We start from the raw sequence: 243793 nt of genomic DNA on the forward strand, positions 1-243793 counted from the left end.
GGATATTAAATAACATACCCCCAAAAAATCTCTGCATTATGCGTTCTGTAAAAAATTGCCCTACGTGCCAAATTGCTGTGTCAAGTAAACGTTTTCAAAGGCACTGTCGTACTTGTGTGCCGGGAAAACAAATATGTGCGACAGTAGTGGTAAAGGCCATATAACCAGGGCGAGAAAGTATGAGCCCCCCTCAAGCAGATTTGTCTATACTTAAAACTAGCTCAACATGCCCATATGAGCTTTTTGCTCAAGTGTGGAACCCCGCCTAATCCAAGATTTTTGTAAAAAAGCCCTCATGGATTCCATGAGAAAGTATGACCCCCCCTTAGATTGATTTGTCTACACTTACAGAAGGCACTTCTGTGAGATTGTTGTCCATAATCCTGTCAAAAATATGCCCCTCCTCATATTTTTTTTGACCACACTTAAAACTAAGCCATACGTATTAACACACACCTACACCCACCCACACCCACCCACACATATTCACTTCCGGTCCACTTCCGGTCCACTTCCGGTCCACTTCCGGTCCACTTCCGGTCTACTTCCGGTCCACTTCCGGTCCACTTCCGGTTTACTTCCGGTTTACTTCCGGTCCACTTCCGGTTTACCTACTTCCGGTCCACTTGTGGCCAAGTTGTGGCCTATTTCTGCTTTTTTTATCCAGCATAAAGTTTTGAATTGAATCCCAAGAAATTGTATATAAATACCAAAGCCAAAAATATTAAGTGTATACACACATACACACGTACACACACACACACAGCACAGTGTTGAACCCAACTGATATTTTTATCCAGCATAAAGTTTTGATCTGAATCCCAAGAAATTGTATATAAATACCAAAGCCAAAAATATTAAGTGTATACACACATACACACGTACACACACACACACAGCACAGTGTTGAACCCAACTGATATTTTTATCCAGCATAAAGTTTTGATCTGAATCCCAAGAAATTGTATATAATAAATTACAACAAAAATGCCAAGTCAAAAACATTGTAATCAATGCAATAAGAATATATCCAGCCCCAATTGGGCCAAGCACCAAAAGATTTGTGACCCAGACAAATACAGAACTCCCACAATAATTTGCCCCAAATGCAATAGAAAATATAGCATGGAATATTTCACATATAAACATAGAGATACTTGCTCTGCACAGTCATCAACACAACCATCTACATCTGGTCTGAAAAGAAAGCATGAAGCACCTCTTAATGCCAGAGCAGCAAAGCAGCCACGCTATGCACCCATCCGTAGCAGTTTTAACGGCCAATTAAGGGATCACCGTTTTGTATCAGAGCCAAGATGTGACATTAAGAATTTCTTGAACAGTAAAAAACCTGATATACAGGCAATTCTAAATGCACAAAATGGCTCTTATAAGCTGTCCCTCAAATTGTATACTCAATATAAGAAGCCAAACGGCACAAAATTTATACATCCCCACTTAACAGAAACTGTACCGGTATATTCAAATACAAATTCGGACAGAATAATAAGCAGGTTGATAGATCAATTGAATATGAAACACTCTGAATTTGCAGCAAAAGAGTCCGGATGGAGCCTATGCGGATCCCCACACAAGTTATATGTTAATATTTCTGAATTCAGCCCATTAAAAGGTTCTACATATCTGCTATTACCTGCCAATATTAAAAACAAACAAGCCGTGGTTAATATAGAAAATGCCGACCAGAAATGTTTTCTGTGGTGTTTATTAGCTGCTTTGTTTCCAGTTTCAAGGAATCCTGAGAGAATAAGTTATTACAAACAGCATGAAAATGATTTTGACGATGCAATGGAGGGTTTAGAATATCCAATGTCTGTTCAGAATATTGATAAATTTGAAAAAAAGGCCAGGAACATCAATGGCAAACAATTATCTATTAATGTATTTATTTGCTCCACGGGCAATTGCCCAATAGCACCTCTCAGAATCAGTACACTTGATGATGAATCTGCTATTCCAATTGATTTGCTCTTAATTGAAGGGGATGGCACAAATCATTACACTCTGATACATAATCTTGAAGCTTTAGTGAGAACACAACTAGACAAATCCAATACAATATTCAAGTTGTGCAGAAGATGTTTGACTGTATTTGATGGTAAAAAAATAATAAATGGGGTTCGTGAAAGGAATGCAGAAATTGCCAAAAACAAATTAATTGAGCATCTGAAATACTGTGGGAACCATAAACCTGTTCATATGGTAATGCCTAATCCAAGTGAAAATTGCAAATTCAAAAAGTTTGAAGCCTTGTTGGAACACCCAGCATATATTGTCTGTGATTTTGAATCGAACCTCAAACCTCTTGCATTCTGTAGCCCAGATCCAGAAGAATCTTCAAGTACATCATACCAGCTACATGAACCTTCCAGCTTTTGTTATACAGTTATACGGGATGGTGTAGCTAGTGAGCCATACTTATACGTGGGACCAAATGCCATCAAAATATTTGCACATAGAATAGAAAATGAGTGCCGTGACATAGCATCTAACATCTTATTAAAATCAAAACCTATGTTGCCTTTAACAGAGAAACAGATTGAAGATTTCAACAATGCAGAAAAATGCCCGGTATGTGATTCTGAATTTTCAGATTCAAATATCAAGGTACATCACCATTCACATACAGATGGTAAATTCTTAATGGCCCTGTGTAATAGCTGCAATATTAAGATCAAGAGACCAAAATTTGTCCCCATATTTTGCCATGGAGCATCCAATTATGATTTTCATCATTTGATCAGATACGAGGGGTTTGACAAGCAGAATTTAAATATTTTAGCTGAAAATGATGAGAAATATATATCTATTAGCAAGATAATTAAAGTTAATGGTGTTCCTATTCACATAAGATTTCTTGATTCATACAGAATTTTATCGGCTAGCCTGGCTACACTGGCCACTCAATTATCTGATGATCAATTCAAAATCACACGTGCTTTATTTCCAAATCAGGACCTGAAATTAATTAGGCGGAAGGGTGTATATCCATATGACTATGTTACAGATTTTTCTAAATTTGATGAGTGTTCTCTGCCACCACAAGAAGCGTTTTACAGCAGAATCAGAGGATCTGGAATCACTGATGAAGATTATCACCATGCCCAATTGATGTGGAACAATTTAAAATGCAAGACATTTGGTGATTATCACATGGCATATTTAAAACTTGATGTGACCCTCTTAGCTGATATATTGCAGGCATTCAGAAAATCTTCTATGCAAAATTATAAACTGGACCCAGTGTATTTTTACAGTGCCCCAGGTCTAGCATGGGCCGCAATGTTTTTCAACACCAAAAAGCCATTGGATCTGATCCACGATCAAGATAAGTATCTGTTTATGGAGAAAGGTATAAGAGGAGGGATGGTGCAATGTTCCCAGAGATATGCCAGAGCAAATAACAAATATATGATTGATTATGATCCAGCACGGCCATCAAATTATATAACGTATTTAGATGCAAACAGCCTCTATGGTCATGCTATGATGAAAAAACTGCCATATGCAGGGCTTGAGTGGGTCGAAGATGTCAATATTGAAGATCTTAAGGATTTTGATGACAGTGACTATGGCCTCTTCTTAGAGGTTGATCTGACAATTCCAGATAATTTACACAAAAAATTTTCTGATCTGCCCCCAATTCCCGAGGTTCAGTGCTCACCTGGCTCTAAACAGAAGAAGCTTATGATGACACTGGAGCCGAAACAGGGTTATGCCATATATTACAAAAACCTCCAGTTCCTGATGAAACATGGTGTTCAAGTGACCAAAGTTGGAAAAGTTTTGAGGTTCAGGCACTCAGAATGGTTGAAGTCATACATTGATACAAATACAGAGCTTCGAACATCTGCAAAGAGCCAATTTGATAAGGCCTTGTTTAAATTGATGGTTAATTCAGTGTATGGCAAAACTATTGAAAATGTCAGGAAACATACCGATGTTAAAATAATTACTGACCCCAGCCTGAGCAAAAAATTGGTTGCAAAGCCTAATTTCAATTACAGAAGAATTTATGATGAGCACATGGCACTTTTCAACATGAAGAAAACAAAGATTAAGTTTGATAAGCCTATTTATGTAGGGGCTGTAATATTGGAATTGGCCAAATTACATATGTTAATATTGTATTATGATGTGCTGAAACCTTTTTATGGTGATCGTGTAAAACTATTGTACATGGACACGGATAGTTTTATTCTTGATATTCAAACAGAAGATGTTTATCAAGATATGTCACAGCCTGAATTGTTTCAATACTTTGATACCAGTGAACATACAATAATTAAACACCACAACAAAAAGGTGCCTGGCAAGTTAAAAGATGAAACACTTGGTGATGTTATTGTGAAATTTGCTGGGTTAAGTGCCAAGATGTACACCTTTGAAACATGTAGTGGCGCTGTTGCCAAAAAGGCCAAGGGCATTGGCAAAGTAACTGTTGAAAAAGATCTCCAATTTGAAGATTATGAAAATTGCATCAAATCCCAGAATTCAATCAAAACATCAGAATCCAGAATCCAGAGTGTGGATCACTTGCTGACTTCAAATGTTGTAAGAAAAGTGGCTCTGGACCCACATGATGATAAGAGATGCATTTTATCATGTGGCATACATACTTTACCTTGGGGGCATTGTGATTTGAAAAATGGGGATCAATGCCCAATTACAGAGCATGATTTGAAATAAATAAACATGCCTATGAACTTATTTGGGTTCAAAAAACAGGCTATTATGGACCTGCCAACACCACAACCCTCTCCTGATATGCTGTCTAAACTGAGTGGCTTGTTAATTATTCATCTGAACAGCATACTTACAGATGTTGATGAAGAAACAGGTAAAACATTGTACATATTTAACAATAATTTAAATCATTACCAATTACCTGTAGGTGGTCAATTGCAATTTATTACAACCCCTGAGGGTGATGTCAAGATTTCAGTAGGGAGAAATATTTATAGAATTAAGCACTCAAACATGATTTCTGGCACTGTTTATACTGTTTCTGCTGGTGACTGCTTATATATTGAGGTCCCTGGATCCTATGACAAGCTTATACCCTTTTTTATAGAATTAAGAATCAGATACTCTATAATAAATAACCACTAAAACAAAAATGCCTAATGATATATTTGGCCATACAAGACATGAAGATCACAGTGATGAGATTCTGATGCTTGATGTCAGAGTCAAGAAATTAAGAAGTGATTTACAAGCTTTACAGACCACACTCAATGCCAGTCTTCAATTAGAAATTACAAATTTACAATCACAATGCATGGACCCTCTTCTTAAAATTGATTCTGAACTCAAAGTGCTGCTTCAGAAATATACTGATTTGGCAACATTAGATAATTTTCAAAGTTTGGAAGAAGCTGTAGCAGCTCTTCAAGCCAAATTTAAGACCCAGGCCACCAACTCCGAGCAATTGAAACAGCAATTGGAAGAGCAAATAAATAATGTCCAGACACAGCTCCAAACAATTGTCAAAAGCATAAAATCACAAGAAGATTTTGATCTAGTGATTTCCACTCTAAAAGAACAGATTCAATCACTCCAAATACCTAACCTGGATCCTCTGAACAATGCCATAGCCGAGGTTAAAGAAAAAATTGAGACACTTGAAAATTTTATGAACAATTTGCCATCTTCTGATGCTTTGAATGCAATAACTCGGAGTGTAGCAAATATTAAGCTGCAACTTGAAACATATGAAGATTTTGGAAAAATTCAAAGTTCCATAACCCATCTTGAAGGTACAATAGCAGCAGTGCAAAGTGATTTGGCAAATGTACTAGAATCCCGCTTGCCTGGCATTGTAGACACACTTGTCAGTGTCCAGCAACAGATCACAAAGCTTGAAAACCTCAACACTGAATCTGAACTGTCTCATTTTCATCATTTGATTGATGATATCCAAGCAAAACTTGAAATTTTACAACAATCAACACCCTCTCAGGCAGATATAGCCCTGCTCCAAGATGCTATGCAAAATGTGGCTGATGCTTCTGAATTAAACAATGTGAAATTGGCACTTGAATTTTTGCAAAATACAGTATCAAATCTGCCCACATCACAGGAACTTAAAAATATTAAGAGGGCAGTGAATCGCATATTGAAATCAGAAGATATCAAGAATATCCAGACAGAGATCAAACAACTCACTCAGACAGTGGCCACTCTACCAACCAATCAACATATTAATGAACTGCATGCCCTGTTTGAGGATATCAGAAGACAGGTCCATGATCTTACTGCTCAAAATTCAAAATTGGCAGTTGTTGAAAATTTGCAACAAATTGTAGCTAATATCAAGCAACAGCTAGGGACCATGGAATCCAATCAAGCAAATGCCCTGTCTGTTTTTGCCACCCAGCTACAAGAGATTGTGCAACAATACAAGAAACTTGTTGTGGACATAAAGATCAAGCCAGGCCATGATGATGTTGTTAGGACCATCAATGAGCACCTTGAATCTGTAACAAGCAGATTGCTTACAGCAGAAAAAGAAATAACAGGCATAATCGAGAATCCAAAACATACAGTAATTCTTGAATTGTACAGCATCCCCAACAAAGAATATGATTCACCATTTACACCAGGAGGCAAAATATATATGCTGTCCCCTGCACAATTTTATTACCAGTTTTTTGTTGGAGGCACACTTAGACCAATCAAGATCAAATATTGGCTTCAACCACAGGCACACCACTACCCTACCTTATCAATAACAAATGCTGAGAACAAACCAAAAATCACCAGTGTAGAGTTAGAGGATTTTACAGACCCCGATACATTAGAAACAGCCTATACTGAAGATGATGGCACTCTGGAATTTAAAATACAAATAGGAGACAAATTATATTTAGAAAATCCTGCAGTTTCAGCTGCTGAACACCCCATAGTTGCAATATTCTTGTTTACATATTATGTCTAGACAAATTATTGTTGATGAATTACACAGACAAGCCCGACATAATTTTAAGAGACTCCCAGTAGTCACAAAGGGCATAGATGATTTATGGCAGAGCGACTTGATTGAAATGGCAAGTGGGCAGTTGAAAAACTTAGACAAAATCAACAAGGGCTACAAGTATCTACTCACTGTGATAGACACATTTTCAAAATTTGTCTGGGCTGTGCCACTCAAATCCAAGACTGGAAAATGTGTTACAGAAGCATTTAGAACAATCATCAATCATTCAGGAAGATCCCCGCGCTATTTGCAAACAGATAATGGCAAAGAATTTTATAATTCTGTGTTCCAACAATTTATTAAAAGCCAGTCAATAAAACATTACTCGAGTTACAGTGATCTCAAAGCCTCAATTGTAGAGAGATTCAACAGAACCCTAAAAAATCTTATGTATAAACAATTTACCCTCCAAGGTAATTATAAATGGATTAATATTCTTCCAGAACTTCTACATAAATATAACAACTCGGTCCATTCCACAATCAACATGAAACCCTCTGAAGTAACTTCATCTGATGAGCAAAAATTGATCAGGACTGTTTATTATCCTAGATACCAGCCAACAACAAGAAGGGCCAAATACAGGGTAGGCGATCAAGTAAGAATCAGCAAATATAAGCACTTATTCAAAAGAGGCTTTACAAGAAACTGGAGCACTGAATTATTTACAGTGGTTCAAGTTAAACCCGGGACCCTTAACACATATATAATAAAAGATCATCGAGGAGAAATTCTCAAAGGCAGGTTCTATGAACAAGAGCTCAGCAAAACTAAACAGCCTGACACATATCTCATAGAAAAAATCATCCGCAGAAAAGGCAACAAGTTATTTGTCAAATGGCTAGGTCATCCGGAAAACAGCTGGATCGATGCAAACAAAATAATAATATGAGCACCTGGGATGTTATAAAAAGGCTGCCAGAACCTGAACAACAGAATAAGAGAAATGGCAAGTTGCTGCCTGATAATATTAGGTGTCTTATTGTTGGGCCATCTGCTTGTGGTAAAACTACACTAATGGTTGATAATTTTTTATTGGCACCCAACTGGTTAGACTGGAAAAACAGGCACTTGTATGTCTTCTCTAAGAGCTTGGAACAATTAAAATATCAGCAGCTGATGAAGCTATATGATGGATTGGATATTGCCACTTTTGAACCAGATGTTAAGCCACTCCATGAATGTCTCGATAATTCTGTTGTTGTGTTTGATGACATTATACTGGATAATCAAAACAAGGTTAGAAATTTCTTTACACAGGGCCGGCACAAAAACATTGATTGCTTCTACCTGGCACAGACTTTTTCAAAAATACCCAAGCAGCTGATCCGAGACAACAGCAATTTTATATGTGCGTTTCATCAAGATCATACCAACCTCGAACACATACATGATGAATATGTAGGTGGGGACTTGAGCTACAATGATTTTTCCAAGGTTTGCAGCAGGTGCTGGAACCAGGACAGTTATGGGTTTGTCACAATTGATATGACAAGAACACCCAATAGCGGCAAATACAGAAATAAAATCAACGATTTTCTAGACGTTGAGACGTATATAAACAACCATGAAACGACCAATCATTGATGATCTTATGTTAAGAGATTATCTTGTAAAAAGATTTAAGGGATGGAAATCAGAGAACCGTGGAATTTATGAAAAACACAAACAAACAGAACAGCCTGTAATTGATGCTATTAATAATTTAGGTAAGAATATAAAAACTGTTACAGAGCAAAATCAAAATTTGATCACAGAGCTTGTACCTGTAGCTGCCAGAAACATATTAGATTATCCATTCACCCCACTTTCCAGTATTCATACACCTAGTCCTGTTGCTCCTAGAAGAATTGAAGCTAGTCAGGATCCTATTGAATTGGGTCTTCTTGCTCAAAAATATTTAACCACACCTAAAGACAACAAAGATGAGGTTTTTGGCTTGTATGCTGACACAGAGCTTGATGGCAGCATCATACATAGAATTGGCAATTTCAGAGTAACATTTATGGGAGATGATATAATTGTTTATTCAGAATCTCGTCTCGGAGAAAAAGGTGCTTTTGTTAAGTACCCCGGAACACCTGGATTGTGGGAACTGATGACTAGGAAGAGGCCTGGCAGCTATACAGATCAAGATTATGAGCATTACAAAGAAATATTAATAAAATCAGATGCTCTATACCAGAGCAATGATCCCACACAAAAAAGAGTCAAGTCTAGCAGTGGGGCAAAATACAACAATTTAATCAAGCCCATATGGTCACAGATCAAGACTGGCAGTGGAATCAAACAATACAACACACTGCCTAAAGAATTTGTCTGGGTTGATGATGTCAGGAAACTTGTAGATAGGTTATTGGTGATAGCTGGGGAGGAAAATGCTGGGAACCACAATTTTTACAATGAAAAGGTTGGAATTATGGACATGATAAGCACAAAATTGTCTAATTTTATAGTGAATGACCCTAAGGGGATTGGATATCTCATAAAAATTATTAATACTCTACCACCTAAATTTTGGAATATTTCTGAGGGTCGGGGGTTGGTTAATGACATTATAAACAAGCTGCCATTTGAACTACACATTCCAGGCTATCAGTATTGTGGTCCAGGCACAAAATTGGACCATAGATTAAACAGAGGGGACCCTGGTGTTAATCCCCTAGATGCTGCTTGTAGAGACCATGATATTGCATACAACACAGATTCTGATCTTGACAAGAGACATGTTGCAGACAAGAAATTAGAAGAGGCTGCATTTAGTAGATTTGTAAGCAAAGATGCTTCTTTAAGTGAAAAAATAGCAGCATTGGGGACCACCATAGCTATGAACACCAAATAAAAACTGGGGTGGGGGTTGTGAACATGTATATAATAAACCTACAATGAAGGCCAAGGGTGTTATGTATCAAATACCTTATGCAGGTCTCAAATCTCTTAAAACTATTGACAGTCTCTTAACCAAAAAGCAGCGCAAGAAAAAAAGCTCTTGTATTGCCAAGGGACATGGTATGAAATTGTTGCTTAGTACCCCCCAATTAAAAAAATTACAACAATCCAGGAAAAAATCACATGTAGGAGGATTCATATTTACTATCCCTGCCATCTTAGCTGCTCTCGGGGCTGTTGGGAGCTTGGCCGGGGGATCAGCTGCCATAGCAAAAACAGTAATAGATGCCAAGAAGAATAGGGCAGAATTAGATGAGCAGAAGCGCCATAACCTGGCCATGGAGAAAAAAGGCAAAGGTGTTAAGAGAGCCATGAATAAGTTTAAAAAAAACAGGAGCCGCTTACAAACCAAGATATTGAAGCTTTAATCAAGCCACTGGGCATCAAACATTTTAGAGGTGTGTACATGTCTGATTCTTTACCGGAACAACCACTCAACAAAGAGTGTGGCATTGTTAATTTGGATGAGTACAAAAATCAGGGCACTCACTGGATCTGTTATCTTAAATATTTAAACAATGAGGCATTTGTGTTTGATTCATTTGGAGGTGTTCCACCTGAAAATTTAATAAAATATTTAAAATCACCTAATCTTTATTACAATAATGCTCGTGTTCAAAACTTCAAAGATGTTAATTGCGGACATTTGTGTTTATCTGTTCTCAGATATATGTCTCAAATAAATAAACCATCAATTGAAAATTTTCAAAAAGCCTTGTGGTATCTGAAACATCATGGGGGTATTCCATCTCACCAGCCAAAATTCAATATTGAAACTCAAATTACATGATGACATAGTGTATCCCAAAACAATAGCTCTCAGAGCATTTTACGGCATGTACTTGATACCTAATATTACTCACCACAACAACACAATTGCAGTAGGGGATCAAAAAATTGTCATCACTCCAGGGCAGTATAATCTATCCACTCTAAATGCACAATTACCCAGAGGTGTAGTGTTAAGTCAAAATTCTGTCACTCACAGAGTAGAGATTGTATCTGCCACAGAAACAGTGGATCTGGGTACTATAGGAGAGCTGTTAGGCTTTGAGAACAACACAAAACTGGAACCGGCCATCAAACACACTGCTATCAATATACCTCAATTCTTAGCCATAGAGACTCTGAATATTCACTGTAATGTGGCCGAGGGTATGATCACCAAATCAAATGGCATAGGTACTCACAAACAAACCGGCATCATTGCAACATTCAAACCTAATTCCGAATTCATGGAGCCAATCATCTACAATCCATCCCCAACATTATATTTTCCTGTGTGTCATAACAGAATAGATTACATTGAATTGATGGTCACTAATGAAAAAGAAGAATTAGTTGATTTTGCTGGAGCCACAACAACTGCAATCATAGAGATTAACATTTAAATAAAAATACATACAATGGAAAATATTGAGAGTTATGAGCTACAGTCATTCCCCCCAAACAGGAGGACCTTTGCAAATTTAAATCAACCCAACACAGAAATAGAGGTTGATCTTGATGTAGGGGATGGCTTTATACACCCCCACAGAGCAGATCTATACATCAAATTTGATGTTGTAAAGCTCGATGGAACAGATTATCCGGCAAATTCAAATATAAGATTGGTAGACAATTTTGTGCCTCATCTGTTCTCTGAAATTGAGATCAGAAAGCATGGTGTTGTTATAAACAGAATAGATTATCCCGGCATTACCTCTACAGCTTTGGCCACATTAAAATTATCCAAAACCGAGGCTTCTTACTACAAAATAGGTGGATTTGAGGCTGGTGATAAGATATTATCTAAGAACCACACTGTGCTGTTCCCCATGCGCCTGTTGCCAGGATTCTTCTCAGATTACAAAGAAATTATGTGGAAGGGTGGTTTAAGAATTACATTTAGAAGAGCTGCAAATGATAATAATGCTTTGATGAGGTACAGTGCAATAAACCCTACAGGGGAAGCTCTGCCTAATACCCTACCTGATGAGGGCAAGTGCATTATTCAGACTATGGAGTTAAGAATCCCGGTTGTTGAATATGAAGCCAGCTATGCTCTTAAATACAAAGCTGATATCCTAAAAAATCCACAGGTTCCTCTGCAATTTTATACATATCAATGCTTACAGAAGCCCGCATCTGGTTCTTATTATGAGTTTGATGCTACAAATTCATTCTCCAGCATACAATACGACATGCCGGATTTTGTAGTGGTATTGTTTCAGACTGGAAGACACAACAATCAGGAAAAAAATTCAAGTAAATTTGATAACTGCAACATCAAAAACATATATCTTAAAAATGGCAGAAATGAGGTATTCCCTAGAGAAAATTACAATTTAGACATTTCCAAGGATGATTTTCTCAAATTATATGAGGCATTTACGGCTTTCAAAAGGGTCACTACAGGCAATACTGACATGTATTACACACCAGATGAATTCAAAACACGGAGACCCATGTTTGTCATCAACACCTCAAAAAGGAAACAAGTTGTGGTGAATGACAGGACAAACATTAAAATTATCTGTGAATTCCACGAGGCTTTACCCGATGACACCATATGTAGTGTCATTCTCATAGGTGAAAAATCATATGTTTATGATGTAAGAAATGAGAGAGTCACGGAGCAATTCTAGAAGATTTACATTATCTTAATACTAGATATGCAAGATGAGCCTGGTGTCCAATTGAACTCAAACCGGAAGTAGACCGGAAGTAGACCGGAAGTAGACCGGAAGTAGACCGGAAGTGGACCGGAAGTGGACCGGAAGTAGACCGGAAGTAGACCGGAAGTGGACCGGAAGTGGACCGGAAGTGGACCGGAAGTAAACCGGAAGTAGACCGGAAGTGGACCGGAAGTGGACCGGAAGTAGACCGGAAGTAAATATGTGTGGGTGGGTGTGGGTGGGTGTAGGTGTGTGTTAATACGTATGGCTTAGTTTTAAGTGTGGTCAAAAAAAATATGAGGAGGGGCATATTTTTGACAGGATTATGGACAACAATCTCACAGAAGTGCCTTCTGTAAGTGTAGACAAATCAATCTAAGGGGGGGTCATACTTTCTCATGGAATCCATGAGGGCTTTTTTACAAAAATCTTGGATTAGGCGGGGTTCCACACTTGAGCAAAAAGCTCATATGGGCATGTTGAGCTAGTTTTAAGTATAGACAAATCTGCTTGAGGGGGCTCATACTTTCTCGCCCTGGTTATATGGCCTTTACCACTACTTGCGACCAAACTGTGCTCTAAGTGTGGAATAAATATTTCTATTGCCAACTTCAAGCGACACCAGCTTACTTGCAAGAGCACTGGAACATCTCTACCGCAACCTTCCAAGCGAAAGGTAGAAGTAACCTCCCTCGATGCATCGCCACCTGCCAAACGCGTCAAGCTGGCGAAGAAAGCAGACCGATTTGCGTTTGAGCATTTATTAGAAGATTTTAACATAACATCAGACAGCTTCTGCGATGTGCGTAGTTTTCTGGAGAGCGAGCGAGCTAAGATAATATCCATCCTCAACGATGCATTGGCTACATACTCCACTAAATTCTATGCTGTGCTATGCTGCAAGTATAAGAAACCGTCTGATGAAATATATAAATTCTTCCATGCCACAAAAGCAAAAACACTGCATCAGGCAGATATCACTGACCTCGACAGCATCTACGACAAGTTTGTCGAGGAGTTTGTGGCAAAGCACGAGGAGCATAAGGCTAAAGGCTCGGGCGGTTCGCTGTGTGGCGACCCCCACGAACTTCGTCTGAAACTTAGCAAGTCCCTGCCACTGGCAGGGTCTAGCTATATTGCCCTGCCACCCGAGGTTGAAGCAAGGAAAGCTGTTCTCAATATTCAGAACAAAGACACCAAATGCTTCCTCTGGTCGGTGCTGGCAGCATTGCACCCTGTTCACTGGAAAAACCACTCGTACCGTGTTAACCACTACAAGCAGTATGAGTCGGAACTGGAGGATGCAATGGCCGGGATTGCCTACCCTGTAGAAGTCTCGCATATTCACAAGTTTGAGGTTCGTGCTCGTGACTTGTTGGGCCTGCAATTAGCCATCAATGTTTACGGTCTCACCGAGAACAAACATGAGGTCCACCCCATCCGGGTGAGCAACGTGAGCAACAACAACGAGGTACGAGAAATCAACCTCCTGCTCATCAAGGACGAGACCCATCACCATTACACCCTTATCCGTTCCCTCTCTCGGCTTGTTTCGAGCCAACGGAGCAAAGACAAAACCCACGTCGAGGTGTGTCGCAGGTGCTTGGCTACATTTCATAATCGAGAACAGCAGGATTACCGGCGCATCAGAGGACCCAACATTGCTGCTGAGAAGCTAGCTCGCCACATGCTCTACTGTGGTACCAACAAGCCTGCACGAATTATCCTGCCCGAACCTGGTGCAGTAGAGTACTTTCGCATGCACAGTGCTATGGTGAAGCATCCTGCCTATATTGTAGCAGACTTCGAGGCCTTTCTTCAACCTCTGTCTAACTGCGAGCCCAACCCCGAAACATCCTCTACCATTCCTTTCCAAATCCACGAGGCCTCGAGTTACTCCTATGTTGTGGTGTGGCGAGATCAACATATTGCCTCCGAGCCCTATGTGTATCGCGGTCCCGACCCGGTCAAACACTTCCTGGAGAGAATGCAACAGGAAGCCATCAAGATAGGGAAGGTGCTGTTGGCCCCCAAGCCCATGCTGCCTCTGTCTCCGGAAGACAAGCATCAGCACGAAATAGCTCTAAATTGTCCTGTTTGCAACTCAGTCTTCACTGACGATAACAAAAAGGTCCACCACCATGACCATTATGGGACCGGAAGCTACATTGGCCCGTGGTGCAACAGATGTAACTTGAGAGCCAGGGACCCGCGCTTCATACCGGTCTTTTTTCACAATGGCTCGGGATATGATTTCCATCACTTGGTCACACATCTAGGGTACGACAATGCGAGAATCAATGTCCTGGCACAAAACGAGGAGCGTTATATTAGCATCAGCAAGTGGGTGCCGATCCCCGACTCAAGCAGCAGCATCGAGCTTCGGTTCCTCGACTCTCTGAGGTTCCTCCAGGCAAGCCTCGATGCTCTTGCTGGGAAGCTCAGAGACGACCAACTAGCCATTACCACATCAAGTTTCCCGAACTTAGATGTCGCACTCATCAGACGTAAAGGGGTCTACCCCTACGAATACGTCACCGACCCTTCCAAGTTCGAAGAAGAGTTGCTGCCTCCCCAGGATAAGTTCTACAGCCAGCTGAGAGGTTCAGGTATTACCGACGAGGAGTACAAGCATGCTCAGTCTATGTGGGTCAAGTTGGGTTGCCGAACTTTCGGTGATTACCACGATGCATACCTGAAGCTTGATGTGACGCTTCTTGCCGATGTGTTCCAGGCGTTTCGGGCGACTGCGATAAACATTTACAACCTGGACCCTGTATATTTTTACAGCCTTCCTGGACTGGCATGGTCGGCCATGCTCCTGCTGACTAAAGTTAAACTTTCACTTATCTCCGATAATGATATCATGCTTTTCATCGAGAGAGCTATCCGGGGCGGCATGGTCCAAGTGTCGCAACGCTTCGCACACGCCAACAATCACCACATGGCCACTGGTTACGACCCCTCCCAACCATCAAGCTACATCATGTACACTGATGTGAATAATCTTTACGGGCACTCCATGATGCAGCCACTCCCAACAGGACAGTTTAAGTGGGTTGATCCTTTATACCACGACATCGAAAAAGAGTGCGACGAGTTTGGGTTTTTTGCCGAGGTGGACCTTGACTTCCCCGAGAAGCTGCAGGATACATTCTGTGACCTTTCGCCTGCTCCGGAAGTCAAGTGTCCACCTGGCTCGGATCAACCGAAGCTCGTCATGGACTTGGAGCCCAAAAAGCGTTATGTGCTACACTACCGGAACCTCCAGTGGTTAATGCAGCAAGGGGTCTCGGTCAAAGCAGTTTACGACGTGCTCTTGTTCAGGCAGTCTCCATGGTTGAAGCCGTACATCGAACTGAACACCAACCATCGCACTGCTGCCACTTCGGAACTTGATCGCGATTTTTTCAAATTAATGAACAATGCGGTATTTGGGAAGACCATGGAGAATGTGCGAAATCGCGTTGATGTGAGGTTGGTGACGAAGAAAACACAGTGTCGTCGACTTGTTGCAAGCCCGCTGTTCAGGTCTCGAACAATTTACAACGAACAGATGTCTCTGATTCACATGAACCGGGGCAAGGTGCTACTCAACAAGCCCATCTATGTGGGAGCTGCAGTTTTGGATCTGAGCAAGTTGTGCATGTTCGAGACATATTACGGCATACTACGTGCACACTACAACCACAATATCTCGCTCCTCTACACAGACACAGACAGCTTGGTGTACCATGTTCGCACGGCCGATGCGTATGGTGATATAGCCAAAGTTCCAGCTCTTGTCAAGCTCTTCGACACATCGGGCTATCCCCAGCTAAACCGGTATGGAATTCTGCCCCGGAACAAAAAAATACCCGGCAAACTCAAGGACGAGAAAGACGGGGATGTGATTGTGGAGTTTGCTGGACTTCGTGCCAAAGCCTATGCGATCCGGGCTGAGGGTTCTGTAACAAAAAAGGCAAAGGGTGTAAGCAGGCAAGTGGTTCGGGAGCACCTCAAGTTTGAGGATTACCTCGAGTGCCTCAGAACAAAATCGCCCATTCTACAAAAAGAGCATCGTATCCAAAGCGTCGATCATGTGCTTACAACTAATATTGTCAGGAAAGTTGCTCTGGATGCACACGACGACAAGAGGTGTATTCTTGAATGTGGGGTCCATACACTTCCGTGGGGCCACTATCGCCTCCAAACTAGTAAGACCTGCCCAGAGTGTAACAAAAAGTAATAGGCAATGCGAAAAAAAAACAATTTTAATTTACTTCCACTTCCTCGATTACATGCATGCATGGCACAGCAAAATTAAACTTCTGGAAACTGCTAATTGCAATTTGTACTTATATATATAAAATTCCACATTTCTTATTGTGTGCTATTTTTTTTTATTTATTTAAAACTGTTCAGTCACTCTTTCATTCTTGACGTCATACACAAATGTTTTCTCTGCAATAAGAATGACACTGCACAGAGTATCTGCAGGCAAGGCATCGTGGAACTCGCATACAATCTTGATGTTGGTACGATCGTTGACCACCACTTGCTTCCTCTTAGATGTGTTGATGACGGTCATGGGTCTCCGTGCTTTGAATTCGCTGGGCGCGTAGTACACGTCCACGCTTCCCTCGGTCACGCGTTTGTAAGCCGTGTAAGCTTCGTAAAGTTTGAGGTAATCGTTTTTGGTCACGTCGAGGTTGTAATTCTCGCGCGGGAACACTTCGTTCCTACCGTTCTTCAGATCAACGTTCTTGATCTTGCAGTCGTCGAACTTGCTGGAATCTTTTTCCTGATCGTTATCGCGTCCGGTCTGAAAAAGCACTACGACGAAATCTGGCATGTCGAACTGTATGTTGTTGAACTGCGTCGTCACGTCGAATTCCATGTGACTTCCCGACGCCATCTTCTGCACGCACTGGTAACCGTGAAAGTGAATCGGCACCTGCGGACTTTTCAAGATCTCCGCTTTGTACTTGAGGGCGTAGTTCGTTTCGTATTCCACCACCGGCACACTCAATTCCATGCTCCGGATGACGCATTTCGCTGCTTCGGGTAAAGTGTTGGCTATCGGCGTGGTGCCGTCCGGACCCAAAGTAGCGTATCGCATCAGTGCGTCGTTGTCGTTGGCCGCTCTTCGAAACGTGATCCTCAGTCCTCCCTTCCACATGATCTCCTTGTAGTCCGAGAAGTTACCAGGCAGCAGACGCATGGGAAAGAGCACCGTGTGACTTCTCGTCGATATTTTGGTCCCGGCTTCGAATCCCCCGGCCTGGTAGTACGCTGCGTCCGTTTTGGATAATTTCAACGTTCCCACTGCCGTCGACGTGATGCCTGGATAATCTATTCTGTCGATGACGGTGTTGTGTTTCCTCACCTCCACCTGCGAGAACAGGTGAGGCACGAAGATTGCAATTCGTAACTTTCGATTTGCTCCATTTTACATGTATGGTTATTTATTATACGTTGATCTCCACGATGGCTGTCGTAGTGGCACCTGCGAAATCCACCACGTCTCCTTTCTCGTTCGTCACCACCAACTCTATGTCGTCTATGCGGTTGCGACATACTGGAAAATTGATCGGCGAAGAGGGCGTGTAGATGATCGGTTCCATGAACTCGGAACTTGGTTTGAAAGTGGCTATGATTCCCGTCTGCTTGTGACTTCCTAATAATCCGTCCGAAGATTTCGTGATCATGCCTTCCGCCACGTTGCAGTGTACGTTCAGAGTCTCTATGGCCAAGAATTTAGGAATGTTGGTTGCTACGTGCTTGATGCCAGCTTCGAGTTTTGGGTGGTTGTTCTCGAAACCTAAAAGTTCTCCCATGGTGCCCAGGTCCACGGTCTCCGTCGCGGATAGGATTTCCACTCTGTGCGTGACCGAATTTTGAGAAAGGTATGTACCTTTGGGTAATTGAGCTTGCAAAGTGGAAAGATTGTATTGTCCTGGCGTGACGACGATGTGTTCGTTTCCGACGCTAATTTTGTTGTTGTGCTGCGTGACGTTAGGTATGAGGTACATGCTGTAGAATGCACGCAGAGCCACGGATTTAGGATAGACGATGTCGTCGTGCAGCGTGAGTTTCAAGATTGAAGATTCGCTCGTGAGATGGAACACGCCCATCCTAGTGATGCTGTTTGAGGTTCCACAATGCTTTCTGGAAATCCTCAATCGTAGGGTTATTTATTTTAGAGAGAAACGCGAGCACGGAGAGGCAGAGATGACCGCAGTTCACGTCTCCGAAATTTTGAATGCGTTCGTCGTTGTAGTATATAGAGGTTTTGTTCGTTTTCAGATAATGAATTAAATTTGTAGGTGGAACACCTCCGAAAGGATCGAAAACGAATGCTTTATCATCATTTTTGTGGTAACATATCCAATGCGTGCCTGGATTTTCTTGACCGTCCAAGTTGACTACTCCGCATTCTCTTCTTTTAACGCTTGAAGGTAACGAGTCGGACATGAAAACTCCTCTGAAGTGTTTGATTCGTAACGGCTCGATCAGAGATTCAATGTCTCGGTTGGTGAGTGCTGCTGTTTCTTTTTTTTAAACTTCTTCATCACGCCCTTGCCCCTTTTCTTCTCCATGGCCAGGTTGTGACGTTTCTGTTCTTCCAACTCGGCCTTGTTCTTCTTCGAGTCGATGACGGTTTTCGCGATGGCGGCACTTCCACCAGCCAAACTTCCAACGGCCCCCAATGCTGCTAGGATGGCCGGGATGCTGAATATGAAACCTCCGATCTTTTGCTGTTTCCGCGAACGCTGCAAGCGTCTCAATTGAGGTGTGCTGAGCAGCAATTTCATTCCGTGTCCTTTCGACAAGCAAGAACGTTTCTTCTCGCGTTGTTTCTTGGTGAGTAACCCATCGAGGGCACCTAGATTTTTAAGATTGGAGTATGGTATCTGGTACACGACACCCTTGGGCTTCATGTTGATGCTCTATGTGTTATTTTCACGGTATGGTATTTATATATATATTCTGAGATTTGTTCTTGTGTAGTTTTTTTACGGTATGTTATTTATATACCCCACCCCAATTTTTGTTTCGTGTTCATGGCGATGGTGGTACCCAGTGCGGCGACCCGTTCACCCAGCGATGCGTCTCTGCTTACGAACCTTTCGAAAGCTGCGTGCTCTAACTTTCTGTCTGCTTCGTGACGTGCGTCCAGATCCGTCTGCGTGGTGTTGTAGGCGATGTCGTGATCTTTGCATGCCGCGTCCAACGGATTCACACCCTTGTCTCCTCTCTCCAATCTTTTCTCGAGTTTGGTACCCGGTCCGCAGTACTGGTAGCCAGGTAGATGCATCTCGAAAGGTAACTTGTTGATGATGTCGTTCACGAGTCCCTTTCCTTCGGCCACGTTCCAAAATTTCGGAGGCAGCGTGTTGATGATTTTGATCAGGTAACCTATGCCCTTGTCGTCGTTCACGATGAAGTTGGAAAGTTTCGTGCTGATCATGTCCACGATGCCAACCTTCTCGTTGTAGAAATTACGGTTGCCTGCATTCTCTTCGCCGGCTATCACCAACAATCGGTCCACGAGTTTCCTAACGTCGTCCACCCAAACGAATTCTTTGGGTAATGTGTTGTAGCGTTTGACGCCGCTGCCTGTTTTGAAATCGTTCCAAATCGGTTTGATGAGATTCCTGTACTTCTCGCCGCTGCTCGATTTCACCCTATTCTGCGAGGCGTCGTTGTTCTGGTACAAGGCATCCGTCATGATCAGAATTTCCTTGTAACTCTGGTAATCTTCGTTGGTGTAATCTTTCGGCTGCTTTTTGGCGACGAGTTCCCACAGTCCCACCGTACCCGGATACCTGTTCCAACTATCCTTGTCGCCTAAATTGACTTTAATGTCGTTGCCTTCGAAGGTCACCTTCGATTTCCCAATCTTCCACACCACACCACCGCCTTCGTTGGTTTCCATGCTGGGATACAATCCGAACACTTCATCCTTGTCGAATTTCCCCGTGCTCAGGTAGTCTCGTGCCAAAGGTCCCAACTCGATTTTATCCGAAGACGACGTGCTGCCTATGGCTCGACGTCGTGCCGGTGCATCCTTCAGTTCGAACGGCGTCGAAGGAATGCTCGAAATGGGCGTGGGTACGGCGTAACTTTTAGCTGCGAGCGGTACGAGTTCGTTGATCAAATTTTTATTTTGTTCCGTGACACTTTTAATTTCTTTACCTAGACTGCTGATGGCATCGATCACAGGTTGATCCTGACGTTTCTTCTCTTCGTAGAATCCGCGATTCTCGGATTTCCAACCTTTGAAGCGTTTCGCGAGGTAATCGCGAAGCTTGAGATTTTCGTCTTCGATTTTTCGTTTCGTCATGACGTTATTTATACACGTCGTTTCTCACAACGTTGCAACGTTTAGAAAATCGTTGATTTTGTTTCTGTATTTTCCGTCGTTGGGTTTCCTCGTCATGTCGATCGTCGTGAATCCGAAATCGTCACCGTTCCAGCAAGTAGAGCAGCAGCGATCCGAAAATTGATTGTAGTTCATGTCTCCGCCTACGTAGTCATCGTACGCGTGCTTGAGGTTGGTGTGATCTTGACGAAACAAACATATGAAATTAGCGTTGTCGCGTACTAACTGTTTTGGAATTTTGGAAAACGTTTGAGCTAGGTAGAAGCAATCCATTTTTTTGTGAAGACCTTGCGTGAAAAAGTTGCGAATTTCATTTTGATTTTCCAGGATGGCGTCGTCGAACACAACGACTGAATTTTCACGACAATCGTCGAGTGGTTTTATTTCCGAGGCGAACGTTGCAATGTCCAGACCATCGTACAGTTTCATCAGTTGCTGGTATTTGGATTGCTCCAAACTTTTCGAGAACACGTACAGGTGCCTGTTCTTCCAATCTAACCAATTCGGTGCGAGGAGAAAATTGTCCACGAGCAGTGTCGTTTTCCCACACCCCGAAGGACCTACGATCAGACAGCGGATGCTGTCGGGAAGCAACTCACCGTTCTTTTTCTTCGTTTGACTTTCCGGATCCGGTAGACGCTTCACCACGTTCCACGTACTCACAAGATCACTTCGTTCGCGTCGATCCAACTTTTTTCCGGAAGTCTCAGCCATTTGACAAACAGTTTGTCACCTTTCCTACGCAATACTTTCTCGATGAGGTACGTGTCGGGGTGTTTTGTTTTAGAGAGTTCCTCTTCGTAAAATCTTCCTTTCAAAATCTCGCCGCTACTATCTTTTATTATATACGTGTGTCGGTTTCCGGGTAGAACTCGAACCACCGTAAAAAGTTCCGTGCTCCAATTTTTTGTGAATCCCTTCTCGAAGGTGCGTTTGAATTTGCTGATCCTCACCCGGTCTCCAATTTTGTATTTAGCTTTTTTTGTCGTGGGTGTGTACTTTGGACAGTAAACTGTAGAAATTAAACGCTGCTCGTCAGATTTCGTAACGTCAGCTGGCTTCATGCCTATCGTTCTGTGTACCGTATCATTATAGGTGTCGACGAGTTCCGACAGGATGTCGACCCATTTGTAATTTCCCCGAAGCGTGAATCGTTTCCACATGTGTGTTTTCAAGGTTCGATTGAATCTTTCCACGATGCTGGCTTTGATGTGACTGAAGGTCGAATAATGTTGAATCTTGTGTTTTTGAATAAACTTTTGGAATACGGCGTTGTAAAATTCTTTACCGTTGTCCGTTTGCAGAAACCGTGGTTGTCTGCCGCCGCTTTCGCGAAAAATTAATTTGAATGCTTCCGTGACGCATGTTCCCGTTTTCGCCTTCAAAGGTAGAGCCCATGCGAATTTCGAAAATGTGTCTATGACGGTGAGGAGGTACTTGTTGCCCTTGTTCAATTTATGTACGTTTTTCAAATTGCCGCTACTCATCTCCACGAGGTCGCTTTGCCAGAGGTCGTCGATGCCCTTGGTTACCACAGCCAAACGTTCGTAGTTGCGGCGTGCAGGTTTATGCAATTCTTCGACGATGGCTTGCCTAGACATTTTTTTTTAGAGATTACGTTTCAAGAGAAGCACAAGCGTGATGGGATTCAAAGAGGGTGGCACTTTGCTCGTGTTTTGAATGATCAGCTTATCGCCGGCACTCACGTCGAAAACGGTAAGATCTTCGTCTTCGTGTATTTCATATATGTTGCGCGTTTCGTTCCAACGTGCCAGAGGAATGTTTCCTGCTTTCTGGACACCACGATTCGATATCAAAGTCATGGTAGGAACGCTAGCTTTTCTACCGTGAGACCAGTACGAAAATTCGTTTATCTGAATCGTGCCATCGTGGAGAAACTTGTAGTACGGATGATAAGGATGCAACATGTACAGTTTGTTACCTTCGACGAACGTGGAGATTCTCTGTTGATTGGGTACGCTGTTGATTTCGATGGCTTGCAGAGAATGCAGTTTAGCGAATTTAGTGTCGACGCCGAGCAGATTACTGTGAACTTGTTCGAGTTTATTTTCGATGGGCAGCAAATGCTCGATTATGGTATCCGTTACGGCAGAAAACGACGGTTTGATTTTCACTTCCACGTTCAACTGCTTGTAGTTTTCGTTGAGTTCTTGCAACTTGGCACCGAAAGAGGCCAGCGTCGATTCCTGCGTGGATTCCAGCACTCCAACTTGATCTCTGATGTTGACGACAATGTTCTGAAGGTTCTCGACTTGATTCAATTTCGAGCTCTTCTCGGTAAGATCGTTCACGATCCTTCGCATCTCTGTAAACTGCGTGTGAAGGTCGGCGACGCTCTGCGAAGTGGGCAGCGTCGACACCAGCGAACTAATTTCGTCTCGAATCTGTTCCACGTTCGCCGTTTCCGTTTCTAGTCGTTTCAGCATACGTGATATGTTCCTTTTCAAAGCGTGCAATTCTTTGGAGGTGGGGAGATTGGCCACCCTACTCTCGAGATCGCTCAATGAGCTTTTGATGTCGCTCGAATCGGATAGTGCCGTCACCGCCGTTTTCAATTTTTCCAAATCTTCGCTCGAAGGCACGCTCGTCCGTAACGATTCCAAGTCACCCTGTATGTTGTCGAGTACGTGATGAAAATGAGCGAGATTCGTTTCGACGTTCAAATTTTCTAAATATTCGATCTTCTGCTGAACCGTGCCCAACGTGTCTTGAATGCTCGTCAACGCTCTTGCTTCAGCGTGAATATTTTTAATTTCTTCGTTGATCAATTCCAAGGACGCCTGAAGCGTAGCGATGGTGGTTTGAATGTGTTCGAAATCTCGATACGCCTCCAATTGAATTTTTATGTTCGCGACGCTTTTACCGATGACCTGCAGTTCGTCCGACGATGGTAGGTTCGTCATTGTATCTTCCAAAGTCTGCAACTTGGATTTAATTTCTTCCAACGTGCTGGTGAATTCTTCTTGTAATTTGGAAACGACGACATGTAAGCGTTCTGCGTCTATATCGTTCACGACGGTTTGAAGTTCGGAGAAATTCTTTTCGATTGCGGAAGTTCGTTCTTCGATTTCGAGTTTCAATTTTTCCAAATCTTCATTTTTCGATTGAAATTGCTGTAATTTGGCCAAATAATTTTGAAGCGAATCCACGCTCAACTGTATATTTTGAACGCTGTCGTAAGAAGGTACGTCGACATAATTTTTTATCAGCGTCTTCAGTTCGGAATCGATTTTCAGAATGGGGTCGAGACATTGCGTTTGGAGCGTAGCGATTTCCGACTCTAAACGTTTGTTTAAGGTCTCCTGCAAAGCAATCAAATCGGTCCTCAACTTCTTAACTCGAATGTCCAACATGAGAATCTCTTCTGCGTGGTCTACACGCTTGGTGTTGCCGAAAATGTCGTTAGGCATTTTTGGTTAACGGTTATTTATAATAGGATAAACGATTCGTAATTCTACAAAAAGAGGAATAAGTTTGTCGTAATCTCCGAGAAGTTCCATGTAAAGATAATCTCCTGCAGAAAGATCGTACGTAATGTTAGAAAGCATCTTGTCGTGCTTGATTCGAAAAATATTCTTGCCGGTAGAAATTTTGATTTCGCCTGCGTTTTCCGGATTCACGGTGATTTGAAGTTTCCCGTCGATCGGAATTTCGTAGAAATGTAAATTGTTATTAAAAACATTAAACATCTTGCCCACATCGTCATTCAGTTTCGTCCAAATGCTGTTGAGATGAACAATCAGTAAACCATTGAGTTTAGATAACACGGAAGGTAAAAGGTTATTGAAATTTGGCGGTGCAGTCTCCATGTTGATCTGTTTGCGGAAGCCCAAAAGATTCATTGTTCTTGTTAGTTATTTAAGAATACGGTCAAAGTTTTTTTTTGTAATGACAGGCAAAGTGTTTTTTTTTGTTTGTTTGCTTGCGTCACAATACAGGCGCACGCGCGCGCGTGTGTGTGCGACACATTGTTCCCGAAAAAGGTTTACAAAAATCACGATATATAAATATTTGGTCCCACAGTTGGAAAATTACGATAAGATACATTGATCCTTCAAGGATAAGAGAGTGCATTCGTCACAATACACGAGCGCGCGTGTAAAAATTATACACCGTGAAAAGCTACGACGAGTTGGAAACACTGCTGGTAGGGTTAACATATACCATAAAAGGCTACGCCTCGCCCCGAGTTGGCAACACTGCTTGTGAGGTTAACATACACCGTGAAAAACTTCAAAATATCATATAGTGGAATTTTTGTAGAGTGGGTTGGCAACACCGACGAGCATCAAATGATGATTTCGAGCCTCAAATAATGATTTTCGAGCATCAAATGATGATTCGAGCCTCAAATGATAATTCAAGACTCGTCGGTGTTGGGAATTTCTATTTGTAGGTTAGCTTAGCCAGTGAAAGATCATATAGTGGAATTTTCTTCGGATGGGTTGGCAAAACCCAAGCCTCAAAAAAAAACATCCAATAGAGTTGCCAAATATAAACAGAGGGCAATAGACCCCCCTCATAAAAAACTACAGTAAAAACCCACAGTGTCGCCAACACTAGGCCCCCAACAGTATTGCCAAACATAAAAAATACATAGACCCCTCAGGTCCTTTAATAAAAATCTACAGTGAAAAACCCAGTAGGTTAACAACACTGTCAAAAAATCTACGGTAGTGTTGCCAGATGTAAACAGAGGGCAATAGACCCCCCTCATAAAAAGCTACAGTAATAGGCCACAGTGTTGCCAACTCTGCCCTCAAAATATACATCATAAAAAGCTACGACGAGCCTCAAATAATGATTCCAGCCTCAAAAAAAAAATTCAGAACTCTCATGTACGCTGAGGCTAGTGGGGTTAACATACACCGTAAAAGGCTACGCCTCGCCCGAACACATGTACACTCACACACAAAAAAAAGCTAAAAAATTATACACCGTGAAAGGCTACGCCGAGTTGGAAACACTGCTGGTGAGGTTAACATACACCGTGAAAAGCTACGCCTCGCCCGAGTTGGCAACACTGCTTGTGAGGTTAACATACACCGTGAAAGGCTTCAAAATATCAGTTGGTGAAATTTTCGTGGGGTGAGTTGGCAACACTGAGCCCCACATGATGATTCGAGCCCCAAATGAGGGCTTAGAACCCGGGCACTAGGTCTACTGATGAGACACCGTATGCTATCGGGGAGCAATTCGCCGTTCCTTTTAATCGTTTGACTTTCCGAATCAGGTAAACGTTTAACAACATTCCACGTACTCATAGAATCACTTCGTTCGAATCGATCCAACTTGTCGCCGGAAGTTCCAGCCATTTCACCAAAAGTTTGTCACCTCTCTTACGCAAAACTTTTTCGATAAGGTACGTGTCGGGGTATTTAGTTTTAGAGAGTTCCTCCTCGTAGAAGCGCCCCAATAAAATTTCACCGCCACTGTCCTTTATTATATACGTGTGACGGTTTCCGGGTAAAACTCGAACCACGGTAAAAAGTTCCGTGCTCCAGTTTCGTGTGAAACCCCTGTCGAACGTTCGCTTCAATTTACTGATCCTCACCTGGTCTCCAATTTTGTATTTAGCTCTTTTTGTCGTGGGTGTGTACTTTGGACAGTAAACGCTAGAAATTAAACGCTGCTCGTCGGACTTCGTAACGTAAGCTGGCTTCATGCCTATCGTTCTGTGCACCGTGTGATTATAGTCGTTAACGAGTTCCGGAAGAATGGTGACCCACTTGTAGCTTCCCTGAAGCGTAAAGCGTGACCACATGCGCGATTTCAGAGTCCGATTGAATCTTTCCACGATGCTGGCTTTGACGTCACTGAAGGTCGAGTAATGTTGAACGTCGTGTTTCGGAATAAACTTTTGGAATACGGCATTGTAGAATTCCTTCCCCTTGTCCGTGTGCAGAAACCGAGGTCGTCTGCCCCTTTCGCGAAAAATTGTTTTGAATGCTTCCGTGACGCATGTTCCCGTTTTCGCTTTCAAAGGTAGAGCCCATGCGAATTTCGAAAATGTGTCTATGACGGTGAGGAGGTACTTGTTGCCCTTGTTCAATTTATGTACATTTTTTAACTTGCCGCTACTCATCTCCACGAGGTCACTTTGCCAGAGGTCGTCGATGCCCTTGGTTACCACCGCCAAACGTTCGTAGTTGCGGCGTGCAGGTTTATGCAATTCTTGGACGATGGCTTGCCTAGACATTTTTTTTTTTTTTTTTTTTTTTTAGAGATTACGTTTGAAGAGAAGCACGAGCGTGATGGGATTCAAAGAGGGTGGCACCTCGCTCGTGTTTTGAATGATCAGCTTATCGCCGGCACTCACGTCGAAAACGGAAAGATCATCGTCTTCGTGTATTTCATATATGTTGCGCGTTTCGTTCCAACGTGCCAGAGGAATGTTTCCTACTTTCTGGACACCACGATTCGATATCAACGTCATGGTGGGGACGCTAGCTTTTCCGCCGTGAGACCAGTACGAAAATTCGTTTATCTGAATCGTGCCATCGAGGAGAAACTTGTAGTACGGATGATAAGGATGTAACATGTACAGTTTGTTACCTTCGACGAACGTGGAGATTCTCTGTTGATTGGGTACGCTGTTGATTTCGATGGCTTGCAAGGTGAACAATTTGGCGATTTTAGTGTCGACGCTGAGCAGATTACTGTGAACGTGTCCGAGTTTATTCTCAATGGGCAACAAATGTTCGACTATGGTATCCGTTACGGCAGAAAATGACGGTTTGATTTTCACTTCCACGTTCAACTGCTTGTAGTTTTCGTTGATTTCTTGCAACTTGGCACCGAAAGAGGCCAGCGTCGATTCCTGCGTGGATTCCAGCACTCCAACTTGATCTCTGATGTTGACGACAATGTTCTGAAGGTTCTCAACTTGATTCAATTTCGAGCTTTTCTCGGTAAGATCGTTCACGATACTTCGCATCTCTGTAAACTGCGTGTGAAGATCCGTGACGCTCTGCGAAGTGGGCAGCGTCGACACCAGCGAACCAATTTCATCTCGAATCTGTTCCACGTTTGCCGTTTCCGTTTGTAGTCGTTTCAGCATTCGAGATATGTTCCTTTTCAAAGCGTGTAATTCTTTGGAGGTGGGGAGATTGGCCACCGTACTTTCGAGATCGCTCAATGAACTTTTGATGTCGCTCGAATCGGATAATGCCGTCACCGCCGTTTTCAATTTTTCCAAATCTTCCTTCGAGGGTACGCTCGTCCGTAACGATTCCAAGTCACCCTGTATGTTGTCGAGTACGTGATGAAAATGAGCAAGGATCGATTCCACGTTCAAATTTTCTAAATATTCGATCTTCTGCTGAACCGTGCTTAACGTGTCTTGAATGCTCGTCAACGTGCTCGCTTGAACGTGAATATTTTTAATTTCTTCGTTGATCAACTCCAAAGACGCCTGAAGCGTAGTGATGGTGGTTTGAATGTGTTCGAAATCTTGATAAGCCTCCAATTGAATTTTTATGTTCGCGACGCTTTTACTGATGACCTGCAGTTCGTCTGACGATGGTAGGTTCGTCATGGTACCTTCCAAAGTCTGTAACTTGGATTTAATTTCTTCCAACGTGCTGGTGAATTCTTCTTGTAATTTGGAAACGACGACATGCAAGCGTTCTGCATCGATATCGTTCACGACGGTTTGAAGTTCAGAGAAATTCTTTTAAATTTCGGAAGTTCGTTCTTCGATTTCGAGTTTCAATTTTTCCAAATCTTCATTTTTCGATTGAAATTGCTGTAATTTGGCCAAATTATTTTGAAGCGAATCCACGCTCAACTGTATATCTTGAACGTTGTCGTAAGAAGGTACGTCGACATAATTTTTTATGAGAGTTTTCAGTTCGGAATCGATTTTCAGAATGGGGTCGAGACATTGCGTTTGGAGCGTAGCGATCTCCGACTCTAAACTTTTGTTTAAGGTCTCCTGCAAAGCGATCAAATCGCTCCTCAACTTTTTAATTCGAATATACAGCTTGAGAATCTCTTCTGCGTGGTCTACACGCTTGGTGTGGCCGAAAATGTAGTTAGGCATTTTTGTTAACGGTTATTTATAATAGGATAGACGATTCGTAATTCTACGAAGAGAGGAATGAGTTTGTCGAAATCACCTAGGAGTTCCACGTATTAACAATCTCCTGCTGAAACATCGTACGCCATGTTAGAAAGCACCTTGTCGTGCTTCATTCGAAAAATGTTTTTGCCGCTAGAAATTTTAATATTTCGCCCTTCGTTCTCCGGATTCACGGTGATCCGAAGTTTCCCGTCGATCGGAATCTCGTAAAAATGTGTATTGTTATTGAAGACGTAAAAAGTCTTGCCCACATCATCGTCCAATTTTGTCCAAATACTGTTGAGGTGAACGATCAACAGGGCGTTGAGTTTGGATAACATGGAAGGTAAGAGGTTATTGGAATTTGGTGGTGCAGTTTCCATGATGGTCTGTTTTCGGAAACCAAAAAATTCATTGTCCCTTGATAGTTATTTAAATTTTCTATATGGTGTGCCCCTTGTAGATCGAATAAAAAAAGAAGAGAAGATTTTCCTCTGCAGCGATGCAATTCAAAAGGCTCGAACATGTAATTATGTCATTAGATCACGATGAAGGAAAAAAAGTAAGAGTTGAATTTAATGAGCCTCGTTTAGAGCGAGCGTAACGACATAATAACAACTTCCACTTTTCATCTCCCGAGGGCTTCCCCTTTTCCTCTTTTCCTCCGTATGTTTTTGGAGAATGGCAAAAGACAGCGGACTTTATGGCTATGCGGTTACAGTTAACACACGTCACATTTATCGCTTCCATTGCAGTGGCCCCACTCTCTCGTGTGTATTTGACAATTGAGAACACGTAACTTGTTGTCTCTGGCATCCAATGCTACCTTGGTTACGCGCGTCGTGTACAATTCGTGTAACGTATTCGCAATGCGATGATCGGTGCTAAGTTTTCTTTTACCTTGAAACAGGCATTCTTTGTAGTCTTTCATGCTAAATTTACTGGTACTTATTTTTCCCACCCCCTTCGCTTTCCTGATCTCTTTTTCTTCTGCAATCTTGACGCAGTACATTTTGGCACGAAGCCCCGCAAATTCGCTGATGTACTTCCCGCCAACTTCATCTTTGTATTTACCAATCGTCATTTTATTTTCTGTCGAATGCAAGTGATGGCCTGATGGTAAGTTGCTAAAATCAAAAAGATGCTTCATCGAACTCAGATCATGTTCGAGGCTTGGTGTTTGGATTAGAAAAACGAAGCTATCCGTGTCTATGTAACATATTTCAATGTTATCTCCATAAAAGGCTTGAGACTGATCGTAGTACGATTGGTACATGTGCAATTTTGATAGTTCAAGGACGGTGGCACCTATGGCAATCGGCTTGTTGAGCATCACTTGCTTCTTGTTCTTCTCGACGAATATCAGATTCTCGTCGAAAATGGTGAATTTTTTGAAGTAGGGGGACGCGACAATCTTCTCGAATTTCTTTTCGTCCGTGACCAACGTTGCATCGATGTAATTGCGCACGTTCTCCATCGTCTTGCCGTAGATGGCGTTGTTGAATAGTTTGTACAAATCCTTGTCTGCAGGCGATGTTGATTGCGCTCTGCGTTGCGTGTTCTCGGCTATGTAGGGTTCGAGCCACTTGCTCTGTCGGAACTTCAATCCTCTATGTACTTTCTTCAGCTGCAAGCCGTGACTCACGTAAAATTGGAGGAGCCGGTAGTGCAGAACGTAATTCCGCTTGTTCTCCACGCTTAGTATCAGTTTTGGCTCCGATCCTCCAGGTGGCTTCTCTTTGGTGGGGGCCAGGGCCAATCCGTGATGTTTCTCGGGAAGCGTTTCGGGATAATCGAGATCCACTTCCAAGAAACAGCCCCATTCGTTATTTTCGGTCCAGTTGAGAAAATCCTCGGAGGAGAGTTCCTCTTAGGTCATCCATGCGTAGTCACTGATGGGAAGACACTGGGACATGGAATGGCCGTACAAGTTGTTGACATCCCAGTAGACAATGTAGGTGTTGGGCTTCGATGCATCGTAACCAGGCGTATGAGGATTGTTTGCCTGAGCATGGCGTCGGGGGCATTGAACGATGCCACCGCCTATCGCACTCTCCATGAACGCATACTGTTCTTTCTCTGCGATGAGTCCCAGTTCCACGTTGGTGTATTTCATCATAGATTCCCAAGTCAATCCCGGCGTCGTAAAACAATACGCAGGATCTAACTTGTAGATCGAGATGCACCTCTTGCGAAACGACTCGAAAATATCCATGAGAAGTGTTACGTCTAATTTCAGGTAGATGTCGTGATAGTCGCGAAAAGTTTGGCAATTGAAGGCCGTCCACACACTACGAGCGTGTTCGTATTCCTCTTCGGAACAGACGTCCTCCGTGAGATGAGAATAAAATGCCTCCCGGGGTGGAAGTTCCGTCTCGTCAAATTTGTCGAAATCATTGACGTACTCGTAGGGGTAGACGCCCTTGCGACGCAACAGATTCAAATGCTCATCCCCGAAGCATTGCTTGGTGGCCACAAGATCTTCGTCGCCAAGTTGAGTTGCAAGGGTGGCGAGGCTGGAGGACAGGAAATTGTAAGAGTCCAGGATTCTAACTTCCACACTTCCTCCTTCTTCGAGAGGGATCCACACTCTTACTGCAATATACTTCTCGCTCGTTCTACGGATGATGCTGATTCGAGTCGTGATATTGTACAACTCTTTGATGAACAGATGCGTATCGTATTTTTCCGTGTAATGCAGATACACAGCAACAAAATGCGACTCCTTAATTTTAAGATTACAGGAATTACAGATGGTGTTCAGGAATAATCCATTCTGATGGTCATGGTGTACGACCTTGTGATTTTCGGGGGTGAAAGCCTGGTTACACTCCGCGCATCTTGTCGCCGTGTCATGTCTCCGCTGTTGTTCCGTTGTCAGAGCAGGTGGAGAAACGTAAGGACCTTTCAGACTGGGTGCAAGTTCTCTTGCGCATTCCGCTATCTTCTTAACAAAATTTTTTGCCGCATCGGGTCCACAATACAAGATGACATCATTTAATTTTTCTCCGTAAATGGAGAAACTGCAAGGCTCGTGGTGAAAAATTTGTATTGTGCTTGAGGTAGAGGGATCAGGGTTGCAAGACGTCATGGGAACTTGGAAGCTTTCAAAGTCGGTATGAAGGACAACGGGATGGTGGAGAAGAGCCTGGTGTTTCTGAAATTTCATCTTGGTTCCGGGTTCCGCCATGACATCTTCGGGTTCTGCATTCACGGAGCCAAAACACTTGTGCTGTTCTTTCATCTTCTTTCCCACGCGAAAAATTCTCAAACACCGATCGCAAATTTCAATCTTATCGTGATCCTTGCTGATCTGTCTTCCGACTAGGCGAGAAAAATTCCGTATCAAACTGTAATGGCCATCTACAAGCAAGAGTCGAATTACATTATTCTGGCTTCTCGCAGGTCTTAACACACGAATGTTGCCGCAATCGTCAACCCCAAACACAGAAATATCGAGATCATCTCTTTTTTCCTCTCTATACTTTTTTTAAAAATTGATTGATCTTATTCAGGGGCACAGGATAGGAAATTCCTTTCATCACATTCTCGTATCCCCTCTCGTGTCCTCTGTAATTGGACAGACGTTCGGGGTTAACATTATTAGAGGGGTGTAATGCGGCGATGACAGACCATAAAAAACTCTTCTGATCTTTACTTTCTATGTTTAACACTGCATTTTGCTTTTTTTTGTTTGTTTTTTTGAGCGCTGCGTAAGGGTTTGAAATTGCACACTAGAAGCTGTAACATGTGGCTGCGACCACAAAGACTCCATCCACTTCCTCTACCTTCAAACTCTTCTTGTTTTTGTCCCAGGTACTCAAATAGCCGTGTCACAATCTCGTCAAGATCGTCGTGATTGCCCTCATGTAAGCCTTCGCACCCTACGTAAAAGCTGAAAGTGCTTGTCTCGGACGAGACAACTTTCTCATACAGCAGGGTCAAGACGAGATGAATTTTAACTGCAACATTAACAAGGCAATCCCGTAATTTATCAACTACCAGAGATTTCACATTGTCGAGGAACGTGCTCGAATCACACTTTTCGTCACTTCCAGATTTATACGTCATGATGCGTGCACTTTTATTCAAAGCACCGCCTTAATGCACATCAGTGCGAGATTTCTTTGCCGGGGAGACGACATCATGTTCCGGTAGACGACATTTTTTCAAATGCCTAGCAATATTGGGTTTAGAAACCAACTTCGCACAGTTCACACATGCCACTTTCCCGCAAAGACCGGAGGGACCTGCTTGCGATTCCATATTTCTCTGTTATTTATATATACAGAGAAATTTTTTGGGGGGTGTGTGGTGGTAGGAGAAAACGCACTGAAACAGAAGAAAAAAAAAGTTGAAAAATGCTAGACATTTTTTTCCTTCCACAAGTGCATATATATTAGACGCGTGTGTGCACTGTTGTAGGAGGCAAAAAATATATGGTATGTGTGTCAATTTTTATGACTCCTCTGAATATGTGTGTGTCAGACGCAAAACAAAATAAATATATATCGTGAAAAAATAAAACACACTTGAAAAACAACTTACCTTTTAAGAGAGAGTCATAAAAATTGACACACATACCATATATTTTTTGCCTCCTACAACAGTGCACACACGCGTCTAATATATATGCACTTGTGGAAGGAAAAAAAATATCTAGCATTTTTCAACTTTTTTTTCTTCTGTTTCAGTGCGCTTTCTCCTACCACCACACACCCCCCAAAAAATTTCTCTGTATATATAAATAACAGAGAAATATGGAATCGCAAGCAGGTCCCTCCGGTCTTTGCGGGAAAGTGGCATGTGTGAACTGTGCGAAGTTGGTTTCTAAACCCAATATTGCTAGGCATTTGAAAAAATGTCGTCTACCGGAACATGATGTCGTCTCCCCGGCAAAGAAATCTCGCACTGATGTGCATTAAGGCGGTGCTTTGAATAAAAGTGCACGCATCATGACGTATAAATCTGGAAGTGACGAAAAGTGTGATTCGAGCACGTTCCTCGACAATGTGAAATCTCTGGTAGTTGATAAATTACGGGATTGCCTTGTTAATGTTGCAGTTAAAATTCATCTCGTCTTGACCCTGCTGTATGAGAAAGTTGTCTCGTCCGAGACAAGCACTTTCAGCTTTTACGTAGGGTGCGAAGGCTTACATGAGGGCAATCACGACGATCTTGACGAGATTGTGACACTTCTGTTGTCATCTTTCCAGTGTTGGTCCCGCGTCACAAGGAATATAGACTGAAGATTCCCTTATGATTGTCCCAAAATTCCCTTTCCAGCTTTTAAATTCCCTGACCGATAAAGTAAAAAAACCCTTGATAGGAGTTCAAACCTAGGATCTCCAGTTTTGTAGCGCATTACGTTCGCGATTGAGGTTACAATCCATGCACCAGGCTAAGTTTTTAAAAAGAATAACTGGTTCCACACTTTTCAAAATTCCAAAAATTTAATTTTAAAGTCAAACAACAAAAGCTTTATGACTAAAATTTCCATCTAACTTTTAAAGCTTTTGCATTTCAGTACACACTGTATGAAACGTAAAAAAAAAAAAAAAACTTGTGCTGGATATTCACTCATCTGCTGGATTGAGTAAGCCCCCTCAAGGATATAACAATAATTATTATTAGTATTATTATTATGGAATAAAATTGTTTTATTATTATGAAATTTTAATTATTATTGTACAATTATTGTTATATTTCTATTATTCAAATTTCTGGCGACGCCCATGGGAACAATTACGGATGAACCCCCCCCGAAAGTTTTTCCTGTCTACGGCCATGAATTCCTGCCCAGAAATTAGAAGTTAATAATATTCCCGATAGATGGCAGTGCACCTCTTATTACATTATATGATTAACATAATTGCTGAAGACGCCTAGTAACAATGAATGATTCAATAAATTTGTTTCTAAGTTTTGTTATTCGATACCAACTAATGCAAATAGTACAGTTTTTAATTTATTTACCGTGTATAAGGTTACGTGATCCGAAAACCTAATTAGTTAAGTGTATTGTAGATATTATATATGTAAATAGCAGTAGGGAATGCAAAATATTTGATAAAGTTTTCATCATTGTCGATAGTTCGTGCTGTGTTGTGTCGAAAGACAATGTCGTCGTCGTCCAGGAAGTGTTTGAACTCGCCCCATGTATTCTGTTACATTTGTGGAAGCTATGTAGTGAAGAGGCAAATACAACGTATCACCACATTTGTGAAGTCTGCTTACCACGAATATTTTGGTGTTAAAGTAGGTGATCAGGACAAAAACTGGGCCCCGCATGAAGTTTGCAAAACATGTGTGGAAGCTTTGCGATTGTGGAAGTGTGGCAAGAGGAAAGCATTGCCATTTGGAATGCCAATGGTATGGCGGGAACCAAAAAATCACATTGATGACTGCTATTTCTGTGCTATAGATGTTAGCGGTTTCAGTGCTAAGAACAAGAGCAATGTGAGCTATCCCAACAACATACAATCGGCCATTAGGCCCGTGTCTCATGGGCCAGATGTACCTGTACCTGTTCCACGTACGAGTAGTGATAATTGCAGCACTTCAAGTGACACTGAAGTTGAACGTGCACACTATGATGACAGTGACGATTTCTGTCCTGGTACAAGTACAGGCACTCCGCAACCTTTCACACAACATGAACTGAATGATCTCGTAAGAGACCTAAATTTACCAAAGGAGAGTGCCCAACTTCTTGGTTCCCGACTGAGTAAGAAAAACCTGTTGTCTGCAGGAGCACATTTCTCATGGTACAGGCATCGAGAGACAGAGCTACTCCCATACTTTACTGAAGACGAAAACCTTGTTTATTGTAACAACGTAAGGAAAGTCATAGAATTTTATGGTATTTCTTACAATGTAAGTGAATGGAGACTTTTCATTAATGCATCACAGACTAGTCTGAAGGGTGTTCTGTTAAATAACTGTAATGTGTTCCCATCGATTCCAGTTGCATATTCTGTGTCGCTTAAGGAAACTTACGAAACTTTGAGGTTCATGCTACTGAAAGTGAAATATGAAGAACATGGTTGGTCTGTCTGTGGAGATTTCAAAGTGATAGCTTTGTTGTTGGGTTTCCAGGCTGGGAACACAAAATTCCCCTGCTTCTTGTGCGAATTGTACAGTCGGGACAGGGAGAATCATTGGAAAGTGAAAACGTGGCCAAGTAGAGAATCTCTCTCTCCAGGGAAGAAGAATGTGACACAACGGCAATTAATTCAGTCGTCTAAAATACTGCTTCCTCCGTTGCATATTAAGTTAGGGATAATGAAACAGTTTGTGAAAGCGTTAGACAAAGACGGCGAATGCTTTAAATACATTGCCAGGAAATTTCCATTCGTCACTGAGGGTAAGCTCAAAGAGGGTATTTTTGTTGGCCCTCAGATACGGAAACTGATGTTGGATGCAGATTTTGAAGAAATAATGACTGCTATGGAAAGGGATGCCTGGGTAAGTTTCAAAATGGTGGTTGCCCATTTTCTGGGCAACTAAAAACACGTTAACTATGAACATTTTGTGAAAAATCTGCTAACGAATTTATGTAAACTTGGTTGTAAAATGAGCCTCAAATTGCATTTCCTTAACTCACATCTAGATTTCTTTCCGAGTAATCTCGGACACTTCAGCGAGGAGCACGTGGAAAGATTTCACAAGGACATAGCAGAGATGGAACGGAGATACCAGGGACGATGGAATGTTTCCATGATGGCAGATTTTTGTTGGATGTTAAAAAGAGATGTTCCTACTTCGGGTGTCGGGGAAGGCAGAAAGTCAAAAAGAATGAAGTTTGATCCTGAGTCTCAGTAATTCGAAATGCACTATGTTATATCTCTTTCTAGATATGTGTAAATGAAAATGTACATGAATATAGTATATAATATAGATTTTACAATCTCAATATATGTCCCACTGATTACTATATTTGCAAAAATTATTTATTCTATGTGTCTGTAATATGATTATATAAACCCCAAATGATCCCAATAATACCATAATAGACCCCTATATGCTATTCAGTTTTCACGATTTGTAAAAAATTGTGACGTGATGGAGCAAAACGGTTTTCAAATTTGAATTCAGCATGAAAAATCCTTTCAGAGTCACCTATTCATTTCAAAACATCGTTCAACTTTTGAAAAAATGTCGACCAGTGTAATAGAACTACTTCATCAAAATTGAAACAGCTGCTATAAATTAAGTGTAGTCCAACAACACAGCATTATAATTTAAGAAATGATATTATGAACCTATACTGAGAATATTGTGTGATTCGAAAAGTAGCTATGGTATAATTCTTCACAATCATCTCATTAAAAAGCCATACACGCATTTTTGTACTGCAATATTGCGAGCGAAGCGAGGAAGAAAATTTTTACACCCAATTCTCTGCAGGTTTGCGTGAATATTAATGTAATGGAGTGTCAATACTTTCAGAAGATCCCACGATATGCTTTTTCTTCATCTAAGGTGTAAACGTTTCATGTATATTTTGGAAAAATACATACAAGTAAATGTTGAATTTTATAATATTTTTGAGAAGAAAATATTGATGGCGCAGTATACTGTGGGCACCTTTATTTTCCATAAGCTCAAGGGGGTTTAAATCCGGTAACCTCCTACCGCGGACGTACGCCACTGATGCTTCAACTTAAGAATTCAATTATAATACCATTAAGCCTTGTTTCCATGATTATGAAAAACTAAATATGCTGACCAAGGCAGTAATTTATTTTTGTACTTGATACAGAGTCTGATGAAGACCTTGCTAGAAGGTTGAAACGTTACGTTAGTTTATGTTTTTAATAAAATAAATTACTGCCTTGGTCAGCATATTTAGTTTTTCTTAAGAATTCAGTATGGGAGACAAATTTATGGTAAATAAAAACTGAGGAGAGCGGTAAATAAAATGTTAGATCAGCGATATATACCAGCGGTGGAAAAAAATTAAATTGGCACACACTTTTTCATCATGAGAGGAAACAACATACAAAAGAGCTATAAATTGATTAACTACTTCATTTTTATATACTGTACACATACACAAGTACTTAGATTTCAACTGTAATTGCCAGTAGCGGCGATTGGGTGGGGCAAGGATAGTTTACTTTTCTCGCTAGACAAGGCTTAGTATTTAGAGGCCATAGTGCAGGGGTAAAAAAGCTAGCAAGTTCAATGAACCTGGAAGTTGAGTAGACATTCGGGGGAAGAAACGAATGCAACTTGACAGTAAGCGAAGTTTTTGAACTGAGATTATGTGCATGCGAAATCCCAATTTGCAGCATCTTCTTGATGTGATCGAAGATAAAATGTTCTTCAGCTGCAAGTGGTAGGAAACTTTAGGCAAACGTTTCGTTACAAATCGACAGTTTGAGCGCACAACCTCGATTGCCGGTTTTTGCGTGTTTTCTTCTTAATTTGATGATATTTCACGGTTATTTCGAGAAAAAGCGTTCATTTCGCGGAAAAGCAGACATTTCGCATTACTTCGCCAATAAAACTCATGCATATTTCATCATTGGGGGTGAAGTTACGTGCAGAATGTTCAAAATTGCATTTTTTTTTTTTTTTTTCACATTTCGCGATTTCGCGCATCGCGAAAATTCAATGTGCCTAAGTATGGGGCTTATGGCGACAGTGTTGCCGCATGGTGTGCAGGTAGAAGAAAGCTCCATCGAGCGTCTGCTTTAGCACACGACGCAACAAAAGTTAATGGTCAACGGGTACTGTCCAATACAAGAATGCATGTCTTTGTGGGAAGCTGTTCATTCTTGCAGCTTTGGTCCAGAATAATGAACGTCCGTGGAGGAAGATTTGAAAAGAACTGTTTGAATATACTTTTCATAAGTCTTGCTGTCTATTCTATCACATGCGTCGGCAGTGTTTCTTTCTTTTATGCACAGTAAGGCTAATCGGAACTGGACCTAGAGTTAAAATTGGGATCCGAACCACTATGTGCCTCCAACGGGTATCGAACCCGGGTCCCCTTAATTACGAGGCGACGACACTGCGCCATCGTATCGGGAAGACCTCCTTCACATTTTTCGGTGCACTGTCTCATTTGAAACAGAACCGTGTCCATTATACCGGCACCGGCACAAAAGCAAATCTCTCTCCCCCCTCATCGTCGCATTTTAATAGAGGGATTAGGGTTCGATACCCGCTGGAGGCACATAGTCGTTCGTATCTCACATAAAACCGTAGGTACAGTCCCAATAAAATTACTGTGCATAAAAGTGGATTTAAAACTCAATTAATCAATTAAGGTGTGAAATAGATGAAGTTCTGTTGTATTTGTGTGAACAACGATTACAGAAAGAAAGAGACATAACATCGGATAGCTATATCCAATCTAGAATCCTCTTACTTTGTGTCCATGAGTTAACGTATTGCCTTGCAAGTAACAAGTCCCGGATTAAATTTACTTAGGTATCTCATAAATCTATTCCCTATTTATGCATTTGCGTCAAACTTTGATTTATCATTTTAACTATCTGGAAAGGAACTGCTCGATCATTTTATGTTATTTTAATGTGATGCTATCAATACTTCTTAAAATACTTAGTCACCCTTTGGGAAGAGCAAGTGAACCTGGGGGTCCTCCCAGGGGTGCCCACAGGGGAGATTCATGACGCGCCTGCGTCATGGGAATATTTGGGGGGGGGACAAAATTTTGTAGTTTAGCTACGAATTCTATATATCTTCACACAAAAATGGGGAGGGGCGTTTGTTTGATTGACTTGTTATTGATTTTTAGTTATGGTTATTATGTATAGTTTTTCTACATAACTGTGGGTGATCGCGGCGATGGGGTTGAAAGGAAACACCATCTCTTATGCTTGTAGAATCTGTTCGGAAGACGGGGCGAACCTGATAAGGTGACTCAAGCAGACAAACTGCTAAGAATAAGGTTCAGTATACTATAGGCCTCGCGCGACAACTTGAGCTCTGGGGAAAGTGGAAATCGGAGGAGGCCATTTGGGTTTTGTCAAGAAAAAGGCAGGCCGGTGAAGCAGAACTCCAATGTTGCCACCTACAGATGCAAACAATCTGGCCACTCAGTTTAGATGTAGATTTGCATAATTCGGCGAAAGAGGTTTCTTTATTGTGAAGCCAGGAAAGAAATGTGGGAGAAGCACAAACCTCGTTTCCAATTACACTCGCCGATCTTCGTGGCGGAGTGGTTAGCACAGCGCACCACGACGCCAGAAGCCCCGGGTTTAAATTCCGGCCTGTAGATGCTAGTTTTTTTGCGAGTGTCCATTCATCAATATCATCATCATCTTCTTCGCGATTAGCCAAAAGTAGCAGAAAAGCGACGTAAAATCAACAAATCAATGAATCCAATTTGGAAAGAAGGGTTGTTAATTCATTGATTGATTTTATTTATTTTACTTCTCTTTTCTGATACTTTTAGCTAATCGCAAAGATGATGATGACTGATGATATGACGAAACTGGTGAAGGGACAATCACAAAGAACACCCATAGCCAGGCCGGGATTCGAACCCAGGAGATCTGACGTCGAAGCGCACTGTGCTAACCACTCTGCCGCGGAGGCCGGCAAACGGACTATTAGAACGCTTGTAAGAGATTCTTACGTTGGTGGACCCTATGAAAGAAGTTGCGAGAAAGAAATCAATTTTCGATTTGGGGTCATATTATAGAAATGTTTACGTGATCTTTATTTTCCTTATTAAGAACTGAATCCAAAAGGAAGGTTTTGATGGAAATCCCAGATATTACTATTGGCCGCGCCGATTTCTTGCATGTTGATGACTGCCGAAGAACCGTGTACTATTTAGACGAAACATGCATAAATGAACATCACACGGTGGCAAAACGTGGGAATGTGACAAAGACGTTATAAGGTCTCTACGTTATAGGGCCCTTAGTGAAAAATATATACACTGCTCCACAAAACTTAAGCAACTCGAAGGAAGTTGGACTAAATGAAAAGAAAATGTCAATTCACGAAGTTTAATGAACATAAGGAAGGTACAGATGCACAATGCAACACAAATGAACAAAAACAATGCAGATATGGTGTACAGGGTGGCAAGAAAGTTCAGTGCCACTATAACCCTGCATGAAAAGCTGGAATCAGGAAGGGCACAGGCTGTCAATACGGTGTGTTGCCACCTCGAACAGACACACAGGCACGACATCTGGCCTCCATGCTGCAGATCAGAGTGGTTATCAAGTCTTGAGGAAGACGGGGCCTTTCCTCTAAGAGTGTTGTCCGCAGTTTAGGAATTGCTCGTGGTGGTGGATTGCACTGCGCTATTCTTCGCCCAAGAGCATCCTAAGCATGCTGGATTGGATTAAGGTCCGGCGAGTGTGCAGGACATTCAATACGGGCAATGTCTTATGTCTCCAGATAATCGGACCCAAGATGTACACGGTGTGGGTGTGCATTGTCATCCATAAAAAGGAAGTCCGGACCAAATGATCCACGGAAATTGTGAACACGTGAATGGAGAAGTTCATTGTGATAACGTTGTGCCGTCAAAGTTCCATGTTCCACAATATGGAGGTCCGTTTTCCCATCCAGCACGATACCACCCCACATCATGATGGAACAACCTCCAAAGGACGGCCTCTCAGCAATGAATTTAAGATGATATCGTGTTCCTGGCTCTCTCCACGCGAATATCCGATCAGAATCAGACGACAGGCTGTATCGAGACTCATCAGAGAACATTAGTCGTGCCCACTGGTCTTCTCCCCATTCGACATGTTCCTGACACCATGAGTATCGCGCACATTTGTGCTCCCGTTTCAATGGCACACACAGCACAAGCTTCCTGGCATACAGTCCTGCTTTATTCATCCGCCTACGAACAGTTCCACGACTAAGACGTCATCCCGTAGCTCGAAACAAATCATTTGCCAGTTGAGAGCATGACTCTTGGCGGTTACGTCTGGCACTGATTGTGAGAAACTGGTCATCAACTGCTGATGTCGTCCTCGGACGGCCTCCTCCATGACGTCTACTGACAGTAGAACCATTTTGGAAGCGAAGCCAGAACCTTGACACTACACATTTATTCACATGGAATTCATATGCTACTTCCACTTGGGACCAACCCATTTCCACTCGCCCAATTATTCCACCTCGGTCAACGTCACTCAAATGATGTCTACGATTCATTTCAAGGTATCTACACTTAATATCCCACGCACGAACCACCTCGTCACTGCTTGAGGACTGGGACAATACTAGGCTGTGGTTTGCGCTGGCAGGCACAAGCTGTTAATCTTGGATTATATGGTGCTGATCACGCGTTATAGAGAACACTCGCACTGCCTGTGCTTGTTTATGTTTGTACATGTTTCATAAAAGTGTTGAATGGACACCACATCTCACCTATCCCACGTTGTACAGAGTTGCTTAAGTTTTGTGGAGCAGTGTATATCAAGAATACCATGACGTATATACGCATCAGGGTTGGCATGTTTAAAACAAAGGCGTTTAAAACACTTTGTTTTAAACGTTTAAAACAAAGGTGTTTAAAACACTTTGTTTTAAACGTTTAAAACACACGGCTTTGTTTTTTTACAAATGTTTAAACATTTAAAACAATGTGTTTTAAACATGTTTTTTTACAAGTGTTTAAAACACATTTTGGTGGTAGATATTTTATAGTCTGTGATAATTTTTTTGTTTGGCAACCCTGTTTTTTCATTGAATCTGTGTCAATTAATCCGTGCTTTACAGGTCTCACTTATCGCACAACACTTGAGCAACCTTATGTTCTGACGTCACGGGAGAAAGCTTTTTTTATTTTAGGCTAAATGCCTATGTTGTTTGGTTAGGCAGGCTAGCTATGTATGCACAAGGTAGCAAAATTGTTGTGCTACAAGAAAGACCCGTGCTTTACTGTAGAAATCGAAACTTCTCAGTTCTTTCTTTCGTATCGTCCTGTAAGTTTGAGATTGGTGGAAGCTGGAAATGGAAACTAATATCTGAATACACAATGCGTGATTTTGCGACGTGATTATTTTTTTTTTTGCGATACGATTCATTGGTTTGTATAACTGAATAAAGCGCAGATGCTAACTTTTGGTAACATAATTTTGTACTTGGAAAGATAAATTGATCTGGAGAATCTATTATGTTTTCCGTTATATAAACTGTTCTGGCAGCAGGAAATATTTCACCCTGATTTTTCCAGGACGAGGATAGTAAATCTATAAAATTTAGTTTCTTGAAATTTAGATGAATATAAATCCTAACCTACTTCAGTAGTGGCGGAAAAAGGGGGACTATTACCCACAACTTTTGTCCCTGCAGTAGAGGTGTGCGGAATCCCGAAAAGTCGGGACCGGGATCGGGAAAGAAAATTTCCGTCCCGATCCCGACTTTTCGGGATCCCAAGCAGTCTGAAAATTCCGAATGGTCATTTTAAAACGTCGTCAATTCTAGACGTTCTCTGCATTGTAACTGTCTGGAACTTATCGGAAATTGTTAGGGTTTACCAGAAGTGCAAAAGCAAGCACTTAAGATGGAAATTACATGTAGAATTCGAGATTTCAAGAGCTTTGGGAAATTTCGAACACATCCCGTCCCGAAAATTTTCCGACTTTTTCGGAAAATTGAGAATTTTCCCCGTCCCGAATGTCGGGATTTAAAGAATGTCCAGTCCCGACCCAAAAAATTCTGTCCCGCACACCCCTACCCTGCAGTATGGTAAACCTTATCTCCAAAGGGAAATAAACTGTCCTTGTCGCCACTGTACTCATAAAAATGAGTATTTTTTTTTCTTTAACGACTTTAACTATAATTTACTCGGAAAAGGTTAACATGTTTAAAACAAAAAAATGTTTTAAACAAAAAAAACATGTTTAAAAAAACAGTTTGTTTTGTTCTTTTTAAAAACAACACAAATTTTGCCAACCCTGATACGATGGACAGACGTTTTAACCCAATAGCTTTCATTACGAAAAGGATAGAGAAGTAAATGGGAGGGGAGAGGAGCTCGCAGCATTGCGTAGAAAGCAAACATGTCTGTAATAGGTTAGAAGATCGATATACTTTTTTGTCAATTAAAACAACGTAGTGTATGTACAGCTTTGCTAAAAAAATGCTCTTGGTTATCAGGCATTCTGGTAACATATATTGAGAATAGCAAGAAATTAGTGCGGTTACAAACACTGCTTTTGAAGGGCGGAGAACTCATTATGAGGGTTGTCACTGCCTCCGCGGTCAGCTCGAACACTTTCTCCCCAGAGCTCAACTTGTGGCGCGAGACCTATAGGGGTTATCCACCGGAAGGAAGTGCCTTCGCGCGGACGCCATACTTGTAGCACAACAACTTCCGGTTCGTAGGCTCACAACATGCCGCTAAAGGGAGCTGAGATTGTGTCATGTATGAAAGGAACGAATGAGTGTGTACAAGGAGGATGTAAACTACGATCAGGGCTAAATAATCTTTCATGGATCTCTCTTCATCCATTTCCTCGAGATCTAGGCGCCAAATTATTGCATTCAAGCTGTCAGGCTTGAAAATTGGAAGACCATTAGCAGGAGTACACTCCGCAGTAATGACAACGGATGTGCAAAAACCCAAAAAGTCGGGACCTAAAAAAAAAAAAAAAAAAAAAAAAAACATTCCGATCCAGACTTCGGAAAAAATGATAGTTTAAAAGTAGTTTATTCCCTACATTTTTTTGTACTAAATGTCCGAAATTTATTGAAATTAGCAGTTTTTATTCCAGTGTGTGTGTAAACAGAGGAAATAAATTTTTGTGCAACCAGAGGAAATATTTTTTGTGTAGCCAGAAAATTAAGGGCGGATACTATTATTAATTTTCGTCTTTTGCAATGGAAATCTTTTCAATATTGATAGATAGAGTGCCTCCCCGATGGCGCAGTGGTAGCCTCATCGCCTTGTAATCAAGTGGTTCCGGGTTCGATTCCCGGTGGAGGCATATAGTGGTTCGGATACCAATTTAAACTGTAGGTCCAGTCCCGATTAGCCTTACTGTGCACAAAGTGGACTTTAAACACCAACTCAATCAATCATGTCAACATTGATGGAGAAGAGGTCCTAGGCTTGAACACCATGGTGAGGCAATGGTGTGTCATTGTGTTTGTCCCATCATTAATTTTTCCAGTTTATTATTCATCTTCATCGTCATGTTTAACACAAATAGCAGAAAATTGACTTAAAATAACAATGAGCGTTTTGTATTTCTGCGTTCAAACGAGAACGAAACCAGCAAGTGTGCATTATCGCATCCCTCTGACTCGTCCTGACTGAAGAAAGAAGAAAAGAAGCTCCTTTTTTCGTTTTTTATAAGTTCGTACATCTCGCACTTTTTCACTTAAAACATAAATGTATGCATTTAAGCGCTCGCGCTCTGTAGGAAAAATTACTTTCTATTTAATATGTAGGCTACAAATATCGCCAATGAAACGACGATCAGCAAATGGATCTCATCTTGGAATAATGCCGTATTACTTCCTAGTTGCTCATCCAATTGATATGCAAAGGCCTCTACTTTGCCCTGATATCTCTTATTCTCCTCGTCGTCAAGTGCTTTTATATGATCCATTTCATCCGGTATACAAAACGAGAAGAAAGGCCACAAGTACGCGCTTGAATTACCCGGCCGCCGTGAACCGGAAGTTGTTGTGCTACAGTTCGACAATCGATTGTGCCGTTCGATATGTTTTTGTTTACTCGTGAATAGCCCCTATAACAATAGGTCTGGTGTTTTCCTTGTGGTGTTCCTGTGTTACGACTGACTGTTGTATAAAGCTTAAGTATTTCGAAAATTTAATAATTTAAAAATGAAATCAAATTATCGACATTCAACAATTACTGCGTTTTTATCCAAAATATATTTGTGTGTTTGGGGGGCGGGAATTCTGTTGAACGACTTTGGGGAGGATGCGTCCACGGCCTTGGGGGAATGGGCACCCCTGGGTCTTCCCGTCAGATTCGCCAATGCTTACAATATCCCTGTTTTCGGAGAAGAATTATCCAAAATGAAAAAGGGCGCACACAAATAATAAACCACTTGACCCCACGGAACGATTTTACTTGGCCATTTCCCGACCCCTTCCCTCTTCCCAACACGTGTTTGCAGCGACTGGCAACAGGCGGAGCTGTTATTTTTAACTCCCCAAATCGAGGTTAAGGCAAGAAAGGAAAGAGCTTTTTTTGAATGGTCTGAATTGTAAAAGAAGGTATAGACCATCAAAACCTTACATTTCCTCTGATTTTTTGTATATTTATTATTTTCTCTTCGAATGTTAACGACTTTTGTTTCTGACAGAAACACACTTGTTTGGGGGTAGTGATCTCAAAAGTAAAAGCCCATACTTGCCCGCGGGGAAGAAAGGGGAGGGGGATTTCTTCTAGTGATGTATAATAGGGACGACAAGTTGTTCCTGAGCGAGGGAGGGTTGGGGGTGAAACGAATCCCTTGAGCATACTTTGCCGGGTGTCAGATTTCTTTCTTAAGACTGTATATCATGGAACGGCCTTTTCCGAATTCGCCTTCCTTTTGCCGATAGAGCGCGCACAGCGTTTACACCACCAGATGTTTTGTCCAGGTCTGCTTCGCGAGGCTCCTCAAGAACACGCCTCCTCCTGTACACGGGCAGTTAGTGATTGACAGGTCGTAAAACCCTTGTCATTTCTTTCCTCAGACATGTCCTAGGTTTTGCTGTTCGGGTCTTCACTGCCGAAAGCTGATCTTACCATTTCGTGTCAAAATTCCAGACGATAATATAGAGTTCTGCAGCAACAATATGTGGCTTGTAACATACATAATTGTGAAAGCTTCTTCTCTTCAACGAATAAGACGTCTATTAGAATAGTCTATTATTGACCTCCGGGGCGAGGTAGTTAGCGCAGCGCGCTTCGACAGCAGGGGTCCCGGGTTCGAATCCCGAGTAAGACATGGATGTTTATGTTCTGAATGTGAATGTGAAAAAATGTGGAACTGAGTAAAAACTGATATATGAGAAAAGCAGAGAAAATATTACATCGGACTGCCACGTAGTAAACCCAGGTTCGATTCTCAGTGTGAATGATTTCAAGCGGAAAATTTTCCAACATTATCCTTGCATAAAACCAACACTGTGAATGTATTTGATCTATTTTTATAAAACTTTCACTGATACGCAATATATGCACTAATTTAATCAAACTTGCATATTTTAATTAATATTAGGTCCAAAGCAAAATATGGTTATTTAATACCATGTTTTCCAAACAGATAATAATTAACAAAATGGTCAACTTTTTCTATTTATATATATTTTTGTTGTTGTAACCCCAATGCAACGGTAGTATTTTCCTAAACTTGATTTCGTTTAAAAACTGCAGCCATGTTTGACTTATGATTTGCGGCATTTTTAGCCTTTGTAGACAGTTGCGGTAATTATGATAACTCATCTAGCTTGGGTAAAGAAACATTGTTCTCAGTTCATTTCAAGCTACATTGTATGTTTCGTGTATTTTTTCAACATATTGATTTTGACCAAAATTCAAAGTTTAGGACCTTTTTTTAGGGAAGTTATGTAATATCAGAGTATTTCGACTGAATTACTGTTATAGCTCTTTGATCGTTTCTTGATTCTCTTTTTCAAAATTTTGAGCCCAGATGTCTCCGATGGGGAAGCTAAAAAAAATTATATTTACAGCGTAAGGATTACTCTATGACAGGTACCTGTGAAACAAAATTTCCAGATTGATATTTCATGGATAACAAACCTACAACAGGGGAGGGATTGGTCAAAAACAGGCATTTTACATTATTATTTACAAAGAAATGTTTGCTTTTTAATAATCATGTAATTAGAATTATTGTATTTATTAATTACATCATGCGAATGGCGTAATAAGTCCGTTAGTAGTGTTACGAATTAAATTTTCCTTTTTCTTTATCTCATTAGTTATGAAGAACTTCATCCCGGCTCGACAAATGTCACAAGGTCTTTCAAACTAAAAAAATAGACTGCTTTATGCCAAATTTAAGTCAGATTACGTGCCAGTAAGCAGTTTTTACCTGTTTAGACCACTACTTCAACTGCGACATTTGTCCGAACGGGAAGTTCACCGATTCTGGCCTATGTTAACTGAATTACAACAAAATGGGTTGCTTTGTTATTTTATTGTAATTTTGAAAAATCCAATTATGTATAAAAATATGTTTTGTTACTATAATTAGCTACTTGTATTTGAAATATATCGGTAAAGCCACCCACCTGCATTATGCAATGTGTTTTGAAGGCATGTTGGTGGGTGGGTGGTGGTGGCTCTTTACATATTCATAGTCTCGGTTATTTATAGAGGCGATGCAAATCGTCTCTATGCTCCCACGTAGTTATATAGTAGAGTCCCTTGTACGTAGATGCACCCCATGCAGTGGGAGAGCCCACTTTCCTCACCCTCTCCTCCGGGAATCGAACGGCAGTCAAGCTCTCCTATCGACTGTCTTTATTCTCCCAAAAATAATTTCCGAAATAAAGAATGACCGATTTTGAATCAGGTGCAGCACAAACAACATTGGAGATATTGAATCGGTAGAGAAAACCCGATTTGCAGGTTGTAAACTTATATTGGCTCCCGAGCGTTCGTGTATATAAATACAACCTCCCCCCAATTTTTTATAATTCTCTAGGTATTGAATTAATAATGAAGGTTAGTATATTGAATCTTTCACCCGAAATTCATTATAAAATTTTAAAATTAATTCTTAATGATTTATTGATTGTGTTTTAAGTCCACTTTATGCACAGTAAGGCTAATCGGGACTGGGCCAGGCATGGAACCCGGGATCCCTTGATTACAAGGCGACGACGCTACCACTTCGCCATGGAGGATGCTCAGTTTTTAATGGGGATGTAATTTAAATTACTAATATTACAAAAGCCTCCCCGCTATTTATTCCATCCTGTTTAATGATTACGAAAGATTGTTGTTTCAATTTAGCGTGTAGAAGGATTCGAACAGGTGTACCAGCCAGATTATATCGGCGTTATCTTCCAACGTTTCGAGCACATACATAGCAACAACATCTCATCCCTGAAGATGAGAGCAATGTATACGATGGAAGCTAACGCTGATTTGACCTCCCCTGTTCAATTGACCTCGCCAGGTAAGCTACAACTTCTATGTAGAAGGGTGGAAATGCAAACGAGTTGGATGAGATAATTGAGGAAATTAATGAATAGTAGCCTAAGTCTGATGAGATGGAGGCCAAAAAAAATGTACATATGAAGATAAAGTGCCTACTGGCAAGAGCTAAATAGAATAAGATAGTAGATGGAAAATACAAAAATTGATTTAGTAATAATTAGAGGTTATTGTAAGCGTAAAAGATTGATGAATGAAAAAATATGTTTTGATATGTTTAATAAGTTTTGATTAGGGTGCGGATTTATAGACAATTTTTTTCTATCTCTCTCTCTCTCTCTCTCTCTATATATATATATATATATATATATATATATATATATATATAATTACATATGTTTTGTGACTGCTGTTTGTCTACTAACTATTCATACTGTGCTTCAAAAGCTCCTTACTTTTAGGGATACTTCATATCGAAGCAACACGTGTCTCTTGGTAACTGGCTCTCAGTAATAAACGCAATCAAACATTCAGCTTGTGTTGTCTGTTGCTTGTGTGTCCCTCGGACTGAGTTCTTTTTCATACCGTGCATCGCGTCGCCCTGGCCTGTTGTTCGCTCATGCACAGTGAATATTTTGCTTTAGACGGTGTGAAATATCCGTGTCGCTTGATTGAACGCAGGTTTGTGTGACATGTTATCCTACAACTGTGTGAAACGTGACAGGAACTGTTAATTTAAAGGAATGACATTTCTCTTTGTACATTGCATGAAATGAAACTGTGTATTTTCAGAATATCTGCATGTAATATTTCAGATTCTTGAAATTACTAAAGGACAGGGGTTCGAGGCTGAGAGCTTGAGTATAAATTCCTCGTAAGTTGGGGTAGTTGAAGTGTTTGTTTAATAGGGTTGGCATGGATCTCAGGATACCAATAATATAATTTTGAGAATAGCCCGCACTGCCCTAAGTCCTTACCTTAGTGATATTAGACGAACGTTGATTGGATTGTTCTCTAGACGAACGAGTATATTTTTATCTTCGTATATTAAAAACAACTATATTCAAGGTCTGGTGCTCAAATTTGCTGCAGATCGGAAGTATTCTGGTGGGAAATAAATATTTACAGTCTAACTCATAAACAGTGGGTGGATTTTCTTTACACCTACCATGAGATGGGTTGATGCTCCGACTACTGGAGAGGGATAGAGTAGTTTCTAGGAACGCAAACTCTTTCCGAAAATAAAATGGTCGCTACGCTGCGCCGCTGTTATTGTTGTTACTTTTATGACAGTTTTGCCATTCGCCGGCTTTACTGATCTTCAAATTTAACAAGTATTATTTATATATTTTATTCAATTTCTGTTATTTAGCGTCATTTTTTAGCCAACATCGGCTAATCGCGATGATGATGAAGGGACGCCACCAAGGTCTAGTATATTATTGTTGTTGTTGTTTCATTTACTGAGTTTTAATTGTTTCATCATTTCACAATTTGTAATATGTAAATATTAAAAACCATTGCATAAGAAGAAAGTATAAAATGTCTGTGCTTAGTAGTGCGGGGAAAGGGAGGCATCAAACCCCAATCCTGCCCAGGGACTGATCTATGGGGCTGGCTCTTGTTTCAACTCTTAGAACCTCGGAAAACTGAATTCGCCTGAATATGTGAAATTAATGCGCACAGGTTCACAGTTGACACTTACGATTTATCTTTATGATTGTAATTTCGATTATGATAATCTGTAAATAATGAAGTTGATAAATAACGTTCAGGTATGTTTGAAGTAGTCGAGACCGAGAGTATGAAATACTAATTTTAAAAAATGAAACCTGCAGAAATGAGGTAACGGCGAGGAAGAAGAAAGATCATCCGTGTTAGATGTAGTGAAACAGCAGTATTTGTTGGTGTTTACCATAAATGTGGAAGTACTGCGCAATTAACATAAAATTTCTTGCCCGATCATTTAGTCGTACCATAGAAGTGTACCATTAAAATTCCTTTGAATTATTATTACTTTTCAAACAATGTATCTATATTTATTTATTTATTTATTTCGTCTTCTTTTACATGGCGAAGTTAAGACTGTGGAGCCTTTTCTTCCACTTGACCATGTTTACAAAGAAAATGAATGTGAAATAATTAAAATATTGAAAAATAAAAATATATATTAAAATTACAGAGAAATAAGAAATACAAAGAAAAATATATATAAGAATGGTAATCTAACCTATAGATACGGGCACACACACTCACACTCACACATACAGTGCTGTGCAAATTAATGCGGACAAAGAGAGAAAAATCACCCTTCCACAGTCCTCCACTCTTTATGGGAGATAATCGAATAAATACGTAACATAAACTTATACTAGTAGTATCAGCTAACTGTTTGATGCGTACTTGATACTGTTTACAACAATTGCAACAATTGCAAGGTTTGAAGCATTTTTGTTGTTTCATTATTGTCGTTGTGGTGCAATGCCAATTATTAACCAACAGACTTCTGTGAGTGCTTGGCTGTAGTAAACACGCTTTTGTTGTGCTCCGTGTTCCTACGTGTTTTCAGTATGGATATAACACCCAGAAAACGTTCTAGAATTATTACATTGAGTGAGAACACATCCATGACTGTGCGGCAAATCGCTGAAGTGGCTGGTGTTGGGAAATCAGCGGTGTCAAAAATTATTAGAATTTACAGGGCAACTGGTAGTTTTTCTCCAAAACGAAAAGGAAAGTGTGGTAGAAAACGTATTTCACAACTGTATACATAGCTACAGCTCGTCGGCTCACACATGAGAAGGAATAAATATCCTACCTCCAATTCTGGTTTGGCTCTATTTTAGAGACGGAGTCTCATACTCGATTTCGTGTCCCTAGGCCACGCAGGATCTGATCTCGTTCTTCAATGTAAATTAATATCTTTCTGATAAACTATGGTAGGTGTGGTGAATGCAAACATATAGTGACATTAGAAAGTCATGCGCTAATTCATACCTGTATGCTACACTGGTTGTTCTCTGAATTAATTCATGTTAAAATGGCATTTGAAAATGATTAACTAATAGTTATTGTCAGCTCAAGAGCATATGTGCTAAAAAGGCTACAGAAGTGGCTGCAAGGGTAGGGACCCTCTTAGTATCGATCACGTAAAATTTGAATATCAAAATATATTTATGTGAAGATGTGGTCCACCCAAATCTTTGACAGGTATCCAGTAGTTCTCCCACGTAAGAAAGTCTGGCGCTGTCACTGCTGTTTACCTATTAACTATTCAAAAGCTGCTTACTTTTAGGGATACTTCATATCGAAGCAACACGCGACAAGCGACACGTGTCTCTTGGTAACTAGCTCTCGGTAATAAATGCTACCAACCATTCAGCTTGTGTTGTCTGTTGCTTGTGGGTCCCTCGGACTGAGTTCTTTTTCATACCGTGCATCGTGTCGCCCTGCAGAGTGAATATTTTGCTTTAGATGGCATGAAATATCCGTGTCGCTTGAGGATTTCACCAATTGAACGCAGGCTTGTATGACATGTTATTCTACAGCTGTGTGAAACGTTGCTGTTGATTGGATTGTTCTCTGGAGGTATGTGTCGCTTGTCACTTCGGTCTGCAGCTACATTGAGAAACGTTGCTGTTGACTGGCTCGTTCCCAAGCGACACGGGACATTCACATCAAGCAACAAGAGCCTATTCAGTTTAAAGCAAAACATGCACGAACAACAAACCGAGTCGACATGATACACAATATTGAGAGAAATTCCCAATCCGAGCGACATGCGACACGAGTAGCTTCTTTCAGTCACGAAGAAGCTATGAAGATGTAATTGAATTCATTGTCACTCGCCCTCTTAGGGAGAACTCACACCGAAGCGACACGCGACACATGTCGCTTGGGAACGAGCCAATCAGCAGCAACATTTCACACCGTAGCGGCATGACAGGCCGCACATGCCTACGCTCGATTGGTGAAATTCTCAAGCGACACGTGTCGCCGGTCACTTGTCGTTCCGGTGTGTTTTCTCCCTCCATCACGATTAATGTATTCACATAATATCCAAAGTAAAATATCAATGAAACTAGAATTAAAAAAATTGCAAGATGTGGGTTCCATTATTATAACATAACATTACATATAGTATAATGTGCAGTGAATTATTTTTAAAATTTAAATATCTACCTTCAGCATAGTTGTCTTACCTCGTTATGAAATAGATCGGTGTTCTCTAAATGTGAATGTATTGCCCAAGCGTGTTCTTTGTATAGACACAAATTGTATTTTTAAAATGCGTTGAAGTTAATGTGACTATAATTGAAATTATATTCAGAGATCGAGACGAAAACGAGAGAGCTTTTACATAACTTGGGACAAGAACAAGATTTACAGTTTGAAAGAGCACCCGACTGTCTCACTTCCTTTCGCTGTAATTTCTGTAGGACCTCCCAAGGCACTTATCTAGAAATACACCGAACCAATTGTGTCAGGAATAATAATAATAATAATAATATGATGTTTAAGTTAAAATTATATTATTACCACATAAATAGGTAAAAAGATCGGATAACAGCACGTATTCATTATCTAGCTTACCTGTAGTTAAGATCGGCATAATTTGCATAAAAAACAAGTGCCCTGACAAAGAAATTCATTTCAAATTGATGAAGAATTGAATATTTATTGAATAAAAGACAATGTTAGATCCGGTTAGCGAAAAGTAAAGTTCCTAATTAATATTTTATGTATATTGTAATAAATAGTAGCGTGCAATCATAAATCTTAGGTAATTGGTACTGTCCTTCTAAGCCCCCTAATTCCAATCTTTCTTCCAATAAGTTCAAAGAGTGGGCCTCCTCGATGGCGCAGTGGTATCGTCGTTGCCTTGTAATCAAGGGATCTCGGGTTGGATACCCGGTGGATGCAAGTAGTGGTTCGAATCTCGCTTTAAACTGTAAGTCCAGTCCCGATTAGCCTTTCTGTGCAAAAAGTGGACTTAGAAACTACAAATCAATCAATAAGTTCAAAGGAAATTATAACCATCGATTATGTAATAAATGAATGCTACACAAATATATTTTCATTATTTAATTTTTGCACTTGGAAAGTCTTTCTTGGGGAGGGGTCCGGACCTCTCCCCAAATAAGTCCTTGAGTTTCCTCGATGAAATTAGTAGTAATTATCTCGACTTGTATTCAAGGGGTCTCACGTTCGATCCCCGGTAGAACTACACAGTGGTCTGGATCCCACTTTATCCTGTAGCCCCAGTCCCGATTACCCTATTTAAGCATGTAATTGACAAAACTAACTTTAATTTTGCTATAATGTATGTAAGATTCAATTGGGACAGTCTCTGTATTAATGTATTTATCCTTTTGGAAAATAGAAATAAGACAAATGGAACACAATGAAAAAACAGCCGGGTGAAGGAAATCAACTTTGGATTTTCCGAAATGGTCGGAGCACGGTCAAAAGCCGCCCCCAAGGGAAAATACAATACCAAGGGTAGAAGAAGAAGTAAGCGAAGCCACGCCCACTATTGTAAAACCTGGTCAGAGTCATCTATCGGCAGACGGCTGAACTTGTAGGACTTGAACATAACCCCGCCAGCCGATGGCCAGCCCCGCCATGGCTCGAATAAAGCCATTCTCAAAGGTGTTTGAAAATGCATATCAATGTTTGCAAATGGCGTATTGTCACAATGGGCCTCTCAATTTGAAAAAACAAAAAATCAGTTTACTCAGGAAGGATGCAAGAAAGCCTTGCAAGGTTTAACTTTTACAGTAACTTAGAATCGGGCTCTATACGCCGATCCAAAAAGTGAGATATTTGACAGCTAATATCTATTAAAATATGGAAGTGATAAAAAAATTTCAATATTCACTGTTAAGATTCATCCTTTCTAATCAATTCACCACAAAGCTCATTCAAATGTCTCAAATAGTTTTCGAGTAAAAGTGTTCTGAATGAAGGTCTGTTTTTCCGCTGCCCATGATATGGCCTCTTAAACAAGCCCCGAAACTCCAGGTCGGTTTTCTCGTGGGTGGGACGCATCCAGTATCGTGCACGAATGTCAAGTGGAAATCGCCACATATTAATTAATTATAAAATTATATCTCAGACGTTTGCACATCGTTAGCACATGAAAGCACGCCATTTATTTTAATAAGCACACAAATATTAATAAAGATATTACTGAGTTTATTGTGGCGATTCTGGCTTGATAAAATCGCCACAAATCAAAAGAAATATTTTTGAGCAACTAAATTGTACTATCTTTTAGGCATTCGTTAGCACAGGAAAGCACACTATCTATTTTAATAAGCACACAAATATTAATAAAGATATTAATGAGTTTATTGTGGCGATTCTGGCTTGATATCAAGATAAAATCGCCACAAATCAAAAAAATATTTTTGAGCAACCAAATTGTACTATCTTTTAGGCATTCGTTAGCACACGAAAGCACACTATTCATTTAAATTAGAACACAAATAGTATTCAACATCTTTGACATTAATACCTGAATCTTCAGGATTTTGACTTGATATGAAGGTAAATTTGCTGCAAATCAATTTTTTTAAGCAACAAAACTGTAAATATAGAAATTTTACCTATTTGATAAAATCTGCCAATCACGACAATTCTTTTCTAGCACTGGAAAAATAACGTATGGTGAACACTGATCTAAATTAATGCAACGGTACTCGGATTTGCTAATCGACAATGGACCTGCAGTTAAAAGTGGAAACAACCCACCTACAGTGAGTTTTTAACTGACAACAAACCTGATACCCTTTTATAACTAAGCCACAGTGTTGCCACCATAACATTGGGTACGGTTTTTTATGCTACGTACAGTAGGATGCACAAGTATTTATATGCATAATTCCATAATTCTCCTATGGCATTCAACTTGATTTTAAAAATTTAATTTCTACTTATGTTGCTCTATAGGCACATAGATCTAGATAAGAACAAAACACAGCTTGTTTTGAATTTTTTACAATACATGAGGCTCGCATTCTATTAAACAAGTAGAACAAACATTGTGATGGAAAACATTTGCTGGGTAATACTTATTCATCCCACTTATCAAGCCTGCACAAGAGTTTCTCAATTTTATTAAATAGGAAGAAAAACAAACGCAGTATATTTTAGGTATTTAATATATTCTTTCATTGCGGTTTATGCAACAGATTTAATATGCACAATGAAATTTCAATATATCGAAACCTTACATTTTCATGTTAATTTTAACCATCATAGGCACACATTTTTTTAAAGTTATGGAAGTAACATATTACCTAGGTAAATATGATTGAATAATCGACAACAGAAATTTTTACTTATGTAGTTAAATTTATTATTTACAAAACTAATTTCATTTCTTTAGTTAGGATAAATTAGGCCTATAATGTGTCTATATATCAAATTTGAAAAATATAGTTGACTGTGTTATGAGGAGTACAAAAATTCTGAGTGACATTTGACAACGAATGAAAGCATAATTCAACTTCAAAGAATACATTAAGTTTTGCTACACAAAACATTTATAACAAACAATAAATGGACAAATAAAACTTTTCTACACACATTTTGTTACCGAATTGAAAGTAGCCATTCTTTAATAATTTGAGAAGGTATAATCTTATCCAGGGCCTCGAAATAGGTATGTTTTTACGCCACTGCACGTGGGGGCTTTCCAAGAATAAACATAAAGGATGCAGCAAGTAGGCCAAAGGCGTATCCATGCATGGGCTCACCGACTCAGGGCACTTTTTGCAAAACTACCCTCCTGACCCAAACACAAGAGGCGTTCTTTGTGGATTTGGGAGTGTTGAATTCGAAAGTGAAATTGACTTGTGTTGGTTGGTTCTTGTCATATATCCTTGAAATTTTCCTACATTACGGGCGCACGTAGGATCTTTTTCAGGTAGGACACAATTATCGATGAATAATTTTGAGGAAGGAAGTAGGCAAGTACACAACAGAAAAGAATAAAGAAGTAAAGTTATCCCCTGTAAACTGTGCCGTGTCATTAAAACGGTGTATAGAGGTAGGATTCTTCACATTCTCGGTCTCGGTCATAGTGGATGTGATGTAATCAGTCAAGCTTCAACAGTCTTTAACCAATTGCTTAAAGGCTGATCTAACTTAAAATCACCGTAATCCCGTGACAGTAAGATACCATAACGATCTGTGTGGTCAGAATGCATACATTATTAAAGATAAAGCATGAAGTTAAACTTCAAGGAATACATTACAAAAAATAATTGTTTTAGTTAAAGTTATAAGTGATCCATTAGACAAAATAAAATATATTGGTGATATGTACAAAGTAATAATTAGATGAGAAGAAGCATGTAGGTATTCTTCAAGGAATACATTGCAAGAAAAATGTCACATACACAAGATTTCAAAAGAAGCTTCAAATAATACTTCACAAAGATAAAGCACATAGATAATGTTCAACTCATATAATACAAAAATAAAGCAAATAGGTTACCTTGAAAAGACATTACAATAGATAAAGATCATTGGATAATTTTCAAACAATACATTACAAAGAATAAAACCATTTCTATTCCATTAATTAAAATATTATCTAAAACCTATGCAATAATTAAGGGACAACACATCCTCCATGTTAACACCTTTGTTATCTATATATACAGTATTGTGTGTGCTGCGATACTATACTCTCACTAGACATCTTCACGACAGACACCCAATTTGATGCATAAATAATATATCACATACTACATGATATTAAAATATTGAACAATTACTTATAAATTTTACAAAGTAATAATTTCGTATTAAATTTTTCCATACAAATATTGTTTTCTACGAACTGTTAAAATGATCAATAGTAATAATAATCAACATGTACATTATTTTTGTAAGTTGATATTTCAAATTAATTTTAAAGCTTAGAGTGAGCTTAGAGTGAGCTTGTAATTTTGCAAAAGATTATTAGTTTCGAAACACATAATGTGCTTATTAAAATAAATAGTGTGCTTTCGTGTGCTAATGAATGCCTAAAACGTAGTACAATTTAGTTGCTCAAAAATAATTTTTTGATTTGTGGCGATTTTATCGATATAAAGCCAGAATAACCACAATAAACTCATTAATATCTTTATTTATTTATTTATTTATTTATTTATTTATTGCGTCTTGTTTATCATGGCGAAGTTAAGGCTTTGTAGCCTTTTCTACCACTTAACCATGTTTACAACAACATTTAAACCATTACATAGAAAGGTAAATTTTAAAATATAAAAAGAGAAATATAAAATTACAAAGAAAAAATTACAGAAAAAAATGATAAGAAAAAAAAATACATACGGGAATAAAATCCTAACCTATACACACGAACATACAACAAAACACACACATACACACACACACACACAATCAGATATTCATGACAGTAGTCAGGGATTTGAAATATTAAGGTGAATAAGGATTTTCAGTGTTGTTCTGCGCTTAACTGTATGCAATTTATCACTAAAATATAATGTGCTAACTATTTGTGCCCAATAAAAAATGTTTTAATTGCGTCTTAAAGACATATACTGAAGATGAGTTTCGGATTTCGAGGGGCAGTGAGTTCCAAAGACGAGAAGTAGAAACGGTGAAAGATTTTGAATAAAAATTTGAGTTATGAAGGGGGATGAGTAGTTGAGTTCTCCCTCGCGATCTGGTGTCAAGGCTGTGTGATTCGGAAAGCATTGAGAATCTGCTCGAGAGATAAGCCGGTTCCTTTGAACTGATTGCCCTATAGAGAAGTTTGAGGTTGTGTACCTTTCGCCGATCAATTAATTTGAGCCAATTTAGCTTTGTAAAGAAAACGGATAAATGGTCCCTATATTTCAGATCGAAAATAAAGCGGACGCAGGTGTTTTGTACTCGTTGAAGACGTTGAGCGAGATCATCTGGTAATTCGGAATAGACAGAATCGCAGTAATCGAAGTGTGGAAAAACAAGTGCTTGCACCAGCTTGATTTTAATGCTAACGGGTAGAAAATGTTTAAGCCGAACAAGAGCGTGTAATGCAGCGAAGGCTCTTTTACTAGTTAAATTTACGTGATCTGACCATGAGAGATGCTGATTAAACATTACGCCCAGATTTTTGGCTGTTTTACTTAATTTAATAGCTTTCCCTAAGACCATTATGGGCGGGAGGGAAGAAATTTCAAATGCTGAAAGCATTTTTTGTGAACCTATAATAATAGTTTGGGTTTTCGAAGGATTAATTAGTAGCCCATGATTAGCTGACCAAGTACTGATTTTGTTCAGATCATAATTTATATCGCGAATTGAATTTTCAATATTCTTTGGAGGAAATGACAAATACAGCTGAACATCATCTGCATAGATGTGATATTTACAGTGTTCGAGTGCGTCAGGAATATGGTTAATGTACAGAGAGAAGAGGAGTGGACCGAGGACGGTTCCCTGGGGGACACCGGCGCTGATTGATCGCCACGACGATTTCTCACCAGAGTTGAAAACGCATTGTTGGCGTTCATTAATATACGAACGGAACCAAGCTACGGTTGGGTCAGAGAAGTTGTACAGGAAGGATAGCTTGGATAGCAGGATGTCGTGGTCAATAGTCTGAAAAGCTTTACTAAAGTCCAGAAGTACAAGAATAGTTACTTCTTTAATGTCCATGGCGTGTCTTATGTCGTCCGTCACGTTGATGAGCGCTGTGCAGGTGCTATGGTTGCGCCGGAATCCCGATTGGAGGGGATTCATTAGATTGTTTCGTGATAAGAAATTACGCGTTTGGTTACTGACAACGTGTTCGAGAGCTTTGGACAGAGCCGGAAGAATACTTATCGGCCGGTGGTCGCCGAGGCTGAGAACTTTGTTTGTTTTCGGCAGAGGGCGAACCTTAGCCAGTTTCCAAATCGACGGGAATATGCCGAAGGACAGGGAGAAATTAAAAATGCCTGTTATAGGAACGAGAACGTACGGGAGAATTTTTTTAATCATTAGAACAGAGATTTCGTCTATTCCCACAGCAGTGGATTTTATTTTATTGAGAGCTGACTGAACGTGTTCTGGCCGAATGGGCGAGAAGAAAAATTTTTGGTGCGGTGCTGTGAACGGTGGTCGAAATCGTTCGTATTGTTTCTTCCCTTACATTATTGTCCAGTGTTTGAACTTCGCTGAAATATTCGTTCAACATTTCTATGGAGAAGTTTAATTGATCGTTCCTTTTTTGTTTACCAACCCCTAAAGTTTTCAGTTTTTTCCAAATAACATCCGACTTTTTCTCATAATTCAGAAGATCGTTCGCGAATCGACGCTTTGCTTTCCTGACCTCTTGGTTACAACGATTTCGTAATATTCTGAAACTTTCGAAACTGCCACTTGCCGACTGGCCGCGCTTTGCGTCCCTTCGATGTTTGCCGTAGGCTCGATCCCTGGCTGCCATGAGCTGCCGCAGGTCGTCCGTCAACCACGGACAAGGGGGGCGAGAGACGCGTTTCTTTTTCACCGGGGCGTGCTTGTCGTACAACTGGAGAATGAAAGTGTTAAGGAGATTCACCTGTTGGTCGAGAGTGGGCAACGTGCTGATTACGTGCCATGGGAGAAGGGCGGCGTCGGCAGATAATTGCGCATCGTTTATGTTTTTAATGTCTCTGTAACATACAAGTTTGGCTTTGTACTTGGGAACGCGCAGCTCATAAGATAAAAATATCATGTCATGGTAAGAGATTCCGGGTACTGGGGTTTGTCCGTGACTTACTACGCGTGATGGGCTGGAAACAAGAATTAAGTCGATCCACGATTCACAGGTTGGAGTGTGGTGAGTTGGGTCGAGAGGACAGATGGAAAGGTTCAGAGCAGACACCGTGTCCCGGAACGACGTGACTTCTTTCTTTGTGCAGCACAGATCGATATTAAAGTCCCCCAAAATTATCGAATGTTCATAGTTGGGCAAGAAATTCCCGATTTCATTTTCGAAGTTGACGAGGGAAGTGCAAGGAGGTCGGTACACTACGGACAAAAGAACCTTTTGTTGTCTTACGGTGACTTCGAGAATGAGGAATTCGGAAGAATAGTTATATTCTCCGTGAGATTCTCCTATTACTTTTGCGTTAATGTCTTCCCTTAGATATATTGCTACTCCCCCGCCCCTTTTTCCGATCCTGTCTCTCCTAAAGAGTTTAAATCCCGCCACATACACCAGATCGCTCGAGAGGGACTCTTGCAGCCACGTTTCGGAGACTAAAAGAGCATCGATATGCTCGAGCGTGGAAAATATATTTTGGATCTCGAGGAAATGTTTGAGGGCGCTCTGGGCATTTATGTGCGCTACATTGAGGTTGCCGGCGGCGAAAGTTGACCTGGGTTTGCGAAAAAAGTTTACAATCGTCTGCCGTGAAGGGGGTGGGGAGAGGTCGGTCACACTTCCTGGGGAGAGGGACAAGTCTCCGAGTTCCGCAAATGGGCTGGATGGGGGCGTTGCCAAATTTACAGTGACCAAATTACCGGTTCCAGCCATCGCAGAGAGTTGAATTTCAATTTATTGGATGATCGGGAAAGGCATGCTATGTAAGGAATTATAAGTCTACTTACCAAGGCGGCAGAAGAGATGATGTTTGCAGAACACTGAAAACCCTTTGCAACACACTTAAGCACACACACACGCAGATAAACATATACACTAACACGGAAACACAAAAAAGAATAACAAATATATGTAGAAAAGAAACTTGCACAATGTATGTACAACACAGTTTTAAAATGGTCGCTGAGCTTTTTTATGTCCATGTCTCAGGGTGTCCTTTCCCCTCCACGTTCACTCGATTTTTTGCAAGTCCTCCATCGTCGTGACCGAGATCTTATGCCCGTTGCTACGAAGTATAATGATCCTTCCATCCTGGGTCCAGACGTTCCTGGGGCCGTGTTGGTCCTTAGCCCTCTGCAGCACCTGATGTCGAGCGGCCGTCAGGGATTCCGTCAGAAGGAATCTTGATCCCTTCAGAGCTTTCTTTCTCTTCCATATAGAATCTCTCGTACGGTAACTGCAGAGGCGGAAGATGATGGGCCTCTTCCCAGACTTCACTGCGTCCGCCACTGTTCTCCTCTGGGGACCGATGCGGTGCGAACGTTCAATGTAATCGATGCTGATGTCCTGCATATTCAGGTTCTTCCGGATCACTTGAAGAACGAGCTCGTCCGTGTTCTCGCCGGTCGTTTCCGGAATGCCGTGCAGCAGGAGACAGTTTCTCCTGGAGTACATCTCCAGATCGTCGATCTTCCGGGCGTTCTCGTTCGAAGATCTCTTGAGAGCCTCGATGTCCAACTTTACGGATTTCGGCGTTTCTGCGGCCTCCTTTTTGAAATCCAGGAAGGCCGCGCTCAGATCTTGCAACGCCGGCTGGACTCCGGTGTCGGCGCTACCAAGGGGTGTCTGCTGTCCGGCGACGTCCCGCAGGCGGTTCTCAAACTCCCGAAGTCGCTCCTCCACGCTTTCCACACGGTTAGACACCACATTCAACGAGGGCTTCGGCTTTGTCATGGTAAAAATGCCGTAAAAAGTATATTCATATGATGTTTACGTCACCACTAAGAGGCTTGTCGTGAACACTGACAATGCTGGTACTTGATTATATGGAAAATGGACTTTGATCGTTAAATGTACCAGCCTAGTGGAAGGAAAGATATGGGAGCTCTCGCTATCCTTGCATCGTGCTGTGCTTATTAAAATAAATAGTGTGCTTTCCTGTGCTAACGAATGCCTAAAAGATAGTACAATTTGGTTGTTCAAAAATATTTTTTTTGATTTGTGGCGATTTTATCTTGATATCAAGCCACAACTGTAGGTGCAGTCCCGATTAGACTTACAGCATAAAGTGGACTTAAATACCAACTCAATCAAATCAGCGTGAGTCCCGTAGCCAGAACCCAAGGCCTGGCAGAGACACGTGCTGAGTTTAGTTACGGTAGGGGGCTGGGCCACGTATAATGTGATGGGTGCAAATAACTCAAGTGTTGACGTAGCCAAATCAATAAAAAAATCAAAGGACAATAGGGTCTCTGCAGCGCCGTCCCTGACCCCGGATACTGTACCAGGCATACAGGGCTCATAGTATCGCCAATTCGATTTCGAAGCTAACAATTTTATTTCAGAATATATTATGCATATAAATACTAATCAAAATTGAATCAGTAGTCTTAGATGTGCTTGAAAAATTAATTTTCTTACACAGAATCTAATTTGTCCACTCTGACGGTACTGCAGAAGTTGTTTTCTAACCTTACAAATGATAATTAATTAACATGTAACTGCGAGCAAAGATAATTGCCCAAGCATATTGATTTTCGCACCTGGGCCTTCCTGATGACGCAGTGGTTGTGTCGTCACCTTGTAATCAAGGGGTCCCGGGTTCGATAGCCGGTAGAGCCACAAGTGGTTCGGATCCCACTTTAAACTGTAGGTCCAGTCCCGATTAGCCTTACTGTGCATAAAGTGGACTTAAAACACCAAATCAAATCAAACTCATGATTTTCACACCGTATTGCAATGATTAGTTGATTTGATTTGTATTACGGTCCACTATATGCACAGAAGTCCTCCTCCGTGGCCGTGCAGCCTAAGTCGCTGTGCTTTGAATTCCGACTGCGGGACGGCATAGGTTCCAGTCCGCCTGGGTTCTCGGCCTGTGTATTGGACCGGTGTCAACCCACCATCGCGAGGAAATTGGGGAGCTACGAGTGAGTAGCGTAATCCGGTCTCGGAAATCTCCTATAAGGCTGGGGATTCGAGGTGCTGACCCCACGTCAACCTATTACCGGTTGATAAACTACAGGCCTCTAGGGTAGGATTGTGGGAGGGAGACTTGCAGTCGGGAGATAGGCCTAGGGCTGTCGAGCCACGGGTTATTATTATTAGAGGCTAATCGGGACCAGAGCTAAAACTTCTAGTGGTATCCGAACCACTTCATGAAATGTTACCTCCATAGGGGATCGAAACCGGGACACCTCGATATCAAAATAACCGTTTTATCGCTAGACTATCTGGACTGGGAGCCCAATTTTAATATTTCGAATTCTTAGCATTTCAAAATTAGGTAGTTGTGTACTCTTTGATTCCTTAACATCGTATTTCTTCCTCTCGAATATTTGCAGCGAAAAGAATAGATATAACGATGAAACCAATGAGGGAGCATCGCTAACACTCATGCAATTGTCAAAACTCGAATGAGGAACTAACAAATAGAAAATGAATACTGTATAACGTTCTTTAGATTTTGAACGTCGTCATAAATATTAATTTTTTATGCTTGTTAGACCTACTTCGAAATATACTGATACGATTTATAGAGGCTAATAATGCCCCAATGGAAGTTTTATAATGGAAAATGTAAACTTCTACTTTTTAAGTTTTCGGTCCGCAGGTTGTTGCCCCAAAGATGTTTTTCCCTGATTGTACGTATTATCTGTTTGGCAATAAATAACATCATTATAATGTATAATGCATATGTTTAACACACACGCATGTAGGCTCTATATATACTAATTATATTTTACATTGCAAAGGTTATGTGCAAATGTAACTGTTGATCAGTGTGTGATTGGGTTCCAAAACTAGGGGGGCAAGGTGCAAAAAGTGGGGGAGGGGAGTACAAGAGCAGTTTACTTTCCCATGGTATGTAAGGTTTGGTATAGTGCTAGGGTAAAAGTGGCAAAAGTGAGGGGAGGGCAACTGCTCCCCTAATCGCCGCCACTGCTGTTGATACATAAACAAAATGAAAGTTCACGAAAAACAAATGGAAGAGGAAAAATCTCTTTTTGTAAAAACTGTGACTGACGACTCATTGCGAAGGCAATTATTTAGCCTACTCTAGGCCTATTGCGAAAATTGTTTTTCAAATAATTGTTTCATTAAAAATTGCTCAACATTGTTTGTAATAATCAGTGACGTGCGGTGACGTCGACACTTGGGGTAGCAGTCAGTAGCGTGCTCAAGGGGGGTTGGGGTTGGTGTGGGTCACACCCCTCCCCCTTTAGGGCCCAGTATTCCTAAAAAAAGAAGAATGTCAATAACAGGGAAAGATTGCAAATTGATGAATGAGTACTAAAAAAAAGTACACGTAAACCCCACCCACATTCGAAAATAAAAAAAAAACGATTTGATTTGACTACTAAGCCAGAGATCCTGGCTCAGGATCTCAGCTTGGCCATGGGTATTCTTTGTGTGTGTCCCTTCATCAAGCGAAGTAAAATAAACCAACTCGAGCAATCAATCAATGATTTGATTTCATTTTTGTTACTTAGCGTCGCTTTTTTGTCACATTTCATTAATTGCGAAGATGATACGATAAAATTAATGAAGGGACAAACACAAAGAACACTCATGCCCAGGACGGGGTTCGAACCCGGAACTCCTGGTGTCGTAGCGCGCTGTGATAACCACTCCCCTGCGGTTGGTTGATTTGGTGTTTTATGTCCACTTTGTGCACAGAAACAAAACAGGAAACAAAACACACTGTTTTGTAGTTTCTTCAATAATATTCATTTGGCTTTTTGAGTTCTGAGATACATTTTTCATTCCAAATTATTTCATTATTCACTGCAGAGTGCAACACATAGGACAAGAATGCGCACTCATCATGGGTTCGAATCCTGGCCTGGATTGTTCATATGAGGTCCCTTCATCAATTTCATCATATCATCACTCATCCTCATTTTCGCAATAACCAAATGTGGCAGAAAAGCGAAGTAAAATAAACCAAACCAACAACAATATGAACGCGCGTTCTCTTGCCCAAATAAATACATCCGTATTTATGACTGTTAGAGGCCAAGAGTAGTATATTTAAATAAAACACTACTAAAACGAAAGTGAGAGAGAGCCCGAGCACATATTTGTAATTTAATCATTATATATTCCATACTTGAAAAAAAAAAAGAAAGCATAACATTATTGTCTGCAAATAACACGTTCCCATTTCATAAATAATAAAACTACATTCCATATTATACATACGTACATATTGTACAACGTGTAAAATGTTGTGTAAATACAGAGAACATAAGTACTGCAAAAAATTTTACCCTGTGTTCTTTAGAGGATTTACAAAAAAATTATGAGAAACCAATCCCCTATCTGTCCCAAAATGTGTGCTGGAAACAGCAAAAGAAGACGGCCGCGCCATGTAGTGGCCACCGATGGAAATGCAATTTCTAAGCGCAGCGAGGTTTAAATGTAGGTTAAGCTTCTATATCCTAACTATTCTATGATACAGGTAAACAGTTACATGTATTCAACAATAACCAAACATCATATAAATTTCCCGTCACAGGGAAAGTTCAAATAAGTATCTCTCCACCCAATACAGCAGTTGTACACATAGGTCGAAATTTGTACAGGATTAAACACAATAATATGATTCCCAATACAATATATGATGTGGAATCAGGCGATTTCCTGTATGCTGAAATAATTGGGGAGTATGATAAGTTAATTCCCCTCTATTGAAATAAGAATAATTTATCCTCTCATGAATATATAAAAATACCAAACAAAAAATAAAATAAACAAATAATAAATAAATAAATAAGAACGATGGATATACAATTTGGAAATAGAAGACGACAAGAGATACCAGATAATTCCAGCGACATTGCCAGATTAGACGAGCGTCTTAAGAAACTTAAATCATATTAGTAATTTTACAAAATTCACTACATTTAAATATAACGCTGAGATTACAAATCTCCAAAGTGAATTAATTAATCCCATAGTCAAAATTGATGGGGAACTTAAATCCCTGCTCGAAAAATATACTAACTTAGCTTCAAGAGACAATGTCCAAAACTTGGAAGAGAACATAGCCAAGTTGAAAAATGAACTTAATAAATTCCGACAACTCCAAACAACCACTTCAGAACAATTAAAACAAGAATTAAAGAATCAAGCAAATACTATTCGTACCGAACTGCTTTCTATTATTCAAAATATCAAAACCCAAGAGCAGTACGAACAGCTTAATACCGGTATTCTCGAATTACAAGAGCAATTTCTATGTTTCTAAATTCCTGCACTAGAAAATATTAAAACTGAATTGCAAACATATCAGTTACACAGGACAATAACAGAAGTTCAAGCCAAACTGCGAACGTTCAAAGATTTTATCAATAATTTACCTTCATCTTCCGAATTAAATGCCATCGCACGCCGTGTTGCCAGTATCTAATGACAGTTGGAGACTTATGAAGATTTCGGGAAGATACAGGCTACCATAGCTCATATTGAATACACTTTGACAACCATGAGAAATGAATTGACAAATGTACAGGAAACTCTGGAATTCAAGTTGCCAAGCATAACCGAATCTTTAAACATTATTCAAGAACAAATTACCAAATTAGAAAACCTTAATACCGAATCTGAATTATCCCATTTTCATCATCTGATTGATGACATACAGAACAAATTACAAATATTAGGGCAATCTACACCTACACAAGATTACATACAACAACTTAAAGATGCTTTGAGTAATGTTGCAGATGCTACGGAGTTAGATACTGTCAAACAAGCTTTGGCCACACTTCAAAATACTGTAGCTTAGTTACCCACTTCCCAGGAGTTAAGATCTGTAAAAAGAGCAGTAAATCGAATACTCAAGTCAGAGGACATCAAGAACATTCAAGCGGAAATTGCTGTAATTCAAGACACCATCACTACTTTGCCTACCAACCAGATAGTCAACGAACTTCATGCATTGTTTGAAGAAATCAGAAGTCAGGTACATGATCTTGCGAGCTGAGTACTAAATTGAAACTTGTAGAAAATTTACAGGAGATTATTTCTAACATTAACCTACAAATCAGTACCCTCGAAACAAGTCAAGAATCTGCTTTATAAAGTTTTACCACCCAACTTCACGATCTTAAAAGAACAATTTAAACATTTGTATGTCGATGTGAAAATCAAACTCAGCTATGATGAAGTAGTACGCACCATAAACGAATATCAAGAAACAGTATTAAGCAGATTAGACGACCTTGAATTACGTCAATTTTTCACTGTTGAGATAGTTATACTCCAGAGTGTAGCAAATGTACGAGGGCACTGGACTTATGTTAATGCAGGTAATGTTTACAAACTGTATCCCTACACTCAGTCACATGAGTTTTTCCTTGATGGTAATATTAAATTTTTAAAATTGGGCTATGTAAAGAAGGGTAAACATATAGAAGTACCAAATTTCACCATACAGAGAAAAGATGTTGTGTACAGAGCACTTCAGATACGTATTGCATATTGGGATGAAGCTGCAAAGGAATATAAAATACATGAGGATGAACAATTATCTGGTTTTCATGTGGAAGCTGGTGACCAATTATTATTTGAAGTGAAACAATTATACCCTGAAAATTAAACACTTTATGTCATATTTTCTTATAGAACCCGATGTCAAGACAAGATATAGTTAATGAATTACATTGACGAGCTCGTCGTAACTACAAACGACTGAGTGTGGTAACGAAAGTAGTAGACGATTTGTTTCAAGCTGATTTGATAGAAATGAGCACAGGAGCTTTAAAAAATTTACATAAGATAAATCATGGTTACAAATATATGCTTACAGTTATTGATACATTCAGTAAATATGGGTCGGCTATTCCTTTAAAATCTAAGGCAGGTACTTGTGTTACCGAGGCTTTTAAATTTATTTTTGACCAAGGTAGGATACCGAATTATTTACAGACAGATAGAGGAAAAGAATTTTACAATTCCACATTTACCATGTTAATGCAACAAATAATATTAAACATTATTCTACATACAGTGATTTGAAAGCGAGTATAGTGGAAAGATTCAACAGAACATTAAAAAATCGCATGTGGAGGCAATTTACTCTACAGGGTAACTATAAATGGGTACAAATTTTACACGAGCTATTTCATAATTATAATAATTCAGTACACAGAACTATTCACATGAAACCTGCTGAGGTAACCAAGTCTGATGAGTCTGGGTTGATTTCTACTGTTTATTGTCAAAAATAGAAATACACTACCAAGAAACCAAAATATAAAATAGGAGAACAGATGAGGGTCAGTAAATTTAAACATTTATTTGAGAGGGGATTCACTAAAAATTGGAGTACAAAGTTATTCACTGTAGTTCAAGTTTTACCAGGGAATAGAAATACATATATCATATAAGATAATTATAATAAAATATTGAAGGGGAGATTCTATGAAGAGGAACTCAGTAAAACAAAATATCCAGATACATATTTAATTGAGAAAATATTACGTAAGAAAAATAATAAATTGTATGTTAAATGGGTATAACTGCCAGAAAGAAGTTGGAAAGAAGCAAAGCAGGTGATTCATTGACAGCAACATGGAGTGTGGTACAGCGTTTACCAGAAGTAGTGGAAACTAGTAAAAAAAATGGGGAATTGTAGCCTGATAATATAAGGTGCCTCATTGCAGGTCCCTCTGGTTGTGGAAAAAACAACTCTGCTGGTAGATAATTTCCTGCTCGCCCCTAATTGGTTAGATTGGTAAAATAGACACCCGTATGTATTTTCTAGAAGTGTAGAACAACCGAAATACCAGCAACTCATGAAGTTGTACGAGGGACTTAACATAGGTACATTTGCATCAAAAGTAAAACCTCTCAATGATTGTTTGAAAAATTCTGTTGTAGTTTTTGATGATGTCATTCTAGAAAATCTAAACGAAATCCGAAATTTCTTTACACAGGGTTTTAACAAAAAATAGGCTGCTTTTATTTAGCTCAAACTTATTCCAAAATTCCTAAAGAATTACTACGAGATAATACAAACCTAATTTGTTTGTTTCGTCAAGATCATACTAAGCTTAAGCATGTATACGATGATTATGTGGGGGGTGACTTAAATTATAACTAATTTTCAAAAATCTGTTCATCTTGTTGGAACAATGACGATTTTGGATTTATTACAATCGACATGACTAGAGAACCTAACAATGGAAAATTTAGAAATAAAATCAACGACTTTTTGAACCTTGAAACGATATAAAATAACCTCTAATCAAAAAAATAAATATTTCAAAACATAAAATTGAAGATAATTTGAAATTACGTGATTTTCTGTCCAAACGTTTCAAAGGTTGGAAGATTGAAAACAGGGGCTTTTATGAACAACACAAACGCCAAGACTAACCAATTATCGATGCAATCAGTGGTCTCGGTAAAGAGATCAAGGGTGTCACAGAACAAAATAAAAATCTCATAAATGAATTGGTACCTCTTACTGCTAAAAATTATGCAAATTTTCCACCTACCCCTTTATCTAGTATCCATACTTTTCTGACACTTCAACAGCCACCTAAAGCAGCCATAGAAGAACCAGAGAAAATTGAGTTGGGTCCCTTAGCAAGGGATTACCTGAGTACAAGCAAATTTGAAAAAGATGAAGTGTTTGTGTTGTATCCGATCATGGAAACAAATGAAGGAGTGATTTGGAAAATTGGGAAATCTAGAGTAACATTCGAAGGGGACAACATAAAAATCAATTTAGGTGGGAAAAATAGCTTGTTTAGATATCCTGGTACTCCCGGATTATGGGAGCTCATCAACAAGAAACAACCAAAAAATTTTACAGAAGAAGATTATCAGAGATACTCAGATATTTTGATACTGTCTGATGCTCTATACCAAAATAACAATGCCAGTCAGAATAGAGTTACATCGAGCAGTGGGGACAAATACAAGAATCTCATTAAACCTATCTGGAACCAACTCAAAACTGGTAGTGGTATGAAACAGTACAATACTTTACCTAAAGAATTTGTGTGGGTAGATGATGTGAGAAAACTTATAGATAGATTGCTGGTTATAGCAGGGGAAGAAAATGCTGGAAACAATTTTTACAATGAGAGAATGGGCATTGTAGACATGATTAGCAATAAACTAGCTCATTTTATTGTAAATGATCCCAAAGGTATAGGATACTTAATTAAAATTATTAATATACTTTACCCCCTAAATTCTGGAATGTAGCAGAGGGTCGAGGTTTGGTTAATGATATTATTAATAAGCTCCCATTCGAATTACATGTACCTGGTTACCAATACTGTGGTCCTGGGACAAAACTTGATAAACGATTAAAAAGAGGGGACAGGGGGATTAATCCTCTCGATACAGCTTGTAAACAACATGGCATTGCATACAACACACACAAAGATCTAGATGCTCGTCATGTGGCTGATCAAAAACTGGAAGAGACTGCATTTGGAAGATTAACCAGCAGAGATGCTTCTTTGGGTGAACGAATAACAGCATTAGGTACAACCATTGCTATGAATACAAAACAAAAATTAGGATGGGCTCTGTAATATAAATATATATATAAATATAAATACCCTGAAGAAATAATAATAATAAAAATAATAATAAAAAGCAACATGAAACCAAAAGGAATTGTGTACCAAATTCCATATCATGATCTTAAAAATTTAAAAATTAAACCAATTTTAACTAAAAAAAACAACAGGAAAAGAAGAGGCAATGTATAGCCAAAGGAAATGGAATGAAATTATTACTTAGTACACCACAATTAAAACGTTTCCAAGATACAAGAACTGGGGGCAGTGCTGCTATTTCCAAAACTGTAATTGATTCAAAAAAGAATAAGGCAGAACTAGAAGAGCAGAAGCGTCATAATCTGGCTATGGAGAAAAAATTAGGCAGTGGTGTGAAGTCCAGAGCACTTAGAAAATTACAAAAAAGGAGAAGCGCTCACGAACCAAGACATTGAATCTTTAGTTAAGATATTTAAAATTCCACATTTCAGGGGGGTTTTCATATCTGATTCTCTCCCTAAGAATAGTCCACACCCAAAAGAATGTAGCGTGGTGAATTTGGACAAGTCCAAAAATATTGGTACCCACTAGATATGCTATTATAAACAAAATAACAATGCTTTTATTTTCGATTCTTTTGGAGGGGTACCGCCTGCAGAATTAATTCATTATTTACAACATGTTAAGATTTATTACAACGACGAACGTATTCAAGATTTCGATCAAATTATATGTGGTCATGTTTGCATTACGATGCTCAGAATATTGAATAAAATACATAACATCAAATTACAAGATTTTCAAAAAGCAGTGTAGAATTTTAAATATGGGAATTTTTCATCTCTCCAGTGAGACTTCGGTCTTGAAATTACATCTCCACAATGATATTATCTATCCAAAATCCATAGCTCTGAGAGCCTTCTACAGCATGTATCCAATTCCAAATGTAACTATCTTCAACAATTCTATATTTGTAGGTGATGAAAAAATTATTATTCCTCCTGGACAATATAACTTATCAACTTTACAATCTGAACTTCCTAACGCTGTATTGCTATCTCAAAACTCTGTAACAGACAGAGTGGAGATCGTATCTACCGAAGAAACAGTAGATCTATGTACCATGGGCGAACATAATTATTTTTTACACTATAGAAAAGGTAAAATTTGGGTTTTTTGATATTTCCCCCTTGTAAAATTAGTTAAAATCAAGGTAAAATGAATAAATACAAAATAAATGGCCACCGACGTATCAATATATCTACTAAAAAGATATCCATTAACCTATAAGAAAAGGGCAAACATGGGTAAGATTCAAAACTTTTGAACTCGGACAAACTACTAATACCCAGTTTTTTATAAATTTAGTTAAGTGCTTCTGATCCGGTCCTTTGTGCGTATAGCGCTAATTAGTCGGGAGTTTGTTTTGGCCTTGTCTAGTGCCACTCCCGATGAAATAACTTGTATATGAGCATGGAATAGAAACCAAATTGTTTACAGAAATTAGCCACAGCAAAAAATATATAGGAAACGGGAGAGGGGCTAATCATAATTGGCGTCATGCACCCCTAAACTTGTACAACAAATCAAGATCTTTAATCTTCAGTAGTATATTTTTTTATTGCATAACAAAGTCCTATTTGAAAATACAATTATTGAATACATTCTTGAATTTTTTATGTAACTGTATGTTCTCTACAAAAAGAGACAATCAAGTCAAAAAACTATCTCTCATTATTTTAATAACAATAAAAAATGTGTTTGTAACATTTATAACTTTGGTTTCAAGCTCCTCTTTACTTTAGCAAGGTACACACGAGATTTAAGATATGCCAACATTTACAATCTGTAACAACGATCCACATAGATTCATTTTACACTTTTAAGATCCAACATCCTGTAAATATCATATCATAACTTCACACAATGAAATAATACGCACATATCCTCACTCAGTCATCTGTCTGATACTTCAGGAATTTACCCAGTGCTATAATGATTACTGTTACTTCCTCGCGATCTATCCTGACTTTAATAAAAAAGGGGAGAACTTTGCAAGATTGCTTACAGAAAAATACTAAGGCAATAAATTAAACATTTAGTTTATCAACTTATTTTAACAGGCCATCTTGGATTCCACTTTAGTGAAACCTTTCAATGTATTCCTGACGAGTCCCAGGTGTACGGGAAATTTGGCCGAGTCACGCCCCATTGCAATCACGTCGAAGAAGGCAGGCTGTTGCACACGAGGTCACTCTATCTGGGTCGCAGCAGGAAGTGTAACCGTATGGTGTAACTCCCACTCGCGGAACAAGGAAAATCTGCCCCGAAAAACTCCCCAGGTGACAGCAGCGTCAGTCCCGAGCAAGCTTCTGGGAGGAAACGAATTATTTGAGTGGAAAAAATTGCAACGCAACGGGCTTAATTCCTTTTTACAAACAGGTTGGAGTGAAGAATGTGGCGAGACGGGATAAATATACATTTTAGAAGTCCCGATTCAGCACAACACATACGTACATAGGTGATCGGAGATGAACTCCCTACCAAGACAATGGCTGTGACACCAGGCGCCAGAGTCTTCTTGGAAAAGTAAGCCGTAATTTTTCCGTATAGGGCGGTCAGGTGAACTTTGAACTTCCCTTTGGGCACCCTACAGATATCACTTTGTAATTAAATGGTCCCTGGTTCAACAGCAGATAAAAGAACTTGCCAGTGAGAAGTACTGTAATATTCCAATTTATACTGTAGCATCATTTCCGATTATTGTATTAAAGTAAATAAATACATTTTAGAGAACATCCGGTACAAAGGAAAGTATTACGTAAAATACGTCTTGAGTTTTATGCTGCTGAATATTGTTGATTATCCCAAGATATCATTCTGGGGATGTTGTCAAGTATTCGGTTCTGATGATAAGAATGGAGCTAGCTCTCAAAAGCCTATTTATTTAGCCTGGTCGACATCCAGAAAAAAATCTTTTTATTCAATTTTTGTCGTATTTTTTTTCTTGAGTTAATCGCGATATTGAGAATGAATAATGATTATATTAAGTAGATAATGCTACAACAACAGGGCATCCCCGATGGCGCAGTGGTAGCGTTGTTGCCTTGTATTCAAGGGGTTCCGGGTTCGATACCCGGTGGAGGCACATGGCACAGTGGTTCGGATCCCACTTTAAACTGTAGGTCCAGTCCCGATTAGCCTTACTGTGCATAAAGTGGACTTAAAACAACAATTCAACAACAACAACAACAATAACACACTCATGCGTGGCCCAGGATTCGAACCTAAAACCTCCCCTTCCCTATTTCAAAATGTCAGATGCACGCGCAAGGGAAGTCTAATTCTTGCTTGCAGGCATTAAAAGCATGTTCCTTACAAGCGGTTTGCTATGTATACAGGCATTTAATTGCTCAAATTATTTATAAAAAAGAATGCATTTTCAAAGCTCGAAATTCATGAACTTACGGAACTTTCTTATCGACACTTCATAAAATCAAGAAACGTGAAGTGGAATTACTGTTACGTAATCTTTACGAATCATAAACGCAGGAACTAAAATTTAAAAAATTGTCTGGTTTCAATTTTGCATTGAATTTTGCAATGTAGAAGAGGGGATAATGTAACTGGCAGGCATGTGATTAGCATTTTACATTTTTAGGTATTGTATATGCTTCCATGAGTGGCAGTTTGTAAGATTCCACATGGGTACAATTGTTCTAAATTGCTGCCGATGGCTTTCGGGTGATTAAAGGTGCCAGACTGTTCAGTTATATTTTACGTTGTTGTTGCACCTTCAATAATTAATAGACCTCATACTTTGTAGGATTACTCCTCCCGTTTCCTACATATTTTATGCTCTTGCTAATTTCTGTGAACAATTTGGGTTCTACTCCAGGCTCGTATACGCGTTATTTCATCTGAAGTGGCAAAACAAACTCCCGACCAATTAGTGCTATATGCACGAAGGACCGAATCAGAAGCCCTTTACTAAATTTATAAAGACTGGGTATTATTAGTTATCAATGTGCAATCTTAAATTTGTTAGTCATGTAAAAATTAAAAATGGGAAAACCCTTGATTTATTATTGACAAGTATAAGTGATAGCATGACTCTTATTTGAAATTTACACCTGCTGCTTGAGGAAGACCACCACCACCCGTCACTACTTATTCAGGTCTTTGTAAACAAAAAGGTTACTTGTGTTAAATCAAATCCAGTTACTGTATACAATTATGAAAGGGCAGACTTCTACAATATCGTGCAAACACTTGGAAAATGAAAAATGGGACAATTTAGCTACTTAGAAGAATCCCAATGAAGCCCTAGACTATTTTTACAAGGTAATTAATGGTGTGATAGACATATACGTGCCAAAAAGATCAATATGTAAAATATGTTCTTATCCATGTTGGTTTACATCTGATATAATAAGAAACTTAAGAGAAAAAGAAACATACAGAAGAAAGATGAAATATTCAGATTAGTATCAAACTAAATTTGTTGAATTATGTATAAAACTAAAAAGAATGATAAATATAGCATATAAAACATATGTATCATAAGTAGAGAACAATTTAATAAGCAACATCAAACAATCTTGGAATTTTATAAGAAACAAGAAAAAACAAATAGGAAACTAGCTCTTATGATGTATAAGGGTAATAGATTGGAAACAAACATATTAATTACTAATGGTTTTGCTGAATATTTTCAAACAGTGTATGCTTCATATCCTTCAACATTTAACATCATTGAATCCTCTGACATGATAGTATCTCAGTCGTTGGTGGTAGATTCTATCACCAACGCAGAATACAATGAAGCCATAAAAGAACTGAAATCAACTAAATCAAGTGGTCCCGACTAATTCCCAACATACATATTCAAAGGTTGTGTTGAATTATTATGCACCCCTTTGTGTTATATTTACAATATTATTCTAAAAATGCAAATTTTTCCTGACCTTTGGAAAATCAGTAAAATTTGTCCTGTTTTAAAAAAGGCAGACCCATGCAAAATTACAAATTATCGACCCATTTCACTAATCTCAGCTCCTTCAAAAATATTTGAATATATATTATATGACAGGATATACAACCATATTACACCTTATATATCAATAGATCAACAAGGATTTTGTCCTGGAAAGTCTACTTCAACTAATCTGGTCAATTTCACACAGACTATATCCAATTCCCTCGATGATAGGAATTATGTTGATGCAATATATATGGACTTCGCCAAAGCCTTTGATACTCTTGATCACGATGTATTGTTGAGTAAATTGTCTAAGTTTGGTCTCTCTCATAATTTTGTTACGTTAATATCCTCTTACCTATGCAATTGAATGCAATTTGTGACATACAATCAAGCTAAATCATACACTTACAAAGTTTGTTTCGGTGTATCACAAGGCTCCAATCTTGGACCATTATTCTTTCTAGAATACATCAATGATCTACCCAAAATTTTTAAATACTCATATACTTACTTTTTGCTGATGACTTAAAATTGTATAAAGTAATGAAAGATCCAAACGATGCACATAAGTTGCAAAAAGACTTGGAAAATGCACAAAGATGGAGTATCGAAAATAAATTAAACTTTAATGTCACAAAATATTTTACAATAACTTTTTCCAGGCAAATCAAACCCAATATTTATCAGTATACAATGAATAATTATGCATTACAAAGAGTAAATCAGATAAATGACTTAGGAGTTACATTAAATAATAAATTATCTTTTGGAACACATATTGATCAGATTTGTAATGATGCTTACAGAACGTTAGGGTTCCTAATTAGAAGTTCACAAGACATGCATAATGAAAGAGCTCTGACAAGCCTGTTTAATTGCCTTGTTCGAACCAAATTAGAATATGCAAGTGTAGTCTGGTCACCTTACACACAATGTAATAGCAAAAAGATAGAAATAATTCACAAGAAATTTGTTCGTTACTTATATTACAAAAAACACAAAAGATCATCTTTTCAGGATCAGGTATCATATAAACAACTACTCAGAGAATTCAATGTTACACCTCTGTATGAAAGGAGAGTAGTATCACATCAATTATTTTTATATAAGTTAGTCAACGGGCTATTCGACAGTCCAAGTCTCTTCCAAACAATAAACTTTAATGCTAAGAAGGACATGTTACAGTTCAGACAGCCTTTTTATTACAGTAAGTCCAACTCAACAGAACACCAGAATTCTCCCATTCTAAGACTATGCATTAGACATAATGAAATAGTCAGAAACGGTGGAGACCTGGATTTCGCTATGCCATTCAAGCAATTCCTGTCCGTCCTTCGAAGAATGTCATGAACAAAATCAAATAATTATAGATGTTTTCTGTGTACATGGGTATGTTTGTAAATACAATTATGCCTGTATGTGTGTATATTTGTTTATATATGAGTATTTACATGTGTATAGTTGTAAATGTCTCAGTCTGTATATAGATATGTATCCTGTTCTACCTCAGTGAATATCATTTTTGGATTTATGTTCTCTAGAATACTTGTGCTGGTGTTCTTTTTGAAACGATTATTGTAGTTTTGCTCTCCTTCTTCTTCTGTTTTGTATTGTTGGAATTATAATTTTTTAATTGTTCAAAATATATATATAGTATATGTAAGGCTATTGTAATTGGACTGAAAGCTCTGTTATAGGTTAAATAAATAAATAAATAAATACTGCTTTAGATGATACAGATACTTATATCACACAAAAATGTACAATATTAAATCACAGTGCCTACAGTACATTCCATCCCCGGCCAATGCCCTTTGATGCAGATGCGAAGGAAATTGCATGATGACAGTCACAGATCTCTGTATAAATAGAGGCCGCAACAGGGGCAGTGAAGGTACAAATAAGGAAGCTCTCCTATGAAAGAACTTATAAAGCCTAGATAATCTTCTAAATACTTGAAGCTACTTAGACTTCAGCTCATAACCAAGATGAGCGAATGTAATAGCTGCTCTTCATGTTCTGTGGATAAATCCTTAAAGTTGTGAGCTGTCTACCTTTTCACTCTTCACTGCAAAAAAAATTATACAAAATAGTTTTACGTAATGTCAAGGGGGGCTGATGGCAGTTCCGTGGGAGCTCAGCCCCCATGGCCCCTACCTGGCTACGGGCCTGAATGTACCTTTGCTAATGGTCCCCTCCAGAAAACTTTGGGGAAGGGAGAAAACTTCGAGTTGAAGTTATCAATTATATTTCCTTATGATAAATAATGCCTCGAAACTACATGAACTTACCTTCTACGATCTTTACAAAAATATTAAATCGAATGTAGTAAATATCAGTTTAAAAATGGCAAAGTTAAATATAAACGACATAAATTCATGCTCCTCCCATTTCTGAACCTGTTAATTTATAGCTGTGTATTTGGTTGCATGTTTTAATTAATTATGTAATGAAATAAATGGTCACACTGACACGAGACAATACAAGACGGCTCGTGAAAAGTCTTGTCCCATCTAGAAAGTTTCGAAGAAATACAAACAGAACATTTAAACATTTGAAAATACTTATTTACTTGGAAAACTTTAGGGCCTCCCCGATGGTGCAGTGGTATCGTCGTCGCCTTGTAATCAAGGGGTTCCGGGTTCGATGTGGAGGCACATAGTGGTTTGGATCCCACTTTAAATTGTAGGTCCAGTCCTGATTAGCTTTACTGTGCATAAAGTGGACTTAAAGCACCAAATCAACTTGGAAAACTTATTTATAGTTTCATTGGAAACCCAGACCAGCGTTTATTACATCTAAATAAGGATAACATATATAGAGTAATGAAGAAATATCTAAACGTTATTAATACTCTTTAATAATAACCCATCGTTACTTCCCATTTTCCAATTTATTCAAATATATTAATTGCATATTGTGATACTACTCCAAATACAAATGCAAGTAGTGTGATTTGTGGTACTACTGGCTCGATAAAGTATTAACCCCCCTCAGGCAGATTTGGCTACACTTAAAACTAACTCAACATGCCCATATGAGCTTTTTGCTCAAGTGTGGAACTCTGTCTAATCCAAGATTTTTGTAAAAATGCCCTCGGGATTTTCCCGGGAAAGTATGACCCCCCTCAGATTGATTTGGCTACACTTACAAAAGGCACTTCTGTGAGATTGTTGTCCATAAGTTTGTTAAAAATAAGCCCCTCTTGATATTGTTTTTGGCTACACTTAAAACTAGAGCAAACGTATTAACACACCCACACACACACACACACACACACCCACACCCACCCCCACCCACACCCACACACACACACACACACACACACACACCCACACCCACACCCACACACACCCACACCCACCCACACCCACCCACACAAGTAGTATAATTGATGCTACAACCAGGACCACTTATAGGTGTAGAAAAGAAGAGGTTATTTGATTAAACAGCCCGATTTGCCCACACTTAAAATTATGCCAAGATCCTCTTATTCCCCATTTCTTCAAGTGTGATATGCTCTTAATCCCCCAGAATTTTGAATCCTAGTGTAGAAAAGAAGGGTTCATATGCCCCGATTTGCCCACACTTAAAACTATGTCAAGGGGGGGCATATAGCCCAATCGGCCATGTGTGTACATATTTAAATCTAAAGAATTTTGAATTCTAGTGTAGAACTCCCCTCAGACAGATTTGCCCATGTATGTAAAAGCTACATCTCTCAGTTTGTTGTCTATAAACTTGTCAAAAATATGCCCCCCCCCTTGATATTGCTTTGGCTACACTTAAAAGCTAAGACAAAAAGTCACTCTGACCCACCCACACCCATTTATATTTACTTCCGGTCCGGTAATAAGCAGAGCTCTTCTAGAATTGCTCTGTGACTCTCTCATTTCTTACATCATAAACATATGATTTTTCCCCTATAAGAATAACACTACATATAGTGTCATCAGGGAGTGTATCGTGGAATTCACAGATAATTTTAATGTTTGTCCTGTCATTAACCACAACTTGTTTCCTTTTTGAAGTGTTGATGACAAACATGGGTCTCTGTGTTTGAATTCATCTGGTGTGTAATACATGTCAGTATTGCCAGTAGTGACCCTTTTGTATGCTGTAAATGCTTCATATAATTTAAGAAAATCATTCTTGGACATGTCTAAATTATAATTTTCTCTAGGGAATACCTCATTTCTGCATTTTTAAGATATATGTTCTTGATGTTGCAGTTATCAAATCTACTTGAATTTTTTTCCTGATTATTGTGTCTTCCAGTCTGAAACAGTACCACCAGAAAATCCGGCATGTCATATTGTATACTGGAGAATGAATTTGTAGCATCAAACTCATAATAAGTACCAGCGGCAGGCTTCTGTACACATTGATATGGATAAAATTGTAAAGGAATCTGTGGATTTTTTTATTATATCAGCTTTGTATTTAAGAGCATAACTGGCTTCATATTCAACAATCGGGATTCTTAGCTCCATAGTCTGAATAATGCATTTGCCTTCATCAGGTAGGGTATTAGGCAAAGCTTCCCCTGTAGAATTTAATGTGCTGTACCTCATCAAAGCATTATTATCATTGGCAGCTCTTCTAAATGTGATTCTTAAACCACCCTTCCACATAATGTCTTTGTAATCTGAGAAGAATCCTGGCAACAGGCGCATAGAGAACAGCACTGTGTGGCTCTTGGATAATATTTTATCACCAGCCTCAAATCCACCTATTTTGTAGTAAGAAGCCTCGGTTTTGGATAATTTTAGTGTGGCCAAAGCTGTGGAGTTAATGCCGGGATAATCCACTCTGTTTATAACAACACCATGCTTTCTGATCTCAATTTCAGAGAACAGATGCGGCACAAAATTATCTACCAATCTTATATTTGAATTTGCCGGATAATCTGTTCCATCGAGCTTTACAACATCAAATTTGAAGTATAGATCTGCTCTGTGGGGGTGTATAAAGCCATCCCCTACATCAAGATCAACCTCAATCTCTGTGTTGGGTTGATTTAAATTTGCAAATGTCCTCCTGTTTGGGGGGAATGATTGTAGCTCATAACTCTCAACATTTTCCATTTTTTTCTATGTATTTTTATTTAAATATTAATCTCTATGATTGCAGTTGTTGTGGCTCCAGCAAAATCAACTAATTCTTCTTTTTCATTAGTGACCATCAATTCAATGTTATCTATTCTGTTATGGCACACAGGAAAATATAATGTTGGGGATGGAGTGTAGATGATGGGCTCCATAAATTCAGAATTAGGTTTAAATGTTGCAATGATGCCAGTTTGTTTGTGAGTGCCTATGCCATTTGATTTGGTGATCATACCCTCAGCCACATTACAGTGAATATTCAGAGTCTCTATGGCTAAGAATTTAGGTATATTAATAACAGTGTGTTTGATGGCTGGTTCAAGTTTTGTGTTGTTCTCAAATCCTAACAGCTCTCCTATAGTACCCAGATCCACTGTTTCTGTAGCAGATACAATCTCTACTCTGTGAGTGACAGAATTTTGAGTTAATACTATACCTCTGGGTAATTGAGCATTTAGAGTGGACAGATTATATTGCCCTGGAGTGATGACAATTTTTTGATCCCCTACTGCAATTTTGTTGTTGTTGTGTGTAATATTAGGGATCAAGTACATGCCATAAAATGCTCTGAGAGCTATTGTTTTGGGATACACTATATCATCATGTAATCTAAGTTTCAATATTGAATTTTGGCTGGTGAGATGGAATACCCCCATGATGTTTTAAATATCACAAGGCCTTTTGAAAATTTTCAATTGATGGTTTATTTATTTGAGACAGATATCTGAGAACAGATAAACACAAATGTCCACAATTAACATCTTTGAAGTTTTGAACACGGGCATTATTGTAATAAAGATTAGCTGATTTTAGATATTTTATTAAATTTTCAGGTGGAACACCTCCAAATGAATCAAACACAAATGCCTCATCTTTTAAATATTTAAGATAACAGATCCAGTGAGTGCCCTGATTTTTGTACTTATCCAAATTAACAATGCCACACTCTTTGTTGAGTGGTTGCTCAGCCAAAGAATCAGACATGTACACACCTCTAAAATTTTTGATGCCCAGTGGCTTGATTAAAGCTTCAATATCTTGGTTTGTAAGTGGCTCTTGTTTTTTTAAACTTATTCATGGCTCTCTTAACACCTTTGCCTTGTTTCTCCATGGCCAGGTTATGGCGCTTCAATTCATTTAATTCTGCCCTATTTTTCTTGGCATCTATTACTGTTTTTGCTATGGCAGCTGATCCCCCAGCCAAGCTTCCAACAGCCCCAAGTGCTGCTAAGATGTCCGGGATAGTAAATATGAAACCCCTCACATGTGATTTTTTCCTGGATTGTTGTAATTTTTTTAATTGGGGGGTACTAAGCAACAATTTCATACCATGTCCCTTGGCAATACAAGAGCTTTTTTTCTTGCGCTGCTTTTTGGTTAAAATACTATCAATAGTTTTAAGAGATTTAAGACCTGCATAAGGTATTTGATACATAACACCCTTGGCCTTCATTCTAGGTTTATTATATACATATTCACTGCCCCCACCCCAGTTTTTGTTTGGTGTTCATAGCTATGGTGGTCCCCAATGCTGCCATTCTCTCACTTAAAGAAGCATCTTTGCTTACAAATCTACCAAATGCAGCCTCTTCTAATTTCTTGTCTGCAACATGTCTCTTGTCAAGATCAGAATGTGTGTTGTATGCTATGTCATGGTCTCTACAAGCAGCATCTAGGGGATTAACACCAGGATCACCTCTGTTTAATCTATGGTCCAATTTTGTACCGGGACCACAATACTGATAGCCTGGAATGTGTAGTTCAAATGGCAGCTTGTTTATAATGTCATTAACCAACCCCCGGCCCTCAGAAATATTCCAAAATTTAGGTGGTAGAGTATTAATAATTTTTATAAGATATCCAATCCCCTTAGTGTCATTCACTATAAAATTAGACAATTTTGTGCTTATCATGTCCATAATTCCAACCTTTTCATTGTAAAAATTGTGGTTGCCAGCATTTTCCTCCCCAGCTATCACCAATAACCTATCTACAAGTTTCCTGACATCATCAACCCACACAAATTCTTTAGGCAGGGTGTTGTATTGTTTGATTCCACTGCCAGTCTTGATCTGTGACCATATGGGTTTGATTAAGTTGTTATATTTTGCTCCACTGCTAGACTTGACTCTTTTTTGTGTGGGATCATTGTTCTGGTATATAGCATCTGATTTTATTAATATCTCTTTGTAGTGCTCATAATCTTGATATGTATAGTTGCCAGGCCTTTTCCTAGTCATCAGTTCCCACAATCCAGGTGTGCCGGGATATTTAACAAAACCACCTTTTTCTCCAAGATGAGATTCTGAATATACAATTAGATCATCTCCCATAAATGTTACTCTGAAATTGCCAATTCTATGTATGATGCTACCATCACGCTCTGTGTCAGCATATAAGCCAAAGACCTCATCTTTGTTGTCTTTAGGTGTGATTAAATATTTTTGAGCAAGAAGACCCAATTCAATAGGATCCTGAGTAGCTTCAATTCTTCTAGGAGCAACAGGACTAGGTGTATGAATACTGGAAAGTGGGGTGATTGGATAATCTAATATGTTCCTTGCAGCTACAGGTACAAGCTCTGTGATCAAATTTTGATTTTGCTCTGTAACAGTTTTGATATTTTTACCTAATTCACTAATAGCATCAATAATAGGCTGTTCTGTTTGTTTGTGTTGTTCATAAATTCCTCGGTTCTGTGATTTCCATCCCTTAAATCTTTTTACAAGATAATCTCTTAATTTAAGATCATCAATGATTGGCCTTTTCATGGTTATTTAAATATGTTTCAATGTCTAGAAAATTGTTAATTTTATTTCTATATTTGCCACTATTGGGTTTTCTTGTCATATCAATTGTGACAAACCCATAACTGTCATGGTTCCAGCACCTGCTGCAAAACTTGGAAAAATCATTGTAGCTCAAGTCCCCACCTACATATTCATCATGTATGTGTTTGAGGTTGGTATGATCTTGATGAAACACACATATAAAATTGCTGTTGTCTCGGATCAGCTGCTTCGGAATTTTAGAAAAAGTCTGTGCCAGGTAGAAACAATCAATGTTTTTGTGTCGGCCCTGTTTAAAGAAATTTCTAACCTTGTTTTGATTATCCAGTATAATGTCATCAAACACAACAACAGAATTATCGAGACATTCATGAAGTGGCTTAACATCTGATTCAAAAGTGGCAATATCCAATCCATCATATAGCTTCATCAACTGCTGATATTTTAATTGTTCCAAGCTCTTAGAGAAAACATACAAGTGCCTGTTTTTCCAGTCTAACCAGTTGGGTGCCAATAAAAAATTATCAATCATTAGTGTAGTTTTAACACAAGCTGATGGCCAAACAATAAGACATCTAATATTTTCAGGCAGCAACTTTCCATTTCTCTTAATCTGCTGTTCAGGTTCTGGCAGCCTTTTTATAACATCCCAGGTGCTCCATTCCATTGTGGAATGGACCGAGTTGTTATATTTATGTAGAAGTTCTGGAAGAATATGAAGCCATTTATAATTACCTTGAAGTGTGAATTGTTTATACATAAGATTTTTTTCTCTCTACAATTGAGGCCTTGAGATCACTGTAACTCGAATAATGTTCTATTGACTGGCTTTTAATAAATTGTTGGAACACAGAATTATAAAATTCTTTGCCATTATCTGTTTGCAAATAGCGCGGTGATCTTCCACTCTGATTGATGATTGTCCTGATGGCTTCTGTAACACATGCCCCAGTCTTGGATTTGAGTGGCACAGCCCAGGCAAATTTTGAAAATGTGTCTATTACAGTGAGTAGATACTTGTAGCCCTTGTTGATTTTGTCTAAGTTTTTCAGCTGTCCACTTGCCATCTCAATCAAGTCGCTCTGCCATAAATCATCTATGCCTTTTGTAACTACTGGCAGTCTCTTATAATTATGTCTGGCTTGTCTGTGTAATTCATCAACAATAATTTGTCTAGACATAATATGAAAACAAGAATATTGCAACTATGGGGCGTTCAGCAGCTGATACTACAGGATTTTCTAAATATAATTTGTCTCCTATTTGTATATGAAATTCCAGAGAGCCATCATCTTCAGCATAAGATGTTTCTAATGTATTGGGATCTGTAAAATCCTCTAACTCTGCACTGGTGATTTTTGGTTTGTTGTCAGCATTTGTTATTGATAAGGTGGGGTAGTGGTGTGCCTGTGGTTGAAGCCAATATTTGATCTTGATTGGTCTCAGTGTGCCCCCAACAAAAAACTGGTAATAAAATTGTGCAGGGGACAGCATATATATTTTGCCACCTGGTGTAAATGGTGAATCATATTCTTTGTTGGGGATGCTGTACAATTCAAGAATTACTGTATGTTTAGGATTCTCAATTATGCCGGTTATTTCTTTTTCTGCTGTAAGCAATCTGCTTGTTACAGATTCAAGGTGCTCATTGATGGTCCTAACAACATCATCATGGCCTGGCTTGATTTTTATGTCCACAACAAGTTTCTTGTATTGTTGCACAATCTCTTGAAGCTGGCTGGTAAAAACAGACAGAGCATTTGCTTGATTGGATTCCATGGTCCCTAGCTGTTGCTTGATATTAGCTACAATTTGCTGTAAATTTTCAATAACTGCCAATTTTGAATTTTGAGCAGTAAGATCATGGACCTGTCTTCTGATATCCTCAAACAGGGCATGCAGTTCATTAATATGTTGATTAGTTGGTAGAGTGGCCACTGTCTGAGTAAGTTGTTTGATCTCTGTCTGGATATTCTTGATATCTTCTGATTTCAATATGCGATTCACTGCTCTCTTAATATTTTTAAGTTCCTGTGATGTAGGCAGATTTGATGCAGTATTTTGCAAAGATTCAAGTGCCAATTTCATATTATTTAATTCAGATGCATCAGCCACATTTTGCATAGCATTTTGGAGCAGGGCTATATCTGCCTGAGTGGGTGTTGATTGTTGTAAAATTTCAAGTTTTGTTTGGATATCATAATCAAGTGATGAAAATGACATAGTTCAGATTCAGTGTTGAGGTTTTCAAGCTTTGTGATCTGTTGCTGGACACTGACAAGTGTGTCTACAATACCAGGCAGGCGGGATTCTAGAGATTCTTGTACATTTGTCAAATCACTTTGCACTGCTGCTATTGTACCCTCAAGATGGGTTATGGTACTTTGAATTTTTCCAAAATCTTCATATGTTTCAAGTTGCAGCTTAATGTTGGCAACACTCCGAGTTATTGCACTCAAAGCATCAGAAGATGGCAAGTTGTTCATAAAATTTTCAAGTGTCTCAATTTTTTCTTTAACCTCGGCTATGGCATTGTTCAGAGGGTCCAGATTAGGTATTTGGAATGATTGAATCTGTTCTTTTAGAGTGGAAATCACTAGATCAAAATCTTCTTGTGATTTTATGCTTTTGACAATTGTTTGGAGCTGTGCCTGGACATTATTTATCTGCTCTTCCAATTGCTGTTTCAATTGCTCAGAGTTGGTGGCCTGGGTCTTAAATTTGGCTTGAAGAGCTGCTACAGCTTCTTCTAAACTTTGAAAATTATCCAATGTTGCCAAGTCAGTATATTTCTGAAGCAGCACTTTGAGTTCAGAATCAATTTTAAGAAGAGGGTCCATGCATTGTGATTGTAAATTTGTAATTTCTAGTTGAAGACTGGCATTGAGTGTGGTTTGTAAAGCTTGTAAATCACTTCTTAATTTCTTAACTCTGACATAAAGCATCAGAATCTCATCACTGTGATCTTCATGCCTTGTATGGCCAAATATATCATTAGGCATTTTGTTTTAGTGGTTATTTATTATTGAATATCTGATTCTTAATTCTATAAAAAAAGGTATAAGCTTGTCATATGATCCCGGGACCTCAATATATAAGCAGTCACCAGCAGAAACAGTATATACAGTGCCAGAAACCATGTTTGAGTGCTTAATTCTATAAATATTTCTCCCTACTGAAATCTTGACATTACCCTCAGGGGTTGTAATAAATTGCAATTGACCACCTACAGGTAATTGGTAATGATTTAAATTATTGTTAAATATGTACAATGTTTTACCTGTTTCATCATCAACATCTGTAAGTATGCTGTTCAGATGAATAATTAACAAAGCACTTAGTTTAGATATCATATCAGAAGAGGGTTGTGGTGTTGGCAGGTCCATAATAGCCTGTTTTTTGAACCCAAATAAGTTCATAGGCATGTTTATTTATTTCAAATCATGCTCTGTAATTGGGCATTGTTTGCCACTTTTCAAATCACAATGACCCCATGGTAAAGTATGTATGCCACATGACAAAATGCATCTCTTATCATCATGTGGGTCCAGAGCCACTTTTCCTACAACGTTTGTTCAACAAGTGATCCACACTCTGAATTCTGGATTCTGATGTTCTGATTGTGCTACAAGATTTTAGGCAATTTTTGTAATCTTCAAATTCAAGCTCTTTGTCTACAGTCACTCTGCCAATGCCCTTGGTCTTTTTGGCAACAGCGCCACTACATGTTTCAAAGCTGTACATCTTGGCCCTTAACCCAGCAAATGCCACAATAACATCACCAAGTGTCTCATCTTTTAACTTACCAGGCACCTTTTTGTTGTGGTGTTGAATCTCTGTATGTTCACTGGTATCAAAATATTTAAACAATTCAGGCTGTGTTATATCTTGATAATCATCTTCTGTTTGAATATCAAGAACAAAACTATCTGTGTCCATGTACATCAGTTTTACACAATCACCATAAAAGGGCTTCAACACATTATAATAGAGCTCCAGCATGTGCAATTTGGCCAATTCCAATATTACAGCCCCTACATAAATAGGCTTATCAAACTTAATGTTTGTTTTTTTCATGTTGAAAAGCGCCATATTCTCATCATAAATTCTTCTGTAATTGAAGTTGGGCTTTGCAATCAATTTTTTGCTCCGGCTGGGGTCAGTAATTATTTTAACATCAATATGTTTTCTGACATTTTCAATTGTTTTGCCATACACTGAATTGACCATCAATTTAAACAAGGTCTTATCAAATTGGCTCAATGCAGATGTTCGAAGCTCTGTGTTTGTATCAATATATGGCTTCAACCATCTTGAGTGCCTGAACCTCAAAACTTTTCCAACTTTGGTCACTTGAACACCATGATTCATCAGGAACTGGGGGTTTTTGTAATATATGACATAATCCTGTTTCGGCTCTAGAGTCATCATCAATTTCTTCTGTTTAGAGCCAGGTGAACAATTAACCTCAGGAATTGGGGGCAGATCAGAAAATGTGTTGTGTAAATCATCAGGAATTGTCAGATCAACCTCTAAGAACAGGCCATAGTTACTGTCATCAAAATCCTTAAGATCCTCAATGTTGAAATCTTCAACCCACTCAAGCTCTGCATATGGCAGTTTTTTCATCATAGCATAACCATAGAGGCTGTTGGCATCTACATACAGTATATAATTTGATGGCAGTGCTGGATCATAATCAGGAATATATTTGTTATTTGCTCTGGCATATCTCTGAGAACATTGCACCATGCCTCCTCTTATACATTGTTCCATAAACAGATACATATCTTGATCCTGGATCAGATCCAATTGTATTTTAGTGTTTAAAAACATTGCAGACCATGCTAGGCCCGGAGCACTGTAAAAATACATTGGATCCAGCTTATAATTTTGCATGGAAGATTTTCTAAATGCCTGCAGTATATCAGCTAAGAGGGTCACATCAAGTTTTAAATATGCCTTGTGATAATCACCAAATGTCTGGCATTTTAAATTGTTCCACATCAACTGGGCATGGTGATAATCTTCATCAGTGATTCCAGATCCTCTGATTTTGCTGTAAAACTCTTGTTGTGGTAGCAGAGAACACTCATCAAATTTAGAAAAATCTGTAACATAATCATATGGATATACACCCTTCCGCCTAATTAATTTCAGGTCCTGATTTGGAAACGAAGCACATGTGATTTTGAATTGATAATCAGATAATTGAGTGGCCAGTGTAGCCAGGCTAGCCGATAAAATTCTGTATGAATCAAGAAATCTTAAGTGAATAGGAACACCATTAACTTTAATAATTTTGCTAATGGCAATATATTTCTCATTATTTTCAGCTAAAATATTTAAATTCTGCTTGTCAAACCCCTCGTACCTGATCAAATGATGAAAATCATAATTGGATGCTCCATGGCAAAATATAGGGACAAATTTTTGTCTCTGGATCTTAATATTACAGCTATTACACAGGGCCATTAAGAATTTACCATCTGTATGAGAATGGTGTTTCACCTTGATATTTGTATCTGAAATTTCAGAATCACATACCGGGCATTTTCCTGCATTGTTGAAATCTTCAATCTGTTTCTCTGTTAAAGGCAACATGGGTTTTGATTTTTAATAAGACATTAGATGCTATGTCATGGCACTCATTTTCTATTCTATCTGCAAATTCTTTGATGGCATCTGCTCCCATGTATATATCTTCTTTACTAACAACCCCATCCTGTACAACCACATAATAAAAACTAGAAGGTTCATGTAACTGGTATGATGTAATTGAAGGTTCATCAGGATCTGGGCTACAGAATGCAAGAGGTTTGAGATTTGATTCAAAATCACAGACTATATATGCTGGGTGTTCCAACAAGGCTTCAAATTTTTTGAACTTGGCATTTTCACTTGGATTAGGCATCACCATATGAACAGGTTTATGGTTACCACAGTATTTCAGATGCTTAATTAACTTGTTTTTAGCAATTTCTGCATTCTCTTCACAAACACCATTCACCATTTTTCTACCATCAAATACAATTAAACATCTTCTACAGAACTTGAATATTGTATGAGTTTTGTCTAGTTGTGTTCTCACTAAAGCTTCAAGATTATGTATCAGAGTGTAATGGCGTGTATCATCCTCTTCAATTAAGAGCAGATCAATCGGAACAGCAGAATCATCATCAAGTGTACTGATTCTGAGAGGATCTATCAAGCAATTGCCACGGCCAGTAGAACAAATAAATACATTAATAGATAATTGTTTACCATTAATATTCCTGGCCTTTTTTTTTCAAATTTATCAATATTCTGAACAGACATTGGATATTCTAAACCCTCCATTGCTTCATCAAAATCATTTTCATGTTGTTTATAATAAGTTATTCTATCAGGATTCCTTGAAACTGGATACAAAGCAGCTAAAATACACCACAAAAAGCATTTCTCATCATTATTTTTTATATTAACCACGGCTTGTTTGTTTTTAATATTGGCAGGTAATGGCAAATATGTAGATCCTTGTAATGGGCTGAATTCAGAAATATTAACATATAACTTGTGTGGAGAACCGCATAGGCTCCATCCAGACTCTTTTGCTGCAAATTCAGAGTGTTTAATATTCAATTGATCTATCAAACTGCTTATTATTTTGTCTGAATTTGCATTTGAATATACCGGTACAGTTTCTGTTATGTGGGGCTGTGTAAATTTTATGCCATTTGATTTCTTATATTGTGTAAACAATTTGAGGGACAGCTTATAAGAGCCATTTTGTGCATTTAGAATTGCCTGCACATCAGGATTTAAACTGTTCAAAAAATTCTTAATACCACATCTTGGCTCTGATACAAACCGGTAATCCCTTAATTGGCCGTTGAAACTGCTATGAATGGGTTCTTTGCCGGTCCAGCATTAAGAGGTGTTTCATGCTTCCTTTTCAGACCAGATGTAGATGGTTGTGGGGGCAATGTTGATGACTGTGCAGAACAAGTACCTTTATGTTTATATGTGAAGTATTCCATGCTATATTTTCTATGGCATTTAGGGCATATTTTTGTGGGAGTTCTGCTTTTATCTGGATTACAATTCTTTTGATGCTTAGCCCAATTGGGGCTGGATATGTTCTTTTTGCATTGATTACAATATTTTTGATTTGACATTTTTTGTTGTTGTTTATTATATAAAATTTCTTGGGGTTCAAATCAAAATTCTATGCTTAATAAAAAATATCAGTTGGGTTCAGCAGTGTGTTTTGTATATTTAGTGTGTGTGTGTGTGTATGTGTGTGAATATTTTTGGCTTTGCTATTTACATAAAATTTCTTGGGGTTCAAATCAAAACTCTATACTTAATAAAAAATATCAGTTGGGTTCAACAATGTGCTTTGTGTGTGTGTGTGTGTGTGTGTGTGTGTGTGTGTGTGCGTGTGTGTGTGTGTGGGTGTGTGTGTGTGTGTGTGTGTGTGTGTGTGTGTGTGGGTGTGTGTGGCATTTTGCCTTAGTTTTAAGTGTAGCCAAAAAAAATATCAAGAGGCATATTTTTGACAAGTTTATGGACAACAAACTGAGAGATGTAGCTTTTACACACATGGGCAAATCTGTCTGAGGGGAGTTCTACACTAGAATTCAAAATTCTTTAGATTTAAATATGTACACACATGGCCGATTGGACTCTATGCCCCCCCTTGACATTGTTTTAAGTGTGGGCAAATCGGGGCATATGAACTCTTCTTTTCTACACTAGGATTCAAAATTCTGGGGGATTAAGAGCATATCACACTTGAAGAAATGGGGAATAAGAGGATCTTGGCATAATTCTAAGTGTGGGCAAATCGGGCTGTTTAATCAAATGACCTCTTCTTTTCTACACCTATAAGTGGTCCTGGTTGTAGCATCAATTATACTACTTGTGTGGGTGGGTGTGGGTGGGTGTGGGTGTGTGTGTGTGTGTGTGTGGGTGTGTTAATACGTTTGCTCTAGTTTTAAGTGTAGCCAAAAACAATATCAAGAGGGGCTTATTTTTAACAAACTTATGGACAACAATCTCACAGAAGTGCCTTTTGTAAGTGTAGCCAAATCAATCTGAGGGGGGTCATACTTTCCCGGGAAAATCCCGAGGGCATTTTTACAAAAATCTTGGATTAGACAGAGTTCCACACTTGAGCAAAAAGCTCATATGGGCATGTTGAGTTAGTTTTAAGTGTAGCCAAATCTGCCTGAGGGGGGTTCATACTTTATCGAGCCAGTAGTACCACAAATCACACTACTAATGCAATTCATACAATATCAATTCAGATGTCTATCTTTTGTGGTAGAGAATGGGCACTTGAAGAAAATTACAAATAAATTTGAGGGCTTTGCTTTTTTTAAAAAATATATTATTTTTAATTCCTTTAAAAGTACGTATGTTTTCAATACCCGAGAAACATTTTTATGAAGCTTTTAGGAAAACCTATCCTTTCTGAATTGTACTAAGTGTTGCAGTTCTGGATTGGTTTTTGTGTTCGCACTACACTTTTAGAAACATACTTTTTTTGTTACTTCCCAGCGGCAAGCTTAGAATTTATGTGGATGGAGTGTGTATGGAGTGTGTAAGGGATGGTTTCAGTACCATCGAATTAACACTTCAAGATATATTTTAAAAGATGTAGAAATATGTAGTATTTGTGTGATAATTATAAATTTTATGTAACATAATGACCCCTCCCCCCACACACATAATTTACATTCACTTAATACTGTTAATTTTTTAAAAAATGGAATTGGTTTACAAAGCCCCCTTGATAACCCATGAGCCCCCTGGTAACCCATGAGCCACCCCTACAGATCAATTCTAGCTACGGGCCTGGATACATTTCATTGCTCTCTCTGGTATTCTGTATATAGGAAAATACATTAACCCTAGAAATCTAACGTATTGTAAAACGTACGATCAAAGATGACCATATTTCACCGAACACCCCTTAGCCGGTGGGCAATGGACTCGTCCGCTCATTTTCGCTCACCACGTTGCCTTTTGTGTCGGTTTATGGCTGACTCTGTTGTCAACTGGCCGCCGGTATAGTTGTTTTCAGAACGCGCTCATACATTTTACGAAACATGAGCTTCTACGCCTGGATTTTTTCTGCAAACTTTTAATTTTTTTCATTATTGTGTATAGTTTGTGAAGCTTTTAGTGAGGGTTATGTTTTGATTAAATTTAAGTTCAAATTATTTATAAGCCACGCACAATCTGCGGAATTTGTCCATCGGCAAAGAGAACGATGACGTCATTGTACTACTACTGTTACTGCAACAAGCCTATCTGTGGGAAGCATCGAGGAAAATGCTGTGTGCACTGCACTGATGAACTTTAAAACAGTTTTTTTTGTAACCAAAATGTTTGTCAAGGTGTATTCTAACAAGTCATGTTCATTAAAATTCATTTTTTTAAAAACCTATTGGTTGTCATTTTTCTAACCCCTCGTAAATTTTACGAGACGTTAGCTTTAACGAAACTTTTCATACACGTTAGATTTCTATGGTTAAGTATGGTACGCCTATAATAATGTGAATATCCCTGCATAAGTATGTGTGTGTTATCTTTTTACATTCCAAATTTGAAGACACACATGTAAACAGAAGTGAAAAGCAGGTCACAATTCCTACTTTATGAAACACATGCACAATGGAGAAATGAAGCCTAAGGTACTGTGACAACGCGCGGTGAGCGTGTACTGCAAGGGGAGATTGTCCCTGTGTTTCCTCTGCGACGTTGTCAGGTGGGAAGATTCCGTACTTTTCAAGTCGCAAGTTAGGCAGAGCGAGCGGGAAGAAGAGATTCCAAAAGTGTGGCAACGTCACAAAACACATCCACGGTGTCGCCGTTGCCAAACAAGCTGTAGTGGAAATTTTGCTTGAACCATCAGTGTTGCCAAACACAGTTGTTAAAAGAAGAACTACATTGGAATTAAAATGGGGTTAAGGGTTGACCTTCCACATAGTACACCCAAATGTCAACCTCACTTCCACGTTAGTACACCCTGGACTGAAGACAAACGAGGCTCTGGCGACTGACCACATGGCCAGTATAATTTTGTTTGTATTGTCCTGTTCTTTTGCCCTTATGTGTGCTGAGTGCCCCCTTACAGCCTCAGCTTTTAACAGAAGTCAGAACATTTTAAATATTTTAGTTATGCATCGTTAGAGTTGTTATTTGTAATGGTAAGGGGCTGGCCCCCGTATAATGTGACAGGAGCAAAATAGCCTAAGTGCTGATGCTCCCAAAATTTTAAATTCAAATCAAAATCAAAACGGGGTTAAGGGTTGAGCTCAAGCAGTTAACTTTGAGAAGTATACACTTGTCTCCATGTTCTACGACTAGGGATCATGTGTTCGAATCCCGTATGAGTTTATGGAGCTCCCAGACAGAAGGAGAAGCAACAGGTAATGAGCAGCACTTATAACTTTGAAACAAACGCCTAATAATAAATGAAAACTTGCGAACATTTATAAGCGAGATGACAAGGTGCACGTCTCCCGTTGCGTCGTTCTGGTCTAGTGTCGTCTCCTGGTAGCGCAGCTGCAGTGAAAGCTTGCTTATATTTTTAAGCGGTGCGTGTTGCTTGTCACATAAGTGTGAAACCCCCAGTCGCTTGTCAGTTCGGTCTGAAACCTCCATATTGAACTTTCGTGCTGAAGCGACATGACAAACTGCACGTGTCACGACCTTGTTTCCCTTACTGAGCCCTTACCATATTTCCTTGGTTTGGAGTCATGCCTGTGCGTTGAATGCTTTTTTACAGAGAGATTTCGAACTGAAGCGACAGGTATTAATAGCAAACGACTGCAGAAAATGACACTGAGATTCACACCAAAGTAACAAGCGATACGTGAGATGGGCCACTTTACTCTACAGGAAAGCATTTACTGTGAAAACCCGAACACTAGACCGAGGCGACACAATTAACGATATTGACGAAATGGCCCAGTCCATGTAACATAGAAGCGACAAGCAAGATGCGCAACTTGTCATGTTGTTTCATTCCAAAATGTTGCGTTCATTGCTTAAGGTTTGTTTCCAAGCTACTCGTTTCGCTTGTCATCTTCCGCTTCAGTCTGAAACCTCAATTCTTATTTTTTTTAATATACTAATTCATTTTTTTTATCAATTCATTTTTTTTGATCATGTCTGAAAGGAGACAAGTAACGAGTTGTTACTGATAACGTCTGAAAGCAAGTCTGAAAACTCTGCCCCTTGTTTCTCGTCGATGGAAGAAAATGAGATTTACAAATAGATTTAATTTCCAATTTGATATTGTGTTTGATTGTAGGAACAAAAGATAATAGAAAAGGACAGACCTGGCTACAAAGATTTGAGTTGGCAATATTGACAGCAGAGAAAATGGGGAATCCCATTGCCCGTGGCACAAACCTCCTGGGTTGATCGGTACCAATACATGCAAAATGAATCCAAGATTTTACACACCCATTTCCTGTTCCCAAGAGATGCGAAGACTTGAAGCTTCTTGATTTCACCTGCAGGTGGCAGAGTTTAACACACACATAAAAACACTAGTCCAACAAATAGGTACTCTTTGGTACCTTCGAAGTACTTCGCGTACAGGTTGCAAGGGGTCTCATGAGTCTCGAAAAGGCCTTTTTCTTGTTGAGATCGGCAAAAAGTCCAAACAAAAGTTTTGGTTCCATTTGGAAAGGTGTTTAAATACAGGGCTAGCATAAATGATTCATTCGTTTTGAAAAGGCTATATTTTCAAAAGTATTACACGCACACACATGAAAGATATATGAAAAGAACCACAAACTCACCAAGTTTATACACCCTCAACAAATGTTCGATATGTGCCCGTTTGCTTACACGACACACGTCCAGACGATACTCGAGCTCATTACATACATTTTGTAGCATAGTCCTGTCAATGGTCTGCACTGCAGCACTGATGCGTTCTTTGAGCTCGACTAAGGATTGCGGTAGTGGGGGTACGTAAACAAGGTCCTTAACGTACCCCCACAGGAAGAAGTCGCAGGGCATTAAATCAGGAGATCTGGGAGGCCAGGGGAACAAAGCTAGGTCATCCTCACAAATACGCCCAATCCAGCGATGCGGAAGTTCATCGTATAGGTAGTCACGAAGTGGGATATTCCAATGAGGGGGTGCCCTGTCTTGTTGGAAGACAAAATCCCTGAAGTCAGCACTGAGTTGCGGGAACAACCACAACTGCAACATATCCAGGTAACATTTACCGGTCACAGTTTGCTCAGCGAAGAAAAAAAAAACGGCCCATACATCTTTGTTTGTGACTCTGCACAGAAAACATTCACCTATGGCAAATCTCTTTCAACTGTCACGACTGCACGTGGGTTTTCCGTGCCCCAGAATCGCACATTATGGCGATTCACGTTCCCGGTTAAGTGGAACGTTGCTTCATCGCTGAATATCAACTTGGCAGCGAAATAATAGATAATAGAAAAAGATAATGATCTCGTGCTGCCACCTGGAATACACAATACAAACTTGGTGAATTTGTGGTTCTTTTCATCCATCTTTCATGTGCGTGCGTGTAATACTTTTGAAAATATAGCCTTTTCAAAACGAATGAATCATTTATGCTAGCCCTGTATACGCCGGTCCGAATAAGAATATATCTGCATACCCACACACACACACAAACCCTTACATCACTGTCACTGAAATACTAATGTAGAAAGCACATAAGGTACATAGACTATGCTTGAACTCCAATGGGAGACCAAAACGAAATTGTGCCACTCTCAGCATAAGATTTATTGTTTTACTTTACAATTTACAAAAGTGGTTCTTTAACATCCTGCTTCCTTAACTTTTATCATTTTCCCTTTGTAGGGTTAATTGTCACAGGTAAAAATACATTTCTTCACCCAAAGAGATACTCGTCAAAACATAATGTTAAACATAATAGCTAAAGAAATAAACATTAGACAAGGGGTAATGTTAAAATAATATTGTATGCTAATATAGAATGTTTATAACCAACACTCAGGCAAGTAACACTGATGTTATAGTCAAATTTCATTAACATACGCAAAGCTCTTTTTAATGAAGCTTTAAAAAAATCTTGTAAAATGAATTTCATACATACATCTTATAATTGAAATATACTAATCAAAACATCATGAGCAAACTCTACCATGTTCATAGATCTTCATGCACCTTGCAAATATTCTTATCTTTTTACCAGCGGAACAGTCTTCTTATCCCTCCATGGCGACGACGACATCTGCCATTTTGTTGCTCAATCTGTGCATAATATACAAAATACATATTACTTTAGTTTACTTACTAAGGATAATTCTAAAGAATACTTCTTGGGTAATTTTGTTTGTTTATTAAATACTGTATTCAGAGCATTAACATTGATGTTATTTGCATTCTGCTAATATGAAGATATAAGACAGCAAAATATAAACTAATTTGAATCAGCAAATTAAAGAAACACATATTTGAGCATAAAAAATACTGTGCAGATGTGCATACACCATGCGGAACAGTCCTCTTATCCCTCCATGGCGACGACGACGACGTCTGCCATTTTGTTGCTCAATCTGTGCATAATATACAAAATACATATTACCAAAAGGGACAGAAAAGTAAAATAACATAAAATAAATCAATCAGTCAGTCATTGTGACAGCAAAAAGTCTTGACTTTCTCTTGACTTCTTGATATACTGTTGATTTCTTGGCTTTTTCTTGACTTTCGTTACTTTCTTGACTGGCAGAAAGTCTCTAGAAGCTTGATATGGGCTTGCCTGAAAAGTTTGCTGCACATTCGACATATTGTAACTAGATAGCTGGGTGCAAGGTTGCAGTGAGCTGACAGCTTGTCATGCTGTAAGAGCTTCTTCATTTGACATGGTAAGTTTGCTTCAGGCTTGCAGCAAGTTTTCTGTCCTATCTGTGCAATAGTTGAAAAGTAGCAGTAAGTAATCAGATGGGGAAGCCATCACATAACACCAAGGACATTATACTTGTTGTACGGCTAGGTATCAGAGGCTTCAATGCCTACAAGAATGTAGATTTCAGTATGTTTTATGAAACAGTGTTTTGAGTTAACGATTTCTAGTGAAAAATTCAATTTCATTTTGGTTTTGTGCCTATGTAGATTTTTCAAGTTTACCAGACACCTGTGTTTGATAGGATGCTTCTAAACCACTCTTCCACCCAGTGGGGAACACTTATATGGGTCTGTGGGGCTGAAATCCCCCCAATAATTTGCCTTTTGTTATATTTTATTTTAGAAAATGAAGTCTCTTGTTTTAGCAAATGTAATTTTTCATCATTATACATCCTAAAAATTCTCACAACTTTATAACGGAGTAATTGTTAAAAGAATAATCACAAAAATTTGTTAAAATAGGATATGTTTGAGTACCCGGTATTATTTATACTATCCATGGTCAATTGCTATTATTAAAGTAAAGGATGATCGATGGGAATAAAAACTCTCAAGCAGGAGCACTGAAAATATTAGGGTGGATCAAATGCAAATGGAACAGTGGATGTATTGGGTTATATTTACGTATGTATGTGGCGACAACCCTATGTAGAGGTAGAGCAGGAGGTCAGGAAGGAAACCCCTACTGCATAATGGACTCACTCTAGATAGATATGCATATGCGGTTGGGCAGCAGTATCGTCCGAGAGGGCGAGCAGGCAGTAAAACAAACGACAAAGCCAACAGTGGAGACATCCGAGCTCTCCACCGCTGAAGAAGTCCAAGATGGTGCATGAGTAGTGACAAAGTGATCATGAAGGATCCCCTCTCCTTGAGTTCCTGGACCATGGCCAAACTATCAATGTTGTTTGTTAGTGCAGTACCCTCCATCGTTTGTGAGCAGCAATCAAGGCCAAACAGCCCGGCCTGTTGTCCTCTGGAGTGGTTTTGCTGCATGGCAATGCGCAGTCACATACGTCAGCTGTTACAAAAAAACATGTTGGCGAGTTTGGGGTGGACCGAGTTGGAACACCAACCCTATAACCCTGATCTATCGCCATGCGACTTCCGTATCTTTGGTTTGTTGAAAGGGTGCTTCCACTCGGACAATGACATCATGGACAATGTTCGCAACTGGTAAGGAAAGCAAAAGGAGTTCCACGAGCAGGGTATTCACCACTTGGTGAAACAGTGGGATAAGTGTTTGTGTATCTTTGGGGATTACGTTTGAAATAAACCTTGTTGATTTCATTCTGTGGCCCTGGTTCCATTTCCATTTGATCCACCCTCATACAAAATAGGCCAAAAAAAGTGATAAACATTGACATATATCATTTTCCCCAATTAGACACTGTAAAAGTAGTTAACTGCGAATTAACAACTCAACAACAAAATCAGGCAAAATCAGTAACTATAAAATACATGTGTTTCTTCCTTTTTAAATGTAAGCGGTTTTGAAGTGAGAAAGGCTACATATTCTGGCTAAGGGACAAAAAGGCATTTTAGAACAACTTCTCATCCTACCTATGACATGCACTATTTGCACAAAATTATAAAACAAATCTCAGGAGTTCAGCTCACACAATGTTTTTCAGAAAATTTGTTCCATAGCTTGCATCCTGTTATCAAATGCATTTCTGGTTAAGGATCAAGCCAGATACCTCTCTCAAACATGCTACCAAATAATATTTCTACATTTATTCCAATAATTTGGATCACGTCATTCGGTCATACTGAAGGGATATGGAAATGGATGAATTTCCGTCGAGTCAAACTTAAGAGTGCATGAGATAATCTCGACATGTTCATCTAAGCCCATCATGCACAAAGGGGATCTAACGGGTGAGCAAAAGGTAACTGTGCACATACACTACACTTCATTACGCAGACAAAAACTACCCTTTCTTGGTGGTTATTGGTACATAAGGACATGGACAGTTGGTTAGTAAGACACTCTTGTTGTCTGTCTCTCATTGTTATCTGTCTCTCATTGTTGTCAGTCACTCATTGTTGTTTCTTCAGTTGTTTCTTTGGAGCGTGATCTTGCAAAGAGTGGAACTGCATTAGCAATGGTTTTGTTACTCGAAGATTGTGTGTTTTTGGTTTATCAAGTCTTTCGACATGGAGTTGACTATACGGAAGAAGTGCGAAATAAGTTTATGAAAATGTTTCGTGATACAGATCCATCACATCATAATGCAGTGCGGCAGTTGATCGATAAATTTCGGAGAACGGGATAAGTGAAGAATGCGCCAAAATCAGGCAGGTCACGAGTTCTAATAGAGGACAAATTACAGGACATTTCGATTAGAATAGAGCAAAGCACAAAGAAGTCAATTCGTAAATTGTCACAGCAAGTGAGTGTGTCATAGGGCAGAGTAAGAACCACACTAAAAAATAACTTACATTTACACCCCTACAAAATAACAGTAGTGCAAAATCTTGAAGAAAGGGACCACGACAAGCATGTTGCCAGTGGTTCAGAGACTAACCATTGCTAATGCAGTTCCATGCTTTGCAAGATTACGCTCCGAAGAAACAACAATGAGTGACTGACAACAATGAGTAACTGGTAACAATGGGTGACTGACAACAATGAGTGTCTTACTAACCAACTGTCCATGTCCTTATGCACCAACATCCATCAAGAAAGGGAAGGATAGTGAAGGTGCATACTTACCTTTTGCTCACCCGGTAGTAAATGGGATGGTGGACATTGTAACGTGCATTCAATTCATATTACAATTTTGAGTGTAGTTTAGGTAGGAAGTGGGAGTTAAGATTAGAAATCTTCATCCACGTGTGAAGGTTAAAACTGGGAGATGGCGGTGGCTTAGCATGTCACTCAAAGGAAGGCCGTAGCAATGATATGAACATAGTGTCAATCATGTAAGATAATCATATGATTAAGTGCCAGTCATCTAGTGTCAATCACCAGCTATCAATCAAGTGATATAATAAGATGTCAATCATGAAGTGCCAATCATATTATGTCATCGCACTAGATGTGTCAAACATCCCCTGCAGATGTACCTAGAAGGTTAGGCATCTGTGACTGGCAAGGCCTTCCTCCTAGAATGAGAACTGTATGCAAAGATAACCACAAAACAAGAAAGAGCATACTTCTGATTGACAAGCTGAGTAATTAGGCAAGGTTCACCACAAAATACAAATAATGAAGATTTGAGAGGCAGTTGGGTTGCGCACCCCGAAACGCTGACCGAGCTGTTACAATGTTGGAAGTTCAAAGGTAAGGTTACAATCTAACTTAAGTGTCTGTTGGAGACTTAGATGCTCCCTTTTGTTATACAACTTAACTGATAAGATTGGGTTATCTGCTAGCTTAGGATCAGGGTACTAACAACAACAATATTGACTTGTTAAATATGAATAAATCTATATTGTTCCGAATTGTTAGTATCTCTAATAAAATCTTGAACTATTGCCCTCACGAAATGTTTCTCACTAGAAGAGTGGCGTTTCAACATATCAGATATACTGATTCTGTCATCATCACTAGGGGGACTGTCATTTGGAAGATCAATGTTAATATGCCTGATAATCTATCGTTTTATTAGAGACATGGAAGTCACAGTCAACAGTCCAGTCTAGACTGTACCTGTCGTGTCAACGCTTCACAAAATTATGCAGTTTCCCAAATGCAGCAATTAAAAATCCTTCTTTCTCTGCAAAAGTAGCACTTCAAGCATCATCATGGACAACTTCTTCACAGACAGAGTCATCTATATTTCAAACTTCTGGCATATTGAAAATATCTGATCCAAATCTCTCAATCCATAAATCAACTTTAATAGTTGTAGGAATAATATTCCTATATTACACAAATTAATTAATTCAGCTGTTCATTAGTTCATTATTTTACAAATTAATTAGTTCATTCCTACATTAGGTCATTAGTTTGTTCCCCGTGGATTCAATTTGCGGAATGCAAACTGTACAACACATGTGAGCGGGAATAGTTTAAAGCGCTGCCTGGCTTAAAAACTCATCCGTTTCATATATTCCCATATTTTTTGGTTGGTCTTGTTTTCTGTATTTTTGGGGAATCGCCTGTAAATGTCCACCTTGATGTGAATACGCATGAAATATCTAAGAGCGTCCGTGCATTCACGAAAAAAAAATTGTCTGTTGTTTGCGTCGTGAATGGCTGAAGCATATATGATTTATGTTTGCGACCTTTGCCGGTTCCAGAACTAGTATGGCATGGATTTTAATTAAGATGCTATCTCGTCAACCACAGCTTGAAATTGAGGTATTTTTGCTGAGATCGGCAATTCTATGTTGTCTACTACAATGTTCGCGTAAGACATTAGGCTGTGATGGACAATCCACTTACTATGATGCTACTGATAAATGATAATGATTAATATAGATAAGGCATAACCCGTATTACACACTTGATGGTTTAAACCAGTTATTTAATACTCATTCACTTGAACAAGCAAGTGTAGATTTGCAGGAGAAGGGTTGATTTTTTTTAAAGTAATGTGTGCAGTGGCAAAAAATGCTGTAAGGCAATCAATGTCGAAGGCAAAGGCTCAGTTATAAATGCTTGGAATTCTAATCCATACCTTCCAATATCTAATGTTGTGGTTTGCTCGGTTTCCAATTATGTATCGAGACCAAAGTGAAACTTAATAATGCAATTGAAGGAAGAGGAGAATGTTCTAGAGGCATTTTTATAAACGTTAAAATGTGTGCGAATTAGAGGCAATACTTTGTTTGTGGGCAGGAAGTTGATAAGAGGAGGCGTCGGCTGCAGTCCGAGGACGAGGAAAGAGTGTGAATGCGGTACTGGGACACCGTTGCCTCCCGTTTTCAAGAGCGGATGCAGAGAACGAATGAGTTATATGCTGGTGGGTTCCGTTTGTTCATCCGTTCTCTTATATGGGGCTATTCACAATAAAATAAACGAATTTGTAAGGGAAGAAATAGGTGATACAAGCAATAAGCCAGGAGAGATTGGGTTGAATGGACATTTCCACTCAATTTTTTTAAAAGCAATTTTAAAAACTACACCCTGAGAAAATGACCTCTGCAATTTTTCGCGTTTCTCTGCGTTCATTTTAAGGGGAAAACCAGACTTCCAAAGTTGCAAGACTAGCGTTGCGCTGAAAAACACGCCCCGCCATGTTAATACATCACTACTCAGAGAGAGTTCGTTTGTCGTCTGCTTCAAGCATCCAGTTTACTGGGGTAGCCCACGGAGAGCCAACATGTACAGCAGTTTTGCAAATCTGTGTAGAGTTAAATAATGGAAGAAGGAACAATAATGGAAGGGAAAGCTATGCTTCATAATGGTCATTCTTCTATTAAATATCCCTGCTGCTCACGTGAAATATAAACAATAGAGTTCTGCTGCATGCGTTTTTTCATCAAGTCACGAGAAAACTATTTCTTATAAAATTGGTTATTGACCAAATTTTTAAAAACATATTATAAACTTATATTTATCGAAATTTACCATAAACCATGTAGTGCAAAATAAGAATTTTCACATTCTTCACTTTACTTATAACGCCTATTTTTACTTTCTTTTCCATAAAGCAATTTCAGTCTGTGTTTCATTTCTGTTACGCAAATTATGGTAAAACATTTTTGTGCAGATAAGAGAAAATACACTGAGAAGATTACATCAGTTGCACAGTACATTTCAAAGCTAAGTTTATGTGTAATTATTACAAGGAAATAATGTATATAACATTATATCACCTACTGAAATATATTTTGAATTCTGTACTGCGAAAAAAGCTGCCTCATCTCTTTCCCCGAATGCATTAATTAATTGGTTCACAACCTCATCACAAGGGATCCTATCGAGACGAGACATGGCAGTCTTGGTTTCGTTCTCGTTGAGAGTTGTAAATGTCTGTCTCGTATTTATTTGTAAATGCCTCGTTGACAGTCTCATCTCGGTTTCGAAGGGCAATTCTAGTTCTTGTCTCAAGTCTTGAAAAAGATAGAATTGACAACTTATGCAAAGGCTTATTGTACAAACTTTCACAGTGTATAGTGATCATAAAGACAAAACAACTTTTCTTAATTACTTTTTTTTTTGTTTGACTCCTCGTTTCAACACTACTAGCCTTCTAAAACTGGATATTATCCTGCTTATACGTGTATATGCAAACCAAACTGCCAATTCAGAATTACCACGAATGAACTGGCGTTGTAATTATTATACACAAAATTCATAATTTAACTGAGGAACTCACATGCTTTACTCTCGAGCTGGGCATGACTGTTCCTTTGTGAATGTCCTTTCATTGAAATGGAAGTTGTTTGCTGGAGGAGGAGAGATTTGCTCGAGCCTTTGGGGACAGTAGGCCTAAGGGGATACTTCTATTGTTAACGTTAGTGTTGCTCACGAGACGAGACATTTCCCGTCTCATCTCATAAAAGGAGACGGGAAAAGCGAATGTTTCGAAATGAGACGGGACAGACCAAAGTTTCGGCTCGTCTAGTGGGCATGTTGGGTGACACTTAGATTGTGCTGGTTGGTGTTGGTGGCAGTGGGGGTGGGGCAGTTTCTCCTGCACCCCGACTTCGAATACTGCTCCTAGTCATTGTCGCAATTAGCCAAAAGTGGGAAGAAATGTGATATTAGAGAAAATACATACTAACCATTAAACAATATGACGGGATAGCGACGTGAAAGTAGGATAAATACATAAATTTGCCATAGGAAATTTAAAAACTATGCATACTTTTTTTTCCCCATATCACCTCTTATATTGAAGAAATTGGCATGTAAACCCGAGTGTTCTAAATGCAGGGTGCGAAATCCATGGGGGAATTTCCCCCCACCAATGATCTTGTCCTGAAATTTCCCCCTACCAATCTCTTCCAGGGAGGAGAGTTTTTGTTTTAACAAGAAACATAAACAATTATTTTGGGATTCGAATATATTTGACTGGAATAATATCGAAAACGTACAAAAAGAACTGACAACAAAGAGCCTCATCTCTAAGGACACTGAACACCGCTATCCCCAGAATACAGAAATAAGACCGACTTGTTATTTCTTCTCCATTTCTCATCGGCTTTCGTTAGCAACCGCGAAGTATGTACAACCTTAGTGACAATGAAGTTCGACCAGTCACAAATATAGGAGTGCGTTGTGAAAGAAGGAGAACACATGCATATACTGAACATATTTTATTCAGCAGGCTACATGGAACAAAGGAAAACATAAATTTCCGCTGCAACGCAGCAATGTATGGTGTGCACACAAAATAAAACATTTTCGTCCATCTACACGTGACATTGAAGTTCGACCACTGTTAGAGGGGATCCTGTTTACCATGTTGTGACGCCACCCCGTCGGCGAATAACTGTGGCAATGCATCGGGGCATGCTGCGGACGAGTCGTTCAAGGTATTCCACATCGATGTGGTGCCATTCCTCCTGCAGGCAGGCGATAAGAGCAGCCACTGTCGTGGGTCCCCTCTGTTGCACACGTCGCTTAAGAACACACCACACATTCTCAATGGGCGAGAGGTCGGGACTCGATGGTGGCCATGGCAGAGTTCGCACGTGATGGCGAGTCAACCATTCTCTTGTCAGCCGCGCTGTATGAGGCCTGGCATTGTCGTGTTGAAAGATGAGACGCCGCCTGTGGAACAGGTGCCTTCGCACTGTGGGAAGATGCCGCTCCAGTATGCGTGTATAGGCGTGTGCATTCACAATGCCCTCACAGACGTGTAGTGGGCCAACCCTAGATGCCGTCATGCATCCCCATACCATCACTGACGCAGGTTTCTGTACCCGACGTGCATAACATTTTGCTTCATTCTTGATTGATTGATTGATTTGCTGTTTTAAGTCCACTTTATGCACAGTAAGGCTAATCGGGACTGGAGCTACAGTTTAAAGTGGAATCCGAACCACTATGTGCCTCCACCGGGTATCGAACCCGGGACCCCTTGATTACAAGGCAACGATGCTACCAATGCGCCATCGGGGAGGCACTTTTGCTTCATTCTGTTCCTCCTTCCGACAAATGACTGTTTTCCGTATTTTCCCATACACAACATTGAAAATGGATTCGTCCATCCACAAAACCCTGTTCCACTGCCAAAATGTCCATCACCCGTACATTCGTGCCCACCGTAGTCGATTGCCTTTGTTCAACATGGAAAGGAAGGGTTTACGTTTCGCCTTGTACACTCGGTAACCGCATCGCTGTAGGTAACGGCGAATGGTTCTGGTTGACACTTCAATGTGAAAGCGTTCTCGAGTCCACAGTCGTAATTCGGCCACAGAAACATGATTGTTGGTCTGCATATAGTGCCTAAATATCCGTAGGTCACGAACGCTCAGCAGGCGTTTTCGACCGGGGGCCTTACCTGGCTCTGTAGTACCCGTATTTTGGTGGTGTTTGATGATGCAGTGGACGGTTGACTTGGGTAAGTTCAGTTGGCGCCCTATTTCCCGTTCACTGAGTCCATCCCGTTGCAACTCCACCACTTTTCTCCTCACGGTGTTGTCAATAGGGTTGCCCCTGGCCATGGTGATGATGCACTGCGGTTCCCCGGTGCACAGCACGCGCTTATATACGGCGGACTTACTTATCGTGTCCGTGACGTCATGCTTCCGTCGAATGCACCACTATCTGGAATTTTCCGTATGGGTCTGGTGCCTGGTCGAAGTTCAATGTCACGCGTATAGTTCCCCGTTTACGTTCTTTACGTGACCTTGGGTGCAACATGCTGGGATCACGATTCTTGCCTGCTAACACGCCTCCTCTTACACACATGCGTCACTTCTGTGGGTCACCCATTCCGCCGCCTATGCCTCTGTGCATTTAATCACGTATTCCTTTCTGGTCGAACTTCATTGTCACCAAGGTAGTAAATATATTAATAAAACACGTATTACCATTTATATGTGGATTTTATAAAGGAAACTATGATCTTCTCTTAATGTGTCTTAATTTTTGTCCCTCCCTCCTTAGGCAAATCATTGTTTATAACATCAGTAGTAGCTACATTAAAATCTTCAATTTGCAATTACATTTTGAATGAAGGACTGTCGATATAATATATTGTATAATTTAATTTCATTATTTAATAATTTACACTTATTTATAGACATTATACAGTGTGTCCGAGAAAAAAATATACCAATAAAGAATTTAAATAACTCAACAATCGTTATCGACAGAAATGTCAAATATCGTTTATTTGGAAGAGAAAATCATAGATTTTTTTTAACCAAAGAACAAGAAAAATATTTCACCTTAGTAGATCTCAATGTGTGCTCCTTTGGTGGCGCGACAAACATCAAGGCGGTACTCAACCTCCATCCAAGTGTTCTTCAACATCTGATGAGTGAGGGAGCCACATGCATCGATAATTCTTTCACAGAGATCATTGAGGTCTTGCACAGGTGTTTGGTAAACCATAGTCTTCACATAACCCCAAAGGAAAAAGTCCAAAGTAGACAAGTCTGGTGACCGTGGTGGCCATTTAATGGGTCCACCCCTTCCATTCCAATTACCAGCGAAGGAAGTTAGTAACACAACGGGCATAATGTGGGGGGGGGGGGCATCCTGCTGAAACATGTACCCATGAGGTATACAAGGTACGGCATACTGTTGCAACATTTGCAGGTAACTTGCATCTGTAACTGAAGCTTCCTCAAAGAAAAAGTGCCCAATTACGGAATCTCGTGTCAAACCACACTACACATACAACTTGGGGCTGGTGCGTTCATGTTCAACAACTGATGCGGATTCTGCTTACCCCATATTCTACAGTTATGCCTATGCACTTTTCCGCAAATGTGGAAGGTAGCCTCATCTGAAAATGTTACGCGTGTCAGGAATTCATTGTCATCATAAATGCGTGATAGCACTTCACTAGCATAATCAAACCTAGCAGGTTTATCACTGCACTTTAGTTTCTGAAAAAGCTGTAACTTGTAGGCTCTAAGCCTTAACCTTTTGTGTACGATATCATGCACAGTAGAACGTGGAATTTGAAGTTGAGAACTAGCACGTCTCGCAGATTTATGCGGGCTTCTCTGGAAAGCTTCCTGAACTGCAACAACTTTATCCTCGCTCACACGCTTCCGACCACTACCGTTCTTCCTCAACGAAGATCCTGTTTCCAGCAATTGTTTATGCCATTTAACAATGTAATGACGTTCTGGTGCTTCCTGTCCATATTGCTGCCAGAATCTTCTTTGTACCATTACAGGAGACTTTAATTCTGCAAACCAAAAGCAGCACTCAACTTTCTGATGAACAGTAAACGGCGCCATTGTACAGACTACTCACGAACAAAGCCACGCATGCGCTTAATTATGTTACGATTTTTTTCCTTCTGGTGGTAAAAAAAAATCATTTCTTCCCTCTTCCAAATAAACGTTATTTGACATTTCTATCGTTAACGATTGTTGAGTTATTTAAATTCTTTATTGGTATATTTTTTCTCGGGCACACTGTATATACATGTGTGTGTGTGTGTGTGTGTGTGTGCATATATACGTGTGTGACTGTCTGCTGCTTCCCCCCACCAATCTGCAGTGATTTCGCACCCTGTCTAAATGTATTGTTATTTTAAAAATTGTGAAGAAAATATGACGAAAAGAATTGTAATTCCAGAAAAGACATTTTTGTAACAATAATTTCTTGCCAGTCAGAACCTATGTATTGGCAATGAACAAGGCTGTTCACGTGTTCAGCCATTGAATGTTACCTTACCAGTATTGCTTTGTCAGCCTAATGAAAACCCTCTACCGAGTGGCTGAATTATAGTAAATACTGCTATACTGTTAAGGTATAATTCATATCCAACAAATGGAGCACACATTATTTTTGCACTGGAAGTTATAACAAGATACTTGTTTTACGCAGTAAGAAATGACTGTCGCTTGCACGGCCCCCCATGCTAGTTTGTGGGATGAGCAGAAGCCCTGCCTGCATGCATTTCTAAAGGATGACATCAGGCTTGTCTAGTCTATGTAGAGGACGTTTTCAAATCTGTGACGTAGGAGGTGAATTTCAGCAGCGTTTGAAGGCGTGTATCTCGAGAACCAAAACAAATTTCGCCAAGATATTTTGCACATTTCAGTTTGGTGTCATTATCAGTAAAATGAACATATTTAAAACGTTTTTCATGTCATAGTGGAAATGTCCATTTGTAGTCCCTTCATACAGTAGAGTGTACACTTCTTTCTAATCCGTATTGTGTGGCCCATGAGGCCCAAAAATTATTTCATCTTGATATGTTAACTCGGATGATTTTAATATGGCATTCGAATTTTCCGCGCATATTATCCGAAGAACCTTTCTTTTTGGCTGGCATGTAAACCATAACTAAGTCATTATCCTGGTAAGAGGGGGTTGCTCTAGTTCCATCAAAGCGTGGCTTGCTCTGTTGGTGCATCTTTTCATGCATTTCCCTTCTGATTTCATTAACTAAATTCAGATGTTCATGAAATTTTTCGGAAAAAGGGTCTATGGGGTTTGCATTCAAACCTATTTCTAGTGACAACTAGGGTTTCCGTCCAAACAATATTTCATAGAGGGACATGCCTATACTTTTTTAGGGGACTGCAATTATAAGCGAAAACACAGAGATTTAGATATGATACCCAATCGCCTTGCTTTCTTTTAACGTATTTGCTAATCATGGTGGTTCTAGGGTGATTTAATTTCTCAGCGTTACCGATTGTTCATGGGTGATATCCGCTCGTATTTATAGTACATTGGAGTACATTTTCTGCTAGGGCTGCTTGATGCATGGACCCATGGTCATTGAATATGGTGTTAATCGGGCCGTACACAGTAGAACAACACACAGGAACAACAGGATCTTTATTTTATGTACAAAGGGTTTCTTATAAGATTCTCTGTCTACTTGTCATATTGCCCTACCATGTGGCCTTCCGAGAGTTTCCTTATCACTGTGACTATTTTCACGTTAGTTCATTTATTGGCACGTGCACTCACTAGGTCAGTTTTCAAGTTTTTAGTTTTTAGTTTTCTTGGCAGCTGTCAGGCAACGCCGAACTTTGGAATGCTTCCAATGTCACACGTGTCATTGAGACCTTGGCCTCAGCCAAGTCTTGGCATTATAATGATAAGTCACAGAATCCTTTCTCCTAGCTGTCAACACTTCCTATTTACGACATTTCACACTGCAGAGCAGCTGATACGAGACAGGTGTAGATTACGTCAATTCTTGTTAAGTATTGGAAGAGTTAGTTTCCTGCTGGCATCGAGCTAACCGTTAGTTGTTACTCATGTGATTGGTACAAATATAACAGGTGGAAACAGACGATAAGCTAAAAGTGCACAAAAGCTTCATTTATGCCAAATTGTCGATGCAAACATAGAACTTCTTAGGGTACAGTATATTTCATATTTGTATTGCACACTTCTGTCTAGTCTTTGCATATTCATATTCATATTCTTTATTTCCGTTGACCCATGTCCATAGGTATGGAAATCGTCATATAACAATACATACAGTAATAAAATATTAATACAATTTTAGACAAGGATTACAGTAATGATTTTAAAAACTACTACATGATGGAAATCCAAATACACTAATAAAATATTAATACAATTATAGACAAGATATACTAATAATTAATCATTTGTAAGATGTATCTCTAGTATTTATAATTGTATTGATGAAATAAATCATTCTATAATGTTAGACGTCCACAAGTAAACAATCCGAACAAAACGAAGCATGTTTATTGATGAAAAAGTAGCAAATTTTTGTTGTGCTCAAATTATTTCTCCCTCCCCACAGATATGTACATAATAAATATTACATTTACTAATTACTTATAAGATGTTTCAAGGATCGTGTATCACTCAAAATATTTATCTCCGAACATTGCCTGATTCACAGTATCCCAAATTTCGAGAAAAAAAAATATGACATAAATACCACAACTTGGCATTTTAAGGTTAAAAACATGTGATGAAACAGGCGGCCACTTATTTGTTACGACCATAAAATTGGGTTTGAACATCGAAGAAGAAAATCAATAAATATGAAGTAGGAAATGATTTACAGATCTTTACACACACACACACACACACACTGGTACGCATAATGTACATTGAGACGGTGAGTCAAAAGTCATAGGTCACCCTTTTATTCCAAAAAAGGAATAGAAAATCAAATGTCTGAGAACCGGAGTTAAAAGCGGATTTCTAGTTATGGAGCATTTCCCATTATTGTTAAAAAAAATATATATTTCTGTTTGACATCAAGGATTATATTTTCGGTTATTATCTCTCTATTTCAACAATAGAAGTTAACGTCAGGATAGTTATTAAAAACTCGAAATTTGAACTCCCGTATTTAGTGGTCAAACAGCATGCAAAAAAAAAAAGCATTATATACGTAAGCTTTCCCTCTACTTGAAGATGCATTATTACTGCAAGGCGGCTTAGAAGAGTAAATGGCATTTATTTTTATGTTTCTTTACTAATGAAGAAACGAATGGTAAACCCGTTCTATCTGATGTAAAACATGTTCAATCCACACTTACGTATTCATTCTCAGGAACAACTTGGGAGTTAAATTTAGGAGCAGACTCCCCGATTTAGATAACCATGAAACTTTATCTCTTACTCATGTTATACAAGAGATACAAGATGCAACGAGGCAACAAATTCGAATTGTTGAATTGGATGATGGTTGGGAAAACAAATTTCAGAAACTATAAAAGTGTTCTATGACCATTATGGTAATGTTATTTCAAACAAAGGAACTGATGATTTGAATGCAGATAACTAACTAACTAACTCCCTAGCATTCTTAAACCCGAAGGTTCATGGCTGCAGCAATACAGGCCTTCCATTTTTCCCTATCTTGAGCAAGTTCTATATACTCTTTTCCATCCCTACCGATTTCCCTTAGGTCCATCTCAACGTTGTCCCTCCATCTTCGTCTTGGCCTTCCTACAGGTCTCTTACCATCAGGTTTCCCAACAACAATCCTGTAAACTCCTCTTTCCTCTCCCATTTGTGCCACATGGCCTGCCCACCTAAGTTTTCTTGATTTAATTATTCTAATAATATCTGGACATGAATACAAATTATGTAGTTCTAAATTATGTAACCTCCTCCATTCACCTGTCTCCTCATCCCTTTTAGGTCAATAGATTTTCCTAAGGATCTTATTTTCAAATACTCTCAATTTATGTTCCTCTTTCAATGTAAGGGACCAAGTTTCACATCCATATAATACTACAGGCAAAATTACTGTTTTGTATATTTTAACTTTTAGTTTCTTAGATATTAAACGAGAAGACAAAAGTTTATGAAGAGAGAAGTAACATGTATTTCCTGAATTAAGCCTACTTTTTATTTCCTCTTTAATATAATTTTCATTTGTTAATATTACTCCTAAGTATTTGAATTTGGAAACTGGTTCAAACGAGTTGTTATCAATAATTAGATTTTGATTATTACCTAACACTTGGTTTCGGCCTGTAAGCATATATTTAGTTTTCTCTTTGTTAACTTCCAAACCCATCTCTTTAGCAGTTTTGAAAAATATTTTAGCATTATTCTTAATTGTATTCACATCATCCCCCAGTAAGTCTACATCATCTGCATATGCTAACAACTGAGTAACACCATTTAATTTTAGTCCTTTAGTTTCTTTTACCTTCCTAACAGCATGTTCTAAGGCAAAATTAAAGAGCAATGGAGATAATGCATCTCCTTGTTTTAACCCATCATGAATTGTAAATTTGTCAGACGTATTAAAACCCACACGAATTTTACTTTCTGTTTCACCGGTGCATATTTTTATCATACTAACAACATAGACGTCCGCAGGATTTTTTCCAGGAAGGGGCAAGCAAGGTATTTTTTCCAGGGGGGCAAAGGACACATATTTTCCTCCAAAATAATGATGCCCTCTCAAAAAACACTATTTCAGTCTGAAATTATCATGTTTCTTCAACGAATTTTTAATAATTAACATAAATTACTGTGATTGGAATGAAATTATGTGTGAAATATATAATTTTTAGGTACATATTCATTTTCCAGGGGGGGCCGTGGCCCCCCCTTGCCGCCCTTCCGGACGCCCATGACTAACAAGCTTTTTAAGTATTCCAAACTCTACTAACATATTATATAATTTTACTCTTTTGACCGAATCATATGCTTTTTTGAAATCAATGAATAGCTGATGGACTTTTTGATTATATTCCCACTTTTTTTCAAGTGTCTGTCTGATGTGAAAAATTTGATCTGTAGTTGATCTGTTACGTTTAAATCCACATTGATAATCACCTATAATTTCATTAGCATATGGGGTTAGTCTTGTTAAAAGAATGTTAGATAATATTTTATATGTTGTTGAGAGTAGAGTAATTCCACGGTAATTATTGCAGTTCATTTTATCACCTTTTTTAAACACAGAAACAATTATGGATTCTTTCCAATGTTGAGAGATTTCTTCTTTATTCCATATTAAACAAATTAATTTATGAATTTGACATATTAATGAATTTCCAAAATATTTAATTAACTCAGCTGGTATTAAATCAATGCCAGGTGCTTTGTTATTCTTTAGCCTTTTAATAGCATCTTTAACTTCAGTCAAGTTAGGTTCTGGAACTAAAGGTTCTGCTGTGTGGACTTCATTTACTTCTGATTTATCTCCTACATGGACATTTAAAAGGTTATTAAAGTAGTTCTTCCATCTATTTAGAATATCGCTTGGGTCAGCTAGAAAATCACCGTCTTTATCTTTTATCAAGTTTACTTTAGGTTGCCACCCCTTTCTAAATTCATTTACACCTTTATATAGATATCTGATATTTTTGTTTTTGCTGTTTGTTTCAATTTCGTTAATTTTGCTTTTCAAGTAATCTCTTTTTATACTTCTAAACGTGCGGTTAACTTCTCGCTTTATTCTATTATAATTGCTTAAATTTGTATCAGAGTTATTTAACCACCTAAGTCTAGCCTGATTTCTTATTTCTATTAGATTATGACATTCATTATCGAACCATGGCTTACTTTTTCTCGGTTTATGGTATCCTATACTTTCTTTAGCTGCTGATTCTATTGCATTACGTATGTGCTCCCAATTCTTATTTACGTCTGTTTCATTTATATTTTCATCATCATTTAAATCCTGCAAAACATCAAATCTATTTGACAGTTTAATTTGGTAATCTTTCTTAATTCTTTCATCAGTAAACTTTCCTGTATCAAATTTTAGAACTTTTAGATTTTGTTGCTTATGATTTATCACTGAGAGTCTTTCTCTTAATTTAGCAATTACTAAATAATGGTCACTGGCACAGTCAGCACCTCTATGTGTACGAACGTCAATTATACTAGTATGCCTTCTCTTATCAATGAGAATATGATCTATCTGATTTTGAGTTTTACCATCTGGAGAAGACCAGGTATATTTATGGATATCTTTATGTTTAAAAGTGGTACTTTTCACAATTAAATTCTTTGAGGTTGCAAAAGTAATCAATCTTATACCATTATCATTACTTAATTCATGAAGACTTTCTTTACCAATCGTGGGTTTAAATGTCTCTTCTTTGCCAATCTGTGCATTACAGTCACCTAACAGAATTTTCATATCATACTGAGAAATTTTATCAAAGACCTGTTCTAACTCTGTATAAAAATCATCTTTAGTATTATCATCTTTATCTTCCGTTGGTGCATGTATGTTTATTAAAATAATTTTACACCACCTACCCTGTAAAACTGCATATGATATCCTATCATTAATAAATTCTACTGTTTTAAGAGCCAAGCTAATTATATTATTTATGAAAAAGCCTGTTCCAAAATTATGATTTTCAGCACCACCATAGAAAAAAGTATAATATTTAGTTTTACAATTCCCTTCTCCTGGCCACCTAACTTCCTGGACAGCTACTACATCTAATTTATACTTAACTATCTCATTAACTGTACACTGAAATGCCCCAGGCCGGTAAAGGCTCAGAACATTCCAGGTGCCTAATTTAATATCCTTATTCCTAACGTAGATCTTATCCTTAGTCCAGGGACCTCCCAAAGTAGTCCCCACCCGGAGATCCGAACGGGGGACTATTTTACCTCCGGAATATTTTACCTTGGGAACATCCATGGCCTTATATTGCTGTTTCTTGACATTTTGTTTTTACAGTGCAGAGTTGTCAGCTCTACGCCAAACCCCCAATATGAATGGAGGAACTACTACACAAGACAAACATAAACACATTAGACAGCACAATTACTACACAAGACGAACACAAACACATTAGACAGCACAACTACTACACAATACACACACAAACACATCACAACTATAAGACACTAGAAACTGTGTCACATATATTTTTAAAAAATTGAAAGTTGACTGGCATTTCATCATGTTATGCAGTGATCGACAATCTTGAGACAAGGTAAGGCAATATTATTTTATTCAGAAAATTGTTGAGTAATTCTCTGAATGTAAATGACAATGGTTCTTCATTAGCATACAATGTTAATTGGACATTATCCATTGTCAAGTGCTTTAAACTATACTTATTTTACCACTATGTTTCGAGAGAGCATATTATCTTTTCTGCTCTTCAGGTGAACAAATTTCTTTTTGCCTGTTATACAGGTCTAACTTTTGACAGACCAGTGATTTTACTAAAAATCCGGTACACTAACCAACTACTTCATGATTAACAGAACAACAAATTAACAGACACACAAATACAAAATACAGGGTGCGGCAGAAATATTGAGACAATTTAAATTTGCAAAATCTATATTACACTTCAGAATAATAGCGAAAACACTTACATGACTGGAAAGTACATACAATATATGTCTCGTATATTGGATAGGTAAATTTCCGATACTGATAGAGTAGCGATTAATCTGTCCTATCCCTATTATGTACAATTTGAGAACCCACACCAATTTTTCTAATTAGTTCTTATTGTGTCACACTAATACAATTTTGAACTAATGTCTGCATGCTGATAAAATTCAATTTTAAAATTTCTAGGTAGTACATATCCTGTGTGTGTCAAGGTTCAATGCACGGTGGAGACACATTGCACAGTGGTTCGGATCCCACTTTAAACTATAGGTTCATTCCCAATTAGCCTATCTACATAAAGTGGACTCAAAACAATTCAAAATACCAAAAACTCAGAGAGACCGAAATCGAGCTTGCATTTCTGTGAAATGAAAAACAGAAATTTTGACAATTTTCTAAAGTTTAATTAACGTAAATTTAAATATATACAAGCCGTATCTGAATGTTCGTTTATCTAATTATCGGGTCAAAACTCTAATTTTGTGATGTTGGAAATATCTAATGTTTGTACCTGGATGATTTACATTTCAATGAATTACATCTGGAGTGCGCTTGTCACAAGGTAGACTCGCGTTACCCCCAAGAAACGTCGTAACGCCAGGCGCACCGCAATTACTTCAAAAGAACATCCAGTACAAACTACCGTCTACCTGTAAATCGGACACCTAGGCATTTATCGAATGCAGATAAATTTTATAAAAATATCCTAACTCATTACCATCTTATAACACTTCTGTGTGCTGATTATAAAATATTTTCTCGGTGTATGTTGCAATGCCTGACACCCTATGCTACAGATTTAGTTGGTAAAATGCAATATTTTTGTGGTGCAAACCAAAATATCTATGGTATGTTGCAAGCACTCTGTGAAGTATTTGTTAGTACAAATTCAAATACTACAAACATAATTAATGCAATTTTAATTGTGGACTTCAAATTTGCTTTCGACTTTATTAACCATCAATATATGATCAATGTTTTTGGCAAGCGTGAAGTAGGAGGTATTTTTTAAATGCATTTAGAGGTCTGTATACAAACATTCAGAAAGTAAAATCAAAATCTATGGATTCCTAACGACCCCTTGATAGTGCTATCAGTGCTTCAACAAGGAGATCCTCTTTCTATGCGGCCTTTTTGTTTCTCCCTCATATCACTGTTACAGTCTTTCGAAAACACAATATCGGGTATAGCAATTGAAAATAAAATCATTAAAGAACTATCATATTCAGATGACGTCAGCCTTCTAGTTCAGTCCCCGACTTACACAAATGTAATACACCAGCAAATGGAAAAGTATAAGTTACTTACAGGTTTAATGACAAACGTTGGAATAACTCTTTGAATGCACATATTTAAATTATACAAAATCAAGCCGACCTCCCTGTCACGAATGTTTTCGAACTGCAGTCGTGATGCCATAATGCCCCCTTTTTTGTTAACTTACATTTAGACATGTTCTTTGTTATAAGAATTCTTAATATGCAACATTTTATTTATAATGCATTATTTCATAAATATAAGAAAACTAAAGGAAATTTGAAAACACTGTTCATTTGCGGAACACAGAACTCATTCAATACTTCGGATAATTAAATGTAAATAATAAGTAACAAATTGTACGTCTTGTGACATATTTGTCTGTGAACGCCTGTGTGGCTGATTGCTGGGAAGAGGGGTGAATCCGCAATTTATTCTTTTTTTGTAAATTTGGATCATAATGTTGCAAATCTACATTTATACGTTTAGCTTTATCTGCAATATTAACATAGCATTGGTAGTCAGATCTAATACTTCAACAGCATTTAATTGGCAACCGTGGTGGTGTGATTAGCACAAACCGCTACAGGGGCAAGGGTTCCATTCCACCCTGGTCATACCTGTTTATTGTGAGTATGCTTCTTCATAAATTCCATCATACCATCGTTCATCCTCATCGTCGCAATTAGACAAACTTGGCAGAAAAGAAAGGTAAATTAACTTGATCCAATTAACCCACAGGATTTCTGATCTTCTCTTTGTTTCACATATTCTGATCTTTCCCCTCCCCCCTTAAAATGCTGGGTGCGGGCCTTATAGCAACACATACAAAATATAGGTAAAATACGAATGCAAGACTAATATATATAAATACAAAATCTTGTTTACAATTATTAGCAGAAACCAAGAATTAAAAGTTATTTAATTAAACCTTTAAACATTTTAACTATCTGTAATTTCTTTACATTATATATACATACATACATACATATGTGTACACACACACACACACACACACACCACACACACACATATACATATATATTTGAACTTGAAACTTTTTCTTGAATATTCATTATCATGTCACCTACCCTGGTTAAATTTAAAAATCGGTGCACAGAATAAGTTTTGAACAAAAAATTAACAAACCTGTAGAGCTCTCATCTGTTCTTGTAATGCTTCTTGTTGGAGGCGAAACTTGGTAGCTTCCGCCAACAGATTGGCCTTTGTTTCCTAAAATAAACAGAGACTCTTTCTTAAAATGTTCGTGCATTAAATAAAGTATAATTTAGGGTGCTATCAAGTATCTTGCCCTCGATGTAACAAAAGTAACAAAAAATATTATGGACCTCTGTCTCTCGTTGTGTGTTTGATAACAAAAATTTATATTATATCATTCAATATAATTATGCAAAACATGGGCACAAAATTAAATTTAGGTATTGGCTTTTCCTCATTGTTAAAAATTGTGCATTAGACATGAAAATGTGAAGTCACATGGGGGTTAACGCATATTTTACTCAAGACCAGGTTTGGCATGTTTAAAACAGAAGTGTTTTATTATACAACTTGTTTTAAACGTTTTGGTAGCGTCATCGCCTTGTAATCAAGGGTTCGATACCCGGTGGAGGCACACAATGGTTCGGATTCCAATTTGAACTGTAGGGCCAGTCCCGATTAACCTTACTGTGCATAAAGTGGACTTAAAACACCAAATCAATCAATCAATCAAAAGGTAAATGTTTAGAACACAATTTTTCAAAACGTTTAAAACGAAGTGTTCTAAACCTGTTTTTTCAGACTTGTTTGAAAACTTTTTGACACATCCTTGATTGATTGATTGATTGATTTGTTGTTTTAAGCCCACTTTATGCACAGTAAGGCTTATCAGGACTGGACCTACAGTTTAAAGTTGGATCCGAACAACTTGTGCCTCCACCGGTTATCGAACCCGGTAACGTTTGACGCTTCATGATTAATAGTACCTTATCATGCTGAAGGCATGACACGAACCCGGGACCCCGGATGTCATAACTCGATTGTCTAATATCTTCATAAAGGGATCCCGCTGAAGCTATGGAAAAGAGCTTCTTACAAGCAAATCACACCCGCGACGTTCAGTGGATCTCAAATATCCGCTGATGTGAATTCTTCCGGAAATCGTATAAAATAAATCCTGTAAATGCAGCTTTATTCTAAAAGCATCGTTGGCGACAGACGCGGTCTCGTCAACGGTTTTAACGATCGGGAATTGGAATTCCACATAAATATTTCGAGAGAGCATCTCTTAGCCAACTTTGAAATTTATCTCGTAAAAAGTTGTTACCTCCGAGATATCTGATTTGCAATTGTTATGTAAAGAGCTACTGCAGAGTTGCGCTATTGAAAAAAGGACCGTGTCTAGTCTACTAATTCAACAAGAACATCAAGCTACAAGAAACCAGAGGTAAACGAACATTCCTTCATCCTCCTTATTATTTTCAAAACCCTGTCAGACCAGTAAAACCATCGAAGTGTTAAAATATAATGTTTAAAGTGTTCTCCTTATTTCACAGTGGTGAGCCCCCTTTGCATATTGTACGTGTTAGCGTTGTTTTTTTGGGGTGTTACCCCAAGCTATAAGTATACCTCTCGCTGCCAACCCCAGGTTCTCACATAGACTGAAATTTAATCCCAAAGAAGAACAGTAACGGTTTTTAGACGTGGTGGAGTTTGCTCAGTCTTTTTCTCTCCATTTAGGAGCTACCTTAAACTTCTGATTTTTTGCTACCTCTACCTGTTAACTTTCAATTTTATTTTACATTTTTGCGTGATTTGAGAGAGAAAGAGAGAGAGAGAGAGAGAGAGAGAGAGAGAGAGAGAGAGAGAGAGAGAGAGAGAGAGAGAGAGAGAGAACTCCCCTTGTTTATGATTGGCTTTCACATGTCTTAAGTATGTTTCGTGTCCTTCAACGAAGTGGATGACCCTCTTAATCGCATGTTTCGTACTCTCCCTTATGCGGATGAACTTGATGATATGCTAGATTGTATCGCTATTCTAGTAGAGAATGTGGTAGGCCTTAGTTTTTACGAAACGGTACTTAGTGCTACACCCATTCGGAGCCCGATTTTGACACGTAGTCGCACTCGAGTACTCCCCGCCAGTACCTTGATTCGCACCGCAAAGCCTGCTCCGAAAATGGCCTTTCCTGGTTTAATGAACCCCTTCACGCTCGAGGGCCTCCAGTTCAATGGAACGGCCGGAGAAGATGTCATGCGTTTTCGACCGTGTAGAGAGCATCGCGACGCTTAATGAATGGGACACCGCTAAAAAGTTGCAAATGGTCCAGGCGCTTTTAACGGGTTCAGTCCTGCATTGGTCCGAACCGTGGAATGCGGCACAAGATAATAGAGCAAGGACTTACGCCCAGCTCAAGACACAACTGACCGGGGAGTTCACCGGCTCGGTGGAAAGCTGCTGCTCGCCGACAAGATTAGAGGCCACCTAGACAAGGATGGCGAATCTGTCACGGATTATATCCATGACAAGCAACTTATGTTGTATCGTCTCGACCCTAACATGCCCATCACGAAACTTACCAAAACCTGACCCTGGGCCTCCAACCGGAATATATCCGCGAAACTTATAAGCTTCAGTCCCGGATTTACTTAAGAACCTCAAAGAGTTCGAGAAGCTTAAGCTTCAGTTCCTTATAAGAAAACGTTATTTTCAGGAATATACAAAAGCATGTTGCAAGAACAATTTGATGTGAGTTTAATTTCGAATGCCCAGCTCAATTTACAGCATTAGGTTAATCAGAGCAAATATGAAATAGGTAAGTACGAAAGTAGAAAGAATGGCCATAGATAGAGAACCCAAATTGGTGTAGAGATGTTATGTAGGGGATTACTCTGGCACTCTCTAATTAAGTCAAAATGTGAGATCTATGGGACTATTAAACGGATGTTTACATTTCTGTGCTTGCTTGGCGTGGCTGAGAACTGCACTTCCAAATTTGAAAAAATAACATGGAATTCAAAGGTATAAAGGCAGAGTCTTCGGAAAAGGTGACAATCTTTGTGTGGCTTTAGGTTTCAACATGAGATAGGGAACAAATAATTGTTCTCAGATATCTATGCATCGTTTTCAGACAGACCCGTTACGGAAAAATCAGTGGATTTAGGCACTAAGGGGAAAAGATTGGACACATTGGATACGAACATGAGGGAGTAGGATCTGCTGTCGGCACTTTATCAAATAAAATTAACATTTTTACGTGATTCAAAAAATATAATTGTCTAACTGACATGTGTTGACTAAATTTAAAATTTTGAACTTTTTATAATCATATTATAACACATTTGCCTTTTGGTTGTAGTTATGCACTTTCTCCATGGACATCAGAAGGGGTTGTCGAACGGTTCTTCGACCACCCTCGCTGGAAATTGGCGTATTCAAAGAGGTTAATCAATTGAAGAAATGCATTACTGTACAACAAAGAAATTAGTGAAACATACAGGAACAAGGTTATATTTTTATATTCTACCATTTAATCCAAAGAATAAAATGTTCTACAATTTTCAGAATTGAAAAAAATATAACTTTAGATGAGGTCACACAACATAATTTTTATGAGTATTTTTTTTCTAACTTACAAAGTACTTTTTTGAACTACATTTACAAAAATTAATAACAAAATACAATCACTTTGCATTTCAGCATAGTAACTATAAAATGTATAATACTTAATAGAAAACAGTTGTGCTTGATATTCACTCGATTTGTGCACTGAATAGCATGGCAACAACAACAAGAATAATTTTCGATTTCAATTTATTTAATCAGATTACTTTATAGTGTATAATAGCAATTATAACATTGGCATGTATTATTATTTCTTTTACTGTTGCAATCGAAGTATTTCAATGTTTATAATTAATGTAAGCTTCTTTTCAACTTGGAGAAGTCTTTTCAAAAACGAAACTATTGGTAGATCAACATTGCCTAGGAAAATATTAGTATTGTCCCTTATATCTACATCGAAAAGATCTGGGATCTTTCCAATTTTTTCGAGGTACTTTTGTTTCTCTATATGATTTAAAATATTTATGTGATCCAATTTGTATACGATCTTTTTTAACAAAATAACCTCGAAGGCAATTAGTGTTTTACTTGTTTACAATGGGAACTAGGCAAAACCTGAAGTTCCATCCTCGCCTTCGATAATCGAATTGTCAGACCGATTCTTTTACACAGGAACATCCCCCATACCACTCACTCCCACATGCTGTTATCATGGGGATGAATTTGGATATACCTCAGGTTTCGAAAGGCTACGGATATTGTAAACTTGATACTTCAAACTCGCTCGATTTAAATTTTATTTGATTGATTGATTTAGTTTATTTTACTTCGTTTTGAGCTACTTTTTGCTAATTTGTGTAGATGGGGAAGAGTGATGATATGATGAAATTGATGAATGGACACTCGCAAAGACCAATGCCCAGGCCAAGCTTTGAACCCGAGACTGCTGGCATCGAAGCATGATGTGCTAACCACTATGCCACGGGAGCTGGCGATCTACTTTTTAAACATGCTTTCACGAACAATGAAAAAAATGGGAAACGGAACTAGAGAAAAAGAGATGCATTATGAGTTGGTGGGAAATGTTCTCAAAACCCGCAATTAAACAAAATGTATAAATTTTGTCAAGAACAATCCAGACAATGGAATCTAAAATATAACTTTTACTACAGTGTATTGCATGAGTTTACTAATGAAGACACGAATGGTAAACACGTTCTAACTGATGTAAAACATGTTCAAGCCACACTTATATATGCATTCTCAGGAACGTCCTGGGAGCAGACTCCCCGATTTAGATATCCATGAAACTGTATCTCTTACTCATGTTATACAAGAGAAACAAGATGCAAGGAGGCAAGAAATTCGAATTGTTGAAATGAACGATGGTCGGGAATACAAATTTCAGAAACTATAAAAGCATTTCATGACCATTATCGTAATCTTATTTCAATCAAGGAACTGATGATTCGAATGCAGATAAATTTAATAAAAATATACTAACTCATTACCATCCCATAACACTTCTGTGTGCTGATTATGATATTTTCTCGGTGTATGTTGCAATTCCTGACTCCCTATGATGCAGAATTAGTTGGTTAGATGCAATTTTTTTTATGGTGCAAATAAGAGTACTGCAAACACTCTGTGAAGTAATTGCTAGTACAGATTCAAATACTACAAATGTAAGTATAAGTATTGTAATTCTAGATGTGAACTTCAAATTAGCTTTCGACTCTATCAACCATGAATACATGATCAATGTTTTTGGCAAGTTTGAACTAGGAGGTAATTTTCTAAATGCATTAAGAGGTCTGTACACAAACATGCAGAAAATAAAATGGATTCTCTTAATGATACTCTTTACAGTGCTACCAGGGGTTCGAAAAGGAGATCCTACTTCTACACTGTCTTTTTTTTCTCGCTCATGCCACTGTTACTGCCTTTCGATTGATTGATTTGGTTTCTAAAATCAACTTTGTGCACAGTGAGGCTAATTGAGACTGGACCTACAGTTTAAAGTGGGATCCAAACCACTATGTTCCTTTAACTGTCTTTCAAAAACACAATATCGGGTATAGCAGTTGAAAATAAAATCATTAAAGAATTATCATATTCAGATGACGTCAGCATTCTAGTTCAGTCCCAGACAAAAATATAGCACGTACAACAGCAAATGGAGAAGTATATATTACTTACAGGTTTAATGATAAAGATTGGAATAACTCTTTAGAAGCACATGTTTAAATTATACAAACTTAATCCTACCTCCCTGTCCCGAATGTTTTCGAACTGCAGTCTATAACCCCTCATTCACATCTTCTAACTTTTCTATTTGTGGAGGAAGTGTGCGATTGTAAGGAATAAATGTGGCAACAGTGAGTGTACGTCAATAGTGTCGTCATTGAAGGGCGCTGATTGGTAGACGAGTTAAGGAGCACGTGCAGAAAGATAACTGCTCTCTTCTATCGGCAGCCATGGGAGAGAGAGAGTCGTCTTTTGTCTTCAATCCTCAGTCTAGTTTTCAGTTAAATATCGATACTATTGGTTTGATCTTTATTTTTTTGTGCATGCATAACTGTTGATAAGTTGCTAATTGATTAGTTCATCATCAAAAATGGCTGTTGCACGAAACCCTCTTGATCCTATCGACATAACTGGACTACCAGATCCACTATTGCCAATTGATTCAGAATCAACTGTGTATATTCCTCCTATTTCGTCAACTAGACATGAACATATAACACTAATGAGAGAAATGCAAACTTCTCCGTTAAACTTGGCAACCCAGCAAAGGGAAGGTCAGGTACAGCAGACTTGTTCGAGGCTTCCTAGATAGACGGCCTGCTTGCAATTTAATGTTTTTCAATAGCTCCAGTTCTAGTGATGAGGAATTGGGTCCTACAGTTTTTACAGGGGGTGCCCTAAATAAACTGTCTACAAATTTAGCACAACAAACATTGTTGCAATTAGTACAATTAGTCCCAGTTGTAAAAAATGACACAGCGGAAAGTATCTTTCAATTTTTGTATAATGTACAATTAATAATAGAAAAAAGGCTGTGCATTAAGAGATATCATGTTGGCTGTAATGAGTAAATTGCCTGATAGTATGAGTAAATTATCTATAAAGGTTTTCTTAGGAGCAAGTCTGTGATAATTTCGTGAAGAAATTTGTAAATTCTTTGAGTCGCTAAACATTGATCACCAAATAGATATTAAGAATGCAAGATAAAAATGAGGATCCAGTGGAATTCCTTGACAGTAGGGTACGTGCCGTAATAATTTTACCAGTGACAACATTAGAAGAAACATTCGTGAGCATGTTAGTGGACAGACTTTTACCACACATTTCAAGACAGCTAATGTTTCAAGAACCGATTACCACACTAAAAATGTTGAAAAGGAAGCTAATCCTTTTTCGTCAACATAGCCGCCTCACTCAAGATTTTTATGGTGTAGGAAGAGGAAAATGGAATTAGTGTGAACTAAGAAAGAAAAAATGCTTCTTTTGGTTCCTTTACTTAGAAGAACCAGTCTTCTTCTAAATTTCGAGTGAAGGATCGTCAACAGGTGCCCTCAACTTCTCAGGTGATGTTGTCTTCTTAAAAAACCGCAAGTACGAGCAGTATGAAAGCAGTGTTTTTAAATGGATATTTAGAACATTTATCAGTCGATATATGTTTAGACATGGGATTGACTGAGAACTTAACTAAAAGTACAACTTTGCGATAACAGAGCAATAAAGAATGTTCCTCAAAACTTCTATCAATTGATGACCGGTAACAGCTCTATGTTACAAGTTAATAAGCAAGTTACTGTGATTGTTCGCCTAGTAAAGTTAACTTGGCCAGTGAACTTTTATGTAGTGGACAATTTACCCTTAGATGCTATTCTTGGCGTAAAATTTCAGATAAGAACTAAAGCAATTTTCGATATGAATCAAGGAATAGTTCGTTTCGAGAACGTGTCAGACATTTTGCCTATAGTGTGGAACTGTGACAGTTTAATTAATGCCACTCATGTTTCGCAGGAAAAATTCTTCACAAGGAGATGTGAAAATTTCCGTTCCGGAAACATCAACTTCGATGGAGTCAACTGCAGGAAGACCAACACGTCCCCAAACTTCATTTCAGAGATGGAACCCAAGAAGCTGGAAAAAGAAGACTTCTCAGTCTTCAACCATGAATGCTTTAGCAACTTCAATCGATCGTCCAGAGGATGTGTACACTCAAAGAATCGGTGAGTTAAAACGAACTTACAGTGATGTAATAACTTATAAGATATGGTTAATTAAGGATTTTGTATACACTATAAAAATGAAAGACAAAACACCTGTTCGCACAGCTCCCTATGCTTCGTCCCCTGACAGAAGGAAAGAAGTAAATGCTATAATTAAAGATTTGCTAGAACAAAATCAATAGTAGTTAGGCTTGTCTCTTGGTCGATCAGAAAGGCAAATCTAAATGCTTAGTTGTTAATTATTCTAAGACAAATGAATATATACTGTGTGATGGGTTTCGTCCTAGTACTAGAAGAAAGTCTATCAGTTTTAAGTCAAGGAAATGTTTATTCTGTTTTGGATTGCAAAAAGGCTTTCCATCAAATCTTGTTAGATGAAGAGAGCCGTAAAGTAGCAACATTCGTTACCTAAGATAATCAATTTCAGTTTCGTACCTTTCCCTTCGGATTGACGACTGCTCCAGCGGCTCTAGCTAGAGCAATTAGAGAACTGAACAAGACCCGGAAAAAACCCGTCTGCGAGGAGGCGCGCCTACAATAATATGCAACACTCACGTCAAGCCCAGGTGTTCGACATCATGCAAGCGACCTTCACGTCACAGTTGTGCACAGGCATCGATGGCTGCCAGGTTTTTCTATTACCCGGGTCTTAAGAAGACCCGTGAGACTCGATGTAGTTCTTGCAAGTAGACGCGAACACTGCTGTCAGTGTTGCCAACGGCCATTATATTTCACTACACATGGAAATATTTGAATTTCTGCTAGGCGCAGGTGCTTTGAGGTTGTATAACCATTGGCGTAGCAAGGGGTGGGTGAAGTGGGCAACCACCCTGGGCCTCGAGCATGTAGGGGCCTTGCGTCCCATGAAGTTGATACAAAAAACGTAATAAATGGAAGTGAGAATGATAAAAAAAGGCTAATTTTTGTGGGCAATAAAATTAAAACATTTTTTTATCTGGTTTTATATTCTAGTTGAACGTTATAATTTGAATGAATACGTCAAATCAGAGGCGGGCGGGAGCTCTAAGCCTAAGGGGCCCCAAAAAGTCAAAACAATTCTCATTTCTCATGTGAAACATTAACGCAAGAATTGCTTGGACAATTTTATCCAATTATTAATTTCTTGAATAGAAAGAGCTTTGCCTTGGCTTTCCTTCTGTCTCGTGGCGATTTTAATGTGTTAATGATAAAGCACCTCAAACTGCCACGGAGCAAAGTATGGGGCATTTAAATGCTTCCGGTGTTTTAAACTGAAGAAGGGTATGGATAATATTAGCAGTTCTTCCTTCGTTCCTAAAACTTCAGATGCAGCTATTGCCCTCTGTAACCTGTATCAGAATATCCTGATAAAGTTTTACGTTTCAGGAATGTGCTTAAATCTTAAATCAAGTGCTTTGGCAAAGTTTCTTCTCCTTGATAGCTCTACACTAGTTTCCAGTGTTCTCTGTATCCTGTACCGCCTTCTGTTTGTTTCCTACTCTTCAAGTAACAACCACGAAAAAAGAACTATTTTTCTCAAAATTGAAACTTAGGAAAAACTTCTGGATGGTAGTGTCGAATGGCATGATTCGGCCAAAATTTACCGGACTCAGTAATCTCACTCTTGAACGAGAAAGGGCAAGATCCAATGTAAAAGTGTCATTCGCTGCCCAGAAGCCAGCTTTCTGTTAAGCAAGGTGGTTTGATTTAAATCAAAATTTAAATTGGGGAATTCTATTTTAAAAAGATCACTTATTGAAATCACTTTAAATAAAATTACAGAATAATGTACACAAGAAATTTGTAGATATCAGAATCACTTTTTGTGAAAGTATATTAATCTCGTATTCATTTAATGGTGTTTATTATGCTCTAAGAAAGGAAATAAAGGAAACAAAATATATGTCCTGATGGGGTGAAGCTCATACGAAAATAAATGTAATATGTCATCTGAAAAAGAAAAAAAACAACTTAAATTTCCCTTGATTTAAAATTGAATAATTTTTATAAGCAAATATAGCACATTTTTTAAATAGAATAATATACAAAATACTAATCATGTTAAGCCATAAATAGTGTCATTTTCATTAAACTGTAAATAAATATGGCAGCTGATATTTGGCTAACTATCATTAAAACCTCTAAAATTCGGCTACAAAGACTGTAAATATTATTTTAAGTTAAAATTATAAAGTACATCCAGAATTTATATTTTTACTGTAAGAAAAGTTACTGAAATTATAATAGTTTCATTAACACACTTAACAAACATTTTCATATTAGGTTCATTATGTTCAGTTCCAGAAACAGAGAAATGTATATTTACATGTAATTAGTTATTTGCTTTAATCAAACTGTTCAAATATTCTACAGGGCAGTTTATCAGAAAAAGCCTTTCTATTTAAAAAAAATATGTCCATGTGTACGGTGCCAAAGAAAAGATCGATTTAAATAAAAAATATAAAAAAAATTTAAAAAACATTATTTTTATCCACCCAGCTGTTAAGAAGGGCGGGGAAGGAGATAAGTAAGTATTTGTATTTTCGTCTTTTGAATACATAAATGTCAAAGGAAGATATGTTGTAATATGTGAAAATTCAGAGGTAGAGCATTGATTTGTATGTATGTAAGTGTAGCCACAACTAGTCAATCTAAGTAATTACATAAATTTCCTGGAAGAATCTGACTGTACTTGAGGGACCCAAATTTGTTTCTTGTGGATGTGTACTTTACGATTTTGTTACGCCACTGCATCAAATATTTAATATTACAAGAACATTAAGATGTAACAACAAAATGAGATTCACAATTATTATTATCATCTAAGCCCTAAAATTCAAAGTAAACTGGTACAATTAATGTGCAACAAAGTCAAAATTTCTAATTAAAAAAGTCAAATTAGCTGTATCAATTGATTACACCAAAGATTTCACACTTATGGTGCAAATGACTATCGTTTTAAGATTTGTTGATGTTGAAACAGATTGTGTCGAAGACCTTGAAGGTAGATACTTTGGACCCCTAGAGAGGATTGTGGTTTAGCGCAGACCCTTCCCCCCTCTATCAAGCACATACATTTTATGTGCGTCCTTCGATATTTTCTACTTAAGCCATGGTTTGTGACATTTACATCCTACAAATTTTGAAATGAGGAAACAAATAACGACTCATTAAATAATATATAGGTTATATTTAAAGGTTCTTTTTAAGGATATTTCAGTTGTCTTACTGTCTAAAGAACATCTTAAAAAACGTACTATTACTATTGCTTTGGTTAATGAAAATTCCAGCAGCGTGTTAATGTAACTCTGCTACATGTAAATTTCTCTGTCGCGAACTATTAAATATCATTTTCATCAGAAATTAATTATTATTATAGGCTATTATATAAATATAATCATTTGCTGACGTTTCCTTGATTACTGTATATCGATTCACATTGATATTTCAAACTTAAAGAACGGATGGAGCCTTGCATTCTAATCTCGCCCAGGGCCTCGCGATATGTTGCTACGCCACTGTACCTAACATTTTTGTAACTTCTCAAATTAGTTTCATTATTATGTCAAACCAACTACCACACATTTTCCAAATTTGTTCTGAAGGTCTTCAAATAGGTTTGTGTGTCTTGTTCATTTTATGTCACTTTTCTGGCCTTGAAATCGGTTTCATTTTTAAGTCGTTCGTTTGTTGAAATGTGTAAGTAGCATTGCCTGCTATTTGTACCCGTATGAAGATACAAGCTAACAATAATTATATTTTGTATCGTATTACTATCAATGCGGTCTGTAGAACTAGATAACTAGCAACAACATTTTTTTTGTACTGGGTATAGAGAGTCTGAAGAAAACCTTGCTAGAAGGTTGAAACGTTACGTTTAGTTTATGTTTTAAAATAAAATAAATTTCTGCGTTGGTCAGCATATTGAGTTTTTCATATCATGGAAACAAGGCTTACTGGTGTTACAACAACAGGAGCGAACGACAATTTGTTGAAAGAGATGACAATATTCAAAAGCCTTTTGTAATGCAAATTCTGATTTCATGTTCCATTTTATGGACCATCGTGCCTTAGTGTTCAGGGGGGAGGATCTTGAGCAACTAATTCTGATATTGGATTGGCAAAATTACACCACAGCGAAAATCTGTTTGATTGATTGATTCATTGATTTGGTCAATTTATGCACAATAAGGCTAATTGGGACTGGACCTATAGTTTAAAGTGGGATCAGAATCACCATGTGCCTCCACTGGGTATCGAACCTGGTACCCTTTGATTACAAGGCGACGACACAACCACTGTGCCATAGGGGAGCACCCCCCCAAAAAAGTATAATGTAGAACAACCACCAGTAACATGAAGTTCCAAAATATTTATGATTGCACTTTTTGCGAAACTTGGTTCGTACTCTTTTACAGGTGACAGCAGTGGTGGCAATTAGGGGCGGGGCCGAGAGAGAGTGCAGTTGAAATTAAACTGTCCTTGCCCCCCCCCACTTTTGCACCTTGGCAACCTAGTTTTGGAACCCAATCGCCGCCAGTGTGTTTGAGTGTTACAAATGTTTTTTACCAAGGAATAAATGTCTGCAATTTCAAATTGATAAAAGTGATGAACATTTTGAGTGCTCCTAGAACAGTTTAGAATCTAAAAGTTGGCCACGGTAACTGCGTGACTCATGTATCTGGAGACTGTGCAAAAGCAGAATGAGTGTACGCTGAAGATAAGCGAGCTTTGTCTTGCAAGGCCTTCCAGTTACCTGTGGGCTTTCGATGCTTGATAGGTCAAAACTCAGGTATATAGTTTTACTCGCCCGCCCGACCAGCCAGGCGGGCCTAGTAAGCGATTCTGACCGATATGCAGCCCTCTGAGAGAAATGAAAATTATCTTTGGAAATCTAAAAGGAACCTTTATTTATTGGTATTGTGATGATTTGATTATATTTTCCAAAGATTAAGAGTCTCACTTTGAACATTTGAAAATAGTGCCAGACCGAATGGAAAATTTGGGGTTACCATTTCTCCTAGTAAGTCACAGTTTCTAAAAAAACAACAACATTAAATTCTTATTAAGAATGGAAATTTAATAATGGACCAGAACGAGTCGAAGCAATTAAGCAACTAAATCCCTCTAAAAATCTGCGAGGATTGATGAAATTGGTAGGATTTCTTACATATTTTATATATATATATATATATATATATATATATATATATATATATATACACACACACACACACCCCTATTCCAATAAATTATTGGTCCGTTAAACGAGTTGAAAAGAAAAATGTAAAATTTGTATGGGGGGCTTGTCAACAAAAAGCATTAGATCACCTAAAAGATTTTTTCAGGAAAATGTAATGTTAAAATTACCAGACATGATTAAGCGATTTTTTGTTCAAGCTGATGGCAGCCTGGCTATGGGGCAATCCTGTTACAGGAAGACCAGACAGCTACTTTAAGACCAGTCTCTTTCCACTCCAAAAGACTAAAACAAAATGAAAAATCCAAAATCATTTATGAATGAATTATATACAGATAAATTTTCATATTATTTGAATATGATAAAATGTTCAAAGAAATTTACTAAAAATGCACGCTATATAGAAAAATTGTTAATTTTTAAGTTTGAAATTCAACATATTACTGCCCAACATAATGTTCTTCAGATATCTTATCTAGTTGACAGTAAATTATTTCATACTGAAGAATTGGATGAAGACGAATTACAAAGCTTAAAGCTGTCAATGTGGCCTCGCCCTATATAGTCACATGTATTACCTGAAGAAAAAGCCGAAGACTCACAACTGAGTGAGATAATAACTAACTGTAAGAATAAAGTACCGAGTAATAAGTATAAGTTAATGAAGCACGTAGTGTATAAAAAAACTAGAGCTAAAGGAATTCCTTACAGAATATGCGTGATGCAGCATTTAAGAAATAATTTAATGGATTATTTCCATAGCAATATATATTGTGGTGCACATGGAAACTGGCAGAAAACTCTTAGACATCTTCAACGCCATTTCATGTGGGACAGGATGTCCAAAATGTTAAGGCCTTTTGTAAGACCTGTCAATAATCTTTCCTCCAAAATAGTAAATAAAGTAGGTCAAAGGTACTACATAGACATTGTCGGTCCCCTACCAACATCTACAAGTAATGAATATGTACTTACAATTGTAGATGCTATGTCTAAATTTGGTCGGTTAGAGCCACTAAGACAACTTTCATCTGAAATAATTGTGAAACGTTTATATAATTTATTGATAGATACGGAAATTTGTATGGAAGTCGTTTCTGAAAACGCTTCATATTTTGTTTCACAATATTTCATCTCTTGTTTGTTCAATTTAGACATCAAACACATTACTTGTTCTCCGTACAATCCACAAAGTAACTTGGCTGAGAGGTATATCAAAATTTTGAAAGGTGCTTTGACAGCATTTTTTTCTAAGAGTTAAAAGAAATTCAATATTCAATTAATTGTTCATACAATTCAACAATTGATAACAATCCAGCTTTGCTACTTATGGGGAGAAACTTTTATGATCCCTTAGAAATAAAATGGCAATTGACTTTAAATGAAGATTCCCTTTCTCCAGAACAATTGAAAGAGGAATGGGAAAACGCAATAGCCAGTTTGTACAAACATTGGGATAAGCGAAATAAGCTTTGCAAAAAATGATTCAAGGATATTTCCTTTGTAGTAGGAGATTTTGTTCTTGCCCAAAAGTAGGTTATCTCATCCTTGAAACAGCACACAACGAAAAGCCTCAGTTTTCCTTATGAGGGACCTTTACGTATTGCTCCTTATGTCACTCCATCTAGCGATTTGCTGGAATGAGAGCAAAACCCTTCTGTTCAACTCAGATATAACCTTGCTCAAGGGTTATCTGCCCAGAGTGCAGATACCATAAGGTCATTGTACTGCCTTTCAATGAAAGAGAAAGCGATGCCGACAGAACATTGGTTTTTTAGGAAATCATTCGTCTTTTGTTTGTCAATACTGTTATGTCCTTGTCATGTTTGTAAACATAATAATTTTGTATATGTAAAGCTATTGGCGGTAGCGATTAAGCAAAGTATATATGAATGCATTAATATAAAAAAAGTCATAACAATTGTCATCTGGTGTAATTGTCAGTCAAAAGACAATACTAAATTCACAACGTTGTAAATAAACAGTAAAATTCACAATTTGTTAAGTAATGTTTGGGCAAAACCATATATTTAATGTGATAAAATGACTATCAAGGTTTCACAAAAAAAAAGAGACAGGATAGTCTTAGGTTGTGTTGTGAAAGAAGTCAGATGTTTGTTGGTTTCTTCTTATATATTTTGCAGGATATAACCCAGAGAATGTCTAGACAAACTTCATCTTCTGATCAATAGGAAATTCCTGTGGAACACCAACAACGAGATTTCTAAGGACCAAACAAATAAGTGTGCGATTGTAAGGATTAAACATGGCAACAGTGAGTTTACGTCAATAGTCACGTCATTGAAGGGTGCTAATTGGTAGACTAGTTAACATGCACGTGCAGAAAGGTAACTAACTACTCGTGTCTATCGGTAGTCATGGGAGAGAGAGTGTCCTCAGTCTAGTTTTCAGTTAAGTATCGATATTTTTGGTTTGACCTTTATTTTCTTGTGCACGCATAACTGTTGATAAGTTGCTAATTGATTAGTTGATCATTCCAAATAAAAAAGGTTAATTTAGTTGAATTTACCATTTTCCAGAAAGGAACTTCTCTCTCTCTCTCTCTCTCTCTCTCTCATGCAAGCTCTTCCACGGAAGGTGTATTCATGTCAAATAGTATTTTAAGTAATTTTACCCAAAATATGTAACTAAGCCACTTGTTGATTTGAATAAACTTATAGTTAGCATGATTTGTGTTATTGAATTTTGATTACTGCAAATTGAGTTACTGTGAGACCGAGCTTTGAGGACCTCTTATGGGTCCAGATCTGGTAGGAGTTCAGCCCCGAAATGCTGTTGTAAGTCATGATGCCACAATTTGCCTTTTTTGTTAACTTATATTATGACATGTTCTTTGTTATACGAATTCTTAATATGCAACAGTTAATTTATAATATTATTTCATTAATATAAGAAAACTTGAGGAAATTTGAAAATACTGTTAATTGGCAGAACACAGAACTCTTTGAATACTTCGGATAATTAAATGTAAATACGTAATAAGTACCAAACTGTATGTCTTGTGACATATTTGTTTGCGTGCGCCTGTGTGGCTGATTGCTAGGATGAGGGGTGATTCTGTAACTTTTTTCTTCTTTCCATAATTTGGATCATAATGTTGCAAATCTACATTTGTACATTTAGCTCTATCTGCAGTATTAACATAGCATTGGTGGTCAGATCTAATACTTTAACAGCATTTCATTGACAACCATGCGGAGTGATTAGTACTACAGACCGCTATGATGCCAAGGGTTTCGGGTTTCACCCTGGCCATAGCTGTTCATTGTGAGTATGCTTCTTCATAAATTCCATCATATCATCGTTCATCCTCATCGTCGCGATTAGACAAACTTGCCAGAAAAGAAAATAACTTGATTCAATTAACCCATACGATTTCTGATGTTCTCTTTTATCCACATATTCTGATCTATGGCTGGGTATGGGCCTTACATCAAAATATACAAAATATAGATAAAACACAAATGCAAGACTAATATAAATAAGTACAAAACCTTATTTACGATTTATCATAAAATTATAAACAGAAATTAAATGAAATTTAATAAAACCTTTAAACATTTTAACTATCTGTAATTTCTTTACATTATATACACATACATATGTATACTGGGTGATCTTTTTAACCTGAATCATTTGAATACCTTGAAAAAAAATCATCCTACAAAAAATGTTCCAAATAAAAAGTTGATAGTTTGGAGGGGGAAGTTTAGTGGTGCAACAAAAGAACACCCCCCCTCTTGTAGGTGGGGCGGGGGGCAACTTTGAAATTTCAAATAGAAACCCCTATTTTTTATTAGATTCCGATTTTACGGAAAAAATACGTAAGTTTTGTCTGAAACTTTTTTTTCGATTCGTGATAGATGGCGCTATAATCGACAAATTTTCATTTCTTGGATGTTTACACTTAAAACCAACGTATTTCATTTCGCAATTCATTTAAATTAAAGAAAATAAAACATTTTTGTTCCAGGACTTGAAATTGTTGTAAAACAAATACATTTATTTTGAAAATACAAAATTACTCGACAATTTCTAGCTCTAGATATCTCGATGGCTAGTAAACTACATTCACTTCCCAATTACATTAAGTGTTCAAAATGGTGACCTTCAACGTCAATACATTTATTGATCCGCGCTTCGAATGAATGTACGCAACTCAAAAGTACCTCTGGTTCAATTATGGTACAAGCGTCTTGGATTCGCTCTATCATATTTTCACGAGTAGTTGGCAATTCTCGATACACTTATCTTTTAGGTAGCCCCACAAAAAGAAATCCCGTGAAGTAAGATCTGGTGATCTGGCAGGCCAATTTACAGGACCAGCTCTACCGATCCATCGGCCATTGAAGTCACGGTCGAGTACTTCACGTGCTGCTCTCGAATAGTGCGCTGGACATCCATCCTGCTGAAACCACATGTTCTGTCTCAGTTCCAGGTTAAGATCTTCAAGTAATATTGGCAGTTCATTTTGAAGAATGTCGCGGTACTGTTGACCATTCAAATTTCCATCAATGAAGTAGGGACCGATGAGTTTGTCATCAATAAATCCACACCACACGTTTACAGTCCATGGACGCTGATGCTCAACATGGCGCAGCCAGTGCAGATTTTCGACACTCCAGTAATGCATATTATGCCGATTTACCGTTGCGTGGTTTGTAAAAGATGACTCATCAAAGAACAATACCAGACGAAAGAAATTTGGGTTTATTTGTATTTGTTCACTTGCCCACTGACAAAACGTCACTCGATTTTGAAAATCATCGCCATGAAGTTCTTGATGCAATGACACATGATATGGATGATATTTATGACACTGTAAAATCTTCAAAACACTGCTCTAGGACAATCTGGAATTTCGAGCTACTTCTCGCGAGCTGACATGAGGATCATGGGCCACAGCAGCTAACACATTAATTTCATTTTCTTCTCCAGTAACTGTTCTTCGAGGGGTCCTTTGTTTAGGTTTAACACTTCCTTCAGTAGTAAATTGATTGACTGTACGTTGAAACGAAGCGAAAGAACGCACCCTGTGTGGAAAATGCTGAGCATAAACAACGAAAGCTTGACGGAGATTCCTGGCAGATTCTATACACGACAAGCATTTCAATTTTCTCTTCTACAGTTAATACATCCATTGATATTAAAAAGTATCAACAGCTTAGTCAAATTAATTGCTCGGAGCATTCTTGTGATCTAAAAAACAATGAAAAACAAACAATGATAAACAAACAATGATTTAACAGGAAAAGTCTAAAAAGGAACTGTTTCTTGACATTGTTTTATTTTTTTAAAATTTTTCTTTCTGTTGTACCTTTGTTAAGCATCTTTGACACAACAATAAAAAAAATTAAACAAATATCGAATCTAAATTTAAATGTTGTAAATAGGCGAATTACCAGCTTAATGAAATCTCAAAAGATTTGTCAAGAATTAGTACAAAGTTCATGCACGAGAATGTTTTCCTTTTTGAATTTAAATGAATTGGTTTTAAAGTGTAAACATTCAAGAAATGAAAATTTGTCGATTATAGCGCCATCTATCACGAATCGAAAAAAATGTTTCAGACAAAACTTATGTTTTTTTTTTCGTAAAATCCGAATCTGTTATAAAAAATAGGGGTTTCTATTTGAAATTTTAAAGTTGCCCCCCGCCTCACCTACAAGACGGGGAGTGGGTGTTCTTTTGTTGCACCACTAAACTTCCCCCTCCAAACTATCAACTTTTTATTTGGAACATTTTTTTGTAGGATGATTTTTTTCAAGATATTCAAATGATTCAGGTTAAAAAATCAACCAGTATATGTACACACACACACACACACACACACACACACACACACCCACACACACACACCACACACACACAAACACACACCCCCCACACACACATTTGAAGTTGAAACTTTTCTTGAATATCCATTACCATATCACCTACCCTGGTTAAATTAAAAAATCGGTGCACAGAATAAGTTTTGAACAAAAAATAACAAACCTGTTGAGCTCTCATCTGTTCTTGTAATGCTTCTTGTTGGAGGCGAAACTTGGTAGCTTCCGCCAACAGATTGGCCTCTGTTTCCTAAAATAAACAGAGACTCTTTCTTAAAATGTTCGTGCATTAAATAAAGTATAATTTAGGGTGCTATCAAGTATCTTGCCCTCGATGTAACAAAAGTAACAAAAAATATTATGGACCTCTGTCTCTCGTTGTGTGTTTGATAACAAAAATTTATATTATATCATTCAATATAATTATGCAAAACATGGGCACAAAATTAAATTTAGGTATTGGCTTTTCCTCATTGTTAAAAATTGTGCATTAGACATGAAAATGTGAAGTCACATGGGGGTTAATGCATATTTTACTCAAGACCAGGTTTGGCATGTTTAAAACAAAAGTGTTTTATTATACAACTTGTTTTAAACGTTTTGGTAGCGTCATCGCCTTGTAATCAAGGGTTCGATACCCGGTGGAGCCACACAGAGGTTCGGATCCCTCTTTAAACTGTAGGGCCAGTCCCGATTAACCTTACTGTGCATAAAGTAGACTTAAAACACCAAATCAATCAATCAATCAAGAGGTAAATGTTTAAAACACAATTTTTTAAAACTTTTAAAACGAAGTGTTCTAAACCTGTTTTTCAGACTTGTTTAAAAACTTTTTGACACATCCTTGACTGATTGATTGATTGATTTTTTGTTTTAAGTCCACTTTATGCACAGTAAGGCTAATCGGGACTGGACCTACAGTTTAAAGTTGGATCCCAACAACTTGTGCCTCCACCAGTTATTAAACCCGGTACCGTTTGACACTTCATGATTAATAGTATCTTATCATTATATATACATACATATGTATATATGTACACACACACACACACACTCACATATTTGAACTTGAAACTTTTCTTGAATATCCATTACCATGTCACCTACCCTGGTTATATTTAAAAATCGGTGCACAAAATAAGTTTTGAACAAAAAATTAACAAACCTGTTGAGCTCTTATCTGTTCTTGTAATGCTTTTTGTTGGAGGCGAAAGTTGGTAGCTTGCGCCTCAATTTTCTAAAATAGGCAGAGGTTCTTTCTTAAAATGTTCATGCATTATATAAAGTATAATTTAGGATGCTATCAAGTACCTTGTCCTTGATGTAACAAAGGTATAAACTTATTATGGACCTCTTTCTCTATTTGTGTGTGTTTTGTAACAAAAATTTATTATATATCATTCAATACCTAGAATTATGCAAAACATGAACAAAATGATATTTTGGTATTTGCATTTCCTCATTGTTTAAAATTGTGCATTAGACATGAAAATGTCAAGTCACATGTGGGATTGGCGCATATTTTACTCAAGACCAGTCTTGGCATGTTTAAAACAAAAGTGTTTTAAACAACTTTTCTTAAACGTTTGAGGCCTCGCCGATGTTGCAGTGGTATCGTTGTCACCTTGTAATCAAGGGGTCCCGGGTTTGACACCCGGTGGAGGCACATAGTGGTTCGGTTCCCATTTTAAACTGTAGGTACAGTCCCAATTAGCCTTACTGTGCATAAAGTGGACAAAACACCAAATCAATCAAAATGTAAACGCTTAAAACACATGGCTTTGTTTTTTCACAATTGTTTAAAACATTTAAAACAAAGTTTTCTAAAACTGTTTTTTGAGACTTGTTTAAAACACATTTTTGACACTTCATTTTTTATTTTGATTTTTTTATTTTACTTCGCGTTTTGTGCCTCTTGGCTAATTTGCGAAGATGGGAATGAGTGAGGAAAGGATGAGATTCATGAATGAACATTCACAAAGAACCATGCCCGAGCAGGATTCGAACCAGGGACTCCTTGTCGTCGCAGCATGATGTGCTAACAACTCAGATTACACTTCATGAGTAATAGTATTGTACCATGCAAAGGCTTGACTCGAGCCCGGGACCCCTGGTGACATAACTCGATAGTCTAATCACTTCATAAAGAGTCCCGTTGAAGCGCTGGAAAAGAGCTTCTTACAAGCAAATCACACACCCGAATTTGAGTTGATCTGAAAAATCCGCTGACGAAAATTCTTCCGAAAATTGTATAAAACAAATACAGTAAATGCAGCTTTATGTTAAAAGCACCGTTGGCAACAGACGCGGTCTCATCAATGGTTCTAATGATCGGAAATTCGAATTCCACACAAATAGTTCCAGATACCATTTCTCAGCCAGTTGTACTAAGTTTATCGCATAAACAGTCGTTACCTCCGAGATATCTGATTTGCAATTGTTACGAAAAGAGCTACCGTGGAGTTGCGATATCGAAAGAAGTTTTATGTCAGGACCGTGCCTAGTCTACTCATTCAACGATAACATCAAGCTACAAGAAACCAGAGGTGAACAAACGTTCCTTTATCCTCATTTTTCTTATTCTCAAAACCCTGCCAGACCAGTCAACCATCGAAATGTTAAAATTTTAATGTTTAAAGTGTTCTCCTTATTTAACAGGGGTGTGTCCCCTTTGCATATTGTATGTGTTCACGTTGTTTCTCTGGGATGTTACCCCAAGCTATAAGTGTACAGTGTAAATCTTATGTAAGGCCTCACTGAGACCTCGCCTTTATATATATATATATATATATATATATATATATATATATATATATATATATATATATAACGATATTGCATTGGAAACACTGCAGCCTCAATGCCGAAACTTTATGCAAGATAAGGAACAGCTGTTAGTCGTGAACACCACACAGGAGAGCAATGTTAACCATGAGTCATCTAGGAATTAGCACAGCTTTCTTTCTGTGGTCATTCGGGCTCAGAAGAAACATTTGTTGTCCATTTTGAGCTCTCAAAAAATCAGGTTCTGAGCTGGCGATTTATTTCCTATTGTCGATTACATTAAATAGAAAGAACAAATTATATAAACTAAGAGATATGGTAGATTGGTCTACTCTTGAAGTTCAGGCATTAGCATCAAATGAAGTTAAGCGATTTGGTAGGAATAAAAAAGATCATAGAGTAATGTTAGTCCTATCGATGCTTCAGGAGATTTCATTAATGAAAATTGGTTGTTCATTTTTTCGTTTTTTTCTCTCTCTTTTGTTATTGTGGTTATCGTTAGCTCTAAAACAAATATAAAAAGGAAACGAGCAAAGAAGGTCATTTCTTTCGGCACGTGTCAGGCATGTGGTAACTTTGCTATATTTACGACCATATTATATCCCTCTTGTTTAATTTCAACGATAAAGACGAATGTTTGAGTGACCAGAAAAATGAACGAACACAATAAGCTCTTAAATATTATCCAAGCTCAAACATAGAGGCCGGTCCCAGTGACAGAGTGATTATCACATCGCGCTACGACGCCAGGGGTCCCGCGTTCGAATTGTGGCCTGGGCATGGATTTGTGAGTGTCCATTCATCAATTTCATCATATCATCACTAATCCCTATATTTGCAAATTAGCCAAAAGTGGCTCAAGAAGCGAAGTAAAATAAAGCAAATCAATCAATTGAACATAGGATTGATTGGATTGATTTGGTGTTTTAAGCCCACTTTATTCACAGTAAAGCTAATTGGGACTGGACCTACAGTTTAAAGTGGGATCCGAACCACTGTGTGCCTCCATCTTGTATCAAACCCGGGACCTCTCGATTACAAGGTGACGACGCTACCACTGCGCCATCGGGGAGGCCTCTCGTTTATCATCACGGTTAATTTGATGCTAGCGTCATATCTTTGATTTGATTTTTTTGATTTGATTTAGTTTAGTTTACTTCGCGTTTTGTGCCTCTTGGCTAATTTGCGAAGATGGGGATGAGTGATGAAATGATGAAATTGATGAATGGACATTCACAAACAACCAAGCCCGACCGGGATTCGAACCCGGGACCCTTGGCGTCGCAGCGCGATGTGCTAACCACTCGGCCACAGGGTCGGGCACTAGCGTCATATCGAATTAACCTGGCTTATAATCCGAGAACACCTATTCAAATTTATCTCTTTCTCCATTACACACAGGAAATCTTATGATTATTACGTTATGGTTTGTTTAGAAAATCTAATCTTATATTTTAAAAGAGCGGTTGCTTTACTATTGCCAGTCAATTATCAAACAGCACGATATATAATCATTATGATCCTTAAAAGCTTTCATCCGATACGAACTACGGTTCTGCCAATGAGTGAGAAAGGATTAGAGCCACCCCCCTGGAAAGTGAGTATTATGCGAATATTACGTATTTCATAAATACTTAGATTTAATTTTAGTAGTGTAATTGATGCTACTACTGGCTCGATAAAGTATGAACCCCCCTCAGGCAGATTTGGCTACACTTAAAACTTGCTCAACATGCCCATATGAGCTTTTTGCTCAAGTGTGGTACTCCGTCTAATCCAAGATTTTTGTAAAAGTGCCCTCGGGAATTTCCCGGGAAAGTATGACCCCCCTCAGATTGATTTGGCTACACTTACAAAAGCTGCATCTGTGAGATTGTTGTCCATAAGCTTGTTAAAAATAAGCCCCTTTTGATATTGTTTTTGGCTACACTTAAAACTAGAGCAAACATATTAACACACCCACACACACACACACACACACACACACACACACACACACACACACACACATACGTGTAAACGTGGTCTTATAAGGCCCGAGTGAGTGTACATATGTTGTTGGAACCACTATAATTTGATAAATTAGCATAATCAAGGTCATTTTAAAATGTCGAGACAATGCATGTGATTACAAATACCACCGTGGTTTTTGAAAATTATCATTTATGCAGTTTTCCTGACGAAAAAATGTTTACTATTCTTGTTGGAACCTGGTACCAATTTCACCTGTCTAATTTACGTGTTGTAATTTTAATACAATTGCATCCGTTGTGGGTACCAATCAATATTGCAAAACCCGTCCAACCAATCACAATTCTTGTAGGTCACATGATTTCCTCCTGTGTGTAAGCAGCTACGTGCCATACCGAATTGGGCAATAGTTGTGAAATGCGCTTTACAGCATCAATTGAGAGCGCGTAGCTTGCACGTATCTGCTTGGCGCAGAGCATTCGGAAGGGGAGGGGGAAAAAAAAGAAGAGTTCCTCTCGCGGCGGAGTTAGGAAGGGATTAACTGCGGCGCAGTCAGTGGCGTACTTAAGGAGTTTTTGCCCCACTGTGGAATTGAGAAAATAATCACATTTACCCTAATCGCTGACTCTTAATTTTTACTTTGCATACTTTTATGTGTTGTTTGAAGATTTCAGAAATCAAAGCAGGCTTGTGTGGCCTATCATGCCGCAACTGTGTGAAACGAAGCTCTTTACTGGAACGCTACCAAGCGAAACGCAATAGGTAACAAGCGACAAGAGATACGTATCGCTTGGAATTGAACCCTCAGTAATCAATTCGACCTTTCGCATTGATGCGACAGGGCAAGCTGCACATGTCGCTTTCGGCTCGGTGCATTAGGTTTTTCGCGCATGAGCGGTGCATTTCTTGCTTTAGATCGAAGTCGCCAGTGTTCATGGGAGTCCGTAAGGGGGGGCAAGGGGGACCCGTGCCCCCTTTGGAAAATGAAAGTCAACCAAAAATTATATATTTCACACATATAATTCCATTTCAGCCACAATAATATGAGTTAATTAATGCACGAACATGATAAATTCAAATGTAAGCAATGTTTTTTTGAAGGAACATTGGGTAAAATGCTGCTTATTTGCTCCCCCTGGAAAAAAAATACCTTCCTTGCCCTTCCCTGGAAAAAAAACCCTGCTGACGTCCATGCCAGTGTTGTCTGTCGATTGTCGTCTGCCACTTGTCGCTTCGATCTGAAGTCTCCTTGAAGGGGCCAGGGGAAGAATTCTGACGGAGGCGACAAGCGACAGTGTGCTTCCACATCGACAAGAGACACGGGTCCCTATTGTCTTGTAGACTAAAACATTCACCGCCCGTGCACGACAAGTGGAGGCATCACGATGCACAACATTGATAAAGTAGCCAGTTTGAGTGACACAACCAACCGACATGCAATATTTGCAGCTTACCGTACTGCATCAGTTCGAAACGTTGCATTGATTACCGAGGCTTGTCGCTTGTCGCGTTACGCTTCGGTCTGGAATCTGCTTAAACGGCATAAACGGCAGGCGACTAGCGACATGGAGATTTTATACCAAAGCGACAAGCGACAAGCGACATTAGACCATTCAATATAAGGCAAAGCATTCACCGCGCATGCGCGAACAAAAGTACGCAGCGACATGATGCACGGTATTAACAAAACTGGCCAATCAGAGCGACACGCAAGCTACAAGCGACACCTGCATCTTGTCGTGTCGCTTCTGTTCGAAGGGTTCAATTCATTACTGCTGGTTCGCTTCCAAGGGACATGTGTTGGTTGGCGCTTTCGTGTGTAATCTCCCTTACAAGGCAAGAAAGCTGCAAACGACAGACGACAAGTGACAGGCGACAAGCGACACGGAGAATTCACACAGAAGCTGCAAGCGGCAAGCGGCACTAGCACAGTTAGTTTAAATTCAAACATTCACCGCGCATGAGCTAACAAGACCACGAGGTGACAGGATGCACGGTATTGAGAAAACGGCCTAATCAGAGCGACACGTGCAGCTTGTCCTGTCGCTTTGATACGAAAGGTTGCATTTATTTCTGAATGCTGGTTTGCAAGTTAAGCGTGTCACGTGCAGCTCCCCTCTGAAAGCTACACCAAGCCATTGTTTTATTGAATTCTCCTCAGGAAAGGAAGAGAATGCTTATACAAATACAGTTTCCGTAGATCATTTGCGAAGCCACTCATTATATTTGAAACTCTACTTTATGTGCACACTCAGCGTGCACTATAATCAACTGAAGCGGCCCTAACAAATTATTCGCTGGAACTAGGATCTCACTTTCCTCATCGTTGTGAAGGGTCACTCGCAATAGAATTGTTACCATTTTATCTCTCTGGTTGAGAACAGAATTTGGAGACTATAGTCGACAAAAAAATTATTTCTCTTGGAGTTATTAGATTGGGGGAAGAGGGTGGTGCTTCAGATGGCTGTTCCATGTAGACTGTACATTTGAACAAAAGGAGCAAAGGAAAAGTAACTTATTTAATTTCTTTGTAAAATGAATTAAGTGTTAATTTACCAGAAGTCCAGTACAGCAAAACTATCCAAGTTTATAATGGTGTGAGTCTTAATGGACATTTTAATTAAACCTTTCTTAACAAACTGATTCAATATTGAATAGGGTAGTGGTTCCCTAAGGGTGCGCCGCGGCGCCCTGGGGTGCCGCGAAATGTTCCGGAATTTTAACTGAAATGCCACTTACTTGTTAGTCTACACAGGGTTTTAGATATGATTGTTCCAAACATGTGCTTATTTAGTACTTTTTACATAAACAATGTTTCTGAATTTGAAATATGTGCTTATTTTTTAACATAAGGCAAGCAACCTAACAACACTAACTTAGCGTTGCAAGTTTTAGATAGGCCTATGCCTATATTCTGACTTGGGCGCCGCGGAAAACTTTTGAAACTACAAAGTTTGGGATCCCCTGAAATAGGGCATAATTGTAATAATGAATGATTGACGTATAAACTTGATGTGAATCGTAGAGAAATGTTTGTTTCGCGAATGGAGCGAAAAAAGAAAATGTTTTATAAATCTCATTCCTTGCAACCACCCAATCACAGTAACTGTTGATCACCTGACCTCTACTTCCACGTCACCCATGAAGCCTGCTGGTGCTTCTTTGCGTCCTAGCACCTGGACCACAAGCATTTCGTTTTCGCGCCTTTTTTACCGGACGCCCGGTTCTTTCTTATTTCGGTAGTTCTTCTCGCAGTCAAGTAGGAGGGGTACGAGTTCTACTTAAAGCCTCCCCGATGGCCCTGTCGACCTCCTTGACGGTGTGGTTATCACAGAGCGCTACGACGTCAGGGGTTCCGGGTGCGAGTCCCGGGTAAGGCACGGGTATTTGTTTGTCCAAATGAGAAAAACTGAAAATTGAGAATAACCGAGAAATGAAAATCTTGATAATATAGTGAAAAACGGGGGATACTTCCGGTTAGGGGTATTCCTAAAAAAAAATGGCGCATTGGTTGCTTCGTCGCCTTGTAATCAAAGGGTCCCGGGTTCGATACCGGTGGAGGCACTTTGTGGGTTGGATTCCACTTTAAACTGTAGATCCATTCCCAATAAGCCTTACTGTGCATAAAGCGGACTTAACCAAGCACAATATGTACTATTTTGCGAATGTGGGAGTTGTTGAAAGGTTCCCAATATAGCTATTTTGTTCTTTGATTATTGGGCTGGTTTAAATAGAATTAGTGAAGGCAACGAGAGCAAGTGAAATATTCATTCGAGAATTAGACTGCAAGAATCACTAGCAGAGTTGTCTGTTTCCATCCGAATCGTGGCGCGCCAAAAGCAAGTTCCGAGCGACCCAGCTGGCCGCTGGCGCCAAAGTGTCTGGAATCGTCTCAAGCAGACCGACCTGCAGTGAGCACACAGGCAATGAATTCGGTTTCTGGTGAAGTGACACTTATATATATACAAGACCAGGAACGTGACCGGGGATGGAGGGTTGGGACAAGATATACTTTGTTAAATTTGGACCAAGTTATCTGTTTTTACCATGTATTTAGTAACTCTATAGTCCAACAGCCTTTTGAAGACCAGAGCTTATCAAATGGGTTCTTCGTTGATCGCATTCAGTTCCATCGACGCTGTTATCAGACTTTCTCAATAGGAGCCAGATCGTCCTTATTAAAAAAAGAAAAAAGTGAAGGGAAAGTGCTCCTCTGTGCAATGCACCACGCCATGAAGGCGTATAGGGAGCGTGGGGTTAGGGCCTCACACTTTCTTGATTACGGCCGAAGGTGGGGGTGACGTGATCAGCACCACGTCCCTTGCCGCCTTTACCCCCAGAGTTTCCTCCAGGTACCCACTTTATACGACGATGGGTGGACGCCGGAGCTGCCTGAACAGGTGGAAAAATTTCCGGTTCTCCCCCGCCTGGAGAACCTTATTAAGTCTTTGAATTATATTAATTGTGTTGCGTCATCACCCAAATTTTGGAGCTCTCATCTAAGTTCGAACCCGGGACCGCAGATAATACGCAGGAGACCTTTTCATGGTAAGAGTATGATAATTACAATGGAATGAGAACCCAGGAGCTAGATATTTGGCACCCTAGTAGTAGAGTGCCCATAATATTTTGACCCCAAAACGGGACATCCCAAGGAGATCAGTGTACCTCCTCCCCTCCTGAAAAATCAGTTAGGCCTAATTATAAATTTATTGTTATAATTAAAGTATTATTATTATTTTATTATTTGAAATATGATCTCTCGTTGTCAAAAGCTATTATTTATTATAATCTCGGTGTGACTCACACAGTATTTCTGGTTCCTTCTGATCAACCTTTGATGTTAGCCCTACGCAGAAGTTGGGGAGTGTCAGAAGTATGTATCAGAACAATCAATCTTCTTGAGAGCGGCTTTATTTTTTACCAACCGTTTGTAAATCTCCTCAAAAACCTTACCCCACACATCTGACGCGTGATTTCCCACTTCAGTTTGTGGTTTGTCCCAAGTTCATATTGAAACTGCATATACGTTTCTTGGGCATACTTATGCACTCTCTACAAATAACGGAACACACGCAAAACAATACAACTTTTTTTTTAGCATGAAATGTCTCAACTTTATACTTGGTTTTCAAGCTAACCCCTAGGCTTTTCTAAAACGGTACAAATAGTGTCTTTAAATAATATCGAAGGGACGACCGGGACACGCCTCTCAAACAGGACTGTCTCGTTCAAAACGGGACGTACGGTCACCCTATATAAATGACAACATAACTAAGGACCTAATGAGTGAACTGTTAGAAGGCACTCCAATATCAACGTTTACACTTCCATGTAATACGCCTCAGAAACTACGTTCTTGAAGGACATTGATGCTAAGTCCATAGTTAGTACATATTCTGCAAGGTTGTTAGTTATTCTGCGATTTGTCCATTAAGTACCGACGCTCCTCCACAGCCAGTTCTTACTGTTGCCTTAAAACTATAGTAGATATTATTTTCTTCCTCTGTAACTGAATCATCACGTTATCGTATTTACGGCTGGAACAGAAGGGGGAGGGGGTGTTCCTTGGCTCTCTAAATCACTCGCTCGCTCCTTCTGAATTCCAGAGATTTCAAACCATCAACATGCGCATGTAATTTGATATGATCGAACAGTGGCGTAAAGAAGAAGGGTGGCCAATATTCCGACTGTGCTGCAGCGTTTCTATGTGGAAAGACTCGCGCACTTTTGGCGTGGCCATTGGCCACGACTTGTACGCTCGCATGCTTGACCTTCGGCCACGTTGTGGGCCCAATCATGTTATAGCTGGGGTTCCTCAATGATCTTAATGATTTTGAAGATGCGTGCATGTTGTATTGGATGAAGGGAAACAAGTGTATAAGTTCGCTTGCGTGTGTATATGCTCTAATATTTTACAAATATTTAACACATATTATTGTCTAGTTTCATTATAATAAACTGGGTACATATGGTCCGTTTCAAAATATTTAGATATTTCATATAAACGAATTAAATAGCGACATGTCTCGTGCGCTCGCCGACGTGGCTCCCTTATTTGAAAAGTTTTGAACATAACGTTATGTGTGTTCGGCCTCTTGTTTACTTTCTTAATAATAAGCTGGGTAAGTAAAAACAGTTTCAAGATAGTTAGTTGGATGTTTTCTGTAAACGGATTCAATAGGGACACTAAATTGGAAACGCAATATTTACGTATTTTGTGATTTTCACAATTTAAAACGTAATTGAAAAATAATTGTTTTCCGTCATTCCCCTCGAATTCCTCTGTAATAAATTATGAGGCTCATATTTTGAAATTCGAACAGTCTAGCATAATTCACTTAGTAGTTTCTGGGGTGAAAATGAAGTTCCCTAGCAACGTCTGTTGCCATGGTCAACAACAAGCAAGTTAAGCTCTGATATCATAGGAAAAAGCCTGGAATATGAGCAACTTCAAAAGAATTCCATTTCAACAACAACACAACTAAACACCTGGCTAAACAACAACAAGCTTTCCCTGAATGTTAATAAAACAGTTCTAATAAATTTTAATCCAGCAAAACAAATAAAAAACTTAAGAAGTCGTCAAAGAATACAATGCAATAAAATTCTTAGGAGTATTGACAGACACAAACCTGTCTTGGGACATGCAAATTACTAATTTAACTCAAAAGTTAAGCAGGCTCTGCTACATGATGAGAATTTTGAGAAATGTTTTAACTTTGAATGTTTTAAGAACAGTATATTTTTGGACAGATTCAAACTGTACTTACATATGGTATCTCTTTCTGGGGCAGCTCACCCAAAATTCAGAAAATTTTTTATTTGGCAAAAACGCATATTAAAAATTATGAAGAATGTATCCCTCTCAAACCCAACAAAACAAATTTTCAATGAATTTCAAATATTACCTCTTCCATGTTTGTACATATTAGAAACGTTGTACTTTATTCATACAAATTCTAAAATCTTCTCAAAAAATCTGGACATACACAAGTACAGCACTCGTATGCATAACTCCCTCCACCTTTCTACTGTCCGCACATCTAAAACACATAGTGGTCTAGGATTTCAAGGTGTAAAACTCTATAACAAGCTGCCAGAGGAATTCAAGAATCATAATCCAACCAAATTTAAAATAACAGTAAAAAGCTTGCTTATGAAGTATTTGTTTTATAGCACAGAGGAGTACTTAGATCATATTTTTCATTAATAGACATAACCTTTGATTTTCTTCAATTTTAATGTTCACTAATACCCATAACCTTTGATTTTTCTTCTATTTTTTAAGTTATTCCATACTCTTTTATACTTTTGATATGCATAAGTATGTGTTACTTCCTTTCTACTCAAAATCATACATGTAATTAACCTATCCCATATCAAAGTGCTATTTGTACTTATAAGATCAAGTGGATGGAAATAAATCATATCATATCAGACTGCCTCGTGACTGTTAAACTAATGTAGTAGCAGTGTCATATTGTTTAATTGATTGAAATGAAAATTTTGTACATTTTTGGGGAGGGGACCAACATACATTCGAGTGTGTTAATTCCTTTGTATTCAAAATTATACATGTAATTTTATTTTATTTTTATTTTATACTCTTTATACTTTTAATATGCTTAAGTATGTGTTAATTCCTTTGTACTCAAAATTACACATGTAATTGACCTATCTCATATCACAGTGCTATTTGTACTCACATGATCAAGTGGATGGAAATAAATCTTATCTTATCTTATCTTAAGAATTGTTTGTCATTATACCTCCAAACATTTAGTTAAAACAAGCACGATGTAGATATTATCGCATTGAGTATACCAATATCTAATTGTATCTGGACTGAAACATCTTCTTATGTAGATGTCAACCTTGTTTGAAGCTCCTTCTCAAAACCAAGAGTGTGTGTGATCTGTGAGAAATAATGTAGCTTCACAATAAAGACTTGAATCAAACAAGATAGTGAGTTGGATGCTTTGTATAAACGAATTCAATAGAGACACTAAATCGGAATAGCAATATTTTACGTCTCTTGTCATTTTCGCATTTTTAAACGTAATCGAATTTCTACCTCTCCTCAGTAATAAATTCTGACGCTCATATTTTGAAATTGGAAAAGTCTAGCATTATTCACTTACACTAGATTTCGAGGTTAAAATAAACTTTCATTAAGTTCCCTAGCAACGTCCGTTTCCATGGTCAACAACAAGCACGGCAAGCTCTAAAGAATTGCTTGTCATTATACCTCTAAACATTTAGTTGAAACGAGTACGATGTAGATATTCTCGCATTGAGTATACCAATATACATATACGTAATTGTATCTGGACTGAATCTTATTCTTATGTAGATGTCATCCTTGTTTGAGGCATCTTTTCAAAACCAGGAGTTCATTCATCTGTGTGTGATCTGTGAGAAATATAATGTTAAGAATTAAAGGAAACAATGTGAGCAAAAAGAGAAAGCCATGGAAACGGTTGCTAAGGACGTGAAAAAAGGGCATTTTCACTCTTAAGAAAGGGCCAATTTTTTAATTTTCTCGGCTTTTTGGGTCAATTTCATGGGGGGTCGTAATCGGGCATTTTTTGCCTCCGGGCCTTCCTTCATGGAGAACATTTATGTCAGTGAGTGGTGGGATTGGGTCTATATAGTATATACTCGCGCACTTTCGACGTGGCCTGTGGCCACGTCTCGTGCGCTCGCCGACGTGGTTCGCTTATTTCGAAAGTTTTGAACGTAAATTTATGTGTGTATGCGCTGTAATATGTATAGATCGACCACAAGGAAAAAAACCTTGGGATGAGAAGTCCCCGCGCAGCTTTCCCTTCTTCCCTCCACCTCGAGCCATAAGGAAGCATTGTCCACTCTCCCCCTCCCCTACTAGCGGGGGTACGGTGCACAGGAGCCGCGGGTCTGCGCAGGTTGTTTTGCTCGTGGTTCCACTATACAAATAATCAAAATATTATTGGTTTCTTTCTTAATAATAAGCTGGGTAAGTAATAACAGTTTCAGGATAGTTAGTTAGATGTTTTATGTAAACGAATTCAATAGCGACACTAAATTGGAAAAGTAACATTTTACTTCTGTAGTCAGTTTTACATTCTTAAACTTAATTGAAATAAAGAAATGTTTTCCTTCATTCTTCGCAAATTTCTATCTCTCCTCTGCAATGAATTCTGATGCTCACATTTTAAAATTCGAAAACTCTAATACTGTGCACAAAGTGGACTTAAAACACGAAATCAATCAATCAATCAATCGAAAACTCTAGCATAATTCCCTTACAGTAGCATTCGGGGTGAAAATAAACTTTCTTTAAGTTCCCTAGCAACGTCCGTTTCCATGGTGAACAACAAGCACGGCAAGCTCTAAGGAATTGCATGTCATTATACCCCCAAAACATTTAGTTGAAACAAGCACGATGCAGATATTTACGCATTGAGTATAACAATATATACGTAATTGTATCTGGGCTGAAACTCCTTATTATGTAGATGTCACACTTGTTTCAGGCACCTTTTCAAAACCATGAGTTCATTCATCTGTGTGCTATTGATCTGTGAGAAATATAATGTAGCTGGACAATTAGGAATTGAAGGAAACAATGTGTGCAAAAGAAATGCCCGTGGCAACGGTTGCTAAGGACGTGAGAAAAGGGCATTTTCACCCTTAAGGAAGGGCCGATTGAGAGATTTTTTAATTTTCTCGGCCTTTTGGGACGATTTCATGGGGGGTCGTAATCGGGCGTTTTTCGCCTCCGGGGCTTCCTTCATGGAGAACATTTATGTCAGTGAGTGAGTGAGAGGGTGGTGGGATTGGGGCTTTATATATATTGGACTCGCGTACTTTCGACGTGGCCTATGGCCACGTCTTGTACGCTCGCATGCGTGACCTTCGGCCACGTTGTGATCGCAATCATGTTTTAGATGGGGTTCCTCAATGATCTTAATGACTTTGAAAATGTCTGCATGTTGTATTGGATGATGGGGAACATGTGTACAAGTTCGATAATTTGAAAAGTTTAGAAAGTAACTTTGTGTGTGTATGGGCTCTAATAAAGTACAAATATTCAAGCTATTATTGTCTATTTTCTTAATAATAAACTGTGTAAGTAATAACCGTTTCAAGATAACTAGTTGGATGTTTTGCTTAAACGAATTGAAAAGCGACTAAATTGAAAATGCAATATTTACGTATTTTGTTATTTTCACATTTTTGAACGTAATTGGATAATAACTGTTTTCCGTCATTCCCCTCAAATTCCTACATTGCCTCTGTAATAAATTCTGATGCTCGTATTTTGAAATTCGAAAAGTCTAGCATAATCCCCTTACAGTAGTTTCCGGGGTGAAAATAAACTTTCTTTAAGTTCCCTAGCAACGTCCGTTTCCATGGACAACAACAGGCACGGCAAGCTCTAAGGAATTGCATGTCATTATACCCCCTAAACATTTAGTTAAAACAAGCACGATGTAGATATTTACGCATTGAGTATAACAATATATACGTAATTGTATCTGGGCTGAAACTCCTTATTATGTAGATGTCACCCTTGTTTCAGGCACCTTTTCAAAGTCATGAGTTGATTCATCTGTGTGTTGTAGATCTGTGAGAAATATAATGTATCTCGACAATTAAGAATTGAAGGAAACAATGTGTGCAAAAGAAATGCCCGTGGCAACGGTCGCTAAGGACGTGAGAAAAGGGCATTTTCACCCTTAAGGAAGGGCCGATTGAGCGATTTTTTAATTTTCTCGGCCTTTTGGGACGATTTCATGGGGGGTCGTAATCGGGCATTTTTCGCCTCCGGGGCTTCCTTCATGGAGAACATTTATGTCAGTGAGTGGTGGGATTGGGGCTATATATATATTGGATTGGACTCGCGTACTTTCGACGTGGCCTCTCTCGCATGCGTGACCTTCGGCCACGTTGTGGGCGTAATCATATTATAGATGGGGTAAAATGTCTGCATGTTGTATTGGATGAAGGGGAACAAGTGCATAAGTTCGCTAATTTAAAAAAGTTTCAAAAGTTACTTTATATGTGTATGGGCTCTAATAAGGTACAAATATTCAAAAGAGTATTGTCTAATTTCTTAATAATAAACTGAGTAAGTAATAAGTGTTTCAAGATAATTAGTTGGATGTTTTTGCATCAACGAATTCAATAGCGACACTAAATTGAAAATGCAATATTTACGTCTTTTGTCATTTTCACATTTTTGAACGGAGTTGGATAATAACTGTTTTCCGTCATTCTCCCCAAATTCCTACCTTGCGTCTGTAATAAATTCTGACGCTCGTATTTTGAAATACGAAATGTCTAGTATAATTCGCTTACAATAGTTTTTGGGGTGAAAATAAACTTTCTTTAAGTTCCCTAGAAACGTCCGTTTCCATGGTGAACAACAAGCACGGCAAACTCTCTAAATAATTGTTTGTTATTATACCTCTAAACATTTAGTTAAAGCAACCACGATGTAGATAATATTTTCGCATTGAGTTTACCAATATATGTACGTAATTGTATCTGAGCTGAAACTCCTTATTATGTAGATGTCACCCTCGTTTGATCCACCTTTTCAAAGCCAGGAGTTGATTCAGCTGTGTGTTGTAGATCTGTGAGAAATATAATGTATCTCGGCAATTAAGAATTGAAGGAAACAGTGTGTGCTGGAAAAATGTCCGTGGCAACGGTTGCTAAGGACGTGAAAAAAGAAGGGCTATTTGAGCTATTTTTGAATTTTCTCTGCCTTTTGGGACGATTTCATGGGGTGTCGTAATCGGGCATTTCTCGCCTCCGGGGCTTCCTTCATGGAGAACATTTGTGTCAGTGAGTCAGTCAGTGGTGGGATTGGGGCTTCATATATATTGGATAACTCGGCCTTTCATGTACAATTTTCTGAAACTTTGAGTGAAGTTACGAGCTAGGCACATTGTAGCTCTGTTTGTATACTCTGTCCCGAGAGTGACTCGAGAGTGCTCGACCAATTAATGCGTGAGAGGGAACAGGGAAAATGGGAGAAAAAGGAATTTTAAATTCGTCGTTGAAATCTTCAGTGATACTTATTCTAAAGGTAAAAGGTAAACATAATCTACGTGCATTGAATCATGCTGTGAAGGTACACAGGGGTCAAAGGTGGAGCTCTCCCACCGTTGAAAGACCACAAGGTGAATGCAACGCGGTCCTGGAAACTCTCCCTTCTGAAGCATGACGTCATATGAGTTGCAGAGGCGGGCCCCGTTCCTCTGTAGGCAGGGAAGAAGTGAATTGGTGTTTGCAAAACAACAATATTTCATGAGTTTTAGAATATTAGGAGGGAACATTTAAGAAAGTCAACATCTTCTAAAGTCCAAAATTTAGCACTAAAATATTTCTCTAGAGCACGGTTTACTTTAGTTAGTCGTTAAACTCACACCTTGGAGTAAAAAGTATTCTTTGACAATTAGGCTATTATCAGTCCTTCTGATTTTTATCAGCCTGGCGTGCAGCATTTTTCATTGCATTGTATGGGTCATACGTAGATAGCTCGGTGGTCGAGCGTGTTCAGTGGTATACTGGCGACCTAGGTGCCAATGGATCCGGGTTCGATTCACTGTGTGAGGTGTAAGGCGTGACGTTTGTGAAGAGTACGAATTCCACGCAGTAAAACCCTGGACCGCATTCTGCAGAATAATGAGGATCTGGAGCCCAGATGCACGGACAGTATAATCCTCTGCGGTTGCGTGTTGGCGCCCTGCATGCTGAGTTGCCCTTCAGAACATCTGTTTTTAACTAGGGTGTAGAGACTTGAGTCTTCAGACGACGGCAGTTCTAGTATTTGCCTCGACTGTACGTAATCACTGGCGTAGGCCGAGGGGGGATGGTTGAAGGGGCTACGGTCCACTCCGAAATTTTAAGAAAACCAACATTTTCAAATGAAGGCAGTGAAGAACTGGGAAATTGGGGACGAGAGTGAGTGTTAAATGTGCTGACGTGTCCATAATTTAAATAAATCAATCAAGTATTTTTAAGTTCCGGCCTGCATGAGTCTACCTTTGTAAGTGTAACTCATAATTCATCTTCGTCGTCGCCAATAGTGGCTGAAAAGCGATGTAAATATTAATGAATGCAAACATAAATTCTAGCTCTACGCTGTAGCAATTCTGACCACCTCTCGTACATAAATCAATTTTGTATACTTTTTCTCCTTGTCGATGCTTCTCAACAATATCTGGTTAGTAAAGGTAGAATGAGAATGAGAGAAAGGGAGATGTTTCCAGATGTTTCCAGCTTTGGCTGCAAATCGCTTCTCCCATCTGGCTAGAACTCGAGAAAAACCAAACTGTTAAAATTCCAATTTGGAGGCATTGCGGGAAATATAACTTTCATTATTGTAGTGGTTGTTTCTACATATTTTATTTTTTGAGGACACATTCCAGGGTGGTCAGGCACCATTGGCACTCCCCGTGCGCAAGACTATGCCCTCACATATCAATTTTCATTTGCTTCATCTGTAGAAGAAAGTATTGACGGTAACCAAAATTAGCGATGTTGTTTGAAAGTGTGTTGTAGAAGAAAAGAAAGCATTATTTACACTGTTACTCTTCCTTGAACTCGTATTGTGTTTCGTTTGTTAACTGGGACCTCCCCGTTGGTGTAGTGGTAACGTCGTCGCCTTGTAATCAAGGGGTCCCAGGTTCGATAGCGGATGAAGGCATAGGAATATAGTGTTTCGGGTTCCACCTTCAACTGTAGGTCTAGTCCCGATTAGCCACACTGTGCATAAAGTGTACTTAAAACACAAAGTCAATCAATGAATCGTTTGTTTACTGAACGGTGCTATTCGAATACGAGCAAAGCGCTTTCGTTACTTACGAAAAATGCTTCTACTTTAACAGAATTAAAATCGAACCTTTTTATATCTTTCAGCTACGATTGCTTGGAAAAGTTAAAGGACGTTAGTATCGTAAAATCTCGGTGGACTCATTATCTTAGCACCAAAAATTCTGGGTTGGAATTCCTATGTCAGTTTCGTATCTCTAACGAGGCAAATAGGAAATAATTTGGAAATATGCTCTGCCCCAGGTTTCTCTGCAGCGGCCGAACGAAACCAAGTCTCTGCGCAATCAGTCAATATGGAGGACTCACTAAGGAACGCGTGCGAGGGAACGGGATTGTGGTAAAGGTGAACAACGACCACCCTTTCCAGCAGCGCTCCGCTTACTCACTCTTCCCCTTTCTTGCGCAGCCTTGCTCCATAGATACCCGGGGCAGAGTATAGAGAGAATTGGAAGAGACAGCAAACGTGCCATTTTGGTGGCAGAAGTCCTCACTGCATCTACACACACAGTATCGGCAGTTTTAAAGAAAACACTGGCATCTATTTGCGTTGGTAATACATGAAAAGGTGAAGAAAAGCAAATGCTGTTATTCACTTTGTTGATGTCTGGTTAAGTATTTTCCTATCTCGTTGTTGTTAACTTTATCGAAAGAGATTTTTTTTTACTCTGCAAAAGATAAATCGTAATTTTGTCACGCCTTGCATGTATCCTGCAGCTAAATATTGACAACAGAAAAAAACGCAACAAAACCAGTGTAACAAAGGCCTTTGGCCACGTGTGTAGAAATGAACGTTCCTTTCAACGAAACTCGCAAGACTCCACCGCTATCTTTTACTGGCGCCTAAGAGTCTGGACTCTGGAGTTGTTTCGCCCAGACATGCGTGCTGGATCTGCTGTGAGAGCTCGAGTTTCGGGTTCACTTCCAAGTGAACGAGAGTGATGTATACACCCAAGCATCAGTGGCGTGTGCAGGGGGATAGTTATAGTTGGAAACGCAATACCCCCAATTGATTCAAGTTCGCTGCACAATTAACGTGAACTGCAAAGAAAGATGGGGAAATAGTATTACTGCTGTCCGCTATCGCAAGTCACGTAGTGGTAACGGTATCACATGTGACGATGCGGCGGTCTGGCGTTCGATCCCCATTAGAGCCTCAGTGGTTCACTTTCCACTGGATGATATTCATTGCGCGAAATCACACCCACCGTCATGGCCACGATTTCGGCAAACGTTTCGGGGTGTTTTTTTAACACACTTGATAGGCATTACGCCTACAGTATTTGTGGCAGTGACTGAAGGTACGCATATAACGATTACATTCTAAATGCAGTTCTTCTTCATTTTGTTTTAGTCTCGTAAAGATTAACAGACTATCTAAAAAGATGTGTAAGGCCTCACACACTCTTCGATCACGGCCAATTTGGAGGTGATGTGATCAGCACTACGTTCCTGTCGCCTTTACACCCCAGAGTTTTACCTCTAGTTACCCACCATTTATTTGAGGCTGGATGAGCTCCAGTCGCTTTACGCGGGGACAACGGCGGAAACATTTCGACCTTAGATCATCCAAGGGACTCCCGTGTGGCAGACAGGCGCCCTACTGACTAGATTACATTATATTGTGCATAACCATTATTTATTTGGAATCAGCCCCTCCCCCGCGCCCTTAATTAAAATGATATATTGTTAGCACTAGCTTACCCGGGGGGGGGGGGATTCCAGGCCAACCAAATTCTCAACTGCGGACATTTGTATTTAAAAAATGAAAATAAATTAAAATACGTTGCAATGGTCCCTACCAATATTTCTGAATTACTTTTGCTCATGCAATGATGAAGGTAACGTACATACGAGGAAAATTCACGCTGTGGGCCTATCAGTATGTTCCGCCATGAAACTTGTGCCTGTAACAGTGTACAATTGGTTGATAATTATGGTAATTAATGTAGCTATTATAATTACTTGAGAACAGCACATACGAAAACAAGAAATACCATTGATTCAACATTAACATGTAATTTTGAGGTCTAGTGAATGATAAAATGTGTGTGACACTCGTGTAATAATTGGTTCACATGATGGTCATTTTGCAATTATTATATTTGTTATATAAGTTATATGAACAACAAAAGAAGAAATGATTCATTAAAAAATTGTTCCATGAATTTTAATGTTAAAAAGGAAAAAACATGTCTCGGCCTCTGAGGACCCCTCAGGAAAGTTAATTTCTTGTATGCCAGGGGAAGGTAGGGATCAGAAAAACCAAACTTCTTCCTGTCTTAACTTTAGTTCTTTTGTAAAACAATGGTTTTATGCTTGCAATCATGTATTATATGGTATTGCTGCAAGGGTTCTTCGCTTTGGTCAGATTCCCATTCATTCAACAATTTGGCTGCCAACTTTCCTCTTCTGTCTTTTACTCCTGAGCTAGAATACAATTCAAATGTAGTCGAAAAAAGGTATAGGCTAGGTGATGTAATTTGTACCTCTTTCATCTTCGATTCCTACAGATCATAAAATTGTAAAGTCACGACTTCAATAACACAAATAATTTTCGTCGGAATAACAGTTTTAAGTAAGGTATAAAAATGGCTACAAATTGGCCGTGCTTCAACCCTAGATATTAGAGAACCAAGTTATATCATTTGAGCAGGTAAAAATACAAAATACGTATGTTGATAGGATATACGTATTGTAGAACAAAGTGAAAACTATAAAAACCAGTGAAATTGAAATAAATCTACATTTCTCAAGTAAGCATAAAGGAAAGGAAAAGTAACGCACAATTCTTGAAGTAATGATAAAATATTACTAATTTCGAGAGCTTAACCGTGAAACGATTGCCCCGCCATCGATATGGAGACACACGGGAACGAGTCATACAATTCGACAAAGACTGCTAGGCCTCTATTTTGACGTGAACCAAGCTTCGTAAGTTCTTTTTTAACAAACATTGTTTCAATGTGCGCGAGCTACACCTCCGCAGTTCTATTCACTGGGAATGACCTACTAAAAGCGCGAATTTTCATGAAAGGCTAGCATGTGAGTCAATGTGTGAAGAACCCCTTCTCCTCGGATTAAAAGCGCGGAGTTAGAGTAGAACCCAGAGCCCCCTGGTAGCAGCAGATTTTTTGGCGGATGGAGTGGGGGAGGGTTGCACGTAATATTTCGTTTATACTGTAGGAAAGTTCAAGTCCGTGCTTCTCAAGTAAGACATGGATGCCGAAATATTGAGGACAGCGACAGAGTGCTGAAAACAACTTTTCCCACCCTCTTTTTTTATTTTTTTTACTAGCGTTTTGGATAAGATTGATTGATTAATTTTTTGTTTCAAGTCCACTTTATGCACAGGAAGGCTAATCGGGTTTTGGATAAAAGTATTTACATTTTGAAGGCATAGTTTCCCTTCCCTTGTAGGAATAATGCGGTGAATTCAGCAGTCCTACATAAAAGTAAAACATTTTACCAGTAGTCTTTAGGTGAGCCTACCTACAAAGATTTAATTTTCCATAATTGTAATTGCTAGTCAGTTAACAAAGCATACACCCTTAATCCACCATCGTGGAATTAACATTTCTTTTCGCATGCATATCTCAAAGTTCGACTACAGAGACACAATTAATTGACTTGGTGTTTTAAGTCCACTTTATTCACAGTCAGGTTAATCGGGACTGGACCTACAGTTTAAATTGGGATCCGAACCACTAGTGCCTCCACCGGGTATCGAACCCGAGACCCCTTGATTATACAGAAACACAATGGCCGAAAATATGGGAATAAATAATATCACCCATGAAACAGCAAAATCAAGTTAAGGTTTTGCAACTGATGTGGTGAACGCTCCGTGCAGACTTGAAGACGCCAATGCAACAGTCTCTTTTCATCTTCCCAGTTATATCGTTTACGTCTCGGGAATCACTCCCGCAAGCCGGCTCTGTGGCTGAATTGTTAGCGTAGCGTGCCACAAAACACACGGTGTCCTAGGTTCGCATCCCGGTTAAAAAACCTGGACATGAAGTTGTGTTTGTTCCAACAGTCTGTTTCATCATTCATCCTAGCCTTCACATTATATGCGACATTTGCATGAAGACACAACATTTGCTGCTGTTATCTACTTTTTGATTTGATTAGTTTACATCTCGCTTCTGTCTCTTTTGGTCACGCGAAGATTAGGGTGAAATTGAAGCCAGGCAATGACGAACACGCATGGGCGGTTAGCAACACACAGACTGAGTGTGAGTCTAGACGCCAAAGCCCCGTTTGTCTGCTAAATGCACGCTCTGTACTAATAGCACTTGTATAGTTTAAAATATCGATACATCTGATTAAAAATATTCATTAAACTTCGTTGTCCTTTAAAACTGCCACTTTCAATATATATTTCGCCATATAACACAAATACCGCAAACGCACTAAAGGAAAACAATAGCCACACTGGACGCGAACCAAGAAACAAGGATGTTGATTTCAGCCTTCAATATCTCTCCACTTGACTTTTAATTGTTGGCATTCAAAATGTTTACATTCTTATTTCGAGGAACAATTGTTTATATTCGAGCAATAAAATTGTACATATTGTTTGTATCACGTGACCTTTGAAAATATGGTCATGATGTAAGAATTTATTTAAGCGCTAGATACTCCTTCGTTCATGAAATTAGCAAGAAAAAGGATTTGACATGTTCTATTCTGCTATTATAACAACGTTAAGACATTTTAATAGTCCATGGTCTTCTTCACTTCTGCTCCTTCAGCTTCTCATTTTTGTGCGGCCCTAGGTATCCTAGTACCAACCCCCCGCCCCCCTTCCTTGAGTCCATCGTGTCATACCTAAAAGAGACGTTGTCATTTAGGCGCTTGAAGGAAAGTCATCCCTTACACCCCGCTCCTGTTTGTGGGTAATATTCCCACCTTTTCAGTGGCGTGCCTATAAATGTAGTAAAGGGATGTGAGCATAAGGAGATTATGAGTTATTTCTTACCACTCCTGGATCATGCAATTTTTTGCTAAATTTGACGTTTTCTTAAAAGGAAAGTTGCTCTAAAACCCCTTGTACGAGTAGATAGGCAGCTGTTCCATAACTTTCCAGCTGGCATATCATAACCAAGTGACAGAATTCGGCTCTGTTTAGCGTGAAACACAATACAAGCTGACGTAGTGGTTAGGATAACAGACTGATTCTTCAACATTTTCCCGCTCATCTTATCAATTAATCATCTATATAACAGTCACGATGAATAAACTCCGTGGCGAAACTGCCCTTGAATAACAAACGCCTGTTGATTGGTTGACACGTGATCAGAACATCGAATCGCATTGCCGCTGTTATCTGGTTTTCTCGATCGGATCCCACTAATTCACGTAGCTTCCCAACTGGCTTCAAGAGCCAGAAATGTTCGAGCTCCCACCGGTAAATAAATCTGTTATCACGCTAACTTGATTTCTTAGTTTACTTTATACTAAGATGGGCTAATCAAGACTGGACCTACAGTTTAAAGTTGTATCCGAACCACTGTGTGTCTCCCCCGGGTATCGAACCCGGATCTCCTTGATTACAGGCCGAAGAAATTACCACAACTACATAGGGCTGGCCGTATATGTTAGGCAATAACCGTTCGACTGCTTCAAAGCACTTTGAAAATCGTGGGTTGAGTACGGAAATAATATTGATAAAGCAAACACAGTTACAGTAATCTTTGCGGTAATGAATTACCAGTAAATCTTTTGAACAAACCAAAGAAAAGTTTCGTCTTTCAGCCCTGAAAGATGGGTCAAACGTTCTTTTTGTAGCATTTTGACAATCTATTCCGTCCGCACCACCGGACACAGGTCTTCTTGTACTGCATGTACAATGTAGTTTGGCGAAAGGAAAAAAAAAAAGCACGCAGTTCTTATCGCTTTCTTGCAGGAAGGGAAAGTGACAGAGCAGAAACGTTTTTCATCCTCTTAGCTTCTTATTTCTTACACAAGGCATGATTTTTCCTGCATTTACTTGGGTCTCCCCGATGGCGCAGTTGTAGCGTCGTCGCCTTGTAATGAGAGGTCCCGGGGTCGATACCCGGTGGAGGCACACAGTGGTTTGGATCCCACTTTAAACTGTAGGTCCAGTCCCGATTAGCAGAAAGTGCTATTCAAACACCAAATCAATCAATCCTGCATTTACTTGAAAGGTGAAAACGTATCAGCTGCAAAGGACGGAATTAGCCGAAGAATGAATAGAGAGAATGAATTTGATGTTTAAGCTTGACCAAGATGAGAAAAATCCACTGGCCCTGTTATTTAATTTTCAACAGTAAGGGAGCGGTCGGAGAGTGGTGACGCAATGAGCTCTTTACCATGTAATCCTGCCCCTGCGTTGCCAAAATGTTCAGCATTCTTCAACAGATGGTCGTCACCTTTATTCACTGCTAAGCATTATCATTATGAACGTCACACATCGAAAGTCAAGATGTAATATTTATCGTTGTTGAAGCTTTTGATAACGAAGGAGTGAAGGAAACTGGCAACACGGCGGTACTCGGGTAAATGCGGAAGAGAGAGGAGAAAACAAATGACTGCCAGTGACGGATCTACATATTTTGGGCCCATGGCAAGCATCACTTAAGGCCTCTTCAATGTAAAATACAGAAGTATGTGAAAGGAAATGTCAAAACCTTTCTGCTATTCCGTTTCTTCAATGTATGTATATATTGTTCGTGCGTGCGGGCCCATGGAAAAATTTGATTTTGTTATTTAGCGTCGCCTACGGAGTGTGTCTAATCGCGACGATGAGGATGAGTGATGATAGGATGAAATTACGGAGTGGATGCAGCAACACTCGCAAAGAACAGCCATGCCCAGCAGAGATGCGAACCCGTTACCACTGGCGTCGTAAACTCTGTGCTAACCACTTCGTACGGAGGTCGGTATATCTCTGGATTTTTTACGGATAGTTTTAAGTCCATTTTTATGCACAGGTAGGCTAAATGGGACTGGACCTAACGTTTTAAAATGAGATCCGAACCACTATGTGCCTCTACCGGGTATCGAACAAGGTATACCTCTGAAGAGGAAGGTGGAATTGGAAAGGTAGAGTTTTGCAAAATCATGGACAGATGAAACTTTTGATAAGTCACTTATGAGAGATGTCTAAAGATAAAACTCAGCTGGGAATGATGGACCAATAACTGTTCCATAATACATTTCATTCTACATTTGCTCGTTATTACTTTTAATTTGTCAAGCTTTGGGCTGGGTATGCAGTAGTGTTTAGGTAAGCAAATCATGTTTGATGGTTCCCAATGTAAATAGTGATTTCGTTCTATCCACGGGATTTTTGTCCCTTGCTTCGCCTGTCTGTTGCAATTATTACTCATTCATTGGACAAACCATTCGTAATGTTAATACTATGAAGGTTCTCTCCAAGAACCAAGTACGAAGGTTAACTTTTGTATTCCGAACTCAGTCTCCCTTTGTCTCGGGGGATTAACAATTTCAAATAAGGTGTTCTTACTTTTCTTTGATTGTCGTTGTAAATACAAGATTTAGAAAAATAATAAAATAATAATATTACATTTAGAAAAACTGGGAATGAAACGTTCGACCACAGGTGAGTTTCCTAAGTAAACTGTCACAGAAAAACCAACGCTGTTATTCATTACGTTAATTCATAGTTCATAACTTTGCTATCCCGTTGTTGTTAGTTATTGCGAAAGAGAAAAGTATTTCACTCCGCAAAAGGGCAATCATAATTAATCTCTAATAATAATCGTCATGTTATATGTGGCATTAGGTATAATTTTGTTACACCTTGTTACCCGACCCTGTGGCCGAGTGGTTAGCACATCGCGCTGCGACGCCAAGGGTCCCGGGTTCGAATCCCGGTCGGGTTTGGTTGTTTGTAAATGTCCATTCATCAATTTTATCATTTCATCACTCATCCCCATCTTCGCAAATTAGCCAAGAGGCACAAAACGCGAAGTAAAATAAACTAAATCAATCAATCATGTTACACCTTGCTTGTAGCCCGCAGCGAAAATTAGATACCAGTCAAAATAATTCTTACGCACTACTCTCGCAGCCAAACAAGTGGGAGAAGGGGAACGACTGTAGATTACGGCAGCAGATAACACCCACTTGCGCAAGCAGTAGAAAAACACTGCCGTTGAAATATCGAATTGGGACGTTAGTACAGTCACTGACACTACTGGTTTGTAATTGTCCAATTGAAAGTCAATGAAATCGTTACAACCCAGGACTGTTCGTGACTGTACAGCTGTCATGATGCAAGAAATACAAGTACAAAGCATGCTTTTCTGGGATTCGAAACCTGAAACGTTACCCTTGCGCGCTGCACGTAAATAAAGACGGACTGGAAGTAAAATTTAGATCTGACATTTTTGTTAATCAGGTTCACCAGAATATGACGAAGAGAAACACTCGTGTTTTAATTCTTAGTTGAAGTTTGTTGTGAAGGAGAGAGTATAAGCAACATATCTTTGGTCTTTGGAAACACTCATGTAGTCTGCAGGTCATGCTAATTTCGTGTTAAAGAAAGGAACATACTAGTATTACATTTTCGGGTTAGTGTACTATTTTTTTTTATTTGTCCCTAAGTAACTTGGAGTTCTCGATTATAATTTGGCTGGTGTGTCTTTAGAGGCTCTCCCCGATGGTGTAGTGGCAACTTCGTTGTCTTGTAATAAAGATGTCCTGTGTTCGATGGAGACACATAGTGTTATGATTCAACTTTAAACTGTAGGTCCACCATGACTAGCCTATTTCTACACAAAGTTGATTTATAATAAAAGCTCAAGTCAATTTAAATCACCTGGTTCGTCTAACCTATTATGCACAAAACATCAACAAAACATAGGACAGCTCTATTATTCAGAAATCCTGGTAACGACGAATTGTCCATCGCCAGAGGTGGCAAGGGGGGCACTTCCTCCCTTTTTTTGCAACTTTTATGCTAAACCTTATATACAAAGGGAAACTAAACTGTCCTTGCCACCTTCCCCCCAGTTTTGGCACCTTGCACCCCAGTTTTGGCGCCCAATTGCCGCCACTATCCATCACCATTTTCATTCAGTCTGTATTACACAGTGTGATAATAAATATTTGAAATAATGACATCAATAAGCAGAGGCCATTGCCCGCTTCGAACTAACGTAGTTTACTCCTAAAAACAACATAGGATGTACACTAGAATGAAAATGTAATGAAAATAGCGTTGGGTAATTTTCCTACCATTATCTTTGCCGTTGACTGTGCCTTGGAAGTGTCAATCCCAGAATAAAATGCGTAGGACAGCCAGTTATGGATTTTAGATACCATGTTTCGGTGTATCGAAATACAGGTCACATCGAAGATGCAGAACATATTTGTTTGATGCCAATACTTGGGGGTCTGCTATATTGATATTTCCAGCAGCCGTAATAAGTATCACGTTTCTTACAAGTTGTATTTATATTGCAATCAGACAACGTCCTGCATTTCTGCACTTCTGTGGGTCCAGTTCCGATTAGCTTATCTATGCATAAAATGGCCTTAAAATACAAACTCAAAACTAAAAATATATGGGGGGTGAACGTGCGTTCGTTTTTTTTTTACTAAATTGGGAATCAACACAAAAGGGATAAGCTTTATGAAAATAATGCAACTTTAGACAAATTAAGTATTACTTCTATTTATACTATGTAATTTTATGGCACTTTTGTTTGTATTGGGTTAACCGTGACGATCTTATATACTTCTAAACTGTGAATAATGTGACTAATGTTTTACTAATATATTAGTTTAAGCGTATCCTTCTCTCACTGACATTCGCCAGAATGCACAGTCAAACAGCTAAACCATAGGAAGGGGGACAGGGGCGTGACTTTTCGTGATAGGCAAACGACGGGTCAATTTTCCATTTCGGCTAATTATAACACACATAATACGTAACGTCGTTAACTTGTAATGAAAGGGTTCGATACTAGGTCGAGGCGTAGCCATTTCCCACTTTAAACTGTGGCCCAATCAAATTAGCCTTTTTGTGGTACTTAAAAAGTGGAATTAAAACAAATTCAACAAGAACCACCACATAATATTGTTTGTTACTGAGACACTTTTAACTGATTGTTGAAAATTTTCCCGTTTTTCTTACTTGATTTGGTTATGCATAGTTCAGGGCACGGTCTCTCATAATGCACCACCTCCAACATTTCGGTAGAAGTTCTTCAACTGAATGAAAAAAGATCCCTAATCGAGTACTTACCTGCACCACTGCAAATCGGTGGCTCGTCTGGTTTGTCATCCATGGCGGTCATTTTCAATATAGACCCTACTTTCACTCGAGATAGCAGAAGCACCACACGAAAGAACAGAATGACACAGAACGATGGCCACAGTAAAGAAAACACGTGTCCGCAGCAGCCACGCTACGCTACCAAATAGCACCCTCTTCCTCACCCTATTTGCAATGTTACATACGCTCTATATTTCGGAGTTACTGATCACATGCAGGATGTGCCCAAGTATTGGTTGGTGAATTTACTTATAATAATATACCATACGGCCATTGATCATTGACTAACTTTATAAGGTAATGTGTTGATTACTGAAAAGTTTCACACACGCATAATCGTACCGAGTTAGCTGGTTCCACGGATGCATGTAAAATGCTGGAATTTAGAACACTTTTGGGCAGCGTAGACGAGTTCTTTCCAACACCCTTGCCAAGGACAAACGCGGGCCTGGAATCGCTTGCTTTCGACTTTTTATTTAGCGTGAAGGCGGACGGACAGTGACCATGTAAGTACTGCATAAGAAGCATGACGTCCACTGAGACGCGGAGAAACTCAGCAAATGAACACGACCGACCCGTTTCCGGCGTCTCAGTGGGCGATAATCTGTAACATAACCTGCCAAAATTTTCGTGCTTCGGTTTCGCGCGTTTCACTGTAGTGGGCGTTACACCATTTGGTTTAAGTAGAAGCAGACAGCAGATCTGTTGCCGGAAATTTCCATGTTTCGCCGCGTCTCAGTGGGCGTCAAGCTTCAGTCTCTTCCTTGTAACGCGATCAGCTAACACGCGTGGCTGAGCGAGCCGGTTTATGTTTGCAGGCAATACCACTGCAAATAGGAGAACTGAAAGGTCTGCACATGTAAATATGTTGTAGAAATTAATTCCATTCTAAGGTGTTAAATGCATTGAAAGACATGAACTTAAGATACAAAAATGTTAAAAAAAGCAAACGCAAGTGGTGCTTGCTCCGTTTCCTTTACCGCACGCTTCTGAAAAAAAGGGTGGGGATGTTTTCCCACTGCATCTCGGTCATCAGCTGTGGCTCTTTCTACACAACTCAATCGCCCTTCTGCTAGCTCGCTGCCTGTTGGGGCAAAGAATATATACAAACTATAATAATATTAATAGTGATAATAATAAAATCGTCTTTACTAGAGCGGGCGTTTTTCATCCGTTTCTAGCCCGACCCTGTGGCCGAGTGGTTAGCATATCGCGCTGCGACGCCAAGGGTCCCGGGTTCGAATCCCGGTCGGGCTTGGTTGTTTGTGAATGTCCATTCATCAATTTCATCATTTCATCACTCATCCCCATCTTCGCAAATTAGCCAAGAGGCACAAAACGCGAAGTAAAGTAAACTAAATCAACTCAAATCAAATCAAATCAAATCAAATCATCCGTTTCTATCATAAATATAACAATGAGTCGAAGTGGTTGGTAGATGAGAGCAAATAAATTCAGACGCGCACAAATATTCTCGTAGGGCCTAACGTTAGTGCCTCTACTCTTCAACCTTACAAGATATAAATGAATGTCACCATTAAAGAGAGTACTTTATGTTGGTTACCGAAGATACCGAAAATGTCGGTTCTCAGTATATCGATATTTAGAGGTCATATTTTCGAGTACAGATAACGGATATCGATGGTTTCAGAAACCGGCCTCCGTGGCGGAGTGGCTAGCACAGCGCGCTACGAAGCCAGGGATCCCTGGTTCGAACCCTGGCCAGAAATTGGCTGTTTGTGCGAGTCTCTTCATCAATTTCATTAGGTTATATGATCACTCGTCCTCAACTCAATTATCCGTAGGTGGCAGAAAGCGAAGTAAAATAAACCAAATCAATCAATAGTTTTAACAGCACTAAATATACCACGTTATGTGACCATTTCAGGATATTTTCTTTAATTTTGCCTGCTTTACGGTGCACTATATACACCAGCAAGTTAAAAACAAGGAAATGAAGTAATTAGCTCGAAGCGGATTACATAAAAAATAACTCCATCGTAGATTCCAGCCAAGGCCACTCCCTAAATATCGTGCCACAGTAACCATCAGCCATGGAATCACTTCTTGGTGAACAAGGGCAATTACATTAACATATTATTATTAATAATATTAACTAGAATAGGATTATACACAGTGGCGGCGATTATGGGGGCGTGGGGGTAGTTGCCCCCCCTCAAATTTTGGCACTTCTTGTCCCCTCAACTGCGTCCTCTAACGAAATTTCCTGACACTCCACTCATCTCCACTTCAAAAGCAATGGAAAAAAGAAATAAGTAAGTTAAGAATGGATGACCATAATTAGAGGCAAACCAAAAGAGTGATCAGTTGAGAAGTCGACCCCATCCTTGAAATAATTTGATTTCGATCAGTCAAGTATGAGTTTTTAAACATTTAACAACGTTTTATATGAAAATCTTTATATTACATGAATGCGTGCGTTTCGTTGGTTCTCTTCCTACCACGCCCATTTGCCATTGCTTTCTCTGCAACGTAAATGTTGGGGGACGTTCGAGATTCAAACCCGAGGCTTTGTCCAGATGTCGGCTCGTTTTGCCCCGACGGTAAAACTAAAAAAGTAGCTCCCTCTCCTATCAGGAGAAAGAAAACCTCGCGAAGTGACACCCCGGAGACTTCGTGACGTAAGATGATGCTCATTACTAGGGCTAAAAGGGGCTAGAACATCACCCTAGTTGTTGCCATCAATGGCAGAATTGCGATCCAGTCCCATGTCTTCATCTTTGCTTATGGGCGCGAGAAATCCCCCCCCCTTTCCTTTCTCTTCTCATTTCAAGTGCTGGAGAGTAAACTTATACCTTGCAAGAGTCAGTCTCAGAATATTTCGAGTATAGAGTGAGTTTTAGATACCCTGGTTCAATATCTCGAACTACCGGTTACATCAAAGATGCAGAAAGTACCGGAAAATAACGAAGGTACCGTTTCGATATATCGATATTTCGTTGTTGTCAATACCTGAGATTCCGGAATTTTCAAGTAACGGTAAATCAATAACTCCACCATCTTTAAAAAGTATAACGTTTCTTATCATTCATATTTAATTTCTAATCACACACTTATACTTATGTACAAATGTGGAGGCTGTGTGCCTGTGCAGCGCTTCTTTCGGAAGAAAGTATTCAGGTACTGTTTCTAAATTCGTAAGCAACACAAAAGGAAAATCCGAAGTTAATAAACAACTATTTATACTCGGTTATTTACAGCGCGTTTAATTTAAAATTGTACCGCAGTCCGCCCATTTACGAATACCTAACGCAATGCATTTATATGTTTGTAATGGTAACACTACGGCTGCATAGTCACGTAGCTTGGTGTGGAACTTAGAGGCAAGGAAATTGAAAAGGAAATTAATACTTACTCTCATGATGCTTTTCCGGTGAGTTCAATTTTAAATTGAACGCACTGTATATTTTACGTGGCTTTTCTTCCTGTTTTGTTAATCGCGACGATTTTACATTTAGGTACTCCAAATTAATAATTTTGTATATTCACACGTCAACCTGCTATTATCCTTCACATTTATATGTTTTTACTTTATCAGTAACAAACTGGTAATTGCCATATTGCACAGTCGAACATCTAAGGAAAAGAAGGGCGGAAGAAAATATTATCGCATTGCATCTCGGTTCTATTTAGGGGTGAAACAGTTCCACATTACTCAATCGCGTCTGAACTGAATCTCCTACCTGCCCCAAAGGAACGATTCATTGATTATATTGCTTTACTTTACTTCGCTTCTTGTGTCACTCTTGACTAATTTTCGAAGATGAGGATGAGTGATCATATGATGAAATTGATGAATGCACACTCACAAACTTCCGTGCCCAGGTCAGGATTCGAACCCGGGACCCCTGGCGTCGTACCGCGATGTGCTAACCACTCTGCCTTCTGGTGCCGGTCCAAAGGAACGAGTAGAAGTGGATAGTTATCTAAATAACTTACATAAGTTTGTTGGACGAATAAATTGGTCGCTGCAGAAAATGAACATTGCTTTGCGTTGATTAAAATGAGTCTCAAAATATTTTATCATATATACTTGCTTCAAATTAGCAATCTCGTTACATAATTTTGTACAAGCTTCATGCTTTTAGCGTCTTTAAATATGTTGGCTAAAGAAGAGTAGTTGGATAGCCTCAGGCTGATTTTTTTTTAAAAGAAAATACGAATTGATCTAAAGTTATAGTATTTTCTGATCATTTTATAAATGTATTTAATAGTTCTGCTGTACACTCAGCGGCGAAAGAAACAGTAGTCGAATTGTCCACCACCATTTTCATTCGGTCTGTATTACACAATGTGATGAAACTGAATTGAAATAATGACGTCAATATGAAGAGGGCAATGCCTGCTTCGAACCAACATAGTGTCATTCCTTAAAACAGCACAGGATATAGAATAAAAAGTAATGAAGATAGCAATAGACAATTTGCCTACCATTACTTTGCTGTTGACTGTACAAAGTAAAAAGAAAACAATCTTTGGTGAGTTCCTTTATTTTCCACAGTGGGCTTTCAGAACGCCACAAGCGATAGCTAATTCTGTGCAACTTGCTTCGTGCCCTCCCTTGCTGGCAGCGTCTGCGGAGTAAAGAATGGCGCCAGGAAGTCTCATCCCGCGTTCGGAAAAGCTACAGACTCAAAATTGCGTTTGCATTAGCTGCTAGTCACTACGTACTTCGTTTTTGCCATCGTTGGTAATATCTGTACATCAAACTTGGTCCATCATCCACTTAAGTAGGATATAATTCAAGTCAATACATGCGAACTACAAAGCAAAACGGATGAGTGAAGGGTGGGGGGGGTCAATGTTGTTTCATCGTTTAATATAGCGTACGTGTCAAAGCAAAACTTTGGTCAAACCACATTCATCTGTGGTTTAACTTTGTTTTGAGTCCACGTTTTGCATGATAGGCTAATCGAGAAGGACCTACAGTTTAAAGTGGGATTCGAGCCTCTGATCAATCTACCCCAAGCAGGCATGAAAGTTCGATCTCGGAATCCCTTCATTACAAAGCGACAGCGTTGGGCATGAAACAATCAGGAAGGCCCATATCTTTGGAACGGAAGGCAGAATATGGGTGTAACATCATATTGACTCTTCGTCGTTGCCTTGTAATCAAGGTGTACGGGGTTCGATGCCCGGTGGAGGCACATAGTGGTTCGGATCCCACTTTAAACTGTAGGTTCAGTTCTGATTAGCCTTACTGTGCATAAAGTGGACTTAAAACACAAAATAAATAAATCAATACTGACTCTTCTTCTTTTTGCTTCGTGTACATGGTGTGAAATCACTGGTTGAGGTTTACGAAGATCTTAATCTACACGCACGTGCGCGCTAATATGTATACGCAATTAAATACAACATTACTAATTACTAATTCACTAAATATTTAGAAATAACATTATTAAATACATTTAAAGAATTATTTTTTACTTTCATAAATATCAGATTTGCATAAAGTAGCAAACTGATTTCTTTACTAAGTGGTTAAAGATGTCAATTAATTTCAAAATTAATGAAATTGTTTTATTATGGTACAGCTGAAAGATTGATTGATTGAATTGGTTTATTTTACTTCGCTTTTCTGCCACTTTTGGCTAATCGTGAAGATGAAAATGCTGATGTACAATGAAACCGATGAAGGGACACTCACAAATAACCATGCCCAGGCCGGGATTCGAACCCGGGACCTCAGGCGTCGTAGCACGCTATGCTAACCACTCCTCCACGGATGTCGGCGTAACACTTGAAACATTGTGTTTAGTTTTTCTATTAATATAAATCAATTAGGTTTCATTCTTATATTTATTGTCCTTTCTTGTTTCACTTTAATTGTGAATACGTTGCTATTGCTGTAGATCTGTTAATGATCTTTTGAAATAGAGATTGTTGTGGAAATGCCCCCGTTGCACCTTGCCCTTGGACCTCTTAGCTCCCAATAGTTCTCATGCACTATCATCCGCTGAGAGGAGATCGTTTCGAGGGATATTGAGCAATCCAGTGTTACGGTGAAAAACCTTCCTTCGTTTCACTTCAGGTGACAAGAGAATCGCAAAAAATTAAGTATAAAGAACAGATTGAACTGTTTGTGACATTTTGATCATTTTTGTAAGATGGTACGTGTAAGATGTACATGGTAAGATGTCACTTACCATGTTTTATACCAGAGCCCTTCATTTAATGAATTTATTTTGCCTTAACGTCTCAGCCCGGACCTTGGGGTGCACGAGTTTGGGGTGGCAAAATGCCTTATCTTATTTAAATCTTCTTTTCGTCAACATTCGTGAATTGTAGTGATAGCGAGTTGCATGTTATTGAGTAGGAAAGCAAGCAGAGAACAGCAATTTCAGTAAATCAGGCTGTGATTCCGCCCTTTGGAATTATTTCTCACTTATTGCAGACGATTATTTGACCAGAACCTTAGATAACTTGCAGGAAACATTCCGTTTCTTCCGTTCTGCACGTCCTCTCATATCCGCGTCGTGGTTAACCAGACGGTACAAATTAGTTACCTTCACCTCGTACTAATCCACACAATCCACAATACATTCACAAAAAAAAATACTTGGAACGGTAGCCATATTATTGGTATTATAACCTGAGCATTGCATTGGTTTGGTTTAGAGTACGAGGTCGTTGTATTAAGAAGTTTATCTAATTTTGTGTGGTGTCGCCAGTGTAACATGTTGGTACGTACAATGCTGAGGATTTCGGTTTTCTCTTTAGTTGACTTATATTCAATGACAGCTTAAGGAAAGCTAAGCACTTGTTTATCGCAGAAGAAAATTGTTATAACAATGTAAAATGTGACAAATCCACAACAAAATTATATGTAAGGTAATTTCGTACTTTGTAAGTCACGCGTATATAACCTATACAGAATTAATGAATAAATACTGCATTTAAATTTCTTTGAATATTGCTCATGTATTAGGGGAGTCTACAGACCCCACCCCCGGTACGCTCTCAGACAAAAAAAAAAAAAGGTAGAGTAAAAAGTAAAGTTGTTGCGTGAAAATATGGCCATTCTATTCAATTGCTATTGCCTTCGGTTTGTAGACCTATTGATTATAAAAATAGGTGTTTTCTAAACTTTTTTTCGAAGAGCTTGCATTTTCTGCAGCTTGCGTTTGCAACGTTGCAACCAGGAGACAGGACAACCTTACTGTCAAGCAGGCGATCTTGTTTCTCTTCTATCGGTATCTAAGGTTGCCAGACACTCATCTTTTATGATTAACTTCGCTGCTTTTAAATAACGTTATTTTTTCAACATTAAAGCATAAAGTTGGTTTACAAAGTTTAAATTGAAAATATTTCTGTTATACGTTTCGTGAAGCAATGCTGAGAGAACACGGGAGTGAGCGTTCTTAGTTCTCTCTCTTCCCACACGACCTGCATGTGTTCCTGAAGCAGTGGCAACCATGCCCACTAAGTCCCTCGCAGATAAGGGATGGGGGGGAAACAACTCGGTGTTGCTTTTAGATGTTATCTGTAGAAGCACTTCCCAGGTTTCTCTCGCTCTTCCTGTGTAACTTGCGATAAATGCAGAATTCCTGTGTTGTGCGCACAATCGAAGGCAAATGTAGTAATAGACAAATTGCTCATCATTATGTTAATTAAGTCTGTGTTCCTCAATGTGATTTTCAAGGATCGGAATCGTCATACAGCTTCTTAAAAAAAGCCCTGTCTGGGAAAGTAAATAATGGAGGAAAATTATTGATATCTTGCCTGCTATAATTTTTGCCGTTGACTGTATACAGCAAAAGGACGTTTTGCTGTGGTCTTGGAAAACGATAGCGTCGCCTTGTAATCAAGGGGTCGCGTCACGGGTTTGATACCGGTGGGGACACGTGGTACACTGTTTCGGATTCCACTTTAGACTGTAGGTTCAGTCTCGAATAGCCTTTCTGTGCAAAAAGTAGCAATTGAATTCTTCGAAAAGGAGCACACATTTCAAATCTTGGTCGTCTAATACACGAACGAATGTTTGTGGTTACAGTTGCCAAGCATCGCCAATACAACACTAAACTAAGGGTTTCAGTGTATTTCTATTTTACGCCCATTTTCTACCTATCTGGTTAATTGCGACGAAGAGGATAAATGACGAACCGATGAAATGGTGATGGATCACACAATGATACATCCACGCCTGACCAGGTACGTAGGAACCTGAGGCTTCACAGCGTGTTACGCCGTTTACTCCGCAACGGAAATCGACTAAAGGTTTCAGATGTCAAATGACAGAATGTAGATATCATCACCAACGGTTCAAGGTTGAACCCCTTCAGTTTATTTCTGCTTTCTATCTTTCTTTTTTTAGTTTTTGTTTTAATTTTAAGGCCACTTTATTCACATAAAGCATACACCCCTTGTTTGGGAATGACTGTTTTATTTTTGTGTAGTGTATCGTGCAGTGGGTAACACAGTTGCCTTGTAATCAAGGGGTTCTAGGTTCTATTCCCTGCGGAGGCACATTGTGGAGTCCGATCTTTGCAAGAAGTTGACTTAAAACAAATTTTTAAATATTTTTTTGTCATTTCTTGTCTTCATCATTCGTTCTCATCGTCGGAATCAATCAAAATTATCAGAGAGGAGGCGTAAAATTAGGAAAGTTCTAATACGACAAAGACGCTTTTCTGATGTCTTGGCTGATAGTCAACAATTTATTACAAGAATAATTCAATCTAGAGTTTGGTATCCAATGCAAATTACGCTAACCAAAGTGCTTAACGAAAAGTTCTTTCAGTAGGGGGAAAAGGAAAGAGAGAATGTATGAAGTTGATGTAATCTTAGACGTTATTGTTTCAGAATGTATACAACCAGTATACAGTACTTACAAAAATGTGTACATTTTTACTATTTTATCGCTTGTGGCCACTGTGTTGCATGTTGCGGGGAAATCTCAAATCATTATTATCTTTTCTGGAAGTCGAACATATTTTTCGCTCGTAAGTCTTATTGACCGAGATAAATAATTTGTAAACACATGTCATAAGTTATCGTGAGAATTTGTTTTTAATCACTTTCTGCATTTCTAAGTAAAAATTCTTTAATCTTGAATTCTGAGAATTCTTGAGATGCTCAAAGTTAAGAACTTCTGCATTTGTTTTCTTATATCCCTACAAAACAGCTACTTAAGTTGACCGGACAAGGTTTTCAGTGAACTCAGTCGTGAAACAAACTGGAGGCAGGGGTGTCCGGAGGGAGGGGGTTGTGACACGATGCTTGATGGGAATTATTGGAGGGGAAAACAATAATTGAGCTTTGATAATATAATACCAAAACGTTTAAACATATGTTTATACTATTTCTACGACTTCTACCTGACTTCACACAAATCTATGAATGTGTGGTTGATTTGAATTGTTAATAAAGTGCACTTTATGCACAGATAGGCTAATCGGAACTGGACCTACAGTTTATAGTGTGATCCGAACCACTGTACTGTGTGCCAGGACCTCTTGGCAAAACGACAACGTTGCCACTACGGCATCGGAGAGGCCCCACGTGCTTGTGTGGTGTGTTGGAGCAGAGGATTACTTGCAAAATCAAACTAACAAATAACCAAGAGTACGGTTCGATACGCTAAACGAAAGTGCAAAATTTGTTTTGTTTATTTTTATGTTTCAAAACATAAAGTGTCCTTACATTCCCTTCGACGATCTTTTAATTTCAACTTCGGCAATGGAGATTTGAAAGATGCGTGGATCCAGAAACTGCCTGTTTTCTTTTCTTCAGCTTTGGTTTCAAGTTTGGTCCTGAAAAATGGTTAACTCAGATTTGCGACCAGCCAATGGGATGGTCTGATTTCTCCGGCCCATTTCTTTCAAGAACTTTTAAGAAATAGTCGGGTTGTTTGTTTTGCTTTATATCCAGTGTAAACTCACTTTTCTCGGTGGCCACAAATCTTCGCTTACCTACAAACATTTGAATAATTTATTAAATCTGTTTGTAATTTTAAATTTCCTCTCCTTGCCTTCTTTCGTTTATTTTCGAATTAAACTTCCAATTTAACTTCCAGGTTATTAGTTCTTACTAGTGTTGCGCAACATATCGTCAATAAATTTTAGAACACCTATCGTGTCAGCGATATAACGTCACGATATTTGGCGACATATAAGGTATCAGCGATATATAGTCACGACATTTGGCGATATTTATCATGAAGACGATATGTCGCTTCGGCAGGCCCCCGTGGAGGACTGGTTAGCACATCGCGCTACGACACTAGGGGTACCGGACAAGGTACGGAGAATGCAATACGTATATGTATGTTAATGAGTTTCCTTGTATTATACCCCGCCCGAAACAAAGTTAAAGTACCTACACGTGTGATTGCAAGTACGTTTAGTTCCACGCCTACGCGCATTTGCGTATTATTAATGTAAGAAATGGTCGAACAGTTAACAATGTTTCCCAGTTTTCTTTGTTCAACAAATGTAAAAGAAAAATCATGCTAAAACGCTTTTGCAAGTCAGTTGAAATACAGATGTCTGAAAGATAATGCAATCAAACCATGGCCAGTATTAATGGAAGGACTATTATGCCTACTCATTTTATACAGGCACACTTTGTGCTTGGGGGAAGTGGGTGGTCAGACGAGACATTTCCTACATCTCCCAAATAAATCAACATTACATTCTGACCTCCCAGCAGCCACTTACGGTTAACAACTTTTTACTTTAGTAGAAATTTTAGACTAAATATTTGGTCAAAATTACCGGTTTTCCCCTCAATTTTGCAAAAAAATATTTCTTGCTTGCTTCGATTGTAATATAAACGTTTCTACACGTCACATTATTTAGAAAGAATTAGCGACCTATTCAATTAAAATGTTCCCTACATAGCTATTTCTATTTTGTTTATTTTTCGCCGCTGGTCTATTTCGTGGATGAATCGAGACAATGAGGTGGAATGATAAAAATATGAAGGTACAAACACGATGTTCATGACTCCATATTATCGCGTTTATTCTTTAGATTTAGCTAAACTTTGCGGAAAATTGTGAAAAAGTATTAACGCAATCTTTCAAACCAGAATTTTAATAATTGTTTGAGACCTTCAAGATTGGCCCATGTAAGCAATTGGATCTCCGACGCTGTGCTTCTTGCTTGAGTGCGAGGGGACGTTAAGGGAGGGGAGGGGGTGGGTGACGCCGTTCGTGGCTGATTCGAGGGTTGCCGCTTGAAAGTACGGACAGAAGTGAGACTATGCCATTCCTGTTTTCTCTGCTTTCAGGGCATATGGCCTGAGAGCGAATGATTGTCTACAGTCGGATTAAACATTATGGAGACTCGAGTTTGAACTCCAATTAAAAATTAACCAGTAGAGCTACGTATTTAAATTTCGTTCCGATTGGACCACAAGTTTTTTAATTACAGAATCTCAAAGAGAGCATAGTTTGAAAAACAACAAAAAAGCTGCATTTTTTGTTCTCACGACGATAAGAAATTGAAAGCATACTTGAAAAAAAAATAGTTTTTTTAGCTTAAATCCGAATTCAATAAGTTAAGTGGTTAATTTTTAATTTGGGTGCAAACTCCAGTAGCCATAATTTTTAATTGGAGAGTAGTTCGGCAGAATCTTTCTTTATTGCTTCCTTTATGACGTGTGTTTGTGCGAGAGATCGTGATGACCTACATATAAAGAGATATCGCTGTTCGTTAACAGCATGTAAACCAATCGCCTGTTCTCTGTCACCTTAGCACACTTTAAGTCTAAGCACCTTTCAACTCATTCAGCAAAGTGTCATGATGTTTTAACTTGATTAAATAGCAAGTATTAATATACTAATTAGTTTCATAATTTAAATGAATAATAGAAATATGGGCACACATAATACGTACGCAAAATTCAGAATTATTTAATAAAAGGTGTTTCAAATCGGATGCACTTCAAGAATTCAATCTATCATCATAATTATTTTCTTTCTTTCACTTTCCGGTATCGGAATGGAGTCTTGGGGCACGGGCCCCTCCTCTCGCAGTGTGACGTGTGCGAAGTCACCTATACTACTAACATTGCGTATATTTTTCGGGTGAAGACAGCATAGAATTGTTGCAGTAATCAGGTTACCTTATCATATTATGCCCTATAACTCAACAGTCCACACTCCCATGATGTTCAGTCATGGCGCAATGCACAGGGAACAGCTGTACCTTTACTGCGTTCTTTCCATGTAACCTCTATTCGTGCTGAAAGTGTTCGTGTTTAATTATTTTCGCAATTTTTCTACTCATGGTTGTTCATTAATTTTGGTATCGTTTCATTCTGCTTTTCTTTCAAAATTAATTGGACTCCATACACTGACATGGTGTCATTCAATGAAAAACTGCTTGGCAAACCTTGGCTTTCCCAGGGAAGTTGAAGTTTCACCAATCTGTTTATTTAGCGTCGACAGATTTCCTCCAGGGGCAAAAAGTCTCGTCTCACACATAAAGATCGATATTTAAGATTTCTAGGGGATCGAAAGCACATTACACCGAAAAAGACTTGATTCAGTTAACATGCATTTATTATTATTATTAGACGTATAACATATAGCGAATACATTACATTCAGTTAGAGAAGTTGTACAGTGAATATTGTTTAAAATTTGTGCATTCAGAGAGCCGTAGGTTGAGAATTGTATGCCAAAGAGAACAACACAATTCGACACACCCTTTACACATCATTAAACTTTTGCTTCTGTCGAAAGTATTATTTTAGAACATATATACTCTATATGAAGAAAAGCTCTCATTGTGAGCCGACCGAGGAAATTTTCTTTACTCAATTTAGGGTTAAAATGGACAATTTAGACCGGTTTATTAGTGTAAAAAATATGTACGTGAAATTATCCAATATTTGAAGGCATAGACAACATTTCCAGCTCCCTAGCCTCCCCCTTCCCTGCATTGAGGGAGCTGCTTCTATGCTACTGGTCACCGGTGAAACCTACTTTGTTCTATTTTATGTCTTATATTTGTACAGTTATAAGTCCACGAAATGATCCCCTGTTTAAAAGGGAAGTGGGGGGGGGGGGGAAGGGTGATGGACTGCGAGATTCATTTGTGGAGTTTATGGACAATACGAAGCTTTGTCGTCTGCCAGACCAGTGTTGTTTAGAAGCCATTTGTATTTGATATTTATTTTATGTCGCTTTTCTTCCACTTTTGACTATTCACGACGATGGATCATGATTATGCTAAATGGATGAAATGGATGAAGAGACACTTACAAAACAGCCTCGTCCAGGCTGACGGGACTCGAACTCGGAGTGTACGGTCACTCAACGCACTCGTCCACAGAGTCGAACCTTTAGAAGTGGGGAAATTAATCTTTTCACACCATATTTCTCAGGAAATTACGTTACGACTATGCGTCAATCAATGATTGAAAATATGAATATATTTTAACTGACATTAAAAGTGTTGTTGAAAAGCCGTAATTTATTTCTATAAAAATATGTTTCAAAATATGGATATTGGTGTAAGAATATAATTTAATCGGTAGGTTTTTATAACTACAATTCGTATATAGTTTAAAACTTTGTTGAATAGTTTCTTTTATTTTCTAAGATTAATCTTTCATATTAATATGATACTTTTGGAGGTTAAGGCTTTAATTTTCAAACCTAAAATTCCCAATCGGTTGTTCGGCGTAGCTATAGGGTAAAAAACAGAACACTGAGCGGCGCATAATATGTTGACGTATTACGGTAACGTTGCACCATTTGGGACGCACTACTGTACTTTCTGTGACGTCACCTGTGCTGTTTGGGTCCGTGACATCGATACAAAGAGATAACGGCCAAAGAAATTCAAGGCGGTAGAAAAACAAAATCACCAAGAAGAGCTTGAAAAGTAATGCATGCACATAAAACAGCACATAAAATTTCGGAAGGAAAAATTTAAATACTTTATTTTTGTTTTCAGCCACTGCCAACTGCCTCTGTGGGGTTTGCGTTATATGTTTCTGATCGTCCCTTCTCCACTTCTAACATTCATTTGCATCCTCGCAATTAGCCAGAAATGGTAGAAATCCGACGCTAAATAAACTAAATGAACTAACAATAAAATGCTCTCAGTGTAGCATAAACTGCATAAAATATATGTGACGCTTCGAAAGGTGATAGTTTAAATTTAGTAATCCCCCTCCCATGTCTTGCATTGCCTCGAATGCAAGTATTCCTTACGTTGCTCAAGTAACATTTTCCCCTAGGATAGTGAAATGATCCACATTAATGAAGCGACAGTAAAAATTAAACGTATAGCCTATTAATGTTAATCTGAGTCGCTTTTCTTTAGTTAATCGTTAATGACCATTAATGCTGGAATGCAGATATAAATGATGGAAGGAACACAATGGCATACCTTACTCATGATTCTAAATTAGAACTTCTGGCTTCGTAGCCACTCCTTCCTGGAGGCAGCAAGGTAAAAAAATGAACAAAATAAAGTGGATTTGATTAGATTATTATTATGTAGCTTCGCTTTTCTTACCCATTTTGGCTAGTCGAAACTATGGGGATGAGTAATGATACGATGAAATTTATGAAAAGCATCCACAAAGGAACTCCGAAGTAGCGTCGTAATGCGATGTGCTAACCTTTCCGCCACGAAGGTTAGCTGCAATAGATTGACCGATTGATTTACTTTATTTTACTTCGCTTTATGTGTCACTTTTGGCTAATTTTCGACAATGGGAATGATGATGATATGATGAAATTGATGACTGGACACTCACAAACATCTATGCTCAGGCCGAGATTCGAACCCTGAACCCCTGCCGACGTAGCACGATGTGCTAACCACTCAGCCATGGGGGCCGTTAGCAATAGAGTCGAATTTACTGAATGATTGATTGATTGATTTAGTTTATTTTACTTCGCGTTTTGTGCCTCTTGGCTAATTTGCGAAGATGGAGATGAGGGATGAAATGATGAAATTGATGAATGGGCATTTACAAACAACCAAGCCCGAGCGGGATTCGAACCCGGGACCCCTAGACAGCGGAACTAAGGAAGATAGAAGATATACAACTGGATTTTAGTCACCATCCAGGTTTATATTCCCCCCAACTCCCTCCATGTGTTTAGTGCTTCAGTGTGTTCATTGATTAGTGTGTTTAGTGTTGAGTATATTTACTAAGCGCGCTAAGGAAGTTAACGCCTGGAGTGATGAAATTAAAAATATATAGTAACAATAAAATAATAAATAAATAACGACAGGGTAGGTAGTTTCTTGCCATGTGTAGTAGGCAACATTGGTTACAACAAGAAAAAATAAATTTCTGTACGGTACAAAGAGTTATTGAAAAAAAATCTTATTGTATCTCAACAAATCTATTCTGGAAGCTGGCCCTCAACGTATTCCGGAAAACGTTTATAAACCGTTGATGTCAGATACCTGGGCCTGGATGTATAAATATTGTATGTTGAAACCTCACCTATAAAGCACAGTTCTATTAATTATATAAATATATATAAATCCACTGTCGGTTTTATTTACTGTTTTGCTTTTGACGTCAGTCCACAAAAAAATTCATCTTCGAATCAATTTTGTATAACGCTACATGGTGCCTTGTACCGGGAGTTCCTTCTGATTATTTTTTGAGATAATACATTTAACTTAAGAAATCTTGTTAATAATAAGTTTAGATAGGATTATTTGTGTGTAAGATATTTGTGTCCTACGTAAAAAAGTGAAAAAAAGCTGTACAGTTTGATCGGGTGAGCAGGCTCTTTCGTTGCAGCTGTACAGGATTAAGGGATTAGCGAGCTAGCGATAAGTAGGTCAGTGGTACAAACATGGTTCGAACGTCGAGCTCTCAGTCTCAGGACGAAGCAGCCGAAATAGGCTGGAATAAAATACTTGAATGCTGCGTCAAGGAACTTTGTTATGAGGGGGCAATAGAATGTAGTTTTTGTAAAAAGTGGTACCATAAATCTTGCACGGGAATGAGCGAAGAAGAATTTACGAAATTTGAGTTGCATTTAGAAGAATTTTTTCCTTGAAGATATGCTGCGCACTGTCAGAAAAGCAAAATATCAAGGATTAAAAGTAAAATTACACAGGCTGTTCAAAAATTAACTGACGAAAATGAAGAGAGCGTTAGCCTCACGACACGTTTGTTATTTATGAAGCAGAGTAGAGAAGAGGATAGGCAAGAGCAGCTTAAATTTAGAGAAGAGGATAGCTTTGGCTGCAAGTCGTTTCACTCTTCTGGCTTTAACTTTAGAAAGGTCCGACCATTAAATTCAAATTTCAAGACAGCAGGGGAGACATTATTTTCATTATTATAATGGTTGTCTCTACATTCTTAATTTTTTGAGGACGTATTTGGAGGTGTTCATGCACCACTGGCAACCCACGTGCGCACTCCTATGCCCTCACAAATCAGTTTTAATTTGCTTCATATGTAAAAGATGTTTTTTGAAATTGTGTTAATATCGGGTGTTTTATAGAACAAAAGAAAGTAAATTTATATATCTAGGCTATTTGTGCCTGGAGAAGTTAAAGGACGTCACGATTGTTAAATGTCGGTCGACTCATTATCTGAACACAATAAATTCTAGGTTCGAATTCCTATGTCAGTTTCATCTGTCTTACGTGCCAAATATATAATTAATTAGAGGCAGAGATATATATATATAAGGAGACATTAAACATATAATTTTGGGGGCAGGGGTACTGACTGCATTTACGCACAGTATCGGCAGTATTAAAAAAAAGGTCGGTAATTGCTTTGGTAATATATCAAAAGGTAAATAAAAGCAAGGGCTGTTATTCACTTTGTTGACTTCTGGTTAAATATTTTTTTACTATTTCGTCGTTAATTTTATCGGAAGAAAACATTCTTACACTCTGCAGAAGAGAAATCATCTATTAATTTCCGAATAATAATTAATCACCATTTTATATCATATGCATATCATTAACATTCTTCTGTTAAGTCTTGCATGTATCCTGCAACGAAATACGGACACCTGTCAAAATACTTCAACGCAACCAAAGCAGTGGGACGCCACGACTGTAGAAATGCATGTTCCAACGAACGTCAGTGGCTCAACCGTTATCTGTTTCACGGCGCCTGGAGTTGTCTCGCTGAGAGCTCGAGTTTCGGTTTCGCTTGTAAGTGAGTGAACACTTATATACACAAGCAACAGTGGCGTCTGCATGGGGGCAACTAGTTGGGAATGCAGTACTCCCAATATGGTTTAAGTTTGCTGTACACCATCAGAGCCTCAGCGGATGTTACCATTGGATGATATTCAGCCAACAACTTCCCCCACAATTGTTTGCGCGAAATCACACCCATTGCAATGATTCCGGCAAACGTTTCGGAGCGTGTTGTAAACACACTTTATAGGCATTACACCTACAGTGATTGTGGCAGTGATTGAAGGTGCGAATATAACGATTATATTCTAAATGTAGTCCTGCATTTTGTTTAGTCTCTTAACAATGACCAGACTATCTAACAGAATATATAAAACGATGTGTAGGGCCTCCTCACACACCCTTCAATCACTGATAATTTTTAGGTGATGTGATGTGAACAAGAAAAAGCATTGATTCAATATTAACATATTATTTTGAGGTTTAGATAATAATAAAAAAAGTATTTCAGGTCGGCTCTGTGGCTGAATGGTTGGCGTACCGTGTTACAAAACTCGGGGTCCTAGGTTCGCATTCTGGAAAACCTTGACATGAAATTGTGTTTGTTCCAACAATCTGTTTCATCATTCATACTATCCTTCATGTTATATTATACATTTGCGATAGGAATCTTCAATTTGAGGTTGGCACAGCCATTTTCTACTGTTATCTACAGATTGATTTAACTAATTTCACTTCTCGCTTCTGTTTCATTTGGTCAATCGCTAAGATTAGGATGGAATTGATGTGAGGGCAATGACAAAAATGTTTGGACAGTACGCAACAAACAGACTGAATTTGAGTCTAGACGTCAATGCCCAAATTGTCTGCAAAATGCAGCCCATGCAGAGCGGGATAGTATATAGAATTTGGGCCCCTAGGCTATCTTTTCTTTCGGGCACTGTAGACATTTTTATTAATAATTTTGATATCATGGTACTTTATTTTCACTGACTGCATGCTCTGTACTAATAACACTTGTAAAGTTCAAAACATTGATACAATATCGGTACATATTGTTTGTATGATCTAGGTGACGTTTGAAAATAGGTCATTGTGTAAGAACTTATTTAAGCGCTAGATAGTCCTTCGTTCACGAAATAAGCAAGTAATAGGATTTGGCATGTTTTAATTTGCCATTATCACAACATTAAGAATTGTTAATAGTCCATGGTCTTCACTTCTGTCCCTTCAGTGTCTCATTTTTGTGTGGCCCTAGGTTATAGCCTAGGATAATCTAATGGCAACCTCCCCCCCTGAGTCCAGGACGTGGAAGAGAGGTTGACATTTAGGCTCTTGCAGGAAAGCCATTCATTACACCTCGCTCCTGTTATCGTTATGTAAGGAACCCTCTCCATTTGCAGCAGTATTCCCCACGCTTTCAGTGGCGTACTCACAAATGCAGTAAAGGGATTATGAGTTACTTCTTACCAATCCTAGATCATGTCATCTTTTCCTAAATTTGACGATTTTTTTAGGAAAGTTGAGCAAAAATAAGACTACCTAGCTCTAAAACTCCTTCTAAATACGCCACTGTTCTTAACTTTACAGCTGACATATCATAACACCCATCTATCACCCAGTAACAGAATTCACCTCCGATTAGCGTGAAACACAATAATAGGATGTTTTGTTAATATTTTCTCGACAATCTTATATAAAATGAATCATCTCCATAACAGTTACGATGAAAAAACTCCGTGGCGAAACGGCCTTGAATAACAAAGGCCTGTTAAGTGGCTTTCTTATAAGTTGACACGTGGTCAGCACATCGAATCCCTTTGCCCCTGTAATCTTTATCCTCTATTTCACGTAGCTCCCCAATTGCCTTCAAGAAACCGAAATGTTCGGTAATGGAACCTGTGATCACGCTAAATTGAGCTCTAAGTCTACTTTATGCAAAGATGGGCTAATCGGTGCTGACCTATAATTAAAAGTGGTATGCGAACCACAACGTGAATAAGTCCAACAGTAAGGGAGCAGTCGGAGCGTGAGTGACGCAAGCAGCTCTTTACAATAGAATCCTTTCCTTGCGTTGTCAAAATGTTAAGCATTCTTGAACAGATGGTCGTCGCCTTTATTCAATGCTATTGTATCATCATGAACCTTAGACATCGAAAGTAGAGATGTAATATTTATCGCTTTTGAAGCTTTTGACAACGAAGCACTGAAGGAAACTGGCAACACGGCGGTTCTCGGGTAAAAGCAATGCGGAGGAAGAGAGAGGAGAAAACAAATGACTGTCATTGACGGATCTACATATCTTGGGCCCATCTCAAAGCATTATTGAAGTTACCTTCAATGTAAAACACACATACTTGTGATAAGAAATGTCAAAACATTTCCTACTATTCAGTCTCTTCAGTGTATGTATGTTGTTTGTGTGTGTGTGTGTGTGTCTGGAATGATTCGATTTTGTTATTTAGCGTCGCTTTTCTATCACTCTGGCTAATCGCGACGATGAGGATGAGTGATGATAGGAAGAAATTAGGAAGTTGATGCAGGAACACTTACAAAGAACACCCATGTCCAGGGGGAGATGCGAACCGTAACCATTGGCTTCGTAAACTCTCTGCTAAGCACTCCGTGCGGAGATCGGAATATCTCTCGAGTTTTTTAATGTATAGTTTTAAGTTCACTTTTATGCACAGATCGGTTAAATGGGACACGACCTATAGTTTTAAAGTGACATCCGAACCACTATGTGCCTCCACCGGGAATCGAACATGGTATACCTCTGGAGAGGGAAGTAGAATTGGAGAGGTAGAGTTTTGCAAAATCGTGTGGAGATGAAACTTTTGATAAGTCACTTGTGAGAGATGTCTGGGGATACAATTCAGCTGGGAATGATGGACCAATATCTATTGAATAATATTTCTACATTTGCTCGCTTTTACTTTTAATTTGTCGAGATTTGGGTTGGCTATGCAGTGGTTGTTAGGTAACTACATCACGTTTGATGGTTCCCAATGTAAATAGTAATTTCGTTCTATCCACGGGATTTTCGCCCCTTGCTCCGCCTGTCTGTCACAATTATTAATCATTCATTGGACAAATCATTCGTTAAATTAATATTACACACGTTCTCTCCAAGAACCAAGTACGAAAGTTAACTGTTGCATTTCGAAGTCCCTCCCACCCTTTGTTTCACGCTACGGGTTAAGAATTTCAAATAAGACGTCCTTATGTTTATTTTTTTTATTTTCTTTGTAGATACAAGATTTACATCATAATAATAATAATAATAAAATAATGAATTTAAATAACTGGGAACAAAATATTGGATCACTGGTCAGTTTCCTGAGTAAACCGTCAAAGAAAAGCAAACACTGTTATTAATTTCGTTGATTCATAGTTCATTGTTTGCTATCTTGTTGATGTTAATTTTAACGAATAATTAATCTGTAATAATCCCCACTTGAGGTGGGGTGTAAGGGGTGGCCTTCAACGTAGTACACCCAATTGTCAAGTAGTACACCCTACACTACATTTTGCAGACGAACGAGGCTCTGGCGACTGGCACTATGGCTAGTATAATTTTGTGTGTCTTGTCCTGTTTTTTGTCCTTGTGTGTGCTGAGTTCCACTTTGCAGCCTCAGCTTTTAACGAAAGCCAGAAATGTTTTGTAATTTAGTAACAAGACAGTGCAAAAATGCTATTTTAGTTATGGTAAGGAGCTGGACCCCGTATATTGTGACGGGTGCAAAGTGCTGACGCACCCAAAATTTTTAAATTCAAATTCAATATCACATGAGGTATGATTTTGTTACACTTTGCTTGTAGCCAGCAGCGAAAATTACATACCAGTCAAAATAATTGAAAGCACTACTCTCGCAGCCTGGCAGGTGGAACACGGGAGTATAGATTACTGAAGCAGATAACATCCACTCCTGCAAGCAGCAGAACAGTTCTGCCGTTGAATTCTGTCGAGCTGAGACATTTGTACATCTTATCATGATGCAAGAAAGGACAAGTGCAAAAACATGCTTTTCTGGGATTCAAACCCTGAAACTTTAACCTTGCGTGCTACACGTAAACAATGACGGACTGCAAATAGAGAAACGCTCATGTTTTAATTTTTAGTTGATGTTTGTTATGAAGGAAAGGGTATATGCAGCAGATCTTTGGAAACACTCATATAGTCTGCGGGTAATGATAATTCCATGTTAAAGAAAGGATCATATTAGTATTATATTCTGTGAAGTAAGGTAATTTTTTTCGGGTTAGTGTAGTACTTTTTTATTTGTCACCAAGTAACTTGGAGTTCTAAATTATTTGACTGGTAAAGTCCGTGAAAGAGAAACGAAACTAGTTGGAAAGTACGATTCCAAACGCGAGAGGGGAAGCAGGTAGAACACTCACCAAACCACCCTGTGGCTTTAGCTTGCTAGGGTTCGCTTGCTGTGTTAATTACTGTTTTCTGGGTTGTGTTTGTGATGTCTCTTACAATTCGTAACAAACCGTTTCGAAGTGGAACAAAGAAAACTGTGACGCTTTGGTCCCTGTTGCACATTCTACAAACGCCCTCGATACAATACAGAATGCCAAAAAACATTCAGTTACTACATTTTCTTTATTGTGAACACTATTACTAGTGAATATTATCCTGATTACTGCTGTGTGCATTTGTGCTGATTATACGATTTACTAAGGAGACCAATTTAAGTGAATGATCCAAAATAAAGTTCCTGGTTTACAAACAAGTTTATCTACTAATGTGACGTAATGAATACTTTCCCGATATGTTCCGTTTGCGTATATAGTAGTATATGGATGGTTATTTTTTTTTCATTCTGTACCCTTACATAATTCGTAAACATCTCTACGTATTTTGGTGGTGATGTTACTACGTTTGAAATTTCATTGTTGTTTCCACAGCAGACAATTTTCACGAAACTCACTTCCTGAACATAGTTCCGTCACCCCTATTTTGCCAATGAACACGTCCAGTTGCGACTTGCACACGTCGCGAAAATTGGTTGCTATTGATAAGAACCTTAAATCTGTGATTGTCCCTTCATTAATTTCTGACATTCGTTTGCATCCTCGCAATTAGCCAGAAGTGGTAGAAATGCGACGTCAAATAAATTACATCAACTAACAATAAGTACTTGTATAAAAACTAGTGCACAAAACATGACGCTTCGAAAGATGGAATTTTGAATTTAGTAATCCTCTCTCAACAGAGGAGTAGTCTCTCCCCTCTTTTTTTCCACCTTTGCGCCAGCACTATGCTAAACCTTATCTACCAAGGGAAAGTAAACTGTCCTTGTAATTTTTGTTTTATAATCATTGATGCGTGTTTACAAGACATTTAATTTAGTCGAGACAGTCCATTCTTCCAAATCCCTGTCCCAATTTATTTCAAACTTAAGTCGTATTTACCAAAATGTTTCGAGTTTTATTTGTGGGGGTGGGGGGTTAACCCACATTTAGACATGGTCTTCATTTTAATAATGATTGCTAATGTATATATCATTTCATTTACAAATGTATTATTTTCTAACCATAGAATTTTCACGGCTGTTCAATGGTGCTGGTACAAGAACATTTCTAAAAAAATAAAATATTGTTAGTTTGCGGAAGACAGAAATATTCGAATACTTCTGAGAATTGAACGTAAACAATAAGCACCAAGCTGTACGCCTTGTGACAACTTTAGTCTGTAAGAGATTGCGTTGCTGAATGCTGATTGTCGGATAGGGGGGAGGGGGTTATCAGTGAGTTGATTTTTTCCCGATACTTTGGACCGTAACATTGCAACTCTACAATTCTACAACTAGGAAAGATAATAGTAGGCAATTTGTTCACCACCATTTTCATTCTCTCTTTACTCTACAACTTGTGTTGTTCTACGGGGTCATTAATTCTTTTCATGCGAAGTTTATGTTGACATCTGCGTTTCTATTTCAACCCATTATCATGACACTGTGGAAAACAGACTGAATGAAAATTCAAAGGAGATGGACATATTGTTTTAACCGTTGGGTGTACACTTAGCATTGTATCTACGAGCTAGCACTAGCTCGTACAATAATACTACCATAACATTGGTGGTCACATCCTATACTCCCAACAGCATTTCGCCGACCAGGGTCGACCAACTGGACGGAGTGGTTAGCACAGCGCACTACGAAGCCGTGGGTTCCGGGTTCGAATCCAGGTTTGAGCATGGATGTTCTTTGCGAGTGTTCCTTGATCAATTTCATCATATCGTTACTCATCCTCATCATCGTGATCAGCCAAAAGTGTCAGAAAAGTAAGACCTGCCTGCCTGTATGTTATGCTTCTGATTTGACGTATTCATTCAAATTATAACGTTTAATTAGAATTTAGAACCAGATAAATAATAAATAAATGTTTTAATAATATTTCCCACAAAAATAGCATTTTCCATGTCCCCCCCACTTCTGTTTATAACATTTTTCATTTCAAGCCCATTCGACGCGAGGCACCTTTACGCGTGAGGAGCCATGCGGTCGGGCACTTCCCTCACCCCTTGCTACACCACTGCTTCTTAATGCCTTGGGTTGCCTCGAAAGCGAATATTCTTCACGTTGCTAAACTAACATTTTCCCCCTAGGATAGAGAAATGATCCACATTAATGAAGCGACAGAAGAATGCGACGTTAATTTTAAGCGTTTTTCTACGTCGTAGGTTAATCGTTAATAAGAATTAATGGTGGAATTAGAACGAACACGATGATATATCCATTCCTCACCCAGAATTCAAAGTAGGGCTTCTGGCTTCGTAGCTACTTCTTCATGGAGGCCAGAAGGTAACAAATGAATACATTGGATTAGATTATTTTTAGCGTCGGTTTTTTTCATTTTTGGCTAATCCAAACGACGAGGATGAGTAAGAATATGATGAAATTGACGAAGGGCACCGTCAAAGGAACACCCATGAGCAGGCCGGGATTCGAACCTGAAACCACGTATCGTCGTAACGCACTGTGTTAACCTTTCCTTCACGCAGGTGAGCTGCAATAGAGTCGAATCTACTGAATATGTTCGTTTTAAGGAGACTTCCCTTTATAATGCTTCATCAGAGCGTGGTTTTTGATCGATTGATTGATTGGAATTTTAAGTCCACTTTATGCATAGTAAGGCTAATCGGGACTGGGCCTACAGTTTAAAGTGGGATCCGAACCACTGTGCCATGTGCCTCCACCGCGTGTCGAACCCGCCACCCCTAGATTACATCAGAGCGTGGTGTTCATCATTCATGTCTCTTTCACTACGGCAGAGATCGAGAATGTGTGGAGCCATATCATTTGCTCGAATGGTGTCACGGCACGCTGCCATACACAGGGGAGAACACAGGCAGTCGCCACATATATTTTGATGGCATAAAATCTTTGCTGTACCTTCAAGTACATTTGGTTCTGTAACTTTGTAAATATTGTTATATAAAGACCACACTGAGGGAAGGAATACGCTATCTTTCACTAAACCTGAATACTTTGTGACCATTTACTTAATTTCATTATTAATTATAAAGTGCAATCAAATACACGGCTATAAATTGTCAGGTTTAGAAACGGGAAGAGTATTTATGTCGTTTACATTTTATTTTGCCATCTTGAAAGTAATGTTTACTGCAGTGGATTTAATATTTTCGTTAAGATCATAGAAGGCAAACATGTTGTTTGCAGGCATTATTTATCAAAAAGGAATGAAATCGATGTCTTCAACTCGAGCTTTTTCCCTCAAAGTTTTCTGGTGGGGAACATTATCAAATGTACATGTCATTGTTCTCTCGGTTGTTTTATGCATAAGATGGCGCAGTGGTAGCGTCGTTGCCTTGTAATCAAGGGATCCCGGGTTCGATAACCGGTGGAAGCTCATAGTGGTTCGGATCCCACTTTAAACTGTAGGTCCAGTCCCGATTAGCCTTATTGTGCATAAAGTGGACTTAAAACACCAAATCAATCAATCAATTATGTATAAGCAAATGCATTATACGCATATAATAATACGTAAGCATTTGTATGTTATCTTTTTACATTTGAACTATGAAGAAACACACGCAAACCGAAGTGACGAGCAGGACACAGCTCCTACTTTGTGAAAATAACGCAATGGAGAGATCAAGCGTAAGATACCGTGACAACAGACACAGGGGGAAAATGCGCTGTGAACTTACTACAAGCAGGGAAGCGATTGTTTTGCCCCTGCGACGTTGTCGGGTGAAGACTTTCCCCTCTCGTTTAGTCGCACGTTAAACAGAGCGAGCGAGTACAGAATACGTCAAATACGTGTAGCATGCAACGTCGCAAAAAGACATCACAGCTCTCTGTCCACGGTTTCGGCGCGGCTGCAGAGGCGAGAGTGAAAACTTCGCTTCACTTATCAGTGTTGCCAAACACGACTGTTAAAAAAAGAACTGCATTGAAATTAAATGTAGTTAAGGATTGCAATCAAGCCGTTAACTTTGAGAAGTATAAACGTTTGTCTTCGTGTTCTACGAATAGGGATCCTATGTTCGAATACCGTACGAGTCTTGGGATGCTTTCAGACCGAAGCGAGAAGCGACACGTGTCACTTGGAAACAAACACTCAATAATATATGCTATGCTGCACGGGTAGTGTTACTTCAGTGAGAAACCCCTCGTTGCTCGTCGCTTCGTCCCAATGGAACTTTCGTACCGAAGCGATAAATGGCTTTGGAAACAAAAATTCTTAAATAAATAAAACTTTCTAACAAATGTGATATGACAAACTACACGTGCCACTTGCATGTTTCACGCACTGGGGGCGTTATCGTGTTGCTTCGGTCTGGTGGTCATGCCTACGCATTGATTGCTTTCTTGCAGAGAGATTTTAAACCGAAACGACAGGCAACAAGTAGCATACGACGGCTGCAAATGACACTGAAGTTCATACCGAAGTGACAAGCGAAAAGAAAGACAAGCCACTTCAGTCTTCAAGTAAGCATTCACTGTTAAAGCCCGAACACCAGACCTAGACGACCCAATTCAGGATATTGACAAACGGAAGTAACAGACGGGACTTGCTTCTTCGTTTCGAAACGTGTCGCTTCTCGGCTTCCGCTTCTGAAAGTCATGGATGTCATGCAGCGTGTCGCCTTGGTCTGTTAGAGCATTTGAGAAAAACGCTTGCTTGTAGACAGAGGTATCGTGTCACTTGTCACTTCGATATGAACACCCCCCCCCCCCTTTTGCTGGATCGCTTGTCGCCTTGGTCAGAAATCTCCATTCTTATCCTCATCATGGCCGAAAGGAGACAAGTAACGAGTTTCTACTGATAACATCTGATAACTCTACTCTTTGTTTCCTGGTAATGGAAGAAAATGAGCTTTACAAATGGATTTCTGTTTACCAGTATTATAGTAAAACCCAACTAATAATTTGTTATAGGCACATATAGAACGGTCACATTTGGAGGAATAAATTCTATTGTAGCATTTTGTTTGATTGCAGGATTAAAGCCGACCCCCGTGGTGGAGTGGTTAACAGATCGCGCTACGACACCAGGGTTCCCGAGTTCGAATCCCGGTCTGGGCATGGATGTTGTGGGAGTCGATTCATCAATTTCATGATATCATCACTCATCCCCATCTTGGCAAATTAGCCAACAGTGGTACAAAAAGCGAAGTAAAACAAAACAAATCAATTTCAATTACACTTGGAGGGTTAGAAGATAATAGAAAAACAGATCTGGTTCCAAAGTTTTAAGTTGGCAACATTGACAGCTCGGAAGCAACAAGACGGCCAGGCGAGAGGGGAACCCCGTCGGCATTTGCGCGTACCTTTCCTCGCCTCTCAACCCCCTGGGATGTTCGGTACCAATACATGCGAAATAGATCCAAGATTTTACACACCCACACTTCCTGGTCCCAAGAGATGCGATTAAACACCACACTTTTACACAGACGTGAAGCTTCCAGAGCTGGCAGAGTTTAACACACACGTTAACACACAAATCGAACAAATAGCGACTTTTTGGTACCTTCGAAATACTTCGCGTACATGTCGAAAGGGGTCTCAGGAGTCTCGCAATGGTCTTTTCTTTCTTGGGACCGGAAAAAAGTCCCAACAATTTTTTTGGTCCCATTAAGAAAGGTGTTTAAACATACGCTGGTTCCCACAAGAATATATCTGCGTACTCACACACACACACGCACACACACACCCACCCACACACACACACCCACACAAGTAGTGTTATTTGTACTACAACCAGCACCACTTATAGGTGTAGAAAAGAAGAGGTTATTTGATTAAACAGCCCGATTTGCCCACACTTAAAATTATGCCAAGATCCTCTTATTCCCCATTTCTTCAAGTGTGATATCCTCTTAATCCCCAAGAATTTTGAGTCCTAGTGTAGAAAAGAAGAGTTCATATGCCCCGATTTGCCCACACTTAAAACTATGTCAAGAGGGGGCATATAGCCCAATCGGCCATGTGTGTACATATTTAAATCCCAAGAATCCTGAATTCTAGTGTAGAAAAGAAGAACTCCCCTCAGACAGATTTGCCCATGTGTGTAAAAGCTACATCTCTCAGTTTGTTGTCTATAAACTTGTCAAAAATATGCCCCCCCTTGATATTGTTTTGGCTACACTTAAAAACTAAGGCCAAAAGTCACTCTCACCCACCCACACCCATTTATATTTACTTCCGGTCCGGTAATAAGCAGAGCTCTTCTAGAATTGCTCTGTAACTCTCTCATTTCTTACATCATAAACATATGATTTTTCACCTATGAGAATAACACTACATATAGTGTCATCAGGGAGTGTATTGTGGAATTCACAGATAATTTTAATGTTTGTCCTGTCATTAACCACAACTTGTTTTCTTTCTGAAGTGTTGATGACAAACATGGGTCTCTGTGCCTTGAATTCATCTGGTGTGTAATACATGTCAGTATTGCCAGTAGTGACCCTTTTGTATGCTGTAAATGCTTCATATAATTTAAGGAAATCATCCTTGGACATGTCTAAATTATAATTTTCTCTAGGGAATACCTCATTTCTGCCATTTTTAAGATAAATGTTCTTGATGTTGCAGTTATCAAATCTACTTGAATTTTTTTCCTGATTATGTCTGAAACAGTACCACCACAAAGTCCGGCATGTCATATTGTATACTGGAGAATGAATTTGTAGCATCAAACTCATAATAAGTACCAGCGGCAGGCTTCTGTACACATTGATATGTATAAAATTGTAAAGGAATTTGTGGATTTTTTATTATATCAGCTTTGTATTTAAGAGCATAACTGGCTTCATATTCAACAACTGGGATTCTTAGCTCCATAGTCTGAATAATGCATTTGCCTTCATCAGGTAGGGTATTAGGCAAAGCTTCCCCTGTAGAGTTTAATGTGCTGTACCTCATCAAAGCATTATTATCATTGGCAGCTCTTCTAAATGTGATTCTTAAACCACCCTTCCACATAATATCTTTGTAATCTGAGAAGAATCCTGGCAACAGGCGCATGGGGAACAGCACTGTGTGACTCTTAGATATTATTTTATCACCAGCCTCAAATCCACCTATTTTGTAGTAAGAAGCCTCGGTTTTGGATAATTTTAGTGTGGCCAGAGCTGTAGAGGTAATGCCAGGGTAATCTACTCTGTTTATAACAACACCATGTTTTCTGATCTCAATTTCAGAGAACAGATGTGGCACAAAATTGTCCACCAATCTTATATTTGAATTTGCCGGATAATCTGTACCATCGAGCTTTACAACATCAAATTTGATGTATAGATCTGCTCTGTGAGGGTGTATAAAGCCATCCCCTACATCAAGATCAACCTCAATCTCTGTGTTGGGTTGATTTAAATTTGCAAATGTCCTCCTGTTTGGGGAGAATGATTGTAGCTCATAACTCTCAATATTTTCCATTTTTTTTGTATGTATTTTTATTTAAATATTAATCTCTATGATTGCAGTTGTTGTGGCTCCAGCAAAATCAACTAATTCTTTTTTTTCATTAGTGACCATCAATTCAATGTTATCTATTCTATTATGGCACACAGGAAAATATAATGTTGGGGATGGAGTGTAGATGATGGGCTCCATAAATTCAGAATTAGGTTTAAATGTTGCAATGATGCCAGTTTGTTTTTGAGTGCCTATGCCATTTGATTTGGTGATCATACCCTCGGCCACATTACAGTGAATATTCAGAGTCTCTATGGCTAAGAATTTAGGTATATTAATAGCAGTGTGTTTAATGGCCGGTTCAAGTTTTGTGTTGTTCTCAAATCCTAACAGCTCTCCTATAGTACCCAGATCCACTGTTTCTGTAGCAGATACAATCTCTACTCTGTGAGTGACAGAATTTTGAGTTAATACTATACCTCTGGGTAACTGAGCATTTAAAGTGGACAGATTATACTGCCCTGGAGTGATGACAATTTTTTGATCCCCTACTGCAATTGTGTTGTTGTGGTGTGTAATATTAGGGATCAAGTACATGCCATAAAATGCTCTGAGAGCTATTGTTTTGGGATACACTATATCATCATGTAATCTAAGTTTCAATATTGAATTTTGGCTGGTGAGATGGAATACCCCCATGATGTTTTAAATACCACAGGGCTTTTTGAAAATTTTCAATTGATGGTTTATTTATTTGAGACATATATCTAAGAACAGATAAACACAGATGTCCACAATTAACATCTTTGAAGTTTTGAACACGGGCATTATTGTAATAAAGATTAGCTGATTTTAGATATTTTACTAAATTTTCAGGTGGAACACCTCCAAATGAATCAAACACAAATGCCTCATTTTTTAAATATTTAAGATAACAGATCCAGTGAGTGCCCTGATTTTTGTACTTATCCAAATTAACAATGCCACACTCTTTGTTGAGTGGTTGTTCTGGCAAAGAATCAGACATGTACACACCTCTAAAATTTTTGATGCCCAGTGGCTTGATTAAAGCTTCAATATCTTGGTTTGTAAGCGGCTCTGGTTTTTTTTAAACTTATTCATGGCTCTCTTTACACCTTTGCCTTGTTTCTCCATGGCCAGGTTATGGCGCTTCAATTCATCTAATTCTGCCCCTTTTTCTTGGCATCTATTACTGTTTTTGCTATGGCAGCTGATCCCCCAGCCAAGCTCCCCACAGCCCCAAGTGCTGCTAAGATGGCCGGGATAGTAAATATGAAACCCCCCACATGTGATTTTTTCTAGATTGTTGTAATTTTTTTTAATTGGGGGTACTAAGCAACAATTTCATACCATGGCCCTTTGCAAGACAAGATTTTTTTTTCTTCCGCTGCTTTTTGGTTAAAAGACTATCAATAGTTTTAAGAGATTTAAGACCTGCATAAGGTATTTGATACATAACACCCTTGGCCTTCATTCTAGGTTTATTATATACATATTCACAGCCCCACCCCAGTTTTTGTTTGGTGTTCATAGCTATGGTGGTCCCCAATGCTGCTATTCTCTCACTTAAAGAAGCATCTTTGCTTACAAATCTACCAAATGCAGCCGCTTCTAATTTCTTGTCTGCAACATGTCTCTTGTCAAGATCAGAATGTGTGTTGTATGCTATGTCATGGTCTCTACAAGCAGCATCTAGGGGATTAACACCAGGGTCCCCTCTGTTTAATCTATGGTCCAATTTTGTACCGGGACCACAATACTGATAGCCTGGAATGTGTAGTTCAAATGGCAGCTTGTTTATAATGTCATTAACCAACCCCCGGCCCTCAGAAATATTCCAAAATTTAGGTGGTAGAGTATTAATAATTTTTATAAGATATCCAATCCCCTTAGTGTCATTCACTATAAAATTAGACAATTTGGTGCTTATCATGTCCATAATTCCAACCTTTTCATTGTAAAAATTGTGGTTGCCAGCATTTTCCTCCCCAGCTATCACCAATAACCTATCTACAAGTTTCCTGACATCATCAACCCAGACAAATTCTTTAGGCAGGGTGTTGTATTGTTTGATTCCACTACCTGTCTTGATTTGTGACCATATGGGCTTGATTAAATTGTTGTATTTTGCTCCACTGCTATACTTGACTCTTTTTTGTGTGGGATCATTGTTCTGGTATAGAGCATCTGATTTTATTAATATTTCCTTGTAGTGCTCATAATCTTGATCTGTATAGCTGCCAGGCCTTTTCCTAGTCATCAGTTCCCACAATCCAGGTGTGCCGGCATATTTAACAAAACCACCTTTTTCTCCAAGATGAGATTCTGAATATACGATGAGATCATCTCCCATAAATGTTACTCTGAAATTGCCAATTCTATGTATGATGCTACTATCACGCTCTGTGTCAGCATATAAGCCAAAGACCTCATCTTTGTTGTCTTTAGGTGTGCTTAAATATTTTTGAGCAAGAAGACCCAATTCAATAGGATCCAGAGTAGCTTCAATTCTTCGAGGAGCAACAGGACTGGAAAGTGGGGTGATTGGATAAGCTAATATGTTCCTTGCAGCTACAGGTACAAGCTCTGTGATCAAATTTTGATTTTGCTCTGTAACAGTTTTGATATTTTTACCTAATTCACTAATAGCATCAATAATAGGCTGTTCTGTTTGCTTGTGTTGTTCATAGATTCCTCGGTTCTCTGATTTCCATCCCTTAAATCTTTTTACAAGATAATCTCTTAATTTAAGATCATCAATGATTGGCCTTTTCATGGTTATTTATATATGTTTCAATGTCTAGAAAATTGTTGATTTTATTTCTGTATTTGCCACTATTGGGTTTTCTTGTCATATCAATTGTGACAAACCCATAACTGTCCTGGTTCCAGCACCTACTGCAAAACTTGGAAAAATTATTGTAGCTCAAGTCCCCACCTACATATTCATCATGTATGTGTTTGAGGTTGGTATGATCTTGATGAAACACACATATAAAATTGCTGTTGTCTCGGATCAGCTGCTTCGGTATTTTAGAAAAAGTCTGTGCCAGGTAGAAGCAATCAATGTTTTTGTGTCGGCCCTGTGTATAGAAATTTCTAACCTTGTTTTGATTATCCAGTATAATGTCATCAAACACAACAACAGAATTATCGAGACATTCATGAAGTGGCTTAACATCTGATTCAAAAGTGGCAATATCCAGTCCATCATATAGCTTCATCAGCTGCTGATATTTTAATTGTTCCAAGCTCTTAGAGAAAACATACAAGTGCCTGTTTTTCCAGTCTAACCAGTTGGGTGCCAATAAAAAATGATCAATCATTAGTGTAGTTTTACCACAAGCCGATACCCCAACAATAAGACATCTAATATTTTCAGGCAGCAACTTGCCATTTCTCTTAATCTGCTGTTCAGGTTCTGGCAGCCTTTTTATAACATCCCAGGTTCTCATATTATCACTTTGTCTGCATCGATCCAGCTGTGTTCTGGAAGTCCTAGCCATTTGACAAATAACTTGTTGCCTTTTCTGCGGATGATTTTTTCTATGAGATATGTGTCAGGCTGTTTAGTTTTGTTGAGTTCTTCTTCATAGAACCGGCCTGTGAGAATTTCTCCTCGGTGATCTTTTATTATATATGTGTTAAGGGTCCCAGGTTTAACTTGAACCACTGTAAATAATTCAGTGCTCCAGTTTCTTGTAAAGCCTCTTTTGAATAAGTGCTTATATTTGCTGATTCTTACTTGATCACCCACCTTGTATTTGGCCTTTCTTGTTGTTGGCTGGTATCTAGGATAATAAACAGTCCTGATCAATTTTTGCTCATCAGATGAAGTTACTTCACAGGGTTTCATGTTGATTGTGGAATGGACCGAGTTGTTATATTTATGTAGAAGTTCTGGAAGAATATTAAGCCATTTATAATTACCTTGAAGTGTAAATTGTTTATACATAAGATTTTTTAGGGTTTTGTTGAATCTCTCTACAATTGAGGCTTTGAGATCACTGTAACTCGAATAATGTTGTATTGACTGGCTTTTAATAAATTGTTGGAACACAGAATTATAAAATTCTTTGCCATTATCTGTTTGCAAATAGCGCGGTGATCTTCCACTCTGATTGATGATTGTCCTGAAGGCTTCTGTAACACATTTTCCAGTCTTGGATTTGAGTGGCACAGCCCAGGCAAATTTTGAAAATGTGTCTATGACAGTGAGTAGATACTTGTAGCCCTTGTTGATTTTGTCTAAGTTTTGTCTGGCTTCTCTGTGTAATTCATCAACAATAATTTGTCTAGACATAATATGAAAACAAGAATATTGCAACTATGGGGTGTTCAGCAGCTGATACTACAGGATTTTCTAAATTTAATTTGTCTCCTATTTGTATATGAAATTCCAGAGAGCCTTCATCTTCAGCATAAGATGTTTCTAATGTATTGGGATCTGTAAAATCCTCTAACTCTACACTGGTGATTTTTGGTTTGTTGTCAGCATTTGTTATTGATAAGGTGGGGTAGTGGTGTGCCTGTAGTTGTAGCCAATATTTGATCTTGATTGGTCTCAGTGTGCCCCCAACAAAAAACTGGTAATAAAATTGAGCAGGGGACAGCATATATATTTTGCCACCTGGTGTAAATGGTGAATCATATTCTTTGTTGGGGATACTGTACAATTCAAGAATTACTGTATGTTTTGGATTCTCGATTATGCCGGTTATTTCTTTTTCTGCTGTAAGCAATCTGCTTGTTACAGATTCAAGGTGCTCATTGATGGTCCTAACAACATCATCATGGCCTGGCTTGATTTTTATGTTCACAACAAGTTTCTTGTATTGTTGAACAATCTATTGAAGCTGGGTGGCAAAAACAGACAGGGCATTTGCTTGATTGGATTCCATGGTCCCTAGCTGTTGCTTGATATTAGCTACAATTTGTTGCAAATTTTCAATAACTGCCAATTTTGAATTTTGAGCAGTAAGATCATGGACCTGTCTTCTGATATCCTCAAACAGGGCATGCAGTTCATTAATATGTTGATTAGTTGGTAGAGTGGCCACTGTTTGAGTGAGTTGTTTGATCTCTGTCTGGATATTCTTGATATCTTCTGATTTCAATATGCGATTCACAGCCCTCTTTATATTTTTAAGTTCCTGTGATGTAGGCAGATTTGATACAGTATTTTCCAAAGATTCAAGTGCCAATTTCACATTATTTAATTCAGATGCATCAGCCACATTTTGCATAGCATTTTGGAACAGGGCTATATCTGCCTGAGTGGGTGTTGATTATTGTAAAATTTCAAGTTTTGTTTGGATATCATCGATCAAGTGATGAAAATGAGATAGCTCAGATTCAGTGTTGAGGTTTTCAAGCTTTGTGATCTGTTGCTGGACACTGACAAGTGTGTCTACAATACCAGGCAGGCGGGATTCTTGTACATTTGTCAAATCACTTTGCACTGCTGCTATTGTATCCTCAAGATGGGTTATGGTACTTTGAATTTTTCCAAAATCTTCATATGTTTCAAGTTGCAGCTTAATGTTGGCAACACTCCGAGTTATTGCACTCAAAGCATCAGAAGATGGCAAGTTGTTCATAACATTTTCAAGTGTCTCAATTTTTTCTTTAACCTCGGCTATGGCATTGTTCAAGGGGTCCAGATTAGGTATTTGGAGAGATTGAATCTGTTCTTTTAGAGTGGAAATCACTAGATCAAAATCTTCTTGTGATTTTATGCTTTTGACAATTGTTTGGAGCTGTGCCTGGACATTATTTATCTGCTCTTCCAATTGCTGTTTCAATTGCTCAGAGTTGGTGGCCTGGGTCTTAAATTTGGCTTGAAGAGCTGCTACAGCCTCTTCTAAACTTTGAAAATTATCTAATGTGGCCAAATCAGTATATTTCTGAAGCAGCACTTTGAGTTCAGAATCAATTTTAAGAAGAGGGTCCATGCATTGTGATTGCAAATTTGTAATTTCTAGTTGAAGACTGGCATTGAGTGTGGTTTGTAAAGCTTGTAAATCACTTCTTAATTTCTTGACTCTGACATCAAGCATCAGAATCTCATCACTGTGATCTTCATGCCTTGTATGGCCAAATATATCATTAGGCATTTTGTTTTAGTGGTTATTTATTATTGAATATCTGATTCTTAATTCTATAAAAAAAGGTATAAGCTTGTCATATGATCCAGGGACCTCAATATATAAGCAGTCACCAGCAGAAACAGTATATACAGTGCCAGAAATCATGTTTGAGTGCTTAATTCTATAAATATTTCTCCCTACTGAAATCTTGACATTACCCTCGGGGGTTGTAATAAATTGCAATTGACCACCTACAGGTAATTGGTAATGATTTAAATTATTGTTAAAGATGTACAATATTTTACCTGTTTCATCATCAACATCTGTAAATATGCTGTTCAGATGAATAATTAACAAAGCACTTAGTTTAGATATCATATCAGAAGAGGGTTGTGGTGTTGGCAGGTCCATAATAGCCTGTTTTTTGAACCCAAATAAGTTCATAGGCATGTTTATTTATTTCAAATCATGCTCTGTAATTGGGCATTGATTACCACTTTTCAAATCACAATGACCCCATGGTAAAGTATGTATGCCACATGATAAAATGCATCTCTTATCATCATGTGGGTCCAGAGCCACTTTTCTTACAATATTGCTAGTCAACAAGTGATCCACACTCTGAATTCTGGATTCTGATGTTCTGATTGTGCTACATGATTTGAGGCAATTTTTGTAATCTTCAAATTCAAGCTCTTTGTCTACAGTCACTCTGCCAATGCCCTTGGCCTTTTTGGCAACAGCGCCACTACATGTTTCAAAACTGTACATCTTGGCCCTTAACCCAGCAAATGCCACAATAACATCACCAAGTGTCTCATCTTTTAACTTGCCAGGCACCTTTTTGTTGTGGTGTTTAATTTTTGAATGTTCAGTGGTATCAAAATATTTAAACAATTCAGGCTGGGACATATCTTGATAAACATCTTCTGTTTGAATATCAAGAACAAAACTATCTGTGTCCATGTACATTAGTTTTACACGGTCCTTATAAAAAGGCTTCAACACATCATAATACAATTTTAACATGTGTAATTTGGCCAATTCCAATACCACAGCCCCTACATAAATAGGCTTATCGAACTTGATCTTTGTTTTTTTCATGTTGAAAAGTGCCATATTCTCATCATAAATTCTTCTGTAATGGAAGTTGGGCTTTGCAATCAATTTTTTGCTCCGGCTGGGGTCAGTAATTATTTTAACATCAATATGTTTTCTGACATTTTCTATTGTTTTGCCATACACAGAATTGACCATCAATTTAAACAAGGTCTTATCAAATTGGCTCATTGCAGATGTTCGAAGCTCTGTGTTTGTATCAATATATGGTTTCAACCATCTTGAGTGCCTGAACCTCAAAACTTTTCCAACTTTGGTCACTTGAACACCATGATTCATCAGGAACTGGAGGTTTTTGTAATATATGACATAATCCTGTTTCGGCTCTAGAGTCATCATCAATTTATTTTGTTTAGAGCCAGGTGAGCACTCAACCTCAGGAATTGGGGGCAGATCAGAAAATGTGTTGTGTAAATCATCAGGAATTGTCAGATCAACCTCTAAGAACAGGCCATAGTTACTGTCATCAAAATCCTTAAGATCTTCAATATTGAAATCTTCGACCCACTCAAGCCCTGCATATGGCAGTTTTTTCATCATAGCATAACCATACAGGCTGTTGGCATCTACATACAGTATATAATTTGATGGCAGTGCTGGATCATAATCAGGAATATATTTGTTATTTGCTCTGGCATATCTCTGAGAACATTGCACCATGCCTCCTCTTATACATTGTTCCATAAACAGATACATATCTTGATCCTGGATCAGATCCAATTGCATTTTAGTGTTTAAAAACATTGCAGACCATGCTAGGCCCGGAGCACTGTAAAAATACATTGGATCCAGCTTATAATTTTCCATGGAAGATTTTCTGAATGCCTGCAGTATATCAGCTAAGAGGGTCACATCAAGTTTTAAATATGCCTTGTGATAATCACCAAATGTCTGGCATTTTAAATTGTTCCACATCAATTGGGCATGGTGATAATCTTCATCAGTGATTCCAGATCCTCTGATTTTCCTGTAAAACTCTTGTTGTGGTGGCAGAGAACACTCATCAAATTTAGAAAAATCTGTAACATAATCATATGGATATACACCCTTCCGCCTAATTAATTTCAGGTCCTGATTTGGAAACAAAGCACATGTGATTTTGAATTGATCATCAGATAATTGAGTGGCCAGTGTAGCCAGGCTAGCAGACAGAATTCTGTATGAATCAAGAAATCTTAAGTGAATAGGAACACCATTAACTTTAATTATTTTGCTAATGGCAATATATTTCTCATTATTTTCAGCTAAAATATTTAAATTCTGCTTGTCAAACCCCTCGTACCTGATCAAATGATGAAAATCATAATTGGATGCTCCATGGCAAAATATAGGGACAAATTTTGGTCTCTGGATCTTAATATTACAGCTATTACACAGGGGCATTTTGAATTTACCATCTGTGTGAGAATGGTGTTTCACCTTTATATTTGTATCTGAAAATTCACAATCACATACCGGGCATTTTTCTACATTGTTGAAATCTTCAATCTTATCCTCTGTTAAAGGCAACATGGGTTTTGATTTTAATAAGACATTAGATGCTATGTCATGGCACTCATTTTCTATTCTATCTGCAAATTCTTTGATGGCATCTGCTCCCATGTATAAATCTTCTTTACTAACAACACCATCCTGTACAACAATATAATAAAAACTAGAAGGTTCATTAAACTGGTATGATGTACTTGAAGATTCATCAGGATCTGGGCTACAGAATGCAAGAGGTTTGAGATTTGATTCAAAATCACAGACTATATATGCTGGGTGTTCCAACAAGGCTTCAAATTTTTTGAATTTGGCATTTTCATTTGGGTTAGGCATAAGCATATGAACAGGTTTGCCACGGCCAGTAGAACAAATAAATACATTAATAGATAATTGTTTACCATTAATATCCCTGGCCTTTTTTTCAAATTTATCAATATTCTGAACAGACATTGGATATTCAAAACCCTCCATTGCTTCATCAAAATCATTTTCATGTTGTTTATAATAAGTTATTCTATCAGGATTCCTTGAAACTGGATACAACGCAGCTAAAATACACCACAAAAAGCATTTCTCATCATTATTTTTATATTAACCACGGCTTGTTTTTTTTTAATATTGGCAGGTAATGGCAAATATGTAGATCCTTGTAATGGGCTGAATTCAGAAATATTAACATAGAGCTTGTGTGGAGATCCGCATAGGCTCCATCCAGACTCTTTTGCAGCAAATTCAGAGTGTTTAATAATCAATTGATCTATCAAACTGCTTATTATTTCGTCTGAATTTGTATTTGAATATACCGGTACAGTTTCTGTTATGTGGGGCTGTGTAAATTTTGTGCCATTTGATTTCTTATATTGTGTAAACAATTTGAGGGACAGCTTATAAGAGCCATTTTGTGCATTTAGAATTGCCTGCACATCAGGATTTAAACTGTTCAAAAAATTCTTAATACCACATCTTGGCTCTGATACAAACCGGTAATCCCTTAATTGACCAGCAAAACTGCTATGGATGGGTTCATAGCGTGGCTGCTTTGCCGGTCCAGCATTAACAGGTGTTTCATGCTTCCTTTTCAGACCAGATGTAGATGGTTGTGGGGGCAATGTTGATGACTGTGCAGAGCAAGTACCTTTATGTTTATAAGTGAAGTATTCCATGCTATATTTTCTATGGCATTTAGGGCATATTTTTGTGGGAGTTCTATATTTATCTGGATTACAATTCTTTTGATGCTTAGCCCAATTGGGGCTGGATATATTCTTTTTGCATTGATTACAATGTTTTTGATTTGACATTTTTTGTTGTTGTTTATTATATAAAATTTCTTGGGGTTCAAATCAAAATTCTATGCTTAATAAAAAATATCAGTTGGGTTCAGCAGTGTGTTCTGTATATTTAGTGTGTGTGTGTGTGTGTATGTGTGTGAATATTTTTGGCTTTGGTATTTATATAAAATTTCTTGGGGTTCAAATCAAAACTCTATACTTAATAAAAATATCAGTTGGGTTCAACAATGTGCTTTGTGTGTGTGTGTGTGTGTGTGTGTGTAGGTGTGTGTGTGGCATTTTGCCTTAGTTTTAAGTGTAGCCAAAAAAAATATCAGGAGGGGCATATTTTTGACAAGTTTATGGACAACAAACTGAGAGATGTAGCTTTTACACACATGGGCAAATCTGTCTGAGGGGAGATCTTCTTTTCTACACTACAATTCAAAATTCTTTAGATTTAAATATGTACACACATAGCCGATTGGGCTATATGCCCCCTCTTGACATAATTTTAAGTGTGGGCAAATCGGGGCATATGAACTCTTCTTTTCTACACTAGGATTCAAAATTCTTAGAATTAAGAGCATATCACACTTGAAGAAATGGGGAATAAGAGGATCTTGGCATAATTTTAAGTGTGGGCAAATAACCTCTTCTTTTCTACACCTATAAGTGGTGCTGGTTGTAGTACAAATAACACTACTTGTGTGTGTGTGTGTGTGTGTGTGTGTGTGTGTGTGTGTGTGTGTGTGTGTGTGTGTGTGTGTGTGTGTGTGTGGGTGTGTTAATACGTTTGCTCTAGTTTTAAGTGTAGCCAAAAACAATATCAAAAGGGGCTTATTTTTAACAAGCTTATGGACAACAATCTCACAGATGCAGCTTTTGTAAGTGTAGCCAAATCAATCTGAGGGGGGTCATACTTTCCCGGGAAATTCCCGAGGGCATTTTTACAAAAATCTTGGATTAGACGGAGTACCACACTTGAGCAAAAAGCTCATATGGGCATGTTGAGCAAGTTTTAAGTGTAGCCAAATCTGCCTGAGGGGGTTCATACTTTATCGAGCCAGTAGTAGCATCAATTACACTACTAATTTTAATAGAACTGCATTGAATTAATTATTACAAGACATGAACATACACTCACACAGAGCACAGGTTTTGCTGCCTGCCCAAATCGAAAAATAATTTCCATGACCATAAACATTTGTTGCATTTGTTGAGAGAAATCCATAAGTAACGTCGACCTATTTGATGTTCCAGGAACACTTATTTGCAGGAATACCACACTGTGTCCACAGGATTTACGATTGAATGCTTACTAAAGTAATAGAAATATGCATCCCCATTTCCATTAATCGTTCACTCTGTGTATATTTTGAGGTCAGCTAATTTGAACATACGACCCTAAGACAGCTACACTCTGCCAAAAAGACTGCAATGTCAACAAAGTAATTACTGTATTTTATATATTTTATCTTTGGTAATGGAATATTTATCCCTTCAGCTTCTTATTTATGTTTGATTTGGTTTATTTTACTTCGCTTTTCTGCCACTTTTGGCTAAATGCGATGATAAGGATGAGTGATGAAATGATGAAATTGATGAAGGGGCACTCACAAAGAACACCGAATGAACACAATGCCAAGGCCCGTGTTTAACCACTCTATCACGGAGGCCGGAATCCTTTTTAATTTGGAGAAATCATTCCTTGACAGAGAATTAAGAACAGTTAACATGTGTCATGCCGGAGTTATGATATTTTAAATTTCGAACAATCAATTGGGATTTACTCTTAAGCATTCTTTGCCTACATCAAAACCTCCACAAAGTTAAGATCGATTACACTAAGGACAACAGCATTAGAGTCTCTGCTTTAAGGAACGATTAAGCATATTATGATGGCGGAAAAAAAAATCACATGACTATAGTGATGCATATGCATCAAGTAAAATATTCTGGAGATAAAATAGTCCCCCCTTTTTGATCTCCGGGCGGGGACTACTTTGGGAGTCCCTGGACTAAGGATAAGATCTAGATTAGAAATATGGGTATTAAATTAGGCACCTGGAATGTTCTGAGCCTTTACCAGCCTGGGGCATATCAGTGTACAGTTATTGGGTTAAATACAAATTAGATGTAGTAGCTGTCCAGGAAGTTAGATGACCAGGAGAAGGGAATTGTAAAACTAAAAATTATACTTTTTTCTATGGTGGTACTGAAAATCATAATTTTGGAACAGGCTTTTTCATAAATAATAGAATTATCTCTGCTCTTAAAATAGTAGAATTTATTAAAGAAAGGATATCATATGCAGTTGTATAGGGTAGGTGGTGTAAAATTATTTTAATAAACATACATGCACCAACGGAAGATAAAGATGATAATACTAAAGAAGATTTTTATGCAGAGTTAGAACAGGTCTTTGATAAATTTTCTCAGTATGATATGAAAATTCTGTTAGGTGACTGTAATGCACAGATTGGCAAAGAAGAGACATTAAACTACTATTGGTAAAGAAAGACTTCGTGAATTAAGTAATGATAATGGTATAAGATTGATTACTTTTGCAATCTCAAAGAATTTAATTGTGGAAAGTACCACTTTTAAACATAAAGATATCAAATATACCTGGTCTTCTCCAGATGGTGAAACTCATAATAAGATAGATCATATTCTCATTGATAAGAGAAGGCATACTAATATAATTGACGTTCGTACACATAGAGGTGCTGACTGTGCCAGTGACCATTATTTAGTAATTGCTGAATTAAGAGAAAGACTCTCAGTGATAAATCATAAGCAACAAAATCTAAAAGTTCTAAAATTTGATACAGGAAAGTTTACTGATGAAAGCATTAAGAAAGATTACCAAATTAAACTGTCAAACAGATTTGATGTTTTGCAGGATTTAAATGATGATGAAAATAGAAAGGAAACAGACATAAATAAGAATTGGGAGCACATATGTAATGCAATAGAATCAGCAGCTTAAGAAAGTATAGGATACCATAAACCAAGATAAAGTAAGCCATGGTTTGATAATGAATGTCATAAACTAATAGAAATAAGAAATCAGGCTAGACTTAGGTGGTTAAATAACTCTGATACAAATTTAAGCAATTATAGTAGAATAAAGCGAGAAGTTAACCGCACGTTTTGAAGTAAAAAAAGAGATTACTTCAAAAGCAAAATTAACGAAATTGAAACAAACAGCAAAAACAAAAATATCAGATATCTATATAAAGGTGTAAATGAATTTAGAAAGGGGTAGCAACCTAAAGCAAACTTGATAAAAGATAAAGATGGTGATTTTCTAGCTAACCCAAGCGATATTCTAAATAGATGGAAGAACTACTTTAATGACCTCTTAAATATTCATGTAGGAGATAAATCAGAAGTAAATGAAGTGCACACAGCAGAACCTTTAGTTCCAGAACCTAACTTGACTGAAGTTAAAGATGCTATTAAAAGGCTAAAGAATAACAAAGCACCTGGCATTGATTTAATACCAGCTGAGCTCATTAAAAATGGTGGAAATTCGTTAATATGTAAAATTCATAAATTAATTTGTTTCATATGGAATAAAGAAGAAATCCCTCAACATTGGAAATAATTCATAATTGTTCCTGTGTTTAAAAAGGTGATAAAATGAACTGCAATAATTACCGTGGAATTTCTCTACTCTCAACAACATATAAAATATTATCTAACATTCTTCTAACAAGACTAACCCCATATGCTAATGATATTATAGGTGATTATCAATGTGGATTTAAACATAACAGATCAACTACAGATCAAATTTTTCACATTAGACAGACACTCGAAAAAAGTGGGAATATAATCAAAATGTCCATCAGCTATTCATTGATTTCAAAAAAGCATATGATTCAGTCAAAAGAGATAAATTATATAATATATTAGTAGAGTTTGGAATACCGAAGAAGCTTGTTAGTATGATAAAAGTATGCAACAGTGAAACAGAAAGTAAAATTCGTGTGGGTATTAATTTACAATGCATGATGGGTTAAAACAAGGAGATGCATTATCTCCATTGCTCTTTAATTTTGCCTTAGAATATGCTGTTAGGAAGGTAAAAGAAACTATCGAAGGACTAAAATTAAATGGTGTGGCTCAGTTGTTATCATATGTAGATGATGTAGACTTATTAGGGGATGATATAAATACAATTAAGAATAATGCTAAAATATGTTTCAAAACTGCTAAAGAGATGGGTTTGGAAGTTAACAAAGAGAAAAAGAAATATATGCTTACCGGCCGAAACCAAGTGTTACGTAATAATCAAAATCTAATTATTGATAACAACTCGTTTGAACAAGTTTCCAAATTCAAATACTTATGAGTAATATTAACATGTGAAAATTATATTAAAGAGGAAATAAAAAGTAGGCTTAATTCAGGAAATGCATGTTACTTCTCTCTTCATAAACTTTTGTCTTCTCGTTTAATATCTAAGAAACTAAAAGTTAAAATATACAAAATAGCAATTTTGCCTGTAGTATTATTTGGGTGTGAAACTTGGTCCCTTACATTGAAAGAGGAACATAAATGGACATTTCCACTTTGTCATGAAAAACGTTTTAAATCCATTCATTTTACAGGTAATGACACAAACATGAAATGTGCAAAATATCTCGGCGATATTTGTTTTGGTTCTCGAGAAACACGCCTTCAAACACAGCTGAAATTCACCTCCTACGTCACGGATTTGAAAACGTCCTCTACACAGACACGAGGTCCTCTGACGTCATCACATAGAAATCATAGCCGACGATAGAAATGCATGCAGGCAAGGCTTCTGCTCGTCCCATCAACTTAGCATGAGCCGCGGAAGCGACAGTAGTCACTTGTTACTGTGTAAAACACGTATCTTGTAACTTCCAGTGCAAAAATCTGTGGTCCATTTCTTGGAGATGAATTATGCCCTAGCAGTATAGCAGTATTTACTATAATTCAGCAACTTGGTATAGGGTTTTCCCATTAGGGTGACAAAGCAAAACTTGTAACAGTCAATGGCTGAACACGTGAACAGCCTTGTTCAATGCGAATACATAGGTTGGTTCTGACTGGCAAGAACTTAATGTTATAGGAATGCCTTTTCTGGAATTACAATTATTTTCGTCATAATATTTTCTTCTCAAATTTTAAGATAGTACGTTTAGAACACTGGTTTACACGCCAATTTCTGCAATATAAGAGGTGATACGGTATAAAACGGTACGGGGAGTTTCTAAATTTCCTGCAGTAAATGACAGTTTTCTTCAGTTAATATATATATATTGCAAATTTTTGTATTTAGCCTACTTTTACGTCGCTTTTCCGTCAGTTTGTTTAATCGCAATGATGAGAACGCATGGTTAATTTAGTATGTATCTTCTCTAACATCACATTTCTTCACTCTTTTGGCTAATCGCTACAATAAAGATGAATGACTACAAGCAGTATTCAAAGTCGGGGTGCAGGAGAACATCCCCCCACACATACACTACCACCACTACCAACAAGTACAATCTAAGTATCACCCAACCTACCACGATACGAGAAAAACTTTTCCTTCTGTCCCATTTCATTTTGAAAACATTCACTTGTTCCATCTCCTTTTATGAGACAAGATGCAAAATGTCTTGTCTCGTGTTCTTCAGCCAGTGTTACCGACCCGATAACCCGACAACATTAATTTGAATGGTAATTATTTGACAAAAGAAAAAAAAATATTGCAATATCTCATCACATGATTATATGAAGAAGTTGTAAACATCTAATTCATTTCTATTTCGACTGTTTTACGTAGATTTCTTACATTTTGGTTTAATTTCGACAATTTCGAATCCTAGGTAAACAAAGGATGTGTGATTGTCCCATCATCTATTCCATCACTTCATCATCCTCATCATTGCGATTAAACTAAGAGTTATAAAAGCAACGAAAATAATAAAAATACAGTCAGTTTATGTATATTATAAGGACTGTGTTTTCCATAAAGACCTCGTATGCTTTCTTTCAATTTACTTTATCTTGAAACTTTTTCCCATCAAAGTTGATCTAACGGTGAGGTTATATATAAGTGTAATAAATAAAAACATGGAACTGGGAGGAAGAGCCTCCATTATGGTACCATCTTAGAATTTATCCGGAGTGATTAAGTACAAACTGATACACGTACATATATTTTCTACATTTAATGGACAGCCTCAGTGGCCAAATGATTTGAGTTATTGACTCAAAATCTCACAGCCGAAGATTCAAGGTTCGAACATCGTCCTGGGTAATGTACACGTTTTCTTGAAAATTCTATTAATGTTTGAATTAGTGAGATTTCCGGACAGATTTCATTAGTGTATATCCCACGACATATATTAATCGCTGATCATATAAATTAGAAACTATCTGTTGAAAATATAAATTACAAATTTGCGCTGTCTGGGTGTCGTTCAATTTGTCTTTCGAACATGGATTCATATAAAGTGTACGTAATTTAGACTTTTCAAATCTCATTTCACAGTGGATGTTTTTTTATGTGGAAGCAATTCTGTGAAGACGGGACTAAATATAATCTAAAAACTAATTTCTGACATAAGCACAGAAATAAGCATAATATTTCTAATGACGCCTTCTTTGACGAGATCCCAAGAGAAGAAATGGAGGACCTCTTCAACCTGGACATTAACGATAGGTTAATTATCATCTCTTAAACATGTAATTCAATTTCTGCAACAGTGCATTAATTATTATAATAGGCCCGAACCCAAAGTGACATTGGAACATGCTCTTCACAGGAATATTAGAAAATGGAATCCAAGAAGTTAAATGAAGATAGAAGTGTTTTAGTGTTCCAAGGTAAAAACCTGCAATTTTCTGACTGTCATCGTTTGGATATCACTTTAATTCATTCCTGAATTAACAAACTTACGGAAAGAAAACGGCAACAAAAGTTTCACTAGAATAACTTACAAAAAAAGAAGCTCAGTTGTAATAAAATAAGCCAACTAATTTTTTCAGCGAGTTTGCAAGTGCAGAGTATTTAGATTCAATATGAAATATTAGTGTTGAACTAGTGTTTATTTTCTAAATTATATATTTTGCACATGTACATATTTGTTGTGTGTATATGATAGGAAAGGGTTTCGCCGATAAGCTGTTATTCTTCTGCTGCCTTCCTGCTTAACTGACTTCTATAGTGAGTACAGTTTTAATTAAAATTATTGATTTGATTTGCTTTCTTTTTTCTTCGCTTTTTGTGTCATTTTTTTCTAATTTGCGAGGATGTGATGGGGAATGATATGATGACATTCATGAATGGATAGTCACAAACATCTATGCCAAGACCGGAATTCGAGCCTAGGATCCCTGTCGTCGTAGCGCGATGTGCTAAGCACTCCGCCATGAGGGCCAGCAGTTTTAATTAAAAGCAACACAATTAGAATCGATCAATTGAATAATACAATAATCAATTCTATACGGAATAATATTATATATTTTTGGTCAGAAAGGGGTTTGTCAATAATAATGAACAGAAATTAATTTAATGATGATGGCCTGAGAAAATTATATGCTATAATATTGCATTGGTCCAGTGATTGGTAACTAATTTAAATTTATATTTGTCAGTTTTTATGATTATACCACACTTTCCAATTGTTAGTATGAACTATAAAAAAATTGAAAGGTGTTTACGAATAAATTTGTTCGGACTGGGCATCGTCCTATAAAAGAAAAGAAATACTAGGCCGAGGTCTGGAAAAGGTTGAGAACCACTGGGATAGAGTGACCTACCATATGCTCTGTGCTCCTATGATCACAAGCAAGTGGAGAATAGAAGCTGCTGCGAATTTTGTCACACTGCTCCTGCCCATGGCTGTAGCAAAAGGCCGAGGCTATTTATTCTGGAGGAGGCAGTTCACTCCCCCCCCCCTCTCTCAATCCCTCCCATCGGGCGAAACACTAGAAACCACTGCCCGCTCGGTCCCATCCAGCGATGCCAACCCTAGCATAATGGTGCTAAACCTAGCATAATTTAACCGTTATTGGCACCTAGCACCCTGTGTTTGGCATAACAGCCAAATCTAGCATAATCAACAACCGCTCTGAGTCTGAACGGTGGAAGTTAAAAAAAAAAACAAAAAAAAAAAACAACAACTCCACATCTCTATTTCAGGAGTGGACATGTTTCCAACAAAATAGGGTAAACCAGTCCAGATCCCACCACTCACCAATGTCATTCATCTCTTCCGCATCTTCCTGTCGTAAAATCATAGAAGAGGGTGGAGGGGGAGGAGGACCACCCTCTGGTTTGTCCATTCTCAGCACCGACGCAACGGGTCAGCCATTTGTGGTGCCTTATTTTCCAGAGGAATATTTATGACAGGAAATCTTAGAAAGTTGGATTCGCAAATAAAGCTAATGTGCCGCCTTTCCTTGTCGGTGAATTTTGTGACAATGTTTCAAGTCGAATGTTAGCAAATCAATTTGTCTTCTGCTGGTGTTCGGTTCGGTTCGCATCTTGCCATTTCGGAAACCGTTCTGTGCCGTTGCCCCGTTGCAAAAAAAGCGTGTAGCCAGTGGCGCAGGAATGGGGGGGGGTTACAGGGGTACATTGTACCCCCGCAAATTTTTGAAGGGGGTACTGTACCCCCTAAATCCGTAAATCGAGTTGTACCCCCTGTACCCCCCTTTGGTAATTTGACAGCAGACGGAAGGTGCTACTGTTAAAATTACCTATTATAAATTCGCCCAATTAAAAAATGTATTATTGTTTATAAATTTTAAGCATTATAGTCCTTACCACAGAAATTCAAAACATTTAATTGTAAACTTATTATACTACATTGTGCTTGCTACTAGTTAGTTCATTGACCTAAGTTCTTGGAAACCTCTTTAAGGAGATAAAAATTGTTTAAAATGTGTGTGGAACGATGGAATCAGATTGACTCTCAGACAATTACGCTGCAGACGATTGCTGCTTTGCGTAAGGGGGGTACACATTTCTAAAGCAGTGGTCGCGTCGATTCGAAGATAAGATACAAATCTTCATCAGAAGAGTATATGACTGACCCCATTTTCTTTTGAATATTTATAATGGTGTTTTCCGAAACGGAACACTTACACGAACGAGACGAGACACGACAGACCAACTGGGTGGGGGGGGGGGTTACAATGCACTCCTGTACCTCACCCATATTTTTCATAAATTTGTAAGATGGTGTTGGGAAAACTATACTTAAACCTATATATTAAGATATATTTTTTTAAAAAAATAGAGTGCCGATTAGCCTATCTGAGAATGAGGTAAATTTGGAATAAGTTTTCATAACTTCAGAGTGGAAACCGAAAGAAAAATAAGCACAAACAAGAACGAGAAGGACCTCACCACACAGGATACAAGATGAGGCTGTGACAATTCTCGACTCATCGCATCGCGATACCATTCCTAGGTGAAATGAAATCTTTCCTAGACATTTAAACAGGGTGCAATTTGCGATTTTATCAGAGAGTGGACTATTTTTTACCTATGTATTAGGTATACTTATAATTGGACATAAATTGCTTAAAATCTAATTGTGATATCGAATGCAACACAAACACAACGCCATTTTATGTTAAACTCTAAAGTCAAATTGTAAGAAAATTACATTAGTCAGATGAATGCACGAGATAAATGAGACTCAGTGCAGGTTCTATTGGTAGATTTTGGATTGGATTTACAAGGTCTCTGGGAGTAAGATGGGAATATTTGATTGATTGATTTGGTTTATTTTACTTCGCATTTCACCCACTTTTGGCTAATCGCGAAGATGAGGATGAGTGATGATGATATGATGAAATTGATGGACACTCAAAAATAACACCCATGGGCAGGCCAGGATTCGAACCTGGGACCTCAGGCATCATAGCGCGCTATGCTAACCCCTCCGCCACGGAGTACGGCGAGGTGCGAATGTGTTTTGGATTTTCTTTGTAGATGCGAAAATCTTTAACTGTGACGCGCACATGCTTCTGCTTACATTAAAGTTTACATTTTCACATAAACGAGAAATTGACATGTCATCCTAAAACACACGCATGTATCTGCATTTAATACCACTACATACGAAAATAAACCTTGGCCGGCTCTTCACATTGTCCACCAAAAATTGAAAAGAAAGAATAAACTTTTGAGGGTATGGCTTTCCTTGCTACTTCTGAGAGCTGAAGGATTTCGGTTTTGTAAATGAACCGAATGATATTACTTTCAGTACTTGAAGAGCGTCATTAGGTACAGCTAATTACATTACAAATAAATGATTTGTCATATTTTTCACAAATATTTCAAAGTTAGACTTCTTACGAGTTGATTGGGAACCATCTGAACTCATTTTTTTTTTTTTAATATAACACCCTATAGATGTCTGAGAAAATACCAAATACATGGCTTCTAAAAGGCATTGGATATGGTACACACCTGCCATAAATTGTTTAAAGATATTTTTATGCGTAGCTATGGGACTTTTAAAATTAGAAAGAACGGAACTGAAGTGGAACTCTATATAATGTAGTTTCTATATCCAGTGGGTTGGAGATGATTATTCCTGTTGGGGTGGCTCAAGATCCCCCTCACTCCTGATTTTCTGTTCCGTGAAATCCAAATAAGCCCAGAATGAGGTCCAGAGATTAGCCTTATATGTTTCAGAATTGTTATCTGATTTTAAAATCTGTTTTTTTTTTTAACTTAAATTCTAACAAAAGCAATGAAAAATATTTATGCATATTTTGTATTAAATAACAGGACATTCGTGTGTGCTGTTCTAAAAGAGAATATTTCTCATGGCTTCACATTATACCTAGGTATCAAGGACATTTTTGTGGGGTTCCAGGGGGTCCGGACCCCTACCCCCCAAAAGACTTACCAAGTAGTAAAAGTAATTTATAAAAATATAATTGTTTAGCATTTGTTATACTCAATTTTCATCAATGCCAATACCATGCTTGAACAGCGTAACAATTAAAAGTTAGGGTGCGGCAGAAATATCTCCCGGATTTCATTTGTGAATAACAAAGCAACGATAGATGTTATGCAAAACTTTATTGCACATTTGCAAAGAACAAAATGTTCCAATTATTTTTTACAAAATTGCCACAAGTCACCATTTTGGGTGACATAGTTGACTTTGTTTTAAAATGATATCGTCCAAATGCCGATCTGCACGGTGTACGCATTTCTGAAGTCTCGCCCTGACGTTCTGCATTACCCTCCTAGTCATGTCTGGTCGGTATTGCCGCTCTTTCCTGTCGGATACCATCTTTCAGATCATTGGTTGTCCTCGGCCTCCCTTGGTAAACTTTAGCCTGCAGGTACTCCCATAGAAAGAAGTCGCAGGGTGCGAGCTAGGGGCAACGAGTTGGCCATGGAAGGTGACTACTTAAAAGTGAGATCAGACGCCCTGGAAACATTTCACGTAGCACGTTCATCGATACGCGTGCTGTGGCACCATCCTGTTGGAACCACACAGCCAATTTGCCACGTTCGTTCGATTGTTCGATTACGGTTGCAGGAAGTTGCGTAACATCCATACATAACGGTCAGATGTTACATTAGCTGCGTGCCATCTTCCTCAAAAAAAGTTCATGGAGTTGTCTCGGTACATATGGGAAACAAAATGGTAAACCTTGTTCTTTCCAACTGTGAAATAAAATTTTACATAACATCTATCGTTGCTTTGTTATTCACGAATGAAATCCGGGAGTTATTTCTGCTGCACCCTGCATACTCGATGGTTTTCTCCGCTGAACTTATTGGAAGGCAAGGAATTTGGCTCATACGGCTTTGAAGGATTCCAAAGATTTATGCACACTACTAATGATAATATCCATAAAATATTAATCAGGAACTTTACTTTTCGTTAATTGGATCTAACTCCTTTTTTGTTATTCAATAAATATTCAATTCTTTTTCTATCTGACATTAAATTCCTTGCCAGGGCAGTTGTTTTTGTGCAAATCTTGGCAATCTTAACTACACGTACGCTAGATAATGAATACTTGCTGTTATATTTCTATTCTTTTACTATATTTTACCTATTCATGTAATAATAACAATACAATATTAATTAATGTACATTGTTAATTAATTAATATATTAATTTAATTAAATATAATTATCCTAATTATTATTATTGCGACACTTGATTGGACATATATATATGGGAGGCTGAATTTTGTATCCCCCCAAATGAAAAACGTTCCTGCCCAACTGCGTGTAGCTAATATGGTTTGTGTGTGTGTGATTTTAATTTTTCATGTGTATTTTTTAGCATGAGTTTAAACGTATCTGTGCTTCTTTTTATTTGTGTTTGTAAATATATTTGGAAGAATTTCTAAACATGAGTACTAACACTCTTTGGTGCGCATCCCTGTACAAAGTACCACTTGCCTGGAAACGAAACAATTTTGAACCCGTGTGAACAAGTCAAGATTTCGTGTACAGTGAGAGTGGCAGTTTTTTATTTGTTCTTTAATAATAATAATAATAATAATAATAATAATAAATGTTCTAGCACCATTGAGTACCGTTTTGGCATAATTTCACTGTTCAATCAGCACTTTTCGCAGCTGAGAGGTTGGCAACGCTGGTCCCATCGATTCCCGAAACCTGTTTTGTTTACCTTCGCTCAAAATGAGGAAGAAAACAGAATCGGAAAGTGAGAAACCGACCATTTAGCGAGGCAATTGTACGCTGTTGCCAAGCTCAATATAATTAAAATCAAGTATGAAATCATTAGTGCTACACAGAATTTGAGTGAATAGATTATGAAATAAACCTTTGAAAAGTGTCCCATAAAAATATGAAGGTCGTAAATCCAATAGTTATGGAGAAGGAGTGGAATTGATTAGTTCTTTTACAAATAAACGGGGAAAACTCGTCTTTCTAGGAAAGGGAGGGGGAGACGGTCATGCTTGGGCGAGAGGCATCATTTCCTCTTAACATCAGGCAATACTGAAAGCACTTGTGGGTAGAGGCGGAACAACCAAGGAAGAAACTTTCATTTCTTTGTCATTTATATTTATTAAAAGTTTACTGTTTGTTTTAAATGTCATATTCAGGGCTGATGGCTTAGTTTTTGACCTCAGAGACGTAACACCATTCATTCTTATGTTCACATCTGATTTTGTTTTTTAATCTGTGCTAATAGCACCGTGCCATGTAGACACATTAAAGGGATGTGGGTGTAAGGCTCACACATTTTCGATCTTGAACATTTTGGAGGTGATGTGATCAGCACCATGCTCAGGCCGCATTTATCCCCTAGGGTTGCCCCACCCATTCATTTTAGACTGGGTGAGCCCGGGAGCCACTTTTTGAGGGAAGAAGGCCGGAAAAATTCTGACCTTAGGTCACCCACCACGAAAATCGAACCCACGTCTCCATGTGGAAGTCAAACGCCCTACCCACTAGACCACCGCGCCATCTAGAATTCATCTCGAATTTTTCCCACCTTCACCTTTTTACCTAGAAGGCTCAAACTCCACCTGCTACCCTGGTTCGGAGCCCTTGCATCCATGGAATGTAGTTGCAGATGGAAAAGAAGAGATTTAAAATTAGGCAGTGCTCTGCTCTCTTCCCACCAGTGTACCCTGGGTTTATTGTTTCACACCGACCGCATCTGTCCATAAAATCGAAGCGGTGAATTTATAAGGGAATAATTCCACCTTACACTTGATTTGCGGACACGTAGCTGCAATTTTTATCTGCACATGGATCTATCTGTCAATATGTGTTTAGACACAGGATTGACTGATAACTTAATTAAAAGTACAACTTTGCAACTTCTCGAAGCTAAAAGAGCAATAAAGATTGTTCCTCAAAACTTCTATCAATTGATGACCAGTAACAGCTCTATGTTACAAGTTAATAAGCAAGTTACTGTGATTGTTCGTCTAGTAAAGTTAACTTGGCCAGTGAACTTTTATGTAGTGGACAATTTACCCTTAGATGCTATTCTTGGCGTAAAATTTCAGATAAGAACTAAAGCAATTTTCAATATGAATCAAGGAATAGTTCATTTCGAGAACGTGTCAGACATTGCCTATAGTGTGGAACTGTGATAGTTTAATTAATGCCACTCATGTTTCGCAGGAAAATTCTTCACAAGGAGATGTGAAAATTTCCGTTGCGGAAACATCAACTTCGATGGAGTCAACTGCAGGAAGACCAACGTGTCCCCAAACTTCATTTCAGAGATGGAACCGAAGAAGCTGGAAAAAGAAGACTTCTCGGTCTTCAACCATGAATGCCTTAGCAACTTCAATCGATCCTCCAGAGGATGTGTACACTCAAAAATCGGTGAGTTAAATGAACTTACAGTGATGTAATAACTGATAAGATATGGTTAATTAAGGATTTTGTATACACTATAAAAATGAAAGACAAAACACCTGTTCGCACAGCTCCCTATGCTTCGTCCCCTGACAGAAGGAAAGAAGTAAATGCTATAATTAAAGATTTTCTAGAACAAAATGTAATTGAACCATCCGATAGTAGTTATGCTGCACCTTGTTTCTTGGTCGATCAGAAAAGCAAATCTAAATGCTTAGTTGTTCATTATTCTAAGACAAATGAACATATACTGTGTGATGGGTTTCATCCTAGTAATCTAGAAGAAAGTCTATCAGTTTTAAGTCAAGGAAATGTTTATTCTGTTTTGGATTGCAAAAAGGTTTTTCATCAAATCTTGTTAGATGAAGAGAGCCGTAAAGTAGCAACATTCGTTACCTAAGATAATCAATTTCAGTTTCGTACCTTTCCCTTCGGATTGACGATTGCTCCAGCGGCTCTAGCTAGAGCCATACAAATTATCTTTGGAGATCTAAAACGAACCTTTATTTATTGGTATTGTGATGATTTGATTATATTTTCCAAAGATAAAGAGTCTCACTTTCAACATTTGAAAATAGTGCCAGACGGAATGAGAAAATTTGGGGTTACCATTTCTCCTAGTAAGTCACAGTTTCTAAAAAAAAAAAATCTTATTAAGAATGGAAATTTAATAATGGACCCAGAACGAGTCGAAGCAATTAAGCAACTAAATCTCCCTAGAAATCTGCGAGGATTGACGAAATTGGTAGGATTTCTTACATATTTTTCTATATATATATATATATATAATATATATAATATAGACAGCCATATTCCCAGAAATTATTGGTTCGTTAAACGAGTTGAAAAGAAAAATGTAAAATTTGTATGCGGGGCTTGTCAACAAAAAGCATTAGATCATGTAAAATATTTTTTCAGGAAAATGTAGTGTTAAAATTATCAGACATGAATAAGCGATTTTTTGTTCAAGCTGATGGCTGTCTATCTGGCTATGGGGCAATCCTGTTACAGGAAGACCAGACAGCTACTTTAAGACTAGTGTCTTTCCACTCCAAAAGACTAGAACAAAATGAAAAATCCAAAACTTTTTATGACATAGAATTGTATAGTTTAATATTAGCATTGTATAAATTTTCATATTATTTGGAAGCACGACCATTTATCATTTGAATGGACCGTTTAAGTCTGGCTTTGATGATAAAACATTCAAAGAAATTTACTAAATACACATGCCATATAGAAAAATTGTCAACCTTTAAGTTTGAAATTCAACATATTACTGCCCAAGATAAAGTTCTTCAGATATCTTATCTAGAATATTTGACAGTAAATTATTTCATACTGAAGAATTGGATGAAGACGAATTACAAAGCTTAAAGCTGTCAATGTGACCTCACCCGATATAGTAACATGTATTACCTGAAGAAAAGCCAAAGACTCACAACTGAGTGAGATAATAACTAGCTGTAAGAATAAAGTACCGAGTAATAACTATATGTTAATGAAGGAACTATTGTATAAAAAAAACTAGAGCTAAAGGAATGGCTTACAGAATATGCATGATGCAGCATTTAAGAAATAACTTAATGGATTATTTCTATAGCAATATATATTGTGGTGCACATGGAAACTGGCAGAAAACTCTTAGACATCTTCAACATCATTTCATGTGGGACGGGATGTCCAAAGATGTTAAGGCCTTTTGTCAGAGTTGTGATGTTTGTCAAAAGGCTAAAGAAAGAAATGTAAGACCTGGCACTAATCTTTCCTCTGAAATAGTACATAAAGTAGGTCAAAGGTACTACATAGATATTGTCGGTCCCCTACCAACATCTACAGGTAATGGATATGTACATGTACTTACAATTTTAGATGCTATGTCTAAATTTGGTTGTTTAGAGCCACTAACACAACTTTCATCTGAAATAATTGTGAAACATTTATATAATGTATTGATAGATACGGGAATTTGTATGGAAGTCGTTTCTGATAACGCTTCCTATTTTGTTTCACAATATTTCACCTCTTGTTTGTTCAATTTAGGCATCACACACGTTACTTGTTCTCCGTACAATCCACAAAGTAACTTGACTGAAAGATATATCAAAACTTTCAAAGGTGCTTTGAGAACATTTTTTTCTAAGCAACAAAATCATTGGATGTACGGGTTAAAAGAAATTCAATATTCAATTAATTGTTCATACAATTCAGCAATTTATAAGTCCAGCTTTGCTATTTATGGGCAGAAACTTTTATGAACCCTTAGAAATAAAATGGCAATTGACTTTAAATGAAGATTCCCTTTCTCTAGAACAATTGAAAGAGGAATGGGAAAACGCAATAGCCACTTTGCACAAACATTAGGATAAAGGAAATAAGCTTTACAAAAAATGATTCGTGGATATTTCCTTTGTAGTAGGAGATCTTGTTCTTGCCAAAAAGCAGGTTATCTCGTCCTTGAAACAGCACACAACGAAAAGACTCAGTTTTCCTTATGAGAGACCTTTTCGTATTGCTCCTTATCTCACTCCATCTAGCGTGTCGCTGGAACGTGAGCAAAACCCTTCTGTTCAACGAAGATATAACATGACCTTGCTCAAGCATTATCTGCCCAGAGTGCAGATACCATAAGGTCATTGTACTGACTTTCAATGAAAGGGAAAGCGCTGCCGACAGAACACACGTTTTTAAGGAAATCATTCGTCTTTTGTTTGTCAATACTGTTATGTCCTTGTCTTGTTTGTAAACATAATCATTTTTTTATACCGGCGGTAGTGATTAAGCAAAATATATATGAATGCATTCATAGAAAAAAAGTTATAACAATTGTACTGAGATGTAATTGTCACTCAAAAGACAATACTAAATTCACAATGCTGTATTTAAACAGTAAAATTCACAAGTTGTTAAGTAAAGCTTGGGCAAAACCATATTTAATGTGATAAAAAGACTATCAAGGTTTCATAAAACAAAAAGAAAAAGGGAACTGGATAGTCTTAGGTTGTGAAAGAAGTCAGATGTTTGTTGGTTTCTTTGTATATTTCGCAGGATATAACCCAGAAAATCTCCAGACAAACTTCATCTTCTGATCAATGGGAAATTCCTGTGGAACACCAGCAACGCGATTTCTAAGTACCAAACAAATAAGTGTTGGATTGTAAGGATTAAACATGGCAACAGTGAGTGTATGTCAATAGTGACGTCATTGAAGGGTACTGATTGGTAGACGTGTTAACGTGCACGTGCAGAAAGGTAACTAACTACTCTTGTCTATCGGTAGTCATGGGAGAGAGAGTGTCCTCAGTCTAGTTTTCAGTTAAGTATCGATATTTTTGGTTTGATCTTTTTTTCTTATGCACGCATAACTGTTGATAAGTTGCTAATTGATTAGTTGATCATTCCAAATAAAAAAGGTTAATTTAGTTGAATTTACCATTTTCCAGAAAGGAACTTCTCTCTCTCTCCAAACCAAACTGTATGTCTTGTGACATATTTATCTGTGTGCGTCTGTGTGGGCCTGTGTGGCTGATTGCTCGGATGAGGGGTGATGCTGTAACTTTTTTCTTTTTTCAATAATTTGGATCATAATGTTGCAAATCTACATTTGTACATTTAGCTCTATCTGCAGTATTAACATAGCATTTTTGGTCAGATCTAATACTTCAACAGCATTTCATTGACAACCACGGTGGAGTGATTAGTACAGACCGCTACAATGCCAATTGTTCTGGGTTCCACCCTGGCCATAGCTGTTCATTGTGAATATGCTTCTTCATAAATTCCATCATATCATCCTCATCATCGCGATTACACAAACTTTGCAGAAAGGAAAAAAACTTGATCCAATTAACCAACAGGATTTCTGATCTTCTCTTTGTTCCACATATTCTGATCTATGGCTGGGTATGGGCCTTACATCAAAATATACAAAATATAGATAAAACACAAATTCAAGACTAATATATATAAGTACAAAAACTTATTTATCATAAAATTATAAACAGAAATTAAATGAAATTTAATAAAACCTTTAAACATTTTAACTATCTGTAATTTCTTTACATTATACACACAAACACACAAACACACACATATAAATATATAAAGTGACAGAGGAGAGAGGAAACACTCACGGGACACAGAAAAAAAATTAAATTTTCGTGATGGTATGTCACATCTTCAGGAGTAGAGAGACGTTGTAGTACTTGGTGACAAGAAGGAAGAGTAAGCATGACCTGCAGTGTTGCCAGCTCCCGAGGAAAAAAGTGTTGACAGGCCACAAAAAAATATACAGATGGTTCTTTCGCCAGGCTTGTCGAAAACTGTGAGTGGTGGGGGGGGGGGGTTGGTTGGGGAAAAGTGGTGGTGAGGGTGAGGATAGGGGTTCAGGGGTGTTACTGGGTGGCCTTGTTCAGGCCTGGGTGTGTGGTTGCATTCATGGTCGATATGTAGGCCCTCTCCCATCTTCTACGTATTGAGGTGTTGGTGGATTGGGGCAAGGAGTGGACGATCGCTACCTGGAAGCAGTCATTAAAATGAATATTGTGGTGATTGGTGTGAATGGCAACAGCAAAGTCCAGGTTTTGGGTAGAGGAGCGGTGGTTGTTGATGCGGAGGTTCAGGGCTGTGGATGTTTCCCCCAGGTAGAAGCTCCCACAGATGTTGCAGGTGAGGATATAAAATAGGTTAGAGCTGTAGCAGGTTCCTTTGGGGTAGAGGGTGAATTTGCTGGTGGCAGTGTGGATCTGGAGGGTGCGGGAAGTGACAAATATGGGGGCAGGTTTTGCACCTTGGGCGGTTGCATTTGTGGGCCTTTGGGAATTGATTGTGAGTAGGTGGATTGTGGTGGAGCAGTATGTTCTGGAGATTGGGAGGACGTTTGAAAAGAACTCTGGGCTTGTCGGGGAGGTATTTCTGGTGTCAGGATCACTGTGCAGGATGGGAAGGAGGGAACGTAGAGTGTGTCTGATTTTGTTGAGGTGGGGGTGATATTGGGTGACAAGTACAGGGGGATTGGTGGCAGGTTTCTTGGTGGGAGTGTATGAAGCAGATATTTGTTTAGTGACCAGGGTGGAAAGATATCCACAGTTGGTCAAGGCTTGGTGTAAGCGGAGGTTATAGTTCTGTCGGGAGGTGGGTGAGGTGTTGAGGCATTGACCTCTGAGGGCCAGGGAGAATGGGATGGCTTTCTTGGTGTGGAACGGATGGGAGCTGGAGAAGTGTAGGTATTGAATATGGTTGGTATGTTTGATGTGGATGGAGGTTTCCAAATGTCCTTCCTTCATGTGCAGATCCACATCCAGGAAGGTGATTTGGTTGGTGGAGTGAGTCCAGGTGAAATTGATGGAGCTGAAGTGGTTAAGTTTGTCTAGGAAGGTGATCAGGGAAGGTTCTCCATGTGTCCAAAGCATGAAGCTGGCATCGATGAAATGGAGCCAGAGGAGAGGTTTGAGAGATTGGGTCTCCAGGAACTCTTTTTCAACTTTGCCCATGAACAGGTTGTCATAGGATGGGGCCATTCTGGTACCCACGGCTGTGCCCCGGATTTGGAGATAGTGCTTGTCCTCGAAGGTGAAGTTGTTGCACGTGAGGACAAGGTGAGCTAGATGGGTTAGGAAATTAGAACTGGGGTTGTAGGGTTTTGGTCTGTTGTTGAGGAAGGATTCTATGGAGCAGAGGCCATGGGAGTGAGGTATGTTGGTATATAGAGAAGTAACATCGATGGTGGCAAGGATAGTGTTGGCAGGTAATTGTGGGAGAGTGTTAATTTTCTGAAGGAAGTCAAGTGTCACCAAGTACTACAACGTCTCTCTACTCCTGAAGATGTGACATACCATCACGAAAATTTGATTTTTTCTGTGTCCTGTTATTTTTTTCTCTCGTCTTTCACTTTTTATTTAGCCCTTGTGGCCCTCCTTCCTTTTTATCCTATATATATATATATATATATATATATATATATATATATATATTACACGCACACACACACACACACACAGTTGAACTTGAAGCTTTTATTGAATATCCATTACCATATCACATACCCTGATAAATTTAAAAATCTGTGCACAGAATAAGTTTTGAACAAAACATAACAAACCTGTCGAGCTCTTATCTGTTCTTGTAATGCATCACGTTGAAGGCGAAGGTTGGTAGTTTTCTCCGTCAGATTGGCCTCAATTTTCTAAAAATAAACAAAGATTCTTTCTTAAAATGTATGCATTAAATAAAGTATAATCTAGAGTGCTATCAAGTACCTTGTTACTTGATGTAACAGGTATAAATTTATTATGGACCTCTTTCTCTCTTTGTGTGTTTGTAACAAAAATTTATTATATATATCATTCAATACATACAATTATGCAAAATATGGACAAAATTAAATTTTGGTATGTGCATTTCCTCATTGTTTAAAATTGTACATTAGACATGAAAATGTCAAGTCACATGTGGGATTGACGCATATTTTTCTCAAGACCAGTCTTGGCATGTTTACATGTTCTACATTGTTGAAATCTTCAATCTGATCCTCTGTTAAAGGCAACATGGGTTTTGATTTTAATAAGACATTAGATGCTATGTCATGGCACTCATTTTCTATTCTATCTGCAAATTCTTTGATGGCATCTGCTCCCATGTATAAATATTCTTTACTAACAACATCATCCTGTACAACAATATAATAAAAACTAGAAGGTTCATGTAACTGGTATGATGTACTTGAAGATTCATCAGGATCTGGGCTACAGAATGCAAGAGGTTTGAGATTTGATTCAAAATCACAGACTATATATGCTGGGTGTTCCAACAAGGTTTCAAATTTTTTGAATTTGGCATTTTCATTTGGGTTAGGCATAAGCATATGAACAGGTTTATGATTCCCACAGTATTTCAGATGCTCAATTAACTTGTTTTTAGCAATTTCTGCATTCTTTTCCCGAACCCCATTCACCATTTTTTGACCATCAAATACAGACAAACATCTTCTGCACAACTTGAATATTCTATGAGTTTTGTCTAGTTGTGTTCTGACTAAAGCTTCAAGATTATGTATCAGAGTATAATGGCGTGTATCATCCCCTTCAATTAAGAGCAGATCAATCGGAACAGCAGAATCATCACCAAATGTACTGATTCTGAGAGGTGCTATCAAGCAATTGCCACGGCCAGTAGAACAAATAAATACATTAATAGATAATTGTTTACCATTAATATCCCTGGCCTTTTTTTCAAATTTATCAATATTCTGAACAGACATTGGATATTCTAAACCCTCCATTGCTTCATCAAAATCATTTTCATGTTGTTTATAATAAGTTATTCTATCAGGATTCCTTGAAACTGGATACAACGCAGCTAAAATACACCACAAAAAGCATTTCTCATCATTATTTTTTATATTAACCACGGCTTGTTTTTTTTTAATATTGGCAGGTAATGGCAAATATGTAGATCCTTGTAATGGGCTGAATTCAGAAATATTAACATAGAGCTTGTGTGGAGATCCGCATAGGCTCCATCCAGACTCTTTTGCAGCAAATTCAGAGTGTTTAATAATCAATTGATCTATCAAACTGCTTATTATTTCGTCTGAATTTGTATTTGAATATACCGGTACAGTTTCTGTTATGTGGGGCTGTGTAAATTTTGTGCCATTTGATTTCTTATATTGTGTAAACAATTTGAGGGACAGCTTATAAGAGCCATTTTGTGCATTTAGAATTGCCTGCACATCAGGATTTAAACTGTTCAAAAAATTCTTAATACCACATCTTGGCTCTGATACAAACCGGTAATCCCTTAATTGACCAGCAAAACTGCTATGGATGGGTTCATAGCGTGGCTGCTTTGCCGGTCCAGCATTAACAGGTGTTTCATGCTTCCTTTTCAGACCAGATGTAGATGGTTGTGGGGGCAATGTTGATGACTGTGCAGAGCAAGTACCTTTATGTTTATAAGTGAAGTATTCCATGCTATATTTTCTATGGCATTTAGGGCATATTTTTGTGGGAGTTCTATATTTATCTGGATTACAATTCTTTTGATGCTTAGCCCAATTGGGGCTGGATATATTCTTTTTGCATTGATTACAATGTTTTTGGTTTGACATTTTTTGTTGTTGTTTATTATATAAAATTTCTTGGGGTTCAAATCAAAATTCTATGCTTAATAAAAAATATCAGTTGGGTTCAGCAGTGTGTTTTGTATATTTGTGTGTGTGTGTGTGTGTATGTGTGTGAATATTTTTGGCTTTGGTATTTATATAAAATTTCTTGGGGTTCAAATCAAAACTCTATACTTAATAAAAATATCAGTTGGGTTCAACAATGTGTTTTGTGTGTGTGTGTGTGTGTGTGTGTGTGTGTGTGGGTGTGTGGGTGTGTATGTGTGTGTGTGTGTGTGTGTGGCATTTTGCCTTAGTTTTAAGTGTAGCCAAAAAAAATATCAAGAGGGGCATATTTTTGACAAGTTTATGGACAACAAACTGAGAGATGTAGCTTTTACACACATGGGCAAATCTGTCTGAGGGGAGTTCTTCTTTTCTACACTAGAATTCAAAATTCTTTAGATTTAAATATGTACACACATGGCCGATTGGACTATATGCCCCCTCTTGACATAATTTTAAGTGTGGGCAAATCGGGGCATATGAACTCTTCTTTTCTACACTAGGATTCAAAATTCTTGGGGATTAAGAGGATATCACACTTGAAGAAATGGGGAATAAGAGGATCTTGGCATAATTTTAAGTGTGGGCTTCTCGGGCTGTTTAATCAAATAACCTCTTCTTTTCTACACCTATAAGTGGTGCTGGTTGTAGTACAAATAACACTACTTGTGTGTGTGTGTGTGTGTGTGTGTGTGTGTGTGTGTGTGTGTGTGTGTGTGTGTGTGTGTGTGTGTGTGTGTGTGTGTGGGTGTGTTAATACGTTTGCTCTAGTTTTAAGTGTAGCCAAAAACAATATCAAAAGGGGCTTATTTTTAACAAGCTTATGGACAACAATCTCACAGATGCAGCTTTTGTAAGTGTAGCCAAATCAATCTGAGGGGGGTCATACTTTCCCGGGAAATTCCCGAGGGCATTTTTACAAAAATCTTGGATTAGACGGAGTACCACACTTGAGCAAAAAGCTCATATGGGCATGTTGAGCAAGTTTTAAGTGTAGCCAAATCTGCCTGAGGGGGTTCATACTTTATCGAGCCAGTAGTAGCATCAATTACACTACTAATTTTAATAGAACTGCATTGAATTAATTATTACAAGACATGAACATACACTCACACAGAGCACAGGTTTTGCTGCCTGCCCAAATCGAAAAATAATTTCCATGACCATAAACATTTGTTGCATTTGTTGAGAGAAATCCATAAGTAACGTCGACCTATTTGATGTTCCAGGAACACTTATTTGCAGGAATACCACACTGTGTCCACAGGATTTACGATTGAATGCTTACTAAAGTAATAGAAATATGCATCCCCATTTCCATTAATCGTTCACTCTGTGTATATTTTGAGGTCAGCTAATTTGAACATACGACCCTAAGACAGCTACACTCTGCCAAAAAGACTGCAATGTCAACAAAGTAATTACTGTATTTTATATATTTTATCTTTGGTAATGGAATATTTATCCCTTCAGCTTCTTATTTATGTTTGATTTGGTTTATTTTACTTCGCTTTTCTGCCACTTTTGGCTAAATGCGATGATAAGGATGAGTGATGAAATGATGAAATTGATGAAGGGGCACTCACAAAGAACACCGAATGAACACAATGCCAAGGCCCGTGTTTAACCACTCTATCACGGAGGCCGGAATCCTTTTTAATTTGGAGAAATCATTCCTTGACAGAGAATTAAGAACAGTTAACATGTGTCATGCCGGAGTTATGATATTTTAAATTTCGAACAATCAATTGGGATTTACTCTTAAGCATTCTTTGCCTACATCAAAACCTCCACAAAGTTAAGATCGATTACACTAAGGACAACAGCATTAGAGTCTCTGCTTTAAGGAACGATTAAGCATATTATGATGGCGGAAAAAAAAATCGCATGACTATAGTGATGCATATGCATCAAGTAAAATATTCTGGAGATAAAATAGTCCCCCATTTGGATCTACGGGCGGGGACTACTTTGGGAGTCCCTGGACTAAGGATAAGATCTAGATTAGAAATATGGGTATTAAATTAGGCACCTGGAATGTTCTGAGCCTTTACCAGCCTGGGGCATATCAGTGTACAGTTATTGGGTTAAATACAAATTAGATGTAGTAGCTGTCCAGGAAGTTAGATGACCAGGAGAAGGGAATTGTAAAACTAAAAATTATACTTTTTTCTATGGTGGTACTGAAAATCATAATTTTGGAACAGGCTTTTTCATAAATAATAGAATTATCTCTGCTCTTAAAATAGCAGAATTTATTAAAGAAAGGATATCATATGCAGTTGTATAGGGTAGGTGGTGTAAAATTATTTTAATAAACATACATGCACCAACGGAAGATAAAGATGATAATACTAAAGAAGATTTTTATGCAGAGTTAGAACAGGTCTTTGATAAATTTTCTCAGTATGATATGAAAATTCTGTTAGGTGACTGTAATGCACAGATTGGCAAAGAAGAGACATTAAACTACTATTGGTAAAGAAAGTCTTCGTGAATTAAGTAATGATAATGGTATAAGATTGATTACTTTTGCAATCTCAAAGAATTTAATTGTGGAAAGTACCACTTTTAAACATAAAGATATCAAATATACCTGGTCTTCTCCAGATGGTGAAACTCATAATAAGATAGATCATATTCTCATTGATAAGAGAAGGCATACTAATATAATTGACGTTCGTACACATAGAGGTGCTGACTGTGCCAGTGACCATTTAGTAATTGCTGAATTAAGAGAAAGACTCTCAGTGATAAATCATAAGCAACAAAATCTAAAAGTTCTAAAATTTGATACAGGAAAGTTTACTGATGAAAGCATTAAGAAAGATTACCAAATTAAACTGTCAAACAGATTTGATGTTTTGCAGGATTTAAATGATGATGAAAATAGAAATGAAACAGACATAAATAAGAATTGGGAGCACATATGTAATGCAATAGAATCAGCAGCTTAAGAAAGTATAGGATACCATAAACCAAGATAAAGTAAGCCATGGTTTGATAATGAATGTCATAATCTAATAGAAATAAGAAATCAGGCTAGACTTAGGTGGTTAAATAACTCTGATACAAATTTAAGAAATTATAGTAGAATAAAGCGAGAAGTTAACCGCACGTTTTGAAGTAAAAAAAGAGATTACTTCAAAAGCAAAATTAACGAAATTGAAACAAACAGCAAAAACAAAAATATCAGATATCTATATAAAGGTGTAAATGAATTTAGAAAGGGGTAGCAACCTAAAGCAAACTTGATAAAAGATAAAGATGGTGATTTTCTAGCTAACCCAAGCGATATTCTAAATAGATGGAAGAACTACTTTAATGACCTCTTAAATATTCATGTAGGAGATAAATCAGAAGTAAATGAAGTGCACACAGCAGAACCTTTAGTTCCAGAACCTAACTTGACTGAAGTTAAAGATGCTATTAAAAGGCTAAAGAATAACAAAGCACCTGGCATTGATTTAATACCAGCTGAGCTCATTAAAAATGGTGGAAATTCGTTAATATGTAAAATTCATAAATTAATTTGTTTCATATGGAATAAAGAAGAAATCCCTCAACATTGGAAATAATTCATAATTGTTCCTGTGTTTAAAAAGGTGATAAAATGAACTGCAATAATTACCGTGGAATTTCTCTACTCTCAACAACATATAAAATATTATCTAACATTCTTCTAACAAGACTAACCCCATATGCTAATGATATTATAGGTGATTATCAATGTGGATTTAAACATAACAGATCAACTACAGATCAAATTTTTCACATTAGACAGACACTCGAAAAAAGTGGGAATATAATCAAAATGTCCATCAGCTATTCATTGATTTCAAAAAAGCATATGATTCAGTCAAAAGAGATAAATTATATAATATATTAGTAGAGTTTGGAATACCGAAGAAGCTTGTTAGTATGATAAAAGTATGCAACAGTGAAACAGAAAGTAAAATTCGTGTGGGTATTAATTTACAATTCATGATGGGTTAAAACAAGGAGATGCATTATCTCCATTGCTCTTTAATTTTGCCTTAGAATATGCTGTTAGGAAGGTAAAAGAAACTATCGAAGGACTAAAATTAAATGGTGTGGCTCAGTTGTTATCATATGTAGATGATGTAGACTTATTAGGGGATGATATAAATACAATTAAGAATAATGCTAAAATATGTTTCAAAACTGCTAAAGAGATGGGTTTGGAAGTTAGTAGTGCTATTGGGGCGTTTCAAAGTAGTACTTGGCAGGTATCCTCTTTTTTTATCAATTGAATATCACTTTTTGACATATTTTGACAATTTTTTGTCGATGTTTTAGCGTTTAGCAATGTTTTTAGTACAATTTTCACTATACTCATTTTTCCCCCACTCGTACTTGGCAGGTATCCTCTTTTTTTATCAATTGAATATCACTTTTTGACATATTTTGACAATTTTTTGTCGATGTTTTAGCGTTTAGCAATGTTTTTAGTACAATTTTCACTATACTCATTTTTTTCTGTTTATACTTGGTAGGTATATCACGATCTTACGTGATACAACTTAACCTATTCTTTTTTTTTTACGATTTTTTAATTTTTTTTACGATCCTAAGTGATATAACTTAACCTATCATTTTTTTTATTTACGCACCGAACTAACCTACAAGGGACTCTGTTTGTTTTAATATTTCAGTATTATAAGGTTTTCACAAATTTTATATAACCTAAAATGTGTTGGATGTTGATTTTTAGTATGTGGCAATTTTTTATGAATTTTAAAACTGCTCCGTGACCCTCTCGTTCTTCACGTCGTAGGCGAAGGACTTCTCCGCAATCAGGATGACACTGCATAGGGTATCCTCGGGCAAGGCGTCGTGGAACTCGCAAACACCCACTCTACAAAAATTCTACTATATGATCTTTCACTGGCTAAGCTAACCTACAAATAGGAATTGGCAGCACTGACTTATAAACCTACCGGGTCTTCTTGGCATGTTTTTTCATGATGTGTTGCCAGGCTATTGGGCATCTTGGCGTATACAATGTATATATTTTGAGAGGGGGGTTATAGCTTTTTATGCTGTACGAATACTAAAAACTTGACAGTGACAACCAACAGAGTAAATAAACCTACATGCAGAAACTAACAACACTAGTTTCTGACAGTGAATTTGAAATAAAATATTAAACAAAATACATGAGTAAGCACTGTGATTACAAATAATACCAGTGTTATGCCCCCCCCCCCAACTCCAACTGGGCAACTGGGGAAAATAATTGTACAACAATTTGTACCTAATTGTACAACATATACACAGGCATAAAAGAGAGAGCCTTCCCGTAACTTACCTCATGTACAATTTATATGTTTTTACAACTGTGAAAAGAAAGCATATGTGTTCTGTATGTACACATTCATTCTTATTTTTCGAAGTTGAATGAAGCACGTGTTTTTACGCTCTCGTAATACTGACCTTGCCCCAGTGATTTTAAATTGCTTCCATCCGCTTTTTTTTTCTGTGTTATTTCCGCATGCACGCAACATTCGCTTTCAATAGACAGAAGGAGTGTTAGTATAGCAGGTTTTGAGTTTACAATTTATTAAATTAAACAATAATTTATGTAAGAATATACTTGTACTTACCGAACACAAAATAATAAAAGCACATGTGAATGTTTGCGTGTGTTCATGTTATATGACGACTGAGTAAAAAATAATGTTGACTCCCCGAAAGATAAAAGTTCCCGGTTCGACATCAGATGCATGCAAATTTTATGTTTTGCTCTCCAAAATCTTGATTTTTATGTTTGTGCTATTTGTCATACAGCAGAGGAGAAGAGGGGAGAGGGGAGGGGAGGGCGTACTATTAGCGCCATCTATTAGCAAACAATAGAAATAAAAAGTAGGGTCAAACTTTTTCAACACCCAAAAATTTTAAACGTCCTCGCGTAGTAATACGATCTAGCTGAAGATGTTTGAAGGAGTACTCTTAGTCGACGAAGCTAATTGCTAGGGCCCATATATTGCTAAAATGTTCTTTAATTTACATATTTCTCATACCGCCATATGTTGTTCTAGTTGACTTCTTCCAAAAAAATGCTAATTAGCGAGAGTTAATTAAGCAAGGCAAGTAAAAGAAGCAAATAGGACAATATGTGGCGGCGTGGAAATATGTAAAAATTCGACTCGATTCGAATTAAAATTGGGGGATATTTTGCATTTTTTCCTATAATGTACAAAACATTTACCGTACATAATCTTTTCCATTTACAACAGTATAAAATAAGAGGAATGTGTGACAATATCCATATTAATTAGGAAGGTATGTCGTATGCTAGGTTAGCTAATTGTGTCTTCTACAGCTTCACTGTTTAGAGGAAAGATGGAAAAAGAGAGCTCTACGGAAACTAACGCTCTTAACAATATTGTATGCCCCGTGAAAATTATATATAAATAAGGCATAAGCGTATTATCTATTTTCATGTCAAATTTTCCCAACCTGTGAGCTGTAGTGTTTAGGCGACAACCGACCCGCTCAAATATAATACTGTTGACAATATTGTACGCCCCGTGAAAATTATATATAAATAAGGCATAAGCGTATTATCTACTTTCATGTCAGATTTTCCCAACCTGTGAGCTGTAGTGTTTAGGTGACAAGCGACCTGCTGAAATATAATACTCTTGACAATATTGTACGCCCCGTGAAAATTATATATAAATAAGGCATAAGCGTATTATCTACTTTCATGTCAGATTTTCCCAACCTGTGAGCTGTAGTGTTTAGGCGACAACCGACCCGCTCAAATATAATACTGTTGACAATATTGTACGCCCCCTGAAAATTATATATAAATAAGGCATAAGCGTATTATCTGCTTTCATGTCAGATTTTCCCGACCTGTGAGCTGTAGTGTTTAGGTGACAAGCGACCTGCTCAAATATGATACTGTTGACAATATTGAACGCCCCGTGAAAATTACATATAAATAAGGCATAAGCGTATTATCTGCTTTCATGTCAGATTTTCCCAACCTGTGAGCTGTAGTGTTTAGGTGACAAGCGACCTGCTCAAATATAATACTGTTGACAATATTGTACGCCCCGTGAAAATTACATATAAATAAGGCATAAGCGTATTATCTGCTTTCATGTCAGATTTTCCCAACCTGTGAGCTGTAGTGTTTAGGTGACAAGCGACCTGCTCAAATATAATACTGTTGACAATATTGTACGTCCGTGAAAATTACATATAAATAAGGCATAAGCGTATTATCTGCTTTCATGTCAGATTTTCCCAACCTGTGAGCTGTAGTGTTTAGGTGACAAGCGACCTGATCAAATATGATACTGTTGACAATATTGAACGTCCCGTGAAAATTACATATAAATAAGACTTAAGCGTATTATCTGCTTTCATGTCAGATTTTCCCAACCTGTGAGCTGTAGTGTTTAGGTGACAAGCGACCTGATCAAATATGATACTGTTGACAATATTGAACGTCCCGTGAAAATTACATATAAATAAGACTTAAGCGTATTATCTGCTTTCATGTCAGATTTTCCCAACCTGTGAGCTGTAGTGTTTAGGTGACAAGCGACCTGCTCAAATATGATACTGTTGACAATATTGTTCGTATATTGTATTGTATAGGAGACTAGAAGCATATAATTTGGCGAAAAAAAAAACCCAAGTAAGGTCATAGAAAATAGTTAAAAAAAAAGTGAACAATTATATTTTGCATTGCACAGCATTGGATATTAAATAACATACCCCCAAAAAATCTCTGCATTATGCGTTCTGTAAAAAATTGCCCTACGTTCCAAACTGCTGTTTTCAAAGGCACTGTCGTACTTGTGTGCCGGGAAAGCGAATATGTGCGACCAAACTGTGCTCTAAGTGTGGAAAAAATATTTCTATTGCCAACTTCAAGTTGTTTTTTTTGACACGTATATATATTATTATTTTTTTAACAGAGGAAGAAAGTCCGTGCTTCGGAAAACGCGATGATGTGCGTAATGATATCTTCCGTCTCCTGCATAGACTTGTACCAATCTACTGTGTACCGTCTTCTTCCCTGCATTGCCTCGTCCAGTTCGTCCAACCTCTCGTTCAATTTTTCCCCTGCAGCCGAAAGCAGAATGTTGAGATCACCGCACCTCAGGCCGCCGATCTCCCGAAGATGGTCCTTGAGAACCATTTCACAAGGGATGCGAAATTCCGGCGTCGTTCTTGCTATGATTACAAGTTTCCCTACATCCTCACAATCTCCGTTTACTGCGTGTTTAAATATTTTACATAGTAGCTCGGGCGGCAAATCAGTTATACGAGACATGTTGTTATTATTATTATTTTTCACTCTGTTATTTATATACCCCACCCTAATTTTTGTTTCGTGTTCATGGCGATGGTGGTAGAGTGCCACACACGTAAATTTGCCGTTGCGTAGAAACGAATTTTCGTTTCGTCTCCCTCTCTCTTAGCATCATGTGTTCTACCCTGCTCGATAACCTTCGCTATTGTTACTATATTGTCATTCTATTTCTGGACACACTCGCGCAAACATTATTGAAAACAATTGAATAGCTCACGGTTCGCGGTTCCCACCGTTCGGTAGGGACGCTAATGTGGCAATATAGCACGGCGTAGTGCTTGCTTCTTTTATGCAGTGCATGTTCATTGGCTAGCTAGTAACTAGTGTTGCCAACTGTAATAATGAAGCACTATTTCTGTCATGGAAGGGGAAAAGGCAGGTAAAGTGGCGGTGAGTTTTGTTGGATTGGAAGCACCATATTTTTATTTTATACTAAGTATTTGACCGGTTTGACGTTGTGTGCGTGTATTGCGTGTGCGTATGTAAAAGTGTGTGTTTGCTAATGAACGTTAAATTTTATAATGCCTCTAGTTTTGTTGAAGTTGAAATTAAAAACCTTGCATAGCCAAGCTCGGGAAATTCTAAGCAACGTGCACGAGTTCATGAAGGAGGAAGCCAGTCATGGTGTTAGCATCCCAATAAAGCATTTTGGCAAGAGAGCAGCGAACAGCAGCAACAAATTGTTCATATTTCATAATTTTGGAATTATTCAAAATAAATAAATTATGTAGCTCCAACATCATTTCAACTCTGGCTCCGGCACGTGTTCTTGTAGAAATTGCATAGAGGAGGCTGTCATTTTTGCTGCTTAATGCGATACATATTGTTTTCTGTGTTAAAATTGCCATGCTTTGATGGGTGATAAGCCTATTGAAAACTGTGATCGAGCGAGATATTCTTTTGCGCTGAATAGTATTGAAATTGCATAAGAAGTCTCATTATTTATTTTATATTTTGATGTTTTAGTTAGGAATATATTGATTTTCAATTTTCCGTTGCTGCGTAATGACCGGGGGGGGGGGGTCGAAATAGAGCGGCATCTGCCGCCACCTCCCAGGGAGGCAAAATGACTAGCGCCGGCCCTGGTTCATAACAAAAGAAAAAGCCGCGCAGCTTATCGTCTAGTGGCAGTATATGTACTTGTTATTGTTGTGGAAGCCGGCATCCTTTGTAAATGTACAACAAAGGCAACCGACTGTTGCCGATCTCAGAGAGGAAATAATAATAATACTGCTTCAGGAGGAGTGTTATGGTGCAATTGTAGCGGTTTAACACGTTGGCATGTTATTATCTGCCGTTGCAGTTCCATACCAGTGTATACGGGTTTTGGAAGTGAAAAGTTAGAACGCCACCAGTGCATTAATGCAATGAAAAATAATATATATATTTTTTTATTTTGTTTGAAATCACTCAAATAAGGAATCGTATGAAGAAGTCTTCTTTGCAGCATTTTTGGTAATTTTACTTATGTGTTAGTTCATATTTTGCGAATTTTTAGTCCATATGTATGTAGCTACATACAAAGTCACTTGTTAGTACATATTAATCCTAGTCCTGGTATAATGCATGACGTTTAAAACTCAACGTTAGATAGACCTGAATTCTCTAATTTTATTGTTGTACGTAACAGCTGTGCATCGGCGCACTGCAGCGATTTTTCTATCTGCTCCATTAGCAACACTGCTTCTTTAGTTGTTTCGCGCATCGCACGGCAGAATTATCTGCGCTGGACTCTACCCAGTGCGGCGACCCGTTCACCCAGTGATGCGTCTCTGCTCACGAACCTTTCGAAAGCTGCGTGCTCTAACTTTCTGTCTGCTTCGTGACGTGCATCCAGATCCGTCTGCGTGGTGTTGTAAGCAATGTCGTGATTTTTGCATGCGGCGTCCAACGGATTCACACCCTTGTCCCCTCTCTCCAATTTTTTCTCAAGTTTGGTACCCGGTCCGCAGTACTGGTAGCCAGGTAAATGTACGTGTTCTCGAAAAGTTTGGAGCAATCCAAAAACCAGCAACTGATGAAACTGTACGATGGTCTGGACATTGCAACGTTCGCCTCGGAAATAAAACCACTCGACGATTGTCGTGAAAATTCAGTCGTTGTGTTCGACGACGCCATCCTGGAAAATCAAAATGAAATTCGCAACTTTTTCACGCAAGGTCGTCACAAAGGAATGGATTGTTTTTACCTAGCTCAAACGTTTTCCAAAATTCCAAAACAGTTAGTACGCGACAACGCTAATTTCATATGTTTGTTTCGTCAAGATCACACCAACCTCAAGCACGCGTACGATGACTACGTAGGCGGAGACATGAACTACAATCAATTTTCGGAACGCTGCTGTTTTTCTTGCTGGAACGGTGACGATTTCGGATTCGTGACGATCGACATGACGAGGAAACCCAACGACGGAAAATACAGAAACAAAATCAACGACTTTCTAAACGTTGCAACGTTGTGAGAAACGACGTTTATTTATAAACGTTTATAAATAAACGTCGTTTCTCACAACGTTGCAACGTTTAGGAAGTCGTTGATTTTGTTTCTGTATTTTCCGTCGTTGGGTTTCCTCGTCATGTCGATCGTCACGAATCCGAAATCGTCACCGTTCCAGCAAGAAAAACAGCAGCGTTCCGAAAATTGATTGTAGTTCATGTCTCCGCCTACGTAGTCATCGTACGCGTGCTTGAGGTTGGTGTGATCTTGACGAAACAAACATATGAAATTAGCGTTGTCGCGTACTAACTGTTTTGGAATTTTGGAAAACGTTTGAGCTAGGTAAAAACAATCCATTCCTTTGTGACGACCTTGCGTGAAAAAGTTGCGAATTTCATTTTGATTTTCCAGGATGGCGTCGTCGAACACAACGACTGAATTTTCACGACAATCGTCGAGTGGTTTTATTTCCGAGGCGAACGTTGCAATGTCCAGACCATCGTACAGTTTCATCAGTTGCTGGTTTTTGGATTGCTCCAAACTTTTCGAGAACACGTACATTTACCTGGCTACCAGTACTGCGGACCGGGTACCAAACTTGAGAAAAAATTGGAGAGAGGGGACAAGGGTGTGAATCCGTTGGACGCCGCATGCAAAAATCACGACATTGCTTACAACACCACGCAGACGGATCTGGATGCACGTCACGAAGCAGACAGAAAGTTAGAGCACGCAGCTTTCGAAAGGTTCGTGAGCAGAGACGCATCACTGGGTGAACGGGTCGCCGCACTGGGTAGAGTCCAGCGCAGATAATTCTGCCGTGCGATGCGCGAAACAACTAAAGAAGCAGTGTTGCTAATGGAGCAGATAGAAAAATCGCTGCAGTGCGCCGATGCACAGCTGTTACGTACAACAATAAAATTAGAGAATTCAGGTCTATCTAACGTTGAGTTTTAAACGTCATGCATTATACCAGGACTAGGATTAATATGTACTAACAAGTGACTTTGTATGTAGCTACATACATATGGACTAAAAATTCGCAAAATATGAACTAACACATAAGTAAAATTACCAAAAATGCTGCAAAGAAGACTTCTTCATACGATTCCTTATTTGAGTGATTTCAAACAAAATAAAAAAATATATATATTATTTTTCATTGCATTAATGCACTGGTGGCGTTCTAACTTTTCACTTCCAAAACCCGTATACACTGGTATGGAACTGCAACGGCAGATAATAACATGCCAACGTGTTAAACCGCTACAATTGCACCATAACACTCCTCCTGAAGCAGTATTATTATTATTTCCTCTCTGAGATCGGCAACAGTCGGTTGCCTTTGTTGTACATTTACAAAGGATGCCGGCTTCCACAACAATAACAAGTACATATACTGCCACTAGACGATAAGCTGCGCGGCTTTTTCTTTTGTTATGAACCAGGGCCGGCGCTAGTCATTTTGCCTCCCTGGGAGGTGGCGGCAGATGCCGCTCTATTTCGACCCCCCCCCCCCGGTCATTACGCAGCAACGGAAAATTGAAAATCAATATATTCCTAACTAAAACATCAAAATATAAAATAAATAATGAGACTTCTTATGCAATTTCAATACTATTCAGCGCAAAAGAATATCTCGCTCGATCACAGTTTTCAATAGGCTTATCACCCATCAAAGCATGGCAATTTTAACACAGAAAACAATATGTATCGCATTAAGCAGCAAAAATGACAGCCTCCTCTATGCAATTTCTACAAGAACACGTGCCGGAGCCAGAGTTGAAATGATGTTGGAGCTACATAATTTATTTATTTTGAATAATTCCAAAATTATGAAATATGAACAATTTGTTGCTGCTGTTCGCTGCTCTCTTGCCAAAATGCTTTATTGGGATGCTAACACCATGACTGGCTTCCTCCTTCATGAACTCGTGCACGTTGCTTAGAATTTCCCGAGCTTGGCTATGCAAGGTTTTTAATTTCAACTTCAACAAAACTAGAGGCATTATAAAATTTAACGTTCATTAGCAAACACACACTTTTACATACGCACACGCAATACACGCACACAACGTCAAACCAGTCAAATACTTAGTATAAAATAAAAATATGGTGCTTCCAATCCAACAAAACTCACCGCCACTTTACCTGCCTTTTCCCCTTCCATGACAGAAATAGTGCTTCATTATTACAGTTGGCAACACTAGTTACTAGCTAGCCAATGAACATGCACTGCATAAAAGAAGCAAGCACTACGCCGTGCTATATTGCCACATTAGCGTCCCTACCGAACGGTGGGAACCGCGAACCGTGAGCTATTCAATTGTTTTCAATGATGTTTGCGCGAGTGTGTCCAGGAATGGAATGACAATGTGGCAACAATAGCGAAGGTTATCGAGCAGGGTAGAACACATGATGCTAAGAGAGAGGGAGACGAAACGAAAATTCGTTTCTACGCAACGGCAAATTTACGTGTGTGGCACTCTACCACCATCGCCATGAACACGAAACAAAAATTAGGGTGGGGTATATAAATAACAGAGTGAAAAATAATAATAACAACATGTCTCGTATAACTGATTTGCCGCCCGAGCTACTATGTAAAATATTTAAACACGCAGTAAACGGAGATTGTGAGGATGTAGGGAAACTTGTAATCATAGCAAGAACGACGCCGGAATTTCGCATCCCTTGTGAAATGGTTCTCAAGAACCATCTTCGGGAGATCGGCGGCCTGAGGTGCGGTGATCTCAACATTCTGCTTTCGGCTGCAGGGGAAAAATTGAACGAGAGGTTGGACGAACTGGACGAGGCAATGCAGGGAAGAAGACGGTACACAGTAGATTGGTACAAGTCTATGCAGGAGAGGGAAGATATCATTACGCACATCATCGCGTTTTCCGAAGCACGGACTTTCTTCCTCTGTTAAAAAAATAATAATATATATACGTGTCAAAAAAAAACAACTTGAAGTTGGCAATAGAAATATTTTTTCCACACTTAGAGCACAGTTTGGTCGCACATATTCGCTTTCCCGGCACACAAGTACGACAGTGCCTTTGAAAATGTTTACTTGACACAGCAGTTTGGCACGTAGGGGCAATTTTTTACAGAACGCATAATGCAGAGATTTTTTGGGGGTATGTTATTTAATACCTAATGCTGTGCAATGCAAAATATAATTGCTCACTTTTTTTTTTAACTATTTTCTATTTTTTTTTTCGCCAAATTATATGCTTCTAGTCTCCTATACAATACAATATACGAACAATATTGTCAACAGTATCATATTTGAGCAGGTCGCTTGTCACCTAAACACTACAGCTCACAGGTTGGGAAAATCTGACATGAAAGCAGATAATACGCTTAAGTCTTATTTATATGTAATTTTCACGGGACGTTCAATATTGTCAACAGTATCATATTTGATCAGGTCGCTTGTCACCTAAACACTACAGCTCACAGGTTGGGAAAATCTGACATGAAAGCAGATAATACGCTTAAGTCTTATTTATATGTAATTTTCACGGGACGTTCAATATTGTCAACAGTATCATATTTGATCAGGTCGCTTGTCACCTAAACACTACAGCTCACAGGTTGGGAAAATCTGACATGAAAGCAGATAATACGCTTATGCCTTATTTATATGTAATTTTCACGGACGTACAATATTGTCAACAGTATTATATTTGAGCAGGTCGCTTGTCACCTAAACACTACAGCTCACAGGTTGGGAAAATCTGACATGAAAGCAGATAATACGCTTATGCCTTATTTATATGTAATTTTCACGGGGCGTACAATATTGTCAACAGTATTATATTTGAGCAGGTCGCTTGTCACCTAAACACTACAGCTCACAGGTTGGGAAAATCTGACATGAAAGCAGATAATACGCTTATGCCTTATTTATATGTAATTTTCACGGGGCGTTCAATATTGTCAACAGTATCATATTTGAGCAGGTCGCTTGTCACCTAAACACTACAGCTCACAGGTCGGGAAAATCTGACATGAAAGCAGATAATACGCTTATGCCTTATTTATATATAATTTTCAGGGGGCGTACAATATTGTCAACAGTATTATATTTGAGCGGGTCGGTTGTCGCCTAAACACTACAGCTCACAGGTTGGGAAAATCTGACATGAAAGTAGATAATACGCTTATGCCTTATTTATATATAATTTTCACGGGGCGTACAATATTGTCAAGAGTATTATATTTCAGCAGGTCGCTTGTCACCTAAACACTACAGCTCACAGGTTGGGAAAATCTGACATGAAAGTAGATAATACGCTTATGCCTTATTTATATATAATTTTCACGGGGCGTACAATATTGTCAACAGTATTATATTTGAGCGGGTCGGTTGTCGCCTAAACACTACAGCTCACAGGTTGGGAAAATCTGACATGAAAATAGATAATACGCTTATGCCTTATTTATATATAATTTTCACGGGGCATACAATATTGTTAAGAGCGTTAGTTTCCGTAGAGCTCTCTTTTTCCATCTTTCCTCTAAACAGTGAAGCTGTAGAAGACACAATTAGCTAACCTAGCATACGACATACCTTCCTAATTAATATGGATATTGTCACACATTCCTCTTATTTTATACTGTTGTAAATGGAAAAGATTATGTACGGTAAATGTTTTGTACATTATAGGAAAAAATGCAAAATATCCCCCAATTTTAATTCGAATCGAGTCGAATTTTTACATATTTCCACGCCGCCACATATTGTCCTATTTGCTTCTTTTACTTGCCTTGCTTAATTAACTCTCGCTAATTAGCATTTTTTTGGAAGAAGTCAACTAGAACAACATATGGCGGTATGAGAAATATGTAAATTAAAGAACATTTTAGCAATATATGGGCCCTAGCAATTAGCTTCGTCGACTAAGAGTACTCCTTCAAACATCTTCAGCTAGATCGTATTACTACGCGAGGACGTTTAAAATTTTTGGGTGTTGAAAAAGTTTGACCCTACTTTTTATTTCTATTGTTTGCTAATAGATGGCGCTAATAGTACGCCCTCCCCTCCCCTCTCCCCTCTTCTCCTCTGCTGTATGACAAATAGCACAAACATAAAAATCAAGATTTTGGAGAGCAAAACATAAAATTTGCATGCATCTGATGTCGAACCGGGAACTTTTATCTTTCGGGGAGTCAACATTATTTTTTACTCAGTCGTCATATAACATGAACACACGCAAACATTCACATGTGCTTTTATTATTTTGTGTTCGGTAAGTACAAGTATATTCTTACATAAATT

General features: G+C 38.3%; 1 long non-coding RNA gene across 1 annotated transcript; it reads right to left on the minus strand.

Moving 5' to 3' along the window:
* Positions 1-97145: 97145 nt before the first annotated feature.
* On the minus strand, positions 97146-225718 carry LOC145996884 (uncharacterized). The gene is made up of 4 exons (XR_014442824.1): positions 225639-225718; positions 137465-137548; positions 118613-118696; positions 97146-97661 (listed from the first exon to the last, which is right to left on the minus strand). It is a non-coding gene; the product is annotated as an uncharacterized LOC145996884 (long non-coding RNA).
* Between the last annotated feature and the right edge of the window lie 18075 nt (positions 225719-243793).

The sequence above is a fragment of the Lepisma saccharinum genome, chromosome 13, assembly GCF_977018435.1.
Source record: "Lepisma saccharinum chromosome 13, izLepSacc3.1, whole genome shotgun sequence".
In the NCBI taxonomy this organism is placed as follows: domain Eukaryota; kingdom Metazoa; phylum Arthropoda; class Insecta; order Zygentoma; family Lepismatidae; genus Lepisma; species Lepisma saccharinum.